At 45.9% G+C, this 286,936-nt stretch overlaps 5 protein-coding genes and 1 long non-coding RNA gene across 17 annotated transcripts in view; 2 read left to right on the top strand and 4 right to left on the bottom strand.

The window, feature by feature from the left end:
* Positions 1-12,383, bottom strand: part of RASSF7 (Ras association domain family member 7) — a 17,504-nt gene extending 5,121 nt beyond the window's left edge. For 3 of the 4 annotated variants that reach the window (XM_083864433.1, XM_083864434.1, XM_083864431.1), the window contains exons 1-2: positions 12,237-12,383; positions 1-6 (exon numbers count right to left, since the gene is read on the bottom strand). The exon at positions 1-6 is cut by the window's left edge and continues 148 nt beyond it. The gene's annotated coding sequence lies outside the window, so the exon portion shown is untranslated. Of the gene's footprint in view, positions 7-1,686; positions 1,779-12,236 lie in introns of those variants that run through there. The other variant, XM_083864432.1, reaches the window with a different exon arrangement.
* Positions 12,384-51,779: 39,396 nt separating this feature from the next.
* Positions 51,780-112,090, bottom strand: LRRC56 (leucine rich repeat containing 56). Of its 5 annotated transcripts, none has more exons than XM_083862780.1 (14): positions 112,011-112,090; positions 110,364-110,505; positions 100,955-101,119; positions 91,183-91,270; positions 83,961-84,021; positions 66,651-66,747; positions 66,057-66,254; positions 61,998-62,175; positions 59,700-59,903; positions 58,298-58,362; positions 57,056-57,186; positions 56,168-56,331; positions 53,462-53,822; positions 51,780-52,734 (listed from the first exon to the last, which is right to left on the bottom strand). In XM_083862780.1, exons 3-14 carry the CDS (start codon positions 101,108-101,110, stop codon positions 52,542-52,544), a joined length of 1,896 nt encoding a protein of 631 aa, XP_083718906.1. In that variant the 5' UTR covers positions 101,111-101,119; positions 110,364-110,505; positions 112,011-112,090; the 3' UTR covers positions 51,780-52,541. The 5 variants fall into 5 exon arrangements, with proteins under 5 accessions (XP_083718906.1, XP_083718909.1, XP_083718908.1 ...); XM_083862783.1 differs by having other exon boundaries at positions 62,028-62,175; XM_083862782.1 differs by having other exon boundaries at positions 100,955-101,070.
* A 2,106-nt stretch (positions 112,091-114,196) lies between these two features.
* On the bottom strand, positions 114,197-120,949 carry LOC310910337. Its single transcript, XR_014590281.1, has 2 exons — positions 120,853-120,949; positions 114,197-115,126 (listed from the first exon to the last, which is right to left on the bottom strand). It is a non-coding gene; the product is annotated as an uncharacterized lncRNA (long non-coding RNA).
* A 9,959-nt stretch (positions 120,950-130,908) lies between these two features.
* HRAS (HRas proto-oncogene, GTPase) lies at positions 130,909-171,316 on the top strand. Of its 2 annotated transcripts, XM_083864544.1 has the most exons (7): positions 130,909-131,116; positions 151,976-152,049; positions 160,893-161,046; positions 165,601-165,779; positions 167,963-168,122; positions 168,827-168,951; positions 171,022-171,316. In XM_083864544.1, the coding sequence occupies exons 3-6, from the start codon at positions 160,936-160,938 to the stop codon at positions 168,944-168,946; spliced, it is 570 nt and encodes a 189-aa protein (XP_083720670.1). In that variant the 5' UTR covers positions 130,909-131,116; positions 151,976-152,049; positions 160,893-160,935; the 3' UTR covers positions 168,947-168,951; positions 171,022-171,316. The 2 variants fall into 2 exon arrangements, with proteins under 2 accessions (XP_083720670.1, XP_083720669.1); XM_083864543.1 differs by lacking the exon at positions 151,976-152,049 and having other exon boundaries at positions 130,910-131,116.
* A 7,523-nt stretch (positions 171,317-178,839) lies between these two features.
* LOC310910586 (USP6 N-terminal-like protein) lies at positions 178,840-254,534 on the bottom strand. Of its 2 annotated transcripts, XM_083863418.1 has the most exons (16): positions 254,468-254,534; positions 242,417-242,498; positions 209,721-210,004; positions 203,926-203,999; positions 203,314-203,399; positions 202,441-202,480; positions 201,635-201,715; positions 193,700-193,807; positions 190,634-190,743; positions 190,011-190,059; positions 188,812-188,932; positions 187,827-187,921; positions 186,330-186,395; positions 184,845-184,944; positions 183,465-183,617; positions 178,840-183,274 (listed from the first exon to the last, which is right to left on the bottom strand). In XM_083863418.1, exons 4-16 carry the CDS (start codon positions 203,989-203,991, stop codon positions 181,989-181,991), a joined length of 2,361 nt encoding a protein of 786 aa, XP_083719544.1. In that variant the 5' UTR covers positions 203,992-203,999; positions 209,721-210,004; positions 242,417-242,498; positions 254,468-254,534; the 3' UTR covers positions 178,840-181,988. The 2 variants fall into 2 exon arrangements, with proteins under 2 accessions (XP_083719544.1, XP_083719545.1); XM_083863419.1 differs by lacking the exons at positions 242,417-242,498; positions 254,468-254,534 and adding an exon at positions 221,040-221,121.
* Positions 254,535-260,032: 5,498 nt separating this feature from the next.
* Positions 260,033-272,815, top strand: RNH1 (ribonuclease/angiogenin inhibitor 1). 3 transcript variants are annotated; one of them, XM_083864396.1, is made up of 10 exons: positions 260,033-260,151; positions 263,567-263,672; positions 265,318-265,488; positions 267,375-267,545; positions 268,122-268,292; positions 269,062-269,232; positions 269,730-269,900; positions 270,847-271,017; positions 271,647-271,817; positions 272,022-272,815. In XM_083864396.1, the coding sequence occupies exons 2-10, from the start codon at positions 263,587-263,589 to the stop codon at positions 272,107-272,109; spliced, it is 1,371 nt and encodes a 456-aa protein (XP_083720522.1). In that variant the 5' UTR covers positions 260,033-260,151; positions 263,567-263,586; the 3' UTR covers positions 272,110-272,815. The 3 variants fall into 3 exon arrangements, with proteins under 3 accessions (XP_083720522.1, XP_083720524.1, XP_083720523.1); XM_083864398.1 differs by lacking the exon at positions 260,033-260,151 and adding an exon at positions 262,002-262,104; XM_083864397.1 differs by lacking the exon at positions 260,033-260,151 and adding an exon at positions 262,014-262,135.
* The last annotated feature ends 14,121 nt before the right edge of the window (positions 272,816-286,936 follow it).

Raw genomic sequence — 286,936 nt, 5'->3', positions numbered from 1 at the left:
GGCTGTCTGTGGGAAGAAAAGAAACCAGGTTTCCATCCCAAGCCACTAACAAGGAATACAGGACACTTTAAAAGCAGCGTCATTAGATCATCATCCCATGGAGTTAATCCCAGATGAAGAAGTTGTTCGTTGCCACCCTGTGCACAGACTGCATTTTTGCTGATGTTATTTAACACTGATATTCATCTGCAAAGAAAATTTTTTTTTTTCCTCATGTCTGGACAGTGGGTCCAAATCTTCCTATGGTGGAAAATGATGAGGTTTGTGTGCCTCTGTAGTGCCAAAAAATACCCAGGTTATTTCTGCCACAAGCACAGGCTTTTAATGGGTTTGCTGGACTTTCGCTGCTATTTATATGAAAAAAAAATTGGAAAAAGTAGATGAACTGCTGGCTGCCTGCTTTTGCAATGATACAGAGGGAAGGTGCAGATAATGCACATTTTAATCTTTTCATATTTACATCTAACTCAATTTATCAGACAGGGATTAAGAAATTAAAATAAAGCCTCTTTCTGAACAAAAGCATGACCAAAGGTAGGGTTTGGGAGGGGTAGCCAGGCACAAACACCCATGACAAACCCCAGGTCAACTGGGCCCAGCTCAACTCCCCTCCAGTGGGTACTACTACCTTAAAACAACATCTGTTAGTCTGGGCACACCCAACTCCTGTCTCTTCCAGCAGCTCAACAACTGCAACCATCATAAATTTAAAAAAAAGTTAAGCACTAGCTGTAAAGAACTCAAATATTTGTGCTTACAGTGTTTTCGAGCACTGTGCAAAGAGATAACCCTATTTTCCCTGCTATAACACTGGTTTTGACAGCATCAGTCTTGTCTCAAAACCCTGGACGGAGTAACATACACGCAATTTTCAGACTCTCCATCCAGGGGGTCACAAACTGCTTTCCCAGCCTTACCTGGCTGGTTGCAGCCCCTCCCTCTGCTCCAGCTATCCCAAGTTTGCAGCCAGGCTGTGAGAAAGCTTGACCTTAGGTTAACCTCTGCTTCTTCATTATTTTTTGTAGCCTACTTGAGTAATCAAAGGGAGGGCTTGAAGGGTCCTGTCTCTGGTGATGAGGAATTTTAATGTCATGGTGTGAGAAAGGCAAGGAGAAATCAGGGAAGACACAGGTTGGTGAGGACAATCTGCGCAGGTGCTGGGTCCCGCTGGTGCCACCTCCCTGCCCACCTCCAAAACATGGGCACACAGAGCAGCCATCACAAATACCTCAACGCTGAGCTCATGTTTGCCTTGGCTGAGCAATCGGGGAAAACTGTGGGGTTGAAGGACACCTCGGGTTCGGCCCACTTCCCTGTAAGCCCTAAACCACTAAAACTTGCAAGATACAAATTTAAAACTGTGTTTTGGCACCACTCCCCAATCCTGTGTACTCAAGGCTGCAACTGTCCCCTGGCATGGAGCAAAGTCCAGGTGCCACTGTGGCACCACCCATCTTACCCTGAAACCACTATTGTTCACCACTCCCCAACCTTCCCCTCAGCAGCACCCTAACATCAAAACTGGAGTGCCACACATCCCACAGAGCACTTCCTATCCTCCCCTCTCCCTGGACCAAGCTAGTCTCAAATCCGGCTTCTTGTGCCACAACCCAGTAAGGGGGCCAGGAGCTTAAGAATAAACAAGAAAAAAACCCCAGCTTGTTGAGTGACACCAAACAGTCTCACCTTGCTGGCAAAATCCCGTGGCTGCTGAGCGCTGTGTGCGAGGGATGGCTGCCGGCACACGGGCCCCAGGCACCTGTCCGGGTTCAAACCAGGCACCAATCTCCGGCTACGCCCTGCCCGGCATTCCAGACAATCATTTACCAGCAGCCCAGCACACGGCACGCTGCTGCCAAAATGCTGGGAGAGAGGCAGCCAGCTTTGCTTCCCCTCAAAAAGTTTGAGAAACCCCTCAAAAAGCAGCCAGGGCATAATCCCCACCACATTCTCCAGTAATCCAATGGATTTTATTGCTTCCTTAGAGCCTTGCAAGCACAAGGGATCCTTGCTGTAACCTCTGGGGATTCTGGGAATTGTCTCCAGCTTGCTGCCAGGTACAGGATGTTATCTGTCCCCTTGGAGAGGGCTGGGGGCTGCTCCCTTCTCTGCCTGCCCTCCCCCTGCCTTCTGGGGAGGACCAGCTCCCACTCAAAACCAGCCTGGCTGTCCCTCTTCCCCCAGATCCCTGGCCTCACGAGAGAACTGACAGTATGAAGGATCATCCTCATCCTTATCTGAGGATGCCCCTCAAATGCTCCCCACACCCTCAGTTCCTGCTTGGGAGGGACATCACAAGCTGCACTCAACACCTCATCCCCAATACTCCACCATGACAACATCACCCTAGTTTAAAAAAAAACACCATACAACCCCCTCAGGCAATAAACCTAAAACCATTCACCTTACCCCAAGCATCACCTTTGCTGTAACCCACTCAGTTCTTTACCATCACTCAAAACCACAGCAGCTGGGGGAGAGTCTTGTTGCCCCACTTGCCAATAGACAACTCCCCTCCCTTAATGAGTTTCTCTGCACTAATAGTGGGTGCCTTTGTTACACTACCAGGTAGGAGAAATAATGGGCTTTTTTTTGGGCAAGAATTACTTTTCTTGGGGAAGAACAGCTTCTCAGCAGAAGGCAGGTTTCCAGCTGCCTCTATTTGTATTTGTCCCAGGAGGTTGCTTTGATCATGAACCAGAAGTGCAGGAGCTGCCAGGCCCTTCCCCAAAACAGCACTAGGGAAGCCAGCAGGTGGCTGTGGGTGCCAGGACACATGATGGCTGCTTCCAAAGGCAGCTCATTTTATTCTTACCCCTCCCCACAACTAAATAATTTTTATTGGAAGCAGATTACAAAGTGACTAATTTTCTGTTCCCTTTCCCCATGTGATGGGTCTTGAAATTGAGGGTAGGGATGATTCATACCATGACTTCAACAGATTTCCTAGCTGAAAGTCAGAATTTCAAATGCTGACACACACACACACACACCACCAAAAAAAAAAAAAAAAAAAAAAAAAAAAAAAAAAAAAAAAAAAAATATTAAAAATCTCAGATCTTGCAGCTTTATTTTGATTTGGCACTGCTGTCTCCCAGCCTCCCTGAAACTGTCAGGCTGAAGGAAGTGGAGATGAAGGAGTATTTCTGCACGTGCAGGAAGATGCACATCTTGCTCCTGCAAACTGCCATCCTGATGGCTGCTGGGACTCAAGAGGGTTTGGTGACCTCCCCTGGACCTGAAATAATAGAAAATTGGCCAGTCACCCTCCTCACAGAAGTGAGGACCACTCCTGATTTGTAGGGCCACCTGCCGTGCCCCCTATGGGATTTCTCAGAAGCTGAGACAGCACCCTCCAGCCAAGGACTGCAAGCACTTTGCAAGAGTCTTTCTACTATATTTTGCCACATGCAAGAATAATAATTAAAAAAATAATCAAATTCTGTTTCAGAAAAAACCCACCCATTTTGCACCAAACAGCAAGGCCTGCTGCAACCCAAATACCAAAGCACCCCAAACATCTCTACCACAGCTCCCAAAAAGGACCATCTGGGTCCAGCATAAAGGTTTTGAGATGGGCAACCTGCCAGCACTAAGGTTTCACCCATTTTTGATGGTTCACTCACCTCCCTCACTATATCAACTCCCTGGCAGGGAGCTGGGTAAAGGGCCAGGTGGCAAGAGAGCAGCACCACAGGGAAGGCTTCCAGGAAAGCCTAATTAGAATTGAAAGCAATCCAGAAGACCAGCCTTTCATGTCAGGATTTGGGCTGAGGGTAGGGTCATGAAGACTCATAGTTAATAAACTGCATTAATACTTGAGAGCAGGCTGTGATGAGCCTGCCATCCATGAAGCACCAAGGTGTCCATAGGGACCAGCAGCTTTAAATCCCTTTGGACAGAGTCCAAAGTCCTGGGGTACTCTCAGTCCTTTAATTTCTACTTTGAACCTGACCCTCTGGCTCCTCTCCCACCCAATGCCAGGAAGATGCTCATCCCAGCTGTGCAAAGACACACCAATAAAAAAACCCCAACCCAATACATGAGTAAGCAGCAAGTGGGGAGGGATGGGATGGCCCTGTGCTGCTATCCTCCATGCTGGGGCGCTGGCAGGCTGGCTGTGACTCACTGCCCTGGATCAACTGCTGCAGTGACACATCCAGCAGCTATTTAATACTTCCTCAAGCCTCTTCCTGCTCTAAGCACCGGGCCCAGCTCCTGCACCAAAGGGGGGAGATGGTACTTGCCTACCTACTGAAACCTCTGGTGGGGCACAAACCTCCTTGTTACTCTGGTGAACAACACAGAGAAGATCCATAATTAACTGAAGCCTCCTGATAACACCTGCAGCAGGTTGGAGGGGATAGGACATGGTCCAGGTTTCCCTCCAGACCACAAACTGTGTCCTGCCTTGGGGTCCTCTTTTGGAGTGACATCACCTGCCCTTGGCTGAGCTGTTACAGGGACTGAGCAGTTCTGCTGGGCTTTCCATGCCATATCCATCCCAGGGCAGAAGGCAATGCCATAGTCAGGGCTGACCACTGGCCAGTCAAACGCTCAGCAGGGATCATCTATGGCAAGGTTTGATGCCGTGGCACATCCCAGGCTGGCAGTTCCCTTGCTGGGCAGAGATGACCACCCACATGTCTGAACAAGCTGTCCATGCAGCAGTCTGGCAACCATCCATGGTCACTCCCACCACGGCTGGGAGCATCAGGCAAAGCTCCAGCCACTTGGTGCATGACCTTTCCACCATTCCAGCTTGTCCTGAGGATGCTGGCCCCAGGATCCTGAAGGAACACATCCCTTGGCCTGGTGCAAGGCAGCCAAGAGGGTCACCTACCAAAGATGGCAGTGTCCTGACCCTCAGTATGGGGACCATCAGGGTGCAGGTGGGATGCTCGCATGGAGGTCCAAACTGGAGCAGCAAACAGGTTACTTCATCCCAGCACAAAGAGCTGGCAGGGGTTAAACAAGCCCAAGAGGAGACAAACGGGTCCTACGAGAGTGGTCACAGCCCAGAGAGGCAGCTCTTTATCCTTCCACTGTCACAGGGAGGGTGTGCAAGTGCTTCTCAGGCCCCGGGCCTAAGGAAGCCACCAGCTCTTACGCAAGGCAGCCACAAGTACCCAGGAGCAAGGAAGCAGGAGGCATGGGGCTCTAATTCACACCCAAACAGCTTATTTAGGGGTGGCCATAATAGCACCATATCCTCAGTTTACCCATCATCCCCCATCCAGCTCCCTACTTTTTGTGCCTGATAGAAAGCCCTAAAAATCGGCAAATTACCAAAATCAGGAGTTTAACCTGAAGGTGCACTTTTACCAGAAATGTGTGGATGGATCCAAGCCCAAACACCCCCCAAAGATCTGCTGCCTTTCAATAGCAAGCAGCTTCTGCTGGGGGCATAATGCACACTTGGCATCAGCAAAAGTTACATCCATGTTTCAAGGGCTTTTTGCAGTAAAGGAGATCAAAGAGAAACTGTGTCTTGTGGAATTTGCATGCTCGAGAGCTAAAGCATGACTTGAGCCAGAAATCACAGACCACCACCAAAATCCTCTGGCAATCCAAGGGGGGACATGTCCCACACAAGGATCTTGCAATCTTGCAAGAACTGCCCAAAGAGACAGATTTCTGGAGAGCCAAAGCAACACACCTGCAACCCCACACTAAGAGAAAAACAGAGGCTTAGAGATTTTCTGCTCCACTTCCTCCCAAAAATTACAGACCCATGCTAACATGCCTGGGGACGCTGGCCAATGCTGAGCAGGGCAGGAATAATCAGGGACAAATCCTGCCCAAGGCTGTGACGCAGAATGAGGACAGTCCTCAGGGTGATGGCCTTTGGCAGGGATTTAGGGGAGGGAGGCTCACATCATGACTGGTGTCAAAGACACTCACCTCCACCTGCCAGGAGGTTAAAAGCTTTTTAACCCAAGCTTTTGGGTCTGCTACAGCATCAGATCCACACAGAAACAGAAGAAGCAGGCACAGCACTATGAAGAAGCTGGGAAACCTTTTATCCCTCTTAGACATTAAGATTTGTGGCCATGGCAAGTCAGCATTGAGAATCATATGAAAACAACAAGAATCACAGCCAGTAACATTTTAGGGATGATTACTAGTCAGTCCACCCCACAGATGAGCCACCAACCAAAAGCTCATTATAAATTAAAAGCAGCAAAAACACCCCTCCACCTACTGCACACACTCACATTACAGCATTTCAGCCTAGAAGCGGAAGGATCATCTTTCCCACCTTCATGCATCATGTTTCTCCCTTGCAGCACTAATGGCTACTGTCCATGGAGGGAGAGCTGGCAGGGCTGCCTAGGAAAGTCTGCCCTAAACACAAAGGTTTGTAAGGGAACCATTAGCAGCACCTGCTATTTCTGTAACCATTATCATCACCCCCAGTCCCACACGTGAAGAGTGACTTCATGAAAGCAGCTGGAAGTAAATCCATGGTTTCTTCCCAGGAGGGAGAAGCAAAATTAGCAACAGTGTGTAGATTAGAGGGGAAAGAGGAAAGGCTTTTGCACTACCATGCTCTTTTTTTTTCTTGTGCAATTGAGCGCATGCAAATGCCCAGGATGGACCTAGCTTTGCCCCAAGTACAGGGCAAGGCTAGTTCTAAATATCTTGGGGCTCTAGGCTGGTCTAGATTAGGTTCATCATCTTTAGAGGATGACTCACAGTCCAGCCCCTAAAAGGCAAGCTCTGAGGGGTATTTGCCAAAGCATCCACACAAACACAACCATGGCACTCATATGCCAGCAGGTCCAGAATTTCTGCTGTGCTCATCTTCCACAACAATCAGTCATCAGCGAAAGCACGATGCAATTTGGGAACATTCCCCTGGTATTACACACAGTCCATTCCCCAAGCCAGAACACAGCTTGTATTTCTCACCACATGGAACACAGAAGGAATCTTGAGAGGCACGAGCCTGGTCAAGCCTTGGAAATCCTCCTCCCCAGCCAAAGAAGAGAACTTCCATTTCCCCCCACCTGCAAGGGCAAGACCAACACGGGGAAAACCCAACCAATGAGATCTCTCTCCCAGTGCCTCCACAAGAGCCAGAAAGGACCCTCAAAGTGCAGCTTCCTTGAGATGTTTGCTCAGTCCAGCCCAGAGGATGAGATGAGCCTTGACCATCTATAATGTAGGCAGAGACAGACACTCTCCCTGACTCCTGTCAAATTAATCAAGAATTTCATCCCCATAGGATTACAGGAAAATTCAGGCTTCGCAGCTGTCCTACAAGTAGGACCAGGGACATAAAAAAGCCAAATGACCTAAAAATATTGTCCTTCCAACCTGCCTTCCAGTCTCCTTTAGAAGTGCTGGTGTCAGCCATCAGCAATCCTCTTTCCATTCCAATTCCCCTCCTACAGGAGAGGGTAATTAACAAATTATCAAATGCGCAACTGGGATAAACCTTCCAGATTTTATTCTCCATTTCCAGAATAACTTGCAGTTTCCTACCTTGCTTCAGAAAGCAGCCACATGTCAAGGACACACTGCTGGGTGTGCAGAGGAGAGGATGCACAGATGAACATGCAGGTGTATGCTGTCATGGATATTTATTTATAACTTTGTCGGATTAAAAAGGACTTTAATGACCCTTTGCAAAGAGCTGAATAGGCTCCTTTCTCTCACATGCTCAGACACAAAGACAAATAAACAAGAGACTTAGAATGAATCCTGGCTGAAACCTTTGATAAGACCCTTGGGTATTTTAGAAGTCTCTGCTTTCACACTACCTGGCACATGACTAATTAGGTGGAGGTGCTATCAGTCACTGCCTGAATCCACCCAGAGACAAAAAGCTCTTTAAAGCAGTAAAATCACAGCATATGTCTGGAGAAGCAAGTGCATCTGGGACATTTATCTGGGGTACAAATCATAGTCCTACAACAAGTGATGGAAATCATGGCTGCATGACCAACTCTAATCCCCCGAACTGCCTTGCTGGGCTTTTGGCTGAAGGGCTTTTAATGCCAGCAAAGGGCTCCATCTTCTACTCCACAAACAGGTCCAGCACACAATGATACCTGAAGGACCAAAATGGGACAGAAAGGTGTGCTGTGGATGAAGCCAGCACCCCGCCTGCATAGAGTGGAAAACTCAATAAAAACACATTGTTTCTTCTGAAGCATTTAGGCACTTAATCCTCAGGCAGCTAATGCTCACGTGGGGTCACTTTGGGAAATAGTTTGAACTTCCTGGCCCAACTTCTTTGTACTCCCAGCAGATCATTAAAAAGCCAAATGAATTCAAAGAGAACAATACCAAATCCAATGTCTCAGCCTAGGCAATCCTCAAACTGCATTAAAACACTCAAAAAAATACTTGAGAAGGAGTTTTGAGGGACAGCTACTCCTCAGCATGGATACAAAGCCATGTTTCTAACACCTCCAGTCCTGGGTCCCCATGATGCTTCCCTTCCAGAATGGGAGAGCAAATGTCCTTTTCCAACATACGATTTGCAAGATTTTTAAAAGACTAGAAAGAGCATTATAAAAGGTCTTTAAAAAAAACCAACAAAAACACTCAAAGAACTACAGGAATCCTTTATGCACAAACACCTATGCAGGCACAGCTTTTTTTTCCCCCACTGATGGTGGACAAGTGGGAGTACCTTGGATCATGTACCATCATGTATGATGTGGTACAACCTTGTGTCCAGGCTGGGTTAGCCCTAGGAAAGCCTTGCAGAGCCACTCCCTTGGGATGGGACCCCGAGGACTTGACAAGTTGCCCTGAGTAAGTCCCATTCCAGAGGAATCAGGGCAGGGATAAGAGGAAGGAGAGAAGACCTCAGAGCAGGCCTGGGAAACACCTAATTTTCTACAGGCACAAACCATCAAACAAAGACCTGGGCATAGTGATCAAGAGCCCAGGGAGACCATGAGCTGCTTTCTGACAACTAAGCTGTTCCTCAGAGAAGAGTGTGTGTGTGCTTGTGTTGTAGGAACCAGCCAGCACTGATCACAACATGTAAAGAGGTGCACCCAGCATTCACACTGCAAGTATGTTTGGCTCCTAGCAGAAAGGAGTGCTGACACCTCCAAACATTGCCAGAACTTGGAAAAGAAAATAAAAACTGGCAAGTGAAAACAGCAACCACAAAGCCTCCAAAAAAACCCAACGCAACCCATCTTTATTCTTATCTAGTGATGCCTATGGTGTTTATCCAACCTGCTGCACACCACCAGCTGCCTCAGGCAAGCATCCAAAGGCAGAGACCAGCTCCCTGCTGCACACTCACATTTCCTGGGGAAAGCAATGTTCACAGCAGGAATCATTAAACCAGCAAGAACCCAACAAGTACTCTCCCTGTCAGACAGCTTCACAACATCATCTGGGTGCCAATGGTTTACCCAGGCTGGCAGGAATAACAGGGAGCAAAGGAGAGGCTGCCACTCACTGGGTTTCTCTGCCAACATAGCTACTCTCCTGTAGGATGCTCTAGGTGCCTCCAAAGTCCCTGCTGTGCTCAGGGGCTCAATGCTAGGTCTAACACCACAGAGGACATCCATGGGAGGCTCTGGACCCCAAAGGGCTGTTGAGGGCACTGTGGCATTCCACTGTCATGCAGGAAGTATCTGACGGGACACAGGAAGGGTTGAGCATGAGGGTCTAGAGATGAAGAGCTCCAGCAGATTCTGTGTGCTGTAGCAGGGTTAGGAAGTAGCAGCAAAAGAAGCCTTTGTGGCTCAATTGTCCTGAAGTTTCCACCTATGTGTTTGGTTAAGAAGTGTTTCAGGTTATTTCCCCCTTGCCCTCCTCCTTTCTTTTCTTTTTAAAGCAACAAGTTATACTAGATGACTAGCCTGGGGCAGCTGGAAGCACCCCAACCCTCAAGAAAGTGCTGACTCCAGCCCACAAAAAGCCAGATAATCAGCTGCTTTTAGGAGCTCCTGAATTTGGCATCTGAAAAATGGAAGGACATGAAAATGTTAGCAATCCTTTACAACAACAGGATTCTGTTAAAAACCTTCAGTTTTAAGCAGCCATGCTTAAGCATTAATTTGAATACACAGGTTTACAAGGGCATAGACAAGCTGGGACAGATTAAAGAACATCCTTTAAAAAGATGCTCTTGAAAACAATGCATACACACAGAACTGATACTTAAAGTGTCCCTCACGCCTTTATTTAAACTTGGGCACAGAGCAACCCATTGTCAAACAGCACCTGGATTTCTCCCTAGCTCACCACAGCACCCAACCTCCCATGACTCCAGAAAACACTCAGCTCTGAAGCCTTGGCACACACATCGCTGCCTCCCAGCCAGGAAGGATTAACTCTTTGTCTGGAACTGGTCCCAAAGCATTCCCTCCCCAGCACACAGAGAAACAACAGAACATGGGCACAGGTCAATTTCGAGCCACCACTGGAGATTTTTCCTATAGATGACATGAACAAGACAGGACAGAGAGATGCTGAAAAACATGGAAGGGATGAACCAGTGTGGACCATGGAGATGCACTCAAGCAATATTTCCCTGCAGCACGTGGCAACAGGGAAGGCAACCAGAGGACACATCTCTGCTATGGAGGTGGACCACACACACATTGCCAGATTATTGCTCGGGTCTGCCTCTTTAAGACCTGGGTAAAACTAATTTCCATGTCTCTCTCGCACTCATTTGCAAAGAGTTTTGTATTTTAGAGGAACTGGCATGCCCTTGCTAGGAAATAGTGCAGGATCCTGGGAACTGCAGTGCTCAGTGCTGTGAGTGCTGGGCATCTGCAGGTGCTGCCAGCTGCACTCCCTGGCCTCACAACTTTGTGTGACGTAGTGGAAGGAAGGCTTCAGGAAGATGCTTCTGGATTCCATGCCATTTCTTCCAGGAGGGCACGGGGAAGCCAGCAGAGATATGGCGAGAGGAAGTCCAGGCACAGTGCTCAGGCTCCTCCAGCAGATAACTGCGATGTGGGAGGATTCCTGGCATTCCAAAGGCACCAACAGAAGGTAAGAACATCCCCCCTTCCCCACAGCCCCTTCCTGAGAAGACACCACCGGCACTGCCTGATAAGGAAAACAAGCAGCGTTCGGAAAACGCTTCCCACTCCTACCCACTGCAGATACAGCATGTGCTCACGGTTCGCTCTCTTCTCCATAAGAAGAGCTGCAATTCCTGCCTCAGGAGGAGGAGTGCAGCTCCCCACAGGGCTGCCCCTCGAGGTGAGCTGACAGGTGTGTGTGAGCAGCACCGCTGCCCCATTCCGGCAGGCGCCAGGGCCCCGGCGTTTGACAGCGGAGCTGTGGCGTTCGTGCTCCCACACGCTCCGGGGCCGGTGCCTGCCCGGCAAGTCCCGGCAGAGCACGGGGCCCGGGCCCGCCGTCAGCCCCGGCAGCCCGGGGAGCTCCTGCAATCAGCCATTCCAAGGGGAGTGCCATGGGCTGTGCCTGAGGCAGCCACTGGCAGTGAGAGGTGCATGGCTGTGCCCCTTTCTGTACAACAGCCTTGAACCCACGTTCGGGTTTTTAACCTGCACTTACAAAGTGCTGTTGCAGGGCAGGGAAAGAAAACAACCAGGAGAGGAGTTTGGTGTCCCGTCCCCCGCTGCTGCTCCCCGCAGCAGGCCACAAGTGGAGTTACGAAACAACCTGCCAACCTGCCGGCAGAGTTCACGGAAGGCATCAGAAGTATGCGGCCGGAGCCCGGTTCTTATCGAGGAATTTAACCCCTCTCCTCAGCGAGACGGAGACGTCTCTGAAAGGAGGAAGGCCGGGCGGTTTCGCCCCACGGATGGGAGGGGAGGAGGCTCCTGAGACCCCCCGGCTCCTCCGCGGGCGGCTCCGGACAGCCTTTGCCGGGGGCACCGCGCTGGGGCCGGAGCTGCTGCGGGAGCCAGAGCCACCGACCGGGACACGACAGGGGCGGCACCCGGCAGGTGGCAGCGGGGCCCGGGGTCCCGCCGGTACCGAACCCAAGTGACCCCAGCCCGGGCTCTCCTTACGGGATGCGGGGTTACCGCGGCGCCCTGCCCCGAGCCGGCTGCTCGCCGCCCCCGCCCCACTCTGCAGCCCCGTGGGCCCTGCGACACCCGGGGCCGGCGACCCCGCCTCAGCCGCATCCCCCCGCTCGGGGCCGCTCCCGGCTGCGGCAGGGCAGGGCAGGGCAGGGCCGCGCCCGGGGCTGCAAAGCAGCGGCTGCCACTGCCCGGGAGGCCCGGCCCGGCCCCGCCGCCCCCCTGCGCGCTCGCTCACTCACTCACCTGCCGCCGGCCCGGCCACGGCAGCGCGGCTGCAGCTCCAGCCCCGGCCCCGGCTCCTCTCCTGGGCGGCGGCGGCAGCGACCGCCCCGCTCCGCTCCCTGCGCTCCGCAGCGCGGAACCGCCCCGGCCCCGCCCCGCCCTCCGCGCCCCGCCCCGCCCCGCCCCGCCCCGCCAGGTGAGCGCCGCCCCACACACCAAACTACCCCCTCCCCCCCTTCACCTCAGGTGTTTTAAAAAAAGTCTGAATTTCTCCTTAAAAAAACCCCCAAACTCTTAAATTCTTCTTTTAAAACCTCCCCCAACAACTTTAATTTTTTCTCTTTAAAAAAAGTCATAAAACCTCTCTAAAAAAGCATTATCTTAAAAATCTTCTTTTAAAATAATGTCTTAAATTCTCCTTTCTGGTTTTTTTTTTTTTTTTTTTAAGAACTCGTAAATTCTACATTTCCCCCCTAAAAAGTCTTAAACTCTCCAATAAAAATAAAACTCTTAAAAAAAACTTTCAAAAACTATCGAATTCTCCTTTTATTTAAAAGGAGAGTGCTGGGCATCCGCAGGTGCGGATAATGTTAAATTATCTTAAAGGAAAATCTGAAAACCTTCTCATATTTTTAAAAGAAGACTTAAAATCTCCTTTCCTAAAAACAAACCAAGCAAAAGCACCCTGTATTTCCCTAGCCCTGACTCCCAGCTCCGTGGGGCTGCATGGAAGGGCTCAGCCTGTCTGACAGCAGGTGCCTGAGTAGAACAGAGAAAACAACCCCTTGTCAGAGAGGAAGAGCTGGGGCTGGTGCAGGAGGAGGGTGCAGCCCTCAAGCCCCGTGCCCTTCAGCTGGCCGGGGGCTTAGAACGCCCTAAAACCGCGGAGATGACGGCAGGGAGACAGGTTCAGCTGGTTTTGGAAGAAGCAGGTGTCTGCTGCTATGCTGGAGGCTTTGGAAACTTCTCACCTCCTCCCTCCATCAGCTTTTCCCATCCTAACTCTCAAAACACCCACCTGAAAGCTCCCCCCACCCTGCATGCCAATGTCCTTCCTCCATGGCCCCCCAAGCATCAGCATCCCATCCTCGAGGTCTCTGCTGGTGAAGGTGCTCCAGCAAGGCCTGTGCTGTTCAACCCCAGGGCCAGACACACAGTGACCTTTATATTTCTTTATCCAGAATGTCTTGTGAAATGTCCTGCTACTCACATGAAAGGATAGCCCACCCATCAGACCCTGGATCCTGAGGTGACTGCTCCAAAACAGATCTCAGGTTTGCTGCTTCACCACAAAATGTGTGCTAATTTTAACTTATGATGGGAAAAATCCCCATCTCGTGCAGGCCTTATGATATCCTTATCTAAGGTTTATGATATCTTTAACAACTCCCTTCTCCACATGGAAGCTGCTGGGATTAGGAGGTGATGCAACACACTGTCACTCGGCAGCTTTAATTGGGTTTTTAAATGAAGTTTTCTGTTGTTCTGACATATTCCTCATAATTACGATCTCCTAAAATCAGATAGTATATCTGGCACTCTGTAACACAGGCCATGCCCTGGAGACCTTACAGCACAGGAGGAACAAAGATCTATAAAAGAAAACAACAAAGGCTGTTCTCAGGAGATACATATCTTATTTAATAGGTTGGATACTCTTCTGAGATTCCAATCAGACACAAAATGAGAAGAGGTTCATTTGCCACTAGCGAGAATGGTTGTCTTTCTTTTAAGAAAAAGAGTTTGAATTTTACATCTTTCTGCCTTTAGCAGGTTGTAAAATCTTTTCACTTGTAAAATTATTGCTGTGAAAAATAAACAAACTCTGACTTGCATGTCTGTGTGATGCCTTGATTCCTCACCCTATGAAGAGTTCTCCACACCTTCCATCAAATAAAGTGGATGAAAATGTCCAATGTATAGTTTCACACCAGTGAGCTTTTCCAGTCTGGCTCATGGACCATCTTCTCCAGCCATAGCTCTGTCTCAGCCCACCTTCAGAATTATTCTTAAATCTCCTGTGATGCTGAGACCACGTTCAGGGATTGACCAGGAACAGTGACTGAGCTGATTACTGAGTTTGTGCCCACTGGCTCCTTCCTGGGTTTTCTACAGGCGTATCTTAGAGTCTTGAAAAGTCATGTCCTCATTGTATACTGAGCAGCCAGGCTGCTTTAGGGAGGGGAGCAATGCTGTCTCAGCATCCTGAGCTGTTGAATCATAACCAAGCAGGTCCTTTGGTCTCTCCAGCAGCAGATGAGATAGTAATCCTATCTGAGTTTCCCCAAAGAAGATGATGCTGTCTCACTGCTGTGCTCAACAGGAGCAGAACAAGAAGTATCCTGGTTCTGAGACTTCTTAAGATACAGAATATGCTTGCACAAAACCCCGCACCTGTGTACAAATGTAAGCAGCAGGTCACCAGCTATAGCCTCTCTTAGCAGAGTGCATCTTCCCTGGGACAGCCACCCAAGCCCAGCTGTGTTAGTCTGTGCTACAGTCCATGGTCAGGGTGGGGCATGAGGGGGAAATGGATATTTGAGGCACCAGAATCTGCAGAGCTGTTGGGTTTTGGCTTTTGGCACAAACCCAAAACCCTCTGAGCCATGGTTGGGAAGGAAAAGTAAAGTTTCCTTTCTAGGGCCATTTCTAAAAGGAAGGAGTGGGAAGCCAGATTTTCAGAGCTGCCCCACATCCCCTGCTCCCCACAGGAGCTGGATGTGGTCAGCATCATGGCTGTCAAACCTTCCTTCCTGCCTGCTTTCCCCACCTTCTCCCCTTGACATGGACTCCTTGAGGCCTTGGGAATGTGCCTGCAGATCCTGCAAGCCTCAGGAAATTTGTCAGTCACTATCCTTTCCTGACACAGCTACAACATTCCATGTGCCTCAGAGAAATTACCCAGCTCATCCCTTGCCTGGCTGAGCACACAGAAGGGCACGTTTTCCCCAGAAGATGAGCTTCCCTCTCAAATAAAAGACAATTGCCCCCAAATCCCAGCATTTCCAGAAAATCCCTGGCACCAGGAGAGAAAAGTGGCCAGTACCATACAGCATGTTGACTTTCTCATCTACCAGACACCCTCTACCTCAAAAGCTGTAATCCAAAGCTAGAGGTGAGGCCCTCTCTCACTCTCTCAACAATATGTATAAATAATACATATAATTACATCTATAAAAATATTTATGTATATATGCACACACACACAAGAGTACTGCCTTGTGTTGCCTAACACATTTGTAGCTGTGTTACAAAGTGCCCATTAACCCTTTCAGTATTCTTAGGGCTTTTGGAAAGTTTGGAGGGTATTAAGTTTTTTCCAGGTTTCTTGGGAAGATTTTGAACTCACCATATATTTTCTGACAAGGGTTTTATTTTGTGACCATACACCGTTTTGGTGAGAGAGAGAGAAGATGCTGCCTCAAGTGTAATAAAAGGGCTTCTCTGCAAGAATTTTTTCCTCTGTTTCTAGGACAACAAGAGACATGAGAAAGAAAAGATCCTGCAGCATCACAGGAAAGCCAAATTGGGGCTTGGCACTGCAGAGCCCTGCAGCTGACTGCCAGGGTACTACAGACTGTACCCCCTCATTTCCACCCACAACCCTGCTTGGGTTAAGGGCTTGCAGGAAGGAGACACCTTGGTCTGGTGGGTAGATGAGCTATTTGCCTTCAAGGGCAGGCCTTCTGGCCTCTGAAGTGTGATGTATTTCCTGTCCTCTTGCTTTATTGAAGGGAGTATTCCTTCCACTTCTGCAGCAAGCCTGGAAAAGTTGCTGAGCATTTGTCTTCTGTGGCTGCAAGGAATGGGGATCTCACCAGAAGTCTGCAGGATTGCAGTTCAAATCAGTAAACTTTTTGGCTACACTGGTTCTGATGTCTTTGGATTGCCTTGTGTAGGCACATAGCCTTTTCCCAAAAGCATTGATGGCCACTGCAAGGTCTGCATGTGCCTCTCTGCTTTCCACACCTCTGGTGGAGGGAGCTGTGAAGGGACACCTCAAAGGGTCTCATGAAAAGTGGTGCCCAGGACACTCATGGCTCAAGATGAATATAAAACCCATGATGAGTCAGAGCCAAAAATTTCAGGTCTCTACATCCTCCAGAAGTCTGCATTGCCCGGTCTTTGCTAGAATGGCTCTTACAAAAGGTCCAAACAAACAAAATCTACTTTCAAAGTGGAGGTGAATAACTCAAAATGAGAAGGAGGGCTCTCACATCTCCCTTTTGCAATAAAAACTAGGGGAAAATGTGATTTAGTTGGGTTGGATTTTAGTTGCATTTCCATTCAGCAACCCCCGGGGGAGAGCATGGCTGGATCATTACAACTTCATTGCCATTCCCCACTTCAAACAGCAAGTTAGCTGTGTGACACTGGGAGCAGGGGAGGAAAGAACAGCTGAAACAATGGTGGATGGAAGTGAGAGAGAGAAAATGGGTGGGAGAAACAGAAAGGGGAACAGACAACTGTATCAGGATAACAAAAGATGCCCAGGGCACATCCCGCAAGGTTTTGTTTCCCGTCCAGGTGCTGGGCAGAAGACCTGCTTTTCGCCTAGGAAATAGCCTCATTAATTATGGCTGTTGAGTATGGGAATGCAACAGCTCTTTGCCATTCTGCTGCTCGGCTAGCCTGTGACCTGAGCCGTTCGGGTTTCCCAAGCATTTAGCAGTGTGGTCATGCTAATTTAGTTCGGTTTTTCAAAGGCTTGTGGGGAAAAGTCCTCTTCTTCCCAGAGGCATTGAAAGTTTTGACCTCCTGACCCTCCCTTTTACTAGGAGGTTCAAAAGCAGCATTGCAGCTGTTAAAGTTTTTCTTCATGCCTCAATGATTCTCTGACGGGGGACCAAGCTGGTGTTTATCTAGGCTTGACCTCTCTTCTTTGAGCGCGGAGATGTCTCTTTCTTCAGTGCTACAGGCAGGGCAATGCTGGAAACCTCCCTGCCTTGCCATTCACTCCCTCCCTGCATGCAAACGCACCAGTACCCATTACTAATCCGTCCCCCACCAGGAGCTGGCCTTCCCGGCACTGATCCCATTTGTCCATCACACTGCAGATTCATTTACATTTAATCCACCATGACTTGTCTATGGAACACGACCCTCCTCCTGCTCTGATGCTGCAACCCATTCGGTTTCCAAAAGTCAACTGCTGGTTTCAGGGGAAGAAAGAAATTCCCCTTCCCAACAGGCTGGCCTTGCATGGACCTTTGGTGTGTCATTCTCCCCTCCATTGCCAAGGCTCATTATTTGCAGGGGATATCCTCCCCTCAATTTACATCTTTGTCACCACATCCAGGGTGACAGGCTCCCTCTTCCTCAAGGGCCGAGATCCATCAAGGCACTTGAGCACAGGTTTAACATCAAACATCTTGTTTCAGGATGTCACTCACATGTCACATCCCTTAGCTGAGGCATTGGAGAGAGATGGCCTGATTTGTAACTGTTGTATTCTGGATATTTACTCACAGCAGCCCGATTTTCAAGTCAGGACAGAGGCAGTTCCTTCTGCTTTAGCACAGGTCTCACCAGCTCATCTCAGTGCTGAAGCATTAGGTTAGAATGCAAAGCGAGGTGAGAGAAGGCAGGAGAGGGAACGTCTCAGAACTATTCATCCCTAGAGCTGCTGTGGGATTAACCACATTCACACCGATAGATTAGGGTCAGTAACGTAGTCATTAAAAAAAGGGAGAGTCCTACAGTGAATAATGGCAGTGCTTCACACACTGGCAGGTGCCTGGTCCCTGTGGTGGAGGCCTGAAGGTGGTGAGATAGTGATGAGTGCGAGACCTCTCCAAGGCAAGAGCAACACTCACCCTTTTTAAACTTCTCCTGTCATCTGAAAATGGCAAGCACAGGAACGTGCATGGATGAAGGACTGAACTACCCTGGAGAGCACTCTGCAAAAAGATGCTTCTGGTCAAAGCTGGGATAGGGGCCTGTGTTCTGGGCTCCTGACCCCTGCTCAGTTATTATCTCTTTAGGTGAGCTCAGCTTCTCGAGCTGCAAAATTGGGATAATGTTTACTTTGCTTCCAGGGGTGTGGAGGAACAATTAATTAATGTTTATGAAATGCTTTCAGATCCCTGAACAAGAGGGCTGAGATAAGCAGCAAGGGTTCATGAGGTAGGTGGGAAGCATTATGATGAATTATTGCATTCAAAGGTAAATTACTGTTATTGCTGCCTAATAAGCAGACACAGCCATTAGCCTCTGACAATCTGATTTCTAACTTTGTTCGCTCCTTTTCTCCTCCTTCTTCCCAACAAAAATGGGGTTTCATCTTTGCTACTCACATCCAGTTGAAGTTGACTATAATAACCTGATAAATCGTGTGAGGCTGACCCTGGTGCTTGTGGATGAGACCTGCAGCAGGACAGCTTGCACCACTGCCATGAGCTTCTCACCTCTGATAGCATCTGAAGGAGGCAGACCACTCTTCCTCTGCAGTGGGGAGCATCCCCAGACACAGTTCCCATCCAGCTTCAAGCAGCAAACTTGCTGTGTGAGCTCCAAAGCTTGTGGCAGGTCAGGAGGTGAGAGTGCCTAGATGTGATCCCACCACTCATGGTTACCACCCCTCAGGTGAGCTGAGAAATGTCCTTGTGCATGCTTCTAGCCCAGCCTTTGCTTAGAAAGGCTGAAATCCCAGGAAAGGCCTCGCACTGGTGATGGGTAGGAGGGCATGGGGGCAGTGACACAGTGAACAGGCACATGGGAGCTCAGAACTGCTCTAAGCTGAGCTGAAAACAGTCCTTAGGCAGTTTGGCCATCTTTGATAGGAAACCAAAGCAAACCTGACCTGTTTTAAAGCAGTGTGAGTAATGTGAATCCTGAGCTGGTGTGAGCAGGTTTTTCTGGTTCTTGCTCCAGCTTTTTCCCCTCCTTCCCTGCCTGGGCTCCCAGTTTCAAGCTGGAAGGGCACCTGAGCCTGGCACAGCTTTCACCCTTTAGGACACCTTTTCCTGCTCTCTACCTGTGCCATTCCCATTGGCCCCTAATTGACACCATGCCTCAGAAGCCACCTGCCAGGTTGTGCTCTCAGAAGCCCCCCATTACACAGCCAGCCCCACATCTTCAGCCTCACAGCCCGCTCACACCACCAGCACTGGAGGTTCTCTCCCACACCTCACTCTGCTGGTGCCAGGTGTCAGAGCAGAGCACAGTCTTGCACCAGGTCTGTGCCTTGCTGGTACCCAAGTGGGGACCTTGGGCAGAAATAAGGAGAGTCTGAAGCCTGGATTGCTTTTGATACTGACTTGTACATCCAAGGCCATCTCTACACATAAGTTCATAAAGTACAAGCAAGCTTTCTAGAGTCTAATTGTCCTTTTTATACTAAAAACCTTTCGTGTTAATTTTTTTCCCCTGCCAGGAAGACCAGAGTTATGTATGAAGACCCCAGTTCAGTAAGATAATTACCCCTGGGCTGGAACACAACACTGACAACTTAAACCCCTGCAGGATTTAAGCCTGAGTTTCGGTCCCGTTGAGTCAAAAGTCTTTGGAGAACAGGATTGAAGGCCTGAAATCATTCCAGTTCCTCTGTGCCTCCCTGGAAATCCCAGTCTGGTGGGAAAGCAGCTGTCTCTTTTAAAAGTACAATGAAGATAAGAATAGCTATCCTCAGTTGATCAAGTCCTAACTGGGTCCTATATGCACCTGAAACACACAAAGAATACCTAAACAAAGAACAACAGAGATTTTCTTTGTTTCCTCTTTGACAAAATTTTGCAGTCTTTATTTTAATTTTAAAGATAAATTGCTATAATCTCCAAGGGGCTGATTTCTTATTAGCTATTGATTTTACACAAAGATGTTATTTGTCAGGATATTTATCTGCTCTCCATGTCCGGAGTACTTGAGTAGGATAGGTAATGTCAGCTGGAATTCATTTGGGGAGATAAATAGAAAATAGATTTCATAACCTTCTCTGCCAAGAATAAATAGTGCCCAATACTCTATAAAGCATCACTTAACCCAGGTTTTCCTAGTAACTACATAAATCACTCAAAGTCGCTTTTCCATTTGTATGTTAGGGGCATGCCTGAAACAAAAATATCATCCAACAGATGCACGTTCAGCATGTATCTTCCTTTCTATTGGGAAGTCAGTAAACTGGCTTTCGCTTCCCTAATGCTGAGCTCTTGGCAATTTTTGAGCACAGGCATACTCAGCACACGGCAGGCAGCTCTAATAACAGGTGACCTAAGCAAAAAAGGAGGATTTAGACTGCCCTTGCTCACCGAGATTTTCCACCTTTTAATAGTCAATATTTGCCTTCAGGCTGTGGGTTACTTAAAGAAGTCAGGCCAGCCCTGTACCAGTGAGGCTTTGCAAAGTGCTGCTCATCTCCTGCAGCGTGTGTGAGCCAGCTGAGCCCAAACACACACACAGAGCAGCCCCGAGGGGGACGTGTCACAGCACATGTAGCCCCCTCCAAACAGCACCCTGGTGAGTCCTGTTGTCCTACCAAGCACCCCCCTTTTCCCCCTCAGGCATGGGAAATATGCCTGGCTGCCATTCAGAGTGGGGAACAACTGAAAAGACAGAAACCTTAGACAGGATGAAGCCTGGGCTGTGTCGCCCTCAACAAGTGAGAGTTTTAGAAAACACCACCTTTGTGAAACCAGAGAGGGAAAACAATACAGAGCCTGGCATGGGCAATGAAATATGTATGTACCTAGGACCTCATCCAGCCCTCTCCCGCCACTGTACCTCTCAACTTTGCATTCAAGGGACACTGGATCTCATCCAAAAACGATGCAGGGGAACAAATGTAGCCCTGGCAACCCCACCGAGGGCAGAGAGGAACAAAGAGGACCCCCGGGCTGAATTTGTTTCTATTTTTAATCCTTATCTTTACCCATCACCCCCATGCATGGAAAGAGGCTTCTCAGCTGTATAGATTTGCATTGCTATGGGAGTTTGAAGTGATAAAACATTTGGCCTGCCTATTCAGAAGCAATTAGTGATTCAAAGCAGCCTGAGACATCTTAAAGGGGCCTGGTTTTCCAAGAGACAGGTGCTCTGGGTTGACTTCAGGGGAAAACAAAGTTTTTAGAAAAAAGAAGTCACTGGCTGCTTGAAAATGCAATTCCCTCAAGACTTAGTAATGAAAAATAAATATTGCACAGAAAATTTCAGATTAGGCTGGTAAAATCTGGGAGGAGGTGGGGAGATAGGCCTGATTTACAGTGCTGGTAGAAATAATGTTTATCCATCTATTGAACACATATAATTTATATTTTTATGTTACGGGTTTCCCCTCCACTACCATGACTAATGCAGGCAGTGCCATCTCCCACTAAGGCTGCCATCCCAGCATCCCTGGCCCAACAGCACCAGTACCAAGATGCTGACAGCACCAAGCAAGACAGAATTTCTCACCCACATCTCCTACCAAGAGAGGAGGTATTTTTCTGAGCATTGCTGTCCTTAGATCTTTAAATCTACCTCGGCAAAAGGGCAGCTTACCAGCCTTTAATCTGACTGCAGCGACCAGCACATCCTGCCACTCTTGCAGGGCAAACTGAGGAAAGGAATGAGACCTGCACCACAGCCCATACTGTTACAAGCTGTGTCCTGGAAAGGCAGCATGGGAATGACTAGCTCTCAAGGTCCCTGGGAAAGCCAGGAAAACCCATGCTAAGGGCAAGATGGCCCATGCAGAGATATCAGGGCAAGAACAAGTTGGTATACAAATGTTCAGTGCAGAGAAGAAAGCATCCACTCTCCTCCTAAAGGAGTTGTCCTGTGGTATCCTCCCCATGCAGGTCCTTTCCTCCCTTTATCACCAGGAGACAGAATTTCCTGCAACAGGCAAACTGAGAGCAAACTGAGGCTTTTGCTTTGTGCTGTGGAGGCTCCAGCTTCTCTCTATCCCCATGCTATCAAGTTATGCTGACACAACCACTGAATTGCTGGGTTCAGGAGAAAAAGGGAAGGAGGAAGCGATCTCTAACTTCCATCCGGAGGCGTCTTCTCCTCCCCACTGCACTGTGTACAGCACCTGGATCCCTGCAAAAGCATCCCAGTCAGCCAAAGTCGTTTCCACTACACGTGCCATGCTGCCCGGGGGCTGCTGCTGGGGCCTTGCCAGGCAGAGAACAGCACAAGAAGACGGCAGGAAACGATAGGGCTGAGCTAAAAAACCACAGGATTTCTTCCAGAGAGCACCTGAAAGCTAACAGGGCAGAGGCCCACAGCTGGCAGGGGGATGTGTTTTAAAATGCTTTTTAATCTGAGAGCAGATATATCCATCACAATCTCTAACATCTGTCTGGCAAACTGGGTGGGTGGGGGCAATAATCTCCCAGGCTGTTACATGTGGACTAACTAAGGGAGAAGCCAGGCAGCAGATACATTCAGCAGCCTTCAGGGGCTTCCAAGGCAAAGCACCAGTTGCAAGCAGGTGCTGCTCGGCCCCAGCAAGCGATGGAGGAACACCCAGGTGGTGCATTTATGTTCCTTTTTCCCAGAGTACAGTGGGAATCAAATGCTCATTGGGGAAAAAATACCCTCCACTACATGCAGCTCTGCAGGGCTTAAAGAGCATCTCAGCTGCTCCACTCCAGGGCTGGCTTAGTGTGGCTCAACACAGGCCTTCTGCTGAGATCAGGGCCTGCAGCATGCACTTGTACATGTATAGGGACATTTCCTACCCAAGCAGCTTTCAGGCTGCAGAATAGTAATGAGAGGAGAGACAAGAAATACTTCTTCCTATTTCCCAGCCATGAAACAAAACTCTCCCAGATGCAGCTTAAATGCAGAATAAACAGCATGCAGATATCAACCTGCATCTTCAGGCACTCACATGTCCTCATGCAACTGATCATCATTGAATTGATTATTGCCCAAGCTACAAAGTGTCAAAGGCAGAGGTGGGAATTGCAATTGCTTTCCCTGGTCCTAGGCTGCTAAATTTGCAGCCCTGATCATGAAGAAATCTTCCCTGATCAAATGAAGAAATCACTTGGCCAAAAAAGGGGCCAGACCTGCAAACCTATTCCAGGTGGTCTTCAGAGTGCACTACACTTGCAAGAATAACCTAGATTTCTGGCAAGGTCATAAGCACAAGTAAAATGCAGAAAGCAGCTGCAAGAAGAGAACCATAGGTGTTGTGGACGAGGCCCAAGACACCTATCTGGGGCTAAGCTTGGAAGGTCTATCAGCCCTCATGGTACCTCCTGTGTTTCTTTTCTCCTCAACAGTAGCTGTTTGTGTGGATATCTCACTTCTCTTAGCACATACCCATGAGCCATCAGGTTTGAACTCCCACTGTTGCAAAGACATGTTAGAGATGTGACCCTGAAATGCTGGAAAGGTTCAGAAAGCAAAGCATGCTCACAATTTACTTATTCATTCTTAATCCTTGGGGCTGTGCTGCTTTTTGAGTTGGCAAACTGATGTGGGACAAAGAGACTACTAAAATTCCAGAAGTTATCCCCCTGAATCAGGTGTCAGAGAGGATAAACAGGGTCTAATGGCAGCTGCAAGAAGGACTTTCCTAGATCTCATAGGACCCTCAAGGCCATATAACAACCACCTGGAAAAATGCACCAGACAAGAAAGAGGAGGCGCAGCAGGACCAGTAGGTCTGGAGGTTGTCCAGAAGTCCATCTCCAACCCACTGCTGGTACCACCACTTACCCCCTTCCTCCCAAAGGAAATTTCCACCCACCCTGGTTCACTCGTGTGACAAGTTATTCCTCCCTACCTCTGCTCATGTGTGACTATATCAGCTGTTTTTCAGCCAAGAGGATGCTTCACACCAAAGGGATCCAGAGACAAGCTTTGTAATTAGGACATGGGTGCCACCCACCAGTTAACCCCTCCTCCTTCCTCATTTAGCCTGGGAAATGTATAGCTGGGTTTGTTTATATTGCCCATACAACTTAATATTTGTGCATTCTACTTTCTGTCTTCAAAGCATTTCAGCAGGTGTTTTGCAAGCTTCTTCCCAACTCTCATGGGACAAAAGATTTGGACAGGGGATGGAATGGGATGAGGGAAAAGGAAAGCTAAATAATTTGCCCCAGAGCAAAAAGAGCTGGCAGTAGATCCAGGATCAACACTCAGCAGTTCCTGCCTCTGAATCTCATGCTCTAATCTTTGCCAGTACCTCACTACCTTCAGGTTCAAAACTGGTATTGTGAAGCCTGGTGCTCATCTTGGTACCAGAGAGCAGGTTTTAAGGGATTTCCTTTAGGTCACACCCACTGGACTGAGTGGTCTTGCACCAACAATTAAACTATGTAATTTCAAACATCTGGCAGTGGCTTGTAAACCCATGATTAGCACATGTTTCCCTTAAGAGCACCACGTGTAAGAGATGGGAAAGGATTCCTCCATTCATCCAAGCTGTATTTTGGACTGGTTGAAGCAGGCAGTGATGAACTGACAGCCTGCACTCCCCTCTTCACTGTGCCTGCACTTCTCTTGGTGCAGAGAGTGAATCAAGGACTGAATCAAGGACTGTCTGGCTCTGGAAAATCCCTAGGGCAGAAAATGTTTGATTTTTTTTCTGCCAGACCAATGCCTCTGCATCAAGCAGTTGGAGAAATGCACATGCCAACAAAGGTAGAGCAGCGAGTGCTTGGATTAGGCTGCAGAGTCAGAACAGCTTAAACTCCTTTTTCCATTACTAGCCATAACAGTAGAGTAGCTCCAGGCATGCCAATGGAGCTTCAGCAATCTGGGCCAACACTACCATTTCTATCAGCCTGGACCTGAAAATACCTGGTCCAATTTCCCAAAATTCTTAATATATTGGTAACCCTGCCACAGCCTTGTTGCCAGCACTTTTGACTTGCTAAGCCCCTTAAATCATTGGTGCACCAAGAGCAGCCCCTCTCCTGGGAGATTCTGGGTCCACAAACTACTTATTTTCTCCCCATTAGTGGAACAGTCTTGTACTGGAGTTTGTTTTGCTGCAATCTTTCTCTCTTGCTACAGAGAGAGAGGAAAGCTTATTAACAGAGAAAAGAGACACACTCACCGTCTTTATCTTTTAATCACGAGGCAAAATGAAAAGGTTCTAACAGATAAAGAGCCACCTAACCAGTGCTTTATTGGTCCCAGACCCACAAAGGAGCACCTCCCTGGAGTGAGAGCATTACTGTCAGCCCCTTTGCCCCTACCTAAACCTGCCATTTGCTCTACTCCTATCATTGTGTGTCAAGACTCTATCTCTTGCTTTGCCTCTACCCTCCCAGATCTAAAAGAGACGTGAGGCATACATTATCTTTCCCAAAGCCCTCCAGGACCTACTGAAAAAAACTCAAGAAGCATAAGAAGACTCTAGTGTCACCATTGCTTTGGGGATTATTCCTTTCTGGGGTAGGAGAGGCTGGAAATTACAGGGATCAAGTCTCCAGCCCTCTGCTTCATGGGCAGGGAGGGCAAAGCAAGTTTGGCTTCTCCACTGCTGGGTATGCAGGGCGAACAAACACAAAGTGCCAAGGCTGGGGACCGCAGGCGTTGGGGAGCCTGGAGCAGCACTGCAGACAGCCTCAAACACTGGGGCCAGGTGAGGACTACCAAATCCACATACATGCAGGCTGAGTAATGTCCTGAGGAGCCCAAACATACGTGGAAATGGCTGGGACTTGAGAAATCTTGCCCAAGGGCCAATGGGGCTCTAGCGAATGACCACACCAACTTACGTAAATCCCACATTCATTAAAAGTAAAATTACTGTCTCTCTTTAATAACTCTATTAATGATGTCTGCTGTCCTAGGAACCAGGATTGCTCGGACCTCACATCTATGGAGGAAATCAGCTTATGCTGAAGCCTTCTGGTGAGTGAGCCTTGCCAAGGTCGCTCTGTTACTGGGACTCTCTGGTGTCTAGCTGAGGTTTGGTCTACACCAGGCCTTCCCAGGGTCAGTCAGTGAGTATGTCTGTCTTTCCTTCCCTCAAAACCCATTTTCACAACACTTGTAGGTGTCCTCAAACAGAGCATCTCTACTTCTCAACAGTGTTTAAATGGTATAGAGAAGGAAGGGGCACAGACTTGACAGGCACACGAGTCCTACAATGACTGTCTTTTCTTTAAGAAGGCGACAGGAAAGAAAACAGATCAAGCATTATTTTCCTTGGTGAGGAGAAGGGATAATTTCCTGTTCGTGATTCAGCACTGTCATGCGGAGACAATGACTGTCCTTTATCCTCCTCACAGCTTTGTCTTTAAAACACCGCTCATACCAGCACACCTCTCCCACCAGCACACCTCTCCAGGTAAGGTGCAATTACCTGGGAGTTCACTGGCTCATCACTAGCAATTACCCAAGTGCCCCGTGTCCTATTAACCCACCCTAATCACTACAGCCCTAAAACTGGTAGCTCCTACAGTAAATACCATCATTAAACCTCTGGGAGTGAATTTACTATCAGCCGTGGAGTGATTGCTTGCTGGGGTCACTTCAAACATGCAAACTGAACAGAAGGATTGTTATAAAACACAATCCCACTCAAATAAAAGCAGATGCTATTAGCAAGCAACAGGCACTGTTTATTCCATAAAATACCAGGAAAGATGAGTTATTTAATGACTGATATGTTATTTAATCTGGGAAAGTCCTGCCTCACTGGGGCTAATGTTCCCAGTTCATAAACTGCCTCAGCTGAATGGTTGGGGAGATACAGAATGAGCTGAATTTGTTCCTGTTTATGGCCTGCAAGGTGTGGGTATGTTTTCCCCTCTCTTGGGTTTCAGACTGACATTACTGTTCATGGGTTTAATAAAGCCTGAAGAATGTACTGGCCTTAACCGGTCAGAGAAACAAGTCTTATTTGAACTAATTGGAGCAGGGAGAGCTGTTGGTTCAAGTAGGAATATCATCCAGTCCCAAGCTGCTCAATTTTAAAACATGATTGTTGAAAATACCTAGTTTGTTTAATTCACCTTTAGGGAATTTTAATGTTTATTTGTTTTCAGGTTCATCTAGGTCAAACCTCCTCCTACAACATGGGACAGCTCTTTCTTCTTAACTTTCATTTAGATACAAAAAGCATCACTAATTCTCACACATCTAGTAACTGGGTTTTCTAGGCAGAGCCTCTACTGCTGTAAGCCCACCACTCCAAGACTGTAAACCCTGGCAACATTTCAGTATGCAGGATAACTTTTTTTAAAGTGACAACTTGTTCTACATATTCCCATTTAAACAGAGAAAAATGATGTATGTAACAGGCATGACCCCTTTCCCTCTCTCTAATCCCCCCCCAGCCCTGGGACAAGCTGACTGTGCTAATCTTGCCCCACAGGTCATCAGTGAGAATCCAGGTCAGCAATAATGTGCTGCCAGCAAAACACTCCCTGCTCATTTTGTGATGTCCCTCTGCCTTTCCCTGCCACTGCGGTGCTGAGGAACTGCTCATCTTCTACAAGCATGATACTAGGAGGGATCTCCAAGTCTCATCATGCCTTTGGGTCTGTGAAAAAGAATTGTTCAGGCAGGTCTCAGCCCTGTGCTCTAATAAATAACACAAGCTGTGACCCAAAAGGTCTTGCTGTTGTTATCCCTCTTCATCCCCCACTCGCAGCGGCAAGACCTGAGTCGTGGCACTGCTTTTCCATGTGTGCCACTGAATCCATGCAGGACGCCAGCCCTTCCACAAGCTCCCCACCTGCCACTGAGCCAGGAAGCTCCTCCGGGATGGCTGTTATCCTGTAGAGGTGGTTTCTCAACTTGGACGTGCCCTGTCATTAATGGCGGGCACATCTTTTCACGGGTATGTCTCTGCTGGGTTTGACAGGTGCAACACGGGCTGTGCCGAGCGCTGCCTCCCCGCGCCGGCAAACACCTTCCCCCAGCCAGCCAGCTCCTCGCATCTCTGCTCGCATCTCCCAGGTGGAGGGAAAAGCCTTTTCTTTATAGCACGCCCCTGCAATGCCCTTTGCTTTCTGCACACAGCTGAGCCCTGGGGCGCCCTTCCCGCCCACCCCCGAGCTCCAGAGGGACGGACACGCAGGTGGGTTGTGCTGAGGCGAAAACAGAGCAGCTCTCTATCGGCAGGAAAAGCTGTTTCATTTCGATGTAAAGCCATCTTCTTCTAGCACATCTCAGAGCCCCGCTTGCCCCGCAGGGTTTTGCTTTTGTGAGTTTGATTAGTCAATTGAACTACCCAAAACTAGCCATAATCCCTTACTCCGTCCTCTTGGGGCAAGAGAGCCGACCCCACAACTGCTGGAGGGCCCCTTGACTCCCCCCTCCCTGCACGGCTTCTCCCCAGGCATCCCTCCCCCAAACCCACTGAACGCTCACTTTCAAGACCCTCCCAACACCCGAGATTTCCCCATCCCTGCTCCCAGCAGAAACCAGCTCCGCCGCCGTGTCTGTGCGGGAGCGCAGGTGCCGCCTGAGCCACGGGAGTCCCCGCCGGGGCCACCTGACCCCCACCCCGGGGAACTGCTGGCAGCTCCTGGGCCGGGCCGGCGCTGAGGGTACCTGGAGGAGGGCCAGTGGCCCCAAGTGCCGCTCCTCGCCCGCGGCGCCGTCGCCTCCCAGCACCCGCCGTGCTCCCGGAGCCCAGCGCGTACGGGAAAGTCTGCCTCCTCTGCTTCTCTCTCGTTGCCAGGACACCTTGGCGTTCAAACCTGAGCTGGGACCAATCAGCCCCGGGGCTGGGGAGCACCAGCCCCACGTCATCCACTGCTGGCGTTGATTTGAGGGAAAAGGCGTGACAGCGGTCACAGAGCCCGTGGGGAGCTGCCTTTGTGCGGGTGGGCTCTGCCCCCGCCCCGCCGCTCGCTGGAAGCCTCTTCTGTCGGGCTGCGGAAAACAAAAGAGGTGTGGGGCAGGGAAAGGAGCGCTTCTCCCCAACTGCCAGAACTGCGTTCTCAAGCCTGGGTTCTTCTGCTTGTCCTCTTTCTCCACCTCCCGGCTCCAGCCCGTATGCCGCTGGTCACCTTACCAGAGACAGCCTGTGCCTAGGTCACCTCTGCCCGGAGCGATGGAGCTTCCCCAGCACCGGCAGGGTGCTCCTTGTGCCCAGCGCGGCCGTGTCCACCTGCCTGGCTCTGCCCCGGACAGTGCAGCGTGGGTGTGGGCTGACCCACGGCTCCAGGAATGCATTCGCAGGGGCATTTTACTCTCCCAGCCAGTCCCTGCAAGGCGTTTTTTACGAAGCCCAGAACTGGAGCCTTAAGCCCCTCGTGAGCACAGGGGACTCAGGTGCACGATGCAAACAGTCCATCCTTTGTTAGGGAAACTTTCCTGTCTGACCATTCAGGAAGCACTCTGGCCATCACATTCCCAAACGGTCAGACAGGAAAGTTTCCTTAATGTCTCAGTGCTGGCTTCTCTGCTCAAACACGTGCAGCTGCTGCCAAGGTGCACACCTGAGTGAAAGATGCAGCCATCACCTTGTTTCCTGCAGTGCCGAGGTGGGAAATAGTGCATCTTGACTCCCCACAGCCTGAGAGGGCTCTTCCCAACCCACCAGGCTCCTTCCCAAGGTGAGGCAGGTGCAGGTGCCTGGGTAGATTCTGAAGAGAGATCTCCACATCACCTTGGTGGTGGTGGTAGAGGGATAGATAACAGCAACTCAGGTATTCTGGCAAAGCTTCTCCCCTCAAGTTCCCTAGACCCTCCAATCCAGGCACCTATGTGGATCTCCTTCCTGCTTAGGGAATAGTTGTAGGACAACATCCTCCACACACAGACCACATGCTGAGCCTCTGGGATAAGTGTACCTGGCTTCTGCTAACCCTGCTCCCTGTTATTTATTCTCCCCACAAGAAGACCACTGAGGTTTTGCCAGCTCACAAGAGACGATGGCCTGAAGAGGGGTCTGAGGATGCTGGAGGGTGGAACTGTAGGATCAGCTACACGTGGTGCTGTGCCTGACTCACTTCTCCATTGTACCATGTCCCAAACACCCATTTCACTCCATTAATTAGCTATGCTGCCGAGGTGCTATCCACTCCTGTGGCCAACGTTTGGGCTGGTGTCCTTGCCACCCCATGCCAGCAATTAATGAATCCAGGCTGGCTCCTCACCCCACTCTGTCCTGCAGGTGGATGCAGATGAGCTGTAGCAGCCTTTCCCCAATGGACCCACATCTGGCCAGTGCAGCACCAGGCAGCCTGACTGCCTTCTTGCCTTTGGGCTCAATATAGCTCCTCGTGAAAGAGGTATGATTTAATTAAGGACACTATTTCTGCAGAAGATGGCCCGTGTGAGGCTGTAAAGGTCTTGAACTCATTAATTTTCAGGACATACCTGCAGTTAATTTGTGGTGACTTTATAGAGCAGACAAGTGAACAGGGAGGTGTCCATGTGGCTCTGAGGTTGCTCTGCTCATCCTCAGGACCAAGCCTCCAGCAGTGCTGGTTAGACCATGGTTACAGATGTCCCTTGTTGGGCTCAGATACCAGATTTCTTCATTGACCTGATGCAGGAGAAGGTGAATGACAGTCACAGAAAGTGACAGGATGGATTTCACCCCCTCATTAGCTCCATCACCCCAATTACAAAGCTTGGGGAGGGTGTCAGCTGTCAGGCAAAGCTGCAGCTCCACTGCCATACCGAGCAGGAGGGTGAAAACACTGACATTTCTGGCAGCCTTCCCAAAGGGAACAGCAAAAATGGCAGGAGGTCAGGTGTGTGTCAGTATGGAGCCAGGTGGGTATTGAAAGGACATCCCTATCAGTGCTGTCAGTGCTTTTAACAGCAGGTTACAAGGCCTGAACAAGGCAGTAAGACCTGGCTGTCTGGGCACCAACATGGTGTAGCAACACCCATGAGAAAGGCAAATAGCAGCCCTGGCCAGCAGTGGGGCTTGGGGCTAAGGGTGTCAGAAATACTGGGCTGGGGTTGTTACCCATTTCTCCCATGGAGAAAAAGCCATTTCTGCACTTCTTGCACATGATTTAGAAGTGCTCCCTTTTATCCCCAACCCATTTGATCCTCCTGAGACAGGAGTGAGCTTCCAGCTCCCCAGTTCCCCATCCCTTATCTCAGGCTTTAACACAGGCAGCTAACCTTGGGCCTTAGTAACCTGGGGAGATTTTCAGTCAATGGAAAAATCCCACTTGAGAGTGATTTCTCTCTCAGGCAACTGACTCAGCCCCTGGAGGTGCCATCTTCCTCCTCCACTTAGGCAGCAGCCAGGTATAGCCAGGCATAGTCAAGTGCCACATGATAGATGGGAGAGGAGTCCTGCCTCCAGGCAGAATCAAAGGATGTGAGATACCAAAATACTCCAGAGGGCCTAGGCCTCACTTCTTGGCTAGGAGCCACCCCTGATCAGCCCCACACATTTTGTCCAGGCATGGGCAGCACTGGTGGATTGTCTAAGTGAGCTGGAGGGGCTGGAAGAGGGCCCAGCAACTATTGATTCAATTCTTCATTCAGTGCATGTTTGAGTGAAGCAATTCAGAACTGTTCCATCAATTCAAACTTGCATAATAACATTAGCCAAAAAACTCAGGAGCTAGGTCCATCTTTCCTACCAGATCTATTATTCTGAATAATTCCCTGAGGAACAACAATAAAATTATCATGGCCTGATACATCAGAGCCAAAAATCCTGAAAGTCCAAACGCCAAAGGCTTTGTTATAATTTTCCTCTGGCCAAGAATACCTATGGGAATGTGCAAAAGAATCAGTTCCCCAACTTCCCTGTACCTCAAATAAATAACATTGTAAAAGAAGAATAAGAATAAAGAATAAGAATAAAAATTTAGAAAATACGTATCTGATAAGCACATAAAAATAATAATCAAAAAATAACACTTGCAAATCCCTTTTAGCACTTGGAGCAACCAGAGCCAAGGAAAATGACAGGGCTAAGGAGGAATTTTGTGTGGGCATTGCCAGTGTGGGAACAGTGTGCAGGGAGGGAACTGTGATCTCCACCTTTCCACGCGTACACTGTACCCTTGCAATAGACTTGACTTGAAGCTCTCTGAAGTGTTTTCTCAGTCCAATAACACCTCCAACAAACCTATGTCCATCTCTGCCCTGCTTTTGGCTTAGCCTATGTATTTCTTGGAGAAACTCCTCCAAGGTGGCATTCTCCCTCTCTCCCCATTCCCCCTGAAGGGTTCTCTTTTCCCATCAGATTTGTTTTTCCACACGGCCAGTGGGAGCTGACATGAAGGTAAACACACATATTTATGCACATCTCCATCTCCATATCTATCTGTCTCACAGGTAAGATGCAAACCCTGCTGAGAATAACAGCTTTAACCATGGCAACGCACTCCAGCAACATAAACACAAAGGCACTGAGGTTGTAAAATGGCTGGGAAAAATAATGAAAGGAGAAGAGGGACTGGGTCCATTGAGACCTGTTTAGGGCCAGACAGCTGCATCTGGGCTGAGCAGCCAGTTAGTGGTGTTGGTACTTCTTGTTCCCATTTTCCCTCCCTTTGCATTTACATCTCCTTTTGTACTTAACATCTTGCTACATGGAGGTCTTACTCCATCACCTCTGCCTGCACTGGGCTTGACTGACCTGGAGGGGAGCTTCCTTCCTTGTGCCCCGAGTTGTTATAAAGAAATGCTCCAAGTGAAGGTCTTGTTTCCCTGAAAAATCACAGTGCTGCATTACTGCATGGCCTCACGGAAAAACCAACCCCTTGGCGAGATGCCATCGTCTCATCTCCACCCTCCTCCTGTAGGAGAAGTTGCATGGCTCAGGCCATGAAACCAGCAGCCCCTCCTTGGGATATGGGCCACACAAGCCCCCTCCATGCCAGATTCCTTCACCATCTTTCTATGCTCATGAACAGCTTGGATCATACCTGCTAGCTGGAGAAACCAAAGCACTGATTTACTCATGGAGAAGACAGAGATCATTGCTGGTATGGAGCACAGAGATCCTTTCAGCTGTACAGAAAGCACCTGCAATGCAATCAGCTCACTCCTGGCACACTCAAAGCCTCCAGTGAAGACTCTGGCACTGTTACAAGAGGCTCTGCATGGGCAAGGCCCTGTCCAGCAGAGCTTGCAGGCCAACGGAACAAAATCAATGGGAGGTGGAAGAAAGCATGTTTTGTGAACAGCATTTTCCAAAGAGGCTGAAGAGGAGTGGAAGGGTTAAGTGACACCAGTGCCAGAAGTGGTCACAGCCCCACTGCTGTTTCACCTCTCTTGTAGGTGCTCATAGAGTTTAGATACAGCCAGAAACACAGGACTGGCACCTGGTCTGGGTGGGAGGTGAATCTGGACAAAGCAGCAGACTTTTCCTAGCCACAGTTGAAATGTTGTAATTTCTGGATGATTTTGGTTCTATGGTGACCTCAGACCTTCTTTTAAAGGGTGATGTGGGCTGTTTTGGTTACTCTTGGTTAAAATCCAATGAGTCTCTGCAGTCTGCAGAGTGAAGGAGATGATGATGATGACACTGAGTACAGTCAGTGACACTGGAGGTGACACCCATGGCTTAGGAAAGCTGTCCCCATTCAAATCAGGGAGAGGAGCACCTTCCAGGGTAACTAGTTAGCAAAGCTGGTGCCAAAGGGTTAAAGGGTTTTAGTGAAAGCACAGGAGACACTAAATGGATCGGAGAGTAAAAATCCAATTAGGAGATCTAACAGGAAGAAGCCAAGCCCTGAAACAATAAAGATAATAGTTTTAGCTGCCAAAGAAAAGATTAGAGTGACAACTGATTTGTGGTGGGGCCAGGAGGAAGGAAAAACTGTAGGAAAAAAAAAAAGAAAAAAAGAAAAGAGTTATTATTCCTCAAGGCAGGTTCACACAACAAATTCACGTTACAGCCTCACCTACAGCAGAGTTCATCTCGGGACCCAAACTATGCAGCTGGTTCTTACCTTTGCAATTGGCTGAATGCCTTCAGAGAAGTTTGAAGTTCCAATTTGAGTCTATCGTGGTCTTATCAGCATGAAATAGGCTGGGAGTGAATTGACCACAGTGAGGTTTGGTTGCTTGTTTTGCTTTTCCATGTTATCATGTAAATATATTTCACTTGGAATAAAAGCAAAGGAAAGGAGGTGGAACAGCCCTGAAAGGGCTCCCTTCAGGTCTCACACAATGCCAGGCTCTCACCTACAGTCCCTTGCACACCATGGGGTCTCTGCAGGAAAACCAAGGAGATTTCATGCTGGGAGGATGGATTTGCAGCCAGGAGAGAGACCCAATACTCATAAAAACACCCAAAGGATACCTCTATCTTTCCAGAGGAGAAAGAGCCCTGAATCAAAAAAAACCCCAACACAGACTCAGAACTGGTTATGCATGGTATGCACTGCCAATTACTTAAGCAAACAGGATCACAGGAGCTGGCACAGCCTGTGCCAAGAAACAGCAGCATCTGGAGGGAGCAAGGGCTGTGGGGCAGGCATGCCTGCCAAGCCACTGCACTGACCTGTGCCCCAAAAGACACCTCTTTGAAGCCTGGAATCCAAAATGTAATAGGGCAACACGAAGAAGGGGATGAAAGAGGATCAAAGGTCTGGAGGAGCCTTCCTGCAAGCAAGGACTTGTGCAGACCAGGACTTCTCAGTCTGGAAAAGACATGGCTGGAGAGGTTATGGTAGAGGACTACAAAGTCAGGCATGGCCCAAAGAAGGCTAACAGGGATTGACCTTGCTGCCTCTTCCCAGTGCAAAAACTGGGGCTAATTCAGAGCTTGTAGGTCCTGATGTGGTGGGGGTCAGACCTGAGGAACTCCTTGCCCAAGGATGCTGTCAGCTGTGAGTATTTGCATGAGTTCAAGAGAAGATTAGATCAGTAGATGGAGAAAACATAATCTGGATTAATAAATACAGACAAATTCTGTTTAAGAAGCCTGTGGACTGTGCTCTTTTCCTGTGTTAGTAGCAAATGATGGGGGGGCATAGGGGTGACACTCTGCCCATTTCAGACCTCACTCCTGGAGGCAGTGACAAGGGGTGAGAATCGAGGGAGTGCTAATCAACATGCCCTTGGGAGTACCTGCTTCTCCCTGAAGCCTCAGGATGCTCAGCAACTCAGACCTTTGATCTGGCTTAGTGCAGTGGTTTCTACTTCCTCATGGCTAAACAGCCCCATGGATTGCAGTTTTGTCCCAGGATCAGAACTGTCCTACAGTTTATCAACAGGAAAGCAGAACACTGAGTGATTTCTCCCTGTACTGTGTGTCCTCAGCCTACACCAAAGGAACTCAGCCACAGCCTCAACCAACTTATCTCTAAAGTGTGACTTGTTATACTTAGCACAGAGGTCCTCCCACTGAAGAATCCCACTGTGCCTTCAAAGAATCATCTCTCTCTCACACGGTTCAAGCTCCATCTCCAAGCTCATGTGATCCCACTCAGTCCATGGCCATGGCCATGTTCCTCCACCACCAAAAGCACACTGCTCACATCAGTCAGCATAAAGCCACCCACCTTCCTCCTCCCACCTGCTTTTCAGATGGGAACACACTCTTGCCAGCTCCCAGATGGGAAGAGGAAACCTTTGCCAGCCCCATGCCGACCCCAGAGCAACAGGTTTCCCTGCCAACTTCAGGTGTGCTGAGCCATATTTGCCAGCTGAGGCAACCACAGAGCTTTCATGTTTAATCAAGTGAAAGCTGCAAGGGCCTGGGGATCAGTAGAAGTCTGGCTGTAGGTCAAGATGCCCATGTGCTCCCTGTTCCTCCCATATTACTTCTTCCTCAACCATCCCTATGACCTTCTGAGTACACATGATGTGGATGTGGGATGTGATGTCAAACTAGAAACTGCAGTCGGGGTTTTATGGCCTTATGGGATCTCCAATACTAGTAAGAGGTGCCAGGCACCAGCCAAACCCATGTTAGGTCTGTGTCTTGTGCCTGTCAGGAACCACTTCATTCTGGCACAGAGAAGGACCTCACAGAGAGGTCTTTTCATGTTCTCAATAAGCAAAAAAATGCCAGTGTCTCTGTCTGAATTACATTTTACCAGCTCAAGGACCCCAATCCCAAAGCACAACACTGCAGAAGCTGTGACAAACCTCTATCCCTGGACACAGCAGAGGAGAGCCGTTTGAACTGGAGCTGCTGTACTCCCCGCACAGGACAGAAATCTTGCCTAAGCCAAATGTTAATGAGATGGCACAGGCTTTGGGCAGGCTTTGTGCTCTTTTCCCTCCTGGATTAAGCAGCGGCATGTGAGGATCATGGAGCTGAATGGCTGACAGCTGAAGGTTAACATCAGGTCAACAAGCCCTTTTTCCTGCCTTTCAATCCTGAGACCCCGAGGTGGGAGGGTTACCTAAAGCAAACATTTTTAAAAAGGCAATTCTTTCTTCCCTGCTTCTTTCCCTTTCTTGCAAGGGAACTGCCCTGGGTTTGAAAGTCAGATTGGACACTGCTTTTCCACGAACATCAGGATTTGGGAGCAATGGCAAGCCATGGCTCTTCTCCCATCTGAAGTCCACCGGTCTCCCTTTCCCAGGATGAGCTCACTCCTACGCACCTGCAAGTGTCTGCAGGCGCCTGAGCTGTGTGCAGAAAAGCAGGCTTCAGCTCCTGACTCTTCAGCTGATCTCCTGGGAGATGCCAGGCGTGTGCTCACAGCCTGACTCAGCCATCCTTGGATTTCCTTGTATTGCAGAAGCCTTGGTCTGCAAGGTCTTGTGGGGTCTTGGCTCTGGTGTCTCTTCTTCAAAGCAAAGGTCTTCACCTTCCCCTGATCATCCTCTGGTGTGTGCTGAGATAGTGACATTCCCAAAGGGGCAGTGGTTTCTGTTTGATCACCTGGGTGGTACCACAACTCAAACACCACAAGTGGCTTATTTCCCCTCATCCTGCTGTGCAGAGGGCTGGAGGCTGCCCTGGCCTGCTCCCAAAACCACCCATTCTCATCAATGGCATTAAGGACAGCAGAGCAGTACAAGGTACCTTAAGGTACCTTAAGGATCTTTTTGCAAGGCAGAGTTTGATGACTCAATTACTACACACCTTCTGAAGCAGTGTTCCAACAGCTGCACTGGATGGAGGGCTCCAGGGCAGTTTCTCTTGCAAAGAGAAGTGACTTATTTTTATTTTTTTTCCCTAAAGGGATCCAGCTGGGCAGTGGGGGAACTTCAGAACCATGGCTGTCCAAGCTAAACCCAGTCAAGTGTGCTGTGGAGATGAGAAGAGATTTCCCAATGCTTCCCACTGCCTCTGCTATGGACACATCAATCCTGAGCAGCCAGAGAGTACTGAGCAGCTTGGAGAGGAGGAAGAGGGGAAGAAACAGGAGTAAAAAGAAATCATTAACCACCACAGATGATTCTGTCATCACCTTCTGGCCACTGCTTCAACCCTTGCTACCATTCAGATGTTTCACTAATTTAAAGCTGTTGGAGTAATCAAACAGAACAAATTTCCCAGTCATTGTTTTTTCACACAGACACAGGCAGACACCCTCCCATAAATATATATATATATTTATGCAGACACACACTTGTAAAATTGAAGCATGATCCTTTACATTGCCATAGCTTATTCTTGCCTGGGAAGAAGTTACTAGTACAGATTCTTAAAAGATGTGTTACCAAGAGTTGCAGCCCTGAAAGGTAAAAGTATTTCACTTTCAAAACACCTGCTACATGTCTTACTGGTCTTTACACCAGTAAAAATGTCATGTGTCCTCTTGGAAAATTAATCCAAAATAATTAAGAGTGTAAATCTAAATTAGTGGAACCACATTAAGCCTTTCTGTATACACTCTCATCTTAATTCAAGTTAATTTGTAATTCTTTGAAAAAATCCTAAATTAAATTGAAGGGACCATTAGTCCATTATGTTCCAAATGACACCGTCAGTATAGCTCTTGGCTCATTTTAAATTGCCTGTCATAATTACACCAGAATAGAAGCACCCAAGAGTTTCTCTTTTCTTTAAGCAGCCAAGAAGCCCTCGGGGTCTGTGAGGGGGACTTGGGGACAGTGATAATCCATCCAGGCCTTTTCTTTAAACCTGGTGCAGCGGACAGATGCATGACCACTTGAGCAGAAAAATGCCCCTTTTGGGCTCTCTAGCCTCCAATCTCAGCATCTTCCCACCTCCCCAGCACCTGTTGACCTCTGATGGAGCTTAGGAAAGGGATTGCTCACTTCCTAAAGGTGTGTAGGGAGGGAAAAAAACACAGTGCAAAACATAATTCAACAGAAGTACAGGTGACATGACCTGGGGTAATCATTTGGGCAAATGGAGGACCAAGAGAGTTTTTTTTCTGGAATAGTCAGTTGGACAAGAAGAATAATTTCTATAGAAAAGATGCTTTTGATTATAATCTGTGATATGGGTTAATAATGCCTTCTTGGACAGTTTAAAACAAGTCCCTCACATGGTTATCTCTGCTCTGTGCTGGTAATGCTTTTCAATAAAATTAAGCAATGCTCAAAGAGAGCTATGCAATCAGATGAGGAGTAAAGTGATTAGGTGTGCTGGTAAAGGAATTTGGATCATTTTGCATAGGAAAGGGAGGGCTTTCGAAACAGGAAGGGCTGTAATGGACACCAGGGCTGGCGAGGACAGAATTAAAGCAATGCTCTGCAGTGGGGGCAAGGGCACTCTGGGCTAGGAGGGGGAAAACACCTCTCTGTAGCTGTCAGGACACCAAAAACCAGTGTCAATGCTGGACTAGTGGGAACAAGCAAGGAAAAACTGTCAGGAGAGCCAGAACAGAGCTGGACAGCATGATGTCACTTCCCCATGCCCTTTCCCCTTGCTCCCATCCTCCCAGCCCAACAAAACCTCATGTTTCATTTGACTCAGGTAAGGAAACAACACAGGGGATTAGCTGCCTGGTATCATGACAAGGCAGGTGAGAGCAAACAACAGCAAGGAGCTTATCATGAACTTATCTTTGTGTTTGGAGCTCATTGTTGCCAGCTGGGTTTCAGTCACTGACCAGTGGTTTGTGTCATGGAGATGCTGTAGCCTGAAAAATTAGGGACAGTGGTGGTACCCAGCTCTGAATATTTCCACTGAGATCAGTATCCTGTAGCCTTGCATGGTGTTGCTAGATGAAGGGATGGAGACTTTTCCTAGAGGTACCAGCATGGAGATGAGACCACAAAATTATTCTGTTCCCACATGCCAAAGGCACAGACGATTACAATTTTTCTCCTGACTCCTACTCATCCCGCCTCATAGAGATCAGATTAATCGTGGCACATGATCAAAGAGATTGAAATGAAGAAACCAAAGACCAAATGGCTGCAGTTACACTGCTGCAAAACTTGGGTGCAGATAAGGACTGCAATTTTGCTGTGCAATAGCCTGGGCTTGGAGAAGTGAGGAACACAGTGCTAACTCCACGTGTTTTTATACTAACAAATACCCCAGCTGCCCTGTTTCAATGAAAACTCTGCTAGCACATTGCTAGCTTCAAGAAAAAAAAAATAAATTACTGCCTTTCTGGAGAGTAAAAGCAAGGTGCAAGACCCGTGAAAATGAGCAGAGCTGCAAAGAGACTTTACCATGCGGCAAATGCATGTAGTGGCTTTGAGCACTTGTGGGCTGAAGGTCCCACACACAAAGCCCTACATGTCCCCAGGTCACTGTGGGGACCCTGTGCAGTGGCAGCTCCCCTGCACCTGAGCACCACCATCACACCGCACATGAGCCCCTAAATGCACCACCCTTCTCCTGGGACAGAGCAGTTGCTTAAATGAAGGATTACCTCCATGCAAGGGAAACTTGGCAGTGTGGGGCACGTGTATCCCACCCCCTCCTCCTTTTTCTCCTCCTCCTCTCCTGCTCCTAGCACACCACCCACAGGCCCCGCTCTGGCCACCCTCAGCAGCTCCTCGGAGAGCTCCTCTGAAGCAGAGCCAGATGGAGCTGCCAGCTCTCCCGTACGAGATGGCACAGGCTTCCCGAGCCGCCTCTTCCTGGGGCTGCCTACTCCTGTGTGGGAGCTGCGAGCGAGGCACGTGTTGCTTCCCCTGGTGAGCTTTCCTCCAGCGTGTCCTAGTGCCACCAGTGCCAGCACTCACTGAAGCCTTTGCTTGGTGGTCCTGCACAGCTGCCAAGCATCAAAGCCAGCTCAGATAAGCACTGTATCAGCTCTTCCAAAGGCCCTCTGGGTGGGGCACAATTGAAGGCATTGCATTGCAGCTGGTGATCCAAAAGCCAAGGGCTTCAATTTCTGTAGTCACCCTGATGTGTGAAAAGTGTCTGCATGCACAAACCCCCTGTCTGTGGACCCTGACCTTGCCCACCATTGCTTTGAAGTGGTGCCAGCAGCAGAATTCCTAGCCTAGGAAGTGAAATTCCTGGGAAGGCCCACCTTCTTGCACACTCCCAATTTTTATTCCCACTTACAACTTTGGGAGGACTGCAGGGAAGGTTATCCACCACTGTCCCTTAGAAAGACCTGCCCTAGGCATCCTATGGGACCTGCTGCCTGCAAGGACAGCTGGCAGGTGGCAGGGGAAGATGTCACCTGCTGTGGTATGTATCAGATGTGCAGATGACATGTTTGTGCAGGGTGAAAAGAGCCAAGACCACTCTGGGCTGATGGTTCTGGCAAATCCCATCCTTAGGCAAATCCTGTCTTTAATTCCCAGCATTTTACTATGTCAGTAAAGGCCAGCACACATAAGGGATGAAGCACAAGCACCCTGCCTGCACTGCAGATTGCCAAAAATGAATTCAGGTGCTGGCCATGCTGCAGACACTTGCCTCAGGCTGTTGTCTGGGACTTTAATACAGTTTCAAGCCTGCTGCAACCAGAGGTGCTGGGACTGCTGCCTTTGGAATGGCAGTGACCAGTATGGGACTGCACAGGAGCAAGCAGGCAGGTGTCAGATTTCCAGTGTTTGGGAAGCAGAATGCAGCCTTTTGTAGGCTGGATGACAAGGCCCGACACAGACTTGTGTGTCTCTCACTACCACTGACAGGGATCAGGCTGTCTTCGCACATTTCTGGGAATCTTCACCTGTGCTGGAGTGGCACTTCTAGCCTTGGTAGCCTTGCTGACCAGGAAAGGACTGGAATGCTCAGGGATACAGCATTTCCTCTCAGGGGAGCAGGCAGAAACACCTCATCCTGACTGTTTTCATGCTGGGCTTTCAGCAATCAGATAAACTGGAGGCAAAATTCTCTTGTAAAAGGAGAAAAAACCCTTTCACACCCAAAATGGGAAGCCTGGGGGCTGCCCTGGGCCCCAGGGCTGCTGTTGCAGGTCTATCATCTCCTTGGGAGCCACCACCACTCTTGCACAGGAGGAAGGATGGCAAATGGTTCATTTTAGTGATATGGACTTGGTCCACCATCTGGGATGGTGGCATCTGCCACACCAGGCCTAAGGCCACCACCCTCTCCAGCAAGAGGGCTTAGGGGTTCCTAAGGTCCGTTGTGACCAAAGGTGGTGGTTGTCACCTGCAGCAGACCCTATGAGGGACAACAGACACATGATAATAAAACAAACACACAAGAGAATCCCTTTCAGCCCCTCTTGGCTGGCCTTCACCCAGGATGCAGGGTGCATCCCTTCGCTGGCTCAGCTTTCTCCATGGTAACAGATGGATGTCGCAGTCCCATCCCCCTCCATGATGCCAGGGCGGGCGGGTGGGAGACAGATGGCAATGGAGGGGAAAAGAGTCCAGATCCTCCAGAGTGGCAAAAATTGCAGGAATCCCTGATTGCTGGAGCCAAGACGTTGACCCAGAGCCGTGGGAGGGAGGGAAGGTGGAGGCGCGTGGCTCTGCTGAGCCCGGAATAGCAGAGCAGCTGTTAAGTTATCACTTGTAATTATTACAGCATATGGGAAGGAAAGAATAGCTCTCAAAGGGAGAAAAACAAATAAGGAAAAGGCGGGCTGCCGCAGGGCTCAGCCACGGGAGGAGTGACACTCAGCACTGCCGTGGGTCCCCACCAGGTGGGCAAGGGCATCGGGGGACAGCTCTTCCTCTCCACAGCCCCGGCAGGAACTTGGGTGCAAATATTTCACCTGCAGCTCCAGGGGCTCACCCACCTCCCAGGGTGCCCACTGCCCACTCAGGAGCATGGATATGCTGGGGAGAGGACAACAGTGGCTGGGGTGTTACAGGGGGATGGAGCCTGGCCTGCTCCCCTCAGTCTGCTCCTCTCAGTCCCTTCTCCATGCACAATCCTACTGCTTGCTCTGTAGTTTGAAGGATGCAGGGCCATGTGAAGCAAGTGATAATGCCGGAACACAAAGTACCCCCAGTAAACCAAACGGGAAAGCCTCAGAGACAAGCCCTGGATGGGAGAGCCTGCTCATGGAAATACATGGAGCAAGGAAGAGGTGACATGCAGCAGCACGAGGGAGAGTAGAGAAATTTGGATAACAGTCTGTGAATGAGTAGCAATGACAGTCTTAAATTCTACTCCACTTGCAAAACAAACCCCTCACAGCAGTTGTTATTCTGGGCTTTCAGTATCAGAAAGAAAAACGGCAATAAGTCCTTGGAAATGTGGAGCCATTGGCAAGTTCCATCTGCTGCATTCCAGTATGGGGACAAGGAGCGTCAAGGGGATGCCACCCCCACTCACACCTCTGGAAAAAGCTTGGGAGACAATGTAGAAAAGTCTAACAATATCTGCTGTGTATTAAATGCAAAGATTTAAGTTCACTGATGAAATTCACAACCACTGAGCTACAGGTTTTCCTGAGAGCCAGAGAGCATTTGGGGATCATTTTGAGATTTACTTGTTCTGTGCAACAGGCATGTCGCCACAGAGGTGAGGCAAGCTGAGGAAGAGATGTTACTTGTCCTGTTTGTTCCTATGCTCTGATGGCTTTTCCCTGGGCATCTGCTACTGGCTACAATTGGAAATGATGCAGGACCAGGGACAAAGGGTTAAGGAGCTGGAATATACTCTGATAGAGATATTTTTATATTCTCTTTTACTCACCTCTCTCCTGCTTTTCAGATATATTTATTTGTCTACTACTGCCTTCTCCCAGGCAGCATCATGAATTTTCTCAGAGCAGGTGAATTGGCACCTGCCTGCTTACCTAGGTGAACTCTAGCTCATCCCTGGGTCTCTCATCCCAACCCAACCTGATCCCATTGTGAAGAGCTCGTGGCTCCAGTGAAAGGACCAGTATATATCTGAGCAGGAGATGGGGAACCCTGGACACACTGGGCTGATGTGTCAGGACCAAAGCACACCACTGCAGACTTAAGCCACAAGCTTGGAGCAGTGCCTCCCAGAGGTCAGCAGGACACAGATATAGATGGGTGCTGAGCACCTGCTGGTCTCATGGGAACCTGGGAGATGCCCTTAAGCTCTGGTAGCCCTCCTGGACATGCAGCACAGGCAGGTGCTGAATGGCAATGCTACTGCAAAAAAAAGCTGTGACAGAAGCATTGGAAAGAGGAGATGGTTCAAACTCTGTGATCCAGAACAGGAGTGAATTGCATGTGGCAGACAGCCCCAGCACTGGTTAAATAAACCAGCCAAACCCTGCCAGCATCCCAGGATCCTTGCCAAGACAGGCACTGTGCTTGGAGATTGAGGGACCAGCTCTGCAGCTAGCACATATAAGCCAGCCTGGGTGAAAATCAGGGAGGTAACACCTGTTTGCATCAGATGGAAATCTGGCCAGATGCTTTATAACCCACTGGCCCTGCCAGAAGGGCTGAGCCTGCCCCAGGCACCTGTGTTGCTGCTCAAGGGCTCGCCTGGGTGATACCTCCATGGGTGGCAGAAAAGGACTTCTGCTGCCTTTGTCATGAGGCTGAAATGCTGCTTGACTGCACATGTGTGGGGTGACTGCTGGTGTGTGACAACTGAACCTGGAGGTGCTCCCCACTGCACTGACACCTCAGAACAGGGAAACAGAAATGCTGAGATTTGCAGAGCTGCTTGGGCTTGTGTCCTCTGTCTGCAGTGACCCAGAACAGGGAAGGGCTGTGACAGGGCAGATGGGGAATGTGCCTTGGGGTAGGACACAGCTTGGGGCTTCCCTGCCATCGAATGGGGTTGGAATTAGGTGATCCTTAAATCCCTTCCAACACAAACCATTCTATGATCTAGAATGAAAGGATTCTCACAGTCTTTGTGCCAGATACTCACTGGGAGACTGTGCTGGCTCAAGCATCCAGGAGGAGACAAAAAGCCTGCCAAGAGCTGCAAATGGAGGAGGAGTGTGTTTGCAGTTCTTTGCTATCTCCACACTGGCCCTGGATTGGCAGTGGTTGAGCTACAGACCCCAACAGGGTCTTGGGGGCTAAGCCCTCCTTGTAGCAGGATGCTCTGCCTAGGTGGGGGTAAAACAGCTCACACTTTACCCTATTTGCAGAATTTATCAGGTTATCAGTGGCAAATGGAGTAGGAGGGGTCAGGCTGCTTTTGGTGCTGGAGAATGCTGAGAGGAGGCTGACTCATCAAGCCCAAAGTTAAACATTCTGAGGATGTGAAGAACAATGTTTCCTGACAGAAACTTACACTGGTGAGGAGGTGGCAGACAAAGCTCCTGATAAAGAAACCAACAAGTGCTAGTATGGAGGACTTATCTAATGGTGCTGAGCTAAAGGCTGCAGAGCTGACACACGTGGCCTACAAACATATGGCTGACAGTCAATCACTTCATACTATAAAAACCCAATCCTGCATTAATGGCAGGGTCCTCTAATACCCTCCTTCTTGGTTCTATGTGGAGATTCCTCTTGTGAGTAGAGACACCCCTCAAGGCTGAGCAAGAGATTTACCCATGGTCATTGAAATGGGTAACACCAATCATTACTTAATAATTATTTTGCCAACTTTAATATAATAGCTTCAATATTTATAAAAAATGATGCACTATGCTAGTAGTTAAAACTATCTGTATTGTGTAGTAAACAATTCTGAAAAAAATTTTTTTTAGTCTAATCATTATCATCATCAATTGAAGTAAATCACCTCTTTCATTCATATAAATATATTTGGTTAGCCATCCTTAATTCTGTAGCACAAAGTTGTATAAAGGCTCAGTTACACCTTTATAATTCTTTAGACATAAACCACTGACCAAGGATTGGATCCAGACTCCTCTCTGAGAAGGAGTTTAGAAATCAAGGGTATCCTTTCTGGCCCTTGTGACTCAAAGGGAGGGTCTCCATGACAGACCTTGTCTGAAACTTCTATTCTGCCTGAAACACTCCTGCATCCCAAACTAACCCTGCAGCTCTTGTTCGACCTCCCATGCCCTCTGCTCTTGTCTCAGGGCAGGGTGACAGTGATGCCAGAGCCATCCCTGCCAGGCCTTAGCACCTGGCAGGGAGCACACACACACAGGTGCACACACACAGTCTCCCTCTTGCATTTTTGGCCACCTTCCCAAATGCCAGCATGACATGGCAGCCCCATCCATCTCTCTCCTTTCTTCTGTACATCACTTACAAAGCTGCTTGATCTTAAGGTAATTGCTCCTCCCACAGCAGCAAGGGCCTCTCATTTGCTTTTACATGCCACTAATCTAATCTACAGGTTTGTGTTTGGATTCCTGCTTCCCCTGGACTGTTCATAAATTTAAAAAATAAGGATTGGGAAATAGCAGTTGAAAGGCAAAAGTAATACCTCTCTTTTTCTTCTTCAAAACCACCAAAACTGACATTAGATAAAAGGGATAGGAGAAATCAGGGAAAATATAGGGTTTGAGATGTTTTTTTTCTCTATTTAAAATTTAATTTTGTTAGTAATCACCCAGGGAAAAAAAGTATTTGTTGCTTTGACCCTACAAGACCTCTAAATACTTTTAATTCCTTTAATTCACTGTGAAGCTCCACCTGGGGAGGTAGCAGGAAACATTCCTTGGAGGATCCTAGCAGCTTTTGGGGCTGAGTTTCTGAAGAGGGAAGATTTGGTGACTAATCCCAGGAAATCCCCTTCTCCTGGGCAAGAGGACCTGTTCCTGATCCTGACTGTTGTTCCTGGTGTGTGGCATTTTTCTAACAGGTCCATATCCAGACCCTGGAAGGTGCTTGCCCTGGCAAGACATAGCAATTGTTTGGGTGGTCTGGGCACACCACGATCTGCTCAACCCCTCCACTCCTGAGGGGCCTGGAGGGGGCTCCATCACCCCTGCCTGGTTACTGCCTCCATCTCTGATCCAGCAGAACAAGCCTCTCCTCCTGTGACGGGACTGCTGGTGCTCCCAGCCAGCCCCAGCTGCCGGTGTGTCCATCTCCCCTGTGCTGCCTGCTGGACTGTGCTTCCTCCTCTGCTTACCAAGTGCCTTCCTGCTGGGAGAGACCTCCCAAAGGCTTCCACTGCTTCCTCTCACAGCAGTTTCACCTCTTCTTTCTCCCCTGAACCTGACATCTCACTGTGTCCTTTACGTGGTACAGCCACATTTGCCTGTACCCTCGGTCAGCACATGCCCAGCACAGCCCTGGTCTGGGCAGCCTTGATGAGTCCAGGGCATCACCAGGAGGCTGCACATGCTCAGTCAGCACTGTCCCTACAGGAAGCACGGCCAGGGCTGATGTGTTTTGGCCGGAGAGGAGAGAGCAGGTGCTGTGGTACTCACCTTCAGGTCCCTGTCATGGCTCTAAGTGTCCTCTGGGGTGTGAATGATGCAGGTGACAGGAGCCTGCAGCAGGGTGAAGGAGATGGAGAGGAGATGGAGAAGGGTCTGAGCTGGTGCTCTCTGTTGGGGAAGAAGGGTCTGACTCTGCCCACAAAGCAGCAGTAAGAATGTGGGCATTGAGTTTTGGGGGAAGGGGCTGGGACAGAAATTACATGGGCTGGGTGGTGGCAGATGTTGAGGCCTTGGGACCAGCTCTTGTGACCTGCCAGAGTCTTCCAGAGCTATCCTGACATCAGGAAGAAGGCCAAGATCCCTGCAGATGGAGCTACAGAAGAAAGAATAAAAGTAACAAATGCAGACCATGCCTACTCCTCCAGAGAGCTCCTGCCAGGGAGGCACCAGGGTGCCAGTAATTGCTTGCAGGTCGTGGTGGCTGAGCTGGGTGAGAAACAGGGGCAGGGCAGGGGAAGGATACAAGAGACAAGGGTGGGGATAAAAGGGAGAGAAGTGGCAGAGAGCTTTCACACACCGAGGCTGGGAGAGGGCTGGTTTCACACTGGAAGGCCTGGCAGCAGGGACTTGCCCAGTGGCACTGGGGAGCACAGTCCCCGAGGAAGCTCTGCTTGCTCTGCTGGGTTCCAGAAATGAGAGGTCTCTGGTCACCAAGGGAGGAGAAGCTGGAACACAAGCCAGGCATGGTTCTGAGCCTGTTTGCAGCTTGTAGCTATAGGCTGTGACAAAGATCCTATCTTTAAAACACGCTGGGGTTGCACACAGCGTTATCATATGGACATGCTCTATAACACCTCAAAAGCACCTCAGCTTTCCTTTCCAGTGCCAAAGTGGGTCTGAGATGTTCTCCACTACACTTTGTGGGCATTGCAGTTTTCCCAAGAAAATATTTCCAAATACCTCAAAGTGGTGTATGGTGCAGCAAGCCACTACCAACACAGAGCATTTGGAGCACCACACTGGATGATGGATAGGTAAAAAGAAAATGTTGAGCCCACTGAGTGCCACGACTCCTGAATGCCCTGGAGCTGCCTGAGTTTGGTTTCCGAATCTTTTTGCCTTTGAAAGTTGCACTTGTGAGACTCTCTTCTTCCCTCTAGCGTCCATTCCGGGCCATCCCTCTTGCTCTTCAAACCCAGCAAAAGCGGCTTCTGCCTGGATGCACTTGCACTCACTCCGCTCCTCAGGCACAGGTTTTACATCTATAAACGATACTACAACTCTCCACCCAGTAATCCGACGTTTTCTTTTTCTGGTTTCGCTGTGCCATGCAGGAGGATCCTGTTGCAAGGCCGTTGTCTCCTGGCAGCTTAAAAAATGATCTCAATTACTATCTTAATTTTAGTACTATCACTCTCAGCTCTAGTTGGGGATGCACAGCCACGAGGTTTCTGATGGCAGTGTGGGGAGGACGCCTTGTTGAGGGATGGGTCAGAGCGAGCCCCTGCACTTGTTGCCTGTGTAAGACCATGCTCCACCTCCTCTCAGATCACATAATTTCTCCTCGGGCTGTAGGAAAACAGCACAGAGATTAGAAATTAGTGTAGTGCCCCTAAGGCTGGATCAAGGCTGTCACTGAAAGGTTTTATTTCTGGTGACAGCAAGAGACCTCCAGGGTAGGATCTCCATCACCTGAGTCACCTCCCAGATGGCTGAACTTGTTTCAAAAAGTCCAGCCATAACCCTCCTCTTTGAGGAGAGACATCCCCCTCTTCTGGGGACAGGGCAGCAGATCCGCCCTCCCAGATGCACCTGCACCAGGCCAGCTCTCCAATTTGGTCCAGGACAAGCCCTCCTTGGTGTCCTGCAGCTGTCCTGCCCTACCTGTGCCTCTCTGGAAGGTCCAAAAGCTTCCCAGATAGGCTCAAAGAGCCACATGCACTGAGGTATGCTGCCCCAGTGCTCACACACTGTCTCCACTCTCCAAGGCTGATCCTTTGTCTCAGCCAGGACATTTCCAGTATCTCCTGGGGTAATTTCAGAGGAACAAAACACAATAAAAACATGGCCAGGATTCTCTGGTGTAATGAGAAAGCCATTGATTGCAGGGCAGGATTCATCTCACCTGGGAACAGATGGTACCAAGCAGACATCTAAGCCATCACAAACCCTGTTTTATCAGTGGAGAGACTGGCACTACTGGAGCATGAGCCATCTGACTCATCATAGCCCAGAAGTACCTGTGTTCTACTATGGGTGCAGATACTGCCCATGGCAAGGAGCCCAAGCCTGTCAGGCTCTGAACAAGCCAAGGAACCGTGTAGGAAATGATCCTGAGCTGGCCTGTCATTTGTGTGTATTTGAAGAAGGGACACACATGACATTTACCTTCCTGAACACCTCCTGTGTTTTCTCCTCCTTGATACCCAAAGAAAATATCTTCTATTCATCCTTTAATGAAGATTAACTTGTTCCAGGCCTTCAATGAGAGTAATTGCCTTGGCAACAAACACAACAGCTATGAGCCCTGGGGCTGTGCACACAACTGCCATGGGGACACTGGGCAGGGTGAGCATCCCCTTGGCCTGTTCCTAAACGGGATGCTAAGGTGTCCACAATGGGCTGGGCTCTGCAGAGCTGAGAGGTGCAGAACCCAATCCAAGTCTAAGCAGGAGCCACCTTTTCTTGTCAGGGCCCATTTGTCTGGATGGGATGCTGTCCCAGACATGCTCCCTTTCAGGAGGAGGGATGATTCTTAGTCACTGAAATAACTGGCTGTACACAGCTCCCTACTTCTTTCTCCCATTTTTTTTTTTTTAAAGTTCTAGCTGAGTGGAGCCTTTCAGTACGCAGGGCACCACCAGTCAGTCCAGTAGGGCTGTTTGTGGGACACCAGCTAAGTGATGCTGAGAGCCCTCCTGGACAGATCATGCTTCTGCTAATGCTACAGCATTGTCACTTTGGGCCAAATCCCTTTGTTCTGAGATCAGCTCCCTGTAGGGCAGCTGTTCCCAGCTAACTACCCCCTCCCTTACCAGCATGTACTGGTGAGACTAGGCTCCCAGCAGAAAACTCTTCCCTGCAGTGCTGATTTATTAATAGGTAAGGGGAGCAGTTCTCACCCCTCTCTCCAGCTTACACACTAGATATCAATTTGGCAGCCAGCAGCAAATCCCATTAAGGCAGTGAGATACTTAAAGGCATCAGCAGCTCCTGGCCCATTACAAGAATGAGGGGATGAACTCTGGTAATGTACATCTGAAACTGGTCACATCCAGCTGGAAGCAAGGATCCTACTGAGTCAAATATTAAGAGTCTGCAGAGGCAGGGATGGGAATAAGCTCATTCATTAAAGGACTTTGTCTATATTCAAGGATAATTTTAACAGAGGAAACAGTGACAAAAAGCCCACACAATGAAACTCCCCTTTTTCCCTTTTGGGCAAAGAGAACCAAATTCACAAATAGCCCATCATGCCTTACATTTCCTAATTAGCCTATTAAAGACCTGTCTGGGTTTTCCATTTTTGAGACGAAAAAGGTGGAAGATGAACAAGCAGAAGCTAAGCCAGGGCGATAATTTTCCCTGTGGATCTGTCATAGCTGTTCAGACAGAAAAGGCGCTGTTTATTTTCCTTGTCCTGGAAACTGCAACAGACAACAGCATGGCAGCCCTGGGAAACCCTGAGGTGCACCCACTACTGGCAAAGAGAAGAGAGCAGGCTACCAGCCCTTTCCCATCAGTCTGGGCTGTGGTCACAGAGTTGCTCTCTTAGAAAGCCTCTCTGCTGTTCCATGCATGACAGGCTGGCCACTCAGTTCTGGACACTAAATCCCCACAGACACAAGAGCAGATGTTTCATATGTCCATCCCTATCAATATACACCAATACACCCACCTGAGGAGGGAATGCCACCAGCTGATGCAGTGATCAATAGGTACACTGTACATCTCCTCCTGCCCCTGTGAACACACCACATCACCACGCAGCATGTGACTGCCTTGGTTAGGCCACCAGCAGGACAGAGCTGCTTAATGAGGGGTGGAGTGGCTGTTCTGAAGGTCACACACAGCCTGCAGCCCTGAAAGTTACCACTGGGGTGCCCGATGGGAAGGTACAACAGGAAACCCTGAGTTAAACGGTTTTGATGAAGCCCTCAGGCACTGATTTCCCACACACGAGGGCAGAGCTGGTTTTTTCTAACCATTTCTCTACATCCTCTCTGCTAGCTCAAAGAAGCTCCTTGCTCTTTGCATACATGGAGCCGAGTGGAGTTTGCTGTGGGATGGGACCACAGATGCTTTTGAGAGACTTTCCAGATCCATACCAAGAGTTTTGTCTCTGCAGATGCTCATGTCCAGACCCAGTTTACACACCCACTGATCTTTTTTTCCCCCTCCACCCCTTTGAAATGAAAGATGTCTATTGAGAAGGAGGCTCGGAATATCTGGAGAAGACAGTCCTACCCATCACCCCCTGGTATGACCCTGGATATGGAGAAGGGTCACTGCTGTCAGTGTTTTCTTTCTTTTACAAGGCCAGCTTTTTTGGTGTGTGATGGTATGGTCAGTGATACTGGCAAAAAATCAAATTTATGAGCCTATTTAAAGACACAGGCACTGTTGCTGGGTGAAATCCTGTCTGCATCCATAGTATTTATAAAATCACATACCACATAGTTTTAAATTAATTTTGATAGATGATTTCTGCTAGGACACAACAAAACTGGGACAACTTGCTTCAAGCTCTAGACTGTTTTTTAAGATAAAGTGGTGCAAGGAGTACCATGACAAAAGGAAGTTTTAGGCCTTTGTCTATTATTCTGCTTTTCTAAGTTAAGATGGCCAGCAGAAAGGAAGCGTAAATCAATTCATTAACTCATTGTGTAATTACTGTTTTATAAAGTGATTTAAAAAATGTAATCTAATATAGTAATTTAAACTGGAAAAAACGTGATGACACTTGGCTTCAGACTGCAGCATGCATAAAGTTTAAGGCACAGTCATTTGGAACAGTATCTCACAGACTGCAGTCACTAAAACAGATGTTTTGGATCTCATCTGAACATGAAGCAAAAGCCCTATTGAAAAAAGAAAGAGATTATTCTCTTGCTTCCCTGTTTTGCTGCATCATCACTTAAAAATATCAAATTATAATAAAATGGAAAGTCTATTTGATCTGAAAATGGTAGAAATGAGATGGAGGTAAAAGGCACATGCAGAGAATGCTCTGACACTTGGTGACAGAATCAGCTCTGCTAGAGAAATTCTGGAATGCAGTGCCTATTCAGAGGTAGTGAGACAAATCATTCCTAGTAGCTATGGAGCAAACAAACACATCAACATTGGGAAAAGCTAGTTGTTCAGTATTTGCTCCCACAGCAATGCATCCTACAAGAACTTCCAATGCCTGTGAACAGGGTGAGCTCCTGTGGGGGCATAAACTCTGAAACCACCCAGCCTTCCTGGGCTCTTCCTCAGGCAATGCACCCCTCCCTTAGAACCTGCTCTGGTCAACACTTCCTCTCAAGCCCTTGGTTTTGGCCCTCACATGTTAAACATCCAGGACTGCAAAAGACACATTTCTGGCTGCTGGTAGGTCACCTTCTCCAGCCCACTCCACAGACAGTAGGCTCCATGCTTTGCTTTATTTGGTGTCCCTGCCTGACTCACAAAGCCGTGCATGGTGAGGATGAGAGGAAGTATGATAGGATTTGTTCTGTTTTAGTGCATATAGGTTGCAAAAATAACCACATTTTTCTGTAATAAGAAGTTCATTAGCTCATTGGTTGATCAGTGGTTGCTCTTAAAATATTTCTGGACCAGCTGTATCTTGAATTGAGGCAAATCATGTTACTTGTTTGAACTGCTCTGTGTTTAGCTTGCAGAAGAAGCTGCAGGATAGCATTGATCCTTCATGGCTGCACTGTGTACATGGCTCCAACACACACTGGCAACTGGGTATCTTCTAGGACTGAGGACTTCTGTTCTGAGATGTTTTTGTGGCAGTGAATTTGTCTGGCAGTGACTGCAGAATGGATCTGGCAGTCAGGGGCCAAGCAGAATTCATTGGCCTAAACCTCTGTGAGGCTTTTGTGGATGAGCAGGCAGCTGGATGCTTGTGGTTGATCTCCTTAGAAGGGCTCTCATCCATGATGGGCCTGAGGAAAAGAGGAAAACTCTGTGGTGAGACTGCACTCCAGATTTGCGTATCTGCATTCTCCTCACCAGCTCTGAAAACTGAACCAAAAGCTGCAAGGCCTGGGAGAAGCCCCAGGCACATGAGCTTCCCACACAAGGCACATGCTCTCTGCCTATGTTGACTCCAAAGTCATTCAATAATTCAAATCCAAGCTGTCATGTCACAGGTCCTCAGCTGTATTTCTTCAAAGAAGCAACAACATGATGCTAAAATTACAGCAAACAGGTTCAGAAATAAACATGTTTTGGTGCATGTGACACTTCTCTAATGCCTACTTTATTTTCCAGAGCTCATTCTAACATGCATTTGTGTCAGGGAAAAAAACCCAAGTGGGATGTCAGGAATCCTTCTTGGAGTGTACTGGAGGAGAGTTTTGAACAAGTGCCACAAGATCTTTGCAACAGACACAGAATCGGCTCTGGGTGGGGATCATGAGAATGGAGCAGTAAGAACACATCAAAATTCTGGGCTAATATTCAAGAAAATACAAAATTTACAATACTCAAGCTATAAGGAACATGGGAAAATGTTTCATTAGCTTTAGACAGTCAAAGGTAAATGTCAGTACAAATAAAAGGAATTCTTTTTATAGAAGAAGCAGGAGACCTGAGACACAACAGAAAAATCTGCCTTTTCCTGCCATGAAGCCCCTTCCATTCTCCCCAGATGCATTTCAGTGCACATACCTGATCCTTGATGACCCAACAGCTGCTGGCCCTGGAATGGGCCTTTGCTGGCTGGTGCAGCCCACAGGCTGGTGCTGCCCTTGGGATCCAGCAGCAGCCAGTGTGGTGTGCACGCCCAGGAGAGCAGGTTCTTTGTCCAGAGGCTGGGCTGAATTCTCTTGATGAGACTTTGACTGCCATTGCTGTGTACATTTCTTGTCCTCCTCTTGGCGGGGTATTTTTAGGTCCTTGTGGTTCTTTGTTTTCCAAGATCTTGCTGCAACATTCACTGCAGAGGCAGGTGAAGGGTTTTTTGGAGGGGATGGAATTAGATAACGTTTTGTGTTGGAGAACACTGCACCCTGCTGAGCCTGTGACAAACCTGAAACAGAGTGGAAAGCACAGTGATTTACCAGTTTGTCTGACTGCTAAGTGACTAACCGAGGGAGTGAAAGGTTTTGGAGATGCTGTGTGATGGAGTTGGGTGGGCAGAAGTGTCCCGATGTTGGCCATGTTGAATTGCTTTCCCTGACAGTGGGTTTGGGTTCACTGGCAGCCTCCCTGCCAGCACTGCTGGTGACGTGCCAAGCATGGAACAGCTCACAGGCAGAGCTCACAGGGCACACACAAGTTCACCTGCCCTCCTGTTCTCAGGCAGGATCCCACCTGCATCATTCCTTGCCAGTGTTTGTGCTGACTTCTTCTAAACACCTTAGGACTCCTTCCAGTGATCTGAAGTGCAAGGCAGAGGAATAATCACAGATGAGTGGATCCACTTTTTAAACCAGAGGTAGAGATCATGGAATCTTATAAAAAAGTGCCTGACTTCTGGGGAAAATATTGCACTGCATGCAGGGCTACTTTCTAGCTGTTTGTGTTTCAGCCATGTAATTCTCTCCATGTAATATGTGCAACACACAGAGAAAAAAAGACTTGTTGCCGATTTATAAATATAACCAACATGCACACATGCTTAGAACCATTCTAAATATAGCAGGGATCTGATTGCTCTTGCCTATTGAAAGAAGCAACCATTCTATAAATAGCAGGGATCCAATTTCTCTTGTCTATTAAAAGAACCAACTGTACCTAAGTGCCTGATGTGCAGGGTCTAGGGCAGAAACATAATCTGCCAAAACTCAGGCCCAGAAAGTTAATCTCTGTGGCTCCCAATTGATGGGGATGTATTTTACTGCCTAGGTAAAGCTGATAAAAAGTTTTCATGGAACAGTTTGTATCATACTATATGCTTCCAAAGTGTCTAAACTTCATATTTGTTTTTAAGTATAGCCACTCTGAGAGACTGGTATGTCTGACTCAAGAGCCTGAAATAACATTCAACGCCTTCCAAAAAATGCAGTTTGTATGGATCTGATGCTGCAAACATTTTTATGAGTGGCTTTGCTCAGATGACTTGTCCTTTTCTGGTCAGAAGGATTGCTTCCAGCAACAACTTATTCTGTGAGAAACTCACATTGGATTGGACACGCTTCTGTGTGTGATTAGGATCCCGGTCAGTCCCCCCTGCCACCTTAGACAATTCTAGATTTCAAACCACTCCATCATCATCCAGCAGATTTAGTTAGAGGATGGACAGATCCATGCCCAACCACTCACTTTCACAGCGCTATAGGGCATGACACTGTGAGGTATAGGTACACTGTGAGATGTTTGTGATGTCTTGTCAATCTATTAAGATGATGAGACCATCATACTCAATGTAAAGAAATCATATAAAATCAGTAAAAGATCAGTTTGAATCTAAAGAGACCATGAGATCATAATCTAAGTCTTCTGTGGTCACTGGAAGATAGGCCATTCCTTTAGATTTTTCCAAACAGCTTTTATTCTTATAGTACTGTTAATACACATAGAGGCTTTGAACAATTTAATGATATTTCCAGGTTTTTTTTCAAAATGTACTGTATTTTTCTAAATTTTAATAGATCCATTTTTGCCCTTGAAAGAAATGTAAAATGAAAACTCCCACGCTTTTATTTATGGAGGAAAAAAAGAGCTGTTTTTATTAACAATAGAAAAAAGATTGAAGTTGTAATTATGGATGGTCCTCTATTTGATATGTGTTTGGAATAACCATTATTAATGTTTTTAATACTCTTAAAGACAATATTCAATTAGTAGCAAAGAGTGGGAATTCTGCCTTCATTCATGTAAATGCAATTTCAGAGAAGCCTTTGGCTTTATTCCTGAGTAGAAGAGCATGTTCCATTTTTAAACCTTTTATTGAATACATCCTTTTGGTTGCATATCTTTCCAGAATTCCCAGTTGCTCAGTTAAACCTTAATCATTAGCTCAGTCATTACTTACATCAGTGCCAGCTGAGTTCAAATACAGCTCAGTAGGAATGACAGTATTTTAGACTCACCTGGAACTATCATAAATTAATGACACAAGGTAAAAGACAGAGACATATCCTTCTAATAGACTTGATGCTAAGCTAGTGTAAGATCACCTTTGCTCCTCTTAATTCCACATATTAATGATGAAATATATCAACTGATGGTCAACACAGCTGGCCACAATGTCCTGCTTAAAAACTGGAATGGATTGCTTAGGGTCTGGCTCTGCAATGGCATTTTCCAATTGCTGCTCTAGAGCACAGACACCAGATCTCATAAAACACTGGGGGTACCAATGCACCTATCTACAAACAGCATGTGTTACTGCCCAATGCCAACCCTTACCCAGGGGTTTAAGTCCAGTACCTGAGGAGGAGTGGGAAGAAGGGTCAAATGAAATCCTTTCCATGAGGTCCTCATCACAGGCTTCTCTCAATTCATCTTCTGAGCTGTCAATCAGGCTCCAGTCTTTACCCTCATTCACCTTCAGAGCCTGGCTGGTTTGTTCTTGCTGACCTGTTTGCAGGCACCTGGACAACATCAAGTATCACACCTTTAATTAGCTTTGGAGTGTGTTTATGCAGCTGGTCAAGTGCAGCTTGGCATGGCCACTTAGGCAAACACCCAGGCAGTGGATTTAGTTACCCACTGTTACTTCACACCTTCCAGGAGGTATGAAAAATCATTTTAATTGGATCAGCCGTCTAAGATGCCTGTGTCTGATTATCTCAAGCATCTTAAAGTTAATCAGGTGAAGTGGGGTGGATTTTACTACCCAGTGAGGTAAGCTCACTAAGAAATAAAACCATTTTTATTTCCAAAATAACCATTACCTGTCTGTGAGATCTATGAGATCTCAGCAAAGTGGTATTTGTCTCTCAGCCTCTTGTTTGCTTAGGCCAATGTGCTGCTTTGCAGAAAAGCTCATCCCCTTTCAGCTCTTTTATTGTCTGAAGGTAGACACTGTCAGGGCCAAGAATGGCTCACCAGTTATGAAAAGTCATTTTCTTGCTCTTGCTAAGGAAGTGACCCCATCCTGCCTGTGCTCCAGAGAGGAGGAAGAGGATTCTCCTTCCTTGCCATCCCGCAGATGCTCCAGGCGGGGGGATTACCGCCCAAAGCAGGGACAGGAAGGCAGGAGGACGAGACTATCCCTCGGATCCGCCACCAGGTGGCCAAAGCGCTGGTTTTATTTTTGCAGCACAAAATGAATGCACGGTTTATTGCACGGCAAGATTTCCCCGGCCGTCTCACCCCTTGTGCTGCTCTGTCCGTGCTCCCAGGTCAGGGGGCATCTTTTCCTGGTGCAGATCTCGTCCTCGTCCAGAGACACAAAGGTTTTCTGTCGTCAGACCAGACGGTTTCAAAGAGCTCACAGCAGGTGGCTGTGGAAATGGCAGATGTTATCTAGATATCCCTGGGAACAATTCTCAGCTCCGTTTCTAGATTTTAGAATGCATCAAAGCCCATTGTTGTTTTTGAGTTTTTAGATCATCCCTCATACTTTTCTAATTCCTCAGTTTTTAGAAGTCTCACTCCCTAGTCATGTAGTGTTACAGCCTAAGGAACCCAGGGTAGCAGTTACAAAATTGTTGATTTATATTTCACTGGATATAAGACTATAGCACCTATACCAATAAGCATATTAAGACCAGTACCACAGAAACTGCATCACTCAGTATATGACCACAGTTCAATTCCACATCCCAGTTTTTAGCGCATAATAATCCACTAAAATGTTCAAATTTGCTTCAGAAAAGCTTCCTATGCTGAGGCAGTGGCAGCAGAAAGACAAGGGCAGTGCATTTTTTTCCCCTGCAGTTCTTTAACATCACTTGACAGCATTAAGTCCATGTCCTGTGCATCTCCCTGATTTAGCCCAGCCTGTTTGAATCTACTCATGTTCAGCTGTGCTGTGTTGAACCTCATGGCCCACAAAAGCTGACCATGACAAGCCAGGCTGCTCCCCTTTACACACATGGGTATCCTCTCACTGAATTACTGCTGAAATGAGTAGGCTGACCTGCAGGGCAGGGGTACCACCCCACTGCCAAGAGGAACAAACTTTGGCTTTGTGTTTTTTTAGGTAATAGGAATGACCTTGCAGTATTACTAGGCTGACTGTTTACACCAACATCAAAGAAACACTGCTGAAAAAAGTCTTTTTCTTAATAGCTGTTGTAGAAAAACCATCAAATGTTGCAATCCTGCCTTGTACTTTGCCCATTGCAGGATGATAGGAAGTCTGCCCCCGGCAGCTGATATGTGATTTTCACATGTTCCCTTGCAGCTGATGGTCCACTGCCACTAAAACATGGGCACGTGCAACACCATGGCAGGAGACCCTCTGTCCTCCTCAAAGGCAACAACTGCATGTTGGGGGTTCTTGGGCTACAGAAGAGAGTGAGCTGCTACAAGCCACAGTGGGAGTTCAGTTTATCCCAGGAGTTATGAGGGTCACCATGCAGGAATATGAAGTATACAAGAAAAACATACACCTAGCTTTTGCCTCCTCACATGGAGGGCCTTGGCGGGGTTCCCACATATAACTTGACGGAATCCTAAGAAAAACAGGAAAAAAGAAAACATTTTACTCCTGCATCTAACAAATGGTGCTGTTGTTGAAGTCAGTCAATATAATCTCCCACAGACAGGAAGCTGTAATATTTAATGGTGTAGGTTCACAGTATCAGCTGGCATGGCCTGACACTGCTGCTAAGAGGCAGTTTTCTCTGCTTCCACCAGAATCTGTCTTCTTCTGCTCCTGCCCTGTCTCTTTAGTTGTGCTGGTGCAAATATTTGTGGAGACACATGATCAGTCAGACCAGGAAACAAATTCAGATTTAAAAAAAAAAATAAAAAAAATTGGGGGGACTTTTTTGGATTACTTTTCACCTGGATCTTGATCGAAGTCAGGTTAACGACATAAGGCAGTGAAGGGTCAGAAGAAGCAGTGAACATTGGGTGAAACTGTCTCTACCACTAGTGTTAGCTGCCTAAAAGTGCATGTAAAATTACAGTCTCATTCCCTGACAAACTGTGCTTGGTTTCCAGTTACATTTCCAAATGTGCACTCAGCTGTTGACTCTGCATTGCTTCATCTAATCCATCATCCTGAGTCCTACCTATAGGCAGGGAACTGAGGAGAGACTGGCATCTGAGAAAAGCAGCCCACAAAGCAGCCTGGAAACAAATGCCATCTTCTTATCTAATCTGCATTCTGTGAGCTGGTGGGGTTACACCGTCAAGGTGTTTCCAGGAGTCAGGGAAGGATGGGTGGTATTTCCAAGTGACTAGGGGCAAGAAGGGCAATGGTAGACCCGTGTTTTGGGCTAGCCTGTAGACCACAATGTGAAGTCAAGGAACTGACTCTTTTTGCTGAGGGACCAACCTCTGGAAACCCAAAACAAAGAGCTCACTGGGATCAGTGACACTGCTGCAGTGTGAGGCTGCAGTACACACAGTCTGAGCACATGATCCAGTGGGGAGTGGATGTGCATCACCACACCTCTCCAGAGGACTCCCTTGGACCACGTTCCCATGGCTGAACAGGATGAGCCTGATGTTACTCAAGCAGGACAGCTGGGATGAGGTCTGAAAGGCAGTGCCAGCAGGGGAGAAGCATTGCAGTATGGGGCTGTGAAAAGGGACAGCAGCACAGAGTGCATGGGGGCAGTATGGGGCTGAGGAGTGGGCAGCCCAGGTGACTCGCACCTTCTGCTGCAGGGGGAAATAAAGGAAAGCTTACACTGGAGCGAGTAAGTCTCATGGTAGACAACATATGCTGAACCTGATTAGCAGTGGCATGGGTGGGTGGTATTCAAAGCTTTCATCAGTAATAACATTCAGAAGGAGGTGGAGGTGTGGGAAAGAACAGGATTAAAAAAACATACGTTACCATGTGTCAAATCACTGGAGTTATCTTCCGTGAACAGCTTATCAGGAAAAACAGTGGGATCTGGAAGAGGACAGCTACTGGACAAGAGGCTGGCATCATCACACGTTCCTACATTAGCAGAACACTGTGCATTTCCAGGTCTGGAAGTTGTTGGGGGTTTTGGGCTGCATCCAGACTGCTTTGCTACTTCCCCAAGATACTGATCTAGAAGAGAGATTTCATTAGTGTAAGCACAGTTGTGCAAGGCTTCAAACCACACCATCACTGTACCTTGCCAATATGGTGACTGCTGCTGCACAGCTGGAGCTATAGGGGACAGAAAAATATGTAACTGCAGCTAAAAGAGACATGCTGGAATGGGTCCAGCACAGAGACAGAGGCCTTCCAGTGCTGCACAGTCATGGTAGAATCTGGGAATCCCTAACTAAACTGATAACCCTTCCTGCCCTTCTGCTCCTGGGCACTAGAGATGGACTGCTGGGGTTATGGGTCAGGAACTGCTCTGTGCTCACCACCCACCTCAGACTGTCCCACAGGTGAGCCTGGACACATCCAGGGCTCTGCTACTTTCCCTGCCTGCATGCCCAGGATAAGGGTGAACTGCCTCTCATTTGCTGCCCACCTGTCCACAGAGGAACCATTCCAGACTTGCCACAGGCACAGCCTAGACCTCAGTCTTAAAATACATTGCTTAAATGCCCTGGCACAATTCAGGTGGTGATGGACACCTTACCAGAGCTAGCAGTCAAACAAGGGAAGCTGTACCAGGAGTTACAGAAATCTGGGAATGGCAGTGATAGATTTTTTGAGTACCTCCTCAGAGACAGATAGTTCTCTACCATAGAAAGAAAGGTGAAAACTTTCCTGTAATGCTACAGGACAGGAAGGATTATACAAAAATTAGCAAAGGCAGACAGAGCCTTGTCCTCTTACCTGCTCAACTGCTGACTCTCCTGGGAGCACAACTCTAAGAGCAGCATATGCAGCCAACAACCCATGGCAGAGAGAATTTCATTTCAGTGCCCAGATGAACAATTTGCTTTTTAAAGTGTTGAGCATCTCCCAGCTCCAAAGTGAGGCATCAGCTTTGTGATAATATGGCCATTTCCTTAAGAGCTGAGTGTTGGGGACCTTTAATATATCTTGGGCACAGCTGTTAATATGAACCCATGAAATATACACCATGTGAGAAATACCCAAATCAACATTGCTACTGGAAAGTACTGGGATGTCTGGACCTGACTGTATGAACTTGCTGGTTTACAGCTGCCAGCAAGAATATAAGTCTGGTTATACCAGGAAATCACATGAATTCAAAATTTTGTGCTCCCCCCCCTACTGCTTCTGTCAGCAAACGTTGTTAACTAGTTTTCTGAACCTCAGGTGATGTTGCCAAAGCACGATCACTGAGGGATCAGATTTTAATGGATTTTTTACCTACCATGACTACTATTACAACTAATGATTTGGACCCATAGAAATTCAATAAATGACAAATGTATGTACTCATTCCAAAAGAAACTAAATTTTTAATGGAGTACAGTTGGCAGGCAAACCACAACCTGGGGAGGAGGCTGGGAAGCCAACTGCATTGCCCACACTAATGGGAAGTAACATGAGCAGTTATAGGAAATACTTTGCAATATTTAATAGTATGTGGTAAAGTGCATGTAGCATGACATGTAAAAGCATGGACATCTGAACTATTACCAAGGCTGCAGGCAAGGGGACAACAGATTTACTTTCAAACTATTTATTCTCTACTAATGAATGTAAAGAATTTAATCATAGTAACAAAGATAGTGGAACAGATCTCTTGCAAGACCATGCAATCTTCCTTGTATGTTGCTACCACTGAAGGGTGGTAACCAGACTGCCTTTCCCATAATTAAACTGGAATAGGAAATCCTACTACATTCATGCTACATGGGATTGACTGTTACCATGGAAAGAGCTGTGAACAGCTGTTGTTGAAACATTCCTTTCCAAGCTTTGCTTCTTCCCATCATGCAGAACGAGCCCTAAGTACAGACTCCCAGCTACTGCTGTATTTACTTGATGCTCTAGAAGTTGTCTGCATTTTTTGATCTTGATGCCCAGCTTAGGTCAACTTCCATTTATATCTGCACTGTTATCTGCTGAATTACAGCTTTCTTACTTCCCAGGTGAAGAAGACAACATCCTTTGTCCCTTCACTATGAGTAAAGATTGGCTTTAAAGAGGTCGGTTTGCTCTCCATCTTCCTTTTTTTACACATCATAACTTGAAAAATTAACCCGAACAGGAAACCTGTCATACCTAACCATGAAATGTCTTTGGCTAAACCACCTTCCTTGATGGATTCCTTGATGATTAGAGAATCCTCATGCATCTTCTTGGAAGGAAGGAGAGCAGTCTGGCTTGTTGGTATTCTGTCCAAATACTTCAAGTGGGGAATGAGTTTTTTTACTTCTGCTCTGTAATTATAGTCTCGGTCCTGGAGAAATTGAGAAAGTGGTCAGTTTATTTAACAGTCTGTGGACTTCCAGTAGCACAGTGCTGTTCAATTTGTATGACTGCCGTATAATTTGAAATGCTCCTCACATATTTCTACATGAATTGATCATGAATATGTCCTGAGGACTGCAAAGACATGGCCTTCACCCAAAAGCTCCTTTGTTGTTTACCCACTGATGACTTTGCCATTTGTCTTTGTTATATTATGTATAATGTGCAAAAGCATAGAAGGCAACTGATACCCAGGGAAAGCCTGGGCACCCTCAGCATTCAGCCAATCTGTCTCCCTGCTTTTGTGGTTCTCTGGTGTTTGCATCAATAGTCAGGTGGTAGAAAGACTTGAAAACATGTTATGAGTGTTGCTACACCTGCTGATGGACAAAGAAAGAGCACGTCCATGGATGGTGTTTTTAGGCACACAGTAAAAAACCTATATAGCAAGACTGCACTGATAGTGGCAGAATACAAATGGACAGCTACCCACCAATCAATTAGTTCACCCAGGCAAATCTTATGCTTTTCAGGACATTGCATGAAATATTAGAAATCTCACAAAGCCAAGTCGTCATTCAATGCAGATTGGTCACCAACAGAAATCTTTCTGTGCGGCTTGGCTGGCTGGATGCTCCCCCTCTCTGCACAATGCAGCACTGACATTGGCAAAGGGAACTCACCAAATAAAATGTGTTAGTTGTAGTTAAGAGACTGACACTAATTTTCTCAAACTAAGTATTTAATCTTAATTTAAAAAAGTAAGTCAACCTTTCTCAGCTACAGCCAATTCCCAGCCATGTCCTGTTGGAGAGAAGAATCACGTTATGCTCATGTTACATTACAACAACAGAGGCTGCAGAATTTATCATCAAGTTGTTGCTCTTGGTATAGATAACAGGGGAAGATGAGCTCATCTGAAAATCAAATTATAGGGACCAGACAGGCCATCTGAAGAAAGAGCAGTAAATTTAGCTGGACCATTCTGTAGATTAAAAGTAAATAAATAGGAGAGCTTTTACAGACCTTTAGCAAGGGCCAGACTACAAGAAGGAGCTTGAGGAATTAGAGCTGGCCACTAAGGGCACACCAAAATAAGCCCACATCTACTCTTTTCTATATGGCTTTTCTATACACCAGAAAAAGAGCAAACATCCATTGAAATCAAGAAAGCAACAAAGCCCATGGAGAAGCTCTCAGCAGCCAAGGGCAGGCCTCACTTTGTAACCAACTGAGAGCAAAGCATTTTCCCAACACAGACACTGGGTGGGAGACTACAGCAAACTCAGAGTCTGCTTCTGCTACAACTCAGTGCAAAATACACCATTGTTCTGATTCCCCAGACAAATTCACATTGGAGACCAACAAAGACCATTGAAACCCCCACAGATAGTCCTGTGGATACCTGGAACTCGGACTGCAGATAAGATAAAGGTGGTACCATTGTCTGGGTCTTATCTTAGACTTAGGGAGAGGTTAGCAAAGCCGGGAAGAAGAAGGTATCACTGATAATGGAAACAAAAAAATCCAGAATTTACAGGCCACAAGGAACTCTGTTGAAATCAGTTCCCACTGGGTAAAAGGTAATTCTGACAGGGGAAGATCATGATCACTGGCTCAAAAGAAAAGAAAGACTAAGCATGTGGGCTAATTAGCATTAGAGGCAAGAGATAATAATTTAACAAATAGAGAACTGTGTAGGTAATGAGCATTAATTCCTTTGTTTGCTAAAATATATGAAGAATGGAAAATTTTGAATGACCTTGGGACCCTATCACCAAGAAGCACAGGCTGAAGAATGATCAACAAGAATGCCACTGGATCCTTGGGATTCTCTCTCCTTCTTTTCTATTTCTTTTTATTTCTCTACCTCACATTTACTGTTAAATAAAATCTCTATCACTGATTTTGGCATAAGGTTTGCACTGCAATTTGGGCAGAGGCATCTCTCACTAATCAGATCTTAGCACCTACTTGCACAGGAGCAGAGACAGCTGTTTTGCATGGAGAAGAGCAGGAGGGCACACCACAACATACTACTGCTCTTTGTACTTCCATTACAGGACAACATGCAGACTATCCCAAGGACTGATTTCCTCACCTGAACAAGCCATAAGAAATCTGACATTTCTCCATTACAAGTGCACTTAAGATGCCAAATCCTCCAAAAATCCCACTTTCATTGAAGAGGAACAACAAAGGAGTAGAATGAGACCTTCTGTGTTGTTAGGATACACTGCACCATTTCTACAGTAGGAAGCTATGAAAGGAAGTGTCAGTAGCTGTATTCATCTCCATAGGAGTAGAAAGAGTAAGCAGGCATGCCTTGTCCATCACAAGCAGGCAGTGCTTCCTTACTGTAGGAATATGTTTTTCCTCTCATGATTACATCTTTCATAAGGGAGAAATGTACCAAAATGGAGAAATCATTTTGGTTACAAGCAGTTACAGTGTGGTCCCTTAAGGATAATTCTACCAGTTCAAACTAGAAAGGAAAGTATGTAATATTTTCTTTTGAATTCCAGAGAGGAAAATTATGATAGCTAAAGAGCTACCTTCCATGGCCCCTTTTACTGAACAATAAGATCAAGCCAACAATTACAGCTGAAAAATGCTATTAACTCATATATTTAAGAAGTGCCAAGATTTAAAATATATATCTATTGCATGACTGAGTTTTAGTGTTAGCACCTGTTTTCAAGTCTAAGTCCAGGAAAAATATCAAACACAACCTTTTAGGCAATTTAACAGCATCATCATGACTTCTTTAAAACACACAGGAAAGCTATGGAATACATTGCAGTGGGATAACAGCATCAGCTCTCATTTTGGACCTGCATTATCAGCTGTTTATGGTGCCATTGGGAATTGCACCATCCTTAGTGAGACCTGTGTTTTACATAAATCTGTGTGTCCACAGACCTTCCAAAAGACCTGGATGGCAATATGTTGGTCTTTTAATATCCCAACAATGCTTTTTTATGAAGCAGGAGAAAGTGAAAGAGAGTAATAAAGCTCTGAGGCTGTTCATGAATTAGATCTCCCTTGCTCTGCTTGTTGAGTGGCCTGAAACCCAAATCAGATCATGTATTACTGTGTTCTCATCTTTGCAACACAGAGGCTCTTTAATGCCTTCAACAAAATACCTCAGCAGAAATTATTCTATCATTTTAGTATGTAAGAGGTGAATCACTATATTTTTTATCTTCAGCTTTTTTTGAAGGTCTTTTTGGTAATTTTAAAATCACATGACCAAAAATTAACCTTTCAGGGCAGAGAGTAACAAGTGGTTCCAACATTATAGCTTTTTCTAGTTACCTCAAGCACTGTTTTTCTGAGGGCTCAACTTCTGAGCATGGTGGTGTTGAAGGACTTGCTTTTGTACTGGAGAGGCTCCAAAAGAAATGCAAAACTCTCAAAAATGGGTATCTCACCACAGAATCACAGGATGGTTGATATTGGAAATGACTTCTTAAAATCACCTAATCCAGTCCCTCTGCTAAAGCAGATTCACCTGGAGCAGGTTGCATAGGATCACATCCAGATGGGTTTTGAGTATCTCCAGGAGAGGAGACTCCACAGCCTCTCTGGGATGCCTGTTCCAGTGCTCATACTCTGAGAGAAGTTTTTCCTCATATTGCTGGGAAACAGGCCCAAGTCTTTACTAGCAGTCTTTTTTTCACTTGTGGTCATCTTGGACACCACACTGATGAGACCACAAAATCAACAGAAATTAAAGGTGGGAAATGTATCCCATGTCATCATTTAGAATGATGCAGTAGGAAGATGCAGAAATGTTTCTCATTTCCAACTGACAGTTAAAAAGCACTGACAAAAACTTAACACAATATGGGCAAACCAAATCCTCACCTCTGCAGATTCTGCATTTGGCTTCAGGCAAATAAGGTTGCCCTCCACTGTCAGGTGGCTTAGCTTGCAGCAAAGTCGCAGGTACTGCATCTGGTTGATGTCCTCAATATTATTCCCTTCCAGGTCCAAAACCTCAAGGTGATCCAGCCAAGTCAGCTGGCTCAAGTCAGAGATATTGTTATAAGCAATGTAGAGTTCCTCAGGAGAAATAAACAGAATAAACACTTAAACCATGGGCTTGCACAAGTAACACTGAAGCTTTGCAAAATGTTTTCTAATATCTGAAATACTAAAAGTCATAGGATGAAACTGGCAAGGGAGTGAACATTTTATAAAGTGTGGCTGTTGCAGTCTTAAATAACAAGAGCTAATTTAGCCATATACTGCTTTAGGCCTACTCAGGAGCAGACCTGAATGTTAGACCTCATTTTAAAAAGCTATTTTATAGCATTCTTACACTAATTCACACAATTCAAGGCATCAAAGCAAAGCCAGCCAGAAAAGCAAAGGGTGAGCAGAATGAACACTAAAAGAAAAAAGTATCAACTGAAGATAGTTCTGAGATTGTCATTTGGCAGACACATCTATACTTACTTTTAGAGAGCTGCAGGAAGAGATCCCATCTAAATCTGAGAGCCCACACCGAGCCATCCACAGGACATGAAGATGGGACAATGAGGTTCCAAGATCCCTTATAAAAAACAATTCAAGCTCTATTTGAATGAGTGAAAAAATTCAAGACTCGCTTTCTTTTTCCTAAGACTAGGCCACTGCTACTTTCTTCAAATCTCACATTGTTTACAAGAAATTCCATTAAAAATGTTCACACTCGAAAGCAGGGGATAAAATTTAACCCCTATTTACTTATCCCACTGTCATCTTTGTTCTTGTATGACAACATGCCACTCCAGCTCTGTTTGATTAAGATTATTTCAAGAGCTACACCATGGTAATTCTGCCACAAATCACATGCAATTGCTGAGAATTAAGTGGGGTTTTCGTACACTGGGATCACTGGCTGTACTCATATAACCCAGATTAACATATCTGAGCTGATTGCATAGTCAGTCTCATTCTGTCCCTCTGTCCCTCTGTTCTGATTTTGCAGTTGAATGGAATAACACTTTTGCCAAATGATAGTTTTTGAATCAGCAGGAAATGATAATCCTTTCCATCCTGTTTCCCCCACTCTTTGGGTATAGCAAAATATCAATAAGGCATCATTTATATGAACTTTAAACCTTCTGGTCATAACCCAGAAAATCACTCACTGACACTGACCTGCTTAAGCCCACACGTGTAATGTCCCACTGACACTACAGTGCTGCACAATACAAAGATAACACAAAAAGGGTGATAAATCAAACTGGGGGCTTATCACCTGCTATCTTTGGTAACATTTAGTTGCATAAAGCCACTAGTATAACACAAACTAAATACAACACTTTATAAAATCCCAAACCAAAAGCTCAGAATTCTTGACTGTAGCCATGATATCAGAGTATCTGAATGATAAGGAACCGAACAGTAGATAACTAAATTCAAAGACAGTTATCAGAGAAGGTAGAGACTAGCATGGAATTCACAGAAACACAGTAATGGCTGAGTTGGAAGGAAAGTCATCTTGTCCAACATCCATACTCAAGCTGGGCCAGTTTCTCAGGACCGCATAAAAAAATAAAATAGTCCTTAAATAGAAGTTTTTGGACCTCAGAATTTTTGATTAGCTATCTCTTACAATATTCATTCTTATAATACAGAGAATAGTTAGTTTCCTTCAGAAAATTGCAGAAGATAGAAGTCATGGGGGCCCTTGTAATATCAAGGTAACAGTTGTACTGATGTCTTCTCTTTGTGGATGACAGGGAACAAGACCAGCTTTGCATTGCCCTCTGAGAACCTTATGCAGCTTTGATACAGCTTTGCAGAAAACCCCTGTAGTCAAGCTGCCTGCTATAGGGATATGGGCATCCAGCCAGTCCCAGAGGCCAGGAAAGAGTGCTTTTATGAGTGGTAAGTCAAAGCACTTTTAGGAGTGCTTTTACTCTTATCTGCATTTTTTGTTGTTTCTCTACATCTGAATACTTGGGAAGGGCCTTGTCAGGAGAAGGGAGCCTATGTAAGCCTGAATAAAGGCTGAGTGCAAGGAATATCCCCAGGTGCCTCTCTTCTGTGATGGGCCAAATGCAGGGCTGAATGGAAGTTTCTAGGTGAAACTGGGGGTGTTCACCCCTTTGCCTCCTAGGGAACTGGTATGGCCATGGGCATCATTCAGACCTATCTGACCTCATCCATCCTCTACCACTGTAGGGGCCACAGGCATTGGGTGACTAATTACCCCTTCCCTGGATGCTGCCCATTTAAACAAGCTCACAATGGATACACCACACAATGTGTTTATATAACATTTTATCGTTTTGGGGCACAAACACTGCAGCTGACTCAATGGCCAGAACTAAGCAAAAAAGAAAAATGTCAGTCTCATTGAACATCTCTTTCTATCTAAGGCTAGTCTTCCCTTGAGGAGAAAACCCTCAAGGGATATGAAGCACAACACCTGCAGTGAATTCTGTGCACCCAGGAAGCTTGCCTCTAGTAACACAAGGATGAAGAAAGCCAAATTCACATCACCACCTCCCTGGCCTTGCACAAGATCTTCCAGGGCTTTTTACATTGTGTCTATTTTCTAAATAAAACAAAAATTGGTTCTAAGGCTTCCTTAAGGAACAGATGCCTCCCAAAGTAATATTTACAGAAAATTTATTATTAGATTTGCAAGCTGAATGCCTATAATAAGAAAGAAATTAAATTAAATTACAAAAACAGAACCTACCATCAAGCAAGGCCGACACAGCCATAAACACAAATATGGCATTAGGAATAATGTGAAGGGATTGCACTGCTCATTTCATGACCCTCTTCAAACACTGATGAGATTTTCAAATTTTGGAATTTTTTCAAATTTGTGCAGAATTTTCTTTTCTGTAAACCACTGAACAGAGATAAAGGGAAGCAGTCACTCTCAGTTTTGTGTCATTGAAACAATGTTTCTGATAGACGCTCTGCTTGTTAGGCCAGCAAACTGAAGACAATCCTAACCTGATTACTCCACATATGGTCAGAGTAAGATATGGTGAATGGACTTTATTTTCATTTTTATTTTGTCTTGAATTTTTAACTGAAGGGTTTTTGCCACAGAAGGAGACTGCAGTAATATGCTTCTTCCTACTGTTTCTCTGTCAATATAAAGAATGCCAAAGCAAACCAGAGGATTAATTCCCAAGAAATTCTTACATAGGGCCCCAAGAACCAACAGTTATTCCCTCTGGTCCTTGATCACTCCATACATTTGTGGAAGCAGTTTCCTGCTCATACTCAGAAACCTAAGACTTCCAGAGTTAAATCCTATTTCTCTTAGTTTGTCACAACTTTCTGTTCCAGAGCTGACTGGGTTAAAGCCAGTGCACACAGACAGGGTCAGTCCATGCTCACACCATGTGCTAGTTCATGCATGGTGCACACTCACTAGGAATTATCAGCTAACAAGTCCTTAAAGCATTCTCCTGCTGTGCACACCATCAGAAGACGACCCTAACTGAAATGACTTCTAAAGCCTACTTACCTTACTCTTCACAATTTGTGCTACTAAGTTTAGTGTCAAATCCATTCCAGTTTCATTCACGGGTTGCAGCTCTGACTCTCCAGCTAACTGGCACGAGTCAGGAGTAGCACTTTCAAGGTTAATACTAAACAAAGTTGATGAGGATTTGTATTCCAGACAAAGGAACTAGGCTATACATCCCATGTCTTGGGTACTTGCAGAAGGCAGAACCACTGCATGTTCACAATGCAACCCAGTGATTCATAACAGGGTATTGTTATAAAAAAAAAAAAAAAAAAAAAAAAAAAAAAAGCTTAAACACACACTTCAGAATAGAAAAAAATATGGAAGCTAATGGGAAGTGGTTTCTTACAAGGCTGAAGTTGGGTCTCTCAAAGCTCATCTTTAACTCAAGAAACAAAATATTAAGAAAGCATGAACTTTGTTGCACTGTTTGGTATGACTTGGCTCAGTTTTGCTCTCTTGTTTCAGGGAATAAACTTAGCAGCCCAAGGTCTCTCTTCTTCTGCCCCTCAAGAAGGGCACTACAGCTCTCAGGAAGATCAAATGACTGTTACCTCTCCTTCCCTGCTAATGTAGAGGCAGTGAGGAGAAGAGGAAAAACACTTTTTCCTCTGGGCCCTGCTGCAGAACCAAATTCCTCTTGCTGACACTGGGGTCATGCTAGCTGCTAGAGGAGCCTAAAATTCTGGATCATGCCGTCATATTTTGGCCCTGCAGATCTTTACTCCTGCATCTGTAATGAGTCATCCCCAGTCAGAGATGTTATCACAGCAAAGTACATCTGCAAACATTTTATTCAGTAACTAACAAACTAATCTTTTGGAAGCTGCATGACTCATGCTGCAGCATCAGAGAAAATTCCCTTGTTAATTACTATAGAGATAATTGCCCTTGAGAGCATGGCTGCTGTAAGGTGAAACAGCCATGGAGCTCAAAGCAAGCTGCTCCTCACGACTGCACGCACCTGCATTTCTGAAAATTCTTCTGAAATATTTTGGCTGGTGAGATGAGAACTTAAGAGCTTGCAAGAGATGGGAGTGTCTCCTCTGGGACCAGCTCTAGAGTATCTGGCACATCCACCTTGGAGGGGATGAGAGCAAAGTGAGGAGTTGTTTGAGCACACATGACCATCGTGGGCGTGCAAGTGTACACACAGGCATGTTTTCATTGATGTTAAGTGCAGAGGGTGAGATCAGCCCAAACTGGGGAGATATATCTATTGAATTTTATTGAAATGGAATTAATGAGAATCTGCACTCTGATAATGATTTACTAGGGTAGACTATTTTAATGTAATAATAAACTCTTAATAACAATTTATCAGGGTAGTAAGAGAGAAAATCTGCTACAATTATACACGCAGTCCCCCCAAAAACAGTCCTCCCACAATAATCATTGGCCAAGGCTGAAATTAATGAGACACATGTCAGAGATGAGAATTCTCCTGTATTGGGCATGATATAAACATACAGAAAATTACAGCACCTATTCGAAAAATAGCAAGCAGGATTGAAAAGTTTGATGGCTGAAAGGAAAAAGATGAGACATTGTACAAGGCTGGTGGCAGCACAGGAGTGCTCCAGTGATGTACCAATGACAAAGAGCTTATAGAAGGAAAGAGAAGACACTATAGAGGAAACCACTGCTCCCATCAATACAATGAATAATCCAAATCCAGTGGAAAAGTGTCCTGTCCCAAGTGATGTGGAAGCTGGGAACTTTACAGGAAAGGCAAAGAATTAATAACCAAAGCCATTATATGTCCTGCTATGGTTCATTCAAGACAGGTTTGAGGCAGAGAGATGGAGCATGGGGTGGAGATGTGTACATCATAACCTTTGATTGTGATAAACAGAGGATTACAGCCCCTGAAGCCGCCAAACCAGAGTCCTCCTGAGTAATTACTCCACATGTGCTCCTACACACATGCTTGCCTGCAAAACACACACGGAATATCAGATCATGTTTTTAGTATCCTAAAGTGCCAAGAAATCAACATAGACTCCCCTAGTGTCACTTTCAACCCCAAAATTTGCATTTATAATTTATTTTGAGAAAGCAGTATTAATAAACTGAAGAGTTTGAAGCCTGGCTTCCAACTATCTCAAAATAACTGCTGCGGGGATGGGAACTCATCAAACAGCCCAGTGCTTCTGTGAGGGCCTTGGCAACACCCTCCCCACTTGTGCATAACCATTTAGCATTTTTTCCCATGAAATCCGATGCTCCCATCTTGTCATCACTCCCCCAGGCTGGGGAGAGAGCAGAGGGGCAATGAACAATTTGGCTCACAGCACCTAATAACAAGTTTGAGAAATAATGTGTTCTTCCATTAATCCAACATCCTTGTTCTTCAGGGACTGATTTGATCCATCCAAATTTTTACTGGATGAATATCAGACCTAGAGAGCCAAATCCTACTCTTGGTTTCATGACAATAAATCCTGAATAGCTCCACTGAGCTCAAGCTACCCAGTAAACACAACAGCAAAACCTTGAACATTTTCGCCAGTTTGAACCCCAACGTTTCTTCCTGAAGTCAGTTTTGAATCATTTACCTAGAAATAAAGCACTAAATCCATGGAACTTGCAAGCAGTATCTCAAAGCACACCTGCATCTATTGAATAAATCTTCAGAAGCAACACATCTAAAATAGCCATTGATGTAGATTTTATTTATTTTAAAGATTTCTCTGAAAATGAACACACTGGTAAATAGAGAAATTTAGATTGTAAGAGAGTGACCGAACTACAGTCTTACAAAATAAAGGAATAAAAGAATCCCATCTCTGATCTACAGAAATCAAATCAAGTGGAATTTATCAAGCCGTGATAACTGTGATGACATCAATATGGTCAATGTCAACACACAATGGTTTGATTGTACAGACAATTCTGACATCTGAAACAAAAACTTTTAAAGCCTGAATGTTATTTAAATCAGTAACATATGCTCTAATAGGAAGCTTACATAAAAGTTTCATTGTGTTCTCAAATAGCTGTATTGAAAATTGTAAAACTGATTGTATGCATGTGTTCCTCGTACTTGATCAAATCCACGACACAGCCCCCGACTCTGCAAGAGTGCTGAGGCCACGTCCTTATTGTCCCTGCAGTGTCCTTTTACAGCTGAACAAATGTCATGTGAATGTGATGACCTGCCTTGCTTTGCACTGCAGTCTTTGTTGGTTTTATACTCACTCTTTGAAATTCAAGTAGCAATATGCTGAGAACTGTTGGCTTGGGTCTTCTCTGTCTCATGTCTTACATCACCATGACACACAAGGTTGCCTTCAGCATCTTATGTTCCCTTGTGCCAGAGTGAACCATGGCCCAAGGTGCAAGATAACAAGGATCATGTCTCATTTTTTGCTGCCAGAAGACCACTTTTAGGCTGAAATACCATGGAAATGTAGCACCTAATAATCTGGTCTCATTCTGCCTTCTGAACTGCAAAACTTTTCAACAGAAAGAGCTTCTAATCCTGTTGAGACATGTTGTTGGAGACTTCAAAAACTAAGCAAAAAGCGAGTTTGCTAGGCAATTCTTAAATACATCAGAGGAAGGCTAGCTTGTTTTAGGCTGAAGAGAAAGCTAGCATTTACCAAATGTCTTCTTAAATAAAAATTGTGTCTATGAAATTCTGTTTTCATAACTCCCTTTTACATGCAAATGAAGAATTTCTGTGTGAATAAAATGCTATTGTTGTCAAAGGTCTTTGCAGTAGCATGTCTCTATGGTCCCAAATTTTTGAGGCAACCTTACTATGAATAAGAAGCTGTTTTCAATACGGGCTGCAGTGCTAATGCCCCTGGCAATATTTGTCCTAACAAACAAATTTCACTATTTTATTCTAGGGCTGGGGGGCGGGAGAGGGTTATTGGTTTATTGGTTGCTTGTGTTCCAAATTTGGAAAAATCTCGTATATTGCTTTTTTTAGCTGTGGATCTCTGCTGAACACTTCATTGACAGCAAAATGAGTGTCTGGGAGGAAATGCATGCAACTGCCTGGTGCTGCACAAGGAGTAAATAGATCAGGGAGAACATTCAAGGTGTCACACTTCATCCATCCTGTGACTCTGCCTTTTCATCTTTGTTATGCCAAAGGGAGAGACAACTGCCGCAGGTTTTCTGGGACTACTGAGGCAAATTACAATTATCAAGGAGCCATGTGCTTTTGGCCAGCACTTCCACTAAAGAAAAAGCATGAACACAAGGACAGGAGACAACCTGGCTACAGCAGCCAAAACCACAGACTATCCAAGGCAGTTTGGCTGTTTTCCAGGACAGGAGCCAAGGACCACTCTGGTGGTCATGATAAGAGTATTTGAGCTCTGCCATGAACACATCTGTGGCCATGCTTCAACCAAAGACACTGCATTAAAATCCTTCTTGCACTAACACCAGTGCCCACTGCAACCTGCCTCCCCCTCCAGTGCTGGCAGGCAAGGATGGCATCTGGATACAGGAGATGACAACATATGAAAAACCAAACCCTATGAGATACATCTCTGGGCTATTCCTGATTTATAACTTTTTCACTTGTCATTGCTGCTTCTCATTGCTTCATTGAAACCACTGTAACAACTGCAATATTACATAAAGCACTATATTACTTGGAGAACTTTATTTTCCATGTCAGATTATACCTAATTTAAATAAAAAGTGCTTTGTGAGACCAACAGGAGAGAGATATTTGTAAGTGGGAGTGCTGATACATACACCTCTGTAACTCGTCATACTTGTGCCTAAGGTAACCGAGATGCTTACTTCTATTAAAGTTAATACATATGAAATGTAGCTTTAATTTCAAGTGCTCTCATTTTTTGTTGCTGTCAAAAAAAAAAAAACCCTAGAGCAGAATAATGGGCTTGATCAACGCTGATGGAGTCAGGAACAGCAATTCCTTAACACACAAATATACAACATGTGTGGGAATGATAACGTAATTTTGTGTTAATTTTCTTCTGATCATTAAAACTGTTTGTCAGCTACAGCATTCTCACAATGAAAGAACAGTTGCTTTAACTCAGCTCCCACAATTTGAAAGGAGTAGAGCTTGCCAAAGTGTGGTCCTGTTGAACAAGACTTGCCCTTGACCACATTTTTTCCACCCTATTTCAGCTCCCACCCTTGGCATAAAGCTGCACCCCAGTGAAACTGTAGAAACCCAACACACCATGGCTGCATCCCACTGGGTGCACTACATCTTCCACAAGACCAAATGGATTTTCAAACAGGAAAAAGTTGAGACACACAACAAATAAAACTCTCACACCCACAGATCCATTGCCCCTCAGTTTAACCCCAGAGCTACTGGCAGCTCCTATAGCTTTGGCAATTGTTCATTCTCACTGTTGAAAGCTTACATATAAAAAAATAAAGGATAATGAAACTGTGGTTACAGAATGAGTTACTTACATTGAAGAATTGAATCCCACAGTGCTTTGAAATTTCCTGCATAAATAACTTTTCAGTCTCCCACATGTTGTGTGCCTGTTTCACAGTATGTTCCAGGTCTGAGCTTTGGCAGAGTAAGACAGATCTATTCCAACTTTGCTTTAATATAGATCTCATCCTTCAAAATCAACACTTAAAACTTCTAATGCTTCAGGGTAAGCAGAAGGAATATTCTGTAAAAGATCCAAATCCTCTGACAGATTCAGTGGTGTTAAGACACGTACCACAAAAAAAAAAAAAAAAAAAAAAAAAAAAAAGTCCCTGAAACATCTTTTTCTGTCTATCAGAAAAAACTGGAATTCTAGATTAATTGACCACACACAACTACAGAATTGGATCAGCTTGGAGTAGCTATTCAATTTTTGTCATGGTAATGGCTATAGAGTTTCCGCTGTAAAAAAATACTTGAAATATTGCAGAAGTGGGTTGATATGAAAACCTATAGAGAAAATGTAATTTAAAATTATTCAGTCTGAATATACAATGGTGGAAATGCAGGTTCTTGAGATTCTTTAGATCAGGCACATTTGTATGACACTAAAGATTTGCTTCTGAGGCTGATGGCCATTTCTTCTTTGTAACTTTTTCTTTCTTTTTTTTATCTGTGTATACATCTAATAAGAAAACAAAAAATAAAGAAGCTTGTAAGAAACAGACACAGCTACGACTTGGACCTGTGAATGGCTGTTGATTTCCTCCAAATTTCTTTCCTCTCTCAGTCTCTAATGTTCGCTACAGATCTGGCATGACAGACTTGTCTCCATATGTCCTGAGTCAACACTTCTTCCTTAAACAATAGCTTCAAGTGAGATTTTCTCTGCTTGTACTGGCCTCCAGATGTTCTTTTACAACAAGCAAACAAGATGCAGAAGAGACGTTTGGGGGACCTCAAAGCCCATCACATGATTCTTGAGACAAATAGGACCTTATAGATTTCAATACTGAGGGTGTTACTACAAGGCAGAGCCTCAGCATTTCCTTTACAGCACACCAGTAGACATCCCAAACCTGATGCAGGTGTGTTAACGGGATGTAGATCATCTTAACCTTGCTTTTGAGGCAACTGTAGTTGCAACTCTAAGCAGAGTAAACCAAACCTCTCTAAATTCTTGCCTATGGTGAGACGAAACAGTAGAAAGTGGAGTGGTAGGATTGTGAGGTTGATGAAGTTCAAATCAGGAGACGCCACAAATGGTCTTTCAAACAGACAGTGTTTCATAAAACTTCTGTTACCAAAAGCGTAGGTGGCAAGTTTCATTACCAGACCTTTGTGTTCAGGTTCTTACCCCCTAAGATAGTGCAGCTTATGGCAAAGGGTGAAAAATGTTCATGCATTACACCTGCTGATGAAATCACAACTTCACCTTCTAAAACACAAAAGCATTTCAGTATTTATTTCTTGCAGCTATTGATCCATCTGTTGACACATCTGAGAGATCTGATGCATCCTTTAAAGATCTCATGATAGAAGGATAAAATTTTGCCACACAATAAACGAGGAACATAGCTAGAGAAAAAAAAATTGTGCATGTATTTTAGGGGAAAAATAGCAAAAGGCCCTTTATGTGCAGCAATGTGTCTGCAGAAAATAAGAACAGCTAAATCAACTCTTGTGTGGAGAATGTGCTATAGAAATTAAATCATGAAACTGATTGTGCACTGAAACTCTATCTATTTATTCATTTTTATTCCTCTCACTTGGCAGTTACAACTGACAAATACAACCATTAGCATAATTTCCCCTCCAACCTGATTCCTTTCCTTTTTTAAAATCAGCATTTACCTTGCATTCCAAGAACGTATTTTCCCACTGAACATAATTATTTTCAATAAAGAAAAAACCAAACAAGCTGCGGAGAAGCAATTCCCTTGTAAGAGAGAATCAAAACAACCTACAAACGCATTAAACTAATGCTGATTATTTTCTTATTTCCATCAAGACAATCTTGTCACAGCTGGATACCACTCAGGAAGGAGGCACCCAGCTTGAGCTGGTTTTGTTATTGTGCCACAATTAAATTTCTCTAAGGATCCAAACATGGGGGACTCTACTGTGGGAAACCCAGGGTTGAACCAGTAAGGAAACTTGTCTGACTGTCAGTGTGGGGTGTGCAGGGAGCCAAAAGGGGCACCCATGGGGTCACTGGAGCTGCTCACTGTGAAGGGGCTTTAGTCACAGCAGTGAAAATCTTGGGTGGTGGGAATGTTTCTGCCAAAGTGGCTCCCAGTTGGTCAGACAGGAAAACTTCTTTAACAGTCCCATTGGCAATAGGCTAATTACTGTTGTTTCCCAACCCTGTTCTTTGGTGTTTCTCACATCATGATTATAACAATTTTTTTCTCATCACTGGCTAAAATTAATATTTAGGTGCAGATTTTCGTAAGTGAACCCTGACATTGACAGCTGAAACAGAGCAGCTGCAAACTGCCTAATAGCCAGGCACAAAATTACTTATTTGCTGGCAGAAATCCACTAGTTATTACTGACATTTTTATTTATCATATCCAACCAGAGAATATAAGCAAGATCATGATACCATTAGGCAAAAACCTTATGAACAACTCATTCAAAAGTCTGTGTCTGCACAGGATAAAATGAGCAATGAGATGGAAAATACAGCATATTTATACAGCTAACCCAGGAGCTGAGTTTGTTTTGTTTGGTGGTTGTTTTTTTTTTTTTTGTTTTTTGTTTTTTTTTTTTTTTTTTGGTGTGGTGTTTTTTGTTTTTTTTTTTTAAGACCTGGTTCAGCTGGATAGGTGCAAGGCATGAGAAAACATCCTGAAAGGAAAGGCCACTTCTTTATCAAACTCAAAGTGGAGTGCCTATTCAGATAGTGGGCAGAGAAGGAGCACAATTACTTAATGGGCTTGTCTTACCTTGCAGGAGTTTACTGGCAGCCTTCCTGCACACATTAGCTATTACTTATTACTTTGCTTTTTACACTAGCCATGTTCATGGTGCAAAAAGTGTTGCTTCAGTCTATGATGATCCTCTGATGGGTTTTATGCCCTGCATTGTATGGCAGTCACAAAACAGAAACATGATAGTGGTGTCCTGGAAGAAACCTGCTGCCATGGAACTGCTCAGATGATGAGAGCAGATCCTCTCTGCTCTGTGAGGAGAGAGATGCCCTGCACCCTCCTCACCACCCTGCCATGGCCAAAAGACTCAAACTTGGATCTGCAAGGGCAGGCCCTGCCTCATCATCCCCTTCCTCACAGGTACACCCTGTACCCGACAGTCTGAAAAAGAAAGCAGGGGAGTTTCAGCTGGGGAAGGCTTCAGAAAATGGCGTGCTGATGGTGAGAACCATGGAAAGACACTGCAAGGCCACAAACTTGTTTTGGTGTCCTCTGCGCTTGCTGCAGAATGGAGCCTGAGCTCCATCTGTGCATTTGTACAAAAGAAGTTCAGCTTCCCTTGCTGGGGAATCAGCCTGTCAGATTCCCTGGTATCTGAGGTCACAAAGACACATCTTCTACTTTGAGCACCTGACCTGGTGAAATTAAACCAGAGGTCTACCCAGGACAGATAAGTGGTCAAAGCAATGAGATTTCCCTAGGGCCAAAGGCAAACAGGCTGATTGTGCTTTTCTGAAAATAATCCACTCAACTAAAAGAGGCTGTATTTCTGTCCCAAAATCATTACTTCTTATCAATAATATGAATATCTTTAAAACCATCAATGCTAAATAAAACTTGAGGTCACAGCAATTTTGCCCAGGTTTGTAATACTCCCAGAGATCTGCAGGAACTAATACAGAGAAGACTCACTAATACAGAGATTAAGATTCAATTTAAATGCTTTCCTAGCTCCTGGAAAACATTCAAAGTCCTCAAAAAATATGTTCTTAAGATAGACTTCATAGCAACTTTAACTGCTGAAGGACTTTCAGTCCAGCTACAGAAGAGAATTAACAGGAACATTTCATACAGAAAAACTAGCCTGCACTTGAAATTAAATGCTTTCTCCATTCTGAAATGGTAATATGAAAGTAAACAGTGTTGCTCTGAGTGCTGAAATAAGAGTATGAAGGGATTCACCCTGACCAAATCAGAGCAGTGGCTCTCTGACTGCATTTGTAAGAGCAACCTAGAGCAAGAGCACTCTGATTCCTCACTAAACATAGTAAAAAAACTGCTGTAACACAAATACATCATCTGTTGACAAACATTTGCACCTGTAATGCAGACTGAATTGATTTTAGAAACCATTTGGGGATTTTAAATATTGTAACAGCAATGTTGATCCTTGTTGCACAAAACCTGTTGCTTTTACATGTGATATCTATGTATCTATGTACAGGTTACTATACATCAAACATAGTAATCCAGTAATTGCAGAAGATTAAAAATGACAAGCAGAAGAAAAAGGAGGGAAAAAAGTGGAGGGAGGAAAAAGAAAAAAAAAAAAGGAGACAGAAAGGAAGAAAGGAAAAAGTAAAAATGACAAGGGAAAAAAAGCAAATTTAGGGGAATGATGCCCCCTTGCTCCTCCTGTTTGAGGGAAATCTATCCAGAAAATAGTTGGTGCCTAGACACACTATTGGCAATGTATCAAATTTTGGGGTGATCAGTGTCATGGCTCAGTCTTATACAAGATGGTGTCATTTGATCCAGATCCAGCAAAGCAATTGGAGCAAAGTTTAATCTTCAGCTTGTGAACAATGTCACTGAAGGCAAACTTCTTATGGCTTTAAAAACACAAGATATTATATTTCCTTAAACTCTTTTTTGAGTAAAAAGGAGGTTTATTGCTAAGTTAAAATAGCTTAAGATCCTTATTCAAGTCTCAAAAAATACTTTTAAACATTACTTTAGAGCCCTTACCCTGAATTAAGAAAGAATTAGTTTGGCTCTGGTTTCTTAAAGTCATAAAATGATCAGCAAAGTCTTTACTCAAATCACTTGGCTCATATTTACAGTTATTTTTTTCACAGCCAAGAGGGCTCAAAACATTCCAAAATGTGAATATAGAGTCTCCTATGTTACTAGTCTTGTCTCCGGGAGCTGCTGTTAATAAAACAAAACACAAACCTAAGGCTTATAAAAGTATATGAATTGTTGATTTTGAATGTACTCTGCATCTTGTTCATTTGAACCTCCTGACAATTTTACCAGCTGAAACAGACCTGGATCACTTCCCTCTTCTTCTGGGGGATGCTTCTCCAATAGCACAAGACCAGTCAGAGAACTGCAGCAATGAAATGTTAACTCAATCTGGATGAAAAAAAATCTGCTTTCCTTTCCCTATATCCTCCATATTCACTTTTGTCCCCACACTTTGCAGGCTCTGCATTTCATCTCACTTAAAATATGACAGCCCCTCTCTGTTAGCAGCAGTTGCTGGAGAAGCCCTGAGAGTAGATCACTCTTCTGCTGGCTGAAATGTGTGGTGCTGAATGGGAGGAAATTAACTTCAGCTGCTGAAACAGTTTCTTCTGGAAACTTATGGGAAGCAGGTCCCAAGATTCCCCTATCTGATTTAATGGCCCTTTCATAGAGATGTCTATCTAAACATTTTAAACAGATCTTTTCATTCATCCCTGAATTGAGAATAAAAGCAATCTGATAAAAAAAGTACACAGGCTACATGCCAAAGCAGAAGTAGTAATTCATTGGCCTTGGAATATAGCTCTTTTACTGGAAGCATTTCAAAAATGAGGACCATGGCTGTCACAGAAAAACAAAAAAACCCCCAAAAAACTCCAAACAAAACCCCCAAACAAACAAACAAGGCAGATTTTAGCAGGCACCCTTCAGAATAGGCTTGACTTTTCATCCTCAGTTATCAGTCCATAAATCTAAAAGTTCTGAGTTGCTAGCAAATGGGTGAAGGTCACCAAACAAGGACATAATGAAATTATTGCGGTTTAGAGAATCAACAACACTATGAACTATTTTCTTTTTCCAGTACACTGGATTTTCCAGAGCTGTTCCCTTTAGCAAAGGGCCAGTAGAAAACCCAGAAACAGTCAAGAAAGAATTTTTCTTTCAACCACCAAGATTGATTATCTGTAAATAAACTTGGATAAGTTTTCCTCTTGGATTAAATGAAATAGTTGATAATGGTATCCTTTCAAAGTTTCAAGTTTTCAAAAGTAATGCAAGCTTTAGAAAGATTGGGGAAGGACCATGAATTTACAAGTAAGGTAGCTCAAACACATTCCTCATCAAAGGAATCACAACTTCTTGCAGAACTACCAGGAAAAGCCAATATCCAAACTCACTGACCTAGCAAGCCTTGCTCTCTCATAGAAAATTGTAATACGAGAACACCTTGATTCCTCACTGCCAGAACATGACTCCTTTGGTTTCCATTGAACATGCATGGCCATGCACACCTCAGCATCCTCACAACTTAGGTTCCTATGTGAGTTGGCAGGAATAAATGCCTCAAAATCAAAAATCAGTAACTGAAGTCAGGATGATAAACCTTCATTTTGATATCTACCAATCCAATTCTTCTTCCATTTTCAAAATGAGAAAAAAGTAAAGTTTAAATTCCATTTCATCCCAAAAAAAATAGGTAATCCTACTCTGCAAGACAAGATGAAACAAAAATAAAGTGACAAACACAAAGTCTCCCATCTTATTACCCACTTGTGCATGCACACTGACAGCCTTTTCTGCATAATCATTCACCAGAATACGTTTTTATAACATAAAATAGAATGAAAAGAATGTCTGCTTTTAGCATCCCAAGTATATACCAAACACCCTGTATCTTTTTTCTGCTTTTTTGTCCTTGCTCTCTTTTCAGTAAATAAAACCCATCTTCCAGTCAATCCTTACAAGGCATTTCTTATTATCTGCTGCCCTTTTTAAAATTACCACCACAATGATTCTGACCTTTTGGCTGGCAAAATCTGTGGGAATTACTTTCAGTAAGAACATTTTTTTCTGTCATCCTCAAAAGCCTCATTTGCAAAGGTTTGGTTGAATAAAATAAAATAATAACTTTTTTGGACAGAATTCAAATATCAACAAGATTAATTCAGAAATAAGATTCTGAATTTTGGAGTAAATGGCATCAGCCTCTAAAATGGGAGCAGCTATGTTACATTAGGTATAGCAGGCACCACTACTGCTGTGGCAGCAATGTTGCTCTAATGGGCATTAAATTGACATGATGCAGACATCCAAAAATAAAGTTCAAGTACAAGGCTGTGCTTGCATGGGATGTACCCTTAAATGATCTGTGTTTATCAATGACAGATTGTCAAAGATGGGAATTAATAAAGCAAAGCTACTGCTGTAACTGTACAGACTGAGTTCACATCTGGGAGAGCTAACAAAATCTTCTTCTTCCTTTACCTGTTCCCTGACAATTGCATTTAACTGGCACACAGAAGGAGGAGCAGGTAGCTTCTCCTGGGGCTGGAGTGCCTGGCAATCATCACAGTATTAGACTTGATATCCAAGCCCAAACATGTTTACATTAGAATATATCAAATCAAAACTCAACTTGAGACCCAAGCATTCCCTGCATCAAGGTCCACAAGGGTGTCAGGTCAAAGAAAATGGTTTGCCATTGAGAAATAAGAGTCTCAGAATACAGAGGTGCAAAATCCTGCTAAAATCATGAGTCAAGCAATTTAGTTTTTCTGAACTGCATTCTTATATTCAGTACCAACAGAACTAATCAAAAGGTTTTCTTTTGACACACTTTAAGAGAATATGGAGTTTTGATCAAACTAAAAGCCACTTCTTATATTTTTTCTTTTTAATATAATAACTCTTAATATTGTCAAAATCTAATTTTTTTTCACCCACTACTTACTCCTCCATTGCAATAATGGAGCAATTTCATGCTTATGACAATGGTTGGTTGCTATTAAAATAATTGCAGCAATGAAGAATCACCACTTTTACATGTTATGGATTAGAAGGTGAGAAAAACAAAATTTAGATGGCAGATACTTCATCTCATCACTAGAACAAGGGAAAATAAAATCAAAGTGGAGCAACTGAAGTTCATTAGATACTTTAAAGAGATCAAGAAGAGTTTATTGCCATTTCTTATGACAGAACATGTTCTCTGAACAAGAACTGGGAAGCCCACTACTTTTTACCCCATGACTTTAGCAGATAGCCATACAAAGCCAGAGAGCAGTCCTGTTTAAAACAGGGCCTTTTACACAGCCTTTTTCTGATATGAATTGTGTTTTTCCACTTTGCATTAATTAGCAAGGGTAATACAGGTATCAGCACAGGAGAGAGAAGACAGCTCTGCTTCCTCATTGCGATGGTTTTCACTTCTACCTTTCCAACCAACCAGCTCCCACCAGGTGTCTGGGAGAAAACGTGATGTTTTCACACAGCTCAGCAAGTTGGGGACATGCAGCTTCACAGCAGCTCTCATAAACCTGATTCTATTTACTTCAGTAAAGCCAAAGTGATTTTCATCAGCTGAGGAACTGGTCTGACCTGTACAGAACAGGCTACTGTGCACAATAAAAGCCCAAAGGCTGAAACACTGAAATCTAAGCACCTAGACATAGATAAGAGGGGAATTTTTAGCTCCTTTCAAATGTGCAACAAGTCTCCATGGACTTCAGCATAGCAGGAACTTCCCAGGTGGCAAACTAGGGCTAATTCATTGGCACTGTTGCAGCTACACTGACTGATTTATTCCAGACCAGGTCCCGTCCTTAAACTTCTGTGGTAGTGGAGCATTATTCATCACCTAATCCATTATCATAGCATAGAGAAATGGAAGGAATGAAAGGAGCACAAATGATGATTGTCGCACTTAAATAAAATTGAGGGCTGTTATTCTTTATATTTATTTCATAAAATCATTCATTTCTTACCTCACAGATGCAAGCAAGCTATTGTTCAACTTCAGTTCTCTCAGATTAGGCAGATGCACACCTGTGGGAACAGAATAAAGAATCACTTTGAGGACGTGGGATTAGAGTAAAGGAAATTTATGACAATTACAAGTTGAAGCATCTAATTTTACAAGTATTTCTTAGTTATTTCTGCCAGGCCTGTGCTGGACTTCTAAGAAAATCAATGAGATTATTTCACTCAAAAAATATTTCATCCTTTGCATTTTTGAAACATATACGTATTGTCGGCATGACTACCCAATCACAATTTTTGAACCCTCTCTGGAAATTCTGATATGGCACCTTGCCAGACAGACAACAAAAGAAACTGGCTTGATGGGTGTCTGTTTTCTTTGGTCTGATTCCCCATCCTGACTGACTTTTAACTGAGTGATACTTTGCAGAGCTAAGGGATACTTTAGAGTATTGCATTCCATGACCTATTTAATGGCAAGTAGTGATGGACTTACTGGATACACAGCCAAGTAACACTTCTTCAAAATGTAACTTTGAATCCAACAGCAAGCACATAATGTTCCATGTCACAACATCATCTTTTACAGTTCACAGATCCCCCAAATACAACATTTTGCAAAGCATCACTTTCTTCTTTTAATTTTCTGGATGCAATTTTTTACCATCGAATTGTACAAGTTTCATACCTATAAAACCCTCAGTATTCTGTTGTAATTACTCTAATTAATACTTTTTTTTTTAGGTTTGTTTGGTTTTTTTTAATATCCCTGAGAGACATTTGCCTTTTTGGTTCACTCTAAAGATATCTCTGAACCAAAATCATACACCAAATCCCTCTGAGTTACAGAATAATTTAGACATAAGCTCAAGTCTCAGAAACCATTTCTTATGGACAGTAGCAAATGTTAATCCATTCCCACTAGCGGAGTTGACTCAAGGCTGGTGAGCATCCTCCAGTATAACATGCAACCATGTAGAAGTAATACCAATTTTAGACAAATTGGATCATTGCTGAAACATTCAAATGTATTCTCAGCAAATATTTTTATGAGTTCTCTGAGTAATCACTGTCTGGCAAGGGTGATTTACCAGTGTCCAGAAGGACACCAGTTGAGTGCTTTGCAAAGGATAAAAAAAAGAAAAGGGAGTGGGATCTCAAAATCAATGAAGGAGGTCATGTTGTTCATTCCCCAAACAGAACAAGAGCATTAATGGCAAAAACATTTCAATAAATCATGTTTTAATAGAAGCATTATCTAGATCTCATGTTATTTTGGAGTGATCATAATGCACATATTGATCTTTGTGTTGTACTGCAAGTATTTAAGTTCATGTCTTTGCAAAGAACTTTCGAAAATACAAAAATTTGAGATACAGTATACAATTTTTTTGGCTGTTTGTCAGTCATTTCCCACAATCCACAAAAACTGAAGAACAAATTAGAACACACAGTCCTCATCCTGCAGGGTATGCTTTCTCATGTCAAACAAGTTTTATACGTTTATATGTATATATGGCAACAAAATAATTTGGAGTCCTGGCAGAGGAAATACTAGGATCTCTGTTAATTACTAACTGCAGTCATACTAGCTACTGAGCCAAGACTCTCTCAGATATAAATCATACCCTAAGAAATTCCAAACCTCCCCCCTCCCCCCAAAAAACAAAACCAAAAACAAACAAACAAACAAAAACCAACAACAACAAAAAAACCACAAAAACAAACCAAAACAACACAACAAAAAACAACCAAAACAACAACAACAACAAAACTAGACTCTAAAAAATTTCTCTTTCTGACAAGGATGGAGAGATTAAATGACATTCCCTGAAGTGTTAAAGGACAAAATGAAAGGGATGCCTCCCCAGTCCCAGCTCAAAACTGAGCAATAGTGCCATGGATTCAGTCACAGAGGCAAAAGGATTACCAAGCAAAAGCTGTTGCAAAGCATTACAAGGCAAAGGAGTTTTAAGGACTAGTGTTAAGCAGAAGATTTGAATCTTCTTGAGGAGTCAAGAGAAATGGAGAGATTTGCCCAAGAAAAAGCTTTTCACTGAACGCATTTAGGGTTGGTTCAGGGAAGAAGCAACTATTAAAGCATCCAAAGAGGCCAAGTGACAGGCTGATAATGCAATATTCACATCTGGTTAGTTCATTATTGTAACTTGATCCTCCATCTCAGATATTTTTTTACACTTTGGCACAATCTATCCCTGGAAACTTGTAAAGTGTTACACTGTAATGTGTGTGGTTTACTAGCTTGAAATAGAAGTATACAATGTGTGGTGGTACAAAACTCTGCCAGGAATATTCTGCAATATATTCCTGCAAGTCTGCAGGTTCTTCCCTCCTTTAAGTTTCATATCAATATGTAATTGTTCTTTGGTGCTAAGAATTCATTATTCCATTGATTTTGCTGGTTTTTAGAGTCCCAAATCCTTATAAATAGATTAGAGGCCAGAAGTTTAAATTAGGAAGAGAAAATTGTAAAATGATGGTGACAAGATGCTTATCCCAATGAAACAGTGTATTTCTAATTTTCTTAATTTTAACCCTCATGGCATCTTTTCTCAGAGCAAGGACACATGATACGAACATATAAAAACACTCTAAAATTCAACAGTATTAACTTCTAATATTAATTTTAGAAGTACAGGTGGTATATTCCTTATCCTGAAACTGCCTTCCTTTGAATAATATTGATTTTTAAAACCAAGAATGATACACAGAAACGCTGATGATTGCAGGACAAGGCTGAGAATTCAGAATGACGATCAGTGTTATCTCATCTGTCTACAATTCCCTTTCACTAAAGACTGGTTTTGTTACATGGCTCTGAAATTACTAACCACCAACAATGTACTAGTGTTAAACTACTCCACTGTACCAGTGGAACAGAACTAAATGAAGGGCAGAAAGAAATCAAAGTGCAGGTTAGGTGAATAAAAGTGATAGACATACACAACAACACTGCTTGAAGTGGTGCAGTTCACAAGCAGGGTAGCAATGTAGATGTCTTTCCAAGGTGCCTTGGTACAGCAGGTGACATTTACAAAACTGATTAGGAGCAAAGAGAAAGCAGCCAAAATTCCAGTTTTATTATATTCTACAAGTAACAACGCTTCTATTTCTAAAACTTGTTTATATTATGAAGTATTCTTTAGGTAACATAATATATCTTTGTTTTTCTATTGCTAAAAAAAAAAATAAAATCATTGTGGCTGGACTTGTGTCTTCTGGAATACAAACTAGTGAAAAACAACTGACAAATGCTTGCATTGGCATCAGGCAACCACTGTGGCTTTGTTGATCCTACAACACAAAACAGGCTCTACATTTCTAGCAAGACCAATCTGATATGCTGTTGCCCTGATTTTCAGCCTTCTGATCGTTTTACATTCTTGTATTGGAGTTCTCACACTTTGAAACATAAACAAAGTAGATTGTTTTCGCATTCCTCTCTACGATGGGACTGCTGGTTTAACCACTGGGGTCAGAGGGGTGTTCCTCTCTCATCCCCCAGTCCTTGACCAAATCCCAAAAACTATAGAAGTTGAGATTCCCCAAATAAGGTTTCTCTTTTTCTCACTCTCGAGCTGACAGGTGAGTGTCCTTCTTTTTGTGTCCTCCTGCGGCAATATGCAAATTAAGCAGTCTTTAGTTCACTTGAGCTGTTTTTGATCAAGTAAGATACATCACTTCGATGCTATTTCTACACATGCATTTTTTGCACATTTCTGGGATGAACTGGGCAATACAACTGGAGGTAAGTCCACAGCCCTTTCAGGCAAACCCAAGGCAGCTGCAGTGGAGCTACCTGAGATGGGGATCTCACAGAAAACCCATCAGTGCAGGGTTCCACATAAGCACACTGCCCCAGTACGTACTTGTGACTCCTGGAGACCCTGCCCAAGCCCTGCTGGAGGGCTTGTCCAAGCCTTGCTCAGCAAGTTTGTCAGCACTTGCTAAGCCAAGACCATCCTGGGTAGGAATATCCACATCAGACTCACTCTTCCAGCCTCTGAGCTGCTCCCTGGCCATACAAGCACCTGCTGCTGCCACGTTGGCTGCCAGCAAAGACATCCCAGCTCTGCACCAGGAGTGCCAACAAACAGGGCAAGAGGAAAGAGAGATGATAACCCTGCATGAGAAATAGCACATGGCTACTCCTGAACCCTTGGCAGAGCTTTGCCTTGATAAAACGTCTGCAAAGGAAGTGGCAATCTCCAGACATGTAATCAACTTAGTCTGGCCACCAGCAGGCAACAATTCAATAAGGAGCAGCGAACAGCACTGTGGGTAACTTGATTTGGAGCTATTAAAATTACTTAGAAATAAGAGGACTATGTAGTGTCTTAAATGACTCTACCCCACCATTATTTTCAACAGGAATTTCTATGAGCTGGTCATGAATGCAATTCCATACCTGTCAGCAATCAAAACTGAAGGGATAAGCTAATGAAAAGGAAATAGTCCCTCTGTTTAAATATGAACTGAGTTCTACACGCAGCTGAGGAGCACAGAAATCAACTCCAAGATATGCAAAGCTGGATACAAGACTTGCCAGGGCGTTCAGTGTTTCATCTGTCACTCAGCAAGGTGCACTGAAAACAGCTAGAGAATTCAGCAATTACCCCAAGCCCTGAAAAGATTCCGATTTAAGCTCTGGCACAAAACCTTTTCTTAATTTGAAAACTGATCACATGGAAATTTTTCAGTATCAGTCTTTTCATGTTTTATCCCACACCTTGTCCCTAAGAAAAGTAACTCTTCCTCCCCACCATGTCATGCCATTTTGTAGAGACAGACCTGACAAACTGGGGAAGGTTAACAGGATGGGGCTTTAATGTTTAGCACATCCCAAAGTGGAATGGTCTCAAGAAAAACATCAAGCAACAAGTTTTAAATCACTCTGGAAATCTTTGGGCCCTGAGTGTTTGTGTTACAGCCTTTAACACAGCCTGTGAACCTTGAAATGTTTCTCAAGTGAAAATTGTGGTGTAAATTTGGGGTTTGAGTGCTGCAAGGTCCCAGGTGACTCAGAGTTATGTTCGGTCTCATAGCTTCTAACACTTTCACCTGGCCATTTAAGACCCTGCATGGCTTATTTTATCCTTACACATAAAACCAGTCAAAACAATATTGGTTACTGAGTGTGGACTGATCATCCAAACAATTTGCTGATGATAAAACTCACCTTCCACAACTAAGGAATACAGTGAGAGCAAGGTGAAGTGGTTTAATACGTGTGTAAAGAAAGCTTATTAGCCAGGTTTGAAATGCAAAAGAAACCCCAAATTACAGAGAAGTCCAGGCTGGAGGGAACAGCTGGAGGTCTCAAGCCCAGCATCCTGCTCAGAGCCAGGTTGTCTGTGAGATCAGGGTGCTCAGGTCTTCACCCACTTGAAAACCTACCAGGATGAAGTCTCCAAACCTCTCTGGATACTCCTACTGCTTGACTGTCCTAATAGGGGGAAAACTTTACATCCTGTCACACTAGATATCTGTCATTCCAGCTGGTCTCATTCTTACCCCACTCTTTTCCTCAGGCTATTTCTCCAGACCCCTGTGAGCACAGAGCAGGTCAGCAGCACAGTTCCAGGGGTAGGCAGCCAGCAGGGAGCAAGCAATGAGCCCAACATCTTCAACAGCAGTCTTGCTTGCATTCACGGCAGAGGTGCAAACTGCTCTGCAAAACCCCTAAACACTTAGGTCTGTGTGCCTAAAAATCATCTGCCACGTGAAAACAATGGCAAGAAACTGAAGTGAACTTTCTGCCCTAGCCACCTGCTGACATTTGCAAAGAGATTTTCACAGGAAAAAAATTCAGAAACACACCTTAAAAAAAAAACCAAACAACAAAACCAATAACAAACCAGAAGGAAATTCAGAATGATCTTGATGTTCTGCTATTCTCAAAAGCAGTGGAGACCTGCAGGTGCTGATTTTTATGGCCCTCAAAGGCCAACTCTTGGTGTGAATAGTGAGAGATAAACAAGATGGAAATTATTTGCATCGTGGACATAGTCTTCTGTATTTTGCATTCTGTAAAGGTTGCAAAAGCCCAACCATGGGGAGAAGGTTCATTATTTCAGTAATGAAAAGGAAGTAGAGAGTGATGAAGGTGAAACATTTTGCTAGCCTGTCACAGCTAATGTAAAATGGCATAGGAATGGGAGCACACTTTTGAGCATTATAAAAATGGCATAATGAGATTTCCTTATCAACTGGAGGAAACATGATTGAATAGATTATGATCTCTGAAAGAAACAGATGTAATTTACCTTAAATTATCAAGTGCCTATGAGAAAGAGACTTATTCATGAAATAATCAGAATAACCAATACAAAGGGGCTATATATACAAAACAAAAGCCCCCTTCACTGTTCATGTTCAACCATTCTTGACAAATAGACATCAAAAGACCCATTAAAGCTAGTTAGCTGTTGCATTAGTCATTTGCATATGAAAAATTAACTGCTTGTCTGAAAGCACCAGTACACAGTTTTGGGGACATGGCTCCTTTTTAGCACAGAAAATATTACCCTGCAGTAGTTACTCAGCTTCAATGCAGCAGAAGATGGACTTGGGTGTGGTAGGAATCCACATGACAGAAAATGACTGCTAGTACTGGAAAAAAAAATGGAAGGCTTTATATTCTCAGAGTTAACTCAGCTACAGAGGGAATTCCTTTGGTACTTCTCATTTCCCTGGTTCAGTGATGATGACATAAAAACGAATGACAAGTGTTAGGCTTGTTTGGGGCTCATCAGAACTATGTATCTACAGGACCTGCCTCCAGTTCACTTTCCAGCACAGCTCAGTGAGGTCATACAGGGTGCAAAGACAGGCTGCTGGAAGCATGAGCCACCTGATACCACTGGCAATTCCTGAGTCACAGGGAAATCTCACAGTGGAGAGAAGCTGACCTTCGGCTCCTGTTTCACTAGAGACAAGAGTAAATGCTCATATCATACAAGAAAAATGTGTCCAAACTAATGGGCTTTAGACAGAAATCATCACTCATCCCATTGCCAGAGTTTCCAGTCCTATTCAGAGCCTCACACAAGAAGACAGAGATCAAAGAGTGTGAGGTACAAGGAGCTTCTTTTTCAAGAACTCTTGAGAAGGACAGTACTTTTCACTGGCTGTTCATTAGTGAATCCCCAAGATACCATAAAGGAAAATTCAAGATGATGAGCAGAAAATAAAGTGTTTTCTTACCAAAGTTCCCCAAGCTGATCTCTCTGGTGTCTACTCGCATCTCTAGGGCCTTCACTTGCTTCAGATCATCTACTCCTGCCAAAGTTTTCTGTAAAGATAAGCAGAAATTTATGTGCACTCTCATGCAATAAACCAGATGTCACAGCAGCAAAAAGGTGTAGCCAGATTTTCAACCAGTGTTTTGCCAACATCTATTTCAGGTCAACACGGCTAGATGTGCAATCCCATTGAAATGAATGTGGTATTCAAAGACCTTTTTTCCTTGTAGCCCCAAATACTCTATTCTCCTAAAACTTATAGATTGCTTAAAGAGTCATGGCTCGGGGTTACATTCAAGCTGCAAACCAACAACAGATCTACATGCCAGCTAGCTTAATTTAAACAATATGTCCATGCTTTAAGATTTGCACTAGTTTTGCACTAATCCTTAGCAGATAGAAAGTGCTAACCTTAAACATCATCTGTAATTCAAAAGGTGCTGGTAGTAAAACTTAACAAAACACACTGTTTTCCTTTTAACTCAAAACAATAAAAAGAAACATGACTTTAGCTCAAGCAGCTCACTTTTCTGAAAGAAGACTACACTAATCACAAGAATTATGAATTTCTTTGAAAATATCTAGGCAATGCAAATAGAGGCCTTCAAAATCCTTCATTATTTTTACAAAGTTGTAGTAATTGGCTCAACCATTGCATTAAACAAGGATGTGTATGAATGCAGACTCCTCCCTAATCTTTCCTAATATCCTACAGTCTGTGTTGATAAATACACATAATATTTTGCCTTGGCAGAGGTAAGCAGGAGGAACAAAACAAGCAGAAGTTCTATACAGAGGAGAGAGGAAAGCTCTAAGACTGCGTGTGAAAACTACAGCAAGGCTGTGAAATCCTGAGATGCGACTCCATACGGAGCTGACGCAATCTCACATTACCACTGCCCTCATCCCCCATTTCTTCCTATGATCCAGCTTCTCTCATTCAGGGTGCATATCCCACCACCTCCTTTGCATCACTTTAGTTGCATAAATTCAACAAAGCAGACCAGAAGAACTGCATCCTTTCTTCCCCATTGGTTAGTGGCTTATGAAGGAGTCTGAAACAATTCCTGAGAAATGAGAAGCAAGGTTTATTTGAGACACTAACTGCCTGAAATTGTTGATGCTATACATAGTGATGAAACTTCTAAATTTTCACCTTTCTGTGTCAAAAGAGTTAAGATGTGGGGCTGAACATGCCCACTTCAAAGAACTGCCTGGTCCTGGCATCAGAGTTTCCTCCTCAATGATGCAACCAAGAGCAGGGGTTGAAAGCATTGTCATCAACCTTTTGGGCCTTTTCTTGAGGTGAAGGCAGAAAGTAATTCAGTAACCACCATGTACAGGAGACAAATTAAAAAGCTACAACACTATTAAAAAGTGACAACATTCTTTAGGTTTTTTAATAAGGGAGAACTTATTCATTAGAAGGGAATGTGTAGGATGACCTCTGCTTATGAGTTTTGGGAAAAAAAAATAACCACGAAAATATCCAGTTAATTTTGCAAGGAAAAAATGGTGGTTGCAATATTCCTGCTCATTAGGTAACATTTTTATCGTGCACAAATGGCTGCAACTTCCGCTGATGGCTCCACATCCTCTTACAAAGGACCAAAACCAGTCTGAGTGTAACTGACAGGGCAATTCAAAAGGACATGGTTTCCAGAAAAAGTTGAACATTCCTTCTTGAAAAGCTGTCCCCCTTTATAAGGTCTTGACTTGTACTCCTAAGAAACAGAATTATCCAATATCTTCAACTGCTTTTGAACTATTTTTAAAACATTATGTTTGAAGTTATTTTTTAATCTCATTTTAAATCTTTTCTTTTAAATCTGTGATTTTAAGCAGGCTGAACATAAAAAAGCTTCTAAGACTCTATCCCCACATGCAGCCACCACAAAATGTGTTTTGCTCTTGCAAAGGCAGCAAACTTAACAGCTACAGACTGCTTTCTCTCTCCAAGTGAACACAAGATCCCTCATGGCAAGACACATTTTGCAGTAACCCTTTTGAGCAGATGACACTGTCTGTCACATAGCACGAGATTATCTGTGAAATGAGACCTAGCTGCTGTCCTGGCATAAAACCATGCACTCGGATTGCTGGATTTGGATGCAAGCTCACTGTCATTAAAGGAAGAAGCTTCTGAAAAATACCTCCCTACTTGCCATCAAAATAGTTTTAAGAGCCTACACCAGAACAGGAAGAAGTCTCAAAAGAAGTAATAAGCTTAGGGTCACACACTTTGTCAGTTGAGTAGCAAAAGGTCCTGATACCCCAAGGAGCCTTTGCTCCTTTTTTTTATCCTTTTCTCCTTTGCTGTCTGCAAGTTCCCTGCATGCTGTCCTTCCCCTGCTGTATTCCAGACCACCCCCCTTCACAGTTCTGCTCCCTGATATTTTTTTCAAAATCCAAGTATCAAACCCACACGAAGTTATATTCTCTCCTCCTCTAGGGTTCCCTATTTCTCTTTCTCATACCAAGAATTACCAATGTCATTCCTTACTCTCCTTTTCCTCTTCCTGATCCACTAATTTGTACTTTTTCCACTGTCTGAGAGATGAGCTTCTTAATGCACCCATATTTTTGTACTCCAACAGGCAGAACTGTGACTCCAGTGCTGGAAAGGGTTATTGGCTGTCATCATCAGCTCTTTGAACTATAGATAGCTGCCTTGAAGCATGTGCTAACCAGAGGCAACAAACTCCATATATTCTCAATGCCCACCTCCCTGTTCTCCCTGTTCCCATTTCCAAGAGTATCTATGGCAATCACTGTCCTTCCATCTGCTGAGGGTGAGGAGCTGCTGGGACAGCTTGAAACCAATTTGCTGTGGGATGCACAAGTTATTGTAGCACATGAAGGAAATGGGAAATGCTCTTGGGTGGAGAATATGAGCTTATTTAAAGGCACTAAAGCACTGAGACCCCAGGTGTTGATTGCAAATGAGTCAGCAAGCAAAGGCCAGGGCGGCGGTTCAAGAGGAGGATACATGGGGAATGGTTCCTGTGGAAGATAGTTAGGACATTACTACTCAGCAGACACCATTCTTGGCATGCTGGGGCACCTGCAAGTGAGATACTTCTCATGTCACAGCTAAAATTCTGACACCAGGAACGGAGGACATTTAGGGAAGGACGTGAAAACATTTAAGCAAAGATGAAACTGATTTAGCAGGATTTCCCATTTATGCTGCTGTTTAATGTCAAAGCATGGGAACCTTCATCAAAATTTGAAAAGAGGGATATTTTGGATGAATTCTGCTGTAAGAGGAAAAAAAAATCATGACCCAACACACTGAAGGGGTCATCAGCTTGGACAGAGAGATGTCTGGCACCATGTGGATAGAAGCGATGCTACAGTGCTCTGTCTCATTTCATTCCTAGGGCCATCCCAGGTCTAGGACAGGTTCCTGCCCTAATTCAGAGATGTCCCACTGTGATTTCAGGTAATGACTGCCTGCCCATAGCTTAATGGGCTGTTCTGACAGCCAGGGACAGAACATCTCTGCCTGTGCCCCAGGATTGCTTACAGACATGGAGGTGCTGTACCATCTAGGTGTTTCTTTGGCTGTTTCCAGCTGCTCAGCCTCCACATAGAGCAAACAGAAATGTACCAACAATCAGTTCTAGGCAAAAATACATTCACAGTTATTCTAGGTCAAAAAGATACCTTGAAAAAACCAATACAATTCTAAGCTGAGTGTTGATATTCAGAGAGGACTCTGCTTGCCACCCTTCTGCAGCCCTGCAAGGTAGGGATCAGTTAGACAGAGATGTTTTCTGAAGAATCAAACATCAAAATCTTCCTGGCACGTCACATTCAAGGAGGTGGCCTGAAAGGTTGATTCTGAGCTGCAGTTTTACACTCCACTGTAAATTTGTTTATTTGAAAGGAGACATTTCCATGGTAAAGCACTACACAAGTCTTTGAAGATACTTTGAATACAGGGTAAGTAAAACAAAGACGAATAAAGTTCATATTACATTTTTTCACCTTCTTCAAAATGGGAGTAAAATTATTTTTCATGAAGAAGCTATTGGTAAATAATTTAGCTGATATTTTAAGAAGCAAGTCCATAATGTTTCACAAACCGTTCCCACCATGCAAAATGCCTGGCCAAATGTCTGGCCAACTGGGGACTGTGCACTGCTTTGGAAAGCTTCTCTGACTGACAAGAAAAGCCAGTAAGTATTCTGTAAAAAATTGCAGGTGAGAAATACTTCTGTGCTTGCAGAGCTTCCCATCTGGCAGAGCAGTCACCTGGGGACGCTGGGAAATCCAGTTCAAGTCCCACTTGCAGCTACCTGGAAATTCCTTAATTGGCAAATAGTATCTGTTCAGACAAAACTGGCATACACAACTGATGTCTTCTCTCTTCCCTAGATTTTTCACATACTCTAAGAAAAGTAGGCATGTTGCTGAAGAACAAGTTGCATGCAGCTGTCAGAGAAATATTTCCAGCTGTGCATTTATTTTGCTGATCCTGATTAATTTGGCAAAGACAGGAATTCCTGAGTGGTGAGCTTGTTCTCTTTGAATACTACACCTGTATGCAAATTCTAGATTCATGTCCATTCATGTGTTTATTGCTTTTTTTTTTTTTTTTTCAAATTCTCAACTCAATTATAATCTCTCCATCAAAAAAAAAAAAAAAAAAAAAAAAAAAAAAAAAAAAAAGAAAAGACAAATTTTTTTTCTAAGAAAAATATTTGCAAATTAGTAGGCCTTAAGTGATTCAGTGAGAGGGAAAAAAACTTACAGAACTTCTCTGTGGCCTCACATTCAAACTTCCTTTCAAAATGGCTAAATGCTGCAGATGCCCATAACTAAAACATTCAGCTGTATTTCACCACTTTCTGCATATACACATAAATGCACTCTTCTCTCAGCTCAGACAAAGAGATTAGCTAGGTGCTACAAAAAGAGATTTTATTGGCTCATATGGGAAGTGTAGATGAGGGCAGTAGATACAAAATTTAAGTAGTGGTGGATGCATTAATAAAGATGTCTTTATTCTTGTGCAGAAGGCCCCGAGTCACGTCAGCAGATCCACATGGATAGGCCCTTGCCTAGTCTTGTACCTGCAGTTCATCTCCTGACTGACTCATGCTGGGGATTGATAGTCCTGACACCCTTTTTTAAACCAGTATTAAGGATTTGATGAGGCAAGTTGCTGGGAAATCTAACTATTGCAAACTTCAGCAGGCATGTAGGGCACCAGAAACATGAAGAAACACCAGAAGATGGGAAGTTTACTGACCTCCCAGAAATAGCCTGTGTCACTTCTGCAGGAGGAAAAAACCTCAGTTTCAACTATGTGCTGAATTAATAGGCAGGTCAGGAGTGGACAGGATAGTAGACATTCCTACGTAAGTTTTTGCTTAGATTTGTTTTAAGGATTTACTTTCCTTCACAGAGATATTAAAAAAGTTATACCCCAACATTAATTCTTTTTCTTGTCTAGGAATTAGGTACACAGACAGTAGCTACAATCACTGCTCAAGACTGTGTCACTCGATATGGAAAAGTTAAGACTGTAATGTCATTTTATGTTAGTTAAGCACTGGTGGCTGTAAGTAAATGAATATCTGAGGTTTTTTTCATATAAAACATGCAGGAGTGTGTGCATGCATATAAATTCAAAGATTCCTGATGTGAAAATTTGAACATAAAATATCAGATGCCTAAGCAGCAGGATGAACACTAATATAGCAACTACAAGCCTTCACTACTGTAAAGGTATTAGTGCTAGGAGAGGAACTTACAAAAGGAAAGCTCTGAAACGAAAGGAGGCTCTGTAATTTATTTTTTTCCAGTTCACAGTATTACCTATACTATCTGCTGCCTTGAGCAATCTGATTTAACTTTGAAACCAGATATGCTTGGAGCAGAAGATCGAACTGGCAGACCTCCAGAGGACCCCTCAAGCTTTAAAAAAAATTATTACACATTTCTAATGAAGGATTCAGCAGATCCAAATTCAGGCAAATTCAGCTACTTCCATTCCCTTATTCCATATAATTTATCAAGATTCTGCTCTTTCTTGATGTCCAGTTTTTTCCCCAAATCCATTTATCTTACAGCAGTGAGGAAAACTTGCTGCAAAAGAAAAAAGGAAACAATTGAGCCATTTCAGCGAGAATCCAATCTGTTGTTCCTGGACCCTCCAGCATTTCCTTTTTCCCCGTGAGGATGAGTGCATACCATATGAAATACACCCTAACCTCCTGAGCAACAAAACTAAACACCACATCCGAACACGTGCTCCTAAGTTTGGAAAAACATGATTAGTTGGAGCAGGATCAATAAAAAGCAAAATTAGAGAATACTTCCTTTCTTCTCTAAAGATCACACACAAACGTGATTGAGTTTTATAATGTGACAATGTCTGGAAGATCATTTGACCTTGTAAAATGAGTTTCTTCTGAGAAGTGGAATGCTTTTAGTGGAAGTCAGGAAAAGATCCTTTGCAAACAGCAGGGAGAGGACAGGCTTTGATAGAACAAAATAAAAACGTGATTGAAGACAGGTGGCGCCCTTAATTTCAGTTTCTCCACATTTAACGAAAAATCTGTGTCACAGCCCTAATAGAGTTAAAAAATAATTGCCCATTGTTAGCCAGTTTTCAGAACAAAGTGAGAATCTGCTCACCCAGTACTCTACAATATCTGACAACCATGCATAAGGATGGGCAGAGCAGGAAAGTATTAACAGGAAAATAACTAGGAAAACAGAGAGCTGAAAATTTTAATAGGACAGGTATAAATGGAAAAGCAAGAATGCCTATCCATATAGAGCAAGATTAAAGAGTAAACCAGAAAATTGATATGGATGCTAGCAGAAAGAATAAAAATGACATCTAATGATACCAACCCTTTCATCAAAAGCTTTTGACCTGTAGCTTGGATGAAGGACATTCAAACATAAAAAGATGTTACATGATAGTGCAGCAAGAGAGCTGGCAGCAAGAAGAAACTAGAAGATGTAGTTAACATAATGGAAATATGGAATCATACAGGATTTGAAGTGAACTCTATGCTGAAACGAAGCTACAGAAGACTACAAACTCTGTGGAGAATGAGCATAAAGTCTAAGTGAGGGGATCCACAATGAAAAGAATGGGCAATGGTCCAGTGGTTTTGTAGAAGTTGTCTTTTGTTCTACACAGTCCAAGAAGATAAAAAGGAAAGAAAAAAAAAAAAATCAGTCTAAGCCAAACTTGCCTCTCTTTGGAGGAAAACAATGCAGCAAGTGAATAAAAAGTGAAGGAAAACAAGTGTCACAAATTTTAGAGAGTTCTCTATAATGCAGACTGCTAATGGAGACTGCTAATGGTTTCACTACAAAATAGACAGCCATCACCCTGGAAAAAGGGCAAAATGAGTCAAATGTGCAGGCAGAAATGAGGCTGCAGTTCAAGGTGCCCAATCTTAACAGAGTCTGCACAAGTAGACTTTGCAGCTTCCCCAAAGCCTGTCTGGTGCAAGACAGACCATTATGAGGACAAAGAGTGAAGCTGAGTATGTTTTTCAGAAAAAAACCTTCCTCAGGAACATCCATAAGGTGTCTAAGAAATTGCCTATACAACACTACAGAAGTGTGGCCCATGCCCTTTTTTGAATGTAAAACAATTTTACTTTAATGAGCCCGTATTTTAAAAGTCTATTAGTTTCCTTCCCAGAGCACTTCGACAGATACAATCAATAACTCCTAAAATATTCACAACAATAAGACAATCAAAAAGATACTGCAATTGTATTGATTTAAGCAAGGCAATCTTTCAAACCATTTGACTGTCAATGGCATGTGGGTCCTTAAAGAATTATGCATGTGAAAACTTGTTCTGTATTAAACATTTGAATATTCTGAACATTTGCAAATTCAGAGAAAGTAAATTTATGGCCACAGTGGTTTCCATTTGATCAACAAAAAGGTCAGAGAATAGATAGAGGAGGTATGTTATTAAAACAAGCTATAAACACTGTAAATGTTTCCTTGACAATGTCATGTAATTTTTCCTCTGAGCAGGAAGTAACCCAGCTATGCCAACACAAATGTCGGGTTCCAGGGCAGGAAGTAACTGTGTCCAGAAAAATTATCAGGACCATGTACTTGATTTGAAAGAATCTTTGAAATGAGATTCCTTTACAAATGTTAACACCCACAATCTCAAAAAAGGCAAAACTCAATTATTTAACTTCTTATTTGCATTTTTTAAAAAGTTACAAAATAATAAACAGCAACTTCATGGCATGTAGGTAACATTGCACTACATACACTTTTCTGCTTATGGTTTGCTGTGAACTAAAAGCAGCAGAGGTTCAGAAAGAGAAGATCATGCCAATGAAAGAGCTTCCTAAGGGTTTCATTCAGATTTGATTGAATAAGAGGGCAGCTGTTTAGGTTACTTTAATGGGCTTTGGTTCGTGCCCTAACAATACAGACTAATCTGAGAGGTTCCCATCAGATTTATACAGGCTATTGTAGGCCACAAACACATTAGACTGGTCCAATTCTATGCCAGCTTTTAATAAAAGACCAAGAAGTGGCCGGAGGTTCTCACGAGGAGAGTGAATGGCATAGACCATACAACCATGCAACAGTTTTTCTCCAGGATGCTAAAAGTATCCACTCTGCAGAAAGGGTTTTTTTCATCTCCAACCATTTTATAAACACTAAGAGACTTGGCTAATTATGGGATAATAGTTCTGTCTAATCCACAGCACATGGTCAAAATGGTAACTGGAATGTAGTTTGGGAGTGGCTGGGGAGTGGTGTAAACCCACAGCTGGAATATGCTCCCTGCGGAAGCCCCTGTCTCTCCATTGGTGCAGTGGATACATAGGGGATTATGGATGCTTGTGATCACCACCCTGCTGTTGGGAGCACCTGAACCACAGCCTTGGCAGCTCCATCTGCCTTTCATAAATGCTCCCCAGCAGAAGAGAGATTCTTCTGTAGGTCTGCAACACAGAAAGCCTCTCTCCTCACGTTCTGCTCTCAACTCTCCCTTCCTTTAGCACAGAAAAGTGACATTTGGTCAGCTCCTACACATCTCACAGGATTTCACCCTTAATTAGTCCTGAGCAAGTACAATACAATGTGCAACCAAGTATTCTTTCACAAATACTTCACAAAGTGAATGCCTTCATGAAGATTTCAGCATGTTACTCTCAACAGGCTACATACCAAAATCACTTCCCCAGTCTAAAAGGAATATGGCTTTCAAATATGCTTTGAAATTCCTCCCACTACGACATGTATAGAAAGTACTTCTATCATTTGCAGAATATTTTAAATGGCTTCTTACCAGGACAGAGGATTTCACTAACTCAGAGGAAAAAAAATGTGCTTTTAAAGTTACATTTCCAATCTCTAAACAAGATTGATGTAAATTCTTTTTCTGATACTAAGATTCAAGGTACTCCAAATGGCATTAAGGAGATCTGTGTAGAATATAATTATGCTACCTGTGCTTTTCTTCATACTGCTTCAAGAATCCTGGAAATAAACACAGCCACACTCATGCTGGGAATACTTTTGATATGAAACAAGGTGAAAGGAGGACAAACATTTGATATACTTTCATAAGACAAAATCTACTTTATGCAGAAATCTAAATGTCAGAGAGGCAACAATCCACAATCAGTACAATAGCAGTTGGAAGGTTAATACAGCTCTGTATATGCCAGTTTGCCTCTTCCACTTCATTAAAAAGTTGGATGTCTACTCACCAGTTTCCTGGGGGAAAGATGTTCATCCATAAGCAGCTCTCCATCATCTTTAATCAGCGGACTGGGATTTGGGTTGCCTTGCCAATTCAAATCAGTCTCCTGGTCTTCAGATGAGCCTGGATGAGAAACTCTGTCAGGATTCCACTTCAGGTCCATCTCAACATGCTTTGAACAAAAGGATAACAAGCAGTCTGATTTTTCTACCCGTATTTATTATCTTCCTGTCAGCAAAATCTGTTTTGACTCCTATTGCAAGACAGAAAATGCCTACGGAGATACAGGTCTCTGGTTCCTTTAATCAGCACAAACCCAAAGCTATGTAGTATGTAACACATGTTCTTCCTTTTGTTCATCCTCAAGAGCTACCCTAGTCCCATACCTCATTCAGCTTTGAGTGCAAGCTTTCACAGCAAACTCTTGTTTGCAGGTATACAAGAAGCCAGGCATTCCTATAGCTCTGTACAAAGAAGAAAGCTGAGAACAAACAACTCAGGACACTAGTCCTTTCCAGCCTTCTCACCACTCCCCTCATCCTTCTCCAGTGTCAGTGAGCTTCCCATCCACACAGGCTCCCTACCTACTCCTTTCCTCTTGAGAAACATGAACAACAGTCAGTAAAACTCTGCTGGACTTCAGACTGCAAGTGCCAGTACCAAGGCACAACACCACCTCTCTTGAGCATTTTGAGCTCTGCCTGCAGGTAGCATGGACAGAACTTGTCTGTATTTGTTGTCCTAACTCAAACATGCCAGCACTGTTACTGACTCTAGGTTAGGCAGACAATGGCTACTGACTTCTAGTTCTGAAGACAATCTTGGAGAAAATAAATTAAAAATACAATTTAAATAAAATTGTGTATGCTTCAAGTGAGGAACGAAATACAAAGTTTGAAGATGAAGCACCCCAAATATGGTCATTCTTCAATTCCCAAAGATATCACTTTCACAGAAATATTAACAATTGACTTTGAAATAGGAGAGTAAGCATATGTACACCCGTTAGAGTCAAAAAGCAATCAGCTGTGCCCAAATGGTACAAGCATTACTGTGATTTATACAGCTATTTACTACTACTTGGCAACAAGGAAGCGTCACAGCTGGAAACAGTGCTGTAACAACAAAAGGCTAGACTAGAGAAAAGCCGTCTTGCTCTGCTGAAGGGACACCTGCAGTTTTGTTCTGTTCTCCACTGTGAAGCAATATTTATTCTTAGTGCTGGAAAAGTAATTAAATGATCAAGCTAATCATAACTGGCTGACAAAGCATCAGTGGTGGCCAAGACCTGAGAATTACCACTTTCCTTCCTCCTCATACTAATAAACAGTTAAACACAGGAATGACTTCTGTTAGGACAAATAGGAGTTCTGACTGCTCAGCTGGTCATCTCCACTTGAGAAGACTGACTTGGTAGAAGGTGAAAGAAGTTTGGGTCAAAGACTTCTTAATCTGACTAGTCAAGTCCAGTCAAAATTCTTCACTTCCACAAGAAAAAGAAATTCAGAAGGCTCTGTGCTGTCAGAAAAACCAGCAGCCCTTATCCAAACAAAAACAGCAACAAAAAACTGATGATATGCCAAACCTCTTCCTGCAGAATCTCCTACACTAGGAAGGGAGGAACCAAACTCTCAGATTCCTAAGTGCTCCTTCTGTACATTCATCAGGGCAGAATAAGCCCACAGAAAGCAAACTCTATTTTTTCCAGGCCACTGTGCCTACCTGGCAAGTACTCCTACAGGAGAAGCTGACTGCTCAAATGCATTACACGTAAGCCACAGCAATATTCAATGGCTAAAAAACATGTTCAGTAACAAATTCTTCAGTGTCACACAACTCCTTCCAATCTTTCTTACTGGCTTATAAAAGAACCACCATAAAGTGAATTGAGTAGTGATATTTGCAGCTTCTAAAACCTCAGTATGCCTACAGTAGGGTAAGGACAACTTCCACACCTCAGCCCATTAGGAGGGAAAAGAGATCTCAACAACACTGTGTCTTGTATTTTAGAAGAAAAGCTACAAGACATAAATTTCTATTACCTGTTTCTTTTTCTAAAGAATTCTAGAATTTCTCAGACTTTTTTCCCCTCTACTTTCTTTAGAACAGGTCAGTATGATTTAGTTAGTATAGATTTGCAAGATTCATCAGTTGTCCAAGAGAATTAAAGACTCTTCTGTGATATGAAGACCTTCTGATGTTGTCATTATTTTCCTAAGAATGAATTATTTTGGTCAATAACTGATTTGGAGTAGAATATTCTTGTCACAAAAATTCTGGAATCCTTTGCCAATTACACAAGACTTGTGTAGGATTGTGTGCAAGTACTGGTGGTTCTTCCTAATTCCAGTGAGGATTGTTATTATCCAGAGATAATCTTGTATGTCATCAGAACAAAGTGAAGCAATAGTCACAGAACACTGATGTAATGTGTGACTGCAAAATGAGATAGCAGCAGGATTTTGTAGATGCAGGCTGCAAAGAGTTAACACACTTACATAAAGCAAATAACTGTTCTCCCTCTGTTGGGCCATCACCATCACATTTCAGAACATCCTCAAATCTTTGAAACATGTTGATACAGCATTTGCTTTAGGCTTGACAAGGAGATCAATTTGTGGCTTAATATCTGAAGTGATACTTTGTTTTATACTTCCTGCTATTGATCTGCTCTTGTAATTATTGTAACATTGGATTAGTGAGGAGAAAAGTATTTTCATTACAAATTGTTTGGGATCAAGTTGAATTATTGTCAGCAAGCAAAACTCATTTTTACATGTTTCTATCACTTCAAATCTTTCTCCAGAGAAGAAAGAATCCCCTCCTGAACACGGATCAAAATAACATGCTCAAAATGAGATTGTAGGAAAATTAAGAGTGCAGGAATCCTAATGGTGAAGTGCCAATATTTTGTAAAATCCATGAACCTCTGAAATCTCCAGCATTGTGTAGGAGTAAGAAGGGGACCTGGCACAACATTTGTCCTCCTAGAGACAAAGGAGTCACATTGCTCATTTTCATCAGGTCCATGTGATAAACCTACAGCTCTGCCAAACGCACGGGACAAGCCAATGCTGACCCAAAGCACTGTTAGCCTCAGTGGGACAGTTTACAGGGACTGCAGAGACTTTTGGTGTCACTAAAGATGTCTGAAAAGTCATGAACATGAAGATTGCCTTCACGGAGAAGGTGGTTGCATTGGCTGTATGTTGGATCCATGTGCTGAACAGAACCATTCCCACAGGGCTTTGTGGGACACACAAGGATGGAAGATGACTGACTACACCTAGCAAAAACCTGCAGTGAACCCAGTGAGACAGCATAGGAATACCTGACACGAGTGTGTCAGGGGAAGAGAAAATGACTGGAAAATAATGGAGTCTTATACTGCGTGTGAACACTGAGAAGAATAAAAGATTCAAAGAAACCAATAAATTCATTTCTGCAGGATTTGCATCAGAAGTCTTAACTTGGCAGGCTCTTGCTTATGTGGATAACTAGAAGCAAATAATCATTGAGTGCAAAAGAAATCAATGACCAGAGCAGTGAGATGGAAAATTTTGAATTCTACAAAGAGTTAATCTGCCAACCTTCTCCACTGCTGCCACTCTCCTTACCCAAGTGAGTGTGTGTAATCATGGTAAGTTATTCAATTCACAGACATGTTGTGACAGTTCATTAAAAACTGCAGGACATTTTCAACACATATAAATACCAGTAATAAAAACCATTATTAAAATTAAATGATCCTTGGAACAACGTGTTATTTAAAATCCCCTCAGAATACTGTAATTTTCTAGAAAGAAATTGGCCAAGAATAGTTATTTGATGTTCTTAGGGTCTGACAATCTGGTAAGACTCCAAGATTTTATTTTCCTGCTACAAGATTTATTGAAGAGTCAGTGATAGGATTGTGTATTCTTCATTAAATATATATTAATGCACATTTCAAATTCAGCAATTGCCAGAAATGTTTGACTTAATATTAATTATGGCATCTTAAGACTGGGAAAGGATCTCTGAATTGTGTGACTAGACATGATAATTTCTAATGGAGTCTTCACGACACTACCTAAATAGCTTGTCCAAGCAATTAAGTTACTGTTTAAAAACAAAACAAAGCAAAACAAAAAAAACCCCAAACAATGGTAATTAATCAAAATTCACTCTAAGAAAGGCGTGTACCTCTAATATTAACATCCCACACAAAAAGGAATCTCTACTGCCCCAGGTCAGTTTCTTAACCAGCATCCTCTCCTGCTCTGTGGCTACTCATGCCTTCACTGGACACAAAGAGTGCCATTTCAGTGGGGGTACTGCAGTCTCTGGGTCCATATCTCTATTTTTTGGTCACCAGCCAAAACATTCTCCAGGAAAAACACCCATTTGAGAACCACTGTGCTATCTATCCCTTCATGACAGGAAGCTTGCACTGCAGACTTCCATTTCACTTGTCTTGCATAATATAATTTTTGTCTGTTTAATTCTGCATCAAAAATTAGAGTAGTGCCCACACTGTTACCACTGACACAGAATGAAAACAAAGAATTCTGTATTTACTACAGATTTGACAAAACATTTACAAGTCCCAAGGGAACTATGAGTGCCCTAAGTGTAATTTTGCACAAGTGCACTGCAGATAACCTCTTCTGGAAAATAACTGTTTGGGCAGCTGGAATTTACTATGATGTCATCAGGAAACTACTGTTACAATAATCCACCCATAATGGCAAAAACAGTTCCTGCAACATTCATGCAATATAAAGCATCCTGCAACACATCAGTCTATTTTAGCAGGTACAGCTTCTAAAAAGATGAAAAATAAGACACCGGTCCTGTTATTGATATAACTTTTTTCTTCCTGTGTATGACTATACAATCTGATTTTAATCTTCTGGTTTCGTTAAGCAGAACAAGATAACAAATACTTCAGTAATGCTACTTTAATATCAAAGGATCATGCAAACACTATAAAGAGCATTCATAAATATTCCACTTCTGTGCTCCACTAAAGAAAAAAAGCTTTTAAGGGAAAGCTGAATTATTAATATAACAATATCCCATTTAATATAATTAAAATTTCACTGACTTAAATGACACCGAATGACTCAAATACTTACAATTGTATTTTTGTGTAACTGTTCAGTCAATTTGAGGCCTTGGTTCAAGCATCTAAATGTGCATACAAAGCAAGTGTACTGATTTATCCCATTGCTTACCTTCCTTATTTATGGTTTTAGAAGCTGCAAGAGTGCTCTGACAGTTCTTTGCTATTAAATATAAATCTTGCTCTGCAATTACCACCATCATGGCAGGTAAGCTTGGGAGCTGTCCCACAGACTCCTCAGGGAAAGCTCTTGGGAGCTTTGTGGACGATGTAACACCCCCATGCAAGGAGCTGAGCTCAAACTGTGCTGTCACTCAAAGCAGCAGTGATCCCAGAGAAGAAAATGCATGCTACAAACCCAGATGGAGTTGAGATAAAAAAAAGTCTAATATTATTCTAAAACATAACAGTAATAATAAAAAGGCAATGCCTATAAATGTCACTCATTTCTCCTTTATATATCTACAGATTCAATGTAGATATATAAAATAAAAATTTCATAGTTACAGTTGCATATATAATACTTTTCCCCTGAGATCCTGATGAGCAGGGTGATGAGAAATGTTTTATCATATGAGCTGGCAATGCCCTTATATTACATAATTCTGGAGCTAGCTTGGCAAATTTTTAATGAAACTTCCCTGTCTGACCATCCAGGAGCCACTCTGGCAACCACACTCCCACCATCCCAGACTTTCATTGCTGGGAAAATCATGGTGCAGTGGCAGAAAAAACTGCTCAAGCTGGTGCCTCTGCAGTAGGACCCCCAACAAAGGACCCTCCGTGCCTGTGATAGTCTGGGGTTTTCTGCCAGTGCCACAGGTCCTTGTGCAAAGGGTCAGCACCACGTTCCCCAGCAAGGGCACAAACCTGCAGCTCCCACTGCAGCTGCACACCCAGCCACCTGCTCTAAGTGTATTCCTCAACAAAAAGTCTTCACAGCAGAATTTTAAAGCAGGTCACTCTCTATTATATGTTCTGTAATATGTCAAAGAAAAAATAAACTGAAGTCAAATCAATTGGTTTTAGTTTTTAGAAGGTGGAAGGTGGTCAGTGGTAATTTCTGTCTGGCTACAAATGTTCATTGATTCCCTCTGTACTGCAAGTCTCCAGACAGTGGCTGTGGATGAGTATGGATTATCTAAATCCTTGGATGAAACTGCAAGATGCTATGGATTGAGGGGTTTTCTTCATATACAGGTAAACTTCTTGCTGCAAGGAAATATCTCAAGACACTCTTCTACTATCTGTCCCCACAATGAGCCCTAGAAAAGCAAAGCAGAGAGCAGGATATGGGGATAGCTGGTGAACAACAGGGGTTATGGAAAAACAGAGCTCCAAGATACCAACATCTTCACTCTCAGAGGATTGCCAAATGCATTTCCAATTGTTTCAGTGGACTAGATAACAGTAAGTCCCTCACCATTTTATCAAGGTTACCAGGGATCAAGAAACCACATTTAGCCCTCATGGCCACAAGCTACCACAAGCTACCATCCAGCAGTGTCCAGATGTTAAATAAGGGAGAAAGGAGGCTGGCCTAATTAGAGTCCTCTAGTCCTTATGTAGGGGTCCTGCCATGGATAGCTAATGACAAGGTACATAGGAATCAACAGATCTGTGTTGTCACACACACAGATCCTGCCTTAAATGTAGATGTCACTGGAAGATGTATTTATCTTCCTTGCATTTAAAAGGCATAATTCAGCAATTACTTAAAAATTCACATACTAAAACAGGACATAAGCAAAGCAAGGTTTTGCAGAATCAGTATCTTTTCAAGATGAACAAATATACTCTAAGCCATGGACTCAAAACTGAGTGACAGTCCAAAGCTGCAGAGAAGAAAAACTCTATGGTTTTGGTCTTCACAGCAGTTTTAAGTATCCACCATTTTGAAGAATTTCCAGATTCCAGCTAAGAAAAAGACAATAAAAATTGACCTTTTTTTTTCCCCAGCTACCATTGCATTGCATTTATGAGCCTTTTGAAACACAAATTTTATGCAGGATGAAAATGTATCATATATAGCATTTCTGAGTTTCAACATTCTCTGGTTGCCCTCAAACAATTCTCAGTCCATTTTGTTTGGTAATCAAGGTATTTGAAGCAAGAAATTCCTACCTGGCCTGCTAAGCCACTTGAAGAGTCACTGGGAAGTTTCTGATTTCTAACATTTTGCTCACATGGGACAGATTGTACAAAAAGAGACAGATTCTAGATGAACTTGCAGAAAAACACTGACCAGTGGGTGATGCCACAGGAGCACATCTAGTAACAGACATTGCCAAAATTTTAGCAAGGGCAGAAGAATCACAGTGAAAAGGAACCTTGGAAAATCAGTTTGGGATACTGATGAGGTGGCATTACAACCATCCTGCTGGGCCAAGGCAACTACTGTAGTCAGAAACAGATCCTTTAAAAACACTGTCAGAAGCAGAGATAGTCCATCTTTTCCCTGGCATGCTGCTGTAATTTCTGGCAACCAGTATCTTCCCAGCCCAAAAGGTGAACTGTGTTCAACAGCTGGGGAGTTGCACAGGGAAGCAATTATTTGTCATGTCTCAGGACATGACAAACAGTCATCCAATTACTAAAGATGACACAGAAATTTCATCAGGAAGCAGTTTCAAAAGCTGAGAAAGTTCATTTTTGCATTGTATTTACTCAAATTGTGGAAGACAGGCATCAGTTGCTTGGAGGCTAAAATTAGAAATTAGGTCAATAGCAGTTAGAATTATGGAGGATACATCCAACTGTCCATGCCATTCATTAAATTATAGCTTTCTTTTGCATCATCTCATTTCATCTCCTCTTCCCTCTGAAGCATTCCATGGAAAGAATTTCAGTTCTGCCATTTACCCTCCAGGATGATCAGCTTTGCACATAAAAGTCAAGATATGGCCACAGAGACAGTACATGAACCTCCACTGTTTCCAACCCCTATTCTCAGCAGTTTTAACACTGTCTGTTTGACAAGATTATATTTTCATATAACAAACACAATAGCTGAATGCTCTTTCCCAAGTATCAATAATTTACTTAATCCCCTTAATTCTACATTTGTTTCTTTTCCCCACTTCAAACTTGGGTGGATACTCCATTAAAATAGAGCAAAACCGTGCCCAATCACCATATATATTAGGAACATTAAAAAAAAAAAGAAGAAAAGAAAACCAAGGTAGTTTTAGAGCTCCATTCTAAAAAATAATTTAAAACTAAAGATGTGGAATATCCAAGATTAACAGCCAGCTTGCTATACTTTGAATACTGCTTGCAGATGTGAGAAGATGTAATCAAAGAAATGTGTGCTTTCTAATTTTTTTTTAATATCAGATAATATTTCTTTGAACTAGCCAGAGTCCACAGTCTTTTCCTTTTAATACAGACATGTTAGTATTTATTGCATCTGCCAAGGCAAATGTGGTGTTCTGATTTGTATTATAGCAAACACATGGCCCTACTGATATAAAATAGGTTTTGCTTCCAATTTTTTCAAGCCCCCATGTGACTCCATAGAAGGTATAAAAACACTAACCATTACAATAGCAAACTAAAATTATGCAGATACCTCTAAATAATTAATTTCTGTGAAAAGCTCAATAATTTTCCAATTAAAAAAAATAACCCCTTCATAATTCCTCACAAATAAATATTAATCCATTCCCATTAGTGACAAACACAGCAATCCCAAATTTATTATATGTTACATAATGTTACTATTTTGCAGCACTTTTTTACTATTTCAAACATTGAGGATAAACATGATTTCTTTAACTCTGTTCCCTAAGGAACTTTGGTTAGAAAAGCACCTGCATCATCATCAGTTATATCATTCCAGTCCAGTGCTAAACTTGCATCTGGTCTCACATGGAATCTACATCCTGCTTTCTATAGGATCAGGTCCCTTGAACTGTGTAAGAACAGGGTGCTGGCATCCCAGGCCATGGGCAGAGCCTGTTCTTTTAGTGACAGCAGTGTACAGCTAACAAACTGAGCTGCCTACAGGTAGATGTATCCATATATCAATCCCTTGAGAAGTCGGACCTACAGGAGCACAGTCATTCTCAGTGTTAAAGCCAAGAGAGAGAGCACAAAGTCCAGAAAAAAAAAATCACCACAACAAAACCTGTTAATGCCAGCAACTCTGAGATCTGACATGGCTGAACGCTGTGCTTTTAATCTAAGATTTCAGGTGGATTGAAACCAGACAAAATAACATGAAGAAAAATAATATCATTAAATGGGTGAGTAATTTTAAAAAGTTCTGAAACATTTTCAGTAATTTGTACATTTGAAATTATTTTACCTTTTCTTCCAACGCCCCTGTTGTTCTGCATCATTTCCCATTCCTCTCCAACAGAGATTTTAATTTAGTAGTCACAGCCGTTTATCTTCATTTATCTTGACTGACAGGTGCTCATAGTGTTATTTAATTGTTCCATGTCCTGCTAAAACAACAGTAAGGACATAATCTTCAAGAGAACAAAAAACATAACAACAAAACAAACCCAAGAGATTCTGAGCACTTAGCAATTAATAAAGAGAAGTACTTTATTCACTGTAGCAGCAGCAGTCCATGCTCAACAGGGCTTAAAAGTGGAACAGGACACAGAGCAGCAGAGCCTAGAACAGCTTAATGAAAGTGTAGCTCATTAGTGTTCCCAAAGAGACCATGAAAAGGTGAAAGACTTGATAGAGAAGAATCTATGTAGTTGGGGAGAAAGAAGTTTTTTACTGAACAAAAAGAACACTGATTTTCTGGTAGGAGTAAGTTGATTCTGTGTTAGGGAAAACATCACCATTGGGGTAGAATGGGATAAAAGGTTAATATCAATATTTAGCATACTTTCACTGTGTCAGTTGTCAGAAAACATTGCCATGTAAAAGCAGTCAAAATGGACAATAATAGCAGGAACATTTCTATCAGGAATCAATACTACAGAAGACAGGTGTACAGCCAGGATAGCACAGGCCTCACGGACAAGACAAAGGGAGAGCTGAACGTATCCAATTAACTAATCACTGACTGCTGAAAACTATGAGGGGGCAAAGTGAGTTTCTTGCTGACAGAAACCATTTTCCATTCCACAGAGGGGTCATGAGCAGGACGGAGACCACACTTGAACCCTTTCTGCAAGAAGGCGAACAAAGCTTAAAACCTTTAAGTTCCAAAGCCCGGCAAGTCTCTTCAGCCCTTCAAGAGAAGCTGAGGAGGCACCACGGAGGAGCTCGTTCTCTCACTGTGAAATACCTGGAGATACTTCTACAACTTACACCAGCCCAGGATTATTTCTTCATCAACTTTGCTCTCCTCAGAGCTCCGCCAAAATATAAAAATTAAACACCCTGTTACATCCACCAGAACATAAACAGAGACTCAGCCCTCAGGTGCTCTCCACCTGTACACAGGCTGATTACTACAGTGATGCACATGCTTTGGTGGGATCTTCAAACTCTGGGAAGCATTGGAGGTGTCCCAGTCCAGCCTGTGTGCCCCACAGCAGGCAGGATCCCACTCCAGCCTGTGTGTCCCAGTCCAGCCTGTGTGCCCCACAGCGGGCAGGATCCCACAGCAGTCCATGTGCCCCAGAGCAGGCAGGATCCCACAGCAGTCCATGTGCCCCAGAGCAGGCAGGATCCCACAGCAGTCCATGTGCCCCAGAGCAGGCAGGATCCCACAGCAGTCCGTGTGTCCCACAGCAGGCAGGATCCCACAGCAGTCCATGTGCCCCAGAGCAGGCAGGATCCCACTCCAGTCCATGTGTCCCGCTCCAGCCCAGCGCGTCCCCACAACGGCCTTTTCTCAACGCCCCTTAACCCCGGGTGCACAACCCTGGGAAAGGAGGGGAGCCCAGCCCCATGCCCACCACACACACACACACAGAGACACACACACACAGACACCTCCGGGCTCCCACCACCCCTCCCTCTCTCCCCAGGGGCCGGTTCCTACCTGCCGGCCGTGCCGGAGCCGCGGGGAGAACGGGAGAGCAGCGGGGAGGGAGCGAGAGCGGCCTCCGTCGCCCGGCAACGCCGCGGCCCCGGCACTGGGGCGGCCCCGGCCCGCCCATCCATCCATCCACCGGCCCATCCACCGCCCCGGCCCGCCCATCCATCCACCGGCCCATCCACCGCCCCGGCCCGCCCATCCATCCACCGGCCCATCCACCGCCCCGGCCCGCCCATCCATCCACCGGCCCATCCACCGCCCCGGCCCGCCCATCCATCCACCGGCCCATCCACCGCCCCGGCCCGCCCATCCATCCACCGCCCCGCCCGAGCCGGGAGGGGTTCGGGGCTGGGAATCGCAGCGGAGCGCCCTTGCAGTGGGGAAAGTGGCAATGCAAACAGCGGGAGCGACACAGGGGGAGCAGGGATGGGCACGGAATTGAGGATGGGAACGGGACGGGAAAGGCAGCAGGACCCTGTGTGGGATTTGGGTGACAGGGGATCACAGCACTGAAGGAAGGGTTGGGGACATCTCTGTTCCACACAACATTCAAAACCTTTGCCGGACGATGAAAAACTAATGACATCATCGTGCACAAAGGTGATCTCACACGCCTGCAGTGTGTTAAAGGCTAAAAAGTGCAGCTTGTGGCAGATAACAAGGCTGGTTTCATCAAATGATTTTGCATTTTAATAAAACCCCAAAAACCAAAAACAACAACAAAAAATTTCCAAACAACCCCCCCAAACACAAACCAAAAACAACAAACAAACAAACAAACAAACAAAAAATCCCAAACAAACAAAGAAAAAAACCCCCATCATCAGTGCAACAGTGCAACTCTAGTGCAGTTCTTACCATTTCCACTGACACTTAGGAGATATCTACACATTTCAATATAGGGTTTGTAAATCAGGCACCTAGGGAGATGTGATTGTGTGCTCAGTGGCCCCATAAGAAAAGCCTGCTTTTTCAGGGGCTTACATTCAGGAGGGTCTCCAGTGTTTTCTTGGGAGCAGCCCTTAGCAATGCTACTCTTGGAGGCAGGAAGGCAAGAGGTCTGGAGGAAAGGCACAGAGTCCTGCCTGCCATGCACAAGAGGCTGGGGTTTTGCAGTACTTGTATGCAACTCACTCTCTCATACTTCTTTGTGAGGATGTGGGAGAGCAGCAGCTGCTGGTGGATTGCATCAGCATTTCCTCTATAACTACAGTCAATTTACTCCAGGGTTTGGAAAACACTTAGACCATGGGTCAGGAAATGTGTTGACTCCCCTCTTGCAGGGTCTGACGGTCAATTAACACCAGAGACAATCACCAGGGGCCTGGTTTTCCAAGGTGATGAGCACACTCCGCTCCACCTGGTGTCATTGCAATCCAGCTGCCCATCTTCACAGGAAGGAAGGCAGTGGGCCTTGACGTGCTCCAGGAAGGTAGTGTGATTCAGTGAAAACAATACTGAATCGAGCATCTGTCCCTGGAATTTCATTCCCAATTCTGCCATTTTTTTTTTTCCCCCCAGGTAACTAGCTCAAATCACCTTGACTCAATTTTCCAACATATAGCTTCTTGGGACATATTTCCCAAAGATTATCTGTGGAGTATACATGTATAGTGTATGCACACATCTGCATGGTAGTCTTCTTCTTTTCCTTGTTTTACTGGAAATAATCTACTTATGGCCAAGGCAGTCTGAACTATTTGAAACCAATTGAAAAAACCCCGCATCTTTCCATCACTGAGGAAGAGAAAATTCTGGCACGATTTCAGGGTAGATACAGAAGCTTTATGTCTCTTTATTCAGAGTTACTGTAATTGTGCTGGCACTGTTCCCAGAGCTGAGCTAAGGTCAGTGAGAAATCCGTAAATTAATAACTGTAGAGCTGATGTGATCTCTATCCAGGAACCATGTTGTACATTCATGAAGCTTTGTAGGAAAGAAAAGTTATGTTTCAGTTTATCCAAGAAAGTTTTACAATCTTAATATTGACAATTAGCATACCTTGGACCTCCCTGGAGACAGTGGACCTGATTCTGATCTCACCTTTACAGCAACTCCACAAAATGCATTACTCTGGATTAATTCCATTGGTGCTACCCAAATGAACAGGAATTGGGTGAAACCTCCTCTGAAAGCCAAGCCCAGATAAACATGTTTTTCCTTTGGAGGTCTTATTTTACGTTAAGAGATTTCTCTGTTATTCTGGTTTTATTCAGTCACAAGAAACATCAAATCAATCCAGTCTAATATTATTGATCAATAGATAATCACTGTTGCTACTTGCATAATTAACATTTAAGAATTTCATTGTCCTACAACTCAGAAACACAGAACCAGAGGGGACTTTCTGGTCAGAGGAAAGTTTTCTGCTATTGCACATAACCCATCAGAGGCAGTTAGATATGTATCAGTGTCTCCTCCTTTCTGAAAGATTATTGAAAGTGTGTCTCTGAAGATAGTTCCCCTTGCAGCCTGATCTCTTACCCTCATTAGTAAGCCCCGTAATCACCTTTTTTTTTTTGTGAGAATCCCTCTTCTCTTTTCTTATCAATTTCTAGAAATTGATAGCACAACTATCAATTTCATAGAATCATAGAATAGTTTGAGTTGGAAGGGACCTTTTAAAGGTCGTCTGGTTCAAGTAGGTAATACAGAACAAGGATGTTCATCTCCATTTTATACAAAAAAGACAAAAATCAAAACTAATCTGAGATTAAGTGGAGAACTCATCCTACGGTACTGCCACCCCCATCCAGACTGTGGTTCTGCTAGAAAATTTTCCCATCTTCTTGTATTGCATGATAAGCAGAACACTGACAACTTTGGTAATTCTTCTATTGGTTAAGAACTAGCAGCTACTGTAGCATTTTCAAAAAAAAAAATCATCTCAGGTCTGTAGAAACAGCTTTGAAGTCTCGACTGTGGCATTAACATCATGATTTCATGTGATTGAAGTCACTGTGTTCAGGAGATGACGTAAGAACAGTTTCGACCACAGCAGGTGTTTCGAAGTTCATCCTCAGAAGCAATTAATGAGGCTGAGAGGGAAAAACAACTGATCCAAAGATCCGGAGGATGACAGGAGTCTGTGAATTGAAGTTATTTTTCTGTCACTGCACCTGGCATGAAAAGAAAGGGCAATGAGAGAATTCAGTTAATAAAACATCTTCTCTGATTCAACGAATCTAGGCATTTGTTTTTGCTCCTTTTCACAGGCTTATGTGAATTCATAAACTGCAAGAAAGGAAAGCTTCATCAGGAAACATTTGGCATTTTGTACAAAACTGTATCTTTTCAAACTGAACTAGACCTGGAAAAACTTTTGATAACAGTTTATATAGAGTATTTTAACTCACACTGAAAGACTGGCATTTATAGCTTTATGTTGCCCTTGCTTCTGTAAACAAGTGAACCACAGTACTGATGTCACCAAAGTCACACAGAAACTATGTGTGGCCTTTGAAGGTGACCAGGCACTTCCGAGGTCTTGAGCCAGTGCTGAGTGACAGAACCTGTCTCCTCTCCCTGCTGCATGCTCGCTCAAGGAAAGTGAACACCCTCCTTGGCTTGGTAAATTTTTGGGGTTCTAGAAGGCAATAAAACCAGCGAATGGTACCTTGTCATGGTGTAGAGTCTCTTAGGGAAAAGTAAAGCTTAAGACAGGCTTCAACTGTGTTGAGATATCTCTTTAGCTTAGACCCTGACTCAGCTCTGCTGGGAGTGAAGAACTCTGGCAGAATCCCACTTACTTTCAAGCAATACCCAGTGCAGATGCCACACCAGAGGGATCTTTCCTTCCTTTGTACTACTGCTTTAGAAAAGCGGATTCTGGTTCATGACCAAGAGATTCTACTCAGAAGTATTTGCATTACTGTGCAGTCAAGATGATTGATTGGGATGAAAGACAGGGTAGCAAAGGTGAGACAGGGCACTATATTAATATTTGAGCCACTGAGCCAGGGCTGCCTAATTCCAGAAGGGCTTATTTCCTATTTCTGCCTTAATTATAATGAAAAGTTGTAAATAAATAAATTAGTAAATGTAATATTTTTCTCCCATTACATTTTTTACAGGAAAAAGGAAACAAAAGCTTCTTATCTGAAAAAAATACTGAGAGCCAGAAAAGTATGCTTATACTCCCTTGTTTATATAATTCCTTGTCTCAAGATGAATTGATGGTAACTTGAAATGCCTGCGTATAAATTATTATTGTTTTGTGCCTTTGTTCAAGGCCCTCTACCTGTCTCAGTTTCTTTTGGGTCAAACTATTTGCTGGTTTTGGAAAGCTCAGGGATGCTGTCTGCATACATATGCTTTTCCAGTGTATGGTATCCTGTCCCACGGTATGGGACAAGTCCAAAGCTTCTCTGCAGCTGCCAGATGGTAATTTTTACCACGGAATTAGTATGTACAAACCCCAATGTTGTTACAACTGTAGTACTGCTATAGGGCTTCATTCAGTTTAGATGTATCACCGTGCTTGTTGTGGTAGGAATCCTCTGCAAGAGAAAGTCTTGCTGAGAAGCCTTAAAAATGGCAGGCTTAAAATCAAAATATAAAAGGAAGAGCACTGTCTGCAGGATTAATGCCCCAGGGACACAGAATGTCTCTTCCTGATGATATTTATAATCCACACCTGGACCACATTGTTGGTGGTCCTCGCATTTCTTCTGGGATGAATTCCATGGTCAATGATTGAGTTACAACTTTGTTTTTAACATTAAACTAAGGGGAAAATGAATCAATGTTGGAAAGGAGTTACATTCAGTGACTCTTTCTCCATGGTTTTTCAGGAGCAACATTTGTTCCTTCTCATTGCTTGCTGCAGTGTAAAGGAACCTGTGGCCACACTGAGCTTTTTAGGTTTGTTTTTCCAAGCAGGATTTAGCTGTGAAATTTATCTAGTTGTCTTCAGACAGGCGAAACAGCAGCTTTTCAATGTGTACTTGCTTTTTGTGCCAATGCAAAGCCACCATAAAATGTTACCAAATCAGAAAGGAATTGCTATTTTTATTTCTCATCAGTGTGACAACACATGATGTAAAGCAGTGGAGAAATTTGGGCTTTAAAAAAATTAAATCAGGTCAAAGCACCAGTTTGCATGCCATTACACCACTAGTTTGCATGCACTTTGCACAGTTCAAAGCTTACTCTGAATGCAACTCGTGTACACTGAGGCTTTCAGCCATCACAGCAACAGCACCACTGTGAGCCACAATACAGACAACAGCTCTGGCAAAAGTCCTCAGCAAATCCCTGTCCTGCAGGGTAGGAAATAAGGTGGCTGGAGTGCAGTCTGCAGATGTGGAGGGAGGAGATCAACAGGTGGATAAATGGGGTCAGGCAGTTCTGCAGACTGGAACAAACACTGCATACTCTGTGTATCCCTGTGCTAGCCCATATAATCCTAGGGCCAGCACCTGTAGCCTGGCAGACATGACTCCCTGTCCTAACATGCTGAGAGCCAAAGTCCTCCTTTTGCCTCAAGTGCCTTGCCCATCCCCAAGGTTGTTTCAGCTCACCAGTCCACGAGATGATTTGTGCTTCCTTCTGGCTCAGCATCAGTGAATGAACTGAGCAAAAGCAAAAATGGTTCCCTCTGCTCAAAATGGTTCTCTCTCTGTTTCTGTCAAAGGAACCCTTGAGTCTACACAACTGCTTCTGCTGCAGGGAGCCTGGAGTCGAGTTCAGCAAATACTATAGAGGAAAGAAAAGTGATGCAACACACCACCACACCATACTGGGATTTTTTCTAGAATTTAAGCAGCTCAGGTTGCCTTTTCCATGGATAGCCTCTTTGGAAAGCCTTGGGATTCATCTATATTTGGGTCATTGCCATGTGTAACTTCCTCTAGACTACTAGAAGGAATCTCATCCTCACAGAGAATGAAGAATGTTTCCCTGTCCCCAAAATAACACGAGAGACCTGATTTCCAGGCACTCTCTTTACAGCCTTGGCTCCGATTCTGCATAATGTGTGCTTAGAAAAAGGACTGTGTACTTACATTCCAGCAGCTAAGTTAGATTAGTGATGAGAAAAGATCTATTGTTGGTGTGCTTCTGTATGTTTTATGCACTGTCTAGAAGTTTCAGTAAAAATTCAGCTTCATTACCTAGCTCAGCATGCTGGCTGAGACCCAGACAGATGCCTCAGGTAGTGCTTCCAAGTACTGAAAACCATAAAACATATCCCAGTCCAAATCTCACACCAACCTCAAAAGCCTTGCTAAACAGTTTTCAAGGCTGGATCTGTCAGCAGCCCCACTGTCTGGTGACAGTACATGGAGTGAATATGGCATGTTGTCTTCTACAGGGGACTCCAGTCGTGTTTGTAGGCCAGCTCTTTGGCCATGAAAACCTGCACTTTATCGCTGCTCTTTGGCCTGAATGCCTGCACTTTTGGCTAAACACTCCATCCTCTTTTCTTGACACAACTTAGGAGAGACCCTGGGTTAACCCTTATATAGGTTGAACAGAAACTCTTAGTGCCTGGGCTGGGTGGTGGGCATACAGCTGAGCAAATCCCTTCAGAAGAGGACAGAAATTCAGAATGGGAATCCTCCCATGTTCACAAACTACTGTTATCTGTAGGAGCCACAAACCTCCTGTAGTACTGTGACTCACCTTCATTCACTTCCTTCACAGTCTGAGCAAAGACTGTCCATTCCTAGACTTTCCCACTGTTAGAAATGGAGATGGACTTTTGACAAAGTGAAATGTGTATCCCTCCCAACACATAACCACTGGCAGAACCTGTCTTCCTTGGAACACACACAAGCTTCCCCTGTCCTGCCCTACAATGGTCACTTCCCATCCTATGTTGTGGATGTACCAGCACAGACCATTCCAAGTAAACTTGTGCACCAAACACTGGCAGCTGGCTAATATCTAAGTTATCAATTGATTCCTCCCTGCAGTAGCAGATCAAGTTACAAGTTGAACTGGTGTTAAAAATACATTTCCTTCTCATTCTTCTTAAAAGCCAGGGGAAACAGAAGTGTCTAGGACGCAACTGCATGTTCATTGTTTACTGGTTAACTCCTGGTTTGTTTGTGGAAGCAGATTTTCCAGGCATAGATCACAAAAAAATTTCCTTTTCTAGAGAATTGGGTGGCTGGACGTATGCCTACAAATGTTTGCACAGGTCACTTCTTTCTTCTTTGAGATATTCACCTCACAGCACATGAGCAACACACAGAGGCCTTGGCAACCTGGAGAGTGAAATACAGAGACCTGGAGGGTGTGGGAGTGAAGGGGAGGGAAATAAATAACCCCACCATGGGTGTGATCTCAAATCTATTGAAGTTAAAGGAAGTGATTTCAACATGCACCATCTACTCTGCAAAGAGGTGCCAAACTAACTCTAAGCTATTGGGCTTTCCAAAACCTCCACAAAGACCATGTTTATAAATTGGTTTTGTGTTGGTGACAACGGTTGTGATAACTCCTGGTCAGTAATCATTAAAATAAAATCCAGCAGCATGCCTGGCTGCAGCAAGAGCTGTACATAGGTACGAGGGGCTAATGACAAAGCTCTGTCTGGATGGAGAGAGAAAAGAGACAATAAATAAAATGCAGGAATTAGCCTGAGGAATATTTCTACCATGGTTCTGTAAATACCACAGGTAAGGAAAGATCTTAGAGTAGGAATTGTCTGCAATTTGGACACAGCAATATCTGAGTACTTTTCATCCAGCAAATTTGTAACACTGTTTATGAAGGAACTTTATATCGTTTTTCGTGCTGCAGCAGGAAATGTTGCTTAAGCCCAACATTTTAAAATATATCTGCCACATGGAGATGAGCAGGTGACTCAGGACAAACATGCAGACCTCAGCTTGGCCCTTGGATAGGTGCTGTCATATCACAGTACATTTGTGAAATCAGCAGCCACAATATGCTTCTGGAAAAAAGCATGCCAGCCAGAGAGCTGCTTGCACAGTCAGTGCACCTGGCATTACAGCCTGTGTTGCCATCCAGATCATCTATAGGTACCACCCATCCACGGACAGAGCAGCTCAAGGAGCTGGGACATCCCCGAGGATGGGTTCCGGATGGGACGTGCTGCTTGCTGCTGTAGCAGAGCCAGCTGAATGACGTCTCAGGACAAGGTGCAATTTTTGTGTCAACAATGGAATCATTAATACATGCGCCTGCAGGCTTCAGACCAAATCCCTTTCTTGGAACAATACAAAGGGAGTTAAAGGGGTATTTTTTGTTGAGCATAAGGCTGAGCTCCCCTGCTCCAGACTGCAGCACACAGACAGTGGTAAGTGCGTGCGGACAGACAGGACTTTGCTCTCTAAACCAGGCTGGCTCCTTGCCCAAGCTTCAAATGCAGCCTGTGAGGATTTGACTCCAGACAATTTGATGGATACTGTGTGGGTGCTGGAGGCAAGAGAAGCCAAGAAAATGAAATATCTGTCTGTCAGTTGCTCTGTTTCCTGAGATATTTAATACAAATCCTTCACTTCTGTAAATATACTCTGCATGCTGCCATAGGTATGGTGAGGTTCTAAGTGTGATACTATGAGAAAAGTGTGCAATGCATGTACCAAAACTGGAGAGTGTTTCATCTACAGGCATCATTTTTTACCAGTGGTAATAACATCCACGTGATAAATTCATTTATTTCTGCAAATGGGTCATAAATTACATGTCAGCACAGTAATCCCCATTCATCCCATTCTTCGACCTCCTCTACAATATGCCTATTGAGTCTTTTCTAACTGCACTGCTTTTAACTTTATCAAGTGCCTTAAGCCCTCTGAATTTTGATCATTGATTGCCAACAACTGCAGTGATTAAACTGAAGCCTGAACCATCCCTATTACTAAAAACTCACCACTTGCCTTTTCTGCAAATCCCATTTTAACAGCATTCCTCTCCTCTTCCCCGTTGTCTGGGTCTGACTGAAACAAATATGCAGGACCATTTCCCAGGGTTAATTTTTAATAGTATCCTCACTGCTGCAGCAGATGAAGTCATTTATTATCCAGCAGGCAGCATGCTAACATGCTAGGCAATGGCAAGTGCTGAAGGAGGTGACTCAGGCAGAAGCAATCAGGCGGAGTTGTGCATTCCCACTTGCCGGATGGCTCAGCACAAAGAGCAGAGCACGGCGTTTTAGTTTACCCTACACCTGCATCTTCATCCGAGGGACACCTGGATTCCAGCCACGCAGCCACTGAGGTTTATGTGCTTCAAAGTCATGTGCAAAGCATGTACATAAACAGAGGCCAGCCCTCCCTCTGCCTGGACACTCTTTTCCTCTAAGAAAAGCGGTCAATCCTGCTGCAGCAATGTGTCAACCCAGGCAGTTTGGCCCTAAATAACACTTTGTGATCTCAGGCAGACTGGAGCTCAGCCTACCCACCTGTAAAACAGGTTTAATGGTAATTGGCTTTTTTTTATAGAAAAGCCGGGAGGATTACTTCATGTCTGAGATCTCTGGATGAGAACTGCTTAGTGGCACAGAGCGTTTTAAAAGAATAGCTCAAAATTAGGACCAGAGCAGGCTGGCAGCCCAGTGGGCAGGTAGAAATTACTACAGAAGCTGCAGTGTTCTTGTCTCATTACCCAAGAGCCTCAGAAACTCTGCGATGCAGATGATTCACAAACCAGAAAGTGCTTTTGAATTACTTATTAAGTAAGATTCATGTTGCTTTTACTGCTCTGGGATGCACAAGGTTGGGCTGCAGAATCCCTTTTGCCACTCCTCAGAGTGAAATGTGGTGGTAATGTAGGGTTCACTCACCCATGTATCTATCACAGTTGTATTTTCGTCTCCACAGAGTAGACCAAATGCCACAGAAGAAGTCCATGAATCTTCCCTGTATCTGCAGTAAGCTCTGGATCAGATCTCAGTAAGCCAACAGGAACGTGCAGCTAAACATGCTACAACAAGTTCACTGGCATGTGCTGATCTGCAGGAGAGCCGGTCTGAGTGTGCTCCTGAAAACCAGGAAGATCTTGACTAAGGAGGCAGCAGCTTCCTGCTTAGTCCTCACTGGAGCACACCAGTGCCAGTTAAATGGGGAAACAGAGCAGCTCTAAACCCATTCCCTCCCCTGTGCACTGTCCCAGACAAGCCAGAGGGAGGGTATTGTTCTACTCTTAATTCACTTTGTGATCACGTAAGACGCCCAAATCCCACTGCCATAAGCTCCAGTGATTAAATGGCTCACTGAAGGGAAAATACAGCTAACACCTTCTACCCCTATCAAAGCAAATTGCTAATGAGAACTGGGAAATCACTCAGAGTTAATGCAACATCTGTAGATTAACACAAGCTATGATAGTCAATGGCTGAGATTCCATCAATCACTTGGATTCATGTAACATTTGTGATCAGTGTTTTCATATGTTAACCTCAGAATTTCCTCAACAGTCTGCTGACTGATGGTGGGAAACACAAAGTTATGAGTCGGAAACCAGAGAAATTTGCAATATGTTGCTTTGGGCATCTCAGCTTAGGAATGTTGCAGGAGGATCTGACTTCTGAAATGTTTAGCATTGGCCCCTTGAAAGCCCCCAGAGAGTATCTGGTTGTTTTGTGTGCACACACACGCACAGAGACAGAGTCATACCACTGCTGAGCTCATGAACATCTGCCTGAAAAGTTACCTAGAAACATGCAATGGACCTGCACCAGCCTGGCAAGATGCAAGTAACTGCAGGTCCTCTTCTGCTTTTCACCTTCCCTGATGGAGAAGCAGCAGAAGAAAGGGGATGACCCAACTGCAGACAAAAACCCCAAGATGCTGTGGTTAATTTTATGGCTTCAGTGTGAGAAAGTTCTGTAATAAGGAAAGGGGTAATTGCCAGCAAGAAGAGAATCTGTGTGAAATAGGCATGGAAATACCCTGGAGAGGTCAACTACGCCACATCTCTGACTGAAGGGATGATTTCTAGCCCTGTGCTGCTCTTGAAGGCATTAGTATGGGAGGACTATGCCCTCACCTTTACGAGGGCTCTCTCAGGACAGCCGAGATAGGACAGTGACACAAGAGCAGTCTAACTGCCAAGGAAACCTTCCAGTATCCAACCTGGATCTCACTTGATGTGGGAATACTACTACCACCATAAGCTCCCAAGGAGCTCTATAACTCCGGATCTTTAGCTCTGACAACGAGCAGCTGCACTGAAGGACAGCGTCTACCTTTGCTATAAATAAACTCAAGGCTGAGGTCACCTATGGACTTAGTTACTGCAGCAGCATGTATTTGATGTAATCACAGAAAGGGATGAAGGGAGAGCTGGAAACACTGCACAAGAGCATCAGGAAGAGGCTGCCACAGAGGAAAACAGCTGTCTGTAATGGAAAGGGACCAGATAAGCAACCTTTTCTAAGCATGGGTAGGAATGGAGCATACACTGGAGTGTCAAGAGCACTAAGAAGCAGAGATGCTGGGAAGGCTGGATTCTATCCTCCTCTCCAGTCTACAGGGTTATTTTATTTTGTTTTGTTTTATTTTATTTTATTTTATTTTATTTTATTTTATTTTATTTTATTTTATTTCTGCTTCACATCAGCTTTACTTGCTTGCATAGAGAGCAACCAACGCTCAGGGCATCTCCTAACAGTAGAAGGAAAACCAGAATTCAGTGAGGGGCTTAACAGAAGAGAAGAAAAGTCTCAGCAGCTTGAGCATGATGATGAGAAGGAGGGCTGCATGGCAGGGTTAGAGACAATGTGTGGCCAATATATTAAAAAACAGTCAAAGGAAAAGGAACCAGTAGTTCAACTGGATAAACACAAATGTCTTTAATTCTATCTAGTTCTACCATGTGTGCATGCCTGAATCATGCTGTGCAATGCTGCTTTGAAATTTCTGCAAGAAAGAGATATAGTTAGCAATTATTCTTTGATGCTGAAGGGAAGAAAATCAGCCTTAGCTGAAGAAGAAAAAGAAGAAGACTATTTTTTTAAAAATACCAATAATCTTAGTGTTTTCTCCAGGAGAACATGTGGAATAGTCTGAGATTTCAGTACAAACTCATCTGGTAAGGAGAGGCCTTGAACTACACAGATAAATCTGTTGAACTACACAGATAAATCTGTTGCACATCAGTGAATGCAGAAATGATATAGAGCACAAGACATCCCTTAGCAACTCATCCCGCTTCCACTCTGGAAATCTAGCTCCTGCCAGTAAAAGTGACAGATGACCCAGAGCACGGTAAGTGATCCAAACCGTCCCATAAAAAAACCTGGTAGCATATCAGTTGCAAAGGGTTCAAACTTTTCTGTAGAGTTTGAAAATCACATGGGGACTAAATATCACAAGGGCTTCTTAACAAAAAATAAGGCTTCCAGCTTCCAAAGACCTGAGTTATTGCTGTATGAAGACAAAGGCAAAAGCCCTCTCTCAGAGTGCAGTGATCTGAAGATCAGGCTCCAAGGGAATGATTGACATTCCGTTCAGGCTGACAGCTAACAAAAGCTCCTGTACACACGCCAGCAAGCCACTGCCAGGAAAATCAGTGTGGCTCCCAACTTGCAGATTTCTGCATTACCAGGCCTCCTACTGTAGTTGACCCTTGCTGATCTATGCTGGCAGTCTCAGCAGAGAGTGGAAGTAGACAGAGGACCTCACCAATCCAGGCAACTTTTGATGAGGTGGGGTCATTTAATGAAAGAATCAGTGTCATTTCTAAGTAACTCAGGCTCCAGACTCACCACATGATCAGCTATAACTCCCTGGAAAAAGCACGAATAGCCAAAAAGACCATTTGTTGGGGGCTTAAGCAAACACCCACAGGAACAAAAGGGACACTGCAGAGGGCAGTGGGCTTCAGATCAGACTGGAACCAGCAGGCAGTTGTAGAAAGCCACACTGCTTGTAAATACCCAGAGATCAAACCCCTATCTCATCTTTCCCCCCTGCTCACCCCACACAGCAAAATCTGAAGGCCAACCATCCCATCATCCACTCAGGGAAGGGCCTCGTGTTACCAACTACTGCATACCACAACTAGGGAGATATGATAGTTGTTCATTCCCACAGTGTCTCTACAAGGAAGCTGACTGGGAAATGACCAGTCTTTGAAATATGTCTTTTGTGTGTGTGTGTGTTTGGGTTGTGGGGTTTTTAATAGCAAAAAAAGGAATCAGCAGCTGTCTGTATTTTTAAACTATGGAACATGAATCTCCTTCCACTTCCAAGCTCTGATTACAAAGCCTTTCATTTCTGTGATTCCAGAGCATCGTCTCTGCAAGTTTCTATTCTCAGCTCAAAATTGACCAAATCCAACTGTTAGCAAAAATTATTCCAGTTGACAGGAATCTTTTCTCTCTCCAGTTTTAGTGGAGCAAAGGCCAGGCACCTGGCAAGATGCTGCCTTGCTTATTTCAAAAAGGAAATCCATCATAAGAAAGATCTTGTCCTGGATCAGATAACTCTCCAGAAGTGATAACTTTGCTCTGCCCACCGTGAATCTTCTGCAACATTTCAAATGGTTTGGTTGAAGGAAGCCTGAGCACTCTTATTTAGTAGAATTTAATCCAATATTAATGTCAGGATTAAAAACAAAGTGGTCCCATTTACTGCTTGGATCATCTGAAGCAATGTCATGTCTTTGAAGATGATATAGAGGAAGTTTTGTTGATTTATTGAGGACTGATTAATTAATTCAGTGTTTTCTTTTGTTAATTGATCGTTCCAGGAGATCTTTCCAGTTCAGTGTCAGTCTTAAAAACCCTTTGCAGCCAGGACTGACTGTTTTTTTTTAGCAGTTGGGCTGCTCCTTCCAAGTCTTATGTATCTCTAAGATTCCCAGGCCTTTGGGATGCCAGTACACATTTACAGCATTTAACACTTGTAATGTCTCTTGTGGCTATATTTCTCTTGATACAACCTGCAGTAAGAATAAGCCTGCTGACTTTTCCCAGTCTCTAGGAGACTGTGTTAAATTATAGTGTTGAACAGTTTTAGCATGGTTCCTTTGAGATGACTTTCACGTATCTCATGGTTTCTTTGTGTTGCAGAAAACTCAGATTTTTCCCAAGTCTTTTTATAGTCAGTCGCTCACAGTATAAGAATTCATTGTCAAGAATGAACTCTAGTTTTGCATCTCACATAGATTTATCTGATATGTTAAGAGTTTGCTTTCAAAGGCTTATTTCCAAGTCATGTTATTGTCAGGGTTTGTAATGTAGCAGTATTTTCTCTACAACCTCACCAGAAAGATAGAAGAGAATTATCCATGAGTCATGAGAATTTTACCTGTGAATTCAGCTAGGCCTCAGGCAGATCAGAAAGCTGGCCACTGTCTCTCAAGCATTAGTACTAGTGCATGAACAGCATAAATTTTAAGTGGGAGTGTTTTTAAAATAGAAAGGGGAGCCTACACTTCAGTCCATCACACCAAGCTGTGTTACTTGTGGCTTAAATCAGTACTCAAGGGATTAAGAAGCTTTCAGCTTTTCCTTCAGTTTTCAAATCTGTCCCACAGAAGATATCCTTTCCAGCTCCAGAGTAAAGCATACCCTAGACCCACTCCAGATCTACAAATGAGCCTATCCTCAGCACAGGGTTGTTCCACTGACCTCTGTGCACAAACCACAGTTTTCAAAATTGTCCTCCTCTGAGCTAACAAAACTCAGTTTTTATTTCCTCCCAAAGTGGTAACTCAGAGGGTTTCCCCTCCCTGCCCTCAGCTGATTCTCTTTGCCATTTCTAAATTTGCTCATTAATCCAAGCAAGCTGAGTGGCAATGAGTCTGTCCTTCCCAGAAGCATCCCTGTAAAGAGAATTTGGTTTGAGGACAGACTTTGCAAGCCTGTTCCATTGTTTGTCACAGGTAAATCCAAAATACTTACAGATCTGCAGACTTAATTCACTTAAAAAAAAAAAAAAAAAAAAAAAAAAAAAAGGAGGACAGTAAAATAATGGAGACTGTCAGAGAATGCAAGCCAAATTAATTTCAGAATTAGTTCATCCCTTACTGGCATCTTCAGAGTTGCATCAGCTTGCTGAGGAAATGGATTTGCCTTTGTGTTTCTGAGAAGCTAGTCTTGTTTCAATTCTTCTGAACACTTCCTTCTTTCCTTCTGACTGCACTTCAGCTTTGATCCAAGTATCAGATAGGCCCACAAGGCAGATGAGTTGCAATGAATCGAGCACAAACTTCTACTGACAGGTTCTGCTACCTAGATGATGCATGACACGCAAGTGAACAAAACTGATAAGGTCTCAGCTTCTTTCCCTGTTATAATAACAAAGCACCTTGTAATGATATATTTTTTTTTCTGTTCCATAAGCTAGTTGCCATGGCAAGTTACTTGTGTTACTCTGTCAGATATTACAAGGAAAAAATTTGCATTCCCGAGAAAGATAGACATTTTTAAAAGTCGATTGCTTATCCGTTTGCTTTCTGCCATGACATTACTCAACCTCTAAGCTCAGGGAGAGGTGAACAAGAAAACATTCCAGTATGAGAAGAGGACTTGCAGGTTTCTTGAGTCTCTGCAGAAGGACTAAATTTAAAAATCCTGAAGAATATGGTACAATGGGGAAGCAAAACTCACTGAGATCTCTGCTTTTCTCAGTATGATCTCAGAGACACTGTTAAAGGGAGCACAGTGACAGAGCCTTCCTTGCAAACACTTTCCAAGAAAGTTTTGGTTACACAGAAAAAATGTGCATCCAGGAAAACGGACCAGGGTGAGCTCTAAAGCCATAGAAAGAAACAGAAAGTAAACTGCATGATTAAAAGTCAGGTGAACTTGTAGATATGGTGAGACCCAGAACAACAATAGCAACTGACACCACTAATCTACTCCCTGTGTTTGCAGAGAACTGATAAACCCTCCAGTATATCAAAAATATATGGTACATATCTGGATGTATTTAAGTATGTATCCTTGTGAAGCTAAAAAATTACTGTTACCTACTTCGCTGATGATTTTGATGATCACAAGAAGACCTTTTGATGTTCTTTTGAGTTTTTTACTAGGGAGAAGGAAAGAATAATTCAACTTAGGTGTTTCTAGTAGAAATCACTCCAAAAAAAAAGACTCTAATTTAAAAAATGTGGCCTTGATCTATAGCTGATGACAAAGTTCAGTTGCTCACTAAGCTCTTGGCATGACTGTATGTCACACAGTGGACAGCTAAGTTTATGTCTTGTCTACAGTTACCCTCTTACAGAAGTTAAAGAGGGGCTGAAAATATAAAGGAGTTAGTTTTGGATCACAGCACCTACAAAAATCAGTAATGTACCTTTACAGACTGAATTCAGAGTGTTGGTACAAAAAGCCATGACAAGAGAAGAATGTCTATGAGTTATGGCCTTCCAACTGCAAGCTACATACAGTCTGGTGAAAACAATCATGAAAAATTGAAGGTGTGGGAATGATGGAACAGCTTTTCAACTCCACTGCACATTTTGTTTTTGGAGTTTTACTGTGGCAGTAAGAACCTAAGACTCTCATTTTCCTTTATATTGCTCTGCATGCCAGTGGACCCAGTACTTGATTAGCTTTGCTTTCCTGTAAAGCAAGACTTACAACAGTTAGAGCACTGCAAGCCAGAGATTTTCTAGGAATTAAACTCAAGTTTAGAAAAAGGAAGGAATAATCTGCTCAGGAAGAACATTTTTTTACAAACAGAATGGGCTATGACCTCAGAAAGTGTAAATCTGCACTCTGACAAAAGCAATGGAGATACTTTGCTTTGCCACAGCTGAGGATCTAGTCCCAATATTTTGCTTTTTTACCAAAAAGAAGAAGGGGAAAGAAGACACTTTTAAGCTATAGTCACTCCCTGTGTCTTTGCAAGTCTGTGCCATCACCCTTCTGTGATTGCGTGGTTATGACTCACCAATAGGTGATCCCATCTCTGTCTTCCAGCAGTCTGCAAACAAATAGTCCTCAGGTATCTTACAGCCTGATGTGATCTGGCACTGAAGAATGAGCAAGTGAGAGGCAGTTTCAGTCTCCTCTTCTGGTGTTTCTTGGTTCTTGTAGGTCACTGAGAAGCCCAAGAAGCGTGGAAACTGAGGTTCCCCCATAGCTGTGACTATTTTACTACTTATTTGGTGCTTCCTTCCTGACAAGTTCTTCTGGGCCACCTAGGTACCAAAAAAATACAAGCCTTGTTTTCAGGGTGCTTCAAAAAGGCAAGATTTCTGCATGCTCCAGTAGCCTGCCTGCTCGTTAGAAAGGGCTGAAACAAGACGAGACAGGTAGGCCGGAGAGGCGGTGCGGTGCGTGCGTGTGTCTGCCTGTGGAGAAACCCATCACCCTTGTGCTCTGCCCTCGGCTCCTCGGAGAGATGCTGGCTCCCCGCAAGCTGCGCGCCCCGCTGCTCTGCACAGCTGAGAGGTCATCCACAGTCAGGAGGGCTTGCTAGAAGCAAGGGAAGAGTTTCGAGGTAGGTTAAAGCTTCAGCCTTTTTGTTCGGACCTGTGTTGTTTGCGTGCTGGTTTTTGGAGAAGTGCTCCGGCAGGTTTGTTTGCGCTGGTGCAACACGTTTGTGAGACCTGAGAAAACCTGCACGACTCTCTCAACGGGTATCCTTAGAACATGTTTAATCTGCTCTTGCTACAAGCTCTGCAGGGCATGAGCTTTCTTTTTTTATTATGTGTCAAATGTAGTATCTAGAACAATGGTTTTTAGATCGATTTTCAGATTACTAAATACTTTTCTAATGGAAACAATAAATTGTGAAAGTGTGCTTGAAACATACATCAGAGAGAACGGTGCTTTTCCATTACCAAGAATGTGTACTTTATTTGACATCATATTCTGCATCAAAGTTTGATTACTCCTGCAAGCTGCTGGATAATACAGTGACTATGCAATCCACTATCCAGTTTCCAAATAGTAATAGGTGGATCACGGTGCCCAAGAGCAGAAAATGCCTGGTGTGCTGTGACAGAACGGGAAGCACTGCATTGACAGACCCAACTTGAGGACGTGAAGCTTGAGTCCATCAATATTTACCAGCTCTGATGCAGCAGTGCTCCTTGTGGGACCCAAACAGGATCAGACAAGAGCTTTTCCACACGCTCGGACCTCCATCTGAAATTGCAGTAATTCTGCTCAGTCAGTGCATATCTCTGCTGCTAAACCTAACTGAACCCCTTATACAGAGTTAATTCAGGTGTCTTTTCTTTTGTGGCCTTAATTGCACTTGAATAATTCGGAGTCATCTGTTTTTCTAGGCATTTCCAGGGGCCAGATAAGTGCACCCTGTGAGCCGAGTTTAGCGCCTGGCGTTATCGGGCAGGCCGGTGGCTGGCGATCAATACCACATTTCAGGGGTCTCTGGTGTCCTCCCCAGAGCCCTCGGTGGGGCGCCACAAAGGCAGCGCGCCCGGGCGGTCAGTCCCGCGGGAAGGGCGGGCTGTGGGAGCGGCCGCCAGGCCTTCCCCTGCCCTCGGCTGCGGGGCGCTCCTGCCGAGGGGCCGCCTGGGGCGGGAAGGGCAGACGGGTCCCTGAGGGGAAAGGCCGCGATCCCGGCGGGTCCCGGGGCGCGGGGCGCGGAGGCAGCAGGGGTCACCCGCCGGGGCGAGGCAGCGCCCGGCCCCTCCACAGCCGCCACAGCCACAGCCGCCGCCGCCCCAGGGACCGCCCCACGGCCGGGCCGCGGCGGGCGGGCGGCAGCGGTGATTGACAGGCGGCGCGGCCCACCCGGAGGGCGGAGGCGGCGGGGGCCGCCAATCAGGGGCGGCGGGCGGGCGCGGAGCGGCGGGGGGGCGGGGCGCGGGCTGGGCGTGTGCCGCGGCCGCCGGCGGGGCGCGCTCCCGCTCCGCTCGGCTGGGCTCGGCTGGGGCTCTCCCCGCACGCACATTGTCCGGGCGCGGCGGCGGCACAGCGCCCCGGCGCCCCGTGCCAATGCGGGGCGGGCGCGGCACGCCGGGGGCGCCTCCACCACCGCGGTGGAAACTTCCCCTCGCCGCCGGGCCGAAGCGCGGCTAAAGCCCCCGGCGGGGAGGAGAGGAGCGGAGCGGGGTTTCGCCCGCCTGGGGGGGCGCCTCGTCTAGTTTGGTTTTTCCTACGTTGGAAGGGCGAAAGCGAATAATACTGTTAGCCGGCTATAAAGTTGGGCGCCCCGCTGTCCAGGAGGCGCATCCCGCCCGGGCCGGCGGGGGACGAGCCGGTGAGTGGCCGCGGGCGGGCGCGGGGGCGCGGCGGGTGGGACGCGCCGGGACAGCGCCCACGGCTCGGCGGGGCCGGGCCGGCAGCGCCGCCGCCACCTGTTAGCGGGGCTGTGCCCCCCGCGAGTTCGTGCCCCCGGCCCGGGGGGCGGCGGCGGGCCCGGGGTGTCGGGGGCGGTGGCGGCCACCCACCCACCTGCCCGCCGGGCCGCGCCATGACTCCGCTGCCTGGGCGCTGCCCGCCAGGCCCCGAGACGGGAGGGTGGTGGGTACACCGAGCCGCAACCTCTGCACCCCTTTGCCCTCCATCCCCTGCCCTCCGTCCCCTGCCCTCCTTCTGCACCCGCTGCACATTCCTCCTGTCCTCACCCTCCCAAGCTGCAGCCCTTTTTCCTTCTCCCCCTTGCCGTCCCGCTCCCCTCCACATCCCTGAGCTGCAGCCGCGTTCGCCTCCTCTTCTTCGCGCCCCCAGTTTGCAGCCCACCGCACCCGTCTTCCCTCATCCCCTCGCATCCCTCGCAGCGCTCCAGTGATGCTGCAAAGGGGGAGCGCCAGACTCCCCGCTCTTTGCCCAAAGCGGGTACCTGCTGGGCTCTGACACGCCTCGGGGAGACAGACCAGCCCCATGGCGGTGCCAGGCGTCGCCAGGCGCGGAGCGACGCGCGGAGGGGGCGGGCAGGTGGCGGAGGTGCAGGTATTTGTATTCGTGTGCGTCTGTGAGCGAGGGAGCGAGGTCCCCCGTTCTGCGGGCATGCGGCTCTGCGGGGCTGGCGACACCTCCCTCCCTTCCCTCTCTCCCAGGGACGCCGCCGCCGGGGCTCTGCGGCGTGCCCAGCCTGCCTGCGCCCTGCTGCCCTGCAAAGGCTGTGCGGCGGCCGGGGCTGCAGCGGCTTCACCACAAGCAAAGGTGCATCTGATGGATCGCTTGGCCCATACAGGTCCTGACTGGGGATGTGTTTTAAATTGCCTCAAGCAGTGGAGCCTGCCTGGAGATAAAAGGGGCGATGAGAAGTCAGAGTGGACTGGCGAACTCTGGAGCTGCTGGAGAAATGCTTAGGACAGGTGGAAACAGGAGCGTGCAGCTTGGGGGAATGGCTTGTTAAGTAAGCCATTGCATGGCAGGTCAAGCCATTGACTGTTTCAGCGTCCTGAGTTGGGTGGTCATATCTCTTGTAGCCTGTGATGTGCAGGTTGCTCCTGGGTAGGTCTGTGAAATGCAGAAAGGGCACGAACTCCTGTTGAGGCTGTGTCATGATGTACTTCAGTCTGGTTGGCATGGGTAGGATGTGCAGCTTGGAGCAGGAACTGGTTTTGAATGGAGGAAAGCACATGAGGTTTGGTGTGGGCTCAGCTAAGGAGTTGCTGTAGTCAGAACTGCTGATGTGTTTATCCTTCACAGCTCTGAAGTATTTTAATTCTACAGCTGGTGATTTTCCCAAGTGTTTTTCAGACAGCCATGACTGAATCCATGTGTATCCCCCCCTCTGTGCGTCTGGTCCTTTCCTTCTCCTCGTAAAATGTTTTTCCTATGTGATTAATAGTGTGCCAACTGCTTCATTTCAGCACTGGGGAGGCTGATGCTGATTGATTTCCCTGTTCAGTCCTCTCGGTGGGTCTGGAGGCTGATGGGTGTTATCACTGTAGAAAAGTCTGCTTTTGGGTGGGAGCTGTCAGCATGTCTTTTTTTTATCTCAGCAAACCTCTTACTTCTTTTAATTAAAAAGAGGTGAAGTATGCGTGGTAATACCCTTCATGTTTACATTAAAATGATCTTGTAATTAGCAATAATTATCTCAGTTTGAGATATTGCTGAGATATTTAAACAGGACTTATGACCTGAGGGACACTTTTCTGGCCCCAGGGAGTTGCCCTTGTTGTGGTTCTCCCCTGTGATGAATTTGATTCTTGGCTGCTGCCAGTGGTAAAGGTAGAACAGCAGTGGGAGTAGCCTGGTGTTCCTCTGATGTCGGCCTAGAAAGCCATGGCTACAGTTTCCTTACTGAGCCTGGTTCTGCTTCCCAGGGCTCCCTGGCAGCCCTTCCACCATGTGTGTGGAGATGATCTGCCTTTGATAGCTTTCACCCCATGGTCTGAGGATTCTCCAGGGGACCTTGCTCTTGTCTTGGGGGAGGGGGGACAAAAACAGGCTGAAAAATTGCCAATTGACTTTTTATTTTTTTATTGTTTTTTTTTCCCCTGGTTCTCCCAGGGAGGTTTGGAGAAGGCTGCTGATACTGTGGGAAACTTTTCCCTGTGAGAGTAGAGATCCTGAGGCATCCTTGTCCACCTTTCACCAGACTTCCCTTCCCTTTAAGAGGAGCAGAGCTCAGCTCAAACATAACCATTTGCTGGATATGGCTCCCACTGCCTTTTCTCCTGCTACCAGTGCACCCCAAATTTACTGTTCTGTTAGGCTGCCCTTGGAGCTTACCAGGTTTTCTTGGGGTGAAAAACCATTATGGAGCAGAAAAGTTGAATACTGGGGAAATATTCAACAAAATAAAATCAAGACAGAAAGTACTGCCTATAGAGGGGGATTCCTTGTGGGAGGGTGGTGATTCTCTTCTGTCTCTCAAGATGAGTTATACAGTATACTGTATTTTTGTCAGCCTAGGAAAAGCAAAATGGTTGTGCTTCAAGTCCTCTTTAGCTGTAATTTATACCCAACTTTCTATTTTAACATTTTTGAACTATAAACTTAGAACCGGAGTTTATTAAGCAGGAGATAAAAATGTTGAATGTATGTTTGAATTTTACTTGTAGTAATCTAATAATATATTTATGACATGATACTTGATCAGCTCTATACCTGGCTGAAGATCACAAAAGAGTGTTACTCAAACAAATTATTTGACAAATATGGATGAGATTAAATGAATGATCTATTTCCCAACTGCTATTCAACTGATCTGCCATGGCATGTTTCTTATTCTCTTATCTTTCCCTTCCAGTTTTCATTCTATTTTTGCATGGTTTATCTTTTCCTGAACTGTCCCTGGTATCTGTTTCATTTATCTCTTTTGTGTCATGGTTTTCCTTCTATTCTTTCTTCTGCCTCTTTCTTGAACCTCTCTTTCCATGCTTTTTGAGTCTAAATTAGCCTTTTCTCCTCTTTTTTCCTACCTTCCTGGTGGAGTTTTTTATTGAGCACTTCATAGTCAGCTCAACTAAATCTGGTATGTGTTTAAACTCATAAAAATGTAAAACTGAACCCAGACTGTGTGTGAGTATGAAGATGTTTGCTTGGTGGTAATGCTTCTCTGCTTCTCCCCGTGTTTTCTGGCTGTTGCAGGGAGGGTGTTCCTGCAGTTCTGGAGGTTTTTCCCAGCTCACATTTTTGCTTGCTCCTTATGCCTATTTCAAGAGTGAATTTGACTTTGAATATTAAGAAAGCAACCAGATCAAATGCCCTTGTGTTGTTCCCTGGTTGTATATCTGTATGTAACCTGCTTCCATCTGCTGTCTGACCAAACCCAGCCTTCCTGCCATGCAATTTTGCTTTCCTCCTGGCATCATCCTTCCTCCCCACTGGGTTTACAGCCAGGAGGTGTCTTTTCAGTAGGGCAAAAGGAATGACTGCTCTGGTTGTTTTCTGGTTTAACTATTACTTACAGAGTCTGTATGAAATTCAGGTTGATGAGGGTAGGTGGCAAGAGGTGAACAGGTCATTGTGCAGGTTAGAGTGCATGACTGAGCAGTCACAATATTCAACTTTGATCTAGTATTCAAAAATGAAAGTCTCTTAAAAAAAAAAATCGAGGTTTCTGTTATAAAGAAGATGTGGTTTGTTTTGTGGTTCCTTTTTTTTTTTTTTTTTTTTTTTTTACCCCTGGATGAAATCTAGGGGTGAGGAGGATAATTCAAAGACAATGAAAGGAATAGAAAACCTTGTCTTTCAGGGGAGGAAATTTGCTCTGCCTTGGAAATAAATCTCAGGCAGTCCAGAGGGGTGTGATGGGAGTGCTCAGAGTGCGTGATTTGCCTCTGTTGATGGTTGCAGTGGTGTTGCAGCAGTGCATGAGCTAAGCTATGTATGTCATAGCTGTCTGCTTGAAGTACTGGGAGTTATGCCACGATGCCCCCTTGTACCCTGAAGGAAAGGTCTGTGCTGTGCTGAAGTGAACAGTTCCACCTCTCCTCTGTCTTCTGAGGGGGTTTGGATAACACCGGGGTGCACCGATACAGTGAGCAGCAATCCAGGCAGCACGTTGTTGCAAAGCAGAATTGATTGGGGAGGATGGAGCCAAGACGACTATTCTTTTGCAGTTAATTATTTACTGCAGGGAGAGAGAGAAGCTGATGATGTTTGGTTTATAATTACAGATATCCAGAGGTAAATACTTCAGGATGATCTGGTTTATTCTGTGTGTTGTTACCTATTTCTCTATAATGTGGGACTAGCACTGTTTAATGACCAGCCCAGTAAAGCCAAAACCCCGTTACCAACTTCTCACTAGTGGGATATGGTTCTGTAGCTTCCTGTGTGTGGTGCTAACTGACCTGAAGGCCTGCAGAGGAACAGTCTTTGCATGCTTACTGTCCTAATGCATGACCTGCCTGTGGTGCCCATCTGACAGCAGTGTGGGCTCTTGGAACAGCTGATCTCTATGCTGAAAGATGATTTTGTGGTCAAAGCCACAGGATTGTGAGCTGGGGAGTCCTGACCCCCCATCTGGCCTTGGCTAGGCTGGTTGCTTATCTCACTGGACTTTTCTGTAGGAGGAATACTGACCTAGCAGATAACTAGCAAATATCCAGCCTGTCTGCTAAAGGGGTAGGATGCCCTGGGTGAGGCTCTCTGATAATGCAGAGGCAGTGGCAGCCCAGGTACTTGTATACTGCTGTGCTGTGGGCCAAACTTGAGGAGGATTTTTCCTTTTGCATAGCTAAATCCATTATAGATCAGACTGCTCGTATGCAAGTTAAATTCAAGAGCTGGTGGAGCTGAGTTTAAATGTGTGTGTGTGGGAGCAATAACTTGACAAATACAAAAAAGAGACATTGCTGCAATGTCTCTGGGAAGATGCCTGTACGTCTTCTGCTTGTTTAGCATCCTTGAGAGAACAGCAGACGTGAGGGAGAAGCTGTGGCCTGTGAAATGAAGAGGGTGTTGTGCTCTTACTGAGAGAAGAAGAGGAGCAAGATCTAAAAAGCCAGGGAGTAGGAGTGAAATGAGGGATGCAGGTGCGCACAGCGGGGGCTGCTCCAGACTGCCCTGTTCTCCCTGGGTAAGGCTCTGCAGGGAGAGAGGTGAGGAGGAGATCAGTGGGAAAAGGCATTGTGGAGGCTGCTGTTTTGCAGTAGTATATTGGCTCTCCTGCTGGTCGGGGCTGAACCGAGGCATGGCTGGCTGGCAGTGGAAGTGCATGGGACCATATTCCCTGAGAAAGGCAAACCAGTGAAAAATCTCCAGAGAGTCTGGCCAGCAAGTGCTTGTGCCCGAGGCAAGCTGGGATCTTGTTTAGAGGCTTGCTGAGAAGTGAGCTCTGTTCATCAGCAGTTTTTTGGGGTAACAGGCAGCTATCGTGTCGGCCTGCTCCAGGATCACGCTCTATCTTGAGCGCTCTGACACTCCGTGCTATCTTCAGCGATTCCGTGGCTTACATCCAGCTCTATTCAGCCTGCTTCAAACCATGTGTATAGAATAAGCTTGAATGTATAAATTTGGAGCCTGCAAATGATCGATTCCATCCCACCCCAGATAGCCACTGCAGCAGCCAGAGCAGTATTCCTGGTGTGGCACTAGGTCCTCTGTTTCTGTAGTGATTGTAGCAGCCATGCTCCTTCCCTGCTGATTGCTTTGCATTGGATGTCAGGGGCTTAATGTTATGTGAGGGACTGGAATTCATTCTCCAGGAAAAAGCTGGGCCTGAGAAATCAGGCTTTGGTTGGTGTGGTAAATAGATAAAACAGTAGTTGATTATGTTAAGTAAGTAAAACATCACTGCTTCTTGTATGGGACAGATCCTGGCTTGTGGGTATACTAATTCTTTGATTAATTTTTTTCATTTTCTCCCCTTGGATCTCCATCTGTAGATGCAGTGGTTCCTTTTGGGTCCCACTCTGTTAGACTCCTGCTGTGTACAGCCCAACTCTGCTTTGTAGAATGCAAACCTAGCAAGTGCTGGTGAAAGCAGGAGATACCTCCTGCCTGGTGTGTGCATTGCACCCCTTGCTTCCCCTCCTTGTGTGCAGAGGATGAATGCATAACCTTATAATATAACCTTGGTCGTGCAAGGTCTCTCCCACTCTTGTTTCTCCCGGCCTTTTCCTGATTTGCATGATATTGTAAGAGGCTGGCCAGCTTTTTCTGGAGGGCTTGTCCCACTTTCCACACAGGCAGCCTTGGGCAAGTGGTCTGCTCTCTGACCTGCTTTGACAAGCATGTGCTGGCTTCTTGCTCCACTGATGTGAGAGGCAGGGTGAGGATAAGTGCTGGGGGCTAGGCAGGGGGAGGACATTGCCATGCTGGTTGGTGGTGTCACCTCCCATCTGGCAGTCAGTGTAGCTGCCGAAGGATGAGGAGCCGCACGCAAATCCCTGCTTCACTTTCTGCCTCACTATTCTCCTGGGGTGTGTGCTGCCTGTACTGAAGTCTTAGAGGGTCAGATCTGCTCTTTCTCCTCCTAGGGGTACAGCTGCATGTCCTCCATTCTGTGGTACTCAGTTGCAGCTGATGGCTCTCTAGCTGTTCTGGTGGCCCCTATAATTTCCAAAATCAAAGTATTGATTCCCAAAGCATATGCACTGGAAAGAAATTGCTACCATGACCATGGCGGAGGTAGGACACAGAGGTATGAGAGAGTCAGATCTAGACCTGGAAAAGTGCTTCAGACCCTGCTTTTCCACAGAAACAAGGGTATGTACTAGTGTGGCTCATAGTCACAGGGACGTGTGCAGGGTCTCACCAGGTCTGTGGCAAAGCAGGGAGGTACATGGACGAGGGTGGAAATCTCTGATTCATGAGCAAATTACAGTCATCTGATCCCCACAACTACTCCACCTGATTATCAGGGACTTGATAAGATGTCCTCTGCTTCACATTCCTTCTGTGATGAACACATTAATCTCTGTTCAGTAGATATTGGTTTATACCTCTACTGTTTTTCTTCCTCTGTGGTGTGTATCTTAAGCAGCCACCCTTTTCCAGTCTATGAAGTGTCCAGGCTTGGCTGCCCCTCATACCTGCTAGAAAGTGAAAAATGGCCAAGTATCTACCAGCACCTATAGCTGGGGCACGCACTGAGCAGGGAGAGGAGAGACATTATTACAACCCCTCGTTTTGCAGCTGGGAACTGGGGAATGAAAATTCACATTAACAAGAGGAGCCTAGAGCAGAGCTGAGAACAGAAATTATTGTCCTAGTCTGGCACTTTGACTGCAAGGTCAGCTTCCCATTTCCTTTGGTAACTGATGAGTGTCAGAAGATTCAGCACCCAGCTGTTGACGTGTTGCTAATCTGATTTTCTGATGAGAGAAATGCTTTCTTATCACAATGAACCCTGAGAAGGTGGGAGTTTGTTTCCTTTTATCATTTCAAGCAAGGCTGTCTTGACTGTTACTTAATATTTTAGGTGTCTGGTCTTGGAAGTGATGTGAGTGGAGGGCTGGGATGGCAGTCCTTTGCATGTCAGTCTTCCAGGCTGTAAGTGGGGTTTGTGTCCGAAGAAATGGATAGACGTGCCCTGCTAAAACTGAGTGTCTTGTTATGAGTTGGAAAAACAGTTAGAAGATTTGGTCAGTTGAATAGAAATGTTGGAGGCCTCTGGATGGGGATTATTTTTAAAATCAGAGGGCTTTAGGATCTTAATTTTTGTTGGTGGCAGATGATTGCAAAATGAGCAGTCTCCCTATTGGTCATCTGCACCGAGGCGCTTTTTGTGGAAAGATCTAAAAAACAAGATGCAGTTATTTGACCAAAAATTTGAGGTTAAAAATTAAAACAAACTTCCCAGGGAAAGGGAAAAAAAAAAAAAGGTGGGTTTCTTCAAGAAGCAAAAACCCTTTACTTTTTTTTTCCAAAGCAGTTTCCGAGGCACCTAATCTAATCTTTCCAAAACAATTCTCTGGCAGCCAAGGCTCACATGTTCTAAAAAACAGTGTAGAAAGGAATGTATCGTGACAGTTTAATTTGTTGCTGAAATATGCTCACCTCTGGGGTAATTCAGAGCAACCCTGGAGTGGATGATAAACCTCTTCAGGATTGACAGTGAGCTGCTGAGAAGAAGCCGCCCATGCAGAGGTGTAATTCCTGGGATTTAGGTTTGTCTTCCTCCTTTGATTCCAATGGGGCCGTAGCCTGTTCAAATATTTTAAACAGGGCAGTTGTTGCTGAGTCCTTGCTGTGGCAGCAAGGGAGGTTTTGGTGGTGATTCTCTAAGGGAGGAGCCTCTGGTACCAGCCAGCTTTAGAGATGGGGGAGGATTACAGCCCATAAGGTACAGGTTCCTGGCTGGGGATTTATAAAGGCCCAGGGCAGCTAGTTGGATTTTGTAGTCACCAATCCGTGGATGCAAACTGAGCTGTAAAAGCTGGCTTGAAATTTCTACTGTTTTAAAGGAGAAACAATTGCCTTGGAAAGGGAAAACAAGGATGCTCTTGAGAAGGCTAAGGAAAGCACTCCTAAGTTTTAGTGGAAGATGTACAGTTAAAAAAAAAAGTTGTATAGAGTTGCTTATCTGAAGTGTGCTCCTTGTGAAGAGGTGGGAAGCTGAGTGCCTGGGAGCGGGCTGGGCTTTCTCAGAGCATGCTGCTAAGTATATGGGGTTTTTCTTGGCAAGCTCTGCAATTGCATTGCAACAGGGTTGTGCGGTCTTGTTCCGATTCAACTGAAGTTGGTTGAACTCTATTGGCTGCAGTGGCTGGGCTGGTGGGCAGTGCAGCATCTCTCAGGTCAGTTCACGTTTTCTACTCCTTTGTTGCAAAGTCTCTGCACTTGGAATTAATTTATTCAATTTGCAGCTTGGAGCAATTTGAGGAGAAATCCCAGAGGAGAAGAAAAAGAATGCTACCACCTGAACAGATCAAAATAATCAAATGGGTTGTGTTGAGGAGCTGGGATGTGACTGGCAGCTGCTGCGTGGAGGTGGACAACCAGCAGTCACACTTTCTCAGCATGGCTTGCTCTGCTGGGGCATGGGGAGCAAGTGCTGTTGGGATTAGAATGCAAAGAGGTAATGTTTAAAATCTGAGGTAGGAGCCTGTGAGATTGGTGACAACTGAATGCTGGGGTGGAAGAAAAAGCTCTGCCAACAGTAAGTCACCCTTTCAGGGAGCTGAATTAAACTTCTCATTTTCTTCTGAACCCTTCAGTTCAGTCCTACCTTGGGTGAATGTTGTGCAGTCTCTTCTATGCTTGCTTTTTTTCCCCTTTTTGATTTGAGGGCCCCTTGTAGCAGCTTCTCCTCCATGCATCCTGTTATCAAGGAAGTTATTCTGCCTGCAGTCCCTGTCTGAGCTTAATTTTGTTATTTTCTGTAGCACAAGGGCTGATGGTTTCACAAGTCTCAGAACACCTCCTCCATCTCTCCCCTGGTCAGACCAGCAGCATGACAGCTCCATTTAACGTGTGCCATCTGCTTTGGCTTCCTGCCCCTAGACTCATTATTTTGCAGTAGTCTACATCAACCTCCTGCGTTACCTGCCCCAAAAGACTGTATATCAGAAGTCATGAAAAGAAGAGTCCTCAAGGCTGGCCTGTAAATCCCAGGTTTCTCTACTCGAAGAAATTGCAGTCCTCTCCCATGTCCTTGACCCAGCCCTGCTGCATGCCTTCATCCTTCCCTGCCTGTCATGGTGCACCTCTTGATAGGCACAAAGTGAGCCTTGCAGGCTCTCTGAGTTCTCACAGCACAAAGTGTTTGGTGCCTGGGATGTTCTTTCTTCACCTGCTAACACAGAGGCAGGCTGAGACCTGCAGCTCTGTCTTCTCTTCAGCCATCCCCAAAATTATTTGGAACCACTTGGAACATCATTACAGGGAAGGTGTTGTGAAGTTTTCTTGATGGTAAACACTTAAGGGCATGGGCCTCTCATCTCCCACTTGAAGTGTAGTGTTACCCTCAGCCCTTAGGGACTGAAGTGCTTTCATGTTGGGTGCAGGGCAAGATAGTCTCTCTCTGAAAAGCTTACCAGTAAAGTGCAAGATGGGGAACATCAGGGTGCAATTCCCCAGTGCAGATGTTGGCATCTAACACCCCAGCCCCTCAGTCCCCCTATACATGCAGCAGAGGAAGTGAGCACTTCCACCTCATTGTAGTGCAGATGGATGCCTGAAACAGATTGGACAGACTGTGCCTGTCTCTGCTCATTGATGACAGAGAGGCTCTGGGTGATGGGCTCTTGTGGACATAACTGTGCTGTAGGTGAGATGAGCCCTGCCTTGACTAGCTGCACTGAGCATGCTGCGGTAGCACAAAAAGGAGGCAAGATTGTTGAATGTGGTCTGTCCTTGGCTGTCTGATCTGTAAGCAGGTTCATCTTCCTTTGGTCAAGAAGCTACCCTTCACTTTGAATCCTTGCTGGCCAAGAGGGGAGGAGAGGTATGTCATTGAGACAGCAACTGGAAGACCAAGTTAAACACCTCTCAGAGATGCTCCTAGGAGCAGAGCACCAGTCCTGTCCCAGCTCTGGACCAAGGGATATTTTAACCAAGTGAAGGCAGAAAGTGTAGGTATGAATGGAACAGTGTTGTCCTTGGCCCATCATTTCATACTGAGGCCATGTAGCTGCTGACATAGGTTAGGGGTTAGTCAGGTACTTCTCAGGAGCTCCTGACCTCCTGCATGTGCCCAAATAGGTATTGTATTTTGGAGTGGGGAAAGACATGAGACCTCTAAATCTAGAGCAGAAACAGTGGCATGGGGACTTCAGCAGGTGATAGCAGCAGAAGCCTTCCAGTGCCTCAAAAAGGGCTGCATGTCTGGGTGTTCCAGGCTTGATGGGTAAAACTCTGTTAGGGGAGGGCCTTTTTCCTAACACTGAAGCACTGTTAAATGCCATATTGTGGTTTGAGGATGATGGAGCGAGTTTCTGTAGATTGTATCACATTTGATTGGACCTTCATGGTTTCTCTGAAGACCCTGGCATGGTCTGCAGGGAGCAGGCTGGAGGAGACCTAGAGCTGTTCTTGAAGGAACTAGAAAAATGAAGTTCAGCCAACCGAAAGGATTAAAGCCCGATAGCCTGGGGAGGATTTTCTTGACTGGCTGAGTTTCCCCTTTGATTTGGAGCACTTGTTCCATCATGCCTTTTGCTGGGGAAGAATTAGCCCGGTGGCAGAAATGCAGTATACTGGGCGTTTTGGGAGTGAGAAACCTGTCCATAGCAAGAGCCCACAGAGCTTGAACTCAGCCTCTGAATCCTTGTGCTGACAGCTGGTTGCCAGCCTGCTCAGTAGGGGATGCTGCCATGCCAGAGTCTTCACCCTCCATCTCATGCCTGTGTTGTCAGCATGATTCAATGCTACAACCCTGAAGAAAAAAAAGAGTCAGTTTTATACCCCAATTTTTTTTGTTGTTGATACTCATGCTATAATTCCCATTACTTCAGACACCCATTAAATGCTGCTCTGGAGAGTCTGTCTAGTGTGTGCACTGCAGTCGCTTCAAACTTTGTAATAGCAAGAGGTCTGTTAGAGGTGGAATTTCTGGGTGGTTCTAGGGGGGAAGCACACATGCTGTTCTACAGAAAAAGGAAAAAAAATACCTTATATTCCATTATATGGTGCATTTTCCTCACTTCACAATGCATTTGATCTCTCCCTGCTGTCTTTCCTGGCTACAGATGTTCACCACGAACTTTTGTACTTTTCATCTCATGCTTCTAGGGAACAGAGAGGGCAAGTATGAAAATGCTCAGGAGGTTTTTAATTCAGTATGGAAGGTATATCAGGGCTTGCAGTTACCATGTTTTTTCTCTGTTACTTCCCTTGTTGTCTGTTCCCTCTGACCTTTGGTACAGTAAACAGCTGACAGTGTTTGAAGAGTCCCAACAGGGAGGCACCTGGCACAGCATCAGGTCCTTGCAGCTCCCATGCATTCCTAGGTACATGCTTAGGGCCGGCCTTTTGCTGGCATCAGCCTGCTGCTGGCTGGATGCACTGTGACAAACGAGAACCTTTTACTGGTTAATTTTTGCCACCGATGGCATGCTGGTTGCCTTGTCAACAGGAGATGGTTTATAAGTCTCTGGAAGATTTGCAGCAGTGTCACTCAGCTGTTTGCTCTCCTGGTTGAATAGGTGCTGACATGGGGCTTTAAAAGCTGGCGGGAGAAACCAGCATCCCTCCCTCCTGCCCTCCCTCCCATCCTTTCAGAAAGGTTTTGTAACTATATGACCTTCTAACTAATTTTCCTAACTCCCTAATAACATACATATGTAATTAAATCTAGGCAGACAAGGCCATATCAAGCCTTGGGCATGGGAAATTGTGTAATACCATCAAGTTGCCTTTTGTGTCCATGGTAGACCCAACCTTACTGCACCAAGAACTTCCTTAAAATTTTACCATAAAGATGGGAAGAGAACTCCCACTGCATGAAACCCAGTTCCCTCTGGTAGTCCGTGAAAGGCTGCTTTGGTTTCTGATTCAGCTCTGCAAATACTGTCTAGTGCCTTCAGACTGGATATGAATTTGGCTGATATTATTTCCCCTGTGAAGGCTAGAGCAAGGGAGAGAAAACTAAAGTAGCTTGCCTTAGTCTGAGTCAGCACTACAGAGTTGCAAGTTTCTGTAGATCCTAATGAAAGGTCCCTGCCTTATCTCTCTTGATTTTTTGCTGGTTGCACAACTTGCACATCTCATAGATGCAAATATTTTCCTGGGGTTGGCCCTGGTTGCCCAAGGAGGGTGTTTGTTCAGATTCTCATGCTTTGCAATTAATATAAGCTTCTCAACTCCGTGTGAGAGAAAGAAAGGGAAGTGGTGCTAAGTGGTTTGTGTTTTTTTTTCTTCTCTCGGTATTGTTGTTCCTCACCAGCTGGCTACTTTGAAATGAGCATGTTGTGGTTTTTTCCATAAGGAGCAACGTGTTGCTGCAAATTCAGCTTTGGAGAGGTTGTGGGAGCTTTTGTCCGCTGGCGCTGCAGCTGCTGCGGGCAAGGCACAGACAGTACGTGGTGCTGTGGGTACCCAGCCTGCAAGCCTGGTCTGGCTGGAGGGAATGCCAGCCCAGCCGAGTGGCAGGATCCTTTTTTCCCACTGCATTCCCACACTCACTTGGTGGTGGCTGGGAGATGCAAGTCCTTCCCTTGCTCCAGACTGTGCAAGAGCAGCGAAGTTCATACCATGGGATGTTGTCAAAGGAATGAGAACCTGTTTCAAGTAAATACCTTTTCTCTGCCTCGTTTAGCTATGGCAGCCTTATCTTAAGAGGGCTGTATGAAGTGTGCTTGTCACAGCTGTGTCAGGCACCCACACAGCTCACAGAGATATCTTGCATGTTCTCTTCTGAGCTACTGTATGAAAAGTGGCTACTTTAGAGAGTAAATTGCCTCCACGGGTTTAAGAAAAGGGATTTAGTTTAGATCTAGAGAGCACACTTCATGTTTAGGTACAGTGGAAAACCTTTGAGTGAACTTCATGAAGTCTGTGTTCATTCTGTTTTTCAGAATACTCTCTGAACTTGCATTTTTGTTTTGTTCTTTGCAAAAGCAACAATTCCTTTGGGGCTGTAGAATAAAGGATGAAACACTTGCTTAAAGTGTATACTCGTAGAGTAAAACACTTGTCTAAAGTGGTGTGAAGAAGTTGTCACCTGTAAAACTCAGCCTGGGCCATTGGCTGTGTTTCACAATGACCTTGGCTGGTCACACTGGTGGTGTCTTACGACCATGCAGCCACTTGAAAGAGAGGGGAAAAAAAGGCCAGCTACTTGAACTTTTGTATCTGATCAGGGTTTTGACTGTTAGCTTAATTCAGATTTCCTGTTGGAGTTGGCATAGTGTGTCCTGAGTTTGATCAAAACTGAGGAAGTAGAGGGAAAATGAAGCCTGTGGAATGGCAGCCACCACTTAGAACAGCTTCTTTACGGAAACTCTCCATTTTGGGCAAGTAATACTAACCTCAAATATATTTCCCTTCAATACAGGTCTTCATCTTCTCTGCCCTAATCTTAAGTCTACGGATGAAAGGCAATAATGGTAGATCCTAGAGCCTGATCATCCTTTGATGGAGGGAACTGATTAAGAGTGAGACAAGCTCTACTGTAAGTTTTTAAGGATGGATGGATTGTGAGGCTAAGTTGACAAATTCAGTCTTCTGAACTCTATTTTTTCCTTGCTGTTGGAATAGGAATTTTTATCTTCTGTTAATATACTCACATTACAAACCATTGCAGCTTGTCTTTTTGCCTTGAGTGGTAACCTTCAGGTTAAAGTTGGCTGGCTTGGCCTGTGAGATGGTGGTTTTTCTGTGGAATTTTTCCATTTTTAGAAAAAGCTCCTTGCAAACACTTGATTAATTTCTTTAGTTTTATTTCTTCAGTTGAAGTTCCTGTGTGGGAACAAGGAGTGCTGTGTGGGAACTGTACCCACTACACCATGCTGTGGCCTTGAAGGTTCATTGTAGGGACACATGTGGTCCTCAGGGTGTTGCTTTCTGAAAATAAGAGGATTTTTAGGGAGAAACCAAGCAGCAGTTTATTTCTAGATAGGTGTGAATGATGTACAAGAGTGAGAGACTGCTGGATGTTCCTTAGGATCCCTGAAAAACAACACATGATGAGCTCCTCTACCCACCCTTAAGTGAAGAGGGAGCTTTATCAGCACATCACCCTTGTTCAAAATCTAACTGGCAGCTTGTCTCTGCCAGGCTCCTGTGAAGGTACATGATCATGTTTGAGATCTCACAACATTGGCAAGACTGTAAAAATTCAGATTTCAAGTTTAAGCTCTGAAGTTATTCTTTTAAGGAAAGAGAATTTTGTCATTCCAAGGATCTGAGGAGAGTAGAGCCTCTGACTGCAGGTAGTGTTGCGGTTCTCTGCTCCCTTAAGAAAAAAAAAAGGCAAACCCCAAACCACCAGAACTCTGAAAGACATTCTTGTCCAAAAGTGAAGATTTTCTGTAGTTCTTCCAAATGACTGTTTCCTCAGGGGGATTATTTTCATAGTTTGTGCGCAATTCTTTAATCCACTCAAAGCCCACAAGACAGATGGGGTCATGACAAGAGCCAGGAACTTTGCATGATCTTACTAGACTGGATCATCTTCAACAGTGCCAGTTCACATCACCTGTCCATTTCTTGCTTTTTCCCAATCACTGGGGAAAGAAATAAACCCCCTGGCAGCCTTGTGACATTCAGCATTACTCAAACACTGTTGCAGTCTTGAATGGTCAGCAAAGAGCAAATTTTGTGGGTGTGGGTGAGCAGAATTAGAGGGGAACCTCAGATCATGCATAAGACCAGACTCCCACTACTGGAACAGCACCTTCTTAGTTGTTACAGTCTGTATTTATAGTAGCAGACCTAAAAAAGCCTGAAGGTGTGAAAAGGGATGATGCAGCCACCAGTAGGAGCAAACTTAGATCTTTTGGTGCACATCCCATTGTAAAAGTGTCTTTTTCAGAGCACAGCTACAGCCCTACTAGATCCCAAGTCAGCCTCTCCAGTGGAGAAACTGCTTGAGAAGAATTCAGGTAGCAATCAAGCTCACACAATCACACACGTTACCAGCTAGCTCAGGAGAGAGACATAAGGCTCCCAGCCCCAGATTAATTCCAGCAGGCATTTATTCCATGTGCCGAAGGTGGATTCCAGATGCCAAAGAGAAGGATCGTGTGTTTTTTCTCAGTTATATAGTGTCTCAGGTTTGTGGGTGGTACAGAGGGGAGGGCTGGGGGCAAGTGACCAAAGGGAAGAGAGGAACTGGACACCAGGCCCCATGGCCAGTTGGGAAACAGGGAAAGGGGGATGCCATGGGGGAGTGATGGACTTGCGAAAGCCAGGGAATAGATTGTGCAATGTTTGCAAGGAACCATGGGGGAGAAGCCTTTTGTTACACCTGGGAAGGGTGTATATCTTTGCTTTTCTAGGGCAAGGCAGTTGGAAATTCCTTTAAGGGCACAAGGGACTCCACATCTCATCTCTATGTCCTCCCAGCCCTGCCTGGAGCTGCTTTTAGTGGTATTTGCTGTAGCCCAGGATGTAGTTGTATGAGCTTTTAAGTGCCCTAAGGTCCAATTTTCAACCACCTTTCCAAAGATCATGGCGTAAGTATCAGAGCTTCAGTTCTTGTGTCTTTGCTGGTGCTTGTGAGGGCAGGGATTACTGATTGAATAAAAGGTCAGGACTCATTTGCTGGGGGCTGATGGCAAAGGGTGATAGCATGAAATACTCCCAGCAGTCAGTGATTTGCAGAGTGATGTAGGTCGTGTAACAGATCTTCACACACACAGCATATAGAAAATAATTTTACTTGTAATAATACAGTTGTATTAAATATGTGCTGGGGAATTGAAGGCAGATGCTTGGATTTTTCCCGGTGGGCTGAAGGGAGGTTCAGATTTTGGTTTATTTATTTATTAATTAATTATGTGTTAAACCAAAGCCAAAGAACTGTGAGTCAGCTTGATCTTCACTGCTGCAGTTCCTGTGCCATGGTCCCTAGGCATTATCTAACAGATGCCTGTACGCACACAAGGCTGAATGAACCCAGAGATTACAGACTTAGTTTTGTCACCCTGTTGCAGAAACTCCTTAGGGAGGTTCTGTGTATGCTTAGGAGCCAGTGGTATGGGAAAGCCTCTTAGCAGAGGGTCCTGGGAAAACACTCAGCTGCTGATCCCAGGAGCAAGTTCTCTGTGCCAGCATCATATGCAATTCCTCATGGCAGCCAGATCTCCAGGGAAGAGGAAGCAACTCTGCCACCTCTTTCCTTCTGCTTTATGATGGCTGAGTTTTATAGTTGCTCTGTAGGCACTCTGTGTGCCTCATTGGCTGAACAAAGGTGTATTTTCTTTAATATTATATATTTGTGCTTTCAAAGGTAACATCAGTCTGCCTTGCTGCTGTCTCAAGATACAGAGAGAGATAAGTGCTCCAAATGGGCTAAGGTTGAACATTACAATAAACTGAGTGAGATCCTTAGCCAGTGTTGATTGTCTTGGCTTTAGTGGTGTCAGTGCAAGGACTCTACTTTTTGTCCTTTCCTTCGGGTGAACCTTCAAGGCGAGATCTCGGTTGTGGGACTCACTTGTCTGGTTCTTACTCCTTGGCTTGGGCTGTCCTATCCCTTCCTTTGGGAAGCAATAAAAGCTTGCACCTTGTCCATACTGCACGTAGATAATGGCTTAGGGCTGTCAGGAGAAGTCATCTTTGAAGTTCTAAGTTTGCCTTCTGTGGTTATTTTTTTCAGGTCAAATACAGAACTGTTTGCATGAGCCTTATAAAGTCCTAGAATAAATCCAATGAATGCTGCTGTGTTTCTAAATGTCTCTGCAGGGTGTGCTTCCCCAGTGCTGCAGAGCTGTGCTTGAGCAGCAAGACCAGAAAATCTGAGAGGCTGGGGGGGAGATGGCTGGACACCAGGAAGGAAGATGAGAAGCCATGTATATGCATATAAAAAGAAGTGATGTTTATAGTTTTGGCATCTCATTGCTGCAAGGTGTTAGGGAAGTCAGTGGCTTCAGAAGATAAAGATTTGAGTGTTGTATGGACAGCAGGGACAACCAGAGCTAGACAAATTTCAAAGAGAAAACTGGTGTTTTTGCTTTTCAGATAATCTGGCAGGATGAGACCCTGCTCTTGGACCAGAAATGGTTTCCACTGAAAAGAGTAGGAGAAAGTTTTGGGCAGTAAAGAATCCCCAACAATGTAATTGATGCCCAGCCATAACTTACACTGTTACACTGCCCTAATGAAGTTACATCACAGTAATTACAGTGCATTACAGTTCAAAGTTCAGAAGTCCCATTTTTCTTTTGTTTCCTTTTTTTTTTTTCCTTGTTTTGTTTGTTTGGTTTGGTTTGGGGGGGAGGGGGTTGTTTGTTTTTTGTTTGGGTTTGTTTTTTTTTTTTTCAAATGTGCAGGAGCTTTTCCTGCTGCTGGATGGGATTTGCCTGGGGACTTAGCCATGCAGAGGCTGGTCTGTGATGGAGGTAGCATTTTCATGCCTGACAAAAGAATGCTTCAGCTTAGAATGGCACCTGCCAGGACCATATTGCTGCATTTTACTTTTCCCAAGCTGTGACTCCTCCAGTTCATGTTGCAGATGTTTTGTGTTGTGCTTTGCATGGTCTCTTTCTGCGCTCTCAGGATAAATCAGGTGCTGAGGACAGAGTTCTGTAAGTGTCAGCTGTGTCTGGTCACCAGGTAGATGCCAGGGTAGTGTATGCAGATGTTTGTCTCTGGCTGACATCTCCTCCTACTGAAGACATTCTTGGTCTAAAGACTTCAAGGTTTTCTTGTTTCTGTTTGCAGTTACGGGATTGTGTCCAGGCTCCCTTGCATCTCTTTGTCTATTCACTTTATGCACTTTCCGACACTCTTCACAGCAAGATGTCATCCCTGAAGCTCAAGGCATGGTTTGCTTCCTATCTGTACCTCTTTCATCAGGCAAATCCAATTCATGTGACTGGAGTGAGTGTTTGCCCACTCTGTTGTGCCTGGTGCAAGTGAGGTCCAGAGCCCAGTGTTGCTCATTTCTCCATCAGTTGTTGATCTGTGTAGAAGAACACCTAAATTGGGCAGGGTCTTTGGAGCCTTATGGCCATGTCAAGTGCAGTGCCAAAGCCAGACCCGTATCTACTCATTGACTCTCCCAGGGTTGTGAGGGACTGGAATCAAGTTGGGGACTTCTACAAAGATGTAGGTACACCTAACCTTTAGGCATTGTCAGAGGGACTTCAACTGCTCTTCTGCTCTCAGGGGCTTTGTTTTTTTGTGAATCAGTTTGTTGGGCTCCAGTGTTGAGGAACCACATCTGACATAGGCTTGGTGTCTTGCATTTCTGTGGTTTCTTTTCAGCCTTACTTGGCCTACAGATGCTGGCTGTGAGCCCACCCAAATCCTGCTTGTTGTCATTGCTGTGGACTCCCAAGGAAGCTCTGGAAGGAAACCCCCCCCCGGCTTTTGCTGATTGTGCAGGTCATCCAGCAGATGCTGGAGGCTGTGACTGAGGAGAAGGCTTTGTGCTCCTGTCCCCTGCACACTCAACCACAGCCACTGATGAGCACGTGTTTTACGACAAAAGCTCGAATGTGGGGGAACAGAAATTCCCAGCTTTACCATAAGTTTCCTGTGTGACCAGGAAGTCACTTAACTGATGTGGGTTCTGCATTGCAGGGTGGAGTTCCTTGTTCCTTGATCTGCTGTGCCAGTCATGTGTTGCTGAGGGGTGTGATATATGAACCTGTGTGGAGGCCACTCAGAGTTTAAGGAGTATGTCTCATGTCATTCTGCGATGCTTGCAGGACAAGCAGGATGAGTCCTTGGACAGTGTCCCTTTGTTGCTCCAGAGCCAAAAGGGAAATGCCTTCCTTTTCAGTGAGGAGAGCTGAAATCCTCACATCTTCAGTCTTTTTTATAGCAGGTCTATGATGTGACAGTGATGCACTTAACTCACCCACAGCAACAAAATTGCTTGGATTTTTTAAAATCCAGACTTATGCAGAGGGAGGGGATATAAGCAACACATTAACAAGTCTGATTGGCTGAGATTTACTGTGAGCAGCAAAGTGAGATTTGGGTAATTCAGGACCCTAGGTTAGTAAGTTCTGCTGATCCAAACTTAAATTTTGCACCATAACCTTTCTTTATGTTTCTGTTGAGTTGCATGATGGTTTCCTACACACAATGCATTGTTTGCCTCTGCATGGCTACAGATTTGGTGATGAATTTATTTGCCATGACTGTTGAAGGGCTGGGTTTGGAGGTCTTCTGTGGACCTCTCTGCCAGCATTGCTCACTGTCCCCATCCCTCTAGGTTGCAGCTGGCTGGTGCCGCAGCTGCCAGGTCCATAAATCAGCAGCGTGCCCCTAAATGGCTGCTGCATAATAACTGATGCATATTCATGTTTGCTACAACATTGTGTCACCCTGCTAATAATGTATCTTGGTGAGAAGGAGAGCAGGGACAGGGTCCCAGTAGCTGGTGCCTCCTTGCTTCATTTTGTCGTCTCTTTCTGTTGCTTTCTTGTCTTTGGCTCCCTAAGATACCCTCTTCTCTTGCATTTCTAATGTATTTTCTCCAGCTGCTTCTCCCAGATGTGCTAAAGGGAGCCCTGCAGGTTTGCTTTTTGCTGTGGTGCCTCCTTCCCCTCCATCCCTGCTCTGCTAGTAAAGCAGGGTGTGTTCCTGCAAAGGCCCTGCAAGGACTAAATGAAGGCAGGAGGATGATTGTTATGTTTGAGCATGTAAATTAAAAGGCTTACTAATAAAAAGACATTCTGGAAGTATCTGGTCTTGGCTGTTCCTTTGAGCTCTGTTTTTGAATGAGCTTTTATTGGTGTCCCACTGGGAATGGAAGGGCGAGAAGGAAACTCAGTTTTTGTCCCTCATCCCAAAATGGACTGTCCCTCACTCATAACTCACCTGTGGAGAAGATGCTGTTGCACCTGTGCTGCTTTACCCTCTGTCTTGAAAAATGAGGAGGAAGAAAAGTGCTGTACCACCTTTCCCTGGAAAAGATAAAATTTTGTAAGATATGATTAGTGGCCTGTGAAATACCACATGTCAGAGAGGATGGATGGGGCTTGACTCTGCTTTTCTTTCAGTACAAGATCCTAAGTGCTGCTGGGGAAGCCAGCTTGGGTACTAACCAAAGTGTATCCTGAGATCTGCCTGAGTCAAACACAATCAGGGCCATCTGTCCCTGCAGAGAGGGATCCCTCTCATCCCTGCTCTGTATTCCTTCTTCTAGGGGGACTTGAACCATTCCCAGACAAGAGGACCCTATTTCCACCCTTCTGTGGAAGCTCGTTAGCCATCCAGAGGGTGAGTGCCACATGGGCAGGAGCAGACCTGGCTCCTGCTGTCCCAGGATACTCATATGTCTGCTTTTAGGCTGCTGGCCAACAGCTGCCACCTTTTATCACTCAAACTCAATGCCACTGGCTGTCTGGAACTTTCTGCTACAGGAGCTGTAGTGCAGTAGGACATGTTCTGTGTGAGCCATTCCATTCTTGGATAGTAGAGTTCACCAATACTGTTATAAATCCTATTTTGCTCCAAAACCTGACCTTTTAAAAAAATCTCTTAACCATTAAGTGCTAAAAAAACCAACAAAAAACCAAAACAAACATCTAAAAGCATTATCAAAACAATACTTGAAACTTCCCACATGCAATTACCCTGTTTTCTTATCCATGTATTTGCTGGTAAAATACATATGTAAGGATTTAAAGCAAGCAGGAAGTTGAACAACCATACCTATTTCCATTGCAAATTCTTCTCAGTGAAAAGGGCTTGTATGCATTTCCTGAAACCAGTTTCCTAATTTTTCTTTGTCAACAGTTGTTTGGGAGGAATAAGGAAGGATAGGGAAGGGGAGGAGAACAGAAAGCTCATAAGGGAGAGTGTGTTGCTTGACTCTGGGGTCCTTTTCTTGCCGTGCATCAGTGGTGCTCAGGTTGGGATTGGCCCTTTTCTTGATGTAGGTGGTCACCTTATACCAGTGACTTCCCCCTTTCTTGTAGCTGGGCTTCAAGTGAGGAAAACAGCAGAGCCTGCCCCTCTGCTCCCAGCCCTACCTGCATCTCTGGGTACTTATCTGTGGATCAGAGCATCTGCCTCTCTGTTGGCTGCCTGTGCCCATGACCCAATTGTGATTTCATCAGGATAATTGGAGAGCAGGGCCTCTCTTACAGCACTCTGTGCTTTCCCACTTGATGTACCCTGCCTCCCCAATTGTCTCTGCCTTGGGAAGCTGCGCTGAGGATGAGCTGCCAGTTCTGACAGCCCAACACAAAGACTCAGCAGGAGACCAACAGCTTTCCCATCCAAAACTTCTGCTGGGAGCTTTTTGTCTCAGGTGAAAACCCCAGATGGGAAATCACATCGCCTGAATTTAGCTCCCAGCTTTACCACCATTGATGGCTTTGGGCCAGTCCCTTGGCTTGTTTGCATCTCCTTGCCTGTCTCTGCAGTTAATAAGACGGTGTTTCTGTTCATGCATGGCCACTGCCTTCAGCTCTAGCACTGAGTGCTCTATGGCTTGCAGCTTAGTAGTGAGGTCTGAATTTGTCCCTTCTTGTGCTGTTGCAGCAGAGCCAGACAGCTGCAACCTGCCCTAGCATGATGACAGGACCGCTGGGCACAGGAGAGGCTGGACCTTTCCCCAGCAGCTTGCCTGCAGCTGCTCCTTTCATCAGCAAGAGGACCAGGCAGAACATACCAGGTACCTTAGGAAACCAGTCTGGAGACAGCATCTCTTGTAATTCCACACCATTACTGGGCAGTGTTTTCCCCAAAGTCTGATATTCTCTAATAGCTGTAATTACAGAGATCCACTTACACTGGCGCTGCGTGCTCATCTGCTCCAAGTTTCTACTTCATTGCACCTTATATCTTGTGGGAAAATCAATACAATTTGGTACTGAGACTGGCAAGCCAAGAGATTGTTCAGAGCCTGGGTTCATGTTTGTATACCACGTGTTTTAACACTTAACATTTACTGTCATCTATAATGTGGGTCTTGTTTTAAAGTTTCCTGGGTACCTGTCCATCCTTTTATATATATAAGGTACATCACACTGCCTTTCTTGCATCCCATTAATGCTTATAGGTGGGATTTTAATGTAAAGGAAAGTTAAAAGTTGCCTCTTCTCTTGAGCTCTGTTGTACAAAGTACCATTTGTCTTTCTGAAAAAGGCTGGGAGGCCTGAGAGAAGTCTTTTTTCAGGACAAGGTGGAGGGTTGCCAGCCCAGGCAGGGAAATGTCTGCTTCTGAACCACCTGCTCAGCCCTGGGAGGCTGGAGAGATGAAAGTGGAGGAGTCCTGGCAGTTTGCAGCCTTCTGCATCTTGACAGTGAGAGCTTTTCCTCCTTCACACTGCTTTCCCACACAGGTTCGTATGTTCAACACTAGGTCCTAAGTCGTGACTGCAAGATAGGAGTTCAGGTTTTATTTAAATGTCTCACATTGTCCTGACCTGCACTGTGGCCTCTTCATGCCGTTGCTATCCATCTTTACCAACTTTCAGACATAACTCCAGTCTGCTCTTTCCTTACGCAGGTTACTCTTGCTCGTGTAGAGTCTCAAAGAATGCTGAAGTATTGGATCATAAACCACAAGTGTAATTTAAAAACTATCTTCAGTTTTTTCACATCACTGGTACTGCCAGATGCGGAGAACTGTGACTTGGGTGCTTGCACAGGTGGTCTCTCCCATCTGCATGTGATTTTTTTTTTTTTTAAGAGTCTGTGTTCAGCAGTGGTGTAGGATGTATAATTTGCTTGCCTGTTTCTTTCACCCTTTCTGTGGGCTGGCAGCAGTTAACTCACGGAGCAGTATGTTTTTCCTCTGTGGAAGTTAGCTTGGAAGATTGGTTCTTCTGCAGAGATTGTTGGTGGGAAGAGTGACTTGGTATCAGGGAGACAAATAGAGTGGTGGTGGTGGTGGAAGGTGAAGGTTCGACCATGATTCTCAAGCATATCCCAGCATCTTCCTGAGTTTCCTGATTGCATCCTGCTCCTTGTGCCACATTCATGATGCTGGAGAGATGGGCATGAGTAGTCCTGACTTAAAAGTTTCTGAGATAATGGGCCTGCTCATCTTTCTTTGGAAAATAGTAATTTTGTATTGGGTGCGGAGAGTGGAGAGTGTGGGCAATTCCTTCATCCAAAGGAAGCTCTTGGGTAGCTGGTTGGTTCTCTGGGTTTATTGTGCTACTGACTTATTTAAGTTGTTTGCTATTTTGGGTAGTTATATAGCTACCTACCAGTTGTTTTTCTTGGAATGAGCTGCTAACAAAGAACTTTATTAAGAATATTTGTTTTTTGAGAGGGAAAGCAAGAACAATATAGTCACGCTCTCTTACTGCCAACAGCAGGTGATTGCACAGCTTTGTCTTTTACTTAAATATCTGACAGCTGAAGCAGGAACCGGGGAGCAGAGAACAAGTAGCAGCTTTGGAGGGAATGATACAGTCTTGTTTTCTTTTGTCCTTCCATATTTTCCCAAGCCCTTTGTGGGTGGGTAGTCTCTGGCAGAAGGGTTGTGTTGCCAGAGGTGCTTTGACTGGAAACTGTGAGGGCTGAGCCTGGTGCAGTGACCAGTCCGTGCCTGTTCCAGACTTTGTGCAAAGCTGAGGCTTGCACATTGCTGCTGGAACATGTTTATGGCTTCTGTAGAGAGGCAATCCCTCTCTTCCAGACCTGCCTATCCCTTGGACCAGCCTGTAGCTTTCTGCTGTTCTTCCTCACAGGTTTCTCTGTGAATGCACATCTTGAGCCTCCTACATTATGTAATTTCTTACCCCTTTTTCTTCCTTTCCTCTGCAGCAATATTTTTGTGCTCAGTCTCTTGGGACAGACTGCCTTCTCCTTCAGATCTTGAAGAGCTAGCAGAGGATGGAAGAAGCCATTCTGCTCCTTTTTGGCTTTTTTCTTTTTTTTTTTTTCCTCTAATAGAAGACGTTTATTTTTTTCCAATTCATCTCTCCAAAGTAGGGCCATATTTGCAACTTTTATTCTCTCTTTGGCATCCCTTTCTCTGTTTTCATCTGTGAGGTGCACTGTCTGAGTTTGCAGGTATACAGCCAGCAAGCTGACAACAGGCACAGTTGGTAAGATTTGTAGCTCACTTGTTGATTTAAAAAGCAACAAGTAAATTAAAATGAAGCATTGAATAGGCTTCATAACAGAGCATCAGCTTTACAGCCTCAATTCCTTAATCTCTTTGAGGCTGGACAGGCCACAGAGAACATCAGCATTTTGATCTTGGACTGAAAACAAAAGGTGGCATTTCACACCATTGCAGAGGCTCCTTCAGTCCCTCCACAGACTGTGCTTTGTGATGTTGATGAGCAAATGGAAGAGACTGGACAGTCACTGGGGTAAACGAACAAGGTTTGCTTTATCAATGCTCAGAAATCACTCAGTAGGATTCCTGGTGTGTGGATGTGGATGACTGCTGGTAAAAGACTGGGATGAGTGTTGTTCTCCTCAAGAACTGCAGACCATATCTATCTGCAGGAAGGAGAAATAAAATCAAACACAGTGGCATTTGTGGTCATATGGCTCCTCTGGACAGGGCTTTGGAGGAAAGGGTGCCTGGTCTGAGATGAGCCCAAAAAAATTTGAAGAGTCGAAACTGACTTCTGATGCTTTTAAATGCAGAAACTCCCAGCGGGCACGTGCAGTAATGGTGAATGCTCAGTTATGAACAGTTGTAAAACTTCTGGCATGGCTGGCCTTACTACAGCAGCGTTGTGCAAAAATCTGTCTCTTGACTTATTTAGTTGGCTTGGTGTCTGTCCTGGGAGGAAACAGGGGACACAGACACGCAGACAAAGCTCTTTCAGTTAGTCTGTTGGAAGGGTGTCAGAGGCTCCCTTGTGGTGAATGTGTTGGAAATCCACTGTGTATTCCTTCTACTTGACACCTGAGCTCTTGTTGAAACTGTGGTGGTGAGATGGGACATACTGATGGGGCCAAGCCCCTTGAGTTCCTTACCTCTGCTGGGTGAGTTTCTGGAGGCTTCACAGTCACAGTCAGGTGTCCCAAACCACCTGTCTAGGCTAAAGGATAGGGACCATGAAGAAGATCAGGTTGTTTTTTGCATGACACAGCTGGATCTCTGGGTAACACCTGTAGCCTTGTTGCTCAGACCTACTTTAGGTCTTAGCCCTGTGACAGCTTCTGCCAGGCATCTTGGTCCTTGTTTCTGCAGGCAGGGCCTCCGTGCTGCCACCCAGCATGTGCAGGCAGGGGAGGTGCTGTGCCCTCTGCCCTCACCCACACCTCCATCCCCTCCCTGTGAGACAAAAGGTAGGGTGTTGGTGTCCATCGTGGCTGGGTGCTTGCTCTGTCCACTTCCTGCACGAGGCTGGCAGATGGCTCCTGTTTGCTGGAGCTGTGTGGCTCTGGCTACTGGGCTGGGAGCAGCGGCTGCTACCAGGCGGAAGCACTCGGCGAGGCTTTCCTAGACAGCTTTGAACGGGAGCCAGGAGCCCTCTCGCTACAGGAGAAAATCCACGAGGTCAGGAAATACAGCAGCAGCAGCTCCGGCTCCACGCTGGGGTTGTTGGCTTGGCACGCGGATCCCAGCCCTCCTCTTTCCAGACGGTGCTCCTGGAACTGCTCTCCTCCTTGCTTGTCTCTCTCAATTGTTGCTTGACAGCCCTGTGTGTGGCTTTTGGGGGGTGTAGTAGTGGGGTGCTGCAGAGGCGATAAATTTGGATAGGGAAACAGTAGATGGTGACTTGGATCAGACTTTTAGATCTTGAAGAGCACGCAGAAGATGGAAGAAGCATTGTTCCTGCTCTGTGTGGGACTGGGAGGCTGTGCTTTTGTGTTTCCCTCTGTTATTTCATGGTCAGCTGTGTGTGGGCTCTGTGTTGGCTGCTGAGCAATAGAAACTGGAAATCCTCACGTCAGGAGAAGCTTTCACAACCACCAACAGGCTGTAAACCTCCATCCGGTGTGTCACCAGCATGAAAACTGGGGTGTTTGTTACCATCTCTCTAACAGGAACCCCACTCTCTCTTCCCTGCATCTGATTTATAGGAAGCCAGAAACATTGCTTTTGGGATGGTTGTTCCTTGAACCAGCCCCTATGGTGGTGGTGGCAATGATGTTCCTGTAGTGCTGAGGAACAGCCACCCCTATGCTGAAACTATGGGTGCATTGAAGAGCAGCCTTGCCCTTCCCATGTTCAGGAGAAAAAAGTGTGATGGGGGAATTATGAGAGGTGTTGGTAAGCTTCAGGATAGAACCAGTTGCCCAACTCTGTGGCAGTGTTTGGCCATATGGAAATCCCTGCCTTCCCTCCAGCCTTTGGCCAGGCTGCTTCTTCCCTGGGATTTGCCCCTGCTCTGGTGTGCAGTTAGGTCTGCGCACTGCCCATGAGGAACTTGCATTGGGGAAAGGAAGCGAGCTCCTCTGAGCATGGATTTTAGCCACATTAATTCGGGCAGCTCTCATGCCCAGAGCTGTCCATCATTCCCCACGCTCTCACTCTGCTTTAGGACGTTTTGCAGCAATGTTATGAAGCAGGTAGTCTGGACCTGCCCTCCTTTGCAAGCTGCAGAATTTCTCCTGCCATTGCAGGGGGGTGAGTGTGGCAGAGCAATGGAGAGTTAGCTGAGGTGGCAGCACCTTTGAGGAATGGTGTCAGTGAGCAAACACCAACGTTGCAGAGCTCTTCTATGTAAATTGTCCATGTGCGGGCCACAAGTGGGGAGCAGCCAGTAGATCTTTCACCCCCCTCATTTTCCCTGCCCCATGGGTGCATGCGGGGCAAGAAGATGTGGATTTGTGTTTCTGTGGAGGAGCCAGATCTTAAAACTCTGTGCTAAGGTGGTGATATGCAGGGCTTGCTGATGTGTGGCTGCCCCTCTGATGGGCAATGGAGCTCAGCTGGAGTCTGGAGCAGAGGAAGACACTCAAGCTGACATGGGTGACCACCCTGTCCCCCACCTCCTGCTGCAGTATGGACCATAAAGTGCTGCTATGACTGTGTGGGCTGGGGGTCTTCTAAAGGAGTAGGCAGTGCCTTCCACTGGGGTGGTCTTGAGGGAGAACCCATGCCTAGGGAACTTAGGTCTTCTCCTACCCATACTGAGTCAAAGCTTTTCTCACTGCCTTAGCAAGACCTACAGGCCTGGGCAGTTGTGCTGTTTTTCCTTGAGCATCTCTGGCTACTGCTTCATCATCAGCATCTGATGCAGAGCAAAGTCCATGTGTTTTGCTGGGGGTTGCAGATCTCCCTGCTCTGTAATGAAAGTTGGGAGCTGGTCACAGTGTTTCTTCAGACCCCCAGGAGCACTCTGTGTTTAGCTGTGAAGCTGTTTGCTGAAGGAGCAATCTACCCTGAACAGCCGTGGTGGTGGAGATGATCAGTCAACATTTGCTCCTCAGTCCCCTTTTCATCTTAACTGTCTCTTCCCAGAGAGATCAGAAGGCTGGGGTGGGGATCTCTCTTGTCCCTGAGAAGCAGGGCATGTGGGAACATCACATACGTGAGGGCACGCATTAATGGAGCAGAGTAACGTGTGTGCACAGTCAATTAGTGCAATCAGTTAGATTATCTCCTGTAGCCTTGCTTTCAATCTGCAACTCTTCCCTGGCTGCCAGAACAGATGCACACTGGACCTTTGGGGGAAGCAGTGTCACTTTGAGGTAAGCACTAGGGTATGACATTATTTGCACTTCATTTACCATCACCACTTTTCCATCGTGTTTAACTGCTTCTCCAACACAGCAAACCAGAGGTCTTGCTTGGTATCATATTTGTTACCTGGTTGCTCTTTTGCTCCTTTGCCCTTCTTTAGGATTCTGGATGCTGAGAAGGGCATGAGCTTTGTTTGCTGTTCTGCTACCAAGACAGCAGCTCAAAAAAGGGCTTCAGCAAGAGGTGGTTGTGTCCAATTGCTCCCTGCTTGAGAGGGAGATGGAACTGTCAGGGTGGTTTAGGGTTGCAGTCAGGGGGGGATTGAAGGCAGAAAGTTCTGGCCTCCTTGCCATTAGATCTTTGCTGTGTTAGCAAATGCATCAGCTGCGGTCTGGGTCTAGAGCAGCCTTTGCTGGCACAGTTCATAGCAGCTTCCAGAGTTTAGGAGCAGGGCTGGCAAGCCTGGGGAGGAGGGTGGAGTGATTTAACTATCCGGGGTGGGAGGGTGGAGGAGGGGGTTCCAACCCTGTGAACACTGAAGGGTGTCTGACAAGGGGAACTGTGAGCTTGCCTTCTTGCTACCTGCTGCATTTTGGGTGGCTTCCCCAGAGCTTGCAGATGGTGGCTGAGAACCAGTATCTGACCCTGGAGTGACTTTCAGTGGGCAGGGCCTGCAGTCCAATGAGGGTGGATTTCTATTTAAACCTTTGGGGTTTTGTGTAATCTTCCTGAGTTAGTTCCTCTTTCTCAGCCGACTTGGAGCAAAAATTCAAGGGAGGAGCTGGGCGTATGTGAATCTTCTGCTGCTGAAGGGCCATGGGAGGTACACAGTACTGCGGAAGTGTGGTTTGCTCATCCTGACCCTAATCATCGTCAGTCACCACCTTTTGTGACAGCATCTCTTTCCCCCCTGTTGGCTGTGCCAAATTCAGCTCGGGGAGCAGGGATGCCCCTCCTGCAGTCCTCCCTCTTATGATGGCAGCACTGTTAGCTGGATGACAGGCAGAGGGTGTGGATGTGCCTCTGTTTCAACCCTGCTGTGTGGTTTGAGGTTTAACGCAGCCTTGAGGATGAAGACATGGAGATAACAGCGTATTTGGGCAGGGCTGGACCTTTTTCTCTGCTCTTGGGGGAATTGACATCCCAACCTCGTTGGCTAAGGGTTTCAGATCTATCTAAAGATTTCAGATCGTCAGTTTGAGATAAGGTAAACTGGGGACAGTGTTGAGCACTTCTGCAAAACTAGACTTCTTAAACTTGTTACTTTAAACTTGTTACTTTAGAGGTTGATGCACACAGCCTGTACCTCTTGTTTTCTCATCAGTAATGCTCTCCTACCTCTTGAAGTTTGCTTAAGGAACCTGTGAAGTTTGCATCCAGATGGTCAGGCTGAACGATTGCAACAGACCACAGAATAAAGAGAGTTTTTGTATTTGGTTTGATGGATTATTTTGCCCATTTTAAAGTACGCCTCTTAGCCCAGTGACCATGTTTGTCCTTGCAGGTGGTGGTGCTCCTGGAAGTCTTGAGCTGGGGTCAGCTGGAAGATGACTGAATACAAGCTGGTGGTGGTGGGAGCAGGTGGTGTTGGGAAGAGTGCTTTGACAATACAGCTCATTCAGAACCATTTTGTTGATGAGTATGATCCCACAATAGAGGTAAGTAGCTCTGGGCATGGGGTCGGGCTGTCTGCATGTTTTCCTCTTGCCTTTTTTCACCTTGTCTCCAACTCAGAGCATGCTCAGTTTGGTCTCAAGTTTGAACTTGAGCAGGGATGTTTCCCTGCTTTGCAGAGCTATTCTGAGTCACTATGTGTGTGTTCAGAGGTCGCAGTGACCGACTTAACATCTCCTGCAGAAGGACAGTGGTGTCTGCTGAAGAGAGGTGACATGGGAGGCAGCAGAGACAGGCAGAGCAGGGCAGGGGCTGAGAGGCAGCACAAAAGTCTTCTTTTCTGATGAGATGTCAACATAGGGAGGGATTAAAGGTTTAGAATTGAAGAGCCATTTTGTGCCTGTGCTTCCATTTCTCCTCCCATGAAATCAGAGTAAATGTATTGACTTTTTCTGCAGGATGTTTTGAGCTTTACTGATGAAATGGGTTTTATCAGAGCTTCCTTATATTATGTGTGTCTTGCAGTTTGAGCAAGACATGCTGAGCAGTTGAACTGCTGTGGCTCCCAGAGTGCTGCCTCTGCTTCTTCACAAGGAGTTAAAGGGTGATGTGTGTGTCTCAGTGTAGATGGCAGCACTGACCTGTCTAGCTCAGCACCCTGCCTGAAGAAGCAGGCAGAGACCCTGTGGTCATAACAGGCTGTATGGGGGCAGAGGAGGATCCAGTCTTCAATATCCATTGTGCTACTATTATTTTCTTTAATATTTCAAAAATATATTCCATTCTTCATCTACTTTCACCATAGTTAGTGATGTGCTAATTAGCCTCTGTATGACTTACACCTCTGTTGGGTGAGATGCAGGCAGCAGCCACTGCTCTGCATGAGGAGTAAAGTCCACCCTGGGAAGTCAAATTGCAGCTCTGTCACGCCTCTTGGACAACAATCTCACTGTCTGCAGTCCTAAAGGATTCTCTACCAGATGCGTATAAATGCAGCTGTGGTTGCTGCAGTTATTATTATCATAATGGCTAAAAGCCCCAGCTGGGATGAGAAATCTATTCTGGTAGGTGTAGTCTGTGTAGTCCCCACCCTGAAGAGCTTACAACTTACATAAACAAAGCAAGACAAGGCTTGGTAGAAAGGCAGAAATAGTCTTCAATCCTACAGATGGGAAGGAGAGAAAGCACTTAAAAAGCACGTGCTATTACATCATTTGGCCAAGGTCACCTAGAAAGCCCATGGCAGAGACTGGAATTTAATTTAGGGCTCCTTGCTTATGGATGCAATTGCCTTCATCCCCAGCTCCCCTCCCCTCATGTGGCTGTTGCCAGTAGTATTGTATACTTTTCCAGGTTGTTTTTGGCAAAAAAGCTGCTCATGGAGAGCAACCTCCCTGGTGAGACATCTGCATGGATGTATCCTCTCTTGGACCTTAGGTGGGCAGAGGCAACTCTTACCCAGTGATGTGCTAGATTTTGGCATCCTGTGTTTTTTGTCTCCAGCTGCCTGCTCCCTGTACGTACCCTGCAGGGAATTTTCTCCATGTAAACAGGCAGCAGGGAATGTAAACCTTGCATGGCATTTCCCAGCACACCCTCCTCATTTTTGCAGTGCTCTGGGAGATGCCTGCTCTCTCCTCCACTGTTCACTCCAGCCTCATTCTGTTGTTCTCCTCTTCCAAAAGCTGCCACAAGCTGCTCTTCAGCCCTCTCACCCCTGGTACTTTTCCACCTGTGGGTACCACCAGCCCCGATGCCTTTGCAGCTCCCTTGGTTGTACCCTGCTTCCCCTGGTACCCTGGCCAACTACTGATTCATTTCAGGGTGATTCCTTTTAATGATGCTTCATTTTATGGGGATTTAAAAGACAGAGAGCTACCTGCCAGCCATGAAAATGTGACCAACAAACCACCTTCCTGTGACTAAGCTGCTTTGGATCATACCCAGGAGCTGACTGTGACTGTTCAGCCAGCTAACAAGCAGCACAGCAATGCTGAAACGAGCAGGATAAAAGGGCGGGGGGGGGAAGAAGATACGTGCATGGAGCAAAGGCATTGCCTGTCGTCCACATGGATTGAGCACAAGCTGTGCTGCAAAGAGGGTGCAAGCAGGTTGGGGTGCACTGAGAAGATGCTCCCTGGAGCAGGAGGTGTGGAAGTTTGTCCCCTGTCTGGGGCAAAGACCTTGACTGGGTATCTGCTCCCCTCCTACCCTCCTGATTCACCAGTGCAAACATCTGCCTGTGTAACTCCATGGTGTCCACCCCACTACAGTACACTCTGACAGGCCAGCTCTTGGGCTGCCAAGGAGCCTTAGGACCTGTTTTGGGAACAGGAGGGCCAAGGCAGCAAGGAAAGTTATGCCACTGGCATTGTCCCATGATGAATAAGCAAGGCTGGAATAAAGAGTTTCACTGTGTTGAGAAATTCTTTGGTTCATCTTCCAGCTCTTAGCAGCTAGCTAGTAATGGGCTTCCCAAACCTCTGGTCATATCCTGACTGCAGTGCTTAGCAAATGGGGCTCTTGGCCTGGTCCCCCAGCACAGCTGGGATGCTCCCAGCATCCACCTGGGATCTTGAGTATGAAACCCAAACAGATGTTGTTTCTGCTGCCTGGCACTTCACAGCTGGGTCTGGCTACATTCCCCTCTGCTCATGGTGGGGTGGGACATGCAGGGCTGCAGAGGAGCACTGAGGCTGCATGGTGCTGGTGTTGGCTGATGGCAGCTAGCCCTGCAGTGGCAGCCATGTCACCCGGTTATGTGGCAGGGACAGCTGAGCTGCCATCCTGAGCATCCTGGGGAGAGGAGGGGGTCGAATGAAGCTGGACACAAAGTACCGATGGGGAGAGATTGTCCCCTTCCTTTGCAAAGCATCCCCTGCAAGATTGTTTTATGTCTCTGCCTTGTAAGCCAGCTGGCTGGCCTTATGGGTAGCCTGTTGATGACCTGAGCTGGGGTGTGTGATCTCTTCTCCATGAGCATGTCGAGTGCTGGTGAAACGTTGTGGAACTGGGGACTTGGCAATAGACTATGAACATGTGTGTCGAGAGGCTGGTCCTCTGTCCCAAGCCAAGGTGCAGAGGTGGGAGGATGCTTTGTGGGGCAGAGGAGGCACTCAGGTCCCCTTGCACAAAGGAGGCTCCAGATACGTTATTGATTAGAAATGGGAGCACACTCCTGCAGGGCAGCCTGCCAGTTGCCTTCAGAGCAGTTGGCTGGAAGCCATCCTTTCACTCCATGCTTATTCTCAATGGGTCAGCAGTCCACTTTTTGGGAAGACACAGCTGAGAAGGTCGTGGCAGGGCAGATCTCATCTCTGATTTCACAGCCCTCTCTGCAAGGTGAGGAAAGACTTCAATTAGCCCCAGCAAATGACGTTGTTGTAATGAACCAAAGGATAGAGGCCGTGTTGGCCCTATTCCCTTTCTGTGCTGCTGCTGGTTCTGTTGGTGACCTTTGCTGTGTCGGCTGTTTGTCTGCAGACCTGCAAAGCTCATCTGATAACATTGTTGTGGTCGTTGGAAGAGCAGCCAACGTTTGAATTAATTTTAAACTGCAGCCGTAGCCTCTGTGTCTGCAAAGCACTGTGTGGTTGTACTGCTGACTTGTACCTTTTTCATACCTTCCATTTTGGCTTCCTCCTCTTCCTGAGAGTTGAGGACGCTGCACTGTCTACAGGGGATGGCTGTTGGAGAGGGATGAGGGATGTTCTCCATGGAGGGGCTGCCCCACAGCATCCCTAGTGATGAGACTGAGCACAGGAAGAAGCATAGTGGGGAGGAGCAGTGCTATGAGGAGCCTGCCCTGAAAATTAAAGCTTTTAAGGGATGCTCTGGGTGATTTCCAGACCTTCTCACATCTGTGATAAGTTGTGATTGCCTTTGCTGCAGGGAAAACCCCCAACTTCAAAGGACCTGCCTTGATAGTTCTTACCTCTCCTGGAGCCCTCTGGGCACAGACTGGTTGTGGGAAACACCCTGTTCACAGTGTGATTTTTATTTTTTTCTTTTTTCTCATGTTTAAAGAAGACATTTACCATCAAACCCAGTCTGAAACCTTACTGATGGCAATATTGCCTCTGGTGCCTGACTTGAGATTCATTGAAGGCACTGGATTTCCAGGTTAACTTAAACACCTTCCAGCCCTGCAGATCACAGATAGTAACTGGAAGCCCTGGCTGGCCAGAGCTCCTTTCCTGAGTGTCCTTCCTCTTCCAGCAGAAGGAATTAGAGCTGAGACTAAACAATATTAGGAAATACTTGTTGAGGGCTATGCAGTGTGGTAGAGATGAAGCTGCACGTGGTCTGCCAGAGGCAGGGCTGGGAATGGGGAGAGGAAGCTGGGAGCTGTCTTCTCTCTGGTTCTGGCAGACAAGAAGAAACCTGCTTAGCTGCTCCCTTTTTCCTTTGTTTTTTTAAATTATTTTTCCTTTCCCTCCCATTTTCAAAACAGATTGAGTCGTCTCTAATGAAAGCTGAACGCAGGCAGAGCATGACCTGGCATCTTCCCAGGGATGCACTTGCTGCATCCCTTTGTTTAGCCAGATCCAAGCCCTCCCTTAATGCATCCTCCTTCCTTTCCCACTCCTGGCCTGCAGGATTCCTACAGAAAGCAAGTAGTCATCGATGGAGAAACCTGTTTGTTAGACATCTTGGACACTGCAGGGCAGGAGGAGTACAGTGCCATGAGAGACCAGTACATGAGAACAGGGGAAGGATTCCTGTGTGTCTTCGCCATCAACAACACCAAGTCCTTTGAAGATATTCACCAGTACAGGTCAGTATCCTGGGAAGGCCTCTTTCCCTCTTGCCCTGTGCAAAGGGGAGGCCTTGCTGCTGCAGTCTCCTGCCCACCCTTTTAGATCAGGCCCCGTGGTGGAAGCACTCACTGCCAGCAAAGACAATTAGCTCAAGTGGCCATTCCCCAGGGAAGAGACAGAGCAGACGGCTAATGTCAGTGACTCCAATAAAACCCCTCTGAAGGGATTGCTTGTGGCCTTTGGGGACCTGGTAATGTAATGTTTAAGTGTTTATGGTGACTAAAGAGAGAGCTGATCCTGTATGACCCCCTCCTCTTCCCTCCCTAATTAGTGGAATTGCTTTGTTAGCGCAATCGATCTCAGCGACTCCTGCTGGCCCCAGAGCTGGGAGAGGAGGCTGGGAAGGACAGGGAGAGCTGTTTGCCCTGCTGTCCACTGCCATGACCAGGCTGTGCTCTGCCAGCTGCACACACGTGTGAACAGTCCTGCCTCACTGAAGCTTGGTTTCAGCCAGGGCAGAGACGGAGCCGAAGGGCAGTCAGGGCTCCAGTGAGGCCCAAGATGTATGGGAAAGCGGTGACAAAGCAGGGACCCCGTCCCAGTACCCATCCCAATTCTTCTCTCTGTTGATGTCACCTCTGCAGAGCTGAAGAGTCAAGGGGATGATGTAAACACAGCAGGATTCCTCCCTGTTTACCCCTATGCTACTTTAGGGAGGGATTACTCTGCTTGTGCCTTTTTCTGAGGCTTGGGTGTGACAGGAGGCACTTGCAGAGGATGCAGGAGATAGCTCTGCCTGTCCCTGCTCTGTCCAATGCCCACAAGAGACTGTGTATCCCAGTCCCTCATCATAAACCAGGGTCCCAGTAATCCTGTTGTTTGAGGACAGGCACATTCCTTCCTTGCTCTGTAGTCAGAAATGCTGCTTGTGTTCAGTGTAATAGCTGCACAGGTGCACTAATGTAGCTTATTTTAGCTCAACCAAAGGACAAAGGATGGGATTTTCCTAAAGCACCTGAGGGATTGAGCAGCATTCATCCTTGCGCTGGGGCTGGTGCCTGTGAATTGCTCCTAGGATGGCTGACTTCAAGCCATCATGATGTAAATCACTGGCTTTCATCTCCTTTGGCCTTCGCTCTTTGTGTTTGCACTTTTAAAGGAATATTCCCCAGAGAAATGCTGGCTCTCCCTGGTTTATAACCATTTGGAGGGATCTCTTTTCAGCTAAGTGTAGCCTGTGCACTAAATTTAGTACTTACATTTGCTGATCAGGATGTTACAGAACATTTAAATGGCTTTATGGCATATCATGGTTATAGTCAGACTTCATTTCTATGTTCTACTACATTAGAAAAAGATGATTGATTCTTTTGTGTGTGGTAAATGTCCAGCTGCCTTTCGATGGAGATTTGCATTCAATTAAAATGCAGAAATTGGCATTTTAAAATCTTTTATTTGTTAAATTAAAACCATGTTAAATGTTCTGGACCCATGAGCAAAAAAAAAGCTGTTTTGCATCTGAAGTTAAATGATTTATTAAGCAAAGGAAGTTCCTATCTATCAGAAGGGAATTGAATGGATTGTTTGTGGTCATAATGGCCTTCAAGATTTTTAGAAGTGGTAGATCTCATCCTCGCCCACCTAGTTTTAGATCCAATGTTGGAATGAAGAACTGAGCATTACAGCTTTTTTAGTTCCCAGTTGGTTTCTCAACTTTAAGTGACCTGAACTAAACTGAAAGGAAGCAAATACTGCCTGTGCATTTGCAGAAAAGGTTACAGCTGCCAAAAGCTGCTGTATCAGCTCAGCAGATTCTGGTTGCAGGTGATTTATTTTTTCCTCCCCATTTGAAGGAATTACTTGATCTAAAATGTTTGAAATAGCACAGGTAACTGCTTGAGAATTCATTTTTAGTTAACTTAAACTATCTTAAGCTCATGTCTTAATATAGATTGTCATAATTCAAGTTGTTTTGTAAATAGCTGCATTTAAAGAGGAGAAGTATGTTTAGTTTTCATTTCCAGTAGTTCCCTGTTTAGCTGTTTACTCACTTGTGTGCTGTAGTCATTCACATTTTCCTGAAAGCTCAACATAAGGCATTCAACAGGAGTGAGGGGTAGCTGTCAAATCTTGACAAAGAAACTGGTGAGGAGTGTTCTGGAGCTGCCCCTTCACTTCTTCACACCTCCTCCTTTCGCAGGGAGCAGATCAAGAGGGTGAAAGACTCAGATGATGTTCCCATGGTGCTGGTGGGGAATAAATGTGACCTCCCTGCACGAACAGTGGAGACCCGGCAAGCGCAGGACCTGGCCCGGAGCTACGGGATCCCCTACATAGAAACGTCTGCCAAAACAAGACAGGTAGGAGGAGACTTTTAAACAAAATGTTCCTTTTCTTTCCTCTATTGCTGCCCTAGAGGGGCAGGAATGGGCAGGCACCACCTTGCAGACAGATGGGTGTTAGGGATGGGCTTAGTTGCTTCCTCAAGGCTAAATGCTCCCTCAGGATGTTCCCTTCCCAGTCCAGGCTTAAGCCTCCCATCATGAGAAGTGCATCCACATACTGTGGCAGTGAAGAGATGGCTTCTCAGGGCTTTCTCCAAGGCTCTGGAATAACCTCCATAGTCACTACAGGTCAGCTAAGCTCAGGTCACTTGGCTAACCTCATCCATGGCCTGTTTTGGCAGACCTGCAGGCAGAATATACCAGTGCTGAGAGGACCATGTGAAGCTCCCAAAGCACAGAGGTGGAAATGGAACTGACACCTTCAGTGATCTAGTGGTGGCTTTTCTCTTGGATGGCAGACCTCATTCAGACTGCTGAGAGCTGATGAATCTCAGGGACTTCAGAGCTCCTTACCCTCGTGGTTGCTCATTCAGTCTTGCTCTCTGAGGGCCACACTCAGGTCCTTGTTAGTCTTCCCAGCTTGGTTCTGTACCTTTAACCCTGCAATCTGCACTGCTGGACAGTGCTAGGGACACACTTGCTGGGGAGCAGAGCCCTCTCCTTTCTCTAGTGTCCCTCCTCAGAATGGGCAGGTGCTTCAAGGCGTGCTTTTTCCCCAGGGCGTTGAGGATGCCTTCTACACCTTGGTGCGGGAGATCCGGCAGCATAAGCTGCGCAAGCTGAATCCCCCGGACGAGAGCGGCCCCGGCTGCATGAACTGTAAATGTGTGGTATCGTGACTATGGTGAGTGGTGGAAGCAGCACATGGGGTGCAGTGGGGGAATGCTGGAAGCAGGGCAGGAGTGATTGCAGATGCACTGGCCTGCGAACAAATGCAACAGGATCAATTTCAGCAGCAGGTATTTTTTAATGAAACACCTTTTGGATTAAAATAGCATTTTTTCTGTCAAAACATAGGGAAGTCAAAATTCCCACTTTCCTGAGGAAGTGTGTGGCAGGAAAGGGTTGTTTATTTTTTCCCCTTATTTTGTGCAACAAAATTCTATACAACTGAATTTTTTTTAAAAGCGTGTTTTGTCATGCTTTCCCCAGGAAAGCTTCTTCCCATGCTGCTGATCTGAAAGAGGAGTTAAACTGGTGTTGAAGGTGTATAGATCACTGCATGCTCCCCAGACTGGCTCTAGAAGGGTTCAGATGAAGAGCTGGCTGGGTGCATTGCCTCCTAATGCACTGACATAAATTGCCTCATCCTAAAGCTTTAGAGCAGACCTGTCTTGCTGTGAAAAGTCCTATGTTCCTCAGAAGAGTTTTCCCCATTAGATAAATCCCCTGGGATATTTGGAACTGATGCAATGTTGAGAATTAGCCATAAGGGGGCTGTTTGCTTTTATAAATGGTGTGTGCTGGAGCCAGAAACACTGTTTTTCAGATTGTTTATGTTCACTTGCCTGTTTTTCTTCTTTTTCTTTCCTTGATTTTTTTTTTTTTAATTATGAGTTTATTTAAAACACTGCTGGAGCGCAGTCAGGGAGAGTTCTTATTATTGTCCCTGCATGTGCTGGCTGGCCTTAAGTGAAAGGCCTGGGAATATCTGTCTATGTAACCAACTCCTTCCATGGCATAAAGTTAGAGAGGGGTAACAGGGGATGAGTCCACCAAGGAGACCTGTATCTAAGGGCGTCTGGGACTGGGACAAAAGCGTGCATGAACATTGCCCTAATGTCTTTTGGGGAGTCTCCCAAGCACCTGGACTAGCCCTTCACGCCTTTAAATAACTGCTGGAGTCCTAAAGAGAAGTGCACTGTATCTAGAGATGGTGTTAAGAGGGTCTCATGAAGGTGGAGATGGACAGCAGATTTCCTCTGACACTTTTTGAGCTAAGAGGCCATGAGCACAGCAGAGCTCTTCCTCCTGCCCCTGACTCCCAAGGAAAAAAACCCAACAAAACAGTGCTGGCAATGTTTGCTTCCTATGAGCAAACACCCACCCCAGAACCCCACCCCTCTGCTTCCAGCTGAGGCATGTGAGGTCGGCTGGGGGCTGAGTTGAATGCTGTGCCCAGCACACTTACCACTGCTAAGGGAGATTTTCCAGATGTTTGTGTCCTCCAGATGTTCAGGAGCATTTCCTCCGGATGGGGATATGAGCTCAAGTCTTGTTTCCTGCTCTGGCTCATAGCTGACGGCATGGGCTTGGCAGGCACTGCTGCTCCCTTACACCAACTGCCAGGAGCCCAATCTTTGTCACAGCCCAGTGGCAGCACCAGCTTGGGCAAGATGGGCTGGGAAAGGGTCACTTGGAAACACTCTTCTCTGTCAAGAGAACATGCCCTGAGAGTTGCCTGTGTCTTTTTCTGCTCAGGCAGAAACCAGACATCCCAACTTAATCTAGCTGCAGTGCCGAAGAAACAGAGAGGGAGGAACGTCAAGGTACAAAAGGAGAAGTGAGGCAAAGACATGCTGGGATTTGGGGAGAAGAATGGTCAGTGCGTGACCAACAAAATTTGGCTGCACTTGCCCTGGACTCATTTTGTGGTTCCCATCATCCCTGGAGGAGGTGGAAAGATCTTGCCAAACAGTGCTCCTTCCCACTAGGAGTTCAGAAAGAGGCAGAAGGTCTGGTGAGGTGCTCAAAGCTCACCCATCACTCTACTGACACCAAGACTTGTTCCCTTCAGCAGACGTGCAGATGCTTTGCTGAGCCAGGCTCACACCTCTACAACCCGTGTAGCCTTTTGCTTTCACTCTGTGGGCACTAACAGGGTCATCCCAAAACATGAGGGGTGAGTACTGGGAACCAGCCTTGCTGGTTCTGGCAGGGAATGGGTGCTCATGAGAGTCCTCTTCTTTTTCAGCTGTCTGGACCGTGTCTTGGCGAGGTTCCCACTGTGCAGTACGCAAGGAAAGAGGTGAAGCAAAGGAAGAAGCAAACAGATTCAGAGGAGGAATGTGGGGGGGTGGAGAGGAGGAGGAGGAAGAGGACAGGAGGAGCATGACTCCAAGGACTATCTCGCACTTCACCCAAGCCTGCGGCAAACAACTTTTTTTTTTTATCCCCATCCCCTCGTCCTTTGGTCTCCTCCCACCCCGGCAACTGTACAAAGCCACAGATTGAATCACAGTAAATTATTATTTGATCGTCTCAACAAATCACCTTGATGGCTGTGTCCTCCTTCCAGAGGCTGCTGCTGCTGCTCCAGAAGGATTGCTGGTGGGATGGTGGGGAGGAAAGGGTGAGATTTGCTTTCCACAGACCAAGGTCATGCTGTAGATCATGGAGGTGATTGGGTGGGAGAGACAAGCTCTCAGGGCAAGACAGCTTGTCTCTGTCTCCAGCAAGTCTTTGTCATGTCCTTCCCAGCCCATCTGAAACTCTGCTGGCCACAAGTTTTGGGAGGGTGGAAGAGTTCAACCAGTCCAAGCCCGTCCTTGGCACCCCTTGAGTGCTTTGCTTTCAGCCTAGTCCTTGTGGGATTTATGGACTCGGATGCAATGCTTGGAAGGGAAGAAGCATCAGGGAGGAGATTTGAGAGCTGGGTTCACCTTAGCTGGTATCAGTTTGTTGCTTCCCTGATTCCTTTCCTGTCAGCTCTTTCTGGCATAAGACCTCCATCATGTATTGTGCTCTAGAACTAAAATTAGGACTTTTTGGTCTCCCCCCAGCCCTAGCTATGCTAACACCCGTGTAGCACGTACACCTTGAGCTGCTCCAGTATGGACAGGTAGGCAAATCCTCATCTGCCCTATGCATGGCTTCCTTACTGGTGAGCATGTTGAGAAGGGGTCTCCTGTACTGCAGAAGTGGTCTGGCTGCTCAGCAACTAAGACTAAAGGATTCAGGCTTCCAGTCTCTGGGTTTAGAGTGAGTAAGAGTGTTTTGGATATGGGCTAATCTGTTGGGAACCCTGTCTTTGCTCAGCTCTGCTCCTTTGGGGTTTTTTGCCTGAGGTCTGACCCATGTGCCTTTCACTTGCAGCACGAAGACAAGGCATTGTACTCAGTGCAGCGGGTGGCTTGGTATTCACTGTCTTTCCTTCTTCAAAGTTATTGCACAGGCTAATTTAGTTGGCATCCAGAATTAGAAGCATCAAAGGAGGCAGGTGATCCAGCTGACTGCGGCAGGGAGCTGTTCTGCATGGGCTAGCCCAGGCCTGAAGAGGTGCTGTGTTTGGCAGCCAAGGTCGGTCTGGGTTGGGAGCGGTGAGGGCGGTGTGTGAGTCACATACCTCTCATGGCAAAACCAGTACAGAAACCCTGGTCACCCCCAGCACAAAGCCACAGCTCACCCAGGGCTTCCCAGCATCCATGCAAGCAACCTCCCATCCCACTCCCCATCCTCCATCATGCAGCAGAATTAAAGCAACAGAATTTGCACTCCTATGCTCTTTGGGGGAGCAGTGAGGGTCCCATGCTCCTTGGGGGTGCTGCCTTTGCTTTTAGTATGGGCAAGAGAGGACTTGTGCTAATGGCTTGCTTTCTGTAAATGCCTGCTCTGAATTGTAGGGCACAGCCCTCACCCTGGCTGCAGCTGCCTGGCACCCTGTTCCCACAGAAGGGTTGATATCAGCTCCTGGAGTGGGAGAAGTTGCCCAAGGGGAGAGGGCCTTGCCTTTAGCAGGGTGTGCTGTTTGCAGCAGCTTCTGTCCTTGTGCTGGAGGATTGCTGAAGATGCTGAACCTGGTGTTACGTGGTGGGACTGGACCAGAAACTCCCAGAAAACCTCCCACTCTGAGTTGTTTCAAGTGTGAAGCCTGGAAGTATGGGGTTTGTTCCTAAACCTGTGCACATCCTGTGCACAACTGGCCACAGGACAGGGGTACTTTGTCCTTCTGGAAGATGACACAGAGGCCCTTGCTTGGTAGTGTTACTGCACTAGGAACCTGGTATTCTTCATCTGCAGTAGAACTTATCCCATTCATCCCCAGGCCCTTGGTGAAGGATGAGAGAGATCTATCTGGAGGCCTTCAGAGGAGAAGTAACACACAGGGGCTCTCTCAAGGACTGGATGGCTCTAACCACTTAGAGTTGCCTCTCATTTCTGGCTGGGAGCCAAATGCCATAGTCAAAAACTGGGCGCTGCAGTCAAGGAAGCTGAGAAGCTCCAGGGAGTGCCAGGGCTGAGGTGTCTTCATGGGGCAGGCAACAGCTCCAGTTCCAAGAAACTGGCACATCTTGGTGAGGGTGTGCTAGATCAGCACTGGCCAGAATACAAGCTACTTTAAAAAGTTTGGTAAGGAAAAGAAAGCTGAAGTAGGAGCATCTCCCTTTCATCAGAGAGGTTTCTGCACTCAGAGTAAAGTTTTCAAGCTTGTCAAACAGTCCTGGTCAGTGACAGACCATCACAGAAGCTGGTTAGCTTTCTGCTGTAATTAGAAGGTCACGAGAAATTCAGACTTAGGTCACTGTTCAAGTCCATGCTAAAAGTTGGAGGTAGGTTAGGAGCAAAAAGAGGTGCTAAAAGCTTGACACCACAGCTCTTCTCCAAAAACCATGTATTAATTGTGTATTAATGTTGTACTGCATCTTTGTTCCAGGAAAAGAATCACAACAGATCAAGATACATCAGCTGTGATCTGGTCTGATCTTTTCTGTTGGCAAAAACCAGACTGTATCACTTCTCTTAGGTGGAGTTGTTACTCTTGACTTGGCTTTTTCACTTGCTACCTTGGTGCCAATGGTTTGGGAACAGGACAATCATCTTGCTGGCCCCTGACAGGCAGGAGGTCGGTACATGAGCTCACAATGCTAGCTGAACTTCTCAAGTCTGAAAGCAATACCAGGATTACAGTTTCACTGGAGTGAATTTAGGTTTGGAGAACATATTGAGGGGCTTGGAGTTGATTTTCTCCATAGTTACTCAAGGCGCATTTGTTCTAGAGGTACCTGGATGGGAAGATGGAGTTTTCAGACACTGCAGTTGTTTCCCTTATGATAAGGTGTTTGTCATGTACCTCAGTTCTGCTTCAGAGGCATGAGCTCAGGTGAGCCAAATGTACAGTTAATTTGATTATTCCTGTTGTATAGCTGAAGCTGGAAGAGAGTCCACAGAGGTGAGCTTTTTGCTATATTTGAGTACATCAGCTCACCCCTCTGGCTGTTGGGATTTCTTCAGCTGGCCATGGCAAAGCTGAACTAAATTTGTGCTGTGCTGTGGATCTCCAGCCAGTGTGAAAACCAGATTTGAGAAGGCTTCAGTCAGCATCCTGCTGATTATGTTGAGACTGCATATCCCATGATGGAGGAGTGCCACTTTTGAACCTGTATTTAAAATGACAGAATAGCTGATGAGGTCTGTTCTAGTCTGGTCAGGTCCAGATGTCTCAGGACAGACGTATAATACATGTTCTTCTCTCACATCATTCAAGTGCCCCACACCCTGTTACAGAGGGGTTGGGGCTCCACAGACATCACAGCTGAGTCAACTCCCAGAATTGCTTACAAGTCCTTAACGATGCTGATCAAGTGGTGGAACAGATCTCATGCCTTTTGGTCAGTGAGGTCTTCCACAGGAGCCTTCTCCTAAGCCAGCAGAGAGGGTGACTCCAAAGCAGGTGAGTGCATGGTGCTTGCTGAGGGCTTTGGCAAAGACCTGGGTCGTGCAGGAGCTGGCAGTAATGACTCAGTGCTGGAGTGAGACCTGAGATGTGAGGGTGGCGATGGGGGCAGCTGAATGAAAGGCTGAGAGCAGCCTTGGCTAAATTCTGGTCTCATCCTCCTCACCTGCAGTGTGGCTAGGTAGAGGAGCAGACCAGGTTTCTCTTCTGGACTACAGCCACTGCTGGAAAGTTCTCCAGCCTAAGCAGTACTTCCATATGACTTTTTGCCTTCAACATAAAGGTAAGCAAAGCCACTCAAGAACCAGCTTCCCCGGGCCTGAGGTTATCTAAGTCTGTAGGTTTAGATGTTCCAGGAGCAGGGCTCTGATGTGAGGCCAGGCTGAGTGGCCTCCAGGGCACCAGAATGGCCCAGGCTCTTAATAGTATATTTGGAAGAGGGGCTTGTGATACTGCATCCCATGTAGCCCACAGGTACCTCTAAGGGAGCTCAGACCAGTTTTGGACAAAATTAGAAGTTTCTTAGTTTACCTTTCTCTGTGTCTTAGGAGGAGCCTGCTTTACTGTGTGGAAGAATAGCCAGGCTTTATTGACTCAAATTCACTGGACTCATGTCTTTGTGTGTGCCTTCTAAGCCTTCTCCATCCCCATCTTGGGCTCTTTTGTAACTGCTGCCAGTGAATAAGGATGATCATGGGATGGGCCCAGCTGCTGCATCTCCTGGTGAGATGCTTCAGCTGTGGTTTGGTTGTCTCCTGCACTGTCCTGGTGCCCACAGCACTCTAGGGGAAAAGGATGCTGGTGAATGCCCTGTGGGCTTCCTTAGATACTGAGGCAGTAGGATTTGGGAGGTGGTTTGGGAAGCAGTCAGATCTGCCTCTTTAAACTGCCAGGCTGTTATTTTCTCCATGTGCTGCTTTATACTTGGGGATGTGCTGTAGGAAGGGGGCGACATTGCTCAGAGAATGGTGTGACAGCCATCATCCTGGCCACCAGCAACTGGTGGGAAGAGGCAGATGGGCCTGCCCCATATGCAACTCCTTTGCTCTTGCTATGGGTTGAATACAGGGTCTTTAGCTCTGGTACCAGTCCTAGCAAGGGCTGCTGGGACTGGGGGTGCCCTTGCTCTGCTCCTCAAATCCCATTCACTTCTGCCATGGCCCCTCTGCAGCACAAGAGCAGCCTGACAGCAGCAGGCAGCTCCTGCAAGTCCCACAGCAGCAGGTGATGGATGACAGCACAGCAGCACCACCATGGCAGTAGGACAGAGCAGCAGGCGAGCAGCACAGCAAACCCAAGAGGAGGAATGCTCCCAGGCCCAGCCAAACTCAAACTGCCTCTGCCAAACTGGCTGGGGGCACAAAGCTGCCAGACACAGCACACCCATCTCTCTCCCCCTGCTATATCCTGGGAGCAGAGCCTAAACAGCACAAAGCCTTGCTCCCTCCCTCAGTTTGGCTCTGCTCCAGGCTCCACTTAGCATCAATTATTCAGTGCCGACTGACTGAAGTCTTGCGGAGGCACGCAGGGGTTGATGAGCTTTCCATGTCATGGGAGGTGGGCAGGGATGGAGATGAGCACAGCCAGGGCTTGGCAGAGAGCCAGCAAGGACAGACAGACGTTGTCTCCCACCTGTCACAGCTCCTGCCACTGCCAGTTTGGCTGTTCCTGAGCCAGGAAGGACAAGAGCCACAGGGAGCTGCCAGGGCACCAGAGCTGAGCACAGCTTGGGGAGTTTGCAGTTCTGCTTTGGGGACCAGCCCCTGGAGAGCTGCTGTGATGACAGCAGTGGCTCCACCAGGAAAAGGGAGATAGGTAATACTGGCAAATACTGAGCAGAGGAAAAGGCAATGGGAGGACCAGTCCCTGGCTGATCAGACCACTAGAATTTAAGCAGCAGCCTCAACATCATCTGTGGCATTTATTTGCTGCTGGTCGCAATGCTGCCCAGCAAGTGGGTATTTTGGGCTTTGGGATTGTCCTGCTCTTTGTCTGCTTCGAGCAGCACTCAGGCCCTGGGGGGCACAGGAGGGGGCAAGGGGCACTGCTGGAATGACAGTGGGGCTGTCTACCCTCCCATCCCCTCAGGGATATAAGCACCTCCCGTGCTGACACCTCCCTGCTGCATGGAGCATGCCATGACCTGGTGCTCCTGGCAGCAGCTGCAGGCCAGGCTGGACACCAGGCATGGCTTGTGTTCACCCTGAAGTCTTACACTGCTCTGGTAAGAGAGGGAAGGGCTTAGGCTTACCTGTGGGCAAGTCCCAGGGGTCGCCTACCCCTTGGAAGGACTCTCTGTAGTGGGTGCTTGGCACCCGAAAACCACACCTGAGAGCCCCATCAAGCACCAGTTCAAGACTGGGTACCTCTGTGGCTCCTGTATTAGCTGGAGGGATGCTATCAGAGGTGGTGGAGCCATACCTGTCTCTGGTCCCAGCAGGGACAGGGTGAGAGTACCACAGCCACAAGGCCATAACCGGGGACATGCAGGGAGTCTGGGGATCAAGGATACCAATAAGCAGTATCTTACTCCATTTTTTTTTTTCCAACAATCAAGTGAACAAGGCTGCTAAATGAAGGAACACAACCCTCCAACTTAGCACAACTCACCTTCCCTTGGGGAAGCTGCCCTTCTGGACACTTCTGCTCTCTCCTTGGCAGTGACGCAGTTCTAGCAGTTGGTTAAATGCTGTTAAACCTGGTTACGTAAGTAACCATGGCAGATGTTCAAACCTGGTCCCACCTGGCAGTGCCTGAGAGCCAACAGGTTCATGGGAGCTGGTGGCTGGAAGGTAACACAAAGGAGCTTATGCAATGAGGCTGCTTGTGAGCACCTGGAACACAGGAGGGATGAGGTTTGCTTCACTCCAGCCAAGGATCTCACCCTTGTTCACAGTGCTGCATCCCTGTGCTGGTGTCCAGTGTGAAATGGCACAGGAGATGTGCCACAAGCTGCATCCTCAGGTTGCTTCTGTACCAGTAAACACTGTGGTGTTGAGTGGTGATGGGGCTTTTTGTTTCTCTGTGGTGTTTCAGACCAGGTTTTAACCAGTTAATATAAATGAGCTAATTTAAGGGCACGGGAGAGCAATTTTTGTTCCTGTTTGACCTCTTAGGCGAGGCCGGGCAGTGACAAAAGCAGGAAAACCAGCCTACAGCACTCCATGGGTGACAGACACATGGGGCTGCCAATTTCAGGCACTGCTCTTAAATCGTAGGGTTCCATTTAGCTAATTCTGGCCTCTCCATCTACTGTCAGTCTTTGTGCCCTCTGTCCTACTCTGGCAGAGACAGACACCCTGTGTTTATGGTAAACATGCTGCTTAACACCAAGCAGCAGCTTTCTCTCAGGGGAGCCAGAACACTGCTCACATTTAACACCTCAAAGGCAACAGCTTCAGAGTCATCTAAGCCCAGGAAGCCCTGGCCATGAAATCTGGGGTGTGTCAGAGGTACTGCTCACTCACAGCTTTTTAAAATGCATCTTCAGCTGTCAGCAGCACCACCTTACGTTCCCAGTGACTGCAGTAAACGTGACTCAGCCCTGACTCACGAGTGTGAGTTGCACCCACCCACCCACTGTGCAAAGATCTGTGTCCACCCGTTCCCCATCCTGTCCAACCCTCCCTACACTGCCTACAGGCAGGAAAATAAATTCCAAACACAAAATCTTGGCCAAAAAACAAGCTTCAGCAGCGCTGCTGATCAGCAGCTGTGTGTCAGAAGGGATGCTGCCCTTTGCTCAGGGGGAAGAGGACTGTGGTAAGTAGAAAGGAGCATTTTTCTTTCCACTGCTGCTGGCAATGCCTGTATTTAATTACAGTAGAAAATCAGGGAGGAAAGCAGAGATGGAGCAGGATGGACCCGTTACAGCTGAAGCCAGTGAACCAAACTAAAAGTCATCAGAAGGCAACCAGTCTTGGTGCAGCTTCTGATCTGCAAGAAACCTTGTGGAGTCTGAAATTATGCTGAACTTCTTTAACCATTATTATTACAACCAAGTAAAACACAGCGTCAAACACTCTGGACAGTCTGGATCAGCATAAAAAGGAATGATTGACTTTTTTTTTCCCCAAACCCCCCTTCCTTTAAAAAAAACCAAGCTGAACAAACAACAAAGCAGACATAAATTTTTTTTTTTTTCTTAAAAGTAATAATTCTAATACATTAGAAAGAGTCATGGAAGAAGCGTTCCACGCTGTAAACAAGAATAGCAAATAAAAAGGAAAGCAGATGGTAGCCAGGCTCTCAAAGTGCATGGCCAAGAAACCCTAACCTCAACCTCCAGCCCCTGCTTGGGCTGGGTCCTGTGGCTCCTGCTGCCTGCCAGTGCTGCAGCCAGTCAAAGTGCTCTATCACAAACAAACAACACAAAGAAAAACAAACTAAACCTAAAGAACCCAAACCCACAGCGTTGTCTTAGGGCTGCAAGGGCAAAGATGGGGGAGCTGCTTTCCCACGTTTGCTCACAGTAAGAGTGGTTTTTGCTAAGGGGTTGAGACTGTTGGCAGGGGGGTGGGCAGGGCTGCAAGTGGCTTGGGTTAGGTAATTTGTCCCGCTGAGCTGCCACCCTCATCCTTGTCCTTCCCTTCCCATTCCCAGCCAAAGAGCTGAGATTGGGCCAGGCCTTGCTGCCACAGACCCACCATGGCTGCAGCTTTGTCTGCAGCAAGAGGCAGAGGAGGAGACAGGAGTGGGTATCTCCTTGGGGATCATGCATTGACATGTTCAAATAAGAGCATCACACCAAGGACAGCAATGAACATTGCTGGTTGTTTCCCCAGACCTGAAGATGATGACTGAGGACCTTGCTGTGCTCATTCCTATTAGGGCTTGGAGGGCAGGACAACCCCCACCCCTTGCCCCATCAAAATGCATGTTGAACATCATGCACCAAATGCCATGCATTTGACAGCTCTCCAAAATTAGAGCAAACCATCTTTTTAAATGTTAATACTGCAAAACATCCCAGATACACTGTGTGAGGAGTCTGGCTGCACAAGCAACATGATGTGCAAAGGCTGTGTGCCTGAAACAAGGGAAAATGGGTTAAAAAAAAAGGGGAAAGAGGTATCAGCTCTTGCATCAGATCTGTAAGAAGGTGTCCTGTGTAGGCTTCAAGGAGAGGACAGAGCCCCAAGCTACAAAAGCGAAACCAAGATGTGGCCAACAGCTCTCAGATGCTTCTTGTTGCTTCCCAGTGAGCTCCTCCAGCCAGTGGGCTGCTAGCAAAAGGCAATGGATATCTGCCCTGAAATACTGCTCAGGTATTTTAACACACAAATACGTTTTAACTATGCACTGTTACAGAAAAAACATACTCTAAATTAAAAACAATTCAAGCACCATTGTCCTAGAAAGGACGTGTGGTGTCTCAAAACACAAACACTGAACATTCAAAGAGCACTTTTCCTCAAACAGCAACGCTTGACTCCTCACAACACCCCTGCGAGGTAGCTATTAGGGTTATCCCTGCTCTGCAGAGGGAGAGGATGGGCAAGGTTGGAGGCTCAGTGGAAGATGGGGCCTGGGACAGAGCTGGGGTTCCAATGAAAGCTGAGGATGCTGTGGTCTGGCTGGCTACATCCAAAAATCCTTTTGACACTCCCTGCTACAAACATAAACCACAAGTACACAAGGCAAAATAAACCCTGATAAATCATAGAACCATAGAATATACTGAGCTGGAAGGGATCCACCAGGATCATCAAATCCAGCTCCTGAAACCCACAAAGTAATCTAGTGGAAGTTTTCTGCTGGGCTTTCAGGTAGGCTTTAGATCAGGTTATGCAATTAAAGCAGCCTGTGAGATAAAAAACTAGTTTTCAAAGTCTCCTTAGAACTTAAAGGAGCTTTTTCCCAGGTTCACTGTTGAAGGAATGGGAATCTCACTTGCAGTCCCACTTAAGGTGGCACTTGCAGCTACCCCTTCTGGACAGTGAAGTCCAATCCAGCATATCTGGACTACTTCCTGCTTTTTCACTCATCTGCCTTCCTGATGAAGTCCTTTCACCTCTAGGGGTGAAGTAGATGCTGGAATCAGAATTTTGGACCAGCTCTTTCTATGGGGTGTCTCCTCAGATCCCTCCACACCTCCAGCCAATGGCCTGGGCTGTGCAGCAGCAGCACCCTGGGATGAGGAAGAGATGGACAGGCCTCTAGGACTTGGTACATAAAGGGCAAGCGGGCATGTGGGCACCCATCATGTCCAAGTTTCCTTCCTGTTGTTAATTCTGTGTGAGCTCAACCAGAAGGGCTAAGATCAGGTTCTGGGTGATGTGCTCTCCCTTCCCCAGTTCCTATGACCTTTCCACTCCAACACTTAACTTACTCAAAGCAAAAGTGGACTTATCTGGGGCACTGTGATTAGACGCCATCACACCTCCAGCGGCTTGGTAGTGCAGGCAGGTTTCCTGAGCCAGCAGCCCCTTTTCCTGTTTTGGGAACAGAAAGGCAGCGAGCCTGCTCGCCGCACTGGCCCTGTGAAGGAAAGGCCAGCAGAAAGGGCACTCAGCCTGAGAGACCAGGCTCTGCCTTCATCACTGTCCTTGTCACCTTGAGAACCTGGGAAAGAACCACTCTGCTGGCAGCCCCTGACTGGGGTGACACCAAGGAGATGTCCCAGGGACGCAGCAGCTGTTAAATCTGTCCTTCTGAACACCATCCACCACAGCAGCAGGAGCCAGATATAGATGGGCATTGCTTTGTGGAATTGCATAGAGGGGGCAGCGGGCTGCCTGTGTCCTGCCAGGATGCCATGGCACTGCCTGGAAATTCTGCTGCCTGTGGCTGCAGGTCTGGGAAATGAAATAAAGATCTATTGCTACAAAGGCCTTTGAAAGCAATGCTGTGGCTGCACTGATGGGGCATTTTAAAGAAAGCATTTTGGACTCCAACACCTTGTGCCTGCTTGCTTGGTCATGGGTTCCCACAGCAGACAGGAGCAAGAGAAAACACGCAACAAATGCACCAGCCCTGCTTCTTCCCCCAAGTGATGGGGCTTGGGGAGCTTTGAGGAACAAAATAATGAAAGCATTTTCCAATCTGTCCATAGGAAACATGCAAATCCAATCTGCTGGTGTCTCCTAGTGCTGGTGGCCACCACTTTGTCTCCTTGCTGGGCACTCGTACCAAAGCACAGCTTGACGTGCAATGGTGCTGTGCTGTAACCCCGACAGCCCTGCTGACAGAAGTGGATCCTGTAAATGGGGCAAGGGTGCTTCTCCAGAACCCACTTCTTCTCTCTTAACCTCCCCTTCCCCATCCCACTAGAACGTCACTGATTTGGGCAGCTTTGCCAGGGAAGGAGAGCCTGAAAGGAAACTGTTCTCTGAGCGGGATTTGGCAACCTGCGGCGGTAATTTTGGTTTGGGGCTCAGCGGGGGGCGTGGGGCTTTCAGTGCATTTAATGGTTTCTGGAGGCTTTTCTGGGCCTCTACCTCCTCTGGGTCTGATGTAAGAGGTGGCAGCATGGAGGTGGTAGGCAGGGGATGTCCAGTCTCTGACAGAGGCAATGCCATCTGCTTTCTGTTCAAGAAGTCCTGCTCTGTGGCATGGGCCACGTGGAGGGGAGTGGTGGTTTTGATAACGACGTAGGGGCTGTTCCCCTCCGTGGCAGGGGACGGTGCCCGCTGGGCGGGGCAGCCCTCGGCCAGCCCTGCTGCCTCCGGCTCTCTGCTAGACAAGACAGGCACACTGCCCCCTGCCTGCCTGTGCGCGGGCAGCACGGCCTCGGGCCAGCGCCTGGTGCTGCTGGCACTGCCCAGCCCGTTGTCCTGCAGGCTGAGGAGCTCTCCTGTGGATGCAGCTTTGGATGCCGAGCGCTTCAGGCCCGTTTTGTCCAGCAGCACCGCCCCGCAGTGCCTGTCATCCGCCGCCTCCTCCCCGTGCTCGCTCTCGGGGGAGCCATCGCTCTGTGACGTGCGGGAGAGCTGCTGACAGCTGGCTGGCAGAGGATGGGGGGCTGCTTCGAGCACTGCGTCTCTGCTCAGGGAAGATGCCTGTTCTCCCCCTGGCGGGGCAGTGGGATTTGGCTGCCACGCTGCCTGGTCTGCAGCAGAAAGCTCCGTGATGCTGGAGTCAGAAGGAGCTGGCCTGTTTTCGAGAGAGGAGTCTAAGGAGCAGTGCTCAACTGGGGCCTGGAGGGAGACTCCATGGTCCACCACGGCACAGCCAGGAGCAAGAGGCTGCTCTGGAAGCAGGACCATGGGCAGGACGTGTTGCTGGGCCTGCGTCTCGCTTGCCTTCAGAAGAGATGATGGCTGCCCGTCCACGATGGGCTCCACCTGACCCTCCTCATCCGGTGGCTGCCCACTTGAAACAGGCACGTTTGTTGCTTCAGCTGCTTCACTACCCTCGAAGGTGGGAATCCTTGTTTCCAGCACTGTTGTTCCTCCTGGTGCGCCAGGAACTCTGTGGGGATGGGGCTCCTTGTCTGGAGTGTGCTCACCCACCCGGCCATTCTGGCCATTGACTGCTGCGTTTTCCTTTATGGCTACTAGGTTGAGGGAGAGCTCCAGGCCCAGGGGTTTCCTTGGAAACTCCTCAGGCTTTGCTGCATTGGAAGCAGAGAAAACAAAATAAAACCCAAACTGTGCATCAGTTTGTTTTTGCATGCCCTGAATGTGAGGAAGACAGATGCTTCCACACAACAGACACCAGCCACTTTGGGCTGCCCTGGCTCCCAGCCACATGAGCAGGATGCTCTGGTACCTGCTGGGGTGCCCACCTTCCCTTCTACCCACCTGGTGGGGGCAGGTCAAATTTCATCTTGCGCAGTTCAGTCATTGACACCTGCAGCTGCTCAATGACAGCATCGTCCTCGTACTGCAGGGAAGCAGCAATTTTCTCCTGCAGAAATTCACGTAAATCTTCCAGTGTCATCTTCAGCAAACGCTCTGGGGGATGGGAGAAAGGAGTAATGGCAGTGGCACAGACAAATTTCAAGGTAGCACAAGTGTGAGTTACACCACACTTTTGTTTTATCTGGGATTCTGTTGCTGTTGCTGTTCCCACTCCACAGTGAGATAAACAGAACGCTTTTGCCTCTCTCCCACCTTACCACTACTGCTCAGGGTCATCAATACACATATATATCCATGCCACCTGAGCAGTAGCTTCTCAGTTGCAGGACAATGGCAGGGCCTGAAGCTGTGCTGATGAGGATGCAGGTTTTGGGACATTTCTGGAAGTTCTCATCAATGCCTCTAGGAGGAGGAAAAGCTCCATGAGACAGGCCCTGAGCGTCAGGCTGAACAACCATTGCCGGCAGCTGCAACCACCAGCCAGGGATGCCAAGTTGCACCAGCCAGCAGGCAGGGATGCAGGAAGAGTTGCTGGCCCTTACAGCAAAAAAGGTTGCAGACAGGTGGGATACAGGCAGGAATGGGTTGTAGGAAGAGATGCCAACCTGCACTACACATTCCTCAGGGAGGTAAGATTTCACAGCCAAACTTAAACATCTGCCTGCCTGCCAGTTTCCCACCTTTTGCAGACAAATAGGGTATTTCAAGGTTTATTTCTGGATAGCCCATTCTTCATTTAACTGAAGGAAGATCAGGGTGACTGTTTGCAGAAGCCAACACATGCAGTCCCATAAATTCTGCTGGCCCAAAGGTTCTCATCACACTCTCCTGCCCCAGATGAAGGCCAAAAGAGTGACACAGCAAGGCTATTGACTTATTGGAGTGAAGGGATTCAAAGTTACAAAGATCTCGAGGCAGAAACATCACTGCCTTAATGTAATGCAAGAAAACCAAATTTTGATAATTTTAGAAGTGTATTAATGGCTTTAGGTGTCCCTCTACAGACTTTTCAGTTGAGCCACCACATAAAGTTCTGCAGACAGATGGGTTGCTGTCTGTCTTGCTCTTAAAAGCAATTTGTGGGGCATAGTACATAGGAAGACACAGCTGGGAGCATTTCAGGTGTGGTTTCTGTGTGCTGAGCACACCAAGTCAACCTCTGTGGCATCTCGTTTCCTCCCCTGGACTGTGCCTTTGGTGGCCAGCACAGGACACCAAGAAGATGGAAGTGGCCAGCAAAGCTTTTCAGGTCAGCAGCACAAGGGTGGCCCAGCATGGTGTCACCACAGCCACAGGGGATGCAGTCAGATGGGACCTTACTTTTGTGCAGTTTGAGGATGGTGTAAGCCATGGCTGTCAGCACCCGCTCCCCTTCCAGGATGTAGATATCCCACAGCCGCAAGGTCAGAGTGAATGGGGTCTGTTTCAAACATAAAAACAAGTCACAAATGGCATGATGAAACAGAGGCTGCTGCCATCACTGCATTATCTTGCACCAAAACACACAACAGGCTTTGCAAGTCAGGAATTCATCTAAAACACAAAAAACGTCTTTTATCATCTGTGGTTTTACCTTAAAGCTAATGAACTTGGGTGGCCAGGGAAATATTTAAAATCCATCCATGAATGCAGAAAAAAGAGAAACTTCCCTCACAAGCACACTAGCATATGGATTTCCCTACCCTGGAGGACATACCATCATCTTTCAGCCTTGTGAGTGCAAAAAACAACTCCTGTATCCATCTGGATTTCCCAGAAGGACTATTTATGGGATAGGTCTGAAAGCCCAATGATGCATCACTAAGCATTAAAAAAATCATTCATCTGGTGTCCAAAGAAGAGGTCTTTCTTATACACAGGATTAATTCTGCCTGCTAAAAACACCTCAGCAAGAGGTTTTCATTTGCACCCAGACCAAATCTGACTAACAGGACTGAACTGATACCCAAAGTGATGGAGCAGCCCATACCTCCCAGCAAAGATCTAAGGCACCTAACCAACACAGAAATTAATATTAATCCTACTGAGACCTTTGGGCTCAAATTTAGGATACTGCACTGACTCTCCAGAGTTTGGCACAACTGACCATTGCAGCTCTTACCACATGCTACTGCAGTTAAAGGGATTTTGCAATTTATACAACTTTTAGTGGCAAAAGCAGTGAGTTTGCTCTTGAGGGGAAGAGGCTATCCATTGTTTCATAGAACACAGAGCAGCAGAAAATTGAGACTAGAGCACAGAGACGTCTTGAATATTAGCAAGTCTGGACACTGCATTCAAGTCCAGTAAGCACAATGCTGACCCTAAAAATAAAGTAGTCTTGGCTCAGGACTACTCAATTAGCTCTGGACAAATCAGGGTAACTTTCTCACACTTCAACATGTCTTCAGTCCCAATCCGCTCCTTTGCCTGCAGCTCCTGCACTGCTATTTGCTGAGGTTTGTGCCCCCAGCTCTTCTTCTTTCTATATTGTTTCCAGAGCCAAAGTGAGGTTAATTGCCTTTGCAGCAGTGCCAGTGGGCAAGAGGAAGATCTCTCCCGACTCTGAAGTTTATACTGCTGATGCTGAGCCATCTCCCTGCAACTGCTTGTGATGAGGCAGCAGGAATTGGCTTGTCATCAGTGACATGCAGTTATTTTTAACTTCTCCCTTATTAATTTTTTTGCCTTATGAGAGTGTGCATAATATCCCACCTTATAAATTATTAACATCTTCTTCAAAGTATGGCATTTACAAAAAAACACAGGCAGATTAACCATGCATGCAAACAGCAGAGCAGCAAAAAAACCCCAGAGCATCCTTACCCGGTCAATGAAACACTGTAGGAACCACTTGGTTGTGTAAATCCCGGTAGTCATTTGCTCCTTATCCTGGGGAAAGACAGAAAAGAGAGACAGGCATTTCACCAGGCTGGTTACTGGAGGTTCAAGCAGCTCATAAGGCTTTGAGGGAGGTTGGTTGGTTGACTTATTCTAGGGTCTGGGTGCAGGATGTGGCTGTAGTTCATTCTCTGATCTCCCAACAAAGCCCCTGCTTTAAAAACCACTGTTGAAGCCCTGCTTTGGTCCTTTGCCCAAGACATCCATTCAACCTGATCCTTGATGTGGCCAGACTTCAGCCAAAGCATTGGAAAGGGGTTTCTGGGAGAAGCTTTTCTGGCCTAATACCTACTCCAGGGTTTTATAAAAACCTGCCAGGAACCAAAACTACTCACTCCTTGCAGACTACCATTTTTGTTTCCATAGCAATTCCCATGCAAGCCTCCTGGAGCACAGTCAAGCCAGCTTTGGAAGCACCACCTCATTTACATGGCATGGCTGTTGCAGGAGCAGGACGGCCTGACAGGCTAAGGAAAACTCTTAAAATCCTCATCATCACCACCCTGGTCTAAAACTTTTCTATCTGGTGCCCAGTGCTAGGATGTGTGCAGAGCTGACGTGACCAGGAGGAATGAGCAGCTTTCCAAGTCATTACCATCCCCTCCCCTGCCCATGACTATAATTAAGTGAAAACCTAATATGGCTCTGTTTTGCTTTTACAACCATTTGCAGCATGAAGCAAGAGCTGTTGCAGATGATGGTAATACAAACACCTTTGCTGGAGATGGGGGCCACCAAGCCCCTTGGGAGCCTAAAAAAACTTTAGGAGTCTAGCCACTGAACACCAACTGTCTACACCAAATGCAAAGGGGGGCAAGGCCAAAAAAAAAAAAAAAAAAAAAAAAAAAAAAAAGGTGGGAGAGCAGGTGCTGCCAAACAGTGGCCTGGACATTAGACTGGAGTCAGTGTGCCCTGCAGATACTCCTGCAGCCACCAAATGGGCCAATACCATCTGCTAGAGAGAAAAGCAACTGGACATGCCCAAGCAACAAAACATCCAGAAAATCTTATGGGGCTCCTGAGTTAAAACAACAGCAAAGCACTTGGAGCTAATAATTACTGAAATAAGACTCCAGACAGAGCAGCACCAGCCTCTGGGCCTTGCAGCTGGTGTAAGAACACAGCCAGCCTCACTGCTGTTCTTCCTGCTGCAGGCTCTGTAAGCCTTCCTGCCAGGCTCTCCTAGGGAAGCTTTTAAATTTTAGCAGTCCCTCCACTAATGATGACCAGCAAGCAAATGATTACCATTCACCTCAGCAAGATTTGGGCAACCCATTTAATAAATGCCTGCCTCTGCAGTTGAAGCAGTCCTGTATGGTTAGAAATGTGTTCATCTGTGCATCTGTTTAGCAGAACACTATATGAACTGCTTAATCATTAAAATGTAGCATTATTATAGTAAGACGGATAGTAAAGAGATACCATGTGCTTCTTCAGTTTGGGGAACAGTTTGTTTAAAATTTGCTCGTGGTGGGCTTGAAACCTCTGCAGCTTCGGGAACCCAGGGATGAAAAAACCTTAACAAGAGAAGACAAGAGAAATAAAAAAAAAAAAATCAGGAAAGGTCTGCAGCAGTGACATGGATAGTCTGATTTTCTATAAACTCATCTCTTGCATTGCCCGTTGAGGTTGGCTGAAACACAGGGTGCCCAGCTACCTCCTTTACACCTTTCTTTCCAGAGGTGACTCCTTACCCCATCTGGGCAACAGGAGCCTCAGACCAAGCCCAGCTGGTCCTTCTCACCTAGCTCCATGGATCAGGCCCACACAGCTCTCACTGCCTGCCTGCAATTTGGCTTGGCCAAGAGCTCTCTGAACACACCTCAGTGCTTACCAAGGTTCAGAGAAAAGGTGAAGATGTTTGAACACCATAAGCTTGTGCAGTGCCCTGTTATCTAATGGGACACACATTTAAGACTGTCCAAAGTTATAAGCCATAAGGTTTAGCTCTCTGCCCATGAAATAACACTCTGTGCATGGATTACTGCTAACCCCAAGTAAGATGAAAGGATCTTTAATGTGTTTGAAGCAAAGTAATACATCACACATTTAGTGGAATTACATCCACATTTAGTGTGGATACTCTTGGATGTACTTCTCTGAGACTTCTTATAAACTCATAACCTTGAGTTAATTGATTGCCAAGGGCAAGGTATCCTGGAGGGAGAACAGCACTTCTGTGAAAGTGTTAATTACTGAGCGCTAAAGCTCAGGTGGATAAAACTCATTTTTTTTTATAAGAACTTGTCTGCCTCCACGAGTGAAGTTTAGCTCCCTAGTCAGGCTGCACAAGTAGTTAAGCCTCATCCACTTTAATTAAACAAATATGTGAGGAGAAACAAAGCTCTACCGACCAACCTGAACAATCTTCCCTTCCTTTGCCAGACACCCCCCAGCCCAGCCTTACCGTGCATGGCGTGGCGCTGGTTGGTGAGCAGCTGTGCCAGCGCCCAGAACGCATCCTCTTCGTTCAAGTACATCAGCAGGATGGCTGCAATCTGGCTCATCCCTTGGCAGTAGCTCACTTCCTGCAACAGTCAAGAGGGGCACACGTGCTGCCATGCTGGCAAAGCCTACCACAATGCTAAAGCTGCCTGTACTTCCCTCTTCTCTTCCAAGGTTTGTCCCATTTCAAAGTCTTTACTGCTTATGTCCAAATTCACAGCTCCCCTATGTCAACAGCATCTACCATGTCACTGACTCATGGAGTAGTCTGGGCTGGAAAAGGACCTTTGAAGATCATCTCATCCAACCCTTCTACCATGGGCAGGGACAGCTTCCACCAGACCAGGTTGCTTAAAGCCCCATCCAAATAGACTTTGAATACTTCTAGGATAGGGCATCCACAACTTCTCTGAGCAATTATTTCCATGCCTCACCACATTCATTGTAAAAAATGTCTTCCTTATGTCCAATCTATATTTGGGATGACAAACAGCATGTGGCTCCAATGCTGTTTTGGATTCCTTCAGCCATATGAGCACTGAAGTAATTAAACAGTAAATAAATCTGGTAAGTATTTATCTGGCATGAGGGAGGTTCCTTAACTAACCCCCTGAGCATCTTCTGGGATAACTGTTCCCTCCTGGAGGTGGAGACAGCAGGTTCAGCTGCTAATTTTGGCTTATTCTGCATGTGTCCTTCAGCTAAAAATGACTGGTTTGCTGTAGTAAATAAGTGATTTCAACAAGGATGCCATTTGGTGTAAGACAAGAAGGCAGAAACATGACAGACTGCCAGAAGACTAATGGTGCCGAAAAGCCAAAGGGCAATCCCTTGTTCTTTGCTGACACTCGCCCAAACTAAATCTGCCAGATGTCATTTACCAGGTGACAAAATGAACAAGGGAATGAAACAACTGTGAAAAGATTTTTGTGCTGCCCAAGAGTCTTGCAGCTCTCCGTACAACCCACTATTAGGACTTAAAATTAGAATTACCACTGGCTAAATATGTATTTATTACATATATATACACATGAAAATACATATGTTTACACAAATACACACTCATATAAAGCTTTTCTTTGAATCTTTACACACATGCATATATACATAAAATATATATAAAGCACAATGCTCTTCATGTTAACTGGAATTACTACTTACAGTGTTATAAACCGAGTATGCTGACAGGACGTGGAAGAGTGCCTGTTGCCTGGGGAGAAACAAGGATATTAAAACACCTGAGCATGAGGTCTCCAGCTTCATGAGCACACCAGTGCATACACACAGAGAGTGAAGATTCTGAAAACACCCAACCAGCTGGTACTAAAGGCTTTTGCAAGGAGCAGCGCGCACAGAACCAAAAAGCTCATTCCTTGGAGACTGTGTAGGGCAGCCAGGTGTGACTTATCCCAATTGACAGAGTCACTTCATCAAATCATTCCAACCCCACCTGTCGTGAAGACCCCATCTCTCCCAGATCCCGATGAGATCACCCCATCATCCCAAACCAAGCATTCTGCAACTGTGACCCCTGGGGGACAAGGTACTGCAACAGGCTGTTGCTTGGCTCAAGAACTGGGGCTGAGCCTGTCCCAGTGTGGACCTCTCTGAAGAGAATCAGCAGTCCAGCACCTGTTGGTCACACTGTGTGGTGGTGGTTTGAGGAGAAGGCAAAGATGGCTTTGCTCTGAGCCAGGGGATTGCTGGCTGTCCCATCCAGCTCATCCCTCATATAGGCACTGGCATGACTGCCCATATTAGCCACAGAAGCCTTCCATACTCACTTCACACCGTAGCGATCCCGAAACATGATGTGGTTTCGGAAGGTGCGGTTAACGTCCAAATCGATCTGCTTGATTTCCGAGGAAAAACTCTTTGCTTGTTCTTTCATTTGCTGGAAGGGAGAAGGGCAGACAAGAGGAATCACACACGATCTCAGCCTGTACCTCTCTCCACTGAGTGAGAAAGCCTGTATCTGTCTCCACTGCAGCAGGAGTGGCAGCTTGAGAGCTGCACAGAGCTATCCAGAGCAGAGGACACTGATGTCCTGCAGTGAGCAATGAACTGCAGCCTGGAGGTGAGCCCCTGACTCCTTGTCTGTGCTGCTGGCCCAGGGAGAAGGGGATGACCCTGCACTCACACACTAACACAGCAGCAGCTGCCAACCCAGCCTTTGCCCATCTTCCAATGCAGACACTGAGTTTTCAGAATCTAAAACTTTTTCAATTCAATTCCACTCTGATTTATTTTGATTTCTCTGCCTGGCTGTCTGTCATAAAGCACTGAGAGCACTGTTGATCCTTAAGGAACTAATACACAGATGTATGCAGCACTCTCAGCTTTTCAGAGGCTCAATCATAATAAAGTCCAAACTGTTATGACAGACTCTGTGATCTCCAACTACTGCTTTCCCTGCAGAAGAGAATCATCTTCAATTTAAGGAGTTTCCACTCCTTAAAAGCAGTCCTGGAATATTCTCTTGGACTGGTACAAATTCGAAGAATCTGGCAGAGTCCAGAACAGAAGTTAACTCAAAGCCAAGAATCCCCATGTCCCCCCCGCAGCTGGCTAATCATTTAAGGCAGCATCACAAAGAAAAAGACTGAAGTCCACTGCAAAAAAAAAAATGGAAATTCAAATGAAAGTTTAAGACCACCTCAACCAATTGTGCCCTCAGAGCCCCAAGATGAAGATGCTCCATGGACAAGTTTCACTGCAGTCCCATTTTCAACCCACTGTTCAGCTCTGTACTCTCTGTACTGCAGGCAAGGACCACTATAGCTAAGCATCTCATCTCACAGCATTTAGATACCACCAGTGATCATGCCCTCCTCCTTTAATGTCTCCAGGGTTAATTGCATGAAGAAAATACATTTTGTGACTGTCTTCAAGCAGTGCTGAGATTCACCAGCAAGTTGGAGGCAGCAGAGATGAGCAGCAAGCCCAACTTGCCTTGAGCCTAGGGTCAGGACCCCTCCTGGCTCACAGAGGAGACAGAAAATAGAACATCTGCACAGATACTTATCATCTGCTCCAGCAGCTGCCATCCTATGAATGCTTATCAGCCTGATACCAGGCGCCTCCAGGCTGCTGTTGACCTCCCAAGGTGGCCACATCAGCTCTGGGGAACATCAGAAGGTCATTAGCATCCACATGTGCCCAGCACAGCCAACACTTAGGACAGTCACAGCATTTTGGCAATATTAACTCCAACCTTAAGAGCAACTGTACGGATGAGCAACAGTAGAGGGGCTATTTGGAATTACTGCCTGCACAGGACAAGTGAGGATAAAAGTGATGATGGAAGATCTGATGAACAGCATAATTTGCCTGCTGTAAATACTGTGGCATCTGTATCCTATGGCTCCTTGCCCTCTATAAAGCAGGCAGACTACCTGAGAGAATATGACTATTCATGTGCACGGGGTCACTTCAGTTCAAATTTTCCTGCTAAAGGCCCTCTTGTTTTCCCGGCCAAAACAACACAGAAATCTCCCAAAGGCTGTAAATACCCTGCTTTGGGTATTTTTAAATCATTGCAAATGAATAGCAGGTAGGTCACACAGCACTTTGTCACCTCCATGCACCCAGGAGCTTTACTAATTGTGCAGGCATTAAAAAAGAAACACAGGCTGGGCTGTTCTCCTTTTATCCCTAGTGTAAATAACCTGGGGGCTCCACAGACGCTCAAGCTCGCAAGCGCTGTGAGTCCTGCAAGTTGGGGGCAGAGCAGAGCTGGAAGTCCCATCCCAAAGACCTTGTACCAAGCAGTGGATAAAAGCCAGGATGCCTCTGCTCTGCCCCATGGCCAGTATGTTTCTCCTGCTGCCTTTTCAAGCTCTCCTCAAGCCCTCTAGCTGCAGCTAGCAAACCCCAGAAAGGCAGAGCATCACACCTACATCAAAGGCAAGCGTGTAATGCCCCATGGTAGCCTTCAGGCTTTTGTGCCATGGGTTATGCCCCAAGGAGAAATGGGGTGGCCGTGGAACCAGTCCCTCCAGGACACAATTCTAAGGCTGAGGCTTAGTCCCTTCTTGAAAGCAAAACCCCTCATCCAGGACCTGCACTGAGCCTCTCCTGGAGGAAATTAGGAGAGAGCTAATTACTGGCAGCAGGCAGCACCAAAGAAGAGGTAGATTAAGATGATCTTGTAGAGGGTTTGCATCCAGCAAAGCCTATTAGCTCCAAAGCTCCTGTTCAGCACAGACCCCTTTGGAGCACAGATGAACTCCTTGTGACTTTCATTTGTTTGGGTTGCTTCTCTGCCTGTGCAGCGCAGCTTTGAGGGAGGGAGCACAATTTGAATCTGCATGCTGGGAGAGCTTCCTTATCTGTGCTTACTGCAGTAAGCCCAGCCCCTCCATCCCCACAGCACCTCACCAGTAACATCCACGCTTGACTAACTATAATGAGTGTTAGCATCATCTGCTTAATAGGCAGGGGTTTTTAGAAACGCCTGTTGGAAGCAGCACTCAATCTCCTGCCTCTGAAAAATAATTGTCTCCACAACACCCTGATCCTCACCTTGGTACATGATGCAAGTTGGAAAATAAGTTAATTATCCACCAAGGGCTTCCACACGCTGCCTATGGAAGGCTTCCCTTCACGCTTCCCTGCATCTTTCTCTAAATATGACAGCAGCTTTGGTCCTCACTTCCAGCAGAATAAATGGAACCAGCATATTATATAAAGCAGCCAGCTAACATGCTAAAAGACTCCAGCCTAATAGAAACCCATGGACAAAGAGTTGATACCCTTTGCATTTTCAGTCCTCACTAGACCAGCTTCATCAACCAATCTGACCTCCCTATCACCTTGCTCCTGCCATCTTTGCCAGGTAGAGCCCATACCTCATATTTCCCTTCATTCTCCTTCTTCATCTTGTCGACATCCAGCAGAAGTGACCAGACCTGGCCTCGCACCTGAAGCGGGATCCCTTTGTACACACGTCGGCACATCTGCAGGGAGGAAAACACGTGCAAAGTCAGCTGGGTCCTGCTGGTGGCAAACACATTTTCTCCATGGTTTGCTGCTGTAGATAATCAACCATCTGAGCAGACACCCCAGGCAATCAATTCCTCTCCCTTTGCTGGCACAGAGAGGGCACCTCCGATCTGATGGATGAGCTGAGTACCTGCATCCATCAGACAACTACTCAGTCAAAATCACAGAATCACAGAACAGTTTGGCTGAAAAGGATCTTACAGATCATCTAGTTCCAATACCCTTGCCATGCGCAGGGACAACTTTCACTACACCAGACTGCTCATAATCCTACCCCACCTGGCCTTGAACATTTCCAGGGATGAGGCATCCACAATTTCTTTGGACAACCTGTTCCGTACCTCCGCACCCTCACAGTAAAGAATTTCTTCCTTACATGTAATCTAAACCTGCCCTCTTTTAGTTTAAAAACGCAGCCTCTTGTCCTATCACTATCTGCCTGTGTAAAAAGTCATTCTCCCTTGTTTTTATAAGCCCCCTTTAAGTACTGGAAGACTACACTGAGGTCTCCTCAGAGCTTTCTCTTCTTCAGGCCGAACCTGTCTTCATAGGAGAGAGGTTTTTGTTCACTTCATCTCACAGATGCTTCTTTCTTTTTTCTTGTCATAAAGCCCCCATTAAATTTCAATGGAAAACAGAAGAGTTTCTTTTCCATTACTGACTATTTTCATTAAAAGAAAAAGCTTCATAAGAAAGAAAAATATCCTTTTTTGAATACTTTCCTTCATCCTACCAGTGCAATGCCTTGCAGCTGCACCACAAAACCCACTGTAGCGCTCCTCCAAATTCCTAAGGACCCTTGGGTACACTGAAGAACCTGTGGCACATGCCCAAGGCTCCAGCCATGGAGGGCATTTATGTTGCCTCATGGTGCTCCCTCAGAACCAGGCAATTCCTTGGGAAGGGACAGATTTCAGTCATGAGAATGAGCTTGGAGCTGAGAAGAGCAGTGCCCAACTCGGCAATCAACTGGAGCTACTGTCACTGCCTGGAACAAATGCATCCAACCACCTACAAAATGCCTCTTCTTTTTCCATAAGGTGCTCTGCTTCATGCAATTCAGGCTGATGTAAGAGAAGGACTGCAATCCCCAGGGAAGCACAAAATCCTAGTAGAAAGTTTTCTGGATGTGGGCCTGCCACATTGCCATTGCCACTCCCAGCTAAACACCTGCTTCTCTTGCTTCTTCTTTCAGACACACCTCGCACCACCAGCTCTAATTTGCAACCTGACTTTTTTAAGACCAACCTCCCACAAGGGACATGAAGACCATAACCATGGCACTGTGCTGGCTCACAGTCTCCATGAGCACAAACCAACACTCCTGATTTCCTTACTGACTTTGTGGCAGCATTTTGTATATCAAGAGCAAAACACAGGAATGGGTTTTTAGGCCCTTTTCCTAAAGAATTACAAGACCAGGAGGTAAAGACAGGAGGTGGGCTTCAAGCAGACAGGCTAGGGGACAGCAAAGAACTAACACCATTGTCCTGGTCAAAAAAAGTATGTAAAATAAATGTAGTAAATGCCAAGATCACTCTGTAGGACCAGAAGAACCAGATGTTTATGAGAATGCTTTTCCACTCCATTACAATGAATATTTCAGTATTTCTTCTGACAGAGAAACTGTCTGTGATGTATCCTGATTCTGAGAGTGTGATGGACATTCAACATTTAAAACGCCATCCTCAGAACTTCCCAAATGCTTGCTCTGTCCCAAGTGTTGCTTAGCAACAGCTGTGAAGGTCCAATGCACAGCCAGGACCCAAATCCTGCAGAAATCCTTTACCAGATCCTGTTCTTCCCTCTGTATGCACCAAATAAAAGGTGCCCCCTAAAAGCAACTTCACCAGAAAGACATGCCCATGGAAGTCCACCATCCTGTTCAACAGCATCCTGCATTTCAAGTGTGACATCACTAATTTACCATCTGCACACACAAAGACTCACATAAGGAGGTGCTTCTAAGGACAGCAAACTTTCAGATTCATCTGAAGGGGGATAGATTCATCCCCACAGATGAAAGACCCATTTCCCAAGAGTCATTAAATCAGGATGAAAGAAGTGCAATGCATCAAGAGACACAAAGCAACAGGATTAGATGAACCACATGCCCAAAGTAGTAGGTGCCCACAAAAGCCTGGCTCCTGCAAGCACTCATGCCTTTATAAAGCAAAAGCTGAGGCGGAAACTAGAATATGTACCAATTTTGACAAGAACACTAACTCAGAGAAGATTACTTATTTCCAATGGATTATGAGAGACTGACTGACAGCTGCCAAGGCATATGATGATACTTAGGTCTGTGGGAAAGAAATAATTTTGTTTTGAATTTCCAGAGCTGGTATTGTTATACTTTAATGAGTGCAACCCTCGGTGGCATATAGTAAATGCCTCTAATGATTTTCTTTGCCCAAGTTCTAAAGGAACATGCTGAGATGGAACTGAAATGAAATGCCTTCCTGTTATTCATCCAAGGGCTTTCCTCCTCCCACCACCTCCAGACATGAAAGTGATGAAAGCTCAGAGCTGTGAGTCACCCAGAAAAAAATGAGCAACTTTTCTTCATCATGAAACTTGAAGGAAAACAGGGAAGTTACCATACAAGCAGTATTTATGATGGGATGAAAAGACAGAGGTAAGGCAGCATGTGATGATAACTCCTGTACCACATGACAGTCAAAAAGAACTCTCAAGGTCACTCTCTTGTCTCTTATAGATAGCTCAGCCCTTACAGATAGGAAGGGAGCACCTAGATCATGTCCTGTGCAGGCTGACAGACCAATGCACAGGCAAGAAGAACTGACACCATTCTGCTTCACAAAGGGAGATGCTGGTGGTCAAAGCAATGGTTTAAGACACTGTAGTAAGGCTGTGTCAGCCAAGGACTGAAACCACAGTGTCTAAAACTTGTTCCAGGTTTTGTCATAGGATCATCTATGCATGATCCATAGACCCATTTTGCTCCAGTATCATCTTCCCTCTCCAGGCTTTAACATACACAGCTCATGGCACAGAGGCCATCATCATCCCATCTCTATCTCTCCACTGCCCACATATTTTTTTTGTGGTAGATGGGATGGGGAAGACTATGGAAGTACAGACTTAAGCTCCAACTTCCTCCACCAGCAATCTCCTCTGAGAAGTACCCAACCAATTGCTCCAAGTCTTGAATAAGAGACATGGAGTCACTGCCTTTATAGATAGAACATCTTCTTGCAGTAGTAAAGACAGAGAAATTAAAAAGGATTTGGAAGAGGTGGGTTGGTTTTTGAAGCAGAACATACACATTACAGCTCACCTTCAGTTTGGAGTCTGTCACTGTTAACTTCTCAGCCATGTGCATGGATCACCAGGAAGAGACTGCAGGAGCAATACCTAAATTTTGGGTATGGATGGTGACATCTTTCAAGCCTTTCCATATATGCAGCATATGTCTCCAACACCCTAAAGTGGGGGCAGTCCCCCCCTCCTCAATTCTTTCAGGGCTCAAAGAGTGATCCTTCCAAAGAGAAAAGACTTCTTCACATCCTCTACCAGTGTTGCACCAGGGGAACTGAGCTGTGCAAATCTTCACCTGGAGTGGAGGATATCCTTTTAGTACCACAAAGCCTGCTGACTGATGACAGGGCCATGCAGGATGTTTGGCAGACTGGACATCAGCATGCATCGCTTTCTCTCCATATGGTTAATGACTGCTCCCAACTTAGCTGTTGTGCCTGCAACTGGAGCCTATGCAGCTGTTCCTGATGGGATGCCAGCAAAGATGGGGCAAATTTAAATCCTAAAGCCAGTGGGCCATGGGCAGGCATTTAGAGTTATTGCCCAGGCTACCTTTGGAGGAGAGGAAAATGCTACCTGCCTTTCCAAAATTGATTAAAAAGAAAAGAAAAAAAAAAAAAAAAAAAAAAAAAAGAAAAGAAAAAAAAAAAAAAAAAAAGGAGGCAAATCCACCCTGCTGCTGCTCCCAGACACAACGCCCTACCCTTCCCATGGCATTTGAGGCAGGAGATCTGACTTGAGCCAGCCCTGGCACAACAAATGTCTGCTGGCTCTCCCTGGCATTAGCAGACTGTTCACTCTTGGGGGTCTGTGTCAGTCCATACAGATCCCCGATTCATCCTAAACCGCTTTGCTGGCATGCCCTGGATTAAGCGCCCTGCACTCCCGTGACCTTAGCAGAGACAAGGCTTCCCCCCTGCACAAAGGCAGGCTTTGCCTAAAAACCAGACATCTATGACCAAAGACATCCCTCTCTAAAGGTCCCATCCCACATGGCCAGCAGCAAGATGCAACTTGCAAATGATGCAGAGGTCATAGCCTCCTCCTGTGACTGAGGCTTCTGGCTGAAATCCATTTCAGGGCTGTGATGAATAAATTATCCTCTGCTGCAGCACACACAGCACAGTCTTTTTAATCTGCAAAACTGTACTGCCTGAACTGTGTAGATTCTTACATGGGACCAGCCATTTCCTAACCTTCCCAGCAGAGTCAGGCTGGTGTTTAAACTGGGGTTCAAATCACAGTGAAGAGGAGACAGACCACATGAGCCTCTCTCTGTGCTGAACCCTGAATAACACAGTTTAGCACATCTTTGCAGGCTGACATACCTTAACTCTGCAAAACAATCTCATCCTTTCATGGACTCTTTTATTTTTGTACCCTTTCCCTTGTGGAAGTTCAGCCAGTAAACAGCACCACTGCGTCATTCTAACCCCACCCATATGAGGAATTGTGTTGGGTGTCACTTTGCTGATGTTGCTACTGAAATTAAATCAGATTGTTACAAAATGTGTCTAGAACAGAGATAGAGACAGATCTAAGGCAATGATGAGCACAGGGAGCCCCAGGGCATTACTTTAATTAAGATAATCCTATTTGTTGCTCCTCCTGAAACAGGTTATGCCAGAAATTATTTCAGTTCCTAGCCAGGCCATTCTAGGCAAGGAACTGCAAAAGATCCCCCTCTTTTTTTCCAGCCCTATTTCCTATAATCTGTGACAGTCACAAGACCCAGACCGCAATCAGCAGCACTCAAGGATGCACACAGGCTGCAGGTGGGGGAACAAAAAGCCAAACCTGCTGCTCTCTGGCAATGGCTCATGCCAAGGTTCTGAAAAAAAGCTGCTTTCTTGCCCACTGACAGGTGGCTGCTTTGGGGTCAATGTCCTGCATGGGTCCACAACCTCACTCCACCTGCTGACATTTCACAACACGGGAAGATGAGACAACTACCTAAGCCTCGATCACATACTAAGATGCTGCAAAAAAAAAGGCTTGCTTGCTAAGTCCCTCTTCATCAAGCACTAGATATGATCAGATGTCTGCAAGCTCCAGCACATGAACAGGGACTGAAAAGGTTGGCCCTGAAGTCCAGGAAGTCCCAGTCTGGAAAATAATATGGGTTTCTATATCATTCAAGCAGAGTCAAAGTCAGGGCAACTTCCCTGTGAAACTGCTTGCGGCTCCTGCAACCAGATTTTTTTTCCCCTCTAATAAAGCACAGCATATCAAAATTAACATCAAAGGGAAGGTTCTTGTTTTCAATAAGAGGATTTTTTCAAAGATGACACCTTAGTCATTGTTAAAATAACACAGAGTGGCTGTCTTGTGACATTTGAGTTCCTATCATGTCAGCCAAGTGGTGAAAACAAACCTGAAGGAAACATGCAATGCAGATGTAGCAGCCGGAGCGCTCAGAGAAGGAACAAAACCAACCCACTCTGCTTTAGAAAAAGCAGATCAAGGGCTTGTCACATTTACTTTAGCTAGAACAAAACACACAGATCTCTGACATGACTGTGATCCCAGCATAAGTTCCTTGAAATGCCACAGTTGAACTCCATCCAGCTGTGGCAGCAGAAATATCTGAATAGCTTCCATGCACCTGACACAAGAGCATGAGGTTTCACATCTAGGTGTAGGATACAACCTAATTTTACTTCTTTTATTAAAAGGCAGCACACTTCTTTTGTGCCTCTCATCGTCTTTGCATTTAACAGTGTGCGGCTGCTACAGCCTTTAGAGCCTGCACTTGCCTTAGTGCAAGGCAGCGGGTGTTAGGCTGGACAGGACTGAAACCAAAGCTCCTTTCTACTCCCCAGGGTCAGCAGACTGCTCCTTCCCTGCTTGGGGCCAAGCACTGCTTCTCTGTTTGCTGGGCAAGGGGATGGCCATTTCCGGTCTCCCAGCACGGGACAATGCCATCTCTGTGTCCGAGAGTCATCGACCATTTACAGGCTGTTGTTTATAACAGCTTTTATTCTACTACAAGAGCTTTCTGATTTTCTGACCCAAAGACCCTCAAAACCCATTTGCCAGTCTGACCCTTTGCCATCCAGCAGATCTGAGTGACATCAGCTACAGCTTAACACTCCCACTAATTATCAAGGGAAATCCAAAATAGGGATCAGATATCGCTACTGTTCCTGCCTGTCCCCACCATCTGACCCAGGAAGCCAAGGTGTGCTATGATCACGCATCATTACCCACCCCTAACACCCTCCAGGACCTGAAGGAATTCCCTATACCCCACTGGAATTTGGTGGTTTGCCCACAAGGTCACTAACCAATTAACTTCTAATTAGAAAGAACCAAGTCACAGGAGAGCCTCTGATTTTGCCTGTGGAGCAGCACTGATTAACAAGTAATTAGAACCACCCTGAAGTGAACAGAAGGATTATAAAACCCCAAGCCCACCTCCACCCCCTCCCTGCTGTCAACAAGATGATTTTGTTTCTGTTTTGTTTGGGTTTTTTTTAAGAGTGAGACTACAGCTGGTCTTTGGCTGCCTGAACTGGACATGACTCCTGGTAAGTGGGCAAGGAGGATGCTCTACTCAATGCTGTCCCTACAGCTGTACAGGTATTTTTATCAACATAGGCCTTTTAACCAAGCTCAAATTTCTCCCAAAGACTCCCAGCAGGAGGTAGAAGCAATACAGCCAAACATCCCAGTCCTCCTGCTAAACACGAAGGCTGCAGAGGCCATGGCAGCAAGGTAATGCCAGGCTTCAGCCCCCTCCTGTGCAGAGTGCCACACCTCTGCAGCTCAGACACGACACTCCTCTCCTTATCCAGAAAGGGTCATGTCATTAGGTTCAAAGGGGTTTTTGTTTCAAGAGGTTTGTAAGAAAAACATATAACAGATAATATTTATTAAAAACAATTCAGTTTTGAAGTGGTGTTTGGTGCAGAGTTCATTTTAACACCAAAGCCAAGACATAATGTTGGTGTCTCCATCCTTGATTTCCACAGACAGGTGTACACAACATAATACCTAAGTGGCTTCTCACAGGCACAGCTAGGAGCAAAATGCAAAATCTAAGTATTGTTCTAGACAAATAATTCTTCCCCCCAGGGAGAATTACAAGGAACATCAGCTGGGCCGTATCAGTGACATCTCCCACATCATTTCCGGGAGGTGGAGGCACAGAAGCGACCTGTGGTGTGCACTGCCCTCAGCTCTCACTGGGCAGGGAGCCAGCTGGGCACACAAACATCCCTGCTGTGCTCCTGCCTGCACAGGGAAGCAGAAGTGGAAACATGGCACCAGCATTCAGGAAATCCTTTTCAAAGCTATGTAAGTCAGAACAGGACTTCTACCTCAACTTGTAACCCAGAAATTTCTAGGAAAGCTTTAAAATATTTAAGACTAACAACTAGAATCAGGCAATGTTCCAGAGATCTCTGGTTTTTTACTGACTTTTTGAAAGCCTGACTCATCATAAACAGCCATCACACCTACTCTTCCAGACATAAACTCTTTCTTTTCCTCCTTACCTTGTCACTGTTTCTGTATTTGCCCCATTTCTTCAGCATCTTAAGCCACTTGTCCACACGTTCTATTTCCTGCTGTCTTTGCTGGTGCAAGGGAGAAGAAAAGACAAGACAAATTTAAGAAAAAAAACCACCCCAGGAGATGCCTCCTGAAAACACAAAACTTCATTCTCTTATGTTTAAACTTCAGTGCAAAGACCTCACATCAGGGATGGGAATAATCCACATGTGTGTGCATAAACTGGTGATTTCAGCACTTGGTAATTAAAAGCAGCATTGGTGAAAATGACAAGACACACAGGCTTAACATAGAGAAAGCATTCCCAAGAGTATTCCCTGACAATAAAAACCTTCGCTGGTCCAGCAGCCAAGAGACTCCAATTCTGTATCAGATCAGCAGAAACATGATTCAATCTCATTTAGCAGGGTCCTAACAGAGGACATGCTCTCATCTCAGGGGAGATGATCATTACCTACAACTTCCACCATATTCCCTTGCACATGCAGTCCCCTTTACGAGCCACAGCTGCTGAGCACTGTGCTGAATCAAAGGGAAAAGCCCAATATTGCTTCAGGAGGTGCTTCTTCAGTGCCATGTGGAGGAGGGAAATTGTTTGACCCAGAAAAATAAAAGCTCCAACAGCTGAGCATTGTGCAGAGTCTCCACCTCTGGGTGAGCAGCAGTGACCAGTGGGTGCTGGCTGCCTGCTTTCCTCTTACTTGCTCACTTGTTTCCTCAAAAAACATTCCCTCCCCAGCTGGTGTGAAAAGGATGCCACATCCATGATAACAGAGCTGGCAGCTCTCACCTTCTCCTCCAAGGCGGTGCGGGTTGGCAGCTCCTGCTCGCTGGAAAAGCAAGGGGTCACTGGTTACTCCATGGGCAAGAAAGGGTGTGGAGGAGCACAGGGTGCTGCAGCTCACAGACCACCTCACACACCTGAGGGGTGTGTCCTGAGGACTTTGTGCAGGACTTCCTATAGCTGTCCCCAGTATCAAAGAGGCAGGGGAAGCACCATCCAAAATCCCACCACCCAACAGGAGCTCTGGGGGGTAATCAAGCACTGGACATAACTGGAAATCCTGGGCATATATCTCCTCTTCAGTACACACATGATCAGCAATTTAAAGGGTGAGGAAGCCGAATTTCTGGACAGCAATTGCTTAACCCCTGCCTCCTGCACACAGAACACCCACTATTATAACTTTTGTTCAGAATCAGAATAAAAATAGATCTTTTTAAGCATTCTTCCCAGGCACAGGGTGTGTATGTAATTCATGTTCTCCTCAGGATGGAGATTTCCTAAGGGAACCAAAGACGATCAGGTATCTTGTCTGGTCTCTTCCTATACCTCCCTGAATCATCAGGTGCAAACACAAAGACCTCCCTCTGTGACACACCATGGAGGTACAGGAGCATCAGCCTGCACCTTCTAATTCCAGGCTTGTGATAGGAAACCATTTCTGAGCCTTGTCTTGCAGCAGATTGAAAGCATCAGTGTGTGGACATGCACAGTTGAGGAAGGAGGCCTGTTTAGTCTTTCCTCCTGCATTTGGGATTGATCAAGCCAAGCTACAGAGCAGCTTATGAGAGAGATGCTGGGCCAGTCATGCTCCGTGCAGAAGGGTGGTCCACACACACACAAAGGTCAGAGAGGAAAGGAGAAGGCAGGAGGACTTACTGCAGGAATCCAAACCGGTCTGTAACTTTGTAGAGCGTGAAATCAGCATCTTCCCACTGGTCAATCTGAACTCCTTCCTGTCTGCCCTGAAAGCGGAAAGGACACCTGTGAGCTGGTCCCAGCATCAGGAATGCCCCAGTGTCTGTATCCTGCACCCAAAGCCCACATCCCTCTCTCCTGAATGATAAAAGGCACAGAACCAGGAGAGCAAAACCTTCACTGAAGAGCCAAATAAAAGGCAGGCAAGAGAAAAACAGGCCAAGTTCAGCCTATCCAGCATTCCATGTGTGCCTCTGCTAGAGGCTGGGGAAAGCTGTATACCAGAAAAAATGGTGCTGTTGGGCATAAGCCATCCTGTGTTAAGGGAGCACTGAAGCACCAGAAGCTCAGCACCTTTCAGTATCTATGCTGAGCACATGTGGGACCCTCAACAAACTCCAGGGATGCAGTGAGAGGGGATGCATAGGAAGAGAGCTGGCATGAAGCCTAATGACATGAGGGTTACTGGGGTGATGCATGCAGGGAGGCAAAAGTTCTTATTTGATGCATTCCTAATTGATTAAACAGCTTCAGCCCCAGCCAGCACTCTGGGGAGAGGCACGAGGCTGGTACCTTCTCATACTTGGCGACGATTTCTGCTTTTTCCTGGGCTATTAAAGACTCTATATCCTTCTTCATATCAGAAGCTGTAAGGGGAAAAAAAAAAAGCAGGAGGGAGGAGAAAGGAGATAAGTAAATGTATACACAGCATGTGAAATATTTTAGGCAAGTACTAATACAAAAAACATTTACTGACAATTTTAACTTCCAGCCATATCCCACAGCTAAAATTAGGCTGAGGTTGCACAGCCGCTGTACAGAGTGTTTGTGGAGCTTGCCTGCACACAGCAGGACCACCAGCTCCGTGCTCCCTGCACTGGGACACAGCCCAGCCCGAGCAGGGGGGTCTTGTCTTTGTTCTCAGGCACACACATGATGGTAGGAAAGACATGGCTTTTAAACTGAGACATGCAAACCAGCCACAGAGTGCTGGCCCAGCACAGCTGACAGGCGCCAGCTGGGCACTGCTCGGTACAGCATCCATGTGGATGACAGCAAACCACCAAAGCTCCTGCCCCACCTATGGATGGGAAGCCAGGAGATGCTCTGTAGGGGCAGCCAGAGGCAGATTTAACATCAAAGAAGAAACCTAAAGAAGTTTTTGCCTGTTGAAGTGTGCGCAAGACAAGTGAACTGGCCTCTAGGTGATTACCTTCTATATACAACTCCAAAAGAAAACAAAACAACAGCAAGGTGTCCCCACCCATGCTGAGAAGGACCACTGTTGGTAGAAGCAAGACCCAGTCTAGTCCCTGAGGTCTGTGCCCACTGCTCTGCTTTATGCCATACACATATGTATGAGCAAGGTAACTTCCCACATCAAACACAACTTGAGTGTTGTACTGTACAAACCAAAAGAAGTATCCTCCCTGTCAAGCCATTACTAGTTCCTCATTCACTAAAGGTGGATCTAACACACCAAGGAGAAAATGTAGGCAGACAGAACCCCCAGGGAACTGCAGTTCCCAGGGGGGGCTGCAAGGAAAAGGGCTGAGGGAAGGTCCACCAAGTCCTCCTCCACTCAAACTCTACGGAGCCACGACCTGCCCAGCTCAGACCACCTAACAGCTATGGCACCACCAAAAGCCAGGCCACCATAGGCCACACTACCCAAACCTTTTGGCCATTGTAGCTCTCTTAATGGATAGCTTAAACCACAACAAGGAGCCATCCTGACCTCCCTTCAGAAGGAACCTGAAGGGTTCTTCCATAGGACATGCTATCCCAACTTCCAGCTGAAGACGTATCTCAGCAGCACTGCTGGACACTGAATGAGCCAGAGCAGCCAAAGGCATCACTTAGGATCATCTAATGAGTGGGACAAATTGAGGAGAAAAAAATCTTCAGGGAGATATGAGGAGCAAAAACATCAGCACTCTCCAAGGCTCACCCCACTTGTCTGCACCCTCAGACACCTGCAAGAGATTACTTGTCTCATCTTAACAACTCCTTAATGCAACCTGCTTGCTGGCACCATGTCTTACAGGCACAGATGGAGATGGCCAAGAGATCCAGCTTTCCCTAACTCTTCATGTTGAAAGCAGCCATTTCTCGTAGTTGTCAGCCATGGGATAGAAATATTGTATCACATGCAATATAATCAGGGCTCTTCTATGACCCCTTATCAGGCAGCAGCACAAGCATGGCACCACTTTACACTCCTCCATTCAGACACTGCAAAAATGTGAATTCTTCAAATTCACACCAGGAATTTGTGTATCTTCCCCTATTACTGACTCCACAATCAAAACAGAGCAAGGACAGAAATATTAAAGTGTATTTTGTTCTTTTATTTTTCATAGCTTCAGCTCCTACTTCACATGTAAAGTTTGATTATTTTAATCACAGCTTAATTTGCCAAAGTAGCCAAGTCTGAGTAACTGTCTCACTGTGTCATCTAATACTTCTTCATCTCCTCCTTTTCACATCTCCTGTGAAACTTACAGGCAATTTCACTCCCCCAATTTTGACTTTTTTGTTGTTGTTGTTAAGGGGCCAAAAAATTCCAATTAAGTCTTTTACATGCTGCTAAAAATACAAATATTCTGCAGGCTACAGGGGAAAAATAAACTGTATGTCAGATTAAATGGGCAATTTTTCAAGACACTTACAAAGTGAAAGCTATTCTGAACATCTCTGACCACACTCTAAGAATAACAAAGGAAGAGCAACTTGGTACCATGGGAGGATTTACACAGCAAGAACACATATATTTTGGCATTCACCTCTGCATAACACACTCTCTGCAGCCAGAAACACCAGACTTGTGCAAAGGAGCCCATTTTTCATCTCATGCCTGGAATATGCATATTTGTTTTCTCTTTCTATAACAGTGGAAAAGTCCAAATTTAGGAAAAAAACTTGAAAGTAGAGAAAATGGGTTTTGGCAGTAGGAATGATGGAGATGGCGAGTGGCTTCACTGGCCTTGGGGTGTGACCATAGTGCTGCTGCCTGTGAGAGCACAGAGATGGTGCTGTGCTCCATGAGGTGCTTGTCAAAGTACTCTGGAGAGAGAACAGAACATGGCCTAGCTCTGTAACAGCATATATTGAATAGGGGCAGGTTTATTATTTAATTCTGTACACACTCAAATTCCAGAGTAATTTTGACATCATGATATTATATAGCCTTTGCTTGAGGGAAATGACACCTTGTGTACATGGAACCTATTGAGACTTATTTTCTGAAGGATTTGATGAAACACATCTTTTTTTACTTGATGTAAACAGGCTTCCTATCAATAGGAACAGGCTGTACCTGCCATGCTTCTCCATATACCCATGTATAACTGCATACTTTCTTTTTTTTATACACTACTCAAATTACTTTCTCAAGCTTGCCACCCAATTTTCTCCTGAGTGTACTGTATTTTCCTAGCAAAGAGATTTTTTTTCCATGACAAATAGCTTCTCAGATGAAGCTGCTATGAACAGAAATAGTAAGAAAATGTGAACTGTGCAACAATGGTATTAGATAATTAACTAGGATATAAGCAACAGAAAGTCCTGAACCATGCACATTTAAATTCAACCCCAAAACAAAGTTATGAACTAGCTCCTTCTAAAAAGAATGAGTTGAAAACACTCACAATCTGTCATCTCACACTAACACTTGCAGCTTCCAGTTTACAATTTAAGGAAGTAAAAGTTAATATCAACAACAATAAGCTAAAGATGTTTAATGATAATGCATGTTGCTGCCTACCCGCATTGAACACTAGCCAACCATCAGCAAACCTGAAATAAAAGACCCAATTTTTGAATGAAAGCAATTTTCCTTAAACTGATTCACCAGATGGGATGTCAAATATTGTCAGTGGGAAGAAAGTATCTGCACCAAAATCTAAGAATTCATGTCAAAATTGTTCTCCATAAATCAGATTTATTGTTATACCCTTCCCATAAGCCCTGTATTTTTGCAGTCAGATCTGCCAAGCTCCCATTGCCCCAGATGGGATAACACCCTCCAGGGCCAGCCTGGCTGGGAGAGGGGAACCTCTGTCCACCAGTCACCAGCACAGTGCTGCAGCTCTGCTCTCTGCCCAGGAGAACCGAGCATTTCCCATGTGCTCCTTGTGACACAGCCCAGGACACACACATGTCCCCTGTCACCCCCAGCCACAACACGATGTCTCACACTTATCAATTCATCAGCAATCACCCTGCTGGTACTCAGCAGATGGGCTTTTGAAAATGAAAATATCAGTAAAATCTCTTCTTAGGAAACACAGCATAGCAACATGTTCTCAGTCTCAGGCTGGATTTGACAATGTTCTGGAACCCAATTTTTAAATCTTTTGTACTGTAGAAAAATCTACTCAAGCCATTTGAGATTCAGACTACATGTTTTGTAGCTGGTTTCTATTTGGCAGGCCACAGAAAAAGCAGAAATGGGCTTAGGTGAATGTGTGTTCCCATTCTGAATGTGTCCACTTAAATTTAAATAGAGACTGCTGCTAGGAGGAAAAAAGGCAAGTTTTGACACACTGTACTTCACTACTACTCTGGCCTCTATCAGAGTGAAACTACTGCTGTGGAATAAAGTAGAAAAGGTATGTACTTACTACAGTCACACCCCCTACTGTTGAAACACAACAAGTTACCGTTCCTGTTTCATGTTCTATTTTGAAAGCACATTTAAACATTGCATTTCATGTATTCAGCCATCTATGGTATCAGCCTGCAATTTTTGCTTTAGGGGAACAGTTTTAAAGGAAAAGCATATACATCTGTGCAAATGAAAATGCTTGTACATCTGCTAAGAGGCAAAAGCCTCTCTCACCAGGTACACCTGCAGTCTGCACCATTTCCCAGCAAAGCACTTTTAAAGCTACTACTCACTTGTAAAGCTACTACTAGTTGTAACAGTGACTCATGCACTTGGCACACCTTGGAATAAACCTGGCCATGCAGAGTGGTGAAAGTAACTAAAGCAAGCTGTGAGAAGTTGAGTAAAGTCCCATCAGGGCTTTTTAAGTGCATGAAACAGCACCTCGACACGGTTCAAACCACACAGGCTAAGGGCTTGGCCTAACCTGCCCATCCTGGCTGCTGATAGAATCTGTGGGGACAGTCAGTAGCTGCAAGGCAAGAGGAGCTGTCATCAGAGGCTCTTTTCTCACAGGCTCAAAGCCTTTCAGAGGCAAAGCCACGGCATTACACCACTGCACATACTACCATGCACAGCCAAAGCGAGCACGGCTTTGGGACTGCTCCAACTGCATTGCCACAGCCTGAGGAAACCTCAAAGCCCCCAAAGGCACCAGGAGGGGCTGTGGGCTGTTACGGGTGGGCACTGGCTTCACACAGTGGATGTGTGCCCACAAGGTGACGAGCCGAGGAGGAAGTGACAGCCATGCGCTGCTCACCACAGGCAGAGCTTTTGCTCTGTGAGAACCAGCCCCATGGGGAAGTCAACCTGCTCCTGAGGCCGTGGTACAAGACTGGCCAGCATCCTCATCTCTGGTGTTGCAGCTGCTGCAGCATTTTTTTACTAGAACCCCAAATTTCTACTCCAAAATGGACAACACACTCGGTGCACTTGCATTGAGGACCTCTGCTGACCCCCATGTGCAGATTCTCTGTCATTAACAAACCCAGACTGCAAACATCCTGGCCAGCACAAAAACTGGCCAGCTTCAAAACACATCACTGGACTGTGCATCCCCAACCTTAGCTCAAATCCGGCACATGATTACATCCCTGCTACCAGAAAGGAAATCAAGACCTGCACTCGCAAAGTGAATTACGGCTTCAGGAATGAAATTACTATCAAGCAGGATGAAGCACAATTAAGGAGATCCTGTTTGCATATTTATTTCCTTGACTACAACCCAGAACACCACAAGCAAGCTTTTTTGTTTGTTTGAAGAGCATAAGGAGCACTAAGCCAGCTAAATTGCAGGAAGGTTTGTTTTAACTGTCTTGGGGTCTTTGAAAATGACTGTCCATAGATCACTTCAGATGAATCACAGATGTGCTACAGAAAATTCAAATGATCCTCTGTCCTAATAAACTTGCATTGTATCTGAAACAGCACTGGATGCTGTGCTGTATAAAACCACAGTCACCTCCCTCAGCAGAGGTAGTGGGAACACCAAGGGAGAACCTCCACTGCAACTCACTTTTATGCCACCGGTAATACCCCAACAAGCCAGAGCATCCAGCATCATTGTAAATGAGATCCTGCTGATTTACTATCGTATGTGACAGCTCTCAGTGTGATGCTCATTTGCTCCAGAGCCCGTTTGTGAGCTTGGAGAAAAGAGGATGAAAATACAACTCAGCTCCAAGCAATGTGCCCTTACCTGAGCCTTCTATCAGGTGCCAAGATTCATCAGTTCAGCTGGAGTTGTCCACTCCCCTGAAGGCATCTACCTGGCAGGAGCCAGTTGTCTCTGCTGCAGGGTGGTGAGGACCCTCAGTTGTCACAGCCCACCAGTTGAATGTCCTTTGGCTCACCCACACAGCCCCAGCTTCCCGTGGCTGCTCCCCTCCACCCTTGTCCTCTGGCACACGAGAGGTCACCGCAGGCGGCTGGGAGAAGAGGCAAGGCAGGAGGCAATCCACACCCTCTCATGTCCCGGGCTCACTGCAAAGGAAATAAGAAGTTGGTCAGTTTTCCAGTTCAGGCACAGCAAAGGCACCATCCTTTACCAGCACAGGAGTCTTTGAACACAGAGGAAAGGCACCAACTTGCATGGCAGAAGAGCTGGCACCAGCCATGCCACCTGAGCCACCTTCCAGCACTTCAGTTCTCACTGATACATCCAAACAGCTACACAGTCCAAAGGACAGCAGAGCCCAACACAGAACTATCACTTACAAAAAACAACTTTTTAGTTCTCACCTTCAGCAACTCAGAGAAGCAACACAGTAATTCCACAAGTGTGAAATCAAGACAGCATCCCATGGCATGATTCTCTGCTTGAAGTCAGTAAGCACTGGGCAGAGGAAGCACAGCTCACTTCATGAGCTGCCACTTCAATAACACCACCTCTCTTCCAATCCCCCTCACAAACACCAGCAAATGGGACTCCTGAGCTGTCCTGTGCTGAATTTCCCCTGTTGTCACCTCTCCAGCACCCAGACACAATGACTTGGAGGCCCTAAAGTGCAGAAGGCTTCACACCCTTTCAGAGGTGGTCACCCTTATAATCATTCAACCCATTACACAGATTTTATATATGTTATCACCTAGTAGGCTATGATGTGTCTTACACACATTAAATGCAGATTACACACATGTGCCTCTATTCTCCCAGTTTGCTCCAAACTTTTACAGCACAGTTGCACGCTGTGGTGACAATGACAACATTTTGCTGCCATACTACGGCAATATCAAAAAACCCAAATATATTGGCCAAGTCTTCTAGTTATAGAAATAATTAAAAAGCCATGTAAGACTGCACCTTTATGCTGTCCACCCTCCTCAACACGAGCAGCACTACCAATAAATAAAACCTCCCCCAACCCTCTCCCTACCATCCCTCTTCCTTTGCTCCCAGTACTTACACCTCACTCTCACACACGTTTTTGGTGTTGAGCCTTCTCCCCAAGGATGGAGATAGGAGGAGATAAACAGGAGGGCTGATAAAGAGATTGGTCTCCTCCTGCTTACATTCAGTAAGCCCAGCCTTGGTGTTTCTGCACAGCTCAGCTGTTGCAAAGCCAGAAAATGCAGCTTAAGACATAAGCTAAACCCTCTAAGCAGAGCAATGTGTCTATATGCAATTCTTTGTCAGCTTCTATTTTTAGATCTCATAGGGAATAAAAGAGCATCCAAACATGTTTGAAACTCTTTTTAATATGAACTCATCTTCTAGAGATGACAATAGCAAAAAAAAAAAAAAAAAAAAAAAAAAAAAAAAAAAAAAAAAAAAAAAAAATCTCCAGACAAAGGACTGCACAAAAATCAAAGATGCATGAGTTATTTTTTTAAAGCATCACTATTTAAATGATTTTTCATTTGAAAAAAAATAAGTAAACTGAAGAATGCAAAGGTCCACATGCTTCTTTTGGGAACTGAACATTAATTCTCTCTCTGCATTCCCTCCTTTTTCTATTCCAGTGTCTATTAAAAGCGGGCAGGGGGAATGAGAAAAGCCAGAGGGAAAAGGAGGGAGAAAGAGGTGGGGGGGGGGAGGAAAAAAAAAAATCCTCTTTTTTTCGGGTGATGCACTGACCTGGAAGGCAACTATATCAACACAGAGCTTAGTAAATGGCTTCTTCTGTTTGCTTAAGACTGGAAAAGCAGTTTGCATTTCTTTAACCATAAACTAAAGGAAGCTACAATAATGGTCATTCTCCACTTGGACATGCATTCCTCCTAGAATACTGTATTTTATTCTTTTTGTTATATGTAGCAACACTACAGGACACATTACTCTTCCCTTGTCATTCTTGTCTCCAGCTATATTTGGCAATTTTGGGTAAGCCAAAGGCTCCTTTTGCTATTTAAAACTTTCCCTGTTTTTGGCAGTGTCAGCTAGAGGCCACCCACCCCCAAGACACGCTCAAAGCAGCAGGGTGAGGACACGTGTCCTGGCTGATACCCAAGATGTCACCCCGGGCACTGTGGAGCTAGTGATGCTCCCAAGCCAAAACCAAAGGAACAAGGATGCAAACATAACTTATGCTGCCAGCACCCTGTGCTCTCTTTGGCACATACAGGCAGCATCTTTTTTAAAACACATACAAGGAAATAACAAATGCACTGTTATATATTGCTGCTACAGCCAACAAAATAAAAGAGTTGGAAGTTAAAAATCCCCTAAGATTCATCTTGGCTGTGAAAAACTTGTCCAAAACAATTATTGAGGGGAATGACTTGTATGCTGCAGATATGTAAGCTGAGTTGAAGCAAGACCTATACTGACTGTGTATGTCTTAGACTGCTTTCCAGAGCCTTTGACTTCACCTCTTTTTTAGGAGGGAGGGATCTTCACCCATTACCCTGACCCCAAATAATGCCCAGCCCCTAGGAACCACCCTAATTCCTTCAATCACTTCAATGAGTTTAATCAGCTCACATTGCCGCCAAATACAGAACCCTTGCAGGAAATTATCTGTCTTTGGCAGCCTTTGCTGAGGACACTCCCTTGACCATTTTACTGGCAGTATCCTGGACTTGCATTACCTTCAAACAGCATCTCCAGATGCTAATGCATGAGCTTTTGTTAGCTTGTTTTCTTCTATCAAAGCCCCATGCAAGCGTATCCAGTAATAGAAAACTTGAGGGAAACAAGAAGTTTTTGATCCAACACCGGAAAGTGCAGAGAAAATATCTCCCAAAGCTTTTGTAACAGCCTTGGAACTATGTGCAGGATAGCATTAGGACACATATTTTTTAAAAAGTCATATGAAAGGAACCTTTTTAATTATAACATAACTTTTCTCTTCCTTTTTGCTTGTTGTTAACTCCTAAAATCACCCCAAATTAAGAAATGCAGGAAATTTTTTATGTGTGTGTGTGCAAGTGCAACATTTTACTAAAATCAAAGAATCATAAAATGGTGTGGGTTGGAAGGGACCTTGGATATCATTTAATTCCAACCCCCATGCTAAGGACAGGGATGCCCTTCACTAAATCAGGCTGCTCAGGGCCTCACCTGGTCTGGCCTTCAACACTTCCAGGGACAGGGCATCCACAAACCTTCAGGGCAACCTGTTCCAATGTCTCACCATCCCCTGAGTAAAAAAATTCTTCCTAACATTTAATCTCTTCTTTTACTTTGAAATCATTCACCTTTGTCCTATCCATACGTGCCTGTGTAAAAAGCCACTTTCCCTCTTTTTTTTCCTATGTCCTCTTTCAGTATTGGAAGGTCCTCTAAGGTATCCCTGAAACCTTCTCTTTTCTGGACTGAACATCCCCAGTTCTCTCTATGTGTTCTCACAGGAAAAGTACTCCAGCCCTCTGATCATCTTTGTGGCCCTTCTCTGGACCTACTCTAACAGGTCCATGACTTTTTCATGCTGAAAACTCCAGACCCTGACAGAGCACTCCAGGTGGGGTCTTACTTAGAGGCAGAGTAGAGCAGGAGAATCCCTCCCCTCATCCTGCTTTGGATGCAGCCCGGGATGCTTTGGCTTTCTGGTCTATGAGCAAACACTGTTGGCTGATGAAGAGCCAGCTCCAAGACAGAACCCCGAGGGACATCACTTGTCACTGGCCTCCACCTGGACACTCATCACAGCTCTCTGACTACATCCAACCAGCCAATTTCTTTTCTACGCAGCAGCCCACCCTTCAAATCCATCTCTCTCCACTTTAGAGATTAAGGGTGTCACATGAGACCAAGTTGAAGGCCTTTCAGAACTCTATGTCAATGGGACCAGTTGTTCTTCTTCCCATGTTGAATGCTGCAGTCATTCCAGCAGAGAATGCCACCAGAGCTGGTCATGCACAGTGTGCCCATAGTGAAACCGTGCTGGCTGTGTCAGATCACCTCCTTGTCTTTTGCACTTGCCTTAGCATTGCCTCCATGAGGATCTGCCCCGTGATCTTCCCAGCCACAGAGGTGAGGCTCACTGATCTGTAGTTATCAGAGTCCCCCTTTCTACCCTTCTTAAAAACATGGGATTCTTCCCTTTGTTTCAGTCACCAGGGACTTTGCCTGACCACTGTGACTTTTCAAAATTACTTGCCAACCACACCACCCTGGAATGCATCTCATCAGGCGCCATAGACCTGTGCTTATTCCGCTTCACCAGATGGTCTTGAATGTGGCTCTTTGCTTACATTGGGAGGGACTTCGCTCCCCCCGTTCCCACCTGAGAGATGTGGAAAGCCTGACTGCCAATGAAGAATAAAGTAAAGAAATTGCTAAGTAACTAAGCCTGATGCAGATCTGTTATTACCACTTTCCCTCCTCACAGTGGTTGTCTTCCCTTTGAGAGAATTGTCCACACAAGAAGTCCTCCCCTCTTCTCTTAGTGGAAAACTTATGAAACAGCAATGGTCATGTAGGACACCCTGTCAAAAGCAGCTTTCCAGATTAGGAGTTAATATGAAAACAACTCAAGGATTCTTGTGTATTTTGAAGAGTGTTGAAATCAACATCTGTGCCATTTGGTCAGGGCTTCAAAACACATCTCACAATTTACTGTGTATTTGGCTGCTACCATTTTACTGTGGATCATATAAACTTTTTATACTTTTATAAACCATAAAACTGCCACAGGGGCCAAAAGACAGACACAGCTTTCCAAACAGGGAACATCAAACGGTACCAATATTTTGGAGCAAGCCATATTATTTCACTAGCAGTTTCTGTATTTAAGTTCTATGTGCAATGAAATGATGCTCAGGGGAGTGGTGGCAGAACAGCTGGGTGTGTTGGTGCTGGATGCCTGCCACCACAGAGCCCAGGATCCAAGGGGATGTACAAACAAGGGAGCCAGGTGACACAGACAGACATCACCAGATGCCACCTTTCTGCTTCTGGGTTTTCAGAAGCACCTTTGATCAAACATGCCTGAGAAAGCAACACAAGGAACTTCAGAAAAGCCTGAGCTCAGAACCACAGTGGATCTAGTAACAGCATTTACTGTTTTGCATGTCCTCAGCATTTCTGATGTGAATAATGGACAGCAACAGAAATGAGATGAAAGCAAGTCAAATGGGACCAGAGCAGGCTCAAATCTATCAACAGAAATACTTGAGAAAGGTTTTTCCAGTGAAAGCTAGAGCTTGCTTGAAGGAAGTGACAGTATGAATGGAAGAACTAAAAAACTCACAAAACCTTTTTTTGTATAAGATAAAAGCAGAGGGGGAAGTTTAAAAAAGCAGAGAGAGAAGTTTAAGTACATGAGAGCTTGTGGCCACCACATAAAGACAAACCCTTGGTATGATGGAGGCCCATGTAAAGCTGTCCAGAAAAGCAGCAGCAGATGCTGTTCTCTCCAGGAAACAAACACAACTCAAGTATCACCTGCATTTCAAAATGCAGTTCTACTTAGCTGAAAACATGCTCAGCTGAAAAAAAAAAAAAAAATAAAAAAGGCACTTTGAACTTGAAAGGTGCATTTACCTTAAAAATGCCTTAACCCAACAAAGCAACAACTAGACAGCTCACTTTAAACAGTTCACTTATAAACACAAAAATTCAGTTAACTGCTACAAAAGGCATTTGCAAGCAGGATGATGATTTCCTCCTCAGCAGCTTGGGAAATGAATCTTCCTGTTCCAAGATCAAAACCTGGGAGATCACAATGCATCCTACTGAAAGGCAGCTGGCCTCTGCACTGTGCAAGAAAGCTTGGAAAAGGGAAGTTGCAAATAAATAAGCATCTAAGGGCAGTGGAGTGCCTTTTGATAAGAAAGAAACTTTTTTTCCTTAATGCAAAGAATGGGTCTAGTACAAAGAATAAGATTCCTAATTGAGTTAGAACATGCCTGCAGGCCTTCAGATAAGACTTCAATCTAATACCTCATGGGAGCTTTTTTGCCTTTTTTTTTTTCTTAACAAAGTATCAAATTCTTCAGCAGGGAAGGTTCTTTCTAGAGAACAGAGATCCCAGCTGGTTCACACTTTATCATCACTGTCAGTTGAGTAGAGAGGGGCCTCCCTTTAATTTAAAGCACAGTTGCTTCAGTCTTGTCCTGGCCGAATACAAACCAAAGACTTCATCTCCCTGTTTCCCACTTCCCATGTAAGCTTGGACCTGGATTTCCATCCTGGCCACAGACCTTCCTTTAGCATCTGCTTCACACACATGCACTGCTGCAGCAAAACAAAAGCTGTTCCTTTCCCACCCACTTCAAGCAGCCCTTCCTCATGGATATCTCCCCTGCTAGAGGAACGTGTGCACTAAATCTTTTTTCCAGCAGTAAAGCCTGTGCTGCGTTGCAGCTACTACATGTTTCTCCCACTTCCTTCCATTGAGAGCAAACAAAAGCTTGTTGCTCCCTGTTATCAGAAAATATTTGCTTTCCCAGATTGTTTCTGCTCCCCTTGTTTCAGAAGAGTTTTTAGCAGAGTAACAGCTCACTCCCAACAATAAGCAGCAGGGGGTGATTTGAGACAGAGGCCCCCCGGAGCCCACCCAGTAAATCCAGCCCAGACTCGGCACAGCCCGGTCCTGCCCTTCCCAGCCGTGCAGTCTCCAACAACTCCTCTATCCCCTCACAGCTCCCATGGAGAAGACAATGTTCCAGCAGCATGGCTTGAAGAGATGGGGCCACTTTTGCACCACTGGCTTCAAGTGGCTATCCCTGTTTTCCAGCTGCAAACTGTCCCCAGAAGATACTGTGCCCACCCTGAGTATCTGCTGTACTCTAAATATGCTCCTTTGAGAACCTGCTCTTCTCACCACAGACAGCACTTCCTTCCTGCCAGATCCCTTATCACTATGTTTCATCCCCAAACGACATAGATGAAGCTTCCACTCTTGCTGGTGCTGCTCCTTTAGTCAGTAACCAAAGGAAACATTCTCACACCAGGCACTAAGCCTGTGGCACTTCTGCTAATGAGTTGCGATAAAGAAGTAAACCCAGGTGTGACATGAAAACAGGGCACCAAGGTTACAGTTCCCAAAAAAGCACTACTCAGTCACTATTTTTAATTCAATCTTTTTTTAAGGCAACCAGAGTATCAAATGTCAGGTCCTAAATCTAAGAAGGGCACCAGAAGTCCAAGTATTATTCAGGATATGAAATGCTCAACTATGGGCACCCACAGTTGACACATTGCAGACTCATGACTGAAACCTGCCCATGACTGCCAATGCCAAGCCTAAACAGCTTTCATCCATGGGTGGGGTGCCCTGCAATGAAAGGATTACCCAGATAATTACTTTGTGTCCCAAATTTGATGTAAGGGAAAATGCACAACCTCCAGGAGCTCAGCACCAGCCCTGCCCCATTTCCTGATGAAAATTCCCAGGAGGCCTTAACTCTGGCCTTCATTTTGGCATAAGGCTCTGCCAAAAACAGATTTCAAAAATATGAGCTTCAAAAATAGTAAGCAATTTCTTGGTGCAAGAACATGGGGGCAGAGAGAGCGGTGCAGAAAGGACCACTTGGGCAAGTTTCTGATGTTGAATGATCCATAACCTCTTTCAAGCAAGACCTCTTCTACTGTGGCAAGTCCTACCCAGCCCTAGAGCAGTGTGGGACTTGCAAGCACCCCACACCACACAGCCCACTCTCCCCAGCCAGTGGGAACAGGATGTGGGGTCAGTATTCTGGTGAGCAGCAACCTTTTCCTTTTTCCTGACTCAAGGCTGGGTGTGGTCTTAACACCTTCAGTAGACTGGGCAGTCATTTCTGACTGTATCTCTGGTCATTAAAAAGGCACCACAGCATAAAAGGATTTGCCAGAAAGCAAAACGGCCTCAGCTCATTTAATTTATTAGCAATTACCAGAAACCACTGATCACTGATCTAGGTTCTGAAAAAAAAATATATAAACAAGTAAATAACCACTTAAACATCTTACTCGTCCCTTCAGCCAGACACCTTTCCAGCCCCACCATCAGGTTCTTCCTGGAGAACTTTCCTGATGTCCTCTGAGATGGAGCAGCACACCACAGATGCAGCACAGACCACTCTTGCCTGTCCTACCTTCAGCTTGCTTGCTTTCATGTGTGTTTATGATTTGCCATCAGCTTAATTCCTTTCCTCCCACAATATCACCAGAGGCAAGCTGGGGAAACACATAATGCTGTCCCCTCTGGAGAGCCAGACCATTCCCATGGGTAGCTACAGAGACAGACAATGTCAGCAGCTCAACCTGAAAATGCTTCTCTCCTATCTTTTAAATCACCTCTCTTCGAGAAACCTTTTCACAGCACCTTTGATGTTCACAAAAACGCAGGATCAGCTCACTGGTCCCTCAAGATCTGTGCTTGCTTTTCAGTCTGACAGCAAAAGGTGAGGAGAAGCCCAGCAGCTGCTGGATGATGAACTTCAGGTTTCACATGGGAATTTGTTGGCTCTCTTATCTCAGAGACATTTGCAGGTAAATCCCAAGAGACCCCAGACAGTCACCCACACCCCAAACCATAAAGACCTGAAATTTAAACTGCCATTTCTTACACCTGCTCTTCCATGGGATTCCTGCACTACAGCATCTCTATCTGCACATCATTCCTCTGTCCAAGATTTCCTCTTTCAGCTATTTAAACCTTGATCCCGTTTTCAACTGCTTTTAAGAGGCAGGCAGTGCCAATCAGACAGTTGCTACAGCCAGCGGAAAAGCTGAAGCACAAGCCATCTCTCTGACCTGAGAAAGGTCCTTCACAAAATACACCCAGCTCTAATATTGCACCCCTTTAGACACCAATATTCATCAGAACACAGATTTCACTAGTTCTGCCAGTGGGCTGCTGCTCCCTTTTCTTCTCCTCCCATCTTTATCTGAAAAAGCTTCTAGAACTACATAAACTCAAAAGAAAGAGTTAGAGAAATGTATTATTAGAAGAAGGTCACAAAACAACAATTTGAGAATAGCTGCAGCTAAAAATACCCAATCCCCACACCCCAGCTTTAGGGAAAAGATTATCAGATGTCACTTCCCAGAGGGAAAAACATACTTGCTTTTTAATTAAGGTTGTATTTTGGACATTGGATTTTTTTCTTTGTTTTTGCCAGAGACCACAACAAGAGACCCTAGGAAAAGACCTTGTTTGTCCCCATAAAGATCCCACTTTTCTGTGCTACCTTATTGGGAGACTCTTGGAAACTGGCACCTGCAAATCTGTATTTTCTTTTAACACCACCTAACTTTGCAAAGTACCTTTCTAAAGAGAAAAAAAAGTATTTTGGCCGCCCATACAATGTTGCAGAGTATTTGTGCAATATGGATTTGAGTTTTATTACTTTGGAGTATCAAGGAGGTCAATATGGGAAGGACAACAAGTGGTGCAGCAGTGCAGAGCAGGTATCAGCACAGCTGAAAACTGCCACTCATCTAACCCAAATTCTATACAGGACTGGAAAAAAATCTGCATTATGGACACAGTGAATTAGTCTGCTGCTCAAAATCTTGCAGCTCTAAAGAGTGATAGCCATAATGTAGGTCAACCTCAGGGCTTACTTCCACCAGTAGAATGAGCAGAATCAAGGAAGTCAATTAACTCCCTCAACAGAGACTTTTTATACCTTTTCATTGATTAAATAAGCTCTGGTTTATTGATCACATAAAGAAACACCCAGGAGTTACTGCAGGCAGGTATGGAGTGATAATGTTTTAACAAACTGAGCACATACAAGGGGAAGCTTAGCACACTTCTTTCTTCTCCAAAGACATAAATGAAACCCAGGAGTAACTTCTCCAAAAGTCCACAAATCTTGTCCAGGTTACACATACTACTTTTTAACCCTTAACAAATATACACCTTTTCCCCCCACTCATAAATACTCAAACCAATAGTTTTAAAAGAAATCAATCACAAAAACAATTTGACCATGCATTACTTTGGTGTCCAACTCCTGCTCTGCTGCCCTCCACCCAATGCATCCTTTTCCTCCACCATAAAACAAGCAGTACATCTCATGTGTGCCCATTCCCGCTGCTTTCTGCTTGTCTGTGCAAGCATTTTTCACTTCACTTCACCTGCTTCCCTGTTAAAGTTATTTGAAATTGGCCTGATGCAAAATTTGGTAGCATCAAAGAGATTCAGTGTGCAAGCCGCTTGCTTCCTTTAAGAGGGAGAAGTTAAGGTGAATACTCACCAAAGAGCACTGCAAAGGACTAACCTGGAAGTGATGAATAGGAAGACAAACAGACCACCACGGGTATTTTCTACTGCTAAAACATTTGCTAAAGATGCATCAGTGTGCTTGGGGGGGCACACTGCTCTCTCCCCAAAGGATGAGGAGGAGGAGGAAGATTGGGGTTATTTTGAAGGACAGCCACTGAACACAACCACAGGGGTGTACTGGGAAAGGGGCAGGGCTCAGATTCACAGCCACTACCTCCCTCTGTCTGCTCAGCCTGGAGAAACTTGTAAGGCGTGCCCACATGATGTCATCAGAGGGTCGGTGTCTAAATCAAGGAAGCTTTTTATAGAATTTCTCTCTGACAAACTTATTCCGGTAAACCCCGATAGCCAGGACGTCAAGCAGAAGGGAAGGAAAAGGGAAAACAATACCCGCAGCCTCGTTGGGGCCTGGACAGGTGGGTGGTGTCTCAGGAAAGAAACCTAAACAAATTTACTCCCTGACACCTGCTTATTGGATAAAAAGCACAGGGAAGAGCAGGGGACAAGGTGAGGGAGATGGGCTTTTACACCACCTCACAAGGAGACACAGCCTATTTTGGCATCAGGGTAGGGGGGAAAAGGATGAAGATGAGGAGAGAGGATAGTGAGAGAAAAAAAACCCCAACTTTGCTTACAAAGAGAGTAAATAAAACGTACTTCCGTGTCAGAGAGGTTTTCCAGCTTCATATTAATCATGTGGCAATTACTGTGCTTCTTAAAAGCAAACTGGGGGGTTCTGCACATTCAGAAGATTCTTGGCTGCAAATGCCTTAAGCTCAAATCATCAGCAAATGCCATTTGCTGGAAGTTCCAAAAAAAAAACCAAAAATGAAAAAAAACAACCAAACAAAAACCAAACCAAAACAAAAATCTAACTAAAGGAAAGCAAAGTGTTCACGTCATCTTCTTCTTCATACCTCTTCATCACTTCCACAGTGCTATGGAGCAGTTCCCCTTCCTCCCCCTGTTCTGCCGTGTATCTTCAGCCGGGCATCCACATGGAGAGCAGTTGCAATAGCCTGGTGACTCATGCTGCAGTAATGTGGGTGGGAACTGCTCCCATGCCCAGTTCCTAAGGACACAGCCTTTTATGGTATTTTTAGCGTGGAAGCTGTTGTGGTTTGTAGCACTTTGCCTTTTGTCTTTCAAGAAAAGAGCTCACAATTCCCCTTGGGGCTTCAAGGATGCAACACTGGAGCCCAGGCAGGTGATGGAACTCCCAGAGCCAGCCGCGGTAGGGATGCTCAAGGATGTCACAGCACGGCCAATCCGCAGGCTCTCCCTTTCCAGGCAGCGGGTCCCTGGGTGACTACACTACCCAGCAATGTCCGAAGCGTGGGGCATGTGTGTCACTTGTTCTGCGGACACTTGAAGTACTGCAGCCTAACTTGGTAAGGAGTCATTCCCTGCGTCCCCCGAGTCCTAACCACCCTGTGGCAATAGACTAACAAGCTCATCCTGGCAAGCCATCAGACATTTAGTTTCTACCCTTGATGGGCTGCTGGCATATGAAAAGCTGGCAGGTCCCATCTGTCCTTCTTCAATTAATTTAAGACTACATCTCTCCAGAAAGTAGAAAATAAACTCTGTAGGGTTTCTACTCCATATAAATGTAGGTGAAATGGGACAAGAGAAAGCAGATAGGGATGTTCCATTGAAACCAGGTTAAAAGCATCAGGGAGAAGTGCAGTGGCAGAAAAGCCACTCTCTAGGCTTGTGGACCACAGCATGTGGGACTCAAACTTGCCAAGGTAAAAAAGCAGGCTCAGCTGTGCTCTTTAAAAACTGAGAGTCACACATGAAATTCAAAGAGTATCCCAACAGTACCCCATAGAGCTTGAAGCAGAACTCTGGCTGCAGATATGCAGTGGATAACTTTACAGGACAGCCCTTCATTCCCCCTTGCACCTGAAGCATTTTCTGCTGTAGAAGATAAAGGTATGAAAGTTCCTACATCCCCAATCACAACTCCAAACAGCTACTGATTTTATTCCTTTCAAAGTTATTAAATTCAAGAGGAAATTAAATTATAATCTGCACATGCCTAATAAGTCTAGGAGAAAAGCTAGCAGGATGAACAAAAAAGCGGTAATCAAACCTGATGCAAGCCCACTGACATTAAAGCTATTTTTTTATTCCCTCTGAAACTCCAGCGAGCTCTGGAAGGAGTCAGCCTGGCAGTCAGGCCAGATCAATGACAGACTGCCCATACAGACAGATTTCACCAAGTGGGAAGCACCAGTGAAGAGCTGCTCTGAATGACTTCTCAGGTATGAGAGACACAGTGAAGGGGAAGTCTGGAGGACCTTTGTGTGGGCAAGCACTGCACAGCCCACAACACACCTTGGAGGTGAGCCAACAGCAACAGATGAAAAACGCTCCAGCCCTAATACAAGTTTAAAGGTCACTCACTGCATTGCCCTGGGCACAGCAACCCCCAGCATTTGCCAAACAAGATGCCCCACACCGGTGGACACCAGGGCTCCCTAGATAGACCAAGATGGAATCCTTTGCTCCTTGAGCAAATGGAACACATTTCCAAATTTAGGACGTCTTCCTGCTCTTAGATAACAGATCAAGATTACAGAATTAAAGTTAAAAAAGAAAATAAATCACGTGAAAGGCTCCATCCTGTTCAAAGGAATACAATGCTTTTCCTGTGATCTTGCCCTAAATACCACAACATCACATTCGATTACTATCCCATCTTGCTCCTAAGTCCTGCACAGCCAGTTTGGTTATGTGAGAGCAAAATGAGCTCTGCCTTGCCTCATTTCTCATTAAACTGCTAACTACACACAGCAGTAGCTGTGTAAGTGGCAGGCCAAGTTACTTAATTTTCATTATCCTTTACTTGGACCAACTCTATGAAATTGGAGTAAAAAATTAAAAAAACCCCAACCAACAAACCAAAAACAGGAAGGAAAAAAGAAATGGAACAGAATAATCAGCCTAAACCTCCTACAGACAGAAAAGAAACGTATCCAAGCCTGAACTGAGGTTTACATATCCACACTAGACAGACCTCTCTGTACTAAGCCTTTAGTAATCAAAACCTGCCATCTGCACTCCTGAGAAAGCCAGGAAAAGGAGGAAATGCCAGTTTGCCCCTACATGCTCAATTCTGCAGTTGCTGCAGGCAACCCGGTGCTGCTCTGACCTTGGTGTGCTGGCAGACTCCAGGGACCACCTGCCCACCCCCACCTCCAGGTGTGCAGTACACCTGCATTTAACATACTTTTGGTACCTTGGCCCACAAACAAAAAAAGTTTTCCCAGGCAGCAGGTTCTCTGTAAACCTAAAGGCATTGGATGCTGTTTCTTACAGAGCAACAACTTCCCTCAATGCAGAAGCCAAGCCCAGGCATAGCCTGGACATGGATGCACTGGTCCTTGGGTGAATCCCAACTTTGCAGCTGATGGTACCTTCAAAGGAACAAGTTCAGACAGTCTCTACGTGCTTACAGCCCTCTCTTGCAGCTGAAAAAAATGAGCTTTACCAAGCTTCAGTTCCTTATGAGTTTTCCATGCTCATCTTCTCACTTCCCCCTCTCAAATTTGAGATGGGTTTAAGAGCAGCTTCTGCTCTGGACACTTCTCAAAACAGTTTGCATCATCAAGGTTGTGCTAATGTAATGACTACAGGAACCCTTGCAGGAGAAAAAAAAATAATTCAAGAAATTACATCCTTCACAGGATGTACAGATGGCAATGTTCCTCTCAGCAGTACCAAAATTGTTTAAAGGACAGTAGGAGACTCCCAGAAGGAGATGCAGACATTGCTGTCACAGACAGGTAAAAAGGAGGAGGCAATGGATCATGACAGAGGTGGCATTAAAAACAGACCATCCACTGTTTTACAGGAAGGAGCAAGGGAAAAAAAAACCCCAACCAAAAGAAGCATCCCACTGTGTACAGACTTCATGAACTATTACCTTCACCAGTCCTTTGTGCAGGGCCACAGCCTTCAGCTAAGAATCTGCTTAGCTGGAACCAGTTGACAAATTATATAGTAACTGGAGGCTTTAAAATCCTTGCAGGAAAATGCAATAAAATAAATAAAAATCAGCTGGGCAAGTTCTGTCTGACAACTCCTTTTCTTCCCCATCCAGTACATTGCCATGTGGAGAGAAGTGGTATGAATCAACCCATTCTGGCAGCACGAGACAAGCCAGGATGCATCACTGCTCCACTACATGGGGAACACCCTCCGAAAGGCTCTGTTTACCCAGCGGGAGCCAATGCAATTCCTACACAAAGCCTGTAAGTACATTTAAAGCTCAAAAGTAATCTGAAACAGGTCCATTCTCCCCTCCAACTCCATAAATACAACCCAAATTGGGTCATGTCCTAACAATAAATGAATGATACTCACTTAAGCCTCTGCTACACTGCTGACATAATCTAGGTCCTTTCATTCTCCTTGTACTGCAAGTACTAAAGATGCTTTTGTACATCCTCTGAAGTACTCCATTTAAAAAACCATCGTAACTAGGGCACCACATTCAGCTGCTCTTGGAAAGAAAAGCCATTCCCCTTCCCTCTCAATAGGCTCTTAGGAGGCTTTTAAAGAAAAAAAATGCCTAATCCAAACTCAGCTCCACCAGGATGGCTGGAGTTAGGTGCTGGGGATAGGAGTGAGCCCGTACCACTTGGGTCTGTGGTGTGACAAACACCATTGCATGTGGGGAAAGAGAGCCATTACCTGTGTCCTGCATCTAAAAAGTACCCAAAAGTCCCATTTTAAGTCACTGACTGTAACAGCACAATTGAAGCATTCAACAGGTAAAACATCATATTTTCTTTAAAAGCTATTGGGTGCTCCTAAATATCTCAGGTTCTTTTTAGGGGATGACAGGAGTATTCAGTTTCAGTACTTTAGCATGACAAGGACTATAGGAACCAAGAAGCAAGTTTTTCTGTTATTTTTGCATGGCAGTAAAAGTTTAAGGGGTTTTGGTGCTGTTTTATTTATTGCTCATTCCAAATGCTTCAGAAATATGAACTCCTCTGCATGGCAGCTTTTGAAGTTTGGCTGCTGGCACCAGAATCCTCCTCCTTTCTGAAATGGAAACATTCAGAGATGTGGGCACAGAGATCAGACGGAAAGAGCAAGGCAGCTCCCACTAAAAAAGCCATTTACTAGGAAAAAGCCCACTATCCTAAAAAAGGGAGATTTGTCTATAATGGAAGGTCTATTATTTGTATTTTTAAAAAGAAAAACACTCATTTTAAAAAACCCCAGAAGACATGCACTAGCACCAGAAAGTCTAATAACTTTAACATGACCTAACTGTTTCACTATTCCTTATGTACAATTTTAGCAGACTTTTTCCAAATCCCACTACATACTGTTATGGAGCCACAATCCAAGATTTAGGGTTTTAGAAATAGAAGCCTTTAACCACAACATCTGCAAAAGTACCTTAAAACAAAAAAAAACACCAAAAAGAAGCCCTTTCAAGTTGTATCCTGTTATGGAGGCCATTCCCTAACTGATGCACAGAAGCACTTTGAGCCTCTCTGGAGGAAGCAGCATCGGATTCACAACAGTACTGCTGCAGAGGCCCTTATAGCAAAATTCATGCCTGTCTGAAAGAGATACAAACTTGGGAGAAAAGAGGTAGTTTCAAAGAACCCTTTCTTAAATGGGGAAACTGAGGCGTGTAATGATTAGCCAGTTCCTCAAACAGCAAAAAATGTATTTCTTCTGGCTAACACACTGTCATCTTTGCTAACACAGGCTGTTGTGGTGAGAGACACGAGAGGGTGAACTGAGGACAAGTGCAGCAGTTATCCCTGAATGCCTGACTCTGCTCCTCACACCATCCGCTGTTCCTTTTCAGGAGGAAAACAGGAGAAACTTAAAAAGGAAAACAAGACAACAGTGTGGGAAAATGCTCTCTAATAGATAGCCAGCCTAGCTTGTGTAGGACATAGAGCCATAAAACCAGGTACAGCACACCTGGCTGCCTTGGAGACATGCAGAGAATGAAGGTGTTTGGAAGCTAAACTGCTGTACCCTTATTTCCAAATATAAGGGAATAATATTTTTTAAAGTATTACAACTAATATATGAGGCAAAGAACAAAAGCTAAAATAACAAGGGGCTTGCATGAGATGCCCCCACATTGTCACATTTCAACGTGTGCAGCAAATAAGTAAATTTTTTACAGCCAATGTTTAGCATTGTTTGGTTGCTATTTTTCTTGAGACTCCAAGAGCATTCTCCTCCATATGAAACTTACAGGATGAGAAAAAAAATAGGAAAAGCTACCACTCGGGGTATTACTCTGGCAGGCCTCTGCTCATTTAGGCTTTTGAAGGTGGAAATTTGTTCTGGGAATTAATGAAGATAATTAATTCTGGAGTCTGCTGCTCCCTGCCACCTCTCCTGGGATGAGTACAGCAGCTCCTGGCTGCACTCCCTTGTCTCCACTGAGGATGAGGCAACTGGGAAGTCTGCTCACAGTCAAGTTTATGAATGTTTCAGCAATTGCCTCCTCCTTCAAGTAGCTACCCGAGAGCTTCCCCAAGCCCGGGCCTTCTGCTGCAACACCCGGCTGCTGTAACTAATGAGCTGCTCTGTTTGTCAGTGCGCGCCTTGACAGACACTCTGCCACGTGGGCACAGAACACTCACAGAACACTCACACAGCCACAGATGCTCCCTGCTCCCAACCTGCCACAAGGCTTCTCCATTCCCTGCACCTTAGGGACAGCAGCCCCTTGACTTCAGATTGACAAAGGCTGGTGCTCTGCAGGCTCTGCTCCAGCAGGAAGGCAGAGGGTCAGGTGCAAGTTCTCCAACAGCATTTTATTCTGCTTTGCAAAGCCAGAGTGTGCCAGGTTTCAGCTCATGGTGGAAAGGACACATAGGCACACCAAGCCCTACAGAAGTTTAGCTCCCAGGCCCACTGATGGCAGTTGCACTGTGGCAGTCACCTTGTTTAATGCATAATGTCTGTCATCTTTGGTCAAGACTCTGCTCCTCCCTTCAAGACAAGGTGCAACTCAAACAGCAGAATTTTGGTGTAGTGTTGCCACAAGGTTTTTCAAAAACAAAAAAGACCAAAGAAAGCTACTTGCATTTGGAGCAAAAGACAGAACAAGTCTGCAGTGCTTTGTTGTATCATAAGAGAAAACAGCAACCAAATGCTTTTTGGAGAGCAGATGACAGCTACCTGATTCTGCTGCTGTTATTCCTAAAGAAACACCAGTCATGTTTTAGTCACAGATAAAGAACAAATCCTGCATGCACAGTGAATACAAGCCTCACAGGAAGCTACAACAGGTACTGTGGAACCACCCAAAAGGCAGGAAGAGAGGAAATGTTCCACCAAGCCATCAGCATCTGATCAGGCAGGCAGCTATTTTCTCTGCTCAGACTCATCCATTAGTCATCTTAGTGCTTGGAGCCCTTGCCGTGGATAAAGGCCCTTCTCAATCTGCCACAGGAACAGGCACCAGAAGATGGAGAGAGTTTCTTTGGAAAGAGAAATCAAGACATACAGGAAAGTCTCACCAGAACAAGTTACCACACATTTTTTACTCTAATGTTGTTGATGCATCTCCAATCCTCCAACATGGATCAGCACAGAGAAAACACAAGGCTTAGCAGAGAAGTATAAATCTGTAGGCTTAACTTCTGGCCTGCTCCCTTCCTCACCTGGAGCAAGAGCTGGCAAAACTTTCCTGTTGTCCCCAAAGTCCATACCAAGCAATATGCACAATGCAGAGATCCATAAACATTCAAATATAAATCTTTGCTGAGGGGAGATCAAAAAACCTACAGACAACACAAGAAGTTAAGCTGCTCTTAAGTGTACTATCTATTGTGGAACATGATCAATTTGCTGGATGCACCATTATTTCCATCAAGCTATCTCAAGCAGTGGTGCTCTTGAAGAGGAACCTGTGAGCTGGGCTTTGGATGTGTTGCATTTTTCTATGTGCATGGACATCAGCTCTGGAAAATTTTAGGAAATGGGGCTGGTTATTTTCTTATCACAGCACTTGGAAAATTGAAACGAGTTCATTTGTAGCTTTCAGTACTTTAAACTAAGCATAAATGGAGAGAGCAGCCAACTTCTGTCTTCATCTAGATGATTTGCTGAGATCATGCCGTTAGCTAACATCACTCTCACTTCGTTTTTGGCTGGAGAGGCAGCCAGTGCAAAAGGGTGTCCAGTTACAGAATGGCAACACTGATAAATTGCCTAAAGTTTTAGCAAGAAAATAAATGCAAGATGTGCAACAAAAATGCCTGCTGAGTAATAGATCTGGGGTCATGCGGGCACGTTTCTAAATTCCTTCTCTTCAGTATGCTAACAACTCTTCCAGCTAGAAGCAGAATGCTTTTGCAACTAAGTCTGCCATTACTCCATTTTCCCTTCAATTACAGGTCAGTTCTAACCCCTTTCAAAGCATCCACAAAGCATTTGCCTGAATTCAGACTCCAGAGCAGCACAGTCAAAGCAGTCAGTGGATCATCATGAAATATTAAGCTGTGGGCACCACAAAAAATGGTACCTCTGTACTGAAGCAAGAAAGAAAACAACCTGCAGGACCCACTGGTGTCATGCAAACCATAGAGCAAAGAGCAAGTCTTCACATTGAAAGATCATAAGAGAGCAGATAAAAAAAAGTTAACAAGGAGGAGAAAATATTTCTTCCAAGTGACCCACAATTGTGTTGTGGCATGTTCTGCTACTCAGAGCAAGTTATAGAAAGTATCTGCAAAGTACCATGGAAACTGCAGGAGGACAACACCGGTGCAGCTGTTAAACCTCGAGACTCCTCCTTCCCTGAGGATCCACTCCAGCTGTCAACCAGGGGAGGGGATACTGGCCAACCTGGACCTTGGCTGGAGCAGGTCTTCCACTCTTGAGATACCATACATGGGCATTACAGCAAAGCTGGGAGAAGTTTGGGCTCCAGCATTTAAACCATTTGACCTGACATCTTAAGAGACTGTCTCTGACAGGGCTCTGAAACACAAGCAGAGCAAGAAGGGAACACAGATACTTCCAGCTGTTCCTGCAGAGAACATCTTTCCTGGACAGAGGATTCAGAGGGGAAATGTTTCCTCTGGTGCAGAGCCCCAAGCAGTGAGACACAGCACGTCCTGTCTTCTCCATAGCATGACACTCTGAAACAGAAGCTGGAAGTGTTCAAAGAGACAAGAACAAGTGCAACCCTTCATCTACTAAAAGACAGCTCAAACTCCAGGAGGGAGATCCTCAATGCGTGGCACAAAATTTATCCAGCATCTACAACCATCAGCCCATTAGAAGACACACACACACTCATCATGATTGGGCCACAAACTTTGTAAAGGAAATCTGAGGGCAAGAGGCTGCTTGGACATCCCTGCCACACAGACCATTGCAATCTTAGATGCTGCAACAAGCAGATCATGCTTACAAACCTCTTGCATCACCAGACATGATGAACTTCCAGGAAGACAGAGCAAGATCACCTCTCTACACCACAGCTTTCCCACACACATGAAACTCTCCCAAAAGCCATTAATGGGTAGCTGATGCTGGAGGGCTGTGAACATCAGGGCACTCCCAAGGAACAGGAAGGCAGTGCTGTGCACACTGCTGAACTGAAGGAGCTTTAAGCCACTTTACTCCTGCACTTCTCCTCAGGCAGCTGAAGTGGTGACCAGGGCACCGTTTTCAAGCTGTTCCTCTGTTTCACTAAGTATCTGAGTCAAAACCTGGCACAAAGAAACCTGCCAGGGTGTCTTTGGGTGTGTTTTGCCTCCAAAACAAAAACATCTTTCATTAACAGTGGAAACATTCACAGCAGAGAGAAAGCTGATCCACTTTACTCAAAGGCTGCTCTGTCTGTCAGAAGATGCATGAACACAAGGTCTAGGAAACAGGCTAATGGCTCACACAGAGGACACCTTTATCTCCTTGAACCAGGAGCAGATCCAAAACCAGTAACACGTAGCAGAGATCCTTCTCCTTGTGGCAGTCAACCCTCCAGAACAAATTAACAACAACAAAATCAGACAGGCCTCTTCTTCTGAGGGTTTTCTAGCCACTTCTGCTTTGAGAGAAGAAATCATAAGGACTTTATGCAGATCATTCAACTTGTCCTCCAAGACAAGCATCTTGTCAGCATTCTGCCTGGATGTCAGACACTGCATGTGCACATAAAAGGAAGCATTTTTTCACTGCTGTAGCTACTTTCCAACAGGCTGACAAAATGCTTCTGATTCTTTGTGCTCCTCTTGTGCTTCCCATCCTAGAAAGCTCCTTAAAGTGTTCATGTACACTAAGAGCACTGAGGTACTCTCACAGCAGGTTACTTGCTTCTGACTGGAAGAAACCAAGAATTTTAAAGAACTAAAATGACAGGTTACTAGAATTTCATGAGGATTGTCTCACCAGATGCTGGTTAAATAAAAAACTGAGCTCTCTGAACACTGCAGGCATTAATAATGGGAGTGATGATCGCAAGTAGAAACTGTGGGTCAGTCATCTCTCGCTCCACAGAGATGTGCAGATAAGCAACATGGCACTAACCAGCTCTGGGGCTGGCAGGGCCCACTCAGCAAAGGGTGTGAAACCCATTGCTATTGGGCAAGGTGCACACAGAAACATGTTATGCTTTGGGGCTGATAAATCCCTCAACTGAGAAGGTTAAAACCAGGACATCCCATCAAAGGGGTCTGTGCATTCATGGTTCCCCAGCTGTGAGAAAATGAGAGCTGACAGCAGTGCCAATACAAGCAGTCTGTCCTCTCTCCTGTTCACTAGGTTTATGTGCCGACAATGCAGCCTGTGGGCACATTATACTTCCTCTTTGTATTTGGCATCCAGCTAAAACAACCCTTTCTCTTCTTTCTTCTCTCACCTCGAACCAGTTGGGCTTCTGGCAACTAGGAGAATAACCAGAACAAACTGTCCTGCTCATGGGCTTGCAGGGATGCATCCTTAAGCCAGCATTACAAATGCTGTGGTGATAAAAACAGTAACCTAAGCATCACTGCCTTGTGCCAGACTTTCCAACGAACCAACCCACCTCAGCCTGAAGTGCCCTGAGGACCAGGGCTCCTCTCCTGTTGCCATGGAGAGATGCTCATTCAGAGTGGCCAAACAAGTCCCTCAGCACTGCCACAAACCGGTGCCACACTCTGCTTACTATGCAAAGTGAAAATAGAGGCCAACGCTGGGGCAAAGTTCCTTCCTTCATTCCCACAATACCTCCCATTGCATCGAAAAGAGAACCAGAGCTGCCCTGGAGAGGCACATCTCAACCCTTCTAAACAGAGCAAGACCAGTCTTTGCTGTCCTGCACCCTAGCTCAGCACCATCAGCCACTTCTCATTACCCAGCCTGCTTTTGCCTAGGATAGCACCACAGAACCATCTGCATCACCATCACACTATAAAGTGCCTGCCATCTCCGAGTTGCAGATTCCTGGCCAAAGCAACAAGCCTTTGGAAGTCTCTGATGACTTGTTTTTTCCTCCCTCACCTATATCAGTTCATCTGAATAGCAGATGCTTCCTTTGTTAGTTTTGGTTTCTGTTTTGTTCAGCGGCTTGCTGGCTTTTCTTATTTGAGCTGCTCTTAACAAAAAGCCCAGCTCGGGGCATGGTGTGACCTGAGCATTAGGAAGGCTGGCAGATTGCTCTTTTTTGATCTGCTAATACAGCTGATTTTATTCCTCTTCATTTCCAGGGAAGAACAGCTCAGCCCCCAGGAAAGAGATACAGCAATTACACTTACCTCAGACCAGCAGAGCATTTTAGTGCAGAGCTTGCACTGAGCTGGTGCCCTCCAGCATCTGCTCTGTAGACAAGAGCACACCAGGGGACAAGCTCAGCAAATGGAGAAAGCTGACAGCTCCTTGCCTCTTTGCTGCAAAGGGCATCCCAAAAATCCTCTCAAGAATATCCAATAAGCCTCTGTTCCCCTGCTACTTTCATAAATTGAAATTCTAGATTTGGAAGGAGAAAAATATGTCACTGAAATTAATCTAAAGACTTCTCTTTGTTAGGATCACATTTCCACAAAAAAGGAGGTGATTGCCCAATTTACAGATCAATGCAGCTTTATAGAGTTCTCAGTAAGCACAACCACTGTGACTTTTCAAGTGTAGTCCAGTATCTAATCCTTCATTAGATATATTCATAGTTAGGTATAAATATGAGCAGTTACATCTACAAATGAGGTTTTACATAGGTAAAAATTCACACTGTATACCTTTTGCAGGGTATTCTTATCAATATATGAATCGTATTTTCATGTGTACAACTGCAACTATTAAGAAAGCATTAGGCATCTTATACTCAGTCTAGTGGAAGGTGTTCCTGCTTATGGCAGGGGAGCTGAATGAGATGATCTTTAAGGTCTCTTCCAACCCATACCACTCTGATTCTATGATCTAGCTGCTAAATTATTAACATCGAGTCTGTTTTCCCATGCATCATCCTTGAGGCTTTTGCAACCTAGTCAGGAACAGCAGGGGATTATTTTATCACAGATACCAATACATACATGAGGGAGGAAGTACAGAAGACCAGAACTACCTTGTACCTTTGCAGCATGCCAAACTAGAAGGACAGAACCAAAGTGAACCTTGGTTTGTAAAGGAGTTGTTTTAGCTAGACTAGTACACCCCTATAATTACCTCAACAGCATAATTAATGAGTTATGGCAAGATTATAGTAACAGGCCCTTTAAAAGGTGTGCCAGCTGCCAACCCTATCTGTATCACTTTGCATGACAAAGTGTGCCAAGCCTGATATTCTGCTCAAGCAATGGAAAAAACAGCTTTTCAGGCAGATCCCCAGGACAAACACTCACAGGCAGACACAGCAGCTGGTTTTTCCACAGACGCCGAGACATAAGTACGCTCGCAGGCTTTTCCATACATAGACAGACACACAAAGTCCCTTGACTCAAAGAAAGTTTAATTCAAAGGGTTTCCATCAGGAACGCAGGAGTCTCTTTCACAACATGCCTGCCAAACCTTCAAGGCTAGAAAGCTCAAGCATGGACTCCATTTTTAATTTTTTTTTTCCCCCTACAATTAACACTGTGGGTAAAAAAATAGCGTTGGCATCAGGCTACTTACAAAAATGTTCTCTCTCAACACTAATAGTAAAAAATGTTCAAGAGAGCTTTCTAGTTAAGATAGAGGATAAGCTAATTTAAACACAACCTAGCCCATCTGAAGGGATTTTAATACACCAGACACAAGAGTCAAAGCAAGAAACTACTGCAGCATGAAGAAGTCTACTGGTCCTCTTGCCTTGGATGCCTGAAAGGGATTTCCCTTTCAGTGGCAGAAAGAGAAGAAAACAGCACTTTCACTCAGAAATAATATTCAAAATGTCAAATATGAGTCCTTCTGAAATTTTCTTTTTTTTAAATTGACCTCTAATTCTAACCAGATTTTTCAAGGAGGGGCATAATCAAGTTCTTATTACACCTTAGGAATTTTTAGGTAATGATGACTACATCTACCTAAGAGATGCTGCAGTGCCAGGGTTAGGTCCTTTAGTAAATTACCTTTTCATTTAGCCTACACATAAAGCCTTCTGAAGGCTGAACACCAGTATTTTCGGCTGGTATCTGAAAACAGCCAAAGGAACAGCTGCTTCAAGCAACCTTAAGGGAAACTGGATTAAACAAGGAAAGAAAGTGCATCTTTTCCTATGGAAAGAAAAGTCATCACCATGCTTGGAGTATTACTCCAGGTTGATATAAGCAAACAGTTGTGGAGAAAATGGTCTTTGTACTTCATACTTCAACATTGTTTTGAAGAGAAATAATTATTATCCCTCCATACCTATCACAAATCTCCTGAGAGGGCCTGATACAGTATGGCATGACTTGAAAGGAGAAAAAGGGCTGAAAAAGGAGGACAAAAGCTCCTCTGCTCTGAGACCAACCCATTGCCAATCCAAGCACATATTGCTGTCCCACCACAAAATCCAACCAAGAAAAAGCATCTCCCAAAAATACCCCAAGGGTTTTAACTGCAATTAAAAGAACTTGAGTTTGCAGTTTATACACACGAACTCGGAAGAGATGCTCTGACAAACATTCTTCTTTTGTGGTTTCTCTAACAGCATCATCATGACATCATTAAAGGGGAGAAACTAATTTGTTCAACATGCAGTTAGCCTCTAGTCTCTTAATCCTTAAGAGTCCCAATAAATTCTTGAATACTCAGATGACATGGAGGCTGTTTGGACTAAAAAAACCACCACTGGTTTCTCCCATGTGGATTTTATTATGAAATTCTGTTGTCACACTGAGGGGAAAACAGCTAATTCAAAGGATGAAAGAGAACAAGGACTTGAGAAGAGGTTATTAATCTCTACATGTGCCCCATTCACTCCCTCCACCCTTTTACCCTCCCCATCTTGAGGGGAACTATAGCCAAAGGAGCGCATTGTTTGTCAGAGTGTATCCACATTGGCTGGTCAGCTGCAACAAGTACTGGGACTGCCTGTTCAGACAGTTACCACTCAAAACCAATCTCCTGAGCATCAGATCACACACTGCAAACGCTGCAAGGTCACGGTAACAAGTGGCAGCTGAGAAGATCGTAGTGACTTGCTGTGGTTGGTGCCTCACATCCTGTCCCTGAGCAGTTGGCTCACCACAGCCCTCTCACTGCTGGATCAGCAGACTCCCGGGACCCAACAGGCCAGAAGACCTTGTGCCCACTCAACAAGATCAATGATCATTGGAAGAGAGGGGAAGAAACATCCTAGGAAACATCACTGCTATGCTACAAGTACCATATACCTGGGCTGATGTAACCTAAAGCTGTTCACCACTATTGCAGAGGAAGGGGGAAAACCCAAAAAATGCAAATCAACCCCCATCTCAAATAAACAATATTTAGTTCCATAAAAACCTGAGTGGATAAATTCTTTATTGCAACTCATTTTAAATTAGGGAAGCCAATTTAAGTGTTTGCACAGCCAGATCATCATGCTCTGAACAAACCAAGGGAGGTTTGCAGATGTACACCATGCTGACCACAGGGTTCAGCTTCTGAGTGCAATGTAGGTAAAGAGACACTTCGGTGCAAAGCTATGTCAAGTCTGGTAAACACCATAAAGATCCTATTAATAACCTCTTATTTCTGCAGGGAAATTGGGGGAGTATGAAAACAGGCATCGATCTGGAAGAGTGGAACAGGTTTAACATGTGGGATGCTCTGTAGAAACTGGTAGTAGCAGGTTATGTTGCTAGAAATGTTTCAACAAAAGTTAACTCTGACAAGGTTATAAAGTCCTGCTCAAAGGTGAATTCAGCACAATCTTAACTGAAACTGGCCAAACCCAAGAAAAAGCTATCAAGAGCTCAGAAACTCCAGTGTGAGTGCTGCAAACAGCTTTCCTGCCTGGAGCTTTGAATATGAGTCCTTCTATAACAGGAAAGAAATATTTTCTGCAAAGTGACCCAAAATACTCCAGAAGTATTTAGGAGACTGCTTTCCCCTTTTTCAAAGTCAGAAGGGGAAAAAAAGCCCATAAAAGTGGAATACAATGTGAACAATGACGAGCTATTCATTCCAAAATAAAAGCTGCTTCTGAGAGAGAAGGGGAAATACCCGCCACAACAGCTTTGGAAAACACTGCCCAAAACCCTCAGGAAAAAAAAAAAATAAAAAAAGGAAAACATACTTTCAGAAATGATAAAAGAATGATAGAACTTTATCAGAATGATAAAAGTAACACAGAAGAATTACAGCAATTGCATATTAGGAAATAAAGACCAAAAAGAAAATCACCATGGTCAAGCCATTTATCCTGGCTCCCATAAACCAGGTATTTACTCAGTTTAATCCAGGACTGCATTTAGTAGAAAACTGGCACAGGGGTTTTGGCAGCTGCTGGCACTCACACCATGCAGGGTTCCACTCCCTGATCCTCCCCACTCCAATGCTCCCACAGCTTCCACCTGGATGTGGGACAAGCCCAGCCACCATACCCGGGCTGCTGGCACCACGCCAGGGCAAAAAAAGAGTGGAGGATGGATTGTCAATCCCTTAAAAAAAAAAAAAAAAAAAAAAAAAAATCCTCTTTCATATAGATGCAACCTGCTAAATCCCTGAGGGACTACACTTCTCCTGGGTGTGCTCCTCACCATGCCACACAGAGGTCTGGGGCTCTGTGGGGCTGATGGCAGCACTGTCAGCAGCATTGAAGGCTATGCATGTGCCTGGCCCTGCCCTCCTAAGGAATGCTTTGACAGTCTCATTTCCACTCAAAACATGACCACTGAGGGCCCAAACACAGCTACCCTAGAAATTATTTTTTTCGGCAAAATGCATATTTCAGGAATGAGTTAATATACTTGGAAGGAAGCACTAGACACCTCCTTGTACTGGCATCTTTCCAGCCTCTCAAAGCCTACCACCAGCCCTGCCACAGCAGTTTTGCAGGGTTAGATAAATAAAGAAGGAAATAGACAACAAGCCACAATTCTAGGAACTTACCAGAAACTTTTGCCATTTCAGGTTGCCATTTTCACCTTTTTTTTCTCAGCCTCCTCTTCCTGCACCCTGGCACCCTGGTGTGGGACCCTCCACCATCCTCTCCAGGGCAGTTAGAGAGAGAAGTCCAACCACAGCTGCACAATGGCCAGCTGTGACTTACCTCTACATCTTCTCTACAGCTAAAAGGCCAGGAGCAATGCAAGACCACTCAGGTTTTATGGACTGCACCATCCACAGCATCCTGGAACCCAGCAAGGGCTTCAAGCAAGAGGCTGTAACTACACTTTCATAGATCACCAGCATACCAAACCCATGTTTTTCAGCAATGCTATTGTTGTCCTCCCCTTATTGTTGTCCTGCCACAATATCTCAAAGACCTAAAAGCACTTATTATTTATCAATCCAGCAATTCTGAGAGCTACTTAGGAGGAAAAAAACACCCCAACCCATATCAGATGAGACCAGCAGGACTCCAAGGCAGAGCATTGGCACTTGTCTGGAAAAAGTGGAACCACTCAGACAGTCTCAAGGAAGGAGCAAAGCATAGCCAAAACCACCCTTAATGAAAGCTATACCTTTTCTCTGAGGAAAACAAACAAGTGAACTACTTGGAAACTCAGCCAAAAATAAAAAGTAACACAATCCCTTTTGAACTGATAAAATATGAGATAGCCCACTGCATTCCCAGCTTAGAGAGAAGAAGCAGAATATTCTTACTGTTTAGATTCTTTCTAAATCTGGGATATGTTTTTTTGGCAAGCCTGGATTTCACCTGAGGGTAATACAAAAAGGAACATAAAAAATCCCAATGTGAATGACAACTGAAGAGCAGCCATCTGTGTGGGTGTCACTCTTTCCAAACAAAACTTGGAGTGAAAAGGGTTTTACAATGAGCCAGCCAAGAAAAGGGAAACTTCATCAAGAATCACAGTGGGATCTGCCTGGGGAGTATGCTGCATGCAAGTACCAGGGCTAAAACCACCCCCCTGCCCACTACCAGCACTCTTCTGAGATGTCCATCTGTCCACTGTTCCTTATCTGCCCTTTTAAAAACTGCAGTGAAAGCTGCTGGGGAGGACACAACGTGTGGCAAGTAATTACAGAGCAAAGCAGAGCAGAAGCACCTCTGGGGATAAGCAGCAATTCAGGCAGTCACCAAATGCTGACCCTCCATGAGGGCTGCACGAGCTCTCTGCTTATGAAACCAAGCTGAGGGGCACTGGCACAGCTGTGCTGGGAGGGCTGGGTAAGCACAAACTACAGAATGCCCACAGAACTGCTCACCTGCACTAAACAAAGATTTTAAAAGTGGTAATCTGAAGTCAGCTCTGTTCTTTGCTGCAGGTAACCCAGAGACTGCCAGAATTCCCTCTGCTGCACCGTCCCATGCAGACATGGGTTCCAACATTCAGCCACAGACAGGGCAGCTCCTCACCTGCCCCAGTACCTGGGACTGGAGGCTACCAGCCAAGTTCAGATCTCAGCCTATTTAAAACCCAGCACATTTGAAAGGCACAGGGGCAAGCTAGAGCAGATGGAGTGCTGAATTAGACTGCTCAACCTCCATTTAACTCCTTCCAGAGCAGCTCCTGTTACACCACTGGAGACAGGGTATTGATTCAGACACTAGCAGTTTACATGCTCCTTTGGGCCAAGCCAGGACGGTGATTTTCAGTGTATTTGCCAGCAGATTACAACATTTGCCCACATACTCTAAGCATAGATCAAAGATACCAGCAAAAATTCACTGATAAAAAAAATATTTTCCTATCAGAGTACTCAAAACTCGAGGTGGACATCTCCTCCCCCATAAACTCACCTGTCTGGAACAAAACCCTCCTGAGCATCAGAAAAAAAAAAGCTGACCCAGGGATGCCCTGAGATTCCTGCTCATTTTGTAGCAAGGCACTGTTAGAGGAAATTGAGCTGAATATTGACATGCTTAAGGCCATTTAAAGCAGAGACTGGCTTTCCTAACACATCAGTGCTCTTCCAGCCTCTGAAGGCAAGAGACAGAGAGGAAAAGAATTGCTTTTGGGGAGAAAGCACTAACAAGATAGGAATTTCACTGAAATAATTAGCAATGTAAGGAAAAACCACAAAACCCAACAACCCAAAACTTTCCCTAAGGAAAAGCTTCAAACTTATGAAGTCTCTACATCCACAGGCCATCAGTTGTATGGCAAGCATGGGGCCAACTGCTGCATCAACACTGGGGCACACAAGATCATCTGCATCCCACACGGACAGGGGGTTTGCAAATAGGTTTGCAACTAGGAAGTCCCCAGTGAACTAGGGAAAATTGAATAGCTAAACCAATCCTGATGTGCCAGCTGATACAGATGGTTTTTAACAGAAAGATACTAGCAGGCCTTTGGAAGTCATAAGCCCCTCCCCCAGAGAGAGGAGTGTCATCTCAGCATTTATTTTTCCCGAGGTTTCTCAGGAAGCTTGGCAGGAAATGGTAGAGACTTCCCCCACTGCATAAATTCTTTTATCAGGTTAAATCAGATTAATTCCTTCAGGAAGATTACTGCTCTAGGCAGTTGATGAGTGCTCCTACCTTGATTGTCATGGTGCTTCTACCCAAATGACTGAAACAGCACTTCAAATTTTGTTTCATCCTCAATCTTTTCACAAAGATGCAGGTCTGTTACCTGCAGGTAACATATACCCACTTGGACCAAATGCAGAATACACCTAATGTTACTACTTCTTTTTTTTCTGGTTTCCAAACATTCAGAAAAAAAAATTGGAACTGAAGGATTTCTCCTTTTTTTTAATGGAGTCATGACAAATTTGCTGTGCAATTGTCTCTTGGAGGTTCAGGGCAGGGAGAAAAGAAAGATAAAGCAAACTGCTGGAGTTAACCTGCAGCAGGAAACAAATCATTTACATGCCCACATGTGGAAACAACTCTCATTTTTCCAGACTAAGTACCAAAGGCTTTGAACACAGTCATCCACTCTCTGGTGTCATTCTCAGATGTCTGGTGTGTGCAGCACTACCAACTAATGACAACAAAGATGACTCTGTAAAAGGAGTGGTGGAAATGTCTGAAGAGATGCAAGACCAAGAAGAAAATATCCCTGCACCCCTGAAAGGTTGCTGTTTGCATGAGAAATTAGTACAAGACCCAGAGTGGTTAGAAGCAGTTGGTGAAAGCAATGAGGCATGTGAAGACAGTTTGTCCCTGGAGCAGCAGCTGCAGAAGAGAGAAGACAGCTGCAGCACTGCCCCAGGACATCCCATGTGCCACCCTATTCATTTCAGGGTATCTGACAAGGGTACTCAAACATGGGCATGATACATTCCACATCATCAAAAAGCTCAACCCTCAAAAAGCCTCCAGTGGCCTCAAACATGAGTGCAACAGGACAGTGCAATGCACTGCAGGGACAGAACTTTTCCCATGGATGCTGAGGTTTAAGGTGACTTTGCTAATTCACCTCTCAGGGTCAGGCCAAAAGGCTGGCTCATTGGTCACCTGCCCCTGAGCAGCATTTCCCACCCACTGCTGGTTAACCCCTGTGGCAGCTGTCAAAGGAAAAGCAAGAGCAACCCAGATTGCAGCAACACAACACTGTTCTCAACTTGCATTACCCAACCCTTATGCTCTCACAACAGTGTCCTAAGCTGTTTTTCAAGTCAGCATTTAGCTTTTTTGCTAGCTAATATAACATTTCCTCTCCCTTCCCCCAGTCCAAGGATTTGGCAAAATTACTTCTGCAAATCCCACTGCAAATGCTGAACTTTTGCCAGTTAGACAGGGAAAGTCTTGACTAAAAATAAACCATGTTTCAGAAAATAGATCTCCTTCCAGTACAATGAAGTAGTGGATAATACATGCAAGCAGATCTGCCAGGAGAACACAGCCTCCAGATTCATACAAGAATCTCCTCAAGCTCAATAGACAGCTGCAACTCCTGTGACTTATCTCATCTTAACAAAAAAACACGGGGGGGTTGGGGGTGGGGAAAGGAGAGAGGTAAGGTTGAGGGTACTGAGATAAATCAACTTTCATTCTGTGGTGGCAGGAAGAGAAGTGCCGCCACCACTACCACTTGCCTGCATCCCCAGTGAACCAAGCTGGTCAAAACCCATACAGGAGGGAGAGGACGGCATTCCCTGCATAGTCACTACAGAAGGTGAGAGTTTGTCACAGGAAATTTGCTGCAATTCAGGCATGAGAAGGGAATGATCTGGGATTTTGCCACCTGAGTCACCAGGAGTCTGGCACACTGACTCAGTGCTGGCTCCCCCGACTCAGACACACCTTGCTAGCAAATGGAGGCATTCCTACCTTTGCTGTTCCCCCTATTGTGGTTTTCTGTTTAAGAAGAGGCCTTCTACAGCAGAAAGTTAATTGAAGAAAAGGAAAGCATAAGGAGAAGCATGGGAAGCACAGGCAGTGCTCAACCAACCAGTTCTGCTTTCAGCTCCGAAGTGGAGGGCACATTTGCTTGCACGCTGTGATAAACCCCGGGAAATACAGGAGAATTAGGTGGAAAACAGCTCCACCCTGACTCCTACTCCTCCAGCACGTCTGCAGCACCGCCCAGACAGTCCTGGATCAACCAGGTTTTCAAGAAAGATCTCTTTCCACAATGAATCCATTTCACTTTTTTAGGGATCAAGAAAGCTTTATGCAGCAAGTTATGATTATATCCTTATACAATCAAATGGGCCATTCAGACAAGCTAAATGCAAGGCAATGCCATTTTGATAAGTTCTATGAGGGATGAATGTTTGCAAAAGGAGCTCCTTTTGCTCCTAGGGCAAGCTGAAGGTTCAAGCTCAGTGTGCCAGGCCAACCCTTCTTGTCCATTAACACTCCCACAGCAGGATCATCTACTTGCTTTTCAGACCTCCCCCAAGGAACCACAGATGGCAAAATATTCCACTCCAATTCCAGTTGCACACACACCCCTAATCATCTGGGAACACAATTCCAGATAATACAATAGAAGACTGCAACCCAGCCCTATATTTTCCCCTCCTCAGAGTAATCCAGAAACTGAAATTGAGATGCAAGCAGATCTGCTGGTGGCATAGCAAGGGGCATGACTGAAAGCATGTTTGGCATCTCAGGGACTTCACCCGACTTAAGCAATGCACTTAGAATGTCAAACAGTTGCAAAGAGCGCAGATTAGATTTTTCATTTGAGCACTGATGCCTTAGAGCAATAACAAACCAAACAACTCAGGCAAAAGGATGCACAGGGCAGCGCAGGGGAGGCACCACTCCACCGCCCCTGAGAGCAATCAGTGGCAGAGCACAGCAGTAATTATCCAGGGAGGAATAAGCTGCTACAGGCTGTTCTTGCCATACATTAAGAAAACAAGAGCAGATTTGTTCATGGTTGGATACCAACAGGCTCCCAGCTCCCTCCCACCCCGCTGGGGATGCGGATGCTCGCCACGGGGGAGCTGCCAAAGGCCAGCGGAGCGGGAGGGCGCAGCAGCCGCCTGCGCAGCCGCGGGCTCGGCCGGGATTCCCCAGCTGCTGCTCCGGGAAGGAAAAGGCAGGGCCTGTGTCAGCAAGGAGCACGGCCTCCCAGGAGCTGCTCTGCAGCAATGCTGTTTTCCAGCCCTCTCCTCAGAGGGCTGTCAGCAAGGCTAAATGCAAACCTTATCTTCTGCCTGGGTGTTTTCACAAAACCTCTGTATGGAAAAAATAACTATTCACTGCAGAGCAGTCTGCAGCACGGGATCCATTCCACACCCATCAGGCAAACGCTGCAGACATTTCACCCCTGGCCACACGCAGCCCCTCTGCCCCTCACCAGGAACACGACAAACGTACCTGTTCAGAGCATCAGCTTCTCCTATAGCACTGACAAGGAGCCAGAACACGATTCCCATTGGCATACAGGAACTGGCAGATCCTGTAAGCATTAGAGAGAATAGCAGTTAGTGACATTAATAAGAGCTGGCTGGTGAAAAGGAAGGTTGCCAAAGCTATCTCGCAAGAATCAGGGGGGTGTTAGATCCCTGCCCTGAACACACTCCTGTCTTGCCCTGGCATCATAGCAGAGGTACGTGGCATGAGGCTGTCAGGGGACTTCTCCAAAATCACAGAAGGAAGCCAAAGTAAAAGGCAAGATAATAAATCCCAAACCAAGGCTGTTCATCCAGCAAAGCCTCCTCAACAATCAGTGAACTGAAAATAACATCTACGTGGCAGGGGCAGAAAAGAGGCTGGTAAATGGGATAGAACAGATCACCTACAATGCCCCTACTGTGCTCCCTGAGATACTGCTGAAGATTTTCTAGATAGCACCTGTGCAATTTCTTCTAGTTTGCAGAGAAGGCAAATCCTGCATGATGTCAGAGTCAGGCTGCTTCCATTTTTTCATCATCGTTATTGATTCCTTGTTATAGTTTCATAATAAAAAAGGCTTTATATTATCCACTGATAGCTGTATAAAGCTTTTGTACCTTAGTCACACAGAAGACATTTAACCAGAAGTCACCTCTGTGGGCTGCAAAAACACCTCGCTTTGGGCATTTGAAGTGCCTGCTGCATGCCAAAGAAAAGATAGCAGAAATGTTTTACTAGAAACAATTCTAAGCAGCCACAAGAAGTTTTTCTGATGACACAACTGAGGCAAAGGTCACCACATCTAATGCAATTTTACTTTTCCCATCCTGTTCATGCAATTTTTTGGGGAATAGCAAGAAACATGGATGAGGGACCATCCTCACTGTAACACAGAGAGGATCTGGAAGCTGAGGGAGGTAAGGAAACAGTGAGACAACGTCTCTAGTCAAAACACCAAACCAGCAAGAGGAAGGTACAGAATCAGCCTGACAGTGTCTCATGTACTTCCTGCCAACTGGACTTCATTATGTACTGTGAGAAAACTCATGCAGCACATTGGTTTACCTTGGACTGAGAAAGAGAGACTTGCCTGCTTTGCCCAGTCTCTTGCAGGTGATTCAGAGACCTGTCATTGCCAGCTGGTATTTAAAGAACTGAGAAAAAGTCTAATCCGTTTGTGGCTCCCCTTCACTCATTCTCCCCTTTCTCTTTTCCCATTATGGAAGGGCTGAAGGCATTTCTAATGATGGAAACAATGCTGAAGGCCACAAGACCACAGTACAGACCTTGGACTCCAGCCTCAATCACAAATTCTCCATCACCCTGCTGCTCTACATTAACCAAAACACATGAGTTATCCACTCCTGTTATGCACCTTCAGGAGGGTCTTTTGTTGTTCTTTTGAAGCCAGTAAATGAACACTGTTCAGCAGCTCTCCAAGGACAGAAATATCAGGATAAATTCAACCTGGCCAATAATATTCAGTAGCTTATGTGTAAGGTATGGAAGCAAGGAAATTCATACCTTAACTTCACATGGCTTAACTCTGAAGGGGGGGCTGCTTTAGCTTTGTAGGACTTCATCATGCTTGCGTCAGGGGTCAGCACATGGGGAGTATCAACATGGCAGCCATACAGACAACCTTTTCTCCCTTCCTCCTCCAGTTCCTTTTCCATTTGACAATTTTCTCAATGCAACTCCTACTCTGAGACAACACTGCAGAAACATCACTGGCAAAGTTTTAAGTCCTCGCTTCCCAGTACTGCCAAGCAAGGCAAAAAGAGATGCCTGAAGCTTTTGTAAGTGCTGCTGGATTTAATCAAAGCCATATGAAGGTGGCCTGGCTTGCCTTTCCCAAAGTAACTGCAGCTCTCAGACAAAGCATTTTGTCCCGCAGCAGACAAATATACTGGAAACTCAGTGGAGTGCCAGGGATTCAGACTGCTCAGCCTCCCCCTTGGTTCCCAAACTTCCTTCTCACAGGGCCCAGCAGAGTCACTTGTCCTAGGGCTGCTCCTCCCCAAGACACGACCAGGCTCCAGGCAATGCAGAGCATGGATGACACACTCATGACAGCTAAGCTCCTCTGCCACCTTCCTGCACTCCAACTGGTCCATCAAAATATGTATTTCTCAGTGTCATCACCCCAGCAGACCCTCTGTCCTTGGCCAAGATGACTCCTTGCTTGTTGCAGACTGAAGCAGTGCTGCAGAAACACAAAAACCTAATGCAGCAAACAAAGATTCAGCAGGGTTTATAAAAAGGTTATGAAGCAAGGCAGTAGAGAACAGTGATACTGGACGACTACAAAGATGGGATATCCACAACTTCACAACATCCAAAACACCCACTGTTCCAGTGCCTCACCAGCCTCATCACAGAAAACTTCTCCCAAACTTCTCTCTTGTATTCAATCTAACATTCTCCTTGATAGATTCAACAGGAAGCTTTACTTAAAAGCTGTGCTTAAAGTCCTCCCAGAGGGAAACCTCCCCTGGGTTATCTGGGAAGCCAAACTGGCAGCATGTACATGAAACCATCAGTCAGCAGTGCCCCACAAAGAACTCTTCCAACACTGCAGCCTCCCAGAAATATGAACACACTTGGCAATCCTTACCACCCTTTTACATGGAAGGAAACTGGAGCAGAAGCAGGACATGTTCTACCAGGGGCTACACAGCTGCTCTTCAGCAAGCCATGCCCACATGCTCAGCAGCTCAGCTGATCCAAAACTACCCTCTGCTGCCACAACAGACAGTTCTGCCTTTTCCCTCCCCCCACTTCTGCACATCCCAGTCATCTCTACACTAGAGGTAGCAACCATCATTTGCTTGATCCAACTGGAAGCCACTCCAGAAATAAGAAAATAAAGGGGAAGAATTTCTGGCAGGAGAACAGCCTGAGATCGGCTAAAGCTGATGAGAAGCATGACCTCAGAAGTATGGCACAGTGGTACATGTGGAAACCTAGAGGAGGCTTCAACCTATCATATATTTGTCTTTGCATAGGGGTAAGTAATGTAAAATCAGTTTAACAGCTCCATTCACTACTGAGCATGCTCAGTCACTCACTTTTCTAAAGGCCCATCCAAAACAGCCTGGTGATTTGCTCTCTGAGGTCTCCAAACTAGGCTGATGCACCCAAACAGCAACACACCACAGCTATGCAAGCCCTGCAGCTTACCGAGGCACAGGAGTAAAACAAAATTCTTCCAAAAGGTTTGGGGATATTTTTGGGGGGTGGGGGAAGGGGAGGTGTTTTGTCATAGCTGAAGGGTGTTCTCAAATGGTTTCCAGGAGCAGAGGAGCAAGGACAAGCATATGCAAAGGATCTGGCAAAAGCTCTTAAGCAAAGCAGACAGCAGGAAGCTGAAAGTAAATACGCAAAGCCCTTTGCAGCACCAAAGTTCAAATCCATCTGGATATTTCTAAGGCTGTCACGGCAGCCCATAGAAGGGATTTTCCAATTCCTTGCAGAGAAACCCTGGAAAATAATGATGGAAAAGTAGAAGCACAGGCTCAAACTGTAAGCCAGACCTTCATCCCAACATGTGACCATGAGTGTGGAGGGAGGAGCACAACACAGCCCCACACGGTCCCCAGCACTGGGAAGCCTGAGTCCTCTCCACCCCACCCTGCTCCTCCTGTGGCACAGCTGTGGATGGAGGGGGTGCAGCAGACACAGGTGCAGCTCAGGGTACCTATCAGAGGGGCTGCCAGCACAAGCCTTCACACCCCAGCCAGTCACCTCACCTCTGAAACCAGCACCAGGAACCTGAAAAGGTTCCCAGGTCCCCACCTGAAAAGATCATGCCACAAAGCCACGCTGAGTGCAAGGAGCTGATCCATCAGCTTGCCCAGAGGTCCCATGCAAGCATCCCAGCAGCAGTCTGATGGAGCTCCTTACAGAGGGGAAGGAGGCAGAGCTAATCCTGCCTTGTTTTTCTGAGTTACACATTAGTCACACAGGGCCCCCAGGCAAGCCTTGCCGTCGATGGTTGCTGCGTGCTCCCACTGAAACCACCAACTCTCGACAGGAACAGACAAGCACAGTTCAAAAACTCACATTTGAGCCTCCTTTACACACCTTCCAGAGAAATACCCAGAGCCCCCCTCCACTTAACACAGCTGTTTTTTCCCCCCCACCAGAAAAAGCACCAAGTGATTCAAATTGAGTTTCCATGGCAGTAAAGTCAATTAACCAGCTACACATCTCCAACTGACCCATTCCCAGTTTTCCTTATAACTGTTACCATGTAGACCACGTGCACACCCCCAAAATATCCCAAAGCATCCTTAAGAAAATCATGAACTTTGTAATACAGCTCAAGCTTTCAGCTCTATAGAAATGTATCTTAGTTTTTAAAAAAATAAACAAACCACAATGGATCAATTCAGGTCAATTTTTACCAAGAAGAGCTTCAGAGGTCAGCTGCAGCTTGGTGTAACCACAGAGCTCAACGTGAAACAGGACACAAGAGCCATCACGTCACACATTCATGCTGGGGACCTTCCAGTTTCCTGCACGCCACTTCCCAGCAGCAGGGACCTGGGGCAGAGCACAGCTCCTCAGCTTGCAGGGAAAAGCAGCCCATTGCACTCACCAAGACACCAGTGACCACTGATAGCAGATGGAAACAGGGCCCACACCTGTTTCTAAGCACAGACGAGCTGCCAAAGCAATCAAGCGAGCAGAGCCCTTCAGCTGCACCTCCAGAGCTCTCCTGGCCGGTGCCACAGCTCTGCTTTCCCCACTGGCTCTGCAGCACCAGCAGGAATCACCCTGCAACACAGTTTTGCAAGCAGATGCCTGCAGTGGAAGCAGCCTCCAGTGCACAGCCTCTTTGCTCATTTTAATGCAATCTCTTGAAATCAAACAAGAACAGCTAAATTCATTCTCTCTGAGCTCCGGCAGGATACTGCCTAACCCAATCTTTTCATTTCAGTCTGCCACTTCCAGCAGTCAGAGAATATGGAGCAGGAACATTGTTTGAGCCACAAACTAAAGACCAGAGATGCATTTCCCAGGGGCAAATACCCCTCCTGCCCAGCCTCTCTGGGAAGAGACCTCTGTCCATTCAGCTGTCCCCATGGCAGATCCAGCACCCTGCTGTAGTGCAGCCTCGCAGGTACTGATCTGCTTGGATATGCCAAAGGATGAGGTCAGTGGAGATCCAGCTGGCATCCCTGCCCAAGGCAGGAAAGCAGTAAGGGAAGAGATCCCTGTAAAATCCAGACAAAAATCTTGAAAAACTGTTTCCTTGGACACAGAGGAGGCTGACAACAGCCCACTGCCAAGGAGGGGCAGAGATACCCCCTTGTCCCTCCTCCCTCCTGTTCCCTCCAGTCTGCTGGAGGGAAAAGCTCTGGCTGCCATGGAGCCTCTCCCTGCCATCGGACCAAGTGCTGGCACATAGGAGGGCAAGATGACAATTATTTCCATCCAGACCTTCGGATGTTAAAAGCATGGTGAGGGCAACACTGCAGGGAAGAAAACTCTGAGTTCTCACAAGTCTGCAGAGGGCCAGAATAGCTGAAGGGATTTATAGATCAAGCCTGAAAACACACACACACACACTTGCTGAGTCCACCCCTTGAATGTGGCAATTTTTTCCACAGAAACTGGATTACAGCACCCTACTTTAGGAGGTGACTAATCACATTTTAAACACATCAACTGGAAACAAGTTCAGCCCCTTCAGTGGTTAAGATCTTGTGAAGCTTATTGGTTTTCTCAGCTATATTTGCATATGCCCCCTTCCCACTGCAAATTCAAGTTCCACCTGCTGCACCTCGTGGCATCTTTCTCTCACAGCATGGGAGACCCTGAGCAAACTCCAGCCAGATCTCTTCACCATATAGAGGTATCAAAGCACAGCCATCAGGTCACCCTGCCAAGCCTGCTGTGGGATTTACACAATAAACTCAAGGCAGGCAGAAGGATGTATCAGGCTCTGCTCAGCCTCCAGATATTTAGAGCATCTCTGGGAGGTCAAGTGATGGTCCTACCAGCCCTTTATCCAAGGGAGCTGAGTGGTGGGTGTCTGTCCACCAAAGCTACCATCAGCCTGGTCGGCTCTGCAGCAAACCTGATGGGAAGGCAGTTGTGGCTCAAAAATACATTGGTAAAGAAAAAAATCCAGTGCCAGGCCACCCAGACTGTGGCAGCACCAAGGTGTCTCAATTATGCACCCAGGCCACAAGAGCCATCAAACAAATCAATGCCTTGCAGGTCAGATACAGGCTTCCCAGTGAAACTGATACAGCAAGTCAAGGAGCAAAGCAAATAGTGAGGCTTTGAACTAATTTCAGTAACTTCATCTGGTTAGCATCGTAAGCAGCAGCAACAGCACAGGTAACACTTCTGACTCACTTTGTTACCATCAGAGGAATCAACACATTACATCCTTTCTGACAAATCCCCCCCCCAGTCATAGATCAACACTCTCATGATCACTTTTGACTCATGGAACTAAAGGGGAGGGAGGAGAGATACTGTAGGAACAAGGCATCACAGTTTTCAAGAAACTGACTTTCTAAATATGCAGGTCATTTTCCTACCTGCTCCTTCATCTAGTTTGTATTGAAGTGTTTGACAAGACATATAACTCACTATCAGTGCAAACTTGCTCCACACAAGCCCAAATCAGATGTCGGAGCTTTAAAAGAAGGAAAAGAGACACTCAAAATTTTAACTTAGGGTGAGAAAACCACACTAGTAAGCTAAAACTTCTGTAGTTAGCTATGATGCAAACAGGAGAATTTTTTTTAAGCAACTGCAGTAGCTCCGACTGATACTGTATCCCCCAACATCCTGCCACAGTGGTGGTGAGCGGCAGATGTGGCTCTCGCATGCACGACCCTCACTGATCAATGAACAAAACTGAAGCCAAGGGGAGGCAGGAGATGCAAAAACTCAAGACAATCTGCTTTTGATCCTGATTTCTGATGAGTGAATTGGCCCACAACATGTGCATGGAGAAGGCAGGCATGTCTGCACAGCTGCTACAGAGAGAAGCAAGAGGTGCAGGAGCAGGCTGCAGACTCAGGCTGGCTGTCCCAGCCACTGCTATGTCACCACCAAAGCACGCACCTCACTCAGCTCAAGGAGCCACTCTCCCCCACACCTCTTACAGCAGGAGGTACCAGCAAGCTGCTGAATACACCAACAAACAAATATTTTGAGCAAGCTGGCTTTAGTTTTCCTGTCAGGAGGCCAGCAGAGACCTGAGTCCTAACTAAGGAGATCAGATGTGTACTGAAGGACACTCAGTCAAAACTGGAGTGATGGGGACACACCAGGGGCTGAGCAGCCCCAGTAGCTGCTTCTTCTTCACTGAACTCTTTTCCCCCACTTTGGACTGATGACAAGGAAAATCCTTCACTGAGCTCCAAAAGATGAGGCAAGTGATTTATTTGCTTGAACTTTGAGGTACCACAGCACTGGGACTCACAGGGACTGTGAACTCCCACCCTGCTGGACACAACTGCTCAGCTGCTGCCTGCGGCACAGGAAGCTCCTCTGCAGAAAGCTGAATGGTGCTGGCTCCTGTGTTTCATTTCCAGGATCCAAGCCACAAGGAGAGCTAAAAATATTCCAATTAACCAATTCCTTTTCAACACAAGACCTGATGATGGTGCCACAAGGGTATTACACAACTGCAAACAGGAAGATGTGATCTGCAAATCAAACTAAGAAAAGTGACAAATCAATAAAATATTATTTCAAAAAGAAATCAAACTGAGCAAACAGCTAGCCAGGACCGTAAGCTCTGAATTCAAGCATGAACCTCACTGCCAAAAATGTAGAGAAGCTTGTGCTACTTGCAATTGTGGTGGCTGGCTCTGAGGTGTTTGCAAGCTTTCTGGTGTGACACACACAGGGTATATAATTTCTGTTCTGCATTGATTATACACAGACAGCTCGTTCTGGCTATAGCCCATACAAGCTGTCTCCTGGATCAGCTGGCTGCTCAGCATGGTGCCATCCTGCATGTCAGGAGTTAAGCAGGAAACTTTTATTCCCTGTAAAACCCCTTGCACAGACAGCTGTGCTCTGGAGCTAAGTATTTCCTCACATGAAAATTTAACAGCAGATTTTTTTATCACTGCCCAGTCTTTGCAGTGATATGTAGGCTTTAAACACCGTCTGTAGGTAATACTGGAGTACATTACTCACAGCCGTGCACCCGGGAGAACCAGCAAATCCTCTCCGTTTGAGCCCCAGCGTCAGCTTCACCATGGAATTACATTTATCTCTCTGGCACCAGGCTCTCATTAATGGAATTACCAGGCAGGCTGCTTCAGACTTAACACTTGAGAGAGGCGGGCCGGGATGGCTCCGCTCCAGCCTCAGCCCGCAAAGCCGGCACTGTTTCTCCATCCTCCAGCGAGCTGCCACCCCAACGAGCCCGACCCCGTGACGAGAACCAGGGAAACAAAAGGAACAACCCTGAACTGTCCAGGGCAATCAATATCTTTCTAGGAACATCCAGGCTTCTTGCCAGCTTTCTTCCAACCCTGATTTAGCTCTTCTGCAGTGCAGAGGGGGATGGCACGCGCAGGAGCAGCCCAGCGGGATGCGGAGCCGGCAAGTGTGGCTGGCACTCGAGCAGACACTTAGGGGGGAGAATCCACACCAGGCCCTCTACAAACACAAACCCACAGCTACCGAGGGCATCCACCCACCTTGAAAATCAGAGCAAGCACTCCAGTCTGAACACTTGCTTCAGAAATAGCCACTGCTACTTCCAACAGGGAGGTGTACGGTAGCAAACCAGCCGAGATTGCTACCCTCGGCACACGAGAGTATCTTGCACATTCTAGAAATCTGCCTTCCACCACACAGCAGCTCTTGCAGTGCCATGCTGAGCAATCTGCAGCGTGGCATGAACCAGCCCCTTAAAGAACCCCTGCACTACTCAGTAAAATGGACAACTGGGATGTCCCAGGCTGCCAAAAGCCAAAGGGGATGTGACAAGCAACGCTTTCACAAAGCTGCACTCATGACTCTACAACTTCAGCATCTGTGGGGGCTGTTCTTTACACACAGCAGCTGTAGGCTTCTTTAGATGGCATATTCCCAGTCACGAGCAAAACAACTTCTATAATCTCAGCATGGACTGAGCACAAGGAGAAAAGAGAGATCCACCAAAACCTGAACAATATTTGCCCAGCGTTGTTCAGGAGCACAGCTCTGCCAGAGCAAGTGGAAGACAGAAAGGAGAAAGCAAGCACGAAGTTTATTTGCAGAGCACAGACATGTCCTTCCAACACCTTGAGCTGTGGGAGCTGAACTACTCTCCCCTGTAATTAAAATGAAGGAGAGGAAAGCACAGGAATTACTCCAGCATGACTGTGAAGGACTGACAAGCTTTGAGTTTCAAAGTCCACCTTAACACACATTCTTTGGTGCTCTTTTAATTCTAAAAAAAAAGAGAAAAGAGGTTTTGCTGTGGGAAAAGCTGCTGTACAACCCTGTTATTTAACCAAACAAGGCACAAACGAGGGAGGGCTGTGGCTGGGGTTGACCAAGCGAAGCTGAAGACAGGCCTCTCTTCCCCTTGCCCCTGCATTTTCTCTGCCAGGAGCTCCCAGCAACACGATTGAGAGGCAGACTGCCCCGTGACAGGAAAAACACATGTAACACCAGGCAGTGAAACCTCACATCTGAGAGCATCTATGCAAAACACAGCCTGAAACAGATTTTCCAGCTCCACAGAGTCAGCCAAGCCAAGCTGGTGAAACGCTGTCGCGTGCATTGAAGGTGAGATTCCTCAGCAGGAGAGACTCTCAAGCATCTCCTTGTTTTCTCCATATCAGAAAATAAAAAATAATTAAAAATATATATATATATATAAAAGAAGCAAGGGGTAAGATTGTGGGGTTCTGCAGCTCAGGGTGATGTAAAAAAGACAGGTGGACATGAGAAAAAAAATTACACAAGTGTAATGCTCTCCGGTGTGGCACCCAGGGGAAAAGCTACAAAAACTTTCTTTTCAAAAAAAACAGTAAGGGTAAGGAGCCATCAAAATCATGAGTCAAGCTCCAAGATAAGAAATCATACTGCTGGATGGGTGCGGCTGCCTGCTTGCTTGGTCGCTGTTGGGTTTTTTCTTAAAGATAAACATGTCTTTCAGAACACGTTTGTTGGCCAATCTCCTCTCTGACGAAAAAAAAAAACACCAAACCCGCACAGAAGGAAGCTCACAACCGTGAAAACGATAAATGAAAGACAGGAGAGTTTCCGAAGAGCTCTGAGGTCACGCCTCACAGGCCCTTGAAAGTAAGATGCAACATCTCAAAAAGAACAAAAGAGGAATAAATTTAAAATTCAAAGTATTTCAATAAAATATCATTCAGAGAACCTATTAAGCAAACTCTGCAAGAAGCAGACCTTGAAACCTGTCAAGGAAAATAAATAAATAATGTTTTGCACCTATTTCATTTGCAAAGCTGTTGATATATAGGAGTATTTAATCAGAAATTCATAGTCTGGAGGAGGATAGCTCAGCAAACGCATCCCAAAAAAGTAACTTGTATATCAGAAGCAGAACTAAGGCAAACCCCTCAGGAAGCATGTAAAATTGAGCAGAGAATGGTTTTGAATCCAACAGAATGATAGCCTGAACACAGCCAAGGTAGAAGTAGGAAAGTACTGCCAGAAAGCAAAGTGTAAAGCACCCAGGAACTCGATGGAGCAAAAGCCACAGCATGTCCCATCACTCTGACCAAATTCCCTGCTGGCTCAGGGAACTGCAGTGACTTGGTGGCCAGGATCACTGCCTGCAGCCTGGCCAGCTCAGCCCAGGACTGTGCTGCTCCCCACACTGCCAGGTGTTAAACAGCCACCACCGAGATTATACAACAAGGTTACTTTGTGACCGCCTTGGTTCAGAAAGCATTTTGCACTGGCCACCAACGTTTTTTGGGTTTTGTCTTGTCTGACTCAAGAACATCAGAGGGGAAGAAAAGTGACTGAGCACAAGGCAAGATATTTAGGTTTTTAACTGAGTCCTGGATATCGCTACTGCTGAACTCAGCTTTAACTAAACGCTGCAAGCCCACCAATAGCTTCATCTTCCTCAGCATAGTGCTCACAGAGAAATAACCCAATGCTCTCATCTGCTTTGCTATGGACCCCTTGACTGAGGGTATCCCCTTTTCCCGCATCCAAAACAGGCACCAAAATCCCATCTGGTCAGTGCAGCTCCCCAGAAGACTCCAGCACATGCCCCCATCTGCCATTTCGACAAGTACCTGAAGTTCCCTGCTCCAGAGCCAGCATCTCCTTTCTTGTCTAGCAGAAAAATTATTGCCTTTAACTCTACTCCAGCTGGAGCACAAGAGCAAAACGGAACCATTTCTTGAGGGAAAAGACCTCACGATTCACTACGGTGCCAGATTTCCCTTCTGTGGGTGTTGTTTTCAAAGCAGACATTGCAAAGCAAGGCGGGGAGAAGGAACTGCCCGCAGCAGGTTTGCTCATCCAGGCACTTGGGCATCCCAGCTGCTGCAGGCACGCTCAGAGAGCCAGCCCGGATGTCCCGGCACGGACGGCAGCAAGAACCGGGGGCTGCCCGGGCAGGCCGGTGTCACCCCGAGCCCGCGGAGGGCGGTGCGGGCCCCGCGCCCCCAGGGCCCTGAGGGGCTGCCCGGCAGGAGAACCCTCCCCGAACCGTACCCGGGGCCACCCGGGCGGCGCCCTTCATCGGCCGGGAGGGGGGCTCGACATTTTGTGAGGTTTTTTTTGTTTGGTTGTTTGGTTGTTCTGAACTCAAGGCAGCCCCAGCGCGGCTCAGAGGAGCAGGCGAGGCCCCTGGCAGAGCCTGTGCCGGGTGCTCCGGCCCCCGCTCTGCCCTCCGCACGCACCGCCGCCCCACACACACACACAGAGCCCTACGCATCCTGTCCCCCAAACACACAGCCCTTCGCAGCCCCCCACCGTTCCCGTTCCCACTGCCATCTCGTTCCCATTCCCGCCCCGTTCCCGCTCCCGTTCCCAATCCCGCCCCGTTCCCGCTCCGGGTCTCACCGCGGGGCGCATCCTCCTCTCCCGGCGCGCGCCCAGCCCGGCCCGCCGCCGAGCCCCGGCCCTGGCGCTCCCGCGCAGGCGCGCTGGGAGCCCCGGCCGGGACGTGTAACGGCCGCCGGCACACGGCATCTCGCGAGAAGTGACTATGTACCTACTGGTTAGACAGCGTAACAGCACGGGGAATTAGCTCAAATGGTAGAGCGCTCGCTTAGCATGCGAGAGGTAGCGGGATCGATGCCCGCATTCTCCAGCTACTTTTCCTCCCCTCTGTTGCCAGCCTGCCGCCGGCTTCCAATGCAAACCAGAGCATTACTGGTTTTGCCTTTTTAAATTCCTTATATTCTTATTTGCTCCCTTGACATTCTTAAAGGCCACAGAATATGCCGAGTTGGAAGGGGGTCACAAAGACCATCGAGTCCAACTCTCGGCCCTGCACAGGACACCCCAGAAGTCACCCCATGTGCTCAAGAGCATTGTCCAAATGCTTTTTGAACTCTGTCAGGCTAGTGCTGTAGCCACTTCCTTGGGGAGCCTGTTCCAGTTCCCAGCCACCCTCTTGGGGGAAGACCCTTTTTCAAATATCCAACCTAAACCTCCCCTGACACAACTTCATGCCATTCCTTTGAGTCCTGTCACCCACTGGTCACCAGAGAGAAGAGATCAGTGTCTGCCTCTCCTCTTCCCCTCATGAGAAAGTTGTAACTGCAATGAGGTCTCCCCTCAATCTCCTCCATGCTCAGCAGAGCAAGTGACCTCAGCTGCTGCCAGTAAGAGTGCACAGATACATTTGCCTATCCTGTGCTTAAGGCAGGCAGAACACTGCCTGTATATTCCTGGCACTGCAAGAGGATCTTTTGTTTCCTTTTTAAACGTTGGACAAGACCTCAACAGTGAGTAGCACTCACTGCATCCAGTTCTTCCACACAGCTCTGGCCCCAGCCCTCCCTTTCTCATCCCACCCTAGAGCAGAAAAGGGTTTAGAGATCCCTTCACCTGGAGGCCTCTAGTAGAGCCAAAACATTTGTTTGCCTCCTGTAAATTTAAGAAGGAATTAAACCACCTCAAGGGATCGTTGATGTAGGTGCCATTTATTAAAATAAAAAAGTCAAGACTTTGCTCCCTGTTTTTCACACTCCCTGAATTTATCCAGGTACAACAGTCAAGCAAGTGCTTCACATTCGGCTCCTATTCTACTGCAACAAGCCACAAGGAATAACCAAAAGCTTTTTTAAAAAGAGAAGCAGTTTTTAAAAACTGATGGTGTATCATAGAAAAAAACCCAACAATCTCACAGGATTACACTCAGCTGGCATTTCCATCCCTGCCACAAACTGAACAGGGAATCAATGCAGAAAAACAATTCTGAGCACTTTCCTCAATTACATGCACAAGGAAATGACCCTTCCGGCAAATTTCAATGACAAAGAATGAAATTCAGCTTTCAAGCTTCTCACAGGCCCCAGCCTATACCTGAGGAGACTGTAAAATATCCCACCCCCAAACCTTTGCAGCAAATTCGTTCTGGTAGTCCAAGGAAGAACTGGATTAGAGAAGGTGCAGTGGTTTTTTTATGGCACAAGTCTTATGGGGAGCAGCTGAGGGAACTGGAGTTGTTTAGCCTGGAGTAAAGGAAGCTCAGGAGAGCCCCCATCACTGTCTTCAACTACCTGAAAGGAGTTTTAGTGAGGTAAGGGTGTCTCTTTTCACAGGTGACAAGTTACAGGATGAGTGGAAATGGCCTCAAGTTGTGTCATGGGAGGTTTTGATTGGATAATAGGAAAAAATTCTTCTCTGAAAGGATAGTAAGGCATTGGAACAGCCTGCCTGGGTAAGTGTTGGAATCACCTTCCCTGGAAGTGTTCAGAAGGAATGTGGAAGTGGCACACTGGGCTATGGTTTAGTGATGAACACAGTGATGGTGGGTTAACAGATGGACGTGGTCATTTTGAGGTCTTTTCCAACCCTCGTGACTCTAGGATATAAAGTGATTTTTTGGGCACAAATATCCATGAATTCTCATGGGTACTCTTATGGAGACTAGAGAGAGATGCCTCTACTAGCAGAGGACATCTACTATTCCTTTCTGCAAAAAGATAATGGTAACATGCAAACTGCAGTCTGAAAAACAGATGAGTATATGGTTGTTTGGGTTCTTTTAGCATCAAGATTTCATTCTTGCATTTTAAAGATGATTTAAACTCAAACTTCTGAGTCCTGTAACAAGTCGTGAAATAACCAGCTGTCCCTACAGTGGCCTTTAAAGTTTCAGCAAATTATTCAAGTCTTCCTGTGCAGCAGGATTTAACAGGAAAGTGAAATCCATTGCAGTCTCCTATTTCATCAGCTGCTACACAGCTGGCATGAAGAGATTGTGTTGTGAAATACACCTGTGTTTCTCGTCTGGTCCTCTCATTTTCCCCTCTAGCTGTGGCCCCATCTCAACCCTCAACCCCTGCAATGTCTTGGTGACCAAGGGCAACTTCAGGAAGAGGGAAAACCAGAGGACCGTAAGTCTGGTCAAACTGATGCTGCATCGCCCTCTGCAGACGGGCAGGCAAACACGGCCACAGTCTGAGGCAGAAGATAAAGAAAAAAAGCAGGGATGTGAGAAAGACTCCTCTGACAGTACTTTTTGTGCAGGTGTGTTGGTTGATGAACATATCTGGAAAGCTCCGTTTTCTTGGGGCTCCATTTTCGCTGGACCCACTGTGAAAGACTGCACAGGGTTAAAATATTACACATACACTCACAGCACTATTTCATTATAATGCTCTCCACTCCCCCCAAAACCAAAACCAGTGCAAAATGGAAACAACAGTTTTTCTTTTACAAGAACAAGGCGACCACATCAGAACAGCAAGAATTTCCTCCCTAATGGTTTTCTTGTGGGAATCTATAATGAGCTGCCACAGTATGAACATCCATATGTGTGTGTGCACGCATGCAAGCCAGGGTGAGCAATTGCCTTTATTTGCTGAAAAACCCAAACCTTGCTCAGCCACCCTGCTAAGAGCTTGCTACCAGCACCTGTTTATTGACCTCCTTTTATTTTTTTTTTAGCTCCTGAGGCATCAGCGAAGCCACAGTGACAGGTTCTCCACTCTAGTTCCACAGATACTTTGCTTAATCAGCCCACTGACTCTTCAGGAATGACCCAAGTTTTGCATTTCCTTGCCCTACAAAGCCTTACTTCAAGTTCGCACACAAGCTCAAGGAACAAATGGCTTCCAGCAATGGATCAAGTTGGATATAAACAAATCACTCACTGCAACAAATGGAGCCGGGCACATGCTTACAACTTGCTGGTTTGATCTCCACAGCTGAATTTATGAATGAATTTCCTAGTAGGGATCACATAGTCAAGTCAGAAAAAGATCTGTGACAACTCTTAGAAGTTTATTGTCTTTAATTATTATTAAGTATATGCGCAGAGGCATCATGAGAGCAGAGAGAACAGAACAGGAAACTTCTAGAAGGGGAAAAGGCATAGTTTTCAGTTTACACTAATGGCCTTAATTTAAGTATTCTTTTGTAAGTTTGCTCTAGGGTTATATGCATAAATTTAGTTTTAAAATAAAGTCATCTTAAATGCAGAGACACATTTCAACTTCCTCAGGTCCCAGGACACAAACCTGCACTTCATGCATTCGTGCCAGCTGTGCCCAAAGGCAGCAGGGGCAAGATGGGCATCACCGTGCTCTCCCTCCCTGCTACAAGGACCAAAAGAGGGAGAGGATCTAAAAAAAGAGGAGATAAATTTGAATGAACTCAGAAAGATAATGGGAAACTGTGATAAAGAAGAGAACACAGGGCAGATGTCACTCCCAGACTCCTCAAGGAATTTTCAAGGAATCAGCCTGAATGTGTACAAATAGCCAAATGGACATGCCTTCCATGTTAGGAGTCTTCCACTGTTTCCATGACAAGACATACATAGCTATTTCTCACTGGTGTTTGCTGTTAGATTTCTCAGTCCCATTTCGTATCATTTCCTCTGGATCCATGTGTATCTGGATGAGCAGGATGGCCTGGCCCTGCTTGCTGGGGAAAGGGCAATAGATTTTTCCAGTGATGTCTTTTGTTGTCCCCACAGTGAGGGCAGCCAAAGGCTTGATAGGGAGACAGAAGCACATAACCTTTTGGCATGGCTCTTTGGCTTGTAAATCTAATATTTCACCAACACAGACCAGAGTGTATTGGGTGCTTTGCCCAAGGCAGGAGGTCTACAGAAGGTCCACGTGACATAAACCTCTCTGAAACCTCTAACAAATACTGGACTTTGTCCTTTAGAGACTCCTGATGAGTGCAGCGAAGCGGGAACCAAGAGCAGAGATATGCCAGCAGTGGCTGGATAGGAAATGATACCCTTGCTGTTGGGCTGAATGACAGGCATAAAATTGGCTGGTTGACCAGGGGATCTCCTGCCAGCATTACCTTTCTTCCTAACACTAGTGGTCTTCCTGAAAGCATCGTGCCAAGCCAGAGGGGCAGAGACATCCTTCACCATCCACAGCATTCCCTCCACTGCCAGCATCCTAACAAGCCCCAAAGCTGGGAGCTCAGGCCATCCCTGAGCTCTTGCCTGTGCTTCAACAGGTTTCAGGTCAGACCCAGAAACACAAGGACTGTTCTAGCAAACTCTGTGTGGATGACTGTTTTCCTGAGAGGGAACGGGGAAGAGGTGAATTTGCTGGTGTTCAACTCACTTCTGGGCACTGAGGAAGGTGGGTTTTAGCTCATTGAGCTCTCCTGGTGATGGGTTCCCATCTTCTTCAGGAGAAAGAAGCCAGAGGGAAAGCCTTTAGTGTTTCTCCTGTGGCTCAACAAAGGTTCTGTTTCCCAGGCCATCCTTCCACCATCATCTCTGTCAGCATCTGCAGCCACAGGAGGGAAAACCAGATCTGTCCTTCTGCTACTGGATCATTTGCAGGCTATTGAAACATTAATTCATCCTCACACCACTGAGAATGGGGGAAGAAAGCAGGTTACTTCAACCCACAACTATAGTGCAATGCAGCTTGAGTCATGGCAGGGTTTTCCTCAAGGAGGAAGAGCCAGTGGGAATTTGGGAGGAGGAGGTGTAGGAGTGATGTCCATGCTCGCTGCTGAGGGACAGTTTTAGGGAGACTTGATCAGGGCTGTGCCCAAGGGACCCTTCTAGGCAAGGTGAGCATTCAGCTTGTGCAGAAGCCCCTGCTGGGAGGTGGGATGCAGAACCCCCAGGTGAGGTGACAGGTAAGCAGTAAATGTGTTTACTCCTAGGCCTGGCAGCACAGGCTTGCCTGGAGAATGGAGAAACTACACAAACTCCTTCATCTCTACCCACACTTCAACACTGTGGTGGCCTAATTTTTGGATGGATCCTTTAGTGGCAACTACTCCCTTGCTCTGGGCCACGGTGAGTGGCCACATGACCTGGTGCAAGAAGTTGAAGCTGCCTCTGTCATCGTCAGGGGCTCTCTGCAACACTTGCTTCGTCACAAGCCACACACAATTGTGTGCACGGAGCTCGCTCTGCGAGGCCCTGAAGAGCTGCCACGGGGAGGAAAAAAGCCGTCAGAGCCCAAAAGTGCTTCCCTCCCTCTAGCAGGCATCATGTGTACGACAGCAGAGGTTGCGTGGTAACGGCAGCAGGAAGGCGCCAGCTCTGCCCCCTCGCTCCGCACAGCACCGACAACAGCAAGGTAGGGGATCGGCGGCAAAACCAGCTCTGAAACTCCCCAAACTTTCCCTCCTGCTTTCCGGGCAGGAGCACGGAACCATTTTAAAGCCGTACTTTGTAGGGAACAGCTGGTTGTGCTTAGTTGAACTGTTGTGTGAGCGAGTTATGGAAAGAGGGTGTTCGTAGGAAGAAAAAGCTGGGGGAGATGCTGAGATTTTGGGAGTGGAGGGAGGAAGGCAAGTCAGGGTGTTCCCTAGTGCCTCTCGGCACTTCAGGACCTTTCTTTGTTCTGTCTTGTGAAAACCTGAATGAGCTTTTACGGGGGCTAAAACTACCGGGAAACAATAGGGAGGGAGACAGGGAGTAGCCGGCAAGCGGAGGAGGAAGCGAGCCAAGGGATGACGAACGCCTTCCAGGGCTGACCAAGCGCTGCCGCCCTCGGCCCGCCCGGGGAGGGATGTGCCGCGGGGCACTGGGGCCGGGCGGGCGGTGGCACCGGGAGAGCCCGGGGGGGCAGCAAGGCCTGGCACAAGCCCGGGGCGCCCATCCTCCACTGCTGTCACTGCTCCCTTCCAGAGGGCTCAGAGAGAGGCCTTTGTGTCAGCGAGGTGCAGCTCTCTGCTCGACGTGCTGCGCTAGTGAGAGACACAGACACGAGAGAATGAGGGACAGATACTCCTCGTGGACAGGACTGGTGACAGGGATGGGGAGCAGGGACACCCCAGGCCCTCCAAGCTGGTCCCCGTGCACAGCTGTCTGAAAGCTGCAAGTCAGGGAGACTACTGAGAATATTTTTGTTGTTTCCAGTTCAAACAATTCCTAGTTCCCGGTCCCTGGGGAAGTCCTGTCTCTGCTGGCCGAGACCTTTCCATGGTGCCTCTGCCCTGGGTGACCTGCATGCATTCCCATCTAGCTCCAGTCCCAACTGGCTGGGACACTACATCATTTCATGTTTGATACTCCCACCCTTTGTGCATCCCCTCATTACAGGGATTTCTCCTTCTCCTGCCTTGTTTCCTGTGTATCACAGTGCTCCTGCTCAGGGGGGAAGAGCAGCACAGAGATTAGGGTGGACGGGAAAACAAAAAGAAAAAAAAGAAAAAAAAAACTAATAGGAGATAGGAATAAAGGGAAACAGAGGGAAAAGAGGACAAAAATCCAAAGTAGAGAAGATGATGAGAAGATGAAAAAGAGGGAAGACATAGAGTAAGAGGAGAGACAGCAGAAAAAAAGGAAGGCAGAAAAAGGAACAAAAGAGAATGGTGAAAGAAGGGAGAAGGAGGAAAAGAAGAGAAAAGAGGGATAGAGGGAAGGAAGGAGAAAACAGGGGAGGAGGGGAGGGAGGAAGGGAGGAAGGAAGGAAGGAAGGAAGGAAGGAAGGAAGGAAGGAAGGAAGGAAGGAAGGAAGGAAGGAAGGAAGGAAGGAAGGAAGGAAGGAAGGAAGGAAGGAAGGAAGGAAGGAAGGAAGGAAGGAAAGGAGAAAATGAGGGAAAGAGGGAAGGGGAAAGCACATGAAAGAGGAAAGTAGAAAGTGAAAAGGGAAAAAGGAAACAGAAGGAAGTGAGGAAAAAGAAAGGAAGGAGATATCAAGGAAACAGAGTGGAGGGGAAAAGGGGGAAAGAAGGTCAGAAAAGGGGGAGATGGAAACAGGGAGGAGTCAGGAAAAATTAAGAAAGGGAAAAACAAGAAGTGGGAAAGAGAGGGGAAAGGGCGTTGCCAGAGAGGACAGGGAAAAAGAGAGAGAGGGGAAAAACGGAGGGAAAAGAGGTAGAAAAAAGGGAGAGAAAGAGAAAAAGGGGGAAGAAAGGGAAAAGAGGGAGGAGGGCCGGATCCTGCTCCTCCCCGCCGCGATACGAGGCGGAGCCGGCCGGAGGCAGCGGCAGCTGCGCGGTGGCGGCAGGAGCGGGGGAGCCGGGCCGGGCCGAGCGGAGGGAGCTGGGAAGGAAGAAAGCCGGACGGAGAAGCGCTGCCTGCGGTGCGGGAGGCGGCGCGCAGGCGGCGGGGCGGTGAGCGCCGGGGCGGGGAGCGCCGGGGCGGGGAGGAGCGGCAGGGCGGCGGCGCTGCCCCGGGACCGGGCCGGGCCGCTGCCCGAGACCCCGAACGGGATCCCCCCTCGGCTCGCAGGAAGGGGCAAACTCGGGGCTGGGGGGAGAACCCTTTCTGGATCCGGGCGGGGAGTAAAACGGGAGAGCGCCCGAGCGGCGCGGGGAGGGCTGTGACAGTGCGGCTGCCGCTGTCCCCTGGCGTGTCCTGGCTGCGATCCCCTGCCCCGCGACACGTGGGCTGTGGGGCCGTCCCACGGAGGCCGCGGGCCGGGATTCCCGGCAGCGCTCGCGTTGGGAAGGGCAGAGGCCGAGCACGTCTGAACTGAGGATCCCGCTGGCGCCGTGTCCCGGTCCCGGCGCGGCCCCTCCCCACGTGGGCGCCGGTTTGTTGTGGGTGCGACCCGACGGCAGCGCCGGTACCGGGCCGGGCCCGGGAAAAGCGGGTCAGGGTGCCCGCGGTGTTACGGCGGCAGGAGGGCACTGGGATGAGGGAAGGCGGTGGTGACTGCAGCTCACATTCCGATGGGATAGCTCAGGGATTAATTCTTTTACAAATGCCCTGTAGTCTGAGTCATGCCGGCCAAACCAGGAGACCGAGGCTGTGTTTTGTCACCTACTACAGCGCTGCCTTTAACCCCATCCCTTGTAGACTAAACCTAAAACTCAGCTACTGGCCTGGGCATGTTTTTGTGTGTGTTTATCTGGAGCCCTTCTACACCGCAGAAATGCAGAACAAAACAAAAGCAAACCAAAACAAACAACAAATTCTGCTCACCAGCTTCTCTGTACTTGGATTTGCCCAACCAGAGTTATCTTTCCAGCCTTGGATATGGAATTGTGGAGGGACACTTCTCCCATCCTCACAAGTTCCACTTTTCACATACAGACACATGTCCAGCAGGTTTTTTATTTTGAGCCCGGCCAGTTCTCATGCTCATCTTCCTCATTCACCCAAATTATCTCAAAAATACCCCAATTTTAAGTACAGCTTGAGGTTCCACAGTGGGTCAAGCCACGCTGGTGAAACTTGGTGTCTGTGTGGCTCAGCAGTGCAATAGCTCACTATAGCACCAGTGCCCCTAGAAAGCTCCTTCTGGTTAAGCTCCCTTGGAGGTGGAAAGGGAATTTCTTATTCTCACACAAGCAGCCTTCAGATAACAGGCTTTTGCCATATCTCTTCAGGATTCCTGTGCTTTTTTCCTCTCAGAGGAAGGCCTTCCCAAGTCCCAGACAAAACCATTCCATCTCTTCTGGCCTTATACTGGTGTTTGCAGGTTTTGGAAAATTCTAATCTGTCCCCTTTGCATGGCTGAGAGGTAGAAAGATTGAAGAACATCGTTGCTTCTCAGTCAATTTTTTAAAAAAGTGGTTTTATTTTGTTTTAATTTTTAGGTCTTATCTCAGCTGTCAAAATGGAGCTTGACATCCAGTGTGAAGAGATGAGCCCATCTAGATGGGCTGAACTTCTGACCACAATGAAATCCTGCAAAACCATCAGGTAGCAACTAGTTGTGTATCATCTTTTGAATAAGAACTATTGCATTTCTCTCCTGTGCTTTTCATCTTCAGAACTGTTTGACCTGGGACTTAGAAATTGCATAGCAACAGGAATGAATCTACCTATTTTTATCCAGGAAGTTAATTTAAAGGGGGAATAAACCCCCACCCTCTTGCAAGGCTTTTTCAATTACAGATAAATGGCCTTTGGTATGAAGTGATGTTGTCCTGTTTCTTGGTGTGCCATAGGGCTCAGCTAGGTAATGTGATTTAAATATTTGACCACCATTTTGGTTATTCTGCTTTTGTCTCTCAAGAGGAGGAAGACATCTCTCTGCTTATTAGGTTGCACACTCTGGGTTGCAGGCTTGATGGTGCTAAGTGATTTTGGCTTCAGCAGTCAGGTACAAGCCATGTGCCATCAGCTTTTAATTCTTCACGTGACCTTCAGAAGTACCAGCCTTGTTTGTTGAGCAAACAGTGTGAGGGGACAATCTCCTAGGGTGTAAGGTGTAGAACAGGTCCCAGAAGAGTTGCTACTGCAATCTTTCCCCTCCGTTGGTTGGGAATTCACACTTGATGGGATGGCATCATCCTGCTGGGGCTGGAGAGGATGGGCCACTTCATGCCAGCAGTGCCTCAGAGGGCATCAGACCTGGTGAGGGCAACTTCCTTTTGCTTTGCAAAGGAGCCTCTTGCAGGCAAAGCTTCATTGGCCTGGCCTTGAGTTCCCAAGGCCTGCCTTGGGTGGCAGAAGGCAGTGGGATGGTTGTTTCTTGGGCAGAGGCTGGGGCTGCTTCAGAGGCAATGGATGAGGGTGACTGCTGCAGGAATTGTTCCATCAGCATTGGACATGATCCCATTGGAAGTCATGTCTTCTTCATGGGGGAGGGAAGGAGAACCCTCATAGGGCCTCACTTTTCATACTGTTATCTATGGAGAAATGACCAGGCAACCTTTTGCACTCCTGGCTGTGCCTGGGGCTTTATGGTTCTTCATGACACCTTCCTTTTGATTTGTGCCTTTTCTGCCTCTCTCCGTACCTCCCTGCTCTCCTGTGTTCCTGATCCTTTCCTTGGCTCTCCTTTCAATTCAATTCATCCCCACCAATTTAGCAGCACCTAGAAGAATGCTGATATCCAGTGGGAGGAGCTGCTGCCAAGCTGCAAACTCAGGCTTTGTGTGCTGAGATTCCTGCTGAGGGGAGATGGTGCAAACCAGCATGACTCACTGCAAGACACCAACTGCTGATGAGTGTCTCTGGGGCTGGCTGCAGATCCAGCTGGGCTGTTTGTTCTCAGTGCAGAACCAGTCTGACAGCCTGTAAGCTGGCAGGTGGTTTGTCACTCTCACTGTTTCAATTTAAGGTGCCTCCTACAGCTGTAGGGGGATGACTTGTGCCATCTTCTGTGCAGCACAGAGGAGGAGCAAGGCTTGGGAAGCTGCTATCCAGCCCATCCTGTGGTGCAGCTCAGGGCACACCTTGGTTTGGGCCATGCAACACCCAGCAGGTCCTGCACATACTTTTGGAGGCATCCCAGGAACTGAAGGAACATTGCCCACTCAGCTTTCATGAGCAGTGCTCCAGCCAGGGAGAGCAGAACAACTCTGAAGACTAAAGTGCTCCTTCTCTCCTTGTCTTTCAGGTTGGATGATTGCAATCTCTCCAGCAGTAACTGTGAGGATCTCTCTTCCATCATCAATACAAATCCATCCCTCACAGAACTGAAGCTGAACAACAATGAGCTGGGAGATGAAGGTGTTGAATACCTGTGTAAAGGGTTGCTGACACCAAGCTGTAGCCTACAGAAGTTATGGTAAAGCCCCACTGATTGTCTTGCTCTATTGTGCTGTCACAAATGAGTGTTTTGAGGTTTCTAAAAGAATCACTGGCAAAGGCAGGTTTAATGTAAAAGTGAAAGCACAACAGTTTGTTGACAAGGTTCACTCTACCACTCACTAGATGGTTAAAGCACAGAGAAAAAGCAAACAAAAATCTAAAGTCAATAGCCAATGTCAACCAAAGAATTATCTACATGGAGGCTGGGAAAATGGGGAAGGGTCAGGACAGGAAGGGGTGAATAAAGAAGACAATCCTTTTGAATTCCAAGGTTCAGAATCCTTGCTAAACGGAGTCCTGGTCTGGACCAACATTTTAGGCCTAAAAGTTTTAACAGCACTTAAACTTAACAGCACTCAATTAATAGCTTGGGTTAAACAGTTTAACAGAGGTTCATATAGAATTTGCTATAATGCAACAGTAACTCACAGGCCTAACTTACAATCTAAAGTACTTAATAATCTAATAATCTTAATAAGCAACAGCCACAGTCCATTTGCTATAGCATATTCACACTCACAAGCATACAAACCTAAAGGGAGTATGTACAAGGCGCTCACCTGTGGAAGATTCCCCTCAAATTCAGTGAAGGACCCACATCAGATGCCTTTGAGGTTGAGCCTCGTGGAGTGGGGGTGCCAGCACGGGATCCGTCGTCATTTGGTGATCCTCGGAATGCAGCAAACTGGAGAGTTCCCTGGCTCTGAGAGGTATTTTATAGAGGCACCCCACCACATTATAGCATTAGTGGGCTTCCCTCAGCAACCCTGGTGCAGGAGCTTTAGTCAGAGCCAGTGGCTGCTGCCTCTGCTCCTCAGAAGGCCTCAGACAGATGGCCTTCTCTGTCCAGCATCTCTTCTGCAGGGTGCAGGAATCCTCCAGCTCCTGAGGGGAATCTGGGATCCTCAGGACACTACCTTGTAAAAATCATTTGCATTTTAGATCAGACATGCAAGTCTCTATGCTCCCTACAATGAGGACTCAGGCAAATAGAAAGAAAGTTGACTGTGAAGCTTATGAAACTGCAGTTCTCCGATGGGCCCTCAAGAAGTAATTGTGGTACTCGGTACTGAATGACTTAAGTAATTTTTCAGAGTGTTTGCCCTAGGCTTCAGACTTCTCCACATGCTCAAGTAGCAGCTTGGACTAGGGTTTTTCAGTTCTATAGAAATAAAATTGTCTATTTTGGGGGTTCTGGTAAGGTGCCTTAAATAAAACAGAAACCAAATAAAAAGGAAGAGGAATATAAAGACGAATAAATAAGAGGAATAAGAGGAAATGAAAGATCAACCAAACCCAAGTCAAACCTCCCTGCACAACACCTCTCCATTGCTCCAAAGTTTTATCCAATAACTCTATAAACACCCCAGAGCAGTTCCTATGCTACTTCTCCAAGCCTGAGTGCTGAAGGATCAACTTCATAGACCCTTCTTGTGCTATACCATTAAACTAAATTATATCCATGGTTGGATGAGATTTTATCTTCTACCTACTCTGGATCACATTTCTAGAGGGGGCAGGAAATTGTAAGATGCCTTTGCTTAATCTCTGGGGTCAGCATCCTGATATTACACCACTTCTATAAACCACTTGTGGGGCTACCTGTAGAGTGAATCCTTATTCTGCTGGAGTTGCTGTATGAGTGATTACACTGAAGGAAGCATGCAAGCTATTGTTTGTGGCACAGGTGTAATTGTAAAAGTAATGATAGTAACCTGGACAAACCACTTCCTAGAGGGTTATGCACCATCAGAGCTGTGGTGTCCTTTCCAAGCTCCAACCTCATAGATAAACCTCTCTGAGAAGAGCCTCTGTAATTCTCAGAGTCCATTTCCCTCATCCCTGTTGTCTCTTTTCTTGCAGGCTGCAAAACTGCAATCTGACAAGTGCCAGCTGTGAGACCCTGTGCTCTGTCCTCAGTGCCCAGCCATCCCTGACAGAGCTGCATGTTGGGGATAACAGACTGGGAACTGCTGGAGTGAAGGTGCTGTGCCAAGGGATAATGAACCCCAGCTGTAAGCTGCAGAAACTGCAGTAAGTAGTCACTGGGCTTTTTTGGTCATCAGACAGGCCATGCTTGCCTTTCCCTGGAGAAAAGCAGGAGTTTTGTTGCCAGGTGTGGATTTGTTCTTGTTTTACCTGAAATTGTCATGCTTATTCATACTGGTGGGTCTTGTGGGTTTGGAAGAGTCGAGTGTCTGTTCCCGTAGGATTTGTTTAGCCATCCTGGCAGTAGTGGCTGTAAATGCAGGACCTCTCAGATGGCCAGGAAACATCAGATTCTGCTGCCCTTGGTCCTTGTTTCATGACTGAGCAGGACCTGGGTGTATTTGCAGCTTCCCCCGGGCAGGCCTAGAGTTGAGGCTCATGATGGTGTTGCAGTGCAGAGCTCAGCCCTGTGCTCCAAGATGCCTGTACACTGGTTTGATGGAGGCCTAGTGTAAAAATTGGTCTTGCTAGGGTCCCCTGGGATCTAGTTTAAGAATTAATGCTTCCTGAAATGAAGCAAAGTGATGCTGTTAAAAACTCTTACGGTTATCTCTGGTTTTACATCTGGCAGGATGTGTGAGGAGGGTTGTCTTTTTGCCTGGACTTCTTTTCTTCTTGCAGGCTGGAGTACTGTGAACTCACAGCTGATATTGTGGAAGCTCTCAATGCTGCTCTGCAAAGCAAGCCCACCCTGAAGGAGCTCAGCCTGAGCAACAACACGCTGGGGGATACAGCTGTAAAGCAGCTGTGCCAGGGCCTGGTGGAGGCAAGCTGCAACCTAGAGCTACTACAGTAAGCTGGTCATCTCTGATTGCAACTAGTGCTGCTGCTAGTCATACCATCCATAGGACTGGAAAAATTGTTGTCAGGAATGCTTGAAATGTAGGCCAGATTTTTTGCCGGCTCAGATTTATGTAACTGGAAACTGCACACAAATGTCTGGGGCTTTCAGTTTTGGAGTTTTTGGCACTCCAGGCTAAACCACCACTTACTAAGGGAGACTGCTCATCTGTGTCTCAGAGCAGAGGAACAATCACCCTTAGTGGCTCTAGTTCTTAAACTGGAATTACCAGCCCGTTCAGTATATTTATTCAGAGCCCTGTTTTGCTACAAAACAAAGGTGCAGGGTTTGGCCTCATTTCTAGGGTAAAGCTCATGAAGGGCTTTCTGGGAAAAGCACAATCTTGCTCTTGAGGTTCAGCAGGGGTTGGCTTAGCAGGGACTCTCTGTGTGAGGCTGCCAAAAGTTCCTCTTAAAAAAGATAACTGATAAAAAGGGGAAGTTTGGCAAGAATGATCCTTGCATTAATGGACATGAATGGCTGAATCAAAGTGCCCTGCAGCCTTATGAAATGCAGGAGCAGTGTGTCGCCTCACCCAGAGTCCCATCTTGGACACCTGTATCTTCTCTGAACCTTGCAGGATGTAGCAGTGCCTGGCTGAGCTGCACTGGTTTGCAGCAAGGAACCAGCCCATAGACCTTTCCCAGTCTGAACTGGGGTATTGGGGTGTATCTATCAGTGGGTCTGGAGCAGCAATTCCAACTGTGCTTTTTCCTGCAGCCTGGAGAACTGTGGCATAACCAGCAATAGCTGCACGGAGATTAGTGCTGTTCTCAGGAACAAGTCATCTCTGATGGATCTTTCTGTGGGGGACAACAAGATCGGGGACTCCGGTCTGGCTCTGCTGTGCCAGGGAATGATGCATCCTAGCTGCAAAATCCAGAAGCTGTGGTAAGGTTGGGCAGAGGTTTCTTACATCCCTTCTGCAGCCTCTGAGCTGTTTAAGTTGTGCTGCTGGTTTGCTCCTAAGTGGAAACTTTCTCATTTATCCTTCCCAGTCAAAAAAGTGTCTCAGCTGCAAAATTAATTGCAAATCAGTTAATTCCAAAAAACTTGGTGGAGAACAAGTAGGGCCACACTGAAATTGCTTGGATCAAATTCTGGGAAGAGGGCAAATGGAAGTTTATGATGCCATTGTCTTGGCTTCCAGTTAAGTTATCTGTCTACTAGAATTGCATATTTCTGTTTCTTTTTTTTTGTGTGTTACAAGCAGAGCTTTTGGTGCAGCAAGTGGAGAGTAAGGAAGGGAGGAAACCATGTGGTATGGTGTATGAAAGAGTACAAGAAAATGAGACAACGTAACCAGAAATTCAGAATACTAAAACAGGACTCTGTTTTCTAATCTAAGTCATTTTTAGGAGAAAATAACCTTTTGTTCTTCCCTGCAGGTTATGGGACTGTGATCTCACAAGTGCCAGCTGTAACGATCTCTCCAGACTCATCAGTACAAAGGAGACCCTCACAGAGATCAGTCTGATAGACAATAACCTGAGAGACTCAGGGATGGAAATGCTGTGTCAGGCACTCAAGGATCCCAAATCTAAACTTCAGGAGCTATGGTGAGCTGCTGTCAAGTTTCACATACCCACTGCCTTCTTTGGAGGCCTCACTGAAGAAAGATGTAAGTGAAGTAATGGCCACCCAGACAGATCCTCCGTTGCGATGGTTCCATAAGCAGCTCCTGCTGGTTGTGTTACTGAAAAGATTTATAGAGCTAAAAAGGGCTTTTCTAGACTTAAAGACTTTAAAAGGATTTGTATTTCTAAACTCGTAGACACCGTAAAGATGTGCCCCATCACATTTATCCTGTTATAAGCAAAAGGAGACCAAGCATCACTTGCAGAGTTTCTAACTAATTGTTTTATCGTGCAATAAATGGCAGTTAAGAGACTTGAAGTTTGAAAGGTCTGATGGAAGAGCAAAATGAGTGCTGTGATCAGATATCTCAGGTTCTCCACTGGAGCTAAATTCTCTCACTGATGAGACAAAAGAAAGCTCTAGTGACATTAAACATTTCTCAGCATCCTGTCCTCTTGGTTATGTTACCTTTAGGCTAGGATGGTCTGGTGGCTGGGAGAGGAAATTTGTTCTTTGACTTAGAACTTGAATTTTCCTACACTGCAGATTCAGCTCCTGCCCCCACCTGGGTTCTTCCCCTGCCCTGTTGGCCTGGAAGTCAATGGGGTGCCTCAGGAGTGCACAGTGGAGCCAACAGTGACTGTTGGAGCAGCACAGCACACTTCATCTTTATTTGTTCCTGTGCTTTTTGGGCAGGTGCCTTTCCTAGTGCATGCTCCAAGACAGACATCCCCTATAAAGATAGCAGAGGTGCTGCCTAGAAAGAACTGAGCAGACCAGCATTGTAAAGAGTACAGTGATTGCAGGAAAGCTCTGGCTCCTCTGTTCCCACTGTCTGGGGTCCTGTTTAATAAATGTAAAGAAGTGAATGGTGCCTGATAGTCTCTAGGTGTCCGAGCTAGACCTCATGTCACTCTTGCCTTGCAGGGTGAGGGAGTGTGGGCTCACCACTGCTTGCTGCAAGGCTGTCAGCTCTGCTCTCAGCACCAACAAGCACCTGAAAGTACTACACATGGGCGAGAACAAGCTGGGAGATGCAGGTGTGGAGATCCTGTGTGAAGGGCTGATGCACCCCAACTGCAACATCCAGTCCCTATGGTAAGGTGCACTCTCATAAGTCATATTCTCTCTTGCTGTCTGAATTTATCTTTTGTCTTCTACTTCCATGGTCCTTACAGGTGCCAGCACAAGTGCTGGTCCAGCCTCACTAGAAGGAGCAGGCAGCCAGCTGGAGCATCACCTTCAGCCCTGGGGTGGGATTTGCCTTCCCCATGAGTCTATTCTCTTCCCAGCTGGGCTGTGTGAGGCTCAGGACCCTGTGCTTGTTCTCTCCATGCTGTTAGACAGAAGCCAGAGCTGTACTCTGATGCCTAAATTCACAGTGAGTGAGTGGAGCAGACAGGTCATGGGAGACGTCAGTAAGACTCTTAAGTCTGTCCAAAGATATGTCCTCAACTGAGAGGCCTCAGTTTGCTCTCTTTAGAGAGGTGGTTGCAAGTCTCAAGTATAGTAATAAGAGAAGATGGTGCATGATGGTGAAATTGGGAATAACTTCAATGGGTTCCTCTAGGCCCACAGCCACACCCTGTTATGGGATGTCTTGGCGATGCCATCTTCTCAGGGATCTCTTGTCCATGCTGGGGATGTCCACACCTGCTGCCTGGGTGTGGGGAGTGTTTCCTGGAGCCAGGGCTCACTGTGCTGGCCTCTTCCTCCTCTCCTTGCAGGCTGGGTAACTGTGACCTGACAGCAGGCTGCTGTGCCACCCTTGCCACCGTCATGGCCACCAAGCAGTGCCTCACTGAGCTGGACCTGAGCTACAACCCTCTGGATGATGAAGGCATCAGGAAGATCTGTGAAGCCTTGAGGAAGCCCAGCTGCAACGTGCAGCAGTTAATGTGAGTGATGGCAGGGGTGGGAGGCTGGTGCTGGTAAGGGAGTAAAGGGGGTCCTGGGCTGTAAAGCCAATTTCTGGCTGCTCTCTAGCTAGATAGGGCCTTTCCTGGCATATGACCTTCCCATACTGGCCAGTCGTGCATCTTTCTCTTCCCTTAACAGGGGGATGGTCACTAAATCTCACTTGCCTTTTTGTTTTGGTGTAGTTTGTATGACATTTTGTGGAGTTCTGAAGTGGATGATGAACTGAGAGCCTTGGAAGAGTCCAAGCCTGAAGTGAAGATCATTTCATGAGTGGTGACTGCCTGCAGAACGACATCAAAGCAATGTCCTCTTCTTAATCTGAACTTTTTATAAGTAAAACTAATTAACTTAATAGGGAATTTTCTTGTACCAAAACCATTTGTGGATTCCCTGAGTGGGTGTCTGGGGAGCTGATCGAGCTTCTCTGTGTCTCTGGATGTACTAACTCTGAGACTCATGAAAGCTGCAGCATCACTATCCTTGAAATAAACAATTACTGTCTTGTAGAAGTGGGTCTCTAGCCTTTAGGAGCTCTTTAATCCTATAATCCCTTCTAACAAATTAGCTGGGCTTTAAACAGAGCTCCTTTCCCAAGGCAAGAGAACTACCCACTGTATTGTTACTGGGTGGTGCTTTTGATAGGTCTCTGGGGAAGGCTCTCAAAGAAACATAAATGTTTTTAATCTAAAACTGAGCTCTCCCCTGTCTTTCCCTAAAAGAGTTCTTGGAAAAGCAGTGGTGGCCAAGGCACTAGAGAAAAAAGAAACGAGCAGCTGTTCAGCTGTGTAATGTCAAATTTCATGTCCTTTGAAAAGTGATTTTCCTACAAACAAAAGATGCTGTGTGCATTTCTGCTAGTATGGGAAATGATTAAATGATTGATATGTTTGATCTGGCAAAGAGTAGTTCTACAGGAACTTTATACTTAATTTTTCTACTTATAAAAATAAAATATATCTGTATATTTCTCCTTTAAGACCAATCTAGTTATTTGTGAACTGCAGTACTACTAACACCTTGTTTTACTTGTTTGTTTTTGGTAAGTCCCTAGCTGAAACATGTCAGGAGAAGATCTTAGTCAAGGCTTTAGGTAAAGAACAAGCCTAGAAGACATTTCAGTTTTCAGGGGACACTGGGGTTTCATGCCAGAGTTGTAACAAACCCTTGTTCCAACAGAAAATGCAGCTGCTGCACACCTAAACCACAAAAGAATGAATATAGCTTTAAAAATATAGAAGGCAAGCCTGGTATTGTCTGTGGCTGGTCATGCAGGATGAATACCAAAAAAAATTCCATTGCCCAGTGTGTCTTCCTGGAGTGGTCACTTGGTGTTTCCTTCACTGGCAAATCTGTGTGGCACCCAAGATAAAGATGTTCTCCAGACTTTGCTTTTTGCTGCTCACATTCATCCCATAGAGGCCACAACTGGCTGTTCTTTGCCGTAGATGATTTGACCTAAGCAGTTTCTACAGTAGCCTTCACAAACCTAAAACAGTGCATGAAAAATAGCTCACTTGTGTCTTCAGGCAGCTGTGAAGGGTAGGATTTGTTTTTTTTTCCTTAAGGCATGTCTCTCATAGCTGCCCAAGAAGCTAAAAACCCACTCCTTTTTGCTTTGGTCTTCTCCATCAATAAAATCTTTCCCATTCTGAGGGGCTCATGAACAGGCTTTTCAGTTCTTGGTCTCTCCTGGATTTGGCGTGCATAGATGCCCAAATTAATTTCATGCTGAGGAGAAGACAGGGCTCCAGAGGGTAAAGAGATGTGTGGGGAGAACAAGAAAAATCAGGCATCTGGGAAGGTGTAAAAACAAACCTCTAAAAAGATGCAGCAAATAGTATTAGAAGTGGATTTTCCCCATCCTAGCTACCTGAGTGGGGGGGGCACTGTGCTCTCACACTGCAGCTGCAATGCCTGGAAAATGCCTTCTCTTCCCCAGAGGCAAATGAGCATTGGGAAGGGTCTGCCACCATGGCCCCACTGGGGGCATTCAGCCTGCTCCCACCAGGGGTGAAGTCCATGCCTGCCTTTGGTCCCAGAGTGGCTCTGCATTTCCTCCAAGAATGCACACAGAATTTGGAAAAGTCTCTGCAGCAAATGCCATGTGTCCAGCTGCCAGCCACAGCAAGGAAAACCACAAGAGCCATATTTTGCCTCATGAGCTCAGGGCATCTTAGGCCAGGCCAGCCTGACAGAGCTCTACAGTTCCCCCAGGATGGGGATGAATCTCTGCACTCAGAACCTGTGCTGTGCTTCAGAACAATTTCGAGTCCTGTTCTTGGCTCTAAAATGCAGGTAGAAATCCCAGAATCCAGAAGCAAGCCACTGTAGCAAGAGACACTTGTACTCATGAACAAGACTCAAGCAAGGATTTCTATTCCTAAAAACTCACTTGTTTTTATTTATCTATTTCTTGGTCCAGCTCACTTCCCCGACAAACCTTGTCACAGCTGTGAACTTGGAAGAGCTGAAAGACACAGGAATTTGCTTCTCCATTTTAGATATGTGGGAAGGCAGCATTTTAAGTTAAAGTAGTCAGGAACTGAGTCACAAACCTTTCATGTGGACTAGGTAGTTGGCTGGCAGGCAATGCCTTACTCATACCAAGATCACAGCTGGAGAACTCAGCAGCTCCTGGGACATGGCACTCACATCCTGGTTCTCAGGGCAAAATGCTTGGACCCCCTTGATATTTGCAGGTACTGACTTTCTACCAGCAAGGACTGAGTTTCACCTCATATAATGAAGCTTAAGGACAAAATTATGCAGCCAAAATAGAAGATTAAGAAATACAAGTATGACTTTCACTTTAGGCAAATACTAGAACTTTAGAAGGCATGCCCCAGAGGTCTTCAGAGAAAATGGGTCTGTCTTTTGGACCTCAGTAAGAGCAAAAGTGGTTTAGGGTGTAGTAAAACTTCAGGTTTCTGCTAGAAGTTTCTACAATATATCTAATTTTTTATTCATCACAGAATATGATCTTGAGATGGGAGGTCACAGTGTTCCAGTTAACATTGCCAGAAGCAGTTAAGCAAATATTACTATCCTCACAGTTATATCCCAACTAAACCTCCTACTTGCTTTGAAATATCAAGTTATGGCTGCCCTGGTATCCCTGACTGCTCTCTTGGTGCCTGGACTTTTTGGAAAGGAGTTCCAGCACAAGGCCCCAGGTACCAGCTTCAAATAATATGCTACCAGGAATTACAGTGCTCCAGTTGAATCTGAAAGGGGAAATCAAGCCCACTGTGTTTGAAGAGTTAACCACACCCAGCTCCCTGCTTTAAAAACAGTGCTTGCCATCTGAGTCACTCCCAAACCTCTACTAAAACAGTCTAAAAGAGACTTACTTCTTGCCTGGATTCCTCTTTTACACAGATCACTGTGATTTTTCAACTATCATTTACAATATTTCCTTCTTTCTGTGCGCTGATTTCATCAGTTACCCCTTCCTCCATCACACCTCTATTTCATCTTTTACTAAAGGGGAAAAAACATGGGGAAAAAAACCTCAAATAAACCACTAGGCAGGGAAGTCCCTCTCCCCATAAGGTAAGATGAATTTTGATCTACTTTACCCATTCCCCTCATCACAGCTGCAAATGAACAATGGACATTTCTGCTCCTGGGGCACAGCATCACAGCCCCCTCTTTACTGTGTGATGCCCACTCCTCTGGTACTCACACCATAAACACCAGCCAGCCCAGTGCACTCCCAGCTTGGCAAGGACTTGCAAATTGCCAGGTTGATGAATATGTGAGGTTAGTCTTGCCTCTCTCAGTTAAAGCCAGCTGCATCCACTAGGAGAGGAAACGCAGCCCCCAGCCTCCCAGGATGAAGAAACTGTGCTGGGTCAGATGACTGCACAGATGATAAACCTTTCCAAGCTAGAGGGCAAATCGGTGGCATGGGATGCAGGACCGTGTGGCTGGGAGGGATGGAAACTTTAATTGGCCAATATCATGTCAGAGCCTATCTGGTTTGCAATTAGAGGCAGGTATGCAGTGGGAGAGGTGAATGGTTGGCACTTCCTCAAGCCCTTGAAGATGTTCCAGGGCAAACACACAGGAAAAGTCCCAAGCCAGGCTGTACTGCCCTCAGGCTGGCACACAGCAGCTCACAGTATCTGCAGAGGGAAATAAAGCACCAGCACAGCTGTCACTTGCACAGGCACCCTACATGCAGCTCATGCAAATCCTCCTCTGCTGCTCCCTGTTTCCTACTTCACTGGTGATTATCACATGCCAGGAACAGCCCCGTGCCATGGGGACAGCGCACAGACCTAGCACTGCCCACCCCAATTTCTTTACATCCCCTCTGTGTTGCTTCTGCCTTGTCTACCCTTCACAGAAACACTTAGTTCAGATCCCAATTATGCTTGGCAGATGATTAAAGCACCTCTTTGCTCCTGGGTACAGAAGTGCTCTGCAGGCTATACTGGGACTGTCTGGGAAGTGCTGCCTGCCTCTATGATTTCTGGGTGCAGCTCAGCTGAACCAGCTCTTTGTAGCCAGGTTAGAGGTGTCTGCTCCTCTCTCATGTGCCATAACTGCAAACCGAGGCATGGGGCTACACTCAGAGATAACCAGAGTATAAAGCATCAAAGAGTTCACTCCATGGCACTTCCCACAAAGAGGGAAAAGAAGACTGTTTTGTTCATCCCTGACTCCAGTGGGGACTTGTTGCTTTCAACACATCAGACTCCCTAGGGGATCCATTCCCTACTCTGTGCCACAGGATACAAAGCAAATCTAAATTAGACACTCCACATGGCATGCAGCCCTGTCTCCTAACTACAGAAGGATCAAAGATAGCTGTAATCCCACTGACATGGGTTAGTCACCTAATGAATGCTCTGGGGAGGAAACCTGGCTGGATTTGGATCACTTGAGAGAAAGCAAGCAGAACTTCCAAGGCTGGAGAGAGAAAATGGGACCAATCCGACACTTCTCAAGAAAGTTCATCAAAGCCTGGGTGGGATAAGGGGTGAAAACCAGATGAGGAAGGAAGGAAAGCACTGGAGGATGGTGTTCTACATCCTTTCCCACCTCCTTCCAGAGTTCTCAGCCCTGTAATGGCCATGTAATTTAGCACTCTGAAAGAGAGAAACCACTCCTGCTTTTCTGATGGCTCATTGCTGCTGTGTTTCAAGCCTTTCTAGGTTCCTGGGTTTTAGGCCTGGCAGAACTGAAAGAGTATGACTTTAGCACATCTGAGACTATGGATCCAGCTTCAGAAGTGTGTGCAAAGATTAAAAAGTATTCACTGCTGGCATCAAGCTGCTACAGGATACGTTTGTCCAAAAAAAAAAATCTATTGTTTTGGATAGAGAAAGTAGATTTAAAACAACTGCATAGCAAAGGCAGGTGGAAAGCACATACTCTTAGCCCATTCATTCATACTGTGCCCATGAAGGGCTTGCAGTGCTGGAAGGACTTCACAAGTCAATATGGATTGGTGTGACCAAGTCCAGCAAGGGGTTAGAATTACTCTCCTGCAAGCCCCTCAAGAGCTCAGCCTTTTCCTTCATGTCCTGTCTGGTGCTCGCTGGGCCTCTCCCAGGACGTGCAAGGCAGCAGGTACAGAGCAGCTCTCATTGTGACTCTGACAGCTGGATTTTCCAAGTAGGCAGCCAAAACACCAGCCCTCTGGAGTTTTGCTGGAGTTAATGAAGCAGCAGCCTCTCCATCTTGTTCCTTTCCCTTGTATGCCCTGTTCTGACCTGGGTTCACCAATATTGGCTGCTGCCTTGCTGAGTGATTTCTCTTTGGTGAATGATAGTGAGTTAATGAGTTTGTTTGGAACCAGAGTGTCTGCTGTGGAGATGGAGATGTGCAAAATACACCCTACACTGCAGCTGGGGAGCAGGGGCTCCCCTGGAGCCTCTGGCAAAGGACCTCAGGAAACCCCAAGGTCAACCATTAGGGTTTTGGAGCTGGAGTTGTAGAGGATGAGAAGCCCAATATACTCCCACTACAAAAGATAAATTAGCAGCCTCTGAGGGAGTTGAAGCCACCTCAGGAGTTGCTGGGACAGAGGCATCTTCTTTTGGCACCACAATTGCCTGTCCTGCACTGGATGTTCCCAGGAAGCATCCTCTCAACACATCACATAACCAGCGCTAGATGGAGTAAGTGGGTAGCGCTGATTACACAACGAGCCCGATTGGGAAAACCCTATTTCCTAGGAATCCTAGAAGAGATTATGAACTGGCCAGAAGGCAGAGATTTTGGAACAGTACCTGAGAAGGTGACTTGTGCCCGAGAAGCACCATGATATGAGTTACCAGAAAATGAAAGAGGCTATGGGAGCTGGGAGAGGGTTGATAACACACCTGCATTTTGGCTAGTGCTGTGTAGTGCTGTCCCTGTGACATTCCTTCTCTCTCATGAAGGAGAGGGATACATCCCCTGGGAGGGGACACATCCAGGCCAGCTGACCCAAAGCAACCAAAGGGATATTCCATACTATATGACATCAGCTCAGATATAAAAGTTAAGGGAAGGAGAAGAAATGGGAGGCATTTGTTATTCTACAGTGTTTGCCTTCCAGAGCATCCTCACTGATGGGAATTAAAGATTAATGTTTCCCTGTGCTTATGAATGAGAAAACTTTTGTTTCCCTTTCTTTGCTTTACTAAACTGCCTTATGACAACCCAATGGTTCCCATCTTATTTGGCACACAGCCAAATGGCAGGCGTTTTTTTGGAATTCATTCTTAAAAGAGAGAGGAACCCAAGACAATATATTTTCTACACAACATTTCACTTCCATTTCTATCGTAGTAATATCAAATCCTGCTTTTCCCCTCAAACATAAGCCCTTCCTACATTCCATTTATATCACAGTAATAGAAAATATTCCTCTTTCACCCCAACAGGAGCTCTTCCCAGGTGTGTATTACCTGTGTAAGAGTCCAAGAATACTAGAGATGCAAAGTAGAATAGAATAACCTAGAACAGAATGGAGCAAAACACAACACAAGATATTTTACTTGCAACATTGCACTTCCATTTATATCTGATTAACAGAAAATCTCGTTTTTTCACTCCAACAGAAGCTCTTCCCATGTGTGCACCAGGACTAGACCAGTCACAGACATGCACAACGGGGAAGTGGGGAGATGAGCTCCCTGGGATGCAAGCAAAACATGGGAGAGGTATCACAGCGTGGGACAGGGACTTTGGTTTGTTTCCTTGTGCATCAAGGGGAGCTTCAGAGCTTTTGAAGTACGAGACTAAGAGAAATATTGGAAAACACTGGCAGGCGAATCCTGGGGAAACTGTTGCAAAATCTCTCCTCTGACCTGATCAATAGTTTTAATTTACTTCCTTCTCCTTTATCCATCTCTTAAATTTTCACTGAAGAAAAGCAATTGCAAACCTTTCCTATGTTTTTCTTCCCCTATGACCAAACAGATCCAGTTTCTTCTTGCACTCCAGCCTGTGTCATGTTTACTGGATGTGGTTTCCAGTAAAATTAATTCTTTAAGTTCCCAGTGACCTTCCTGCAGCTGGCCATGGCTCACTGAGGAGGAGAGAGCCCAGGCAGGCAGCTCTGCAGTGGGGAAATAGCCAGCTCAGCAACAGGAGAGAAGAGGCAGCACCAAAATACCACTGACAGCTGCTATGAACAAACTATTAGAGGCTATTAGAGGGTTGCAGCTGCTCCTCTCTGATTAAGAGACAAGGACAGAAAGAAAAGCATGGCAAGAGGGGGATTAAAATCTGAAAGAGCCTGTCCTGCATGGCCAGGGGTGAGGGAAGTAGCCTATGCTTGCTCTCTCTCTCTTGCAGCACAGGCTGGGCTGTGTATTTCATTCACTGTCCAGCCTGAGCTAACACACAGCTCCTGAGCAAGGCCATGCTCTTTCCAGCTCTTTCTTCCTGCTGCCTGAACCAGGACTAGATGCTCATGTTATTCCAGGGGTCCTGGCTGTACCACACAACCCCTCATGGCCCCCTGGCTCTACTACAAAGGCACCAGGTCTAAACATATCTTCTTTTCTTATTACCACTGTAGGAACAGGAGAGAAGTTCAACATGACCAGCTCCATACCTCTCTTTTCCATATGTCTTCATTTTCCTTAGGTGGAGCTGTTACCAGCTGAGCTGAACAAGCCATGCTCCTGCTCCATCTCATCCTTCAACAGGACCAAGGACCTCAACAGCATGAATTCAGGACTCCTGCCCTACTACCAGGACCAGCCCACCCTTTCTTCCTGCTTTCCTTCCTTCCTTCCCATCTGGGTCCAGCTGCTGAGGAAGGTCTCATCCCACATCCCCAGACTCCACTCTGTGGTCCATGAGGGCAAAAATGGGTGGTGAAGAACTGCAGCAGACCAGTCTTTGGGATCACTCTGTTCCCTGCAGGATTCTAAGATAGAGAAAAGCACCCTGAAGTGCAGAGTGAGACAGGCTGTGAGCTCAGCAGTCATAAAGAAGGGTGCCTTGCCCAGAGAAGAAACGTGTAGTGGCTTCTGGAGATGACTCCTTCTCTTACCCCTCTGAGGAACAGAGTGAGGCAGTCACCAGGCCTCATGGTACAGCCAGATGAGAGGCTGGCCCTTTGCAACATGAATAAGATCCCAAAATTGCCATCAGCAGAGGGGTCAGAAAGCCCTGAATCTCCAAAACTCTTTAGCTTTCAAAAAGGTGCCCTACCAATTTTCTTGGATGTTTTATTTTTGGGCTCTGCATTACTGAAGGAGTGGGGGGGAATTGATCTCCCCAAAATCTGTGTTTTATTTTTCAACCAACTATTCCCTGCACATGATCTGCAGACACCATGGGCTGGCAGTAAGAGAGTGCATGAAACTAAAGGCTTTACTAAAGTACTTTGAACACCTTTCCACATTATGCCATGCTGCCCAGGAGCTCAGCTGGATGTAGAAGGAAGGGGGTCACCCAGAAATCTGGAGTTGCACCACCAGCAGGATAAAGGCAAGCCTGTACTGCAGAGCTGCTGCAAGCTCACAGTTCTCCAGGTGTGAGCTAGGGGTGCAACCAGCCAAGGATTGATGGCTTTCCTGGGGTCACATAATCCTTTTCTGGTCTTAGGCATGTTTGCTCCTTGCAGGAGCAGCCAGCAATTGCTAGCAATTTTGGAGCAATTGCTGCTCCTAAAAGCACTGTTGGACCAGGTGCCTTGAGGTTCTGAACCTGAATGGCAGTTCCCACTTGTTGCAACAGAGATCACGTTCAAGAGATCATGACAAGTGTTCAATTGCACATTATTTCAAAGCCCCTTTGATTTGGCCCCTAAGTTTTCCTGGGGGAGGAAGCAGAAACCCAGGGAGCTTGGAGTGGATGTAGGAAATGGCTGCATGCTGGAGAAACAGCTGTGGAGAGGGGACACAAAGAGGGGACTGAGGGCTGAGGCCATGTGTAAGCATGTGCGGTGACGGCCCCAAGCCGCCATGGAGCAAGTGTGGGCAGCTGGCAGAGGACATGCCCTTGTGCAAGGGCATTCCAGCATTCCCAGCCCTCCACACAGCCCTGGCAAATCTTGCATGGAGGAAGGGCAGGACTCAGCAAGGTCAGAGGGGTCATGGCCTCCACACACCCTTTTCAAGGTGGTCTGAGAAAGGGGACAGGGTGACTTAATGCTGCTTGATGTTAAAGAGCACTAGGTCATCAGCTGGCTGGAACCACAGCAGAAGAGGTTTTTAGGGTGATACCACTGAAAGAAAGCACCTGGATTTCCTTTCCTGACACAGGCCCCTTTGCTAGCATAAGAGCCCAATCCTGACTTCCCCAAAAGCCCACGGCTGTGAACAGAAACACCTGAACACAGGCCCTAAAGGCAGGTAGCATCCCTTAAATGAGTTCAGCTGTGTACCATATGGATGCACAATTAGAAGATAAAAAGGCACTAAAAGGTTGATTGATTTGTCTAATCTCAAACAAGAAATGTAGCTGGGAGCTTGAATTTGTATTGAGATCCTCTCTGGCACCTTAGCCATTTTTTTTTTCCTAGCAGCCTGCCAGGCTTGGCTTATTAGGACTTTCAAATTTGCTACAGTAGGAGTGAACACAGAGACTTTTGGGATATTGAAGTGAAATTGCCTTGGTGTGAGCCCTACTGTGCTTGCAGAGAACAGCTTGGCAATGGGAATGTATCCTCCACCTCTCTACTCTGAGATACCAGACAGAGGCTTTCCATGGAGGTACAGCCACCCCCAAAGCGAGCAGGGACACCTACCTGTGCTGCAGGCATGAGGGTCCTGTCTCATCTCTGACTTCTGTGCAGAAGCAATTTCTCCGGGAAGGATGCTGTTCCCAGCACTCTGCACTGGCAGGGCAAGAACCTGGCAGCACTAAGGTGGCCATGGGGCCCTGCCCTGTCTCCATGTCCAAGGGAGCACTGGTGTGATACACACTGGACATCTGCCTGTCTCACATCATCCTCCTGCTGCAGGAACCTGTGATGGATCTTCAGAGAGGGCTGAAGCTGGATCTGCCTCCCCACCCTTCTTCTCCCCACTCCAGCTGGATCTAATGGCTCAAATGTTTTCTGCACCCTGAAGCAGGGAGTTTAATATACTTGATGACATTTTTATTGCCATTAATTCTAATGAATCCTGATATTCTTGTTGTCCATATCTAGTTAGTCTTTTTCTGAATCTTGATGTATTTTTGCCCTCGGGAATTTCTGGGGCATGCTCATTGCATGTCATAGGGGAAAATAAATTAAAGAAAAATAGATTTTCACAGCTTAAAATTTCCTTTCACCTGTTTCACTGTCATGATGTGATAAGAGACCTATTTATCATTTCCTATACTCCCAGCCTGTCTTGTGACTGATTTCCCAGGCTTTCAAAGTGGCAGATTCCCTCATAAAAGAACCATCTTCTGACTTGCCTGCAGGCAGGTGTGGGTTGGAACGCCAGTCTTCCTTTGTTTTGCGGTTTTTTTTAGTGGCACTGCTTAAAAATCCTGCCACTATGCCCTAGTCACAAGACATATAAGGTTTCACCTCCTGAGAAATCTGTTAAAATGCGTGGATGGGTTTTGCATAGAGTATCACAAAAATAAGAGTAAGGTCACAGAGGCTCATGTTGGCGTGGAAAGCGAGTGAAAGGAGGCCAGGACAAGAGGGAAGGGAGGGAGAGGTGCTGAGTTGAAATGGGTGACCCTGCAGCCACCCCATCTTTGCACAGTTCCTCTCGTGTTTGCTTGCCCTACAGAATGTCTTTGGGTGGCAGCACAGGCCTGGCTCCCGGGCCCTGTGCAGGCAGGAAGAAGGAAGCTTGGGGCAGGAAGAGCAGAGGAAGGCTGTGATGCACTGCAGGCTGGAGGGGGTGTCTGAGCTGTGATGGGTGTCCCCAGAGCCCAGTGTCCAGCTCTCTGGAGCTGAGGTGTCCCAGAGCCCAGTGTCCAGCTCTCTGGAGTTGGGCTGAGGTGTCCCCAGAGCCCAGTGTCCAGCTCTCTGGAGTTGGGCTGAGGTGTCCCCAGAGCCCAGTGTCCAGCTCTCTGGAGCTGAGGTGTCCCCAGAGCCCAGTGTCCAGCTCTCTGGAGCTGAGCTGAGGTGATCCCAGAGCCCAGTGTCCAGCTCTCTGAAGCTGAGCTGAGGTGTCCCCAGAACCCAGTGTCCAGATCTCTGGAGTTGAGGTGTCCCCAGAGCCCAGTGTCCAGCTCTCTGGACTTGAGCTGAGATATCCCCAGAGCCCAGTGTCCAGCTCTCCAGGGTGCAAAGCCCAGGCAGGGCGGTGGCACTGGGTGATAGCTCAGGGCTGCTTGCAGGAGGTTGGATTCTGGGCAGTGAAAGCTCTCCAGATAAACAGGATTTTAGAGCTGCAAAGAGAAAACAGAAAGCAAGAACTCTTTTTGTCATCCTCTGCCCACCACTTCCTGCAGAGGCTGAAAATAATTTGGTTGTCTTTGGGGTCTTCCTTCTTTCATCCACGACTATTTGCAACCCTTGCAGTCTTCCATCTCCAAAGCTGCCCACACACAGCGGCAGCAGCAGCACTCTGATACCTGCCACCCTGACTGCCACCTGGGGCAGAGGCCTTCTCTGACCTCTTTGAGGATGTACCACTGTCTCAGTTTAGAGACAGGATTTAGGAGAAGACACTCTGGAATGAGTCGTCTCTCTAAAAGGTTCCAACAATCCTTTTCCACCAAGAGGAAATGAATAAACCCCAAACCCAACAGTTTATTAACAATCAGAATGCCCCGCAAGGCAAGAGGGAAAAAAGTAAATAAATGCTCGACGTTCAGCTGTCAGATCTTATCCCCACACACTGGAACAAAACCCCCAAACGCCAGGGAAGACACCCGGTGCCCACGGTGTGAGGCGCGCTGCAAGATGGCGGCGGCGCCTCCCTCAGGGAACGGCCCTACACAAACAGGAGCTTCAGCAGCAGTTCGGGCAACAGATGAAAACCTGGGCTCTGTCTAGTGTCGACCTCGTCTCCACGGCAGAGGAAGCAGCTGGGCTGGAGCCTCTTGGTTTCCTTTCTCTCCCCGGCTCGGCTTCCCGAGGTGTGTGGCCGGAACGGAGCGGCCCCTCTCTCACAGGTGTTGTTTCTCTAGTCTCAGACTAACAAACTCTCCAGTTCGCCTCAAAGATAGCTGAAGTCTTGCTGCTGCAGCTTCTTCAGGGTCAGGGAAGGGAAAAACTTCTTGCCTGGATTAACAAAGCAAACCCAGCCAAGGAAAATCAAGAAAAAGCCAATGGGCCCAGGGCTGCCCGCTCACCTCAGCCACACACCTTAAAGATAGAGAGCCACTTCGGGGCACAAAGCAGAGGATCGGGGAATAGATTATCATCATAAATCACCCCAAGACAACCACTTGCTCGGGTCTTCTACGGTGGACAATTTTTCTCTCCCAAACACAACATACTAGATTTCACTTGAAGTTCACTGGGTCAGGTGCTGCTGCCTTCACATGAGCATGAATGAACAACAGGGATGATTCCAGATGCAGCCAATACATAGTATTTCTATATACATATATATTATTATGTGTCTGTAAAAATATTTAAATAAATTTGGGCAGAAGTACAGACAGCTGAGCAAATAGCGCTGCAGATCCTACCGGGAAAATATCACTGGAGCAAAGTACTATCAAACCACAGAGCCATAACTTTCCTTTCTTCCTCATTTCCCTATCTCAAGGTAAAGGTGTGGAGAAGAAGGCAGCTTCTGGCTCACAGGTGAACACACTGCTCAGGAGACTGTTATTCCACCTTCAATATAATGAGTCAGTGTGTTTGTACAGTTAACCTATTAAGATAATTTTACTCTTCAAAGTCTCAAAGCTTCCATAATTAGACTCTAGCAATTTTAGGTTTGAAGCTATTAACGTGAATTGGAGGTTCATTCCTGTACAATTGCCTGTCCTGCCTGTTTGCTGTGTTTGACTGGTTTGGGGGTGCCTGGGGTAGCTCTGACAGGCTCAAGTCCTTACACAGCTTCTCCTGCCTACCTGTAGTAACTACAGAATGCCCTACTGAAGTAACAAAAATGTTTTGGTGATGCACTGGAGAGTTCCAGGAAACATACAGGAACTGGGAACCATCTGGAAGCAGCACAGAATAGAGACATGAAGGCTTTTCCCTTTGGTTTGGGTGGCTTCATCAAGAGGCCTTCATTACCTGGGATTTTTCCTTGTGTTTTCCAGGCTTTGTGCTTCCTTTTTCAAGGTTGGCTTTGTGGTGACAGTCTCTCATGCAGGTAACCAGCAGATTTGCATGAGCTCAATGCACAGCTGCTTTTCTGGAGCCAGATCTGGCCCCAAGGGCCCAGTGCAAGTTCAGCCTGGGACCAGCAGAAGATCCCAGCATCACCAGGGTTTCTCTCTACAAACTTCATGCATTGCAATGAAGACAAGCTCTCCCCTACAAATGGCTGGGGGGGGAGGAGATGAAGAAGGGGAATTTTTTACCTTGAGCTCCTGAAGTTGCTTGAGGGACAAAAGTGTCACACACTTTGATTTTCTCTTAAAAACAGGCCTGGAGGGACCTTCTTTATTTAATATTTATGTAGCCCTGGCAAAACACCATGTAAGTGGACTTGAAGCAACATGTCCAGTTCAAGCACACCTGGACACCAAAGTTCTTAGATCACTTTTGTTCTACACTCATGTTAGATCCCCTCAGACTATGGCAAATTTGAAATTCATCTCTGGAGACAAATTTTGGGGTCAAACCAGTTCAGCATTTAGTTACAAGTCCCCTAAGTCACAGTGTCCTGTGCTATGCTGCCATTCAGGGAACTCTGAAAGTAGCCAGGATGTGTCACTGAACCCGTTGAGAGCTCTGGCATCCAAGACTTGGTCCCAGCCAGGAGAGTCTTCACACAAGGCTTGGCTGGTAGAAACAAAAGTATTATGGATTTGTTGCATTGAACAGCACCTTCCTTCAGCTGCTGGCCAGGAAAAATCATTTCAGAGGTGCTGGCAGCCAGCCCGGGCACATGGATGAAGGATTGAGCAGCCTTTGATCGGCTCAGCTTGTTAATCTGCCCACCCGTGCCACATGTCTCCTCCCCAGGATCTCCCAGCTGCTTTGGTGCCTGGCAAACCTCCCATATCCACCCTTCCCTCCCGCCTCCTCTCTGAGCACCTGCTTTCCATGGCAAGGGAGGGAGTGGAGCCCTGGCTCTCCCCATCCCTGCCAGCCCAGTCATTGTGAACTGCAAGTCGTGCTCTGCAGATGTGTCTCCTCAGCTGAAAGAAAGAAACAAAAGGGAACTGCCCAGATCATGAGCTGTGCATCAAGCCCAGGCATCTCCAGCTCCCATTCCCGTGCTCTCCGTACTGTTGGGCCTTTGGCAGCTTTCCCACCATGACCATAAAGTCATTCCTGACTGTGCTTCTCATGCTGCACATGGGCCCCTTGGGTAAACAAAAGCCACCCAAAATCTCTGCCAAATGTGAGTCCTCCCTCCCCTGCCTGCAGCAGCCAGGCTGGCAGCTCCCTGCCCTGTGCCCTGCTGGGGTGCCCTCCTCCTGGCTTGTGCAGCTGTCCTTGGGGACAGTGGCAGCTGCTGGAGTGGGGAGTGGGGATCTTTCAAAGTGCCAGTTTGTGATGGGCTGTCACGGGAAGGAGCTGAGACTTGCCCTGCTTGCCTGCCTGTGTAGCCTC

The sequence above is a fragment of the Zosterops lateralis genome (genome assembly GCF_965231275.1).
Source record: "Zosterops lateralis genome assembly, chromosome: 6".
Classification (NCBI taxonomy): Eukaryota; Metazoa; Chordata; class Aves; order Passeriformes; family Zosteropidae; genus Zosterops; species Zosterops lateralis.
The sequence above is the reverse complement of the archived record's forward strand: the minus strand, read 5'-3'. Positions and strand labels throughout refer to the sequence as shown.

Bases quoted from the DNA above. Each gene is read 5' to 3' on its own strand.
- LOC310910586 (XM_083863418.1), bottom strand. From the start codon at position 203,991: ATGAAGAAGGATATAGAGTCTTTAATAGCCCAGGAAAAAGCAGAAATC. The intron at 201,716-202,440 runs GTGAGAGCTGCC...CCCTTGCACCAG, and splicing joins GCACCGCCTTGGAGGAGAAG to CAAAGACAGCAGGAAATAGA. The intron at 190,744-193,699 runs GTATGGGCTCTA...TCTCCCTTCCAG, and splicing joins AGAATGAAGGGAAATATGAG to CAAATGAAAGAACAAGCAAA.
- HRAS (XM_083864544.1), top strand. From the start codon at position 160,936: ATGACTGAATACAAGCTGGTGGTGGTGGGAGCAGGTGGTGTTGGGAAG. The intron at 165,780-167,962 runs GTCAGTATCCTG...CTCCTTTCGCAG, and splicing joins GAAGATATTCACCAGTACAG to GGAGCAGATCAAGAGGGTGA. The intron at 168,123-168,826 runs GTAGGAGGAGAC...CTTTTTCCCCAG, and splicing joins CGTCTGCCAAAACAAGACAG to GGCGTTGAGGATGCCTTCTA.
- LRRC56 (XM_083862780.1), bottom strand. From the start codon at position 101,110: ATGGACCTGAAGTGGAATCCTGACAGAGTTTCTCATCCAGGCTCATCT. The intron at 62,176-66,056 runs GTGAGGATTTGG...CAATTTCTCCAG, and splicing joins CAAATGCAGAATCTGCAGAG to GACCGAGACTATAATTACAG. The intron at 59,904-61,997 runs GTATGACAGGTT...TCTCTCTTCTAG, and splicing joins CAAAGACATTTCATGGTTAG to ATCAGTATCTTGGGGAAGTA.
- RNH1 (XM_083864396.1), top strand. From the start codon at position 263,587: ATGGAGCTTGACATCCAGTGTGAAGAGATGAGCCCATCTAGATGGGCT. The intron at 268,293-269,061 runs GTAAGCTGGTCA...TTTTTCCTGCAG, and splicing joins TGCAACCTAGAGCTACTACA to CCTGGAGAACTGTGGCATAA. The intron at 271,818-272,021 runs GTGAGTGATGGC...GTTTTGGTGTAG, and splicing joins TGCAACGTGCAGCAGTTAAT to TTTGTATGACATTTTGTGGA.